At 27.8% G+C, this 288,358-nt stretch overlaps 6 protein-coding genes across 8 annotated transcripts; 3 read left to right on the forward strand and 3 right to left on the reverse strand.

Moving 5' to 3' along the window:
• Positions 1-56,038: 56,038 nt before the first annotated feature.
• LOC123305636 (GATA zinc finger domain-containing protein 14-like) lies at positions 56,039-211,720 on the forward strand. Its single transcript, XM_044887411.1, has 3 exons — positions 56,039-56,232; positions 91,676-92,418; positions 208,966-211,720. Exons 1-3 carry the CDS (start codon positions 56,168-56,170, stop codon positions 211,104-211,106), a joined length of 2,949 nt encoding a protein of 982 aa, XP_044743346.1. The 5' UTR covers positions 56,039-56,167; the 3' UTR covers positions 211,107-211,720.
• Positions 211,721-254,211: 42,491 nt separating this feature from the next.
• On the forward strand, positions 254,212-257,672 carry LOC123305021 (BSD domain-containing protein 1-like). The gene is made up of 5 exons (XM_044886618.1): positions 254,212-254,388; positions 254,602-254,677; positions 254,740-254,856; positions 254,922-255,080; positions 256,848-257,672. Exons 1-5 carry the CDS (start codon positions 254,378-254,380, stop codon positions 257,454-257,456), a joined length of 972 nt encoding a protein of 323 aa, XP_044742553.1. The 5' UTR covers positions 254,212-254,377; the 3' UTR covers positions 257,457-257,672.
• Positions 257,673-261,218: 3,546 nt separating this feature from the next.
• Positions 261,219-271,275, reverse strand: LOC123303594. Its single transcript, XM_044886294.1, has 5 exons — positions 270,261-271,275; positions 266,056-266,249; positions 264,389-265,115; positions 263,809-264,202; positions 261,219-262,905 (listed from the first exon to the last, which is right to left on the reverse strand). The coding sequence occupies exons 1-5, from the start codon at positions 270,743-270,745 to the stop codon at positions 261,787-261,789; spliced, it is 2,919 nt and encodes a 972-aa protein (XP_044742229.1). The 5' UTR covers positions 270,746-271,275; the 3' UTR covers positions 261,219-261,786.
• Positions 271,276-271,489: 214 nt separating this feature from the next.
• LOC123292841 (malonate--CoA ligase ACSF3, mitochondrial) lies at positions 271,490-276,065 on the forward strand. Of its 3 annotated transcripts, none has more exons than XM_044873664.1 (4): positions 271,490-271,557; positions 272,443-273,169; positions 274,568-275,356; positions 275,455-276,065. In XM_044873664.1, the coding sequence occupies exons 2-4, from the start codon at positions 272,464-272,466 to the stop codon at positions 276,021-276,023; spliced, it is 2,064 nt and encodes a 687-aa protein (XP_044729599.1). In that variant the 5' UTR covers positions 271,490-271,557; positions 272,443-272,463; the 3' UTR covers positions 276,024-276,065. The 3 variants fall into 3 exon arrangements, with proteins under 3 accessions (XP_044729599.1, XP_044729526.1, XP_044729664.1); XM_044873591.1 differs by lacking the exon at positions 271,490-271,557 and adding an exon at positions 271,856-271,984; XM_044873729.1 differs by lacking the exon at positions 271,490-271,557 and adding an exon at positions 272,045-272,067.
• A 1,940-nt stretch (positions 276,066-278,005) lies between these two features.
• LOC123305022 (EARP-interacting protein homolog) lies at positions 278,006-281,896 on the reverse strand. The gene is made up of 4 exons (XM_044886619.1): positions 281,780-281,896; positions 281,290-281,719; positions 279,537-279,870; positions 278,006-278,395 (listed from the first exon to the last, which is right to left on the reverse strand). Exons 1-4 carry the CDS (start codon positions 281,819-281,821, stop codon positions 278,014-278,016), a joined length of 1,188 nt encoding a protein of 395 aa, XP_044742554.1. The 5' UTR covers positions 281,822-281,896; the 3' UTR covers positions 278,006-278,013.
• A 1,672-nt stretch (positions 281,897-283,568) lies between these two features.
• Positions 283,569-284,445, reverse strand: LOC123305207 (RNA-binding protein pno1). The gene has a single exon (XM_044886855.1). It carries the CDS (start codon positions 284,366-284,368, stop codon positions 283,604-283,606), a length of 765 nt encoding a protein of 254 aa, XP_044742790.1. The 5' UTR covers positions 284,369-284,445; the 3' UTR covers positions 283,569-283,603.
• Between the last annotated feature and the right edge of the window lie 3,913 nt (positions 284,446-288,358).

Consider the following 288,358-nt stretch of genomic DNA (forward strand, 5'->3'; position numbering starts at 1 on the left):
CAGAAAGGAAAGGAAGAAGAACTACTGAAATATTCGGAAAATTTTGCGGTTGGATCACATGGCAATTAAGCTTAACACACTTACTCTTTTTATTTAAATTTTATTTAAATATGTAGTAGGTACATGTTAATACAAAAATTAGGTTATTTAAACAGTTATAATTAAATAAATTAAACACTTATGCAAAAAAAAAAAAAAATTAAAAATATAAATTTTAATATCATAAAATAAACACTAAGTATATACAGATACATAATAATAATTTCTAAATAATATATCTTTTTCTCATACAATCTTTTACACATTTTAAATAAAATATAATTATTGTTCGTTAATTTAAAAAATGACATTTTGCATATATTAAAATATTTATCTTTTTATAATATAAAATATTATTTAAAAAAAACTGTAGTGTGATTACTTACTTACTTATACGTTACTTGTTGTTGCATTACCTCCATGTGAATATGGTAAAATGAAGGCCATTTTGTCATATAATAAAAGAATTACAAAAAAAAATTGTATGTATAAATTAAGTAATGAAATGCAACTTTAAGGTTCTTCGATTTACTAGCGTAACTGAGGGGAAAAAATCTGAAGCGAAGCTACATCTTTACTTCACCATAAAAATATACAAAAAACTATTAAAATACATTCTATTCAAATTCCAAAATAAATTATTGAATATTAAGTGAGATGTACCTAATTGACCGCTCAATATTTATAAAAAAAACTTCATAGCAATCTAACTTTTCTTCTCTGCTTGGAACTCGTTCAATCTAATCTTTTGCCTCATCATGTTATGTCTCAAAAGCTATATAGATAAGCAATAAAATAATCTACTAAGAAATTATAAGAATTCTTATATTAATAGTCAAACTGAGTGACCTGCCGAGCGTTTACAGAATGACATATTCATCCAGATGTTAAATGTATTCGTGGTACTTCAAAATATTAAAATCTTGGAAAACTGTTGGGCTATTTCTTTACAGATTACTTAGCCAGATTTAAATATTTGCTTCTCTTGAAATATTTTAATTCATAATTTAGAAGCAAACCAGCCTTGTTTGAGCATTGACTTTTTTAACACGCTTTTATTAGCTTCATACGTATGGCAGTATGTTGGTATGTTAGTATGTTAGTTCGGATTAACTCGAAACCTTGGCATACTTATCAAGGATTTGATTATCCTGATCAGCATTTTCAGGAATAACGATTTCCATATCTGAAAAATATACATTTATTTGCGCTCCCACCATATTAATACCGAATTTTTGATAAATAAATAAAAGTGTAAAAAAACTAAAAAGTAATGTGTAAGCTGAACTAAAAGGTAGAAAATAATTTCTTTTAATTCAAAAGTAGCTTTTTTATTAAGAAAAGCGTGGGGTGTTTTTAAAGATATTTTATAATGACTTTGTTTGTACCATTATCTGTCTATTAAATATTGACAATAATTAAAACTTAGCACCCCACGCTTTTTTTACGATAAAATGATTTTTTTGAATTTAAAGAAATTATGTTCCTTTTAGTTCAGCTAGTTACAATAGCGTGTTTTTTAGTTTTTTTAAACAATTATTTATTAGTTTAATATTTTATCCTTATCATAAGCAATCTAGTGCCGTAAGCATTTTAGGGTGCTGTTCATGATTACAATTGAAGTTTTTATTGAAGTTTCTTCTTGTTAGTCCCCTAAACTTAGTGTGTTGTTTTGTGTGAACATTTATTATAAACAATCGATGATGGCTTACAGATCAGAAAATTTTCTATGTATCATTTGTTGGATCAAGATTCAGAGAAAAATCGCTTGATAACACATTACATTTAATCTTTTATCGAGATCTTTATAACGTTTTGTTGATTGTCGTTTGTCAACATAGGCAGGCACATTTTTGTTTGTTTTTATGAGTATGGATGCAAAAATATAAATCATTGATTTTGAAAAACTTCTTAAGTCTGAATAAAATAAAGTCACAATATTTGTATCAAAATGATTTTTGATTTGTTTTTATAAATCAAACCACGTTTACTTGCAAGCCAAGTGATGCTACAAAATCAGCATCTGACTCTTGCCACTCCGATCAAACCTTGCTATAAAAAATTATGTCAACCAAAGCTTAATGGACTCTAAGAGTTGTCAATTCGATGTATTCCACCTATTAAATTTTTGAAACCATTTACTTATTCGAAAGAATACTTAATTTTTTTTATTGATTAAACTAATCGAATAACCTGAATGACAATGCAATAACAGACGCTTGTCTCTAAGTACAAGTAAAGATTTGTAAGAATATATTTAAAATAAAAATGGTTACAAAATGAAAATTTATTTGTGGGAATTTAAATGAACTATATAATAGGCATTATAATAATTTTTATTTGACAATCTCTGTACAAACTACAATATGTTGGTCGTCAGTCGTTCTGAATTATATGTTTTTTTAATTATTATTTCGACATTTTTCTTTTTTATCTTTTTTTTTTGAGGTTACTTTTTTTTTTATTTGTAAACAGTTAATTTGCATTTTTTATATAAAAAAATAGGTTAAATTATATTACTTATTAATAAAATTTCAAAATTATTTTTTGAAATAAATTAACAATTTGAATGAAACTTTTGTCAGACAATATTTTGGGATAAAGTAAGATTTTTGTTCCAATTTTTGTATTATATAAATACATATTTCGACGAATGCAAAAATTGATACAGGAAATTGAGGGAAACGTCGAAATTTATTTCGAAAAATCTTAGAGTTCTCATTTATTATCTTTGATAATACATTTAATAATGGGAAACTAATGGACATTTTCTTTATTCCAAGAAAAAGTAACCAGTAATTTTTATAAAAATTACCAGGGAGCTATTCTTGTTTAGCACTCAGAAGTACAGTGTCACTTAGACGTGATTTCAGCGATAAGTAACCATATATCAAACTTGCACTTGGTTAGCTGTTCAGATATGATTATTTTTATAGTAGACTAGCAGGTATCTACATGTTATTGCGTTATATCCTTTACTTTATTGGCCTAACCCGCCTCCCTTACTATAATTGTTTCTCAATTTCATGGATTTTAATTGTTTTGAAAATAAAATACAGCCCACGTTACTCGCTGAGAATGCAGCTTTCCATAGGTGAAATAATTTTTTAAAGTGGTATTGTAGTTTTTCAGTTGATTTAATATAATGTACCTATCCATAAAGTCAGTCAGTAATTCTATTACACATATAGACACATATGTTGGATACAAAAGAAATTTTAATTCAGAATCATTAAACATATAATTTACTAAATTTAAATTAATTTTCTCGTAATTCTCGCAAAAATCCACAAGAAAAATACCTCTAAAAGACCTGTTGTTTCATACATCGGATGTCCATCGCACAAAATTAGCAAAAAAGTTTATTCTATACTAAAGTTAGAACTAAATTTTGAACGTAAATTTGGCATCAAAAATTTGATTGAACTCACTACGAAGCTAAAAGACTTTCAAACAGCGTGGATACAAACTGGCATCATTAAATATTACGAATATGTTCGGAAACATTTTAACAAAGGAGAGTATAACGATAGTTTCCGAGTTACCAAAAGAGAATAATACAAATCCAATCAGGAAGGAGGACTTTGTGAACACAGTAAGCACATTTTTAAACAAAATTATTTTTTATTTAACAATGAATTCTACAGGCAAACAAATGGTTTGCCAATGGGTAGCCCTCTAAGTCCCTTTTTAGCCGAAGTGTACATGGCCAAATTGGAGAGGGTGATTTTTGATTCCGTTCGGGTAAAAGTTCATATCAAGTTTTGGTATAGATATGTCGTAATTGTATGCTTTGACGGATCAGACAGGCAATTGGACAATTTTGTCACATTCATCAACATCTTGAATCAAAGAATACAATTTACGTTGGAAAGGGAAACAAAAAACGAAATTTGTTTCTTGGATTTAACATTTTCAAAAAACAATTAAAAATTAAAATTTGATATATATCGCAAACTAACACACACAGATATAACCATACCGACGGACACTCTGCACCCAACAAATCATAAGTATAGCCTCCAGTAATGGATTCGAACATAATATTATTGATAAAATAATTTTAAAAACAAAAAACAAAATAGCTTTAAAAGCGGTGTATCCGGAAGAAGGTAAGTTCTCTCTTCCTTTCCATTCACTAACATACTATGGACGTGTCTCGGAGGTAATGGAACGGGAACTTCGGAAACAGAACATACAAGTAGCTTTCCGATCCCCAACCGGTCTGGGTAAACAACTTCAAAATTGTAAATAAGAACAAAATAAAATGGACAAATCTGGGATTTATAAGCTATCTTGCTCCCGGTTAGATAGATTTCTAATTATAAAACTGTATTAGTTATTATTCTACAATGATATATAGTTGCCAACGTATAAAAAAAATGCAATTTGTGCAATTATTATCGAAATTATGATCTAAATAAATAATTTATCTTCATTTATGTAAATATTTAATTAAACCTGTCTGATACACTTTAGACTTTAAGCACTTGAAAAATGATCATATGATGCAATCACCAAATACAAAAATAAATTTGAAAATTAATAAATGGAGATAAGTTTTTATAATGCTCTTCAAAATAAGTAAATAATTAATTTTTTAAAAGGTATACAAATATTCATTCCCTACATATTGCTTAAAATAAAAGGTTTCCTAACACTTTTAAAAGTTATCAATCCACCAGTAGTAAGAACAGCTCAAAATAGGTAAAAATTGGCAAAAAATTACCGTTGTAAAAGTTGCTTCGTTTATGAGCTACACAATACTGCCATGAATTTTAAATTTGGGCATTTTTACCATCCGGCGCAAAAAGAGGGGTGTTATAAGTTTGACGGCTATGTGTGTCCGTTTGTGGCATCGTTGACGGAGCATGATTTTATGTTCCAAGAAAATCAGATTAGGTTGAAGAGAGTTACAAAAAAAAACCACATTTGTGGTTTTTTTTTATAAATATTCCAGAAACACTAAGGAAAAATTCCGTATACTTTTTACAAAGCTGAAAACATAACGCTCGTTTTATTTAAAACTTCTAACAGTACTGATGGGTAAAAACAACCAATGTTTATCGAGTTAGTGTCGATTCCACATTTTGAATGGATCCTTAACAGCATAAAAGCTTGTTACGATCAAATAAGGCTTTAAAAAACTACTTTGGGCGATTGTAATATTTAGATACTTTGTCATTTTTTAACTGTTAACAGGAATCTTAAAATTTTGTTTTTAAGAATCAGTTTGATTTTTTCTATGATAGTCAATTATAGCTAAAAATACTATATAACACATCAAAAGGGAGCAAAAGTAAAGAATGTCTAAGATCTTATGTTCATTGTTCACAAACATGAAATCTCATGCTCACAAATATGAAAAATCTTTGACCGTTTGACTATTAGACTAAGGTTGCATCACATTGTCATCGCTTGGATAAGAACGAAGTAACCGATTCCACCCATACCATAAAATGTAATTGTAAAATATGGATGTAGTTAAAAAAATAGAGATTAACAAATAATCTCTGTTATAGGCGTATGTCAGAAAAACGGAGGTTAAACCCCAATATTGTTATAAAAATGAAATCTGAGACATTTTTTACTTTCTCTCGTGATGTGTAAAATATTTTTCTCCCCCAGAAAGCGGCAACTTCGTTTTGCACAGCGACACGAAAGTGGACACTTTTTGTACGGAGATGAGAATAAATACATTTCATAAGTGTTCAAATTAACATCCAAACATACATCGTTTTACCGGGAACTTAAAAAACGATACTCGATAAACTACTTCGAGAGTTGTTGATCTCAAAAATATCTTAAAATGATTTATTTGTTTTAAAAAAAAATGCAATAATCTTATTATATTCAATACCTAAATAGCGTTAAAATAAAAAATTTTTAAAAAAAATACAGTTTTAATAATATTTAATTAAACAATTAATAACAGTAATGAATAGAGAAAAAGGTTAAATTGTACCCATTTATCAGGTTAAATACTTCCGTTTATATGTTTACAAATTTTTTTTTTTTTGCATTCAATAATAAAAAATACAAAAAATTATTAAAATTTCATATGTTCATATAATATATTTCATATGATATGTATATGTGTGTTTTTTATCCATAAATTTTCTGCTTTTTAATTTTTCCATATGAAAGATTTCTAAATAACATTTTGTAAAAATAATATTTTACATTTGTAATTTACAATTGTTTATATATTACCGATTTTGATCGAATAATTTCAAATGTACCGTTAAAATGTTGTTTTTTATTTTTTTTATTTATTAGCTGGAGAATGTATTTTCAAGAAGGGTGATGACACCGTAGATAGTTGTATAATTGGATGTTGGAAAATATCTGGGAAATCTATGGTGGGGCAGAGAAGTATGCTATTTTGAATAGAGACTGCACGAAAACAATTATTTAAAATTATTTTTCATCTATCATTAAATACACAAAAACACATTTAGAAAATTGCATATTTTGTTTTTTCAAGTGAATTATAAATTATATTTTTAATTAAATAAAGCAAATTGTATTTTCAGTCGTTAAATTACATGAAACGGCATCCAAGAAAATGAATGACGTTTATTCATGCATAGACTTTCTTTGAGGAGACCAAATTAGGGATCATTGATGGGTTTTTGTCTTACAGCGTTTTTGAAATCGCGCTCTTCTATCAAACAATTGGATAACTTTATTTGAATATTCACAAATAAGAAAATTACCTAAAAGATCACCGAGTTATAGTCTCCTCCTCTCTTGCTCTTGCTTATTCCCCATCTACAACACTCGAAATAGGGGTAGCGATGGCTTTACACAGGTAAAATATATATAATATACATGTAGCCTTGATTCATTGAGTATATCAGAAAATCATATCTTGAGTATATCGGGATTTTGATACATAAGGTATCGTAATACTTTTCTTAAAAACCCAAGGGTTCTTCGATTGTTGTTTGGAAAAAATATTCAAAATGGTGGATTTTTGGAGCAAAATAGTATTAAGCAGATAAAAAGAATTAACCAAATTTATCGAGTAGAGTACCAATATTAAAGTAAATGGAATAGTAATAGAAATTAAAAGGGGATTATAAACATATATTAAAGTTATATATGTTTTTGATTGAAGTAGAAATAATAAATTGGTTTAAAATGTTTTAATATAGCATAATAAGAGCGTTTTTTAGTGTCTGGACATTACAAAATCTAAAATAAAATGAATAATTTAAAAAATCAAAAACCCGAATGTATTAAATCAAATCTGAAAAGAAAGAAACAAATTCAGTAGTTTACATATAGCGACTTTAACAGTCGGAACCCATTAAAACATAGACTGGTCCAAATATTCCCAATAATGGACCGCGACTGTTAAAGTTGTTATGTAAACTACTGAACTTCTTTCTTTCTTTCCAGATTTGATTTAACAAAGTCGGGTTTTTGATTTTTTTAATTTTTTTTTAAATGTTTATACTTTAGGTTCTAGGTAATTTCAATTTTGGATACGGTTACTGACCTTGCCAATTGTATTAAAAAAACATAATTCTTCAATTTTACATTTGCAGCCAATTTTGCATAAATTCATCAGTCTGTTGCTATTGGAAATATAGTTAATTTTATTGTTTTGAAAATGTTCAAAAGGTGGCTGAATAATTATTAATTTTTAACAATGATTTCACAAAATCTATTTCGTTTTAATCAGATATAAAATTTAAAATATCATAATTACCTCTAGTCAACTAGCCCTAATAATTAACCAGTATCTAACTAGCCCTGAATAATAAAATTAATAACCAAAACGATATTTATAAAGTCACATTCAAAATTCAAAGCATTTACTTAAAAATAATTAAAAATTCATAATTAATATTCTATAACATTAATAAATTATTCAAGTTATGACTGACTACATCCATATATCCATCCAGTCTTGAAGTGAACAAACGGGCAATGAGCCAGCCATTGTTTGTGTTTACTTTGAGTATTTAACAAAATATTTATTTAAAAATTTATTAAATAAGTTTATTAAACAAAACTATCACCTATGTGGTTCATATGAGTTACAATAATTTTTTTTTGGAAAAAAATAAGTTTTATAAGACAACTATATTAAATCAAATACCATGGTAAAAAAGGAAAAAATTAATCCGTCTTTGAAATTTTCCACAGTTGTTTAATAGCCTGTAAAAACTTCGTAAAAAAGTCGATCTCTTAGGGGCGTATCTAACCCCCATTCTTGGGGGGTTTTAAATCAGTTTTTTACTGACTACAAAAAAACTACATTAAATAAAAAAAAATGTTCAAATAAAAGTTATAGATGAAGTATTAGTACACATTTTCGTTTTTTTGTTGTTTAAAAATTGGCCGAGATATGCTAATTTTAAAATGGAATTTTTTTGCTTTTTCAATCAAATAAAAAAGTATCTAATAAGCCGTTAGAGATGGAACAAAAGTTGAAAAGGAAAATTTGTTCTCTAAAAACAATTTTTATTTGAACTATTCTTTCGTAAACATCACTGTTTACCCGTGAGGGCACAACTTAGGAAAATACTTTGGTGTCCAATTTCTCCAAAACTATTTAAAAAAGTGTGTTAAAAAGTGTCAGGTTAACTTCAACTAGTGTTTATATGAAACATTCTAGAAAAACAAAAAAACTTGCCAGAAAATAGAAATTATAAAAAGATAAACAATTTTTGTTTGAAATTTTTTTTCTAAACATCCCTTTTTACCCACGAGAGCGTCTCCAAATTACTTTGAAATTACTTTCGAAATTTTCGAAAGTATTTTTTGGCAAATTTTTTTTTTGTTTTTCTAGAATGTTTCACATAACCAATAGTTGAAGTTAACCTGAAATTGTTTAACACATTTTTCTTAAGTTGTGCCCGTGAGTAAGCGAAAGTGATATTTAAGAAACAAAAATTTGAAGAAAAAAAAACATCTAAGGAACAAAAAGTTCTATAGTACCAGTATCCTAAAGGGCAGCATTTACGAGTTATATCACATACAAAGAATCAACACAAAATTCCCATCCGAAGTTTTTCAATAACCCCAGTCCCCAGGTTCCGAATTAGTGTTGAGTTAAGTTAATGAAGTTGAGTTAATTACACATTGAATTATCGAATGACACTTAATAAAATTACAGTCAATTTTCTAGTTGCCGAACAACGGACATTCCACTTTATCAGGAGAAACGATTTTTGAATTTTTATTCAATTATCTTCCTATTAGAATAATAAAAAAACGGGTCGAAATGAAATTTGTGTTAGCGACCTAAACATTTCTATAAAGCGTGAAAGAGAACATCCCACATGCAAAAATTTTCGTAGATAAAAAAGACGTCTCGGTAAATAAAGATGCTACCAAAAAAATTACCAGTTATTAATGGCTGAGGAAAAAAAAGTACACTTATACAGGAGTTAAGTGATTTGTACCTTTTGTATTTAAATATGTGCAATTTGTCATATTTAAAATCGGATAAAACTCAAAATATTCGATTGAATTCATTGAATTGAATTGCAGATTCATGATTTTTGTCTACACATATATATCAATAAAAATAATTCAATAACACAAACATAATATTGATTTATTGTCCATAATATTGAATGTCAATATTTTTGTGACAAAAATATTAAAATGCCAAAGTGAAAAATCAAATTTAAGAATATACAAAAATTATCAATATTATGTAGTAGATTAATTAACCTGCCCAAATAATCTGGTCATTTATTACGAGAATAAAAAAACAAACACACTCTGTTTTGTTTTTTAAACAAGAACAAAACTATGATTTCTACAAATAGTACAAGAAATCATTATTCAAGTTTTAAGATGAGCATTCCTGTGGGCTTCCTTCAGGACCCAAAATAAAATCCTTCATGACCCACCATAAATTTTATTGTGAATCCTGAAGGAGAAGTATTTTAACATAATGCACAAGAAATGAATTCCATCATGGTCGACTTTCAAATTTTTTTTGATAATTCCCATTTTCATCCAACACATCTCGTTTTGTTCGTTTTTGAATTTAGTAAAAACCAGGACAACATCGTTTTCCTATTACAATATATATTTTAACTATTTTGTATATTATCGAGGGTCAAAATAGGGGTTTCGTCTAAAATCTGAATAGTTCGTCTGTCATTTTGAATTATCACATTTTTTTGTAGTTATATTCGAATTTAGTGGCCCCAAAACCCCTTGAATAGTATTTTCATACTAATTTATTTTTTTAAATATGTTTCCAGAACTCGGAGGCTTAAAAGTCGATTTCGGCGAAAAAGGGGAATGTAAACATACTAGAAATGAATACCTTCATTTTCTAAACTAAGAGTTTCTAAGACTTTATTAATAAATAATTCATACTAGATCGCCTGCTTGTATACAAGTGTGTCAATTAACGTAACAATCGTTGAGGCTTAATGTAAATAAAGGAATTAGCTTGGATATACATTTATTTTTAAGCATAAAATAAAAAAAAAGTATGCGTTGCTTTAATTAACATAGGTATTACCTGCCACTTAGACACAACAGTTATAGACTGCAAGCCAATGCTAAAATTTTTCGGGTGAAGTGACCCACCAAGAATCATGTTGAAAAAGATGCTCCTATACGTAAAAGCCATGGCACCAGTTTTGCGTGTTACAGATGAGTGAGTACAGTTGAGAATATGAATGTCACACCTCTTGATGTCTTTCCCCTGCATCAGCAAGATGTGTGGCGTTGCCGGATACTTAACCTGCGTAAGTGTTCAAAGCTTCGGTACCGGATGTTAAAAAAATTGTTGATCTCCCGTTAATTTCCGAAGTCCTACGTGATTTATTTCAGTATGGCATTTACGTAATTCGAATACTTATGCAGAGTTAGTATCCACCAACGCCGTACATATTTTCTGATGCTGGAGTGAAACATCAAGGGGTGTGACATTCATATTCTCACCAGTACCGCGCAAAACTGACGCGATGATACATAAATATACTTTTACATAAAGGAGCATCTTTTTCAACATGACTCCTGGTGGGTCATTTCACTCGAAAAATTCGAGCATGGGGCTGAAGTCTACTAGTAGTAATTAGGACCAAATTTCACGTTAACTATATATAATCACTCTCAAAGAGGTCTTTTCCATAACATTTGGAAAATTAATCTAGTGGTTGAAAATCGAGAAAAATGTCAAAACTGAGTGAAAATTTGCATTTATTATTAAATGCATTTATTATTAAAATGCATGAATATTTGAAATGTAGTTTGAATAAAGAACCATAAATAAAAATTGAGTGCCAGTTGTAGTTGCGCTAGAGAATAACTAATTCTCAAAAGTTCATTGCGATTCTATGTAGAATGATAAATGATAAATGATAAAAATAGACATATTATATGAAAGTGATAGAAAAAAAGCCAAAGAAGACACTCAAAATAAGACAAAGAAGACTTTTATCTCATTAATTTTAGTTAACATCATCTTAACTCGTCGTTATATCATTATGGAGCACCATGTACATGAAGTAAAAGAAAGAAAAAAAAAAAAACAAACAAAACAAAACAGAAAAATCGTGATTATTTTACACTATTTTTATTAATTTTTAACTATCTATTGTGTTTTTAATTTACACAAATGTTTATTAAAAAGTAATATTATTATTATATACAGTGTTCTTAATGTTTACAGTTAAACAAACATAAATATATATATATCTTTACGTATCTTTTTTTATAATGCACAAGTCAATCTATATCCTATGTATATGCATCAAACATTGGATAGCGAAGGGATAATAGAAACTGTTAGACAATAGGGAATATTCATGAAATTTAAATTTGGTTCAAATATTTTTTTTCCGTAACTTTGTTGGCTGGACATTTCAACTAAACCATTTTTAGTAATTAATATCTTTTTAATTACTTAAAATTAATTAATAAAAGTACAAATTCATTGAGAGAAAATCCAAATTTCTAAAACGGAGTGATAAAATAGAGAGTGTTCTATGAAAATATCATGTTAAAAAACAGTTTTGTAGCCCTCAAATTTTGTTCTCCTTTAACAATCTTTACATTTTGCAACCTTTTCCGAATGTAGGGATTTTCCGAATGTCTAAAAAAACTGTTTGAAGTTCGAAAATGAATACCTTGATGCTTTAAGTTGTTTATTACGAATTCGTGGTCAAAATGTCAATGTCAACAAATGTCAACAAAATAAATCAATGAGAAGTAAAAAGAACGAAAATTTTTGAAACACTTTGAAAAATGTAAATGTACATTTGTTTCATAGATTTTTTTTACTCTGTACTTTTACTGTACTTTTTTTACGAATAATTATTAATCGTATATGGGTAATTTTTTACGATTAACCATTTTTTAACCAGATATTTTCATTAGACGACCCCAACACTTTTTATTGGATTAGATTGATGCTATCATTATATTTGGAATCGAAGCGGGGAGTATGTAGCGACGAGTAGTCAACATAAAATTTCAAATTTCTCCATTTAACAACAATTTTTAATTTAATTTATCAATCAGCGTAATAATTAATCCAATTCGAAAACTTTATCAAAAAGTGAAGGATTTAACCCCTAAAGGTCATATCTACCACGATTTGTTTTTAATTATTTTATCTTTTTGTGTGTTCTCAAGCCATATCTTTTGGTAGTTGCGCAAATATATTTCGTTTGTGGTACCTGACAAGAACTAAGCTTAATTTTGATATACAATAATTTTAGTATTTGAGATTAGACCTAAATTTTAGACATTTTTTGGGTCTAACTAATATGAAATTACAATTCTATTTGTTTTTGTGTAAGTTAAAATTTGACACGTTTCTTGGGTTGATTGCTATTATATCTTTGCTGATTGATTTCATGAATTTATTGTAATTGTTATCTAATACCGTGCACATCTGTTTAGAACAATGAATACCTATCGATTTGGACAATCCAGTACGCCTATGGCTTATTACTCAAATACAAAGCTGGCCACGTAATTGTTTATCTAAATTTTATTTTAATTGAAAACTATTTCATTCTATTTACTTAAAGATACTTACAATGTATTTAAAGATTTAACAATAAAGACAATATCAAAAGTTATTGAAGGTATGCAATTTCTCACACTCAATTTTCGATTCAACTATATAGATATACATATATCTATTTTTAACGATTGATGTATCCTACACACCTGCTGAACAATGAGTACTAGTTTAAACATCCCTGTACACTTGTGATGTTATACAGTGTGTTCATTTCAAAAATATCCATCCTTAATAACTATTGACCTGATGTGATATTATTTTGAGTGAAAACATGCCGATTTAGATATGGAGGAGGAAGTTCAAAAATGGTACCTAGAGAATTTTAAGTTTCACCACTTCGCCTCTAGCTACCCCAACTTTGAAATATCAAATGGCACCTCTACCTTCATCATTTGAAAGGAAATAAAATTCTCTATTAACCATGATAGAAACTAAGAAAATATAGCTAAAAACTCTCATTACTAATAAAACTACAAATTCAGTGAGAGAACATCAAATTTCTGAAACGGAAATTAAAATTTTAAAACGACGTGACGTCATAGTATGTGGCTTGTCAGACTTGTTGACATACTGTGTGGTAAAAATTATTTATATTTTGTATAGTATTATCATGGATATATACTATAACTACTACATACGTGGATATTACACCTGTAGTAAACTGTACATTGAACTGTCACGAATTGATAGATCACATATTAATACGTCATCAACGTAGAGCGCTAAAAGGATTGCGTTTAAACATCTCAAAATTATTCTCTATTTTAAATATTTTTTTACACGTAATTTCAGCATTTTTAAACAGTATTTATATATTTATTACTATGCTATAAAGGTGTAACTCATGAATAAACAAGTGAAAACAAACAATTGACTGAGTTAATTGTTGAAATACCATGTGTAGACAGTGTTGATTACTCTGTCACATTACACATACATACATGTCACACACATATAACTGATATACCGATATAATACATACTTTACAATTTGCGATTAATTTGCGCACTAACGGGTAAACAGTGATGTTTACGAAAAAATGTTTCAAATAAAAGTTGTTTATTTTATTATAAGGAACATTTTTTTATAATTTAAACTTTTATTTCATCTCTTACAGGTTACAAGATGGGTACTACGGACTCAAGACTCAATTGACCTATGTTGCTCATTTACGAACTCCACCTCACTTTTTACGTCCTCAGCATGCTATAAAAATTTCAGCTTGATATCTTTTTTCGTTTTTGAGTAATTGTGATGACAGACAGACAGAGGACAGACAGACAGACAGACAACCGGAAATGGACAACTACACCAAAATTTTGTTCATAGCATCAATATTTTTAAGCGTTACAAACTTGGGACTAAACTTAGTATACCTTGGTATATTTCATATACATGGTATAGAAATAAAAAAAATACATGAAAGTTCCCATTTGTGGTCACAGTATTGTACTACTTTTTTATAGTCCCCCTATTTTTGTTTCGGGGGTACAAATCTGTTTAAAATATAAAACGATGTTTGATCTATAATTTTAGTAGAGAAATACAATAAAATTATAAAATGTAAGAATACTGCTTGAAACGCGTCGTTTTATTCATGTGTCTTATTTACATGAATTTATGTATAAAGTATAACCTTTGGTAACACCTTTTAATTTACATGTTAATTATCATAAATAATCAGAATAAATTACAAAATACTTAATTTGAATTTAAAAAAATACGTATTTCAATTTTAATATTTTACTATAAATTTACAAATATCTTAACTTCTGTACATTTAACTAATTTGATTACGTTGTGCAAAAATAAATAGAAGACTCAAATAACGATAATTTTTGAAATTTTCTTCAATTTATAGATACCCCCTTTTGTGTATTGTAAAAATTATTTTTGATAAAAATGTAGGCTTCTGTTTTTTTTTAATGGTTTTTTTTTGTGCTGAAATAGTATTTTCAAATATTTGAGGGTGGATGCGAGCTCCGACGCATTTGATGACTTCACCTACAATTAACAAATTTTTACAAAGTGGTCCAGTTAACAGCACCTCAGGACTTCATTAAATGGTGGGTAGGTAACATTACAATAATGCAAATTTCTTGATACTCTAATAGCCGGGAAAGCGCATTTTTTTCTAGATACAGGGTATTCATTACAAAAAATAATAGTTTAAAAACTACTTTTTTGTGGGTGAAAAGTAGAAAATAATTTCTATAAATTCAAAAAAATTAGAGTGTCATTATAAAATATTTTAAAAACTCCACATTTTACGATAAAATGTTTTTTTTTCTATTCCTTTTTTATTTTGAACTTAAAGGAATTATTTTCTACTTGTTCGTTCTCACAATTTTCTACTTTTTAGTGCAGCTGGCTACAAAAGCGTGTTTTTGATTTTTTAAAACTATTATTTATATATATAATAGTATGGAATGTTATCTGCGCTTCCACCATCAAATATTTTTTAGGTAGTCGTTAATCCCGAAGATACTGATCTGGATAATCTTATTAAATTATTGAATTGTCATTGGTACTTGATAAGTCTGCAAAGTTTCAATTCAATCCGACGTTTTGAAATGCCGGAAAATCACGTACAAAGATTTCGTTTCATAGATTTGTAGATACATACTAAGCTAATAAAAGCGTTTTAAAAAGTGATATTGTTGTGAATATTGAATTATTGACAAAACGATTGATTAATAAAATTGAAAATTTGGTAAACAATTTTCTAAACATGTTATGATCAAGCAAAATCAGTGGCATCAGATAATTTTTTTGAAACGGGGTAATACACACCCAAATTTCGATCACTGGTTTTCTTAGTTTATCACCATAAAAGTTAAATAATGATGTATTCTTAACTCATAACGGCAGATTTTCCAGTTATTCGACGCAGACATATTCATAAAAAAATTGTTTTCTTCCAAAATTTAAACACCCAGTATTTCGGAAAGGACGCTTATAAGTGAATGCTAAAAGTGAACAGAAAAATTATTATTTTACGATATCTATCATTTAATGAAGTCCTACTATTAATAACTTGGTCAATCCATTCAAATTTGTATTGAGATTGGATCCTTAAAAATTTCCTGTAAAATAATAATTTATCGCATTCAAAAGTTTTCGTTATGTAGATATTGACATGTGTTCTCACTTTGTATAAACTTTAAAAAAAGAGAGACTTGAACCAAAAGTGTCCAGAAATGGTTTAAATCGTTTAATTTTTATTTTAACGTTTTTTTATTGGTCTATCAAGCTATCACCAATGTTAACTGTACAAAATTCTCTACCACATGTATACATTTTTAATAAGACATTTTTATTAAGGTTGAAAAGGTTGAAGATTTTTTTATATTTATTTTGAAAATATGCAATTATAATATATACAACAGGCAGGATATGACGACATTAGAAGCTCAAAGGACACAGGAAATTATAATAATATTCAAAGGTACATTTTATAGGTAAATATCTATACTGTATGTATATATAACAAGCCATATCTAAAAAATCACGTGGTTATATCGTGACGTTATTTACTTGCACAGGTCAATAGGTGATTAATGTAATAATTTTGATATCATTTATAGATTATAATGTAGGTATATAAAATGTTGAGGTATAATAATATTAAATTATTTATTTATTTGAAAATTATTATAAATTATAATATTTAAAAAATGATTATTTTCAATTAAATTTGTTTTATTATAATAAAAAGATTTATTTTTATTTTGTTTGAAGCAAGGTAATAAGTGATATTGTACACCTACCAACCCACGTGAAATTAATCAACAAAGAATTTTGAATTTTGTAAAATTTTTTTTGCCTAGAGCATATTTTATATTAGAAACTTTAATATTTAAAACCAAAGAAATACCTTTAAAAAAAATGAATTATCTCTGTTTCTTGATAAAACTACTATAATTTTAAAAATTATTTGTACTTAATCAGATTAATAGGTGCTTTTTTCTACGAGATGACACGAGACTACAAAAAATATCAACAATTCAAAAATAAATATTTACTAACAAATTCAAAGTAAGAAATTTGTAGAACAATAAAAAACTAACCGATTTGTACATTTTTAAATATTTAAAATATACATTGATTGAAAAATCAATGTCTGTCTCTCAATCGACTGAGTTAACTGTTGAAATACCTTGTATAGACAGTGTTGAAGATTAGAGAGAGTTTGCACTACTTTTAAATAAAATTCAGAGCGGTCTGATTTTAGTTTTTGAAAATTTTTTAAAAGTATTTCTAAAATTTGGAGAAAATGGACACCAAAATATCAATAAAAGGATTTACAAAAAAGTCTTTAAAAAAAATGTTGTTTATTTTTGCATAAGCAACAATTTATTTAAAATTTGGTTTTTTGTCTTACGGGTTACAAAACCATGACTTAATTGGTCTATGTTGCTCATAACATAACATAACATTGCTCAGAACATAAATTCATATTTTCGCCCTGAGTACGCTATTTTGATTCGCTAAATTTGATTTCAGATGAATTCCTTCTTTGTTTTTGAAGTATTGAGCAGATGGACGGACGGGCAAGCAGAAATTTACTAATTAGGTGATTTTATGATCACCTACCTATTCCTTGATAAAGTTTTAAATGTTAAGTTATATACTAATGTTGATAGTAAAAAATCTATAAAACCAAACATTCAAAGATTTTACCAACTATTGGTTTCCGACGATATTTAACTAAACAAGTCTTGAGAATCCCTCGAATACATTTTCAAGACAAATTATTTATTGTCTAATAATTAAATAATTTTTTTTTTTGTATATGTTGTTTATTTTTTATTTTTACAATATTTTTCGACCGTTCAAACCGATATAGGTATGCTTAAAAATTCTTAATTTGTACTAGGCTCCATATTGAAAATTGTACAATATGTTACAATCACTTCGATTATGATGTCATACTAATTATCTATTGTAATCCAATAAAATATCTGATATTAAAACATTTAAAATATTAATTAATAGTAAGGTTTATCACCTCACCCACGAGCTATTATTATCAACTGTTGAGTCATGATACCTGAAAATAAAAACCGAAAAATGGAAAATAAAAATAGTTATTATATATATACAATCAACGATTGAAATTAGGTTTTAATATAAAAAGAATTAAAGTAATATTAACCTTTTTAACCCTTCTTTACTAACCTTTTTACCCAAGGAGAGGTTATGTTTTTCGCGCGTATATGTATGTATTTGCGCGTATCTGAGTATCTATGTATGTATGTATGCATATTTGTTTGTATATTTCCTTATTATCGCGTTTTTTCCAAACGCCTCTTTGGATTTCGACAGTTAAGGTATCGTTACATTCATCTTAAAAACCCAAGTGTCTTTAGATAGTGTTAAAAAAAGACTAGATGTTGATTATTGGACCTGAAATTAATAATAAATAAATAAATAATAGAAGGATTTGGTTTAAAAAGTTTTAATAAAAACCCTCTTATTGTACTATATTAAGGCTTTTAAAACAAATTTATTATTCCTTATTAATTAAAATCTAGATCGGGTTAAATCTTCCTAATAAAAGGCCTCGACTGTTAAAATCGCTACGTTAACAAATGGACTTGTTTCTTTCTTTCAGTTTTTAGTAAGCGCAGTCGGGTTTTTGATTTTTTAAGTTATTTAATTTATTTTATTGTGAAAATAAATATATAACTATATCCAAATTAAGCTACCAAAATTTGGACTTACAAAACCACCAAAAAATAATGCTTCAAAATTTATTTATAATTTGTCAATTTTAACAACAAAAAAAGTGAAAACAAACAATTGACTGAGTTAACTGTTAAAATACCATGCATAGACAGTGTTGATTACTCTTTCACATTACACGTACATACATGTCATACATACATAACTGATATCCCCATGTAATACATACTATAAATTTTACGCCTAAGTTGCGCCCGCACGGGTAAACAGTGATGTTTACGAAAAAATACTTCAAACAAAACTTAGTTATTTTTTATATAAGTAATATTTTTTATATTTCAAATTTTGTTCTATCTCTAACGATTTACCTATACCCTTCAAAGCCTTCAAAGCCTGAAGGTAGGTAAAACCTTCAAAGCAAATAAAATACAATTTCAAGATCCGGACGTGAAGGACACTGTTGGAACGCTAGTGTGTGTCATATGTCAACTAAACATTAAATTGATTGACGAATTTCAAGTTTGACCATATCACCAGACATTTTATATATATTATATTTGGTGCGGTTTTTAAAGACTTTTAAAAACAGAATCCAAAAACATTTTATAAAACATATCGATATGATGATATTTGCTGTGCTATGGTGATACATTAGCTATCATCCATCAGATGAGAAATCGAATAACGAAATACCTTCATCGCTTCAATCTACTTTTTATATCAATAAAACGACAACGACAAACAACATTGTGCTGGATGGTGCAGTTCATCAGTAATAGCAACACACAAAACGATCGATCGATACTCTAGGTATAAAAAATCCATCGAAAATGTTTCTAGTTTTGTTTTGTTTTTTTAATTTCGTATGATATGTTATACAGAGTGTTCAAAGATCCAAAAAACATCACACGTTATTATTTGCGCACAAAAAAAATTCCTAATATATACGAGGAGGTGCTGTTTCTAGAATCAAATTCACATTTATGTGTTTTTAAAGCCATTGCATAACAATACCACATTGAAAATTGCGTATGTTAATAGCACCATTATTACTCAGCATTATGTAATTTTAGAATTTATCTGTTATGCAATTATTGTTGAAAATGTGTCAATCATGATACAAGATGTATCAAGCATGGTACAACATAGAATCACTCCCACTTTGTACCTGAAGGCACTCAATATATTAATCGTTACAATTCACTGTTTGAAACAGCATCATAAGATTCATGTGTTTGAAGTAAGGCTTATTGTCTAAGAGCTGAGTGGCTTTTTTGAGTACATATTTGAGGCACATTGAAAACATTAAAGTTGATAACTTGCATATGTGTGGATGATGAAATCGACAAAATGGCTGGGAGGATGGGGGGCATTAGTGACCGATGAAATTTGTAATTTGCAATTTTTCCTATGCAAAAAATGTTCTTGGGACACTTTGAAACTTACAACATTTTAAAGTCTTATATTCAATCAAACGAAATATTATCGCCTGGAATGATTTGGTGGGGGCTAAAATAGCCAGGCAGGTGATTTTAATTTGCAATTTTTCCTATGCAAAAAATGTTCTTGAGGCAGTTTGAAACCTACACCATTTTTAAGTCTATTATTCAATCAAACGAAATATTATCGCCTGGAATGATTTGGTGGGGGATAAAATAGCCAGACAGGTGATGTTAACTTGCAATTTTTTCTATGCAAAAAATGTTCTTGAGGCACTTTGAAACTTCACAGAGAGATTTCTTATTTAGTTTAACTGAACAAAAAAAAAAAAAAAATAAAATAAAATAAAATATTAATAGTAATAACGAAATATATTACTGCCAAATTTTGTGGTCTTGTCAATAAAGGAAACTCATAATTTATGATCCACTCTATCGACAACATTTTGGTAAACTATGCAGAAAAATCTTCTTTTTTTTTTCTTAAATTTTTATTTTACTAGCCGTCTGGTAGAATATTCCTTAATTTGCTGTAATAATTCTCTTTACCCAAAATATGATTTGAAAGTTGAAATTTTCTCTATTTCTGATTTTTCAAATGTCCTTCGAACCTGGAAGCCAAAAATTTTTACTTTTTCTGTTATATTTTTCAATGTTTCTGGCGAAAAAATTAATTTTATTAAAATATATTCTCTACACTACATTTACATATTAAAAAAAAACAAATGTAAGTATTACATTTACAAATTAAATATTTAAGATTTTAGTATTTTACTTTTAATTAAGAAGATAAGCAAAATTTCAAATCGTGTTTTTTTTTTTTGGATAAAATTTTTATATAATAATCAAAAAATTCAACTGCATGTAGTACTGCTCTGATCCATTTCTTTACTTGAAAGTATTACAAATGTGCCACTGATTTCCAGTTGACTCTGTATATGAAGATTTTTTTATATCGTTTAAATATTGAATCAAACGATGAATTTTATTTGAAGAAGTTGATTTAAGTTTGTGTTTTTTTTTATTGTTTATAGGTCTAAGCTGAATCTGGCGAGGAATCATTTTATAACATTAAATCGCCAAAAAATTGGTATCAAAGACAAGATTATATTCTTTTTTTTTGTTTGTTTTATTTCGATGTTTTTTGCTGTCGTTAGGGACATTTATTTAATGTTTTTGATAGAAGAAAGACTGGTGTAACACATGGTGATATTTTTAAGAAATATTTTATATTTTTGTAAAATAAAAAAAGATTTACGTTGTTGAAGGTTGATTTTCTGTTGGTTGTCGTTTTTGTAATAATGTTTCGGCTTTGCACTATTTTATATTTATAAAAATAAGATTTAGATTTCTTTAAATTATTTATAGTTTTAAAATTAGCTTAAGACGAAATGAAGTTGATACGGTAAGTTCTAAGCAGTAATTTTTAGCTTCTTTTTAGGCATGAGTGTTCTTTCATAGTTCTGTAGCTTTGAATAAATCTAGTCATAAAATCAAACTTTGTCAAGACCCATTGTAATTTTTAAAACTCGATTACTTTTTAAGTATTATTGTTGAGAAAAGTTTGAAATAAATGTTATTGAAAATATTTTTCTCAATAATTTTTGCTAAAACACTCATCTAACACCTCCCAATTATAAAGTGAAAATGACTAAAAAACATATAAAAAACAATTAATGCCCGCCAAACTAATAAAATTTGTTAATTGTTATCTTTTTTTAAATTTTGAATTAAGCTAAAAACTGATTTTTTTTTCGAAACACCTTCTTGAAATTTACGCAATTTGTAGAAAATAATGAACGTTTTATGAAAAATTTGCCGCTTACAATTTCTGATGATTAACTTCTGACAGACCTTTTGTTATTAATTTTTTTTTTTACGAAAATGCACTTCATAACATGTTCGTGGCTTTTAAAAAAAATTTAAACATCACCTATCTGTTACAACTTGCCTGGCTGACGTTTTTGTTAACAAATTTGCCAGACTTAATTGTGAATGCAAAGAAAATGAAGCTTAAAAAATAAATTTATAGAAAAACACATTTTTTCGCTTTCAGATGAATTTTTATGCAAACCTTCTTTCAGAAAAAATTAAGGTGGTGTTTGGACATGACCCTCTTGTAAAAGCTGTTTTTTTCAAAGAACGCACATGTCAAAAGACAAAACACATTTATTTTTTTGCATATAAATTGGTCTGTCAGCGAAATATCTTTTATATGACAGACAGAACAAAATTGCTGGGAGGTAAAACCAAAAAAGGTACTGCAAGAAAACGACATCTAAAACCGACATCTAGGTTACCTAGGAAACTAAAACTATTTAAATCGATTCAGCTTGCCATGAATTTTGAGAAAATGCAAAACTGCCAATTCGTATTTTTTGTCGAAATTTTATGTTTTATCATTTTAAAAAATTGAGTTCTGAAAGTTATCAGAAGTTAAAGATAACAGAGATAATTTTAAGTAAATACAACGAAATTTGTATGCTGTGGTTGCTATTTAAAATTTCTATAAATATTTTATAAATAAACTTTTCAGAAAATAATTAAAAATCTTGTAAATAAAAAAAGTAAAAGCTGCATTTTTAATGAACGAAAGGAATATACTTAGAATTAAATAATTAATCTTTAATTCTTTAATAATAATGAAATTTTGTTATTATTTCGTTAGTTAAAGAAAAACTACTCATTTTCACCATTTTGGCAACCTTTTTCGTAATCTAAGCAAAAATTACTTCAAATTGCTATTGGCCCGTTGTTTTTAAAAAATATAAAAATAGAACAATTTAATTGGGACAACAATATGATCTACCGATTACAAAATAAAGTATTTTCGGCTAACAAGTGTCGTATATTTTAACTAAGAGTGAAATCTTTGATTAATAATTCTTGGTTTGAGATACTGCATTTTTTGAATTAAGATGTCAAAACCACAAGACTTAAGTTTATACAAAATTTTGTTGTTGATTTAAGTTTTTTTTTTTCATGTGCGTATATTTATAGTTTATTATTATACAAATTAAGCAAACGTGTTAATATTTTAATATCAAACATGAGCGAAATAATTGGCCATCTTTTTGAAATAAAAAGAATAAAATTTTGTATCGATTGAATAATATATTGTAATGGTCATTTATTGTGGGAGATTCTTAAATTCAAAGGTCAATAATTTAATATTCAAAAAAATTATTAATTAAATACCCTCAAACGTATTCAATGCAGGTATTTTTATTACTCATTTATGAGTCGTGTGGATCGAAAATGGGCTGAAAAAAAATGTTTTAAGGACTTTTTTTTTTTAATCACAACATTTTTTTTAAAATAAAATCGATTGCTGTGTGGTCTCGATCCAATAAAGGTAGGCTTGTTTTTTATATAAAGTAAGTGAACTATACGTATCTTTTATTACAGGTCTTATATATGTGTGCAATATCAGTTCATGATGACTAAAATAAATACAGTGTGTTACAGAATTTTTCTTCTGGTCGAATTAGTACCCTTCGATCAGTTAAAGTAAAAGTCTGACTTTTGAAGCAGTAGATTAGATTTTCTATTATTAATTTTGTACATTTATGTAGATATAATCATTTTTCACCTCCGCGCAGTGTGATTATTATTCAAATTCAATTTTTTTTTTTTAAATTTCAATTAAAAATACTTTTTAAACAAATTTTTATTGTACTAAAAACTGGAAAATTAACTTTGTAGGAGTCACTCATACGTAAAAGCTTGAGGAGCTCCGAATCACTGTTGATATTATATATTCCTCAAACTTTTACGAATAGTCAAGTATAAGTGACTCCTACTTAATTATTTTCTCTTTTTTAGTTCAATTTGTTTTATATAATTTTGAAATTAAAACTAAAAAAAGGCTTGTATATTAAATAAGGTGGAAGCGATGGGAAAATTAGGTCAGGTCATTTGCCATAAAAATGCATTGTTATCCTACCCAAACAAGTTGAGTTGCAAGATTCTACGTGGACAAACATAGTTACATACATACGTTGCTAGTTAAATAAAAGCTTGTTAATTGGTGGAACGGAAAACTGCAAGAACTGTAGATTTTAAAGCTTTGGTTGTCATGGATATGGTACACAGACAAAGCACAAAGCATTTCTCTCATTGTTACGTGACAATTTTTGCTAGTTGGCGCATCATTTTAAGCCGCGTTAAGGGACTTCGTGTCAAAACTTTGTCCCAATAAAAAAAATGCTTGCCCATGTGATGGGTGAAAGGGATCACCTAGTCGCGTGAGAGGGAAAATGTTATCAATGACAATGTAATCGATGGACACCAGGATTAATACTTTGGAAATTGTTTTTGTTTCAATTTACTTTAGAAGAAAAAATTTGTCACAATATCTGGAAAGTTTTCGTGTAAAAGAAGAAGATTTACCTACTTGAACATGAGTGATTTAATTAAGATTTAACATTTATTATCTATTTTTTAGTTACATAAATTCTAAAAATATTTCTTAGTTATTATTATACTAGCTTTGAACTACCCGCTTTGCTGGGCAACATCCCCACTTGCACCCCTCCCTCCACATTTCCTTTCGTGGGATAACAGTTTTGTAATGTACACGTCATGCTCTTTTATTTGATACCCCACTTAGGTATATTTGTAAATATTCGATAATTCCTTCCCACTTTCTCGCTACACCTTTCTACCCTCCGAAGGTTAAAAGTAGATAAAAACAATAGATCTTTGAAGCTGGTTGTATATCGTGTCAATATTTGAGCTTAATCGATGCACAACTTTTTTAGTTTTTGAAGCATATCCCTTTCAACCCCTATTTCAACCCCTTACTCTACTATAATATGGATGTATTATACATAAAAACCTTCAATCAAAATCCGTTGCGTAGTTTCAAAGATTTAAGCATACAAAGGGACATAGGGACAGAGAAAGCGAATTTGTTTTATACTATGTATTGATTTTTAAATACTGTGTATCATACACATATAATATTACAAGATTGATTTAATAATAATATAAATAAAAAATAATAATATTGATGATATTCAATGAAAAAAATAAAAACATTGTAACTACACACACAAAATCAACAACACGGGCTTAAAGTACATTACCTCAAAACAAATCACACACACACAGCCACACATACTTAGTACACACAGGTACAAAAGACAACTTAAGTCAATATTACTTACCTATGTGTATATTATGAATGAATATTAGTGATCTTAAATAAAGATAACTTAATTATAATGGTTAAGTGGACTCTATGATTATAAATATGTAAAAAATAATATATATAATAATATATAATATTATAAAAAAGTAAGACCTTTCAAGAGAGAAAATATTGAAATTTTATAAATTTATATTAAATTAATGATAGTTATTTATAGATTATTAATAAATATAATTTAAGTTATGTATAATACCTATATAATATATTGGAAGATAAAAAAAAAATGGTGATGAATTCGGCAATACGTTTTATGTCTAAGAAGAATTTGCCTTTCTTTTTGGGCTTTCAAAAAAACTTGTTTTCAAGCTTCAGAATTAATAAATTTACTTAGAAAAATGTGTTTTATTAATGAAACACAATTTTACAATTTCCCTATATGTATTATAAATGTGAAAGTAAGGACGTTTGTTAGTTTGTTTGTTACGCTTTCATTCAAAAACTAGCGAATGGATTTGAATGAAACTGTGCACCAATATAGGTCGTACATCAGAATAACACATTAACTATAATTTATAAAGATATATTTAAAAAAAAATTACATTTATTGTGATACTTTACTGCTCCATCTATGAATATCATTTTAAACCTTAAATTTCCATAAAAAAATTTCTGTAAATATTTATAATAGTAAATATCAAGCAATTCATGACCTTCTTTTCTCATATAATCAAAGAATTATGATAATTTTACACTTTAAAAAATTGAAAATGGTGCAAATATTTTAGCTGTGTAAAGCAATTCCTTCGAGTGTTATGAAAGGGGCATAAGTGAGATCGAGAAAGGTGGAGGCTATAAAGCGGTGGTTTTTACTTTTAAGCCTAGTGAAGCGGGCGGGTATCAAGCTAGTTAAAATATCCTACAATTCTACATAAATTATTTTATTTAATTTTCTTAAATTTAATTGTCGATGATAATGTAAATTTGCAACCTCAAATTCATTTAAAATCTAGAAAATAGATAATTTTAATACAGTTTCAGTTTCAAAATTAGTATTTATGTATTATTTATAATTTATTGGGATTGAAAACGGTTTACGAGATGCTCCAACGTGAAGAATAAAATATTGAGCATGATATCCCCTTAACGAGCGTGTTATTATATTATGTATAATGTTTCCTTATTATTCTGTTACATCAATAATTTTTTGAAGGGAGCGGTTTTTTTTTGAGCAAATGAAGGGCGCGCCGTTGTGTGGATCTAAATATTGTGTGAAAAGGTCGGAAAAATATTCTTCTAATTTAACGATTCCGGAGGAAAATAAATTTTTTCTTTCTAGTAAAAATAGTTCAGTATGAAAATCTATTAGGAACTAGATATGTTCTTTTGGAAAAAGTGATTCTAGAAAAATGATCCTGCGTTGATCTTTTGGCCTAGATTATTCAAAAAAAAGTCGAATTAATAAAACAATTCGTTTGGTTTATGTAATATAACTTTCCTTAATTTTAAAAGAAATATATATATATATATATCAGCCTTTCTCCAAAGATCAAGGTGCATAACTCAATAACTCCACCCATTTTAGCAAAAACTTGAATGAATTTGTATATTAAAACGTTGGTAATAACATTTCCTGGAAAAATACTTATCCATTTATTAATTGACGTTTTTAAGGCTCTACAAGCAAAAAACACCATAAACTTAATATTTTGAGAATTTGTACACACGCGTTTAGAAATCACAATTAAATTTTTTAAAAGATTGTCTGAAAATTATGCAAGTTATTCAGAGAACAAGTTACCGTAAATTACCATTAGTCCTTATGGGAACGCCATAATTTTTAAAGAAAAGCTTAGATTTAATATTGTTCAAAAAACGAGACTTTTTTATTTATTAATTATATAAAAACATTGAGTTTAATTTTGAAATAGAAAATTTTTACTGAATATTACAATTAAAATATAAGCAAAACTGCAAGGAGACTCGTAATTTTAAAAATTCCAGTGAGAATAATGTTAATTTATTATCTATTTACTTTACTTTCTGAATAACTTTCATAATTTTCAGATAATTTTGTAAAAAATTTAATTGTAACTTCTTTACATGCTTAAGAACAATTTCTCAAAATTTTAAGTTTTTTTTCTGAAGCACCTCAACAGCCTTAAAGGAAAATATGAAGATTTAAGATCTTAAATTTTATTTTAAATATCTATATGGTTCCAATATAACTTTGACACGTAACATGTTCCAATATTACTGTGCCTGTATTATGATCAGGACTTTCGGTTTCTTTTTAGTTCAAAAAGATCCAACAGAAGATGAATGTACAGATAGACGATTTTCAGAACACAATTTAGGTATTCAACAAAACTTCTAGACTCTATGACTTAGTGACGGATTCCTATATTTCCTACAGCATACATATGGTATGACAGACAAGCAAATAGATGGATAGATGGACTGTCAATCAATATAATAAGTAACTAAGATTCATCGCATCACTGTTGAAATAAATAATATTACTTATAGGTAAAATACTATTTTGTGATAATCATGAAAAAACAAACATTTGGGCGGAGTATTATTGATTTTATTATTATTATTAAGAATGATATCAGGTAACATCTATATGGTTACAAAAACGTATCATAAACTTTAATATCAGATTCACGATTTTATATATTTATATTATTTGTAGTAATATGAACTTACTACAAATATTACAAAAATAAAAAATAAAATAAAAAAAATAATACAGAAAATATTACGTTGGTTGAGTACTTCATGTAACAATTATTATAGTTTGAGAGGATATTATCGAATTTAAAAATATACGTACTAGATATGAGGAAGTGTTTGTTTTGAAAATTGTTCTTTCTTTTAGACGAACAAAAAGAAAATCTGGAAAAATTTAAATTTACCGAAGATAGTGGATCAACTACTTAATAGGAGATCGGACTAAATTTTTTTTATTACTTCAGATGAAGTTCTCACTTCACGAATAGAAAACGGAAGTAGGTTTTTAAAAATCTTTACTAGTATGCCAGATATGAGCGGTTAAAATTTCTAATTTAACCATGAAGATACCTACTAGGGACGTCATACGTGGGTAATAACTTCTTTGTTTTTTAATCAAATTTAATTTCACTTCCAAATTTTTTCTAGTTTTTCTATATCTAGTTTTTTACATTTTTATGGGTAATATGGCCAATTCGACATCAGATATGGGCAAATTAATTTTTGAACATTATTCTTTTAAAGAACTGAAGAAATTTGTTATAAGTAAAAGTTGTTTGTGACGTTTTTACAAAAATTTTCTTCTGTATCTTATTACCTATAAACATAGTCTGTTAGTTAGCTCCTTGCATTATGTAATAACTATAACCATAAAATTTCGCATTCCGTTTTAAAAACTGTCCCTATTTTGAGTATTCAGAAGCGCAGAATGTATTATGCAATTCCAAGATTTTTGTTCGATCTAAAAAATTTCCCGATCTATAAAATACAAGTTCAGAGACTTTTATACATAAAATGATTGAGAAATGAGAATCATTATCACAAAGTCTTTTGGCCTGTTCAAAATCATGGAAAATGGAAAATGGATATAACGCAGATCTGGTACCACTGTAAGTGTTTATTTTGCAAATTATCTCCATTCTTGTTTCCGCAACTATTTCCTGAGTATTAAAGATTATTTTATGAGTAATTGCTCGTTTTTAGGTAGGCAAGTAAAATTCTTATATCAAAACTTATTATTCATTTTTTTTTCAGTGCTTCTTCATTATTTATTTTAAAAAATAATTAATTTTTTCAAAAGTATAGGGTATCTACTACTCGTTCGAAAACAAAATAGAGCAAATTTTTATTATATATTTTTATAAAATTTTGTTATGAGGTTATTTGTATCTAGCGAAAATTAAACTTGCATAAATTTGTAGTACTCGAGATATCGTACTTATACATCTGAAATTAAATATCTTGGCGCAATATCGTAAGATCAAATGAACTTGATTTTTATTACTTTTGGCCAAAAATTACGCGTGAAAATCATTTTTTTTTGCGCCTATTCCAAAGGGTACTAAATGAAGCCATTGACTAAAAATAGCTTAGATTTATAGTTCTGGATATACCCAACCAAGAGCCAAAATCCTTAGCAAATTCGAAAAAAGTCAAGAGATTTCCTTTAATTTTCATTTCGGTAAAAACGTTATTTATTAAAATTTGCTTATACTTATAGTTCTCGAGATATCGAATTTTTAGCATGTGAACTAATCACGCAATTTCTTGAAGCACTCAAATCATACATTGAAATGAATGTAATTTTTAAATTGGTTTGTAATTTTTGGCTCAAAAGTACCTTGGAAAATTAATTAATATCAGGGAAAATTTTTTAAAAAGTTTTTTATGTTTACTTGAAAGTGTGGATATTTGCAAATCCCATGTGCAAATAACGATTGTGAATCCTTTTGTTTAGTTCTTGAAATCTTTTTTAAAAACTATTGTCCAACTTACCCTGAAACAGCATACGTAAGTAGGAAGAGGAATTATGAAACATGATATTTGAATTAGAAGAATAAAACAGTAACTTTTTTATTAGTGAAAACTAATTCTAAAATATGGTGATTGTAATTTTATATTTTGATTTTTCAATCGGTTTTCGGGTATATTTTTAAAGTGAAAGTCATGGTATTTTTTTAGAGATCAGCAATCCGTCAATATATTTTTCAGAAATAGAATTTGGTCAGCCGCACGTTGACTGCTTTACATTTTATTGAAAGCCCACGATAAACTACAAAGGCTCAAAATAGTTAACTACTTGAGTAAAGAGTTGCTTTCATTTTTTATGTTAATCAATGGAATTAACGACTAATAGTGGGGAAAGCTGTTGATGCCACGCAAAAACTTAAATTTTTGTACTAATTTTTGGACAATTATCAAATATTGACTCTTCATACTAATTCTCGTGTTGTTACTGAAAGTTCTTGTTAGGAATTGTAGTATTTATTTCCTTAATATTTTAAGCATATCTTAATATTTTAAGGTATTTGTTTATTTGATATAAATTTCAGTCAATATCATCTAATCAAATATTTATTTATTTTCTAATTTATAAATCTTTTGTAGTTCGGCTCTTTATGAATAGATTTCTGATAGTACGGACACATTAAGAACGTATGAGCGCCGTGGAAATTTTAGATAAAGTCCTGATTTTTTTTTATATGAAGTTGGACTAAGCCTAAATGAATTCTGAAAATTTTAGGGTATGTTACCCGATTATTTAAATAAATATATGTTTTCAAAAGTAGGCGTATTTAACATTGGTCTTATGGGAAAACGGTACATTGATGATATGTTTTCATAGATTTCTCCAAAACTAGTCGTGGGAAATTTAAAAAAAAAACTATTTAATTGAAATTAAAACCTGAATTAATTATGGAAAATAAAAAAAACCCGATGTGTCCGACTAATTAAAGTTGTATAAGTACGGTAGCGGGGACAAAAATTTAGAAAAATATAATTTTTCAATTTTGATGGTGAATTAGTATGCTATAACTTGACACTTGAAGACGAAAAGTAAGAATACAATTTTTCGTAGGCAAGACACATTTTATTATTTCTTCCCCTACATTCATTAAGTTATTCCAAAATTAATCATCAAAGTTGAAAATAAGGTACAAATAATTTCAATTCAAGTCTAAAATAAATGAAATGAGATTTAAAAATTTTAAATTAATTTACACAAAAAAAATTTTTTTTTTTTTGAAAAATATGAAAATTGGTATTGTAAGCTAATTAAAATTGAACAGTCACAGAACTTCTATCAATAGTTTTTGAAGTCTAATCACAACTTTCATTACGCCGATTGGTAGAAGTTAAACAAACTGCAAGGTTTTCATGTATTCTTAAAAAATACGTCTTTATTTCAACCCTTTCTCCTCTTGCAAAGCATATGCTTATATGTTTTATGATGATAGGTTGGTTCTATTATCAAAATCATTTCGGTAACATGACAAACAAAATTTCCCGTCGTTTAGCCAATAATGATATAAATATCACCCCCTTTCGATCTGATTAATATTCAACATTAAATTGGGAGTATTATGATCAATTTTGTTTACAAATTCATTTTTCGGAAATAATGCATTCACTTTTAGTCGAAATGCTGTACGGTTGTTTCAAGCTTTATTTTAATGAAATCATATTTCTTGTTTCAAGAAACCGTACTAACATATGATTGATATTAGTGACCAACAAAAAACATTTCTATCAACATTCATATAAAAAGAATAAAAATAAAAATTGAATATTCAAAACTAAAAGAAAAAAAAAACTAAATATGAATTATGATGCCTACACCTAAACCTTGTCTAAGCAACACTCTGTTTAAACGTCTCCCACGCTTTTAATGTCTATCAAATATCTATCAGAGTTATACCATGATTACATGTATTTTTTTGTAGTATACTTAAAAGTTTATTATAACATTAAAATATAAGTACTTTTAAACTTAGATATATATTTTTGTACCATCATATTACACCGTTATATACCTTTAAATATATACATTCTACAATTTCAAGTGAGGTGTGTTCGAAAAATATCCATATTAAATTGATAATACCATTCAAATATTGATTTTCTGATGCAAAATTATGAAAATTTATTTGGTTTATTGTATATATTAATAGCTAATGTTTTCCATATAATAATTCGATCGTGATCTTTCAACGAATTTATAAGCTTTAAGGTCTCTTAAACTCCAAATATATCATTTACAAGGCATTGATCTGTATGGGTAGATTGATGTGTGGACTTTGGTAATCAAGTTACTCTTAAGGGCTTACTCACACGGTGAAAATAATTGAGTCAATGTTGATATTGTAACGATTCTGCTATCGCGGGTGATGTGAAGGTCGTTTCTAAAGGAATGTAATTAAGTCTGGAATCTAAGGCAACTGTGTATAGAAAAAATCGTATATGGTTTCCATTATATGTTAAAGATTAATTATGGGTGCTGTGAAATAACAAATGAGTCGATACAGAGATTTTAATAGGGAAAATTAATGCTGATGGTTGATACTATAATACGCAGTACAAACAGTTGTTATTAATTTATTATTAAACTTAGATGCCTATTTTTAAACTTAGATACGGACTTAGAATTTTTAACCCCCGAATGAAAAAAGGGGTGTTATAAATTTGACCGCTATGTAGCGCCTGAACGGATGAACCAATTTTAATTTTTTTTGGTTTCATTTAAAATTTAATTTAACGAAGAGTGTTCTTAGCTATGTTTCAAGTGCGAGCTTTGATCTTCAAAATTCAGTTTAAAAAATGCATGTGGATAGTTGCTACGGAAAACAATAATTCAAAAGAACAAACTTAAATATTTCAATTAAAATATTTCCAAAAATTTGTCCCAAAAATTGATAGCTCTCTAAGTATCCTTTTCATCTGATGTTCTTGACCATATCTTTGATAATGATTTAAGAAGGAGTGTTATAAGTTTAAAGTGTTTACCTGTGCGTCTATGTATTTCTCAGTGGCATCGTAGTCCCTAAACGGTCGAATCGCTTTGATTGAAAAATCGCATTTTTCGGGTTTTTTTTAAATTTTGTAAATTTCACTTGTTATTAAATATATTATTGAATAATATAAGATTGTATATTGATTTTGTGTGAATAATATAAAATTGTAAATTGGTCTATTCACCAATATTATTAACTCAAACGAGGGAACCTGATATATTTTGCCATATATTGAGTCAATAAAACTGCTTCAATAATATTGGTCATAAGAGGCAAAACTGAAATATAAATATACAGAAAAGCAATAACAGCTGTTCGCCTTCTCTACAACTAGATTTTTTCTCGAAAGGATCTATTGTAATATATTTATTGCTACATATCGAACGTTAGGTAACTGCTTGTAAGACATGAAAATTTATAAGACATCGAGAAAATTTATACACATGTCACAAAAAATACACTAATTACATACAGTACTGGCATGTAATTCGTGCATTTTTTGTAACACGGAGTGTAAGTTGTACGTATATAGATGCTATCAGTTGCTATGTGTTCATATTATTTTCTTCTAAAAATCATATGAAAAATTTTATGGACAAAGTGATTTGTGCGAATATGATTACTTTAAAATTGAGTATTATATGGACATATGATTCCATAGCCTTTCATTTTGTTCCCTTCCGAATATAACTGAATTTTTCTAATTTTCACGAAAACTGAGAACTTGGTCTATGATAGAATCAATAATATTCGTACAATGGTGACTGATTTTTATTGGAAACTATTATATACTAGCCATTATAGAATTATTAACTGTTTAGCTTATAAGAAAATATATTTATTAATATCTATTTGTTTTAAAATCTGAAACACATCATAAAAATTGTATTTGAGGTTTGTTTGAAAAAATTCATTTAATACAAGCTCGTGCTAAAAGTTTTCGGGGATGCACTCTGCATAATTATTCGCTTCGAATACTTGGCTGATTGGAAATAAATCAGCTGCATTTCAAATTCTTCAATTTTCAATCAATCGAATTGTGCGTCCAAAATATTGGGTCACGTACCATCAATAGCAAGCCATTCCTTTACGAGGGACTACGTTTTATTTTCTTATTGTTATCTTTTTCAACAAATCGATTTAAATAATATTTTTATTCCTAAATTTTCCTAACTCTTTGTTTTATTAAATACAAGTTTTTAGAGCATTCCTTATCAAGTTTTTTAAGATATACTCGATTTAAAATTATACAATTTTTTTGGCGAATTAAATCAAGATTAACCCTATATTTTTATTGCAACAAATTCTTAAAAAAGTGAGCTATGACCAAACAGCCTTAAATAAAAATTTTTAATTAAAATACACAAAAATTTAGTTTTTTCGACAAAGACTGTGCTTTAAATAAATAAAGGAATCTTAAAATAATTTTATTTTATTTTTTTCTGATGACGTTCTTTGGAGATTATCACAAACATATTTTAGTAGAATTAAACTCATATAATAATTACAATACTGGAACGTTAGTAAACGTTACAAAAGAAATTAATCATTCACAAAACTAGAAAAAAAGCATTATTTTTTATGTACCTATGTATGTATGTATGTTTGTACGTTTGTACAAATGTTTGGCCCACAGACATGTTAATTTTTTGAAGGTTAATTACCTTTTAATTTATATTTAATAAACGCCCCTATATATTTAATATTATATTAATAATATTTGGCATTTTGATTAATTTATCAAAATGAAAAAAAAAAACATTGTACAAAAAATTTGTTTTTCTAAAGTAAAATAAAATTGTGATTACTGTGCATAATAAACAAAAAAATTTTCTTTATTAAATAATTTTCATATTTTTTTAAGCTTGTAATTAATTTAATTTGATTTTAGTTCGATTTTAAATGAATGCTAAAGCTAATTTTAGAAATTTATGAAAATTTTTGGGTTAGTTTTAATAAATGTTACTTTCTGAATTAATTGAAGAGAGACCTAGTCTGAAGTAAGGCAAAACGTAAGAACAGTTCGAAAAGCAACACCCTATTCATTTATTATACCATGCATATATGAAATATACATAGTATAGTTCGTACAAAACCAAGTGGCACCGAGCAAGAGAGAGTGTATGATGTATATGTATGTGCACTTATATCTATACTCTCTCTTGTTCGGTGCCACTTGGTTTTGTACGAACTATATATTAAGTTTAGTCCCAAGTTTGTAACGCTTAAAAATAATGATGCTAGGAAAAAAATTTTGTCATAGCTCTTCATAAAATCACCTAATTAGTCCATTTCCGGTTGTCCGTCCGTCCGTCTGTGGACACGATAACTCAAAAACGAAAAAAGATATCGAGCTGAAATTTTTACATCGTACTCAGGACGTAAAAAGTGAGGTCAAGTTCGTAAATGAGCAGCATAGGTCAATTGGGTCTTGGGTCCGTAGGACCCATCTTGTAAACCTTTAGAGATAGAACAAAAGTTTAAATGTAAAAAATGTTCCTTATAAAAAAATAAAAAACTTTTGTTTGAAACATTTTTTTGTAAACATCACTGTTTACCCACGAGGGCGTTAATTAGGTGCAAATTTTATAGTATGTATTAATATAGGAATATCAGTTGTGTGTGTGTCTATTTAAAAGTGGATATCTTTTGTTATTTACGTGACGTCAAAAAAACAAATGATTGCGCATTAACACTGTCTATACATGTTTGTATGTGTTATGTGATAAAGAAATCAACACTGACTATGCATGGTATTTCAACAATTAACTCAGTCAATTGTTTCTTTTCACTTGTTTTTCTTATAATCTTTTAGAAAAACATTGAAAAATGTCTATGAAGACAGAATAATGATAACTTTCAAGGATTTTTTAAAATAAACATTTTTTCATAATGGAGAGCTTTAATTTTTATACAAGAGATGGTATAATGTCGATCTTCACCAATCTAATAGCCAGATGAGGCATATTTTTTATGAACGATTTTTAAACACTTCTATCATTGTTTTTCTATCAAAAAGTGCATCAATTTTTTCCAATAACGGTTTTGTTCAGGCAAGCCCATACCATTATTTTCGTAATTAAATTATCTTTACTCTTATACCAATTTTGATTGGTTAATAGATCGGTATAGATTTGTTCATACCATATCAATAGGCAAGTCAATTTAGGAAACTATGCCGATCTGTTCTGTTGACCAATCGAAATTCGTATTAAAAGAAAGATATTTTAATTACGAAAATAATGGAATACGCTTTCCTGAAAAAGCCGAAAAGGGAAAAAATTGATAAAATTATTTTCATTTAAAATATCCATTAAAATAACACTTTTCGATAAAAAAATTATAAAAGGAGTGTTTAAAAATTAATAAAATATTGATAATATATATTTCTCATCTAGGGTATAAAAATATGTTTCATCTAGCTAGGGTATCAGATGGGTGAAGATCGATATCATACCGTCTCTTAGACCATTTGTGGAATTCCATTTTTATATAGTTAGGTGTTGGAAAAATTTAATTTTTTAAGAATTAAAGTCGTCCTGTACTTTAAAGTGGACAGTAACAATGTTTTATAGTTATTAAAGCGTGCAGTGCAAAAAAAAATTATAAAATGTACAAATTGATCAAGGTTGTGCTTTTGTTAGTAAATAGTTGGTTTAATAAGTAAACGGAAAGTTACAGTTATGTTGATTTTTTTAAATGTCAACCATTAAATCTTAACATCTTGAAGCTTTTGGAAGACGATGTTTGCAATTGTAATTTAGTGTAAGACGATGATTACCTACTCCGCCAACCATGTACTGACAAAAGCTCAATCCTAGTCAACTTGTAAATTTTAAATATATTTTTGCAATGTCTTAAACCTGAAAAGACGCATTTTTTGAATAAGTTTCGTCTTTGGTAAAATATTGATTAAAAAATTTTTTGGGCAAAATTTTCGGGTACTGCGGTCGGAACATGTAACGTATACGGCTTGGAAGCTTACTAATGTATTGGGTCAGTAGTATCGATAAAATGTGTTTTCAACCTTGCCCAAATGATGATTTACGATATTGTATAATACTTAAATTTTCATTTAACTACGATCTCAAAAAGTAACCGTAAGTGTTTCAAGTGCGAGTTTGTCGGTTTTTTTTTTTAAATTTTGTAAGCTTCCCTTGTTATGGTCCAAGAGCTGACTGCAAAAAACCTGGCCTATCGAGTTACCGGATGAAGTATTTTTTAAAAGATACTACTCACTGTAACTATTAAAAAAATCATTTAGTGCCAGGGCAAATATGGTGCATAACCTTGCTATATTTTTTCAAAGGTACATTTTTTGGACATAAACTGTACCAATCGAGTAACCGCTTGAAACTGATTTTAAAATGTAGTTTCGAGTGAGTAGAAAATAATTATGAACAACTGCCTCGGTCAATCTGGTGCTAACCCCATGGCACGACACATTTTTTAATTTTTTTTGTTGTGTTACCGTACCTATCGAGTAACCGCTTCAAACTGTAATTAAATTGAAGTTTAAACATTTCTTATTAAGAAAATATATTCGTGCCACTTCTATTTTAGTGACAAATGCCCGGCACGATACTTTATATTCCTTCAAGTCCCATACTATTGCTCATATAATCTATAACAGATACATTGGGGAATAAATGAATAAACATCTAATGGATAACAATTACAGTAATTTTTAAGTGATTTTTTTTTATTTATACGAGTATTTTATAAAGTATCAACATAAAATACAATGAAAGTTCTCTCATATACATATTTTACTATAAAATTAATTAAAAAACTTAAATATCTAAAAATATACATTGAACTATATATGTATATAGAATTATTATTAAATGTCATCATGATCATCATCATCACTATCGTCATGATCATTGTCACTACGGCCATGATCATCGTCACTTTTATCATAATTATCAGCATGGTCACCTTTATTTCCATGATTATCATCGTTATTATCGTCATGGTCACTGTCATTTTTTTTTGTTGTAATCATCATTATCATAAGAATCATCGTCACAATTATCAATTTCATTAAGCTCTACTTCATCAAGTTCTACCATAACAATGTCTTCAACTAAGAGAGGTGTTGGATCACCTTCGAACCAAAGCGGTTCAATTTTATTGTCATTTACTGTCCATCCGCATTGTTCTGGTGAGAAATTGATGCAGTTAGCTTCAGTAGCATTCTGCCACATTGAAGTTACATAGATAGTTCGTAAAATTTTTTGTTTCAGTGACTTCCAACATGGTGGAAGTTGAGTTGAATCAATTTTTTTTACATTTTTCACAAAATATTCTGCTACAGACGTTGACGTAAATCGATTTTGAAACATTAATAATCTCGCATCATTTACATTGTTACAACTTATTCCATAAATTTTACAAGTATATTCTTGCAATATTTCCATACTTCTTAAATTATCAATTTCGTCTATATTCGCGCTCAATGTTCGCATCAAGTTTGGACAGCTTTTGACAAGTTTTGATATTTAAGTTTTATAATTAATTTTATAGTAAAATATATGAGAGAACTTTCATTGTATTTTATGTTGATACTTGATGTTTATTCATTTATTCCCCAATGTATCTGTTATAGATTATATGAGCAATAGTATGGGACTTGAAGGAATATAAAGTATCGTGCCGGGCATTTGTCACTAAAATAGAAGTGGCACGAATATATTTTCTTAATAAGAAATGTTTAAACTTCAATTTAATTACAGTTTGAAGCGGTTACTCGATAGGTACGGTAACACAACAAAAAAATTAAAAAATGTGTCGTGCCATGGGGTTAGCACCAGATTGACCGAGGCAGTTGTTCATAATTATTTTCTACTCACTCGAAACTACATTTTAAATTCAGTTTCAAGCGGTTACTCGATTGGTACAGTTTATGTCCAAAAAATGTACCTTAGAAAAAATATAGCAAGGTTATGCACCATATTTGCCCTGGCACTAAATGATTTTTTTAATAATTACAGTGAGTAGTATCATTTAAAAAATACTTCATCCGGTAACTCGATAGGCCAGGTTTTTTGCAGCCAGCTCTTGCTCCATTAGTTATTAACACGAAATTGAATAAGAAAATTTTCGAATCAATTATGTTTGGTAACATACTGATTCTAGAATTTTTTTTAAACGGTAATTGGACATGAAAAGAAAACACAATTTTTTAATGGAAAAATGTAGACCAGAGTGCCACAAAAGGCTATTTCAGTTTTTGAATAATGTCAGATGAACTTTTAAGCACTCATTATTCTAGAAGATACATTCAAGGCAAAAATAAGCATTGTATGACTGAACAGCGCTTTTTCTATGGTAATATCGGTTTTCATTAAAAGTAATTTTTGCATCTGCCGATCACGTTTTAAGATACTAAAAATAAAAGACAAATTTTTCCCACCCTTTCTACTCTCGGTGCAAAGAGGTTATGGATGATTATAACATTTGACCTACATTTTCCAAAAATTGAAAGTGGGTAAATAATTTTATTAGGCTATAGTCGGTCAAAATTGAATTTTTTCTCGTGTGCCTCGAAAATGGAGATAGATATTCATTTATCGAGTTTTACGACAATACAAACGTACATACAAACATTGAGTTTGTGAAAATAAACTATATTATTGCTCAGATTTCTTTTCTTCCTGCAAGTCTTTTTGCGTTCCAAAAAAGTTTGTATATGGGTGCACAAATGCAATGACATGGCTGCCTTGAAAACATCACAATATATATTTAACGCGTGGATTTCTAACCAAAACTTTATGGTTGCAATAAATTTTATTAATTTTTGTTTGAACACCCACATTAGATCATTACTGCAACAAATAATAATTGTAAATTTTATGCATTTTATTTTTGTTTAAGTTTTTTTTGTGAATTTTTATATTAATTTGTAATTTTTTTGTTTGAAATTACTAAATTAAATTATAATAATTAGTAGGTAATTGTATATGCACACAAAATAAATCGGTGTAATGTCATACATGTTTGTGAGTGGTGCTCTTAAAATTTGATTTACACTATTACATTTGACATTAATTTTATGATCATAATATTATGGTATATTTAACAATTTTTGGGAGATAAAGAAATAGTTCAAGGCTATACAGCCGCTAAAGTTGAAGTAATTTTTTTAAATGTACCTAAATAATTTTTGAACATCCTGCACTCATTTTTATACCATGTATATGAAATATATCAAGGTATATTAAGTTAAGTCCCAAGTTTGTAACGTTTAAAAATAGTGATGCAAAATTTTGATATGGGTAAAAACTGAAAAACAAAAAATAACCAAACGACCAAAACCTACTAACCAAGCGACCAAAATTAACTCACTTTTTTGCACATCTGGAAAAATTGGAATTTAAAAATGACTGAATCAACAAAATTCACTGATTTTCTTACACAATACTGACTTTTTTATTATTTGCTCTATATTTGGATTGTAACTATTCGCTCCGTGTGTGAGTTTCGTTTCCATGGTAACGATACATTACTTTATAGAATTGTATGGCTGCATATATAATTGTATGGATTGCATTTAAGACTTACATTGAAAATTTAATATTATTGTTTCACAAATTTAAATAAATAATTATGATAATTTACATTTGAAAGATAATATTTGTGCAATTTGATTTCTTATTTTCACAATTTTTAATGTATTAAGTTTAATTAATTCGTGTTTTTCAATAATTTTAATTTGACATTTCTATAACATTAACATGTAAAGAACTACAAATTAGTCATTACAGCAGCCTCCTCGAAGAATCAAACAATTATTTGACTTCTAAAATTAATACCTTATATTTTCAAAAAAATATCTTGCAAATAACAAAAAGTAAGCGCTGCATTTATAATGTACCAAGGTATGAAAGGGATATAGTTCCTACCGAATGGTCCCACGACACCTTCCGATCATTTTTAATTTGTGAAATAAATGTTGTTAACGAATTTTGCTTAAAATTTACTCAATTATATTATGACTTAATGATTTTTGCAACAATCTAAAGTATTTCCTTCTTGTTTCCTTGAAAAAATAAATAAATTATTATAATAATATATGAATGAATTTAAAATTTGTTGGTTCATCACCAAAATAAAAATTATTAAAATATAGTAAATCATTTAAGCATATTAAAAAAAGGTGTGCCCCACAGTTACTTAGTATGTCTGCTATATATATTCGTTTTTAATAATTTTGTGTACATGTTATTAAGATTAAATTCACATAGGAAATAGTAAATTAATATACATATACATATACACAAATATAAAAAGTTTTTGTATACATGTACGATCAAATGCGGCGGTGTAAGTTCTGTCATTCAACGTAAACGGATATACTTAAATATATAAATATAGCTAACCTTTGTATAACGCGAAGAGTCACTTCACTACATGGATACAAAATCATTACAGTTAAATTTTACAAACATTTTGTTGTTCAAAAATTTCTGAAAAGTATCCTGATCCTGATATATTATAAATGTGAAATGTGAGGATGAATGAATGTATAAAACTTCTGTAAAAATTTAAAATAATAAATGAATTTAAATAAATTCATGGCAATCTTTTCTGATATACTCAATGAATTATGACTATTTTATACTTAAAAATATTGAAAACTATGCGTATATTTTAGCTGTGTAAAACAATCACTTCGAGTGTTATGGAAGGGGGATAAGTGAAATCAAGAGCGCTGAAGGTTATAAAGCGGTGGTTGTTACTTTTAATCCTAGTGAAGCGGGTTTAAAATAATGTAAGACAAAAACTGCTACCAGAGTCAAGTTCCAATTTCAGTTTTACTTGTCTCCAATTGCACTTTGCTTATTGAAAATGACATACGACCAAACTTTATGGAACTTTCAATTCTATAAGTCCTTGATGAGTAAATAAAAATCTCCAAAGGAACAGAATCCAAAGACACGTTTCGAAGAGGAAAGATTTGGTTGCTTCTACCCCTATACCGGACACAATGGAGTCCAAACGACTCCAAATTCTTCATTAACAGCTTTGCCTGGATAATTTATAGAGACATGGTTAATTATAAATAGAATTAGTACCTACTTGAAGGAGAGAAAGATCAAATAGATTCAATAAATCAAGTAATGCAGAGTATAGATTTGCTCGCTTCTACCCACTGAGATCAGACACAATATGGTTATTTAAAGCGATATGGTTATTTAAAAATAGAATAAGGATGTGAAGAAGAGAAAATCAAATATATCTCACCTCAACCCACTGGGAACAGACAGAATGAAGTCCAAACGAATTCAAATTCTTCATTTATGGCTTTGCGTGAGCTGTTGTTAGCGATATGGCTATTTAAAAATAGAATAACTGTCTGTGGGTGAATCCTGCAGATGAATGTTGCTGAAAAACCTAATTTTTTCGTACTCAATAAATTTGTCAAAATCCATAGTTTCATCGATAGTTTTTCCGTATGTAATGTGTGGGGGATATTTTTTTGGACTGAAAAGTAGAAAAATTTGTTTTCTAGAGTCATTTTGATCCATTTTAGTTTGAGATTCTAAAATTCACACTGTTCAGTTTCCAAAAATAAAATCTTAATAATTGAATGGGCTAACAGTAACAAGTTTATGATTGTCTTCGTTGGATCAATTAAAGTCAGTTTGAAAATTGGTTTGTTTTAAGTATTGATGAAATATAAATTAGGAATTTTTTAATATGTAGGTACAGCAGTTTTGGTGCACTGATATTAAAAGTAATAGTTTGAACTAAAAGAAAATTATTCTTTTAAAAACACCCTGTATATCATTCAGTGTACAAAAAAAATTTAGTAAACTAGTTTATAATTCCGCAATCATCATTTCTCTTAAAACTTCACCCGCAATGAAGTAAAGTAAATATATATATCTAGATGCTTATACTATTTTGTGTTCTCTCCATCACTTTATGAAATAGATTATTTGTGTGAGAAATTTTTAACCGGAAAATTCTTATATTGTTATTGTTTTAAAGTACAAACATTTTTATTATATTCACATAATTTTAATCAAAAAATTTGTCATATGTTCGTATTTTTTAATTTTGTTTTTAGTATAAATATATACACTTTACTAAGTAATGTTCTTCTTCGTCTAAAAGGAAGTGTACCCATAGTTTTTTTTTTTTGTATAACTAAATATTATTATGTAATTTTAATGAGGTCATGAACAATCTTAATCATTTTTTAGGGTAATTATTTTAACCGTATTTTAAAAGATCACACATCATGTAATAATTATGTGATATACCCGCATTTTTTTATAAAGTTTACCTTTATTCATGAATTATTAGTCAAACAATTTCTTCAGAAATGTGAAACATATTTGAGGTTTAGGACTTTAATTGTTTACCCTAATGGAGTCGATAAGTTTTTATTGACAACTATAAACCAGTGAAATATTATTACAATTAGGGCAAAAATACAGTAGATAGCTTCACGGAACGGTTTACACTGAATCTAGATTTTGTTCTACCTTGCTTTACCTATAGAGCAGTATAGAGATCTCCTGAGATATCATCTAGTATGTATATTCAGAATACTGATTAATGATATTAATCTAGCTAGATTTTCTTACTTTTATCTACATTGAAATTACTTTTTTACTCTACTCTCTTTAGTCTAGTAGGGTCTACCCTGCTAGACCAAATCTCGCTCTAATTAGATCAAATCTAACTATGGTGTATTTGTGCCTTATTAACACTCAAGTTATTACTCATTGACTATTGTATTCAAAGAGCAAAATTTATCAAAAGAAACAATTTTATCTTTCAGCATGGACTTTACAAATGCAGTTACTAGTTAATTGAACTAGGTATTTTAAGAAACATTCACTTTGTATACAGGGTATTTCAACAATTAACTCAGTCAATTCTTTGTTTTCACTTGTTTATTTTCAAAATAAAATCGAGTGGTTTAGTATTTTTGAAGAAATACTGTTTTTTTGTTAAATAAGTTGGAAGTATACAAAGTAAAATTCTTTTAAATGATTTTGATATCGGAAATAGATAATAGAATAAAATTGAAATAAATTGGGCAATGAAAGAATTATAGGAGTATAATCGCAAAAATCTTATTAAAAATTTATAGTCTACGTTACCCATGAGGGAATTGAAGTGTGGCGTGGTAAAGTGATCGTGGATTTCCTGTTTTTATGTTTTACATCTTAAAATCGCCAATATACGTTCTTAAATCCATACAAAATCGTACTAATTTACACGCATAAGAAAGTAGGACGACAATGAAATAATTTAATAATCCTAGTATCCTGACCAGGATAAACGATCTTATCTTAGCCTGAATGACATGGTGTAGTATTTAGAATTAACGCGTCTCATACAGAAGGTTGTTAGATCGAAATCCAGCGACGTTAATTGGTTTTTTTAAATTCAAGATTGATACCCAAAGAGTACACAATCTATAACTTAGCGAGACTAAAATTTAAGAAAATAAATTATGGTAAAATTCAAAGCGTGAGGTGGTCGATATCTCTCAAATCTGCTTATTTAAAGAATGAATGAAGAGAGCACCCCACGCTTTGAATTATAGATTAAAATTAAAATTAAAATTAAAAAGTAAACACTTTTAATTGCAAGAGAGCGCGCTTTTTTTTAGTTTTCTTAATTATTTTTAAAAAGGGAACTGTATTATGCAATTTGCTATAAAGATACGCTTGTAATCCTACTTGTCTTAAGTGTGGTCAAATACCGCTTCATGACTAAAATTTCTGGTTTTAACTTTGAATCCCATGGAACTGTTACTTTTTTCTTGACACAGTTCCCTTTTACGATAATCGTTAAGAACTAGTGTCACATAGATCACCCAAACAACATTCCATTTTTCTTAAAATTCGAGCATGCACTCATAAGCAGAAATGTTCCTTTTTTTAAATTTCCAATTTAATTGCATAGTTAGAAGTTTCAATGCGATAGTCAGACTTTGTAGACAGGGATTTGCAGGATTTGTTTTCACTATTAAGTTGTTATTGAAATATTTAATACAACCTTCGATAAAACATAAGTTCGTGTAAGCATTAACCAAAATCTGTGTACCTAAATTGATAAAATCATAAACAAAATTGTTTTTTTTAATTTTTAAATTAAACTAAAATTCCAATTCACACAATAATAAATTTTTTTATGCACTGTAATTATAATTTCAACTTAAAAGAATATATTTAAAAAAGAAAAAAATATAATAATTCTTGAGGGATGTATATTATTTAAGTTTAAACTTGATGATGACTTATCTCGTGAGAAACCGGAAGTTCACCTGTTATGTCCGTCCGTCCACCAACAACACGGTGTTTACCTCCTGCATATTATAAATGTTAATACATAGTGGATACGACATACACAAATTATACTTACTAAACATCTTTCGTGACGTCATTCAATCTACGTATACGTTTAATAAACGGAGTGTTTGTAAAATAATGATGGTTATATTGCTACCTTGTAGCGTAATCCATTTCGTATTCAAATATCTACGTTGTGTTAATATTTTTCCTACAATATTCCTATTTATAATTCTAACAAATACTAATAATGGAAGAGCCGGGTAAAAAAAAAATTCGTTGAATTTAGTAAAACTGGTCAGCCCTTATTTATGAACAATAAATAGATTCATTTATTCACCTAACTTACTGACAATCATAACTGTTATTTATATGCAATGTACAATCTGTATAACAATTTTCAGCTTTAGTAAATTCATTCTAGTACCACGTAGAACTTAAATGTTTTGATAGCATATATCTGACTGTTCGATAGTTCGTTTGACTGATCGCAGTATGTGTGTGTACACAACTACTATAATCAATCCTCAAATTATCGGCTTTAGTAAATTCAACGAATGAAAGCTTTTTTAGTACAGTTGGGAGAGGCGTTGCGAGACATCACAATTTTCACATCCATATCCTTATCCAACTTCGTGTTTTTTCGCGATAGTATGGAGGGCGCAAGAGACATAAAGCAATAGACAACATGCACATGGATAATGATTATAATTCCAGACTGTGTAACATATTGCTGTACGCCTCTCCTTGCTTACACCCATGTACGTAGCTAGATCGAATTTCTTCTGCCAAAACTTATTATCTACAGAAGATAACAGATCAAGGTGTGTCATTTTATTGCTACGGCTTCGATGGGAGGTGCGAAATATATTAAATGTGGGTGCAAACTGCAGCAAAAAGATTTTCTTAGAATATCTTAAATCCTTATTTATTGTCAATTTCAATCTCCACATCCTTTAATGTCTAATTAAGGGCTTGCAAATTGGAAAAAAGTTTTTGATATTTTACCGACGCGAGCAAGTCTTGGATTTCCATATAGCAGACAAAACTGAAAAACCTTTCAGTCCTCTTCTATGCAGAAACGAGAAAATAAAGCAATGAAATCTATCACTATTTACAGACTAAAAAGTTTGTCGAGCTCTCATTCCATGTAAAGCGATGATATTAAACAAAATAAATTACCTATTTCTTTTTTTTACTATAAAAATACCAAATGTGTGTAACCAACGAAGGATGGAATAGGGGTTACCTACGTCTTTAATATTTAAATCATGTGTGTACCCCTTTCCTTTCTTATGTTTTTTACCTCTACTTACTTAATATTGTATAAACATAATAATTTTGCATGTTTCATGTTTTTTAATTAGATAATTTATATCCCTTTCGATAAACACCAAAAGATTACTTATATATCAGGAAGACACAAATTTTATTTTTGATAAAATTCATAAATGTTATTTTTTTTATAGAAATATTTATGAATGCAGGAACTGCTTAATTTAAAGTACAGTATATATTCTGGAATTTTATTTAATAGAGAAGTATAGGAAATGTAAGAGAAGTAAATTTTCTGAACAAAATTTCTCAGAAACGCGGATATTGATTAAGGACAAAAATTTCAAAGGTTAATGATAAGGTCGCATTGGACAACAGTTTATTGCCCATGTCGGTTTTGCCTTTCAAGAAACTTAGATTTTCAAAAACATATCGGCAAAGAATCGAAAGCACATTATAAGATTTTTTATAAGATACCTGCATCTTTAACATTATAGTTACGTAATAGAGAATTTAAGAAAATGTTTGCAGAATCACATCAAAAATACAATTTATATTAGGAAAATATTTCTCAAAATTATTTTTCTTTGTAAAAGAATACAGATTATATGATGCCTTCTTCAAGTATTTATTGCGGAATACATGCTTTATGAATAAGTTCTGCCGCCGTAAAAAATTCTTAAGTATTGAGAACCTTTTTGGGTATGAGATACCTTTCAAACGGTATAATGCGAATTTAAAAAGTACCTCTCACTTTTATACCTAAAAGGAATTAGGATAATGGCAGTATATGAACGTTTTTTTGTCGACATAACACTTTGATACGTAGAACCATCATGAAAATGCACGGTCTCGCCGTTTGCATAAACCAATGCACGTATGTAAGGCTAAATCATGTTTAGAATTTCAAAAGAAGAACCGAATATATACTTGAAATGATCGGATTTGGGTTATAGGAAAGATGGCATAATTTTCAAAGCTGCCATTTGAGGGCTTTCTCCATTAAGCTACTATATCGGTATGTACCTATTAATGATAGAAATCATGTACTAACGATCAAAATTTAACAGATTTAGTGTAATATAACGTCACTATTTTCTAAAGAGCTTCACAAAAAGACGTTTCACAAATAGAGATCATAAAGCTGTAAGGGAGAGAGCAATTATTCGAGAGTTAATAGGAATCTCATTTAAATAATAACATGCATGAAAATTTTACGTTTCTTGATTGATTTTTTACTCGAGATTATATTATTATTAACTATATAACGGCCAAATTATTTTATAGAAATTCATATAAAGGCTATTCAAATTATATGTACCTGTTTACATAAATTATTATTTGGAAATAAAAGTAAGTGTTTACAATTTCCGTTATGTTTACATATCGTTTCCGTAAAACACGATTTTCCTTAATTGTTTTCATGGATATGTAGCGCTATCAAAATATAAAAAGAGTATGAAAACGGCATGAATGAATTCATAACCTCACTCATTTTCAACCAATAAAATTCGCTTAAAAGGGAGTTACATCATTTTCAACCAAACAAATTAGCCAAATTACTGTCTAAATCTAAACTAATAACAAGTTACTATTGTAACTTTGCTAATGATCTATTTTTCCAATAACTCATGAGAAATTTTCAGTTATTATTATCATTTATTTTCATGTGTTAGAGAAGTAGATAGAATTTTGTACCATGGCAACACATTCGTTGTGCAAATTTCGTTTGCGTACGTCAATAACGCTTGTATCATACCTTGACTATAGACATGTAATGGAATTTCAACGTTTTAATGTTAAGATTGTGTATGCCAAATTCCATAACATTTGGATAATTATTTTTTTGTTTTGTAAAAAAATAAGGCTGTTACTAAATGTTTATTCACATTCTCATATATATTTGGTCTTAAGGTAGTTCCTCCGCGACCGTCCAGTCAAAAAGTTTTGGACTAATACTATCATTCAGTGCATTGACTGTGCTATGACTATTATACATATACCATATATTATTTTCAAAAGACTGTAGTTCCTCACTACTGATTCTAGTATACATATAAGCACACACACTATGACATATGCCTTTAACATTAGTCTTCATATCTTTTCCACAAAAATCATCGCTAAAACGAGTTATTTATTTAAGTTTTTTATCGAAACTATATGGTAAATAATTTTTATTTTTATTTATATATTTTCTAAATATAGTATTCTACATTATATTAGTTTTTCATAAAGATGGTGGACGTCATTCATTGGTAAATAAATATAATATTTGTAAATTTGTGTATTTTTATACACTTCTCCCATGTACACGTACAAATTGCGTCACTTTTAATTGCTAATATCTCATGTATGGCATGGTAAATCATCTTCTAATTTTAACAGCAAGTGTATTATGAATTAAATATTTTATATTCTGAGTTTTGAGAAATTCTTGGAATATCACTTTCGTGTAGGTACTACCTTAAGGGATTTTGATACCAAAAAAATTAAAAACATCCAAAAAATTTGAAATTTTGTTATTCATTCTTTTATACGTTTCTTGTGAAAAATTCATATTGGTTCTCTGAACGGTTTAGGAGAAATTAACTATCAAAGTAAGTTTTTTTTACCAAAAAAGGGCACATTTCTCATAAACTGTACACAGAATCGATATGAATTTTTCACAAAAAACAAGGGGAATTAATTGATAAATAAAATTATATTTTTTTTATCGTTTTTATTTTAACTTTTTTATTTTAACAAGATATACCGTAAATTGAAAATGATATTAAAGATTTGATATTTTATTAACCAATTTAACATTTTTTTGTACGTCTTGTATGAAAAATTCATATCGATTCTCTGTAGGATTTAGGAGGAATTAACTGTCTAACTCTTAATTTTGGTATGATTTTAAAGCTTAAAACTTGAAGAATATTGATAAAAGATTTTTTACGTAAATGGTAAAACATTTTTAAAAGCACTTATTGACTAAAAAACCAACATGTATTACGACTTCTTCATATACCACCATGTAGAAAGGTCTACTTTTAATAATAAGTTTATCGTAAACCGTACAGAGAATCATCTAGAAATTTATACAGCAGGCATATTAAATACTCTTTAATTGGCACACAAAATTTCAGTTTTTGGTAACACTTTCATTTTGGTATCGAAACATCTTAAATAGGTCGCAACTATGAGTTTGTTAATAACTTAAATTTTGGCGTCAGACTGCTAAAACAAACAAAATTTCATTTTTTTTTACTATTATTAATATTGTTATTTTGTAAATAGATATAATTTATCGCGTAATACAAATTACACAGTAATTTCTTATTAATTAGTATTTGAAGTAAAAGTCACAAAAATTAAGTGACAGTAAATTTTAAACAGACCAAAACGAATTATCTCTCGTGAGTGTTGGTAAAATATTTTAAAAAAATAAAAAAATTAATCACACATATATGTCATTCGTCCATATATGTTATGATAAAAGTTTCTAATGAGTAAAGCTAACTGTATGAAAAAAAGCATAAGAGCGTTAAGTCATTATTATTTTACACATTCTTTTTTATTTAATTCCTGGTTTTTATAGAGTGTTCACCGAAGAATTGTTAACAAATCATACACTGAAAAAAATATTAAAATAATGGCAACTTCATTCCGAAGTTGACCGTTTCATATTAAAATGAAGTAAAAATACTTTCAAACAATTATCTAACGATTGGAACAAGTACAGCTTCATATTTGTATTTACAATAGAATGGGATTAAATTTAAAATATGAATTTATTGATACAAAATTAGTGAAATTGAATAAACAAAATCATTACTTTTATGAAATATATTTGATCTTAATTTAAAGTCATGCATTTTATTGATGGAATATAAAATTGTACTTAGTTGGAATACATAATCGTGTAAATAAAGCGAATATACAAATTAAAAGAATATATCTTTACGTTTGCTTTAAATATAGAATTAGGTTAGTACGAAAACATATCTATCATGCCTAGTCCATATGTGATTGAGGCAACTTCATGAAGATTGTAAGCACCAGTTAACAGAGAGTTAAAATAAACAAGTTGTTCATTTTTATAAGATCTACTATATTTTTTGGCATTTATGTAACAAGCATCGATAGCGCAGTAGATTGATGCCATTTTAAGCTGTAGACTTAGAGCACTAAAATCAATAGTGAAATAAACCTATTAGTAGGTATAAAGCTTTTATTTTTTACCTGCCAGTGTAGTTGTGACAATCACATCAGTATTTTGTTATAATGTTAATATTATTCAATACAACAATATTTGAAATTTGTTAGAGAGATTATTACTTCCATACAAACAACTCATGCCTTTGTGTTACTTCACAACTCAATCCTGTATAGTAGTTGTATCACATTCGTAGCACCATTCGCCATATATGATCTTGCGATGAGGTTGAGACAACCTCATATCGGTTGGTATTAAGAATTTTTTTTTAGGAAACTCATTAAATTAACTTTTAAAATGCTAGTATATAAGGAAGAGTACCCTGAAATACTCTGTAAGATTAAAACTGATGTAAAAACTTTTTTTTGTTCTTTGAAATGTATCTCTGACCTGCGATTGAATGTTGGTCAAACCTGATTCATAACCTATTTATCTACCTAAGATAATTGAAAAAACTGCGAGCGGTTCTGTGATTTTATCAAATTTTTAAAATTGAATTCTCAAAACTCAATATGAATGTATAAGATATAAATTATAAACGGAATACAATTCGTTTCACCAATTGTTAATCGGCTTTCCATTTGTTACATACATTTCTTGGCATACAAATAATTAAACTTTTTAGTTTACTCCCTCACAATTTGCCTACTAAAATAAACTTTTAAATAATTTAACGTTAAAATATTTTTATTTAAAAATTTTTGTAAATTATATTTTAATTAAATTATACTCCTAAATAATAGTATTAAACAAAAATCCTGTTTTAATATCTTTATACTCCAAAATAAATATACCCTCAAATATTAAATACATCTGCTCTAAAATAATTTTGATTTCAAATATTAAAGTAACTAGTTTAAAAAAAAAATTCTATTTGTCAATTTCAATAGTTTTCACTATTTTCCACAGATATCTGTCGCAAAAAAGGTGCTAAAATATTCTGACCAGGTACGAAAAGTCTGTATGTCTTGTAGTCTTGTCGAAAGAAATATTCTTCGTTATAAATTATTTTGATAACTATTCAATTTTTGGGATTCATAAGCATTTCTACATCTTTTATTACCTGATTTTCTCTTGGGGCTTTTCATTGGTTAAAAAATTGGATGACAGCAGGCTTTTTGTAGAAGAATATCATATTTAAAGTTATATATTTTGATATAATATTAAACGCGTAGGTTAAAATTTGTCCTTATCTGTATTTTCCTATTTATCAAATTAATATAATTTACACTAAAAAATTAATTTTGAATACAAAACTAGGTGCCACTCCTCCTTGTTTAATTTTTATTTCAAGAATATAAATAGAAGAATTTGAAATAGAACATTAGAATAAATATATCAGCCATTTTTATTGTAAAGTCCAATATGATTGAATGTAATATAAATTATTGAAAATATTATATTATTGAAGGTATTCAATTCGTTTGACCAATTGTTAATCTCATTTATATTTTGTCTCTGTAAATGATATTATAATATTTTACAAAAATATCCAAATCAATTAAAATTAATAATAATATATCTACATTTTGTAAGCTCCACCCTCTTTTGAATTACAAAATTTCAAAATATTTATAATGTATTCAAAATAAAAATTTCATTTATTACAAGTTTTGAAAACTAATATTTTTTGACATGTAAGTAAAGTAATACATGTGCCATATTTATAGATCTAAAAATGATTATACATATTCGTTGTGAGCGTAGTCATGGTGGGGGCAATAAAATTGATTACAGCGCTTACAGTGAAAAATTTTGGCGATAAAGAGGCTGTTATGACTAATTTGCAATTCTTTACATGTATATGTTATAGAAAACGTCAAATTAAAATTATTGAAAAATACTAATTAATTAAACTTAATGCATTAAAAGTTGTGAAAATAAGAAATCAAATTGAACAAATATTATTTTTCAAATGTAAATTATCATAATTATTTATTTAAATTTGTGAGACAATAATATTAAATTTTCAATAGAAGTCATAAATGCAACTATACAATTATATATGCATCCACACAATTCTATAATTAAAGTAGTATATCGTTACCATTGAAACGCCTCCAATAAAACTCACGCACGGTGCGAATAGTCAAAAACGATTAAAACGACGAAATAGAAAAGTTTCGACCGAATCTTTATATAAACACTGAATGTATTGACTATAACAATATCGGATCTATCGACATTGGCTTTAGCGCCCAATATTGATTAGAACTATATGCCTATATATCGACTATTACGACAAAAGCACGTACACATCCTTTTTTGCTACATTGTTTTTCAGAAAAGCAAAATTTTTACCATTTTCAACTTAATAAACTGTATTTTAAGGCTCATTAACACTTTGTCATTAATTTACATTAAAATTAGTCTGCAATAACATATGGAAATATCTACATACTTTAACTTTAATACAAAAATATACATATTGCTTATAGCGACTATCGGTTATAATGACTTGTTAATCCCTTCGATGTCGTTATAGGCCTATTTGGACTGCAAATGTTATTATTTAATGTATTGCAACTGATTCAGGGTAAAAAATTAAAGTAAATTGCAAATACATGTTTTTAAAAATCTTATAATTTTATTTCTTTTTTTTTTGTCATTTTCAAAAAGTTTTTAAAGGTTTTCATAAATTTATTTTAAGATTTTAAAAGAAAAATTTAGAAAGTTTAAAAAAATGATAAACCTAAGAAAACCGAGGAAAATGTATCCAAGTTGTAGTTGGTTATACCTCAACAGTCGTAATTTAAATTTCATAAACTTTATCTCCACATAGTCTTTACAATGTTTTCTCGACTCTTCCACCATATTTTAACTTTGATTATTACGGAATTTATTTTTAAATTCTTTATTTGGAAAGTTCCATGTGGATAAATCAATTTCCTGGCAATCTCTTCTGATGAATGCAATGATTTCTTAAAAATTTGTATCGTCTTTTACACTGAACAATATGTATCAAATATAAAATAATCATCTGGTGACAATTTTCATACTTTCTGATTTTAAATTTAATTCTTAACTCATTATTTCAGGCAAATTAAAGACAGAAATAAAAATTGATAAAAAAAAATAAAAATAAATAAAATTTAAGATACATACTTAAAGAAAGTACCTACTAAGAAAAAAAGTAAAAGCTAAGATTCACTTTAATATTTTTCTCTAGCTTTAAAATTTCAAAACAGTGTTTTTACAGAAAACCAAATGGCAAATATAATATGTCTAGCAAAAGTTAATAATAATAGAATGCATTATTTAAATTTAAAATTTGAAAAACGCTCTAAATAGTTTTCAAAGAAATAGTGTAAAGGATTATGAAGTAATAAAATATCGATATCATTTTGGTAGTTCACTTAAAGATTGGAAGTAACCAAATCTAAGATTTTTTGCTTCAAGGCCTTAACTGCAGAGGCATTTAATACTGCGGTATATAAATGCTACAGTTATTGTAAAATTTTTTTTTGTTATTATTAAATTTGTTTTCATTCGGCTACGTAGGTTAAGCTGGAATTGAAATTTGAGCCGGTTCTCATCTATTCTCAATTATTTTTTATGAAGTATATTTTTAATGTGGGAAAATTCGTATTATGTATTTGAGAAAACTGTGAAATCAACGGCATATTCAATTAAAAAATTATTTGTTAAAAGTAAAATCGACGAAAAAAAATAAATAATTCCAACCATGCTATTTGAAAAATTTTGGTATAATCAATTTCGTTTTTAAAAGCTTTTATTTAACTTGAATGTATGTAAGGATGTTACGGTGGATTCTTTGAAATCAATTTTGAAGTAGATATCTTCGACTGATTGAGCTGAAATGTTGCATACACATTTAGTTTGGATGACAATGCATGGTTAGGTTGCGCCGTCCTGATTTTCCCATCGCTTCCACCATATTTTAAATAAATACATTTTTTAGTCTTTAATTAAAAATTTTAATAAAAAATACTTTTTTAGGGAAAAGCTTTTATTGTACAAAAAGTAGGCAAAAATTTTATCTATAAGTCCCTCATACCCGACTATTTGTAAAAGCTTGAGGCGCTTAATATCAAGGATGAATCGAAAAGTAATTAGGCATGTGGAGTGGATGAGGCGTTCCGATTCATTTTTGATATTTTAAATTAACCGCCTCAAGCTTTTACAAATAGTCGAATATAAGTGACTTATGGATAAAATTATTGTCTGCTTTTTAGTACAATAAAAGCTTGTTCCTGAAAAAGTATTTTTTATTAAAATTTTTTTTATCAACAAAAAAAATAAATAAATAAAATAAAATAAAAAATCATTTCTTTATGTAAAGATTCAATGAAAAATCGTGAATGAATCCACCCACATTCGTACGTCAATTAATTTCACTAAAGAAATTTATAAAAATTTGTTTTAATTAACAAAACTAAGCATAAAAAAATATTGAAGAAAATAAATTTTCTTATAAAGAAAACAGAAGCTTGGAAAAACAAGCCATGTCTTTATCTAAAATTTTAGTAATATTACTAATAAATAAAGATAGCGCATAAACTTTAATAAAAGTATTATTTAAATTGATTTAAAAAAAAAGTAGTGTTTATTCACTCTAAATCCATAAAAAGAAAAAAACTTATCTCCTTAAATATTATTGATATCTTTTATTAAATAAAGAACAAACGATAAATTTTCCATATAAATATAAATATTCTATCTTTATTTAATTAAAGTATCACCAACTACATAATAAATATATATAAAAAATTTATTTTCTCCGTTTAAAATGTGTGGCTTGTGTACACTATGCTAAGCTAAAGGTATATGGTACCTACCTATAAGCTAATATACAGAAGCATTTTATATGTCTTACCTTAACTATTCAACAGAGAGTGTTTGTGTTATTATTCAGTGGTAGGAGAATCAACAGGTAACTGTTGAATCAGTCAGTGAATACGCATAACCTGTGGATTTCGAACCGATTCAATTGTTTTCATTCAACAATATTTCCCGCCGCCGACGGACGGATCAACAAATAAATCTCAAAAATCATTAATACTATACGTTTATTAAGTGTGTGGGAAAAAAGTGGTCTCTTGTGAAAAATTATTATCAGTGACTTCCATACAAAAACCAACAATATTTTGTTTTTTAAAATCGAAAACTTTATCGAAAAAATTTATCGAAGTGTTCTGTGTTTAAATTATTATAATAATAAATACGCGTAATTATAAATTTTTACTATGAAATTCGATTAATTCATAGAAACATCTATAAACTTTTATATATACAAAAACAATATATTAAAATAAATAATAATGTGTTCGTGCGTTTCTTACTAGAAAACCGCAAGTGTAATTATTATATATATATTTTTATCTATATTAGTGCAATAAATTTTCTCTTTTAATGATGGTTTTGTTACAAGAAAGGTGAAAACATATTACAAAATCGGGGAAAAATTCTTGGACATTTTTTAAGTGATACACGCTCGTTATTTTTAAATAAATTTCTATTGTCGTCATCCGGCCGGAAAATTATGGCATCTGATAGTGAGGATTGTAATACAGTTGATATGCCGCATACGTTTAGTGATTATACAACGTAAGTATATTATGATTTGAGAAAATTTAATTTTTCATTTAATTACCCTCTTATAGCTACTTGCTAATCTAATCGATTTTATAATAAACATTTTTTGATATAATTAAATATGCCACAATTATTGAAATGCGATAACAATTTAAAAAAAAAAAATATTATTTTATATTTTTTAAACAAAAAAATTATTCCCAAACTGAAATGTCATTTTTGGTGTAATGTTATTCATCGAAGTTAATAACCCTTGAAAGACAACTAAAAAAATTCTTTTTTGTAATAATAATTAATTATAAAATCAAAAATTGTCATTAATTTTAATATAAACGCTGTCAAAAATTCTTTTGTTATAAATACAACAGTGATAATAATTATTATACAAAAAGATAATCTATATATGATATATTAATAATAATTAAAAGCCTTATTTCTAAGCCTTAAACGGATAACATGTAAGCGAAAATGTATAAAAATTTTTGATTATACGCTTTTATGATTCTCGAATTCTCAAAGCATTTAAAATAAAACCATATTTTTTATTGTTCTTAAATAATTTTTCAAATAATTGTAATGTATCAATATTTTAAAATCATCAATAAAAATTGTAAACGAAGTGTAAATCCTTCATAGTGTTGATTTAACCTTTACGGAAAGCGCCCAATTACATATGAACCCTTCACTTTTGTTGACATTTCGATTGATAAAGCATGAATCGAGCTATGAAAGGATTAATCATAAAGCTAAATAATTCAGAATTAAAAAATTTCTCAGAGCAACAAAATCTCCAAATAATACAAAAACCAATTCTAATGTTTAGTTTAAAAGATGCCAATCATCGAAAATACATCTTTTATATAAGTTCAAGTATGAAAAAGTCAAAGCTATGGCAAAACTTCTACGAAAACGACCCTTTATCGAGTAAACAAAAGAAAAACTTTCAACAAAAAGAAAACCGAGTTCAAAAGAAAAACTTTCCCAAAACAAATTAATATGCGCTAAAAAGTAAAAAAATAACGATAATATAATGTAATTAAGATTATTGTAATTTTTGGAGTCGGTGTCAGCCAAGGAAACAACTGTCACCGAACAGTTTTCTATATTAGCTTGGCTGGCATCGACTCCAAAAATAACAATAATTTTAACCACATTATATTATCGTAATTTTTTTACTTTTTAGTGCATATTAATTTGTTTTGGAAAAGTTTTTCTTTTGAAGTCGGTTTTCTTTTTGTTTAAAGTTTTTTTTTTATTTTGTGATTTTTAGTGAATCTGAAGTACACTAACTAATTTGTCACTAAATAAAAGAATCATCAAAATTGGTTTCCGTGATTTTGAGTTATTCGTCCTCTTGTCGTGCATATTTAATGCAAATTTAAGACTTTTATGGTTTTCTCATGGATGCCGTTGTCAGAACTGAACCAAAATGAAATGGGAAGTACCAGCTTTCAAATGGATAAAGAATCATAAAAATCGGTTCACCCAGTCGAAAGTTCGGTGGTAGTACACATAAAAAAATATAGTTGAATTGATAACCTCCTCCTTTTTTGTTTGAAGTCGGTTAATTAACAGTTTTGCTATGGATTTTCTATATCGAAATTATTGTAAATTAAAAGGAAATTGTTTAACTTTTAATATTTAGATTAAATTGAGCAATTTTAACATTTGATCATGGGTTATTAACTCAAAATTTTTTTAATTCAAAACTTTTCTTTTTAATGCAATTTTTAAATAAATGTAATGAAGCTTAATGTATTTTAATTTATAAATTTGTATAAAATTGATGCAAATCATGACTTTTAAAATTTTTTTTCTGTAATGCCTTTTTAACAACAAAAAATTTATTATTTATGAAAAGAAAAATCGGGAATATATATATATATACAATGAAAAAAACATTTTTCTAAAAAATTGTCTTAAATGAAACATTATATCCTGCTCTGATTGATTTGCGTAGAGTCCAACATTCAAAATTTTATTTAATTCTTTATATTTACAAAACCGGCGATTTTAACATTATTTTTCAAGGGTCAAATACAAATTTACGTAAAAAATTATATATATTTTAAGTATGACTTATAAGTCATTAATCACTAAAATTTGACAGTTTTTGTGGGTTTTATTATGAAAAATAGATTCATCTTACAAGTATTATTTTTTATGGATTTCAGAGTATAATTTTGACAATGAATTGATGAAATCATTAATTATTATAAATCATTTTCGATTAGCAAAAAAAGCAAACAAACTGACTTTTGATTCCTTTTTTTAAATTATTAAATTTTATTACATCACATATTTAGTATATTTACAGTTATTTACTAATATATCGAAAGGGTCAATTCTAGTAAGCCCTCCCTGATAAGTGCTTAAGTTCAATTATTATTTCATTTGATAATTTTTACTGCATTTAAAGAGAGATTTTAATTTCATTAAGAAGTGAATCAACCAACAATCTAGAAGTCATTAAAAGAAAATTGTATAATGTACTAATTGCATTCAAACATGAATTTGTATAAAATGTCATACCAAATATCGGGAACTTGGACAAAAATTCCCGAGATTTTATTATTGAATCATGGGTGAGCAATCAGAATAAATTCTAATATTTTAAGAATAATTTAAACTATCATAAAATACATTCCACCAAGGTTTAGGACAGAACAGCGAACCTTACACTTCTATCCTTTTTAAACTATCCTCTTTCGCCTTAACTCATCATCTTCATAATGAAATAAAAGAAATAATTTTTATTTCGAAGCAAATGCTCGTTAATTTTGTTTAAGATACAAAATATAAAATTTATAGTTTTAAATATATTGATGATATGCAGAAAAAAAATTAAGGGAGCATAAATATCTCCTGGTCATTTTATAAATGGCAGAATTGTAATTTTTTAATGTTCAATTCACTCTTTTCAACAGAAAGGATATTAAGCTTTTGTTTTTTTAACAATTTAGAGCGAAACATTGAAAATCATTTTTGGATTTAGATATTTCAAAGAGAATTTCAAATAAATTGCGAATTAAATAACTTTTTCAAAGTTCCAGCTTGTAATTTAACAACTAAGATAAAAACTTTAGAAAATAATTTTTAATTTAAGCCTTAAATAAAAAAGTTAATGGGGGTTTTATGTGGTATAACTTTCTAATTAAAGGTTTTTCTTTACCTGTTATCAGTTAAAAGTTATTTTTTAGTATTAAGGTATCTTACTTTTTAATTTTTTTACATACTGGAAAAAATTAATAAAAAATAACTTAAAATAACTTTTGATTATAACTTATTTATAATTTTTACCAAAACTGAATTAATCTTAGTCTTTAAATATATGCGTTATTCACGTAAGTGGGTTTCTTTTTAGGCAACGTGTCTCTCCTATTTAAATGATAACATCTTTTCGGGCAAAATTCTACCATTTACGCGGTTACATCTTACTGAACTTTATATAGTGTGGACATATAATTTTGGAGGCTTTACAACAGTCAGTTCTTGAATAATGTTAATTATTAATAAAACTGAAAACGATATATTAACCATTTTGCAATTTTAATTTAATTATTAATAAAAACTAATAATAATTGTTAATTAAAAACTATAAAATCAATAAAAATAATAAACAACATCAGATTAAAATTATTGCGTGTGTGGTAACCTAGTATTTGTGCTAAATTATTCAATCAATTTATAGCCAAAAACAAAAATAATAAAAATTAGTATTTAAATAAGGTGTTTAATGAAATTTATTAATAATTTTACCATACTTCATCAACTATGAAAAATATAATTTATTTGCGTATAAAATTTCTTGAGAAATTTGTTTATTGATACTTCGCTGAAAATTTTTTTTTACTTATTCTTTCTGATATTGTGTTTTACAGGAAATATTAGAGTTTCCAGAACGACAGATAAAACACGATTTAATTTGAATTTGCTTAAAGTTTTAGATCCGCCATCGTGGCTATATTAATTTTTGTACTATAAACACGATTCGACTATAATACTTTGAAGTAAAATAAAATTATTTTGCTAAACGTTAAACGGTTTCATTTTTACGAAAATGTTCAAAATTAAAGACAAATTTGTCAAGACCGTCAAGAAGTGGCTATGTTATTTACGCGTATCTCCAGCCGGGACCCGTGGAATGGGTCCCGGCTGGAGATACGCGTTAAAGTCGCTTTCGTAAATTACTGGACTTGTTTCTTTTTTTTTCAGATTTCATTTAACGCATTTTATTTTACGGGTTTCTTCTTTTTTAAGTTTCTATTAGTACAAGATCCGAATTAAGGTCGACCTTCACCCATCTGTTTACCGAATGAAAGTTATTTTTTATGAAATGTAAAATATTTACAAATATCCCTGTTGTGGGTTGCCCTAAAAAATATGGTCCAGACAACTTTTAATAAAAATATCAAAACTTGGAAAGCTTGTAAATTTTATTTTTTGACTGATATTTTGTGGACAATCATATAGCACCGTATTTGCAATAAAATTATCTTTATTTATATATGTGAGACAATGAATTAACAGATGAACGTAATTACTATTCACAACTTGTATAAATGCGAAAATAGTGAACGAAAAGAGGCAGACAGCATAGCTGCTGCATATTCTTTATGGCTTTTACTTTCGAGTAGATCAATATTCGTTAGATATGCAAGTCTGAAAAATTTACAAAAAATTTTACTCTTGATATTTTCACTAAAAGTAGTCTTGACCACATTTTTTTAGGCAACTCATTGCAGGGATATTTGTTAACATTTTATATTTCATAAAAAATAACTTTCATTCGGTAAACAGATGGGTGAAGGTCAATCCTAATTGGGATCTTAGACTATATTTCATTAAATTTTTAGAATTTAATAAGCCAATAAGAAAAACTTGATTGTTTAAATTTGTATTTGTTAGTGTCCACAAAAATTTGCAAATATTTATGTATGACATAATAAGTATTAATTATTCAAACGTCTCCTGAATAAGTGTCAGCTTTGCTATTACTATTTGCCTCCGGAGCCAAAACGAGTTGGTTTTCCCGAAGCCTATTGAGTTCAAGTAGTAAACTAGAAATTTAGCCGGTGGTATACTTTATGGTTAGAACTAGGGTGTATTTTCGTTCTCGATCAATCAAAAATATTTTCGCTTCTGTTTGTCTTGTAACGATCCAAAAATTTCACATACAGGGAATTCCGAACTAATCCAGGTAACACATCCAGGTAACAATAAATCCTAAGCGTTTTTGATTTGAACCGAAAATTTAAGAATTCTGCTAAAGAATTTAAACTATGAAAAATAGTTTCAATAAACAAAACAAAGTATGCTATTAACTTCGTTTCAAAATAATTCTTGAATAAAAAAAAAAACTAACTTTACCTAACATTTTCTTAAAAATCAATTATATAAAAAAATTGATTTAAAGCAATATTGATTTAAAATTCTGAAAAATCCTGATTAATGATCATCGATCAACTTACTTGCTTCGAGTTTTATACTTCTTTCGTACATGGCTAAAAATATTTTATAGCACAAGATTTCATATATGCTGCAGTGGTTGAAAATTAAAAAAAACAAAAAACAAAAAAAATTACAAACAAATATTGGACATATAAAAATAATTAAAAATCAGAGCACACTTTTAATGAATTCGTCCGGCATTTTATAGGTATTGAATTATTTAATAAATACACTTAAGTACTTATATACTTTTACTTAAGTATATTATGGCACAAAAAAGTGGACATCTCCTAACTAGGGGTTTGCTTCTTTAAGTAGCATAGTATATAACCATCTCAATGTTATTATATTCCGAATATATATATATATATATATATATATATATATATATATATATATATATATAAGATATGGGTACAAAAAAACATTAAAAACGACATAATGTCTGCTACAATACTTGTTTTTATACATTTTACTGATCGATTGATGAGAATAGTTCGTTTTTGTCAACGACTTTTGTTCACGTTCAAAATAATACTTTTAAAATAGTCGAAAACCTTGCTAGTTTAGATGAAAAGTTCATATCACCTCCATCTTATTACAAACTAATCTTTCCCGTTTCCTGTTATGACTTACGCATAAAGTTTCATTACAAGCAGACTTGTAGCATGTGACAAAGGAGACTCGAAAAACATAAAGTGCGAAAATTTTGACGTCGGTGATATATCTCGCAGTTATAAACTTTAATTTAACAAATCAATTTCGTACTTCGAGACGGTTCCGATATTGGATATTGTTTTCCTGATAATAAATAGTTTTTGATAATAAATGCGTAACTCTGAAAAATGGCATAGCTAGATAGGTACTGCTGAATTAGTTAGAATACAATTTTCAAGAACAATAGTTTCTAATTTTGAATTTGATCTACATCAAAATTATATTTGCCATTATGTAGGGTTTTTCGTGATGACAACAATTCGAAAACATAAGGGTTTACGGAATACTAGCTGATGTGATAATCGTTAACCTGTCAGCACTCGCTTTTTCTATCTTCAAATAATTGTATCTATATTCTAATTTAGTGAGTTTTTTCGATTTTTGTCAACCTATCTAGAAATTGCGAAAATTTCTCTCATCACGAGAGTAAAGCTATAAGCAAAAAAATATTCAATTCGTAAATTTTCGGGCTCGCTCGTGTACTTTCGCTAGTTTAGTATAAGTCGTACCCAGTAAATAAAAAAAACTTGGGATAGAAATATGGTAAATAAATGAATTTAATTATTTAGATTATTTCTGTGCTCTAATATTTTCACACTGAAACATCATTCAATAATAACGTAATCAAAATATTTTTGATTGTGCGAAATATTTGACGAATGTGCAGAACGCGTGAGCAAAAATCATCACGCGATTAAAGATGCGAACGTGAACAGTGGCTTATGTTTTTGACCCATTTACGATTCCACATGAGAACATAATATTCATAGGTGGTGAAATAGCGCTTTTCTTTCTATTAACACCTCCTTTCTTTCACTCAAAACCTGCTTATTATACGTTTAGAAAAATATTTTTTACTGACAATGCACAACAGAGAAACCGGCAAAACGTTATCCGACAATATTTTTTATTGCAACAAAAATGTATTTGATGCATACCAACACAAAAATATCAGCATTTTATCTATAAATAAAATTTATAGAATTTTTATAAAAATAATTTTTTTCAATGCATTAATGCTTAATTTTTTACTCCATGCTTTAATGCCTAATTAATTGGATAAAATTTTGTGATAAAATTAAATAAAAATTTGTGTATACTCAAGTTTCACTTTCTTAAACAAATTTTATCATCGTTAATAACAGTTATTTTCATTAGACACTTTAACCATTTTCATGCGTTTGTATCCTATACATGCGTTAAAATTACTACTATCGAACGGTTCAACCATAACGTTAAACGTGTAACGTATGCATAACTTGCTAGACACGCAGTGTATTTAGATGTCATATCAATATACATACATTCAACTACGTATCGTTAAAGTCTTTACATATACATACTTTTAATTTCGTTTGAGATTCAAAGTTAGTGTTTATTTTTTAACTTCTCTGTATAGAAAAGTTCTTGTATTTGCTTCGAAAGTTCATATCAAAATTTTCTACATAAATTCACGTTTCATTGCCAGGAAAATTTATTAAAATCACTTTTAAATGAAATTTTGTGTGTACGTGTGTTCGGTGACATATTTTCGTTCGTTGTAACATCAAAATGTGCTAAAAAGATTGCCCAAATTGGGACAATCTTTCGTTGGAGGGGAGAGAAAAATAAAACTTGAAAAAACTTCTGTTAGTATTAATAAATTTGAACTTTTGATTAGTAGCTATGTTGCAGCAAATCAATCACTTTTTTCTGTAAAACTAAACTGATTTTTCTGTAAAATTTTTTTTGCATTTACAGAAATGTCTATACTAATTCGTTTTATTAATTTGTAAAAAAAAAATGAAGGATCGGGATTTGATCTCAGTACGTCTTGCAGAAAAAGCGAATATTTTACCTCCACAACTCTGTTATAATATAATTATTAATAACTAAGTGGCTTACGAAGTTATCTTCTCATTGCACCGCCTCCCTTCGAAGGTTGGCGATCCAACTGGAAAATAGTTACTCTTGACACAGCTCCTCTGAAGATTTCGGATAATGTTTTACTGAGCCATCGGCGTAGGTCCTTGAGCCAGGAATTCTATCTTCTCCCTACTGAAATCTTGAATCTTACTATCGATGATCAACTGAAGTATTTCATGTCTATATCCTCTCATTATATGTTCAATTAGTTAGTTTGCGCTCTTTGATTGTTAGAATCAACTACTTGTTTTTCTGTATTCTATTGAGAACTTCAGAGTTTCTTACTCTTTCGATCAAGGCTATGCATAATATTCTGTTGTAAGGATATATTTCGAAAGCTTCAATGAGTTTTTCTAGCGAGGGGTTGAGGGCCCAGCTTTTATAACCGCACAGGAGGATGGAGAACACGAAGCAGCGTAGCATTCGGATTCTAAGTCCTTAGTCCAGATCACACCTATTAAAAAAGTTCTTCATGTTGATAAAAGTCCTCCTGGAAGTTATAGAAAGATATTTTCATCATTTGGAAAGTTGAATGTGTGGACCATAAGGCCTGTACTTACTTGAACAGCTTGTTTATTTGTCTATGTATATTTACACTAATATATGGTGGAGGCGCAAAGAAGTTGTAATGTAATATGTGAAAACATTAATTAAAAATTTCAACTTTTTAAAAACTAATTAGATAAAATTTAAAAGTTCAAATTGTTTTTATTTAACATTAACAATGATTGTTGTAACTTTCACGATACATTTGTGGCATTTATACGATTTAAATTTGAAAATTTCATTTTTGAAAAATTATTTTCAATTACGCTCTGCATGATTTTAAATCGTAAAAATTGTGCTACATTAAACACAAAAATTACTGAAGATGTGACGAAATTGTGGTTTCAATATAGTTGAAGGAATGAACTAAAATATATTTATTAAAGGTAACGTTAAATTGAATAAGCCCGAGGAACACTTTATAATTATATGAACACAATTAAAGACTTCTAAAATCTTTTAAATTAAATTTTACAAGTCCAATTTTTATAAACTCTGAATTACGTTGATTGTTTATGAAAATGGGGTTAAATCAGTTTGTCATGTAGTCGAATTAGTCGTTCATAAAATCTATTTCCACATCTGTATTATTCAATTTAGTCCATTAAAAATGATCGACTTGTCATGCACAACACTGTAAATTAGTGGATTTTGAATACCTGATCAATGTTCAAGCGCTACGATTGGACATTTTTTAAATTTTTTTAAATTAATTTACGCATAAAGTTCACATGATATAAATATTATAAATTCAAAAGCCTTATAACACAAAACTACAACACGAAAAGGTTTTGTTGTAATTTTTTTTACATACAAAAAAAGTTAATTAACCATGAAAATAAAACATTTGTTCCCTTAACAACTGTTAAACAAAACAAACTCACTTGTTCTCTTATGGTGAGTACATATAAAATGAATAAAATCTTTAAAATAAAAATAAATAAAAAAAAAGATTAAAAAGTATTATTATTATTATTGTTATGATGATGATTATTATTATTTGAAATCAGTCAATACGGGCGTTTTAACTTTATAAATAAATATCAGTAGTATACTAAGGTTTTAAAAGAAAAGAAATCAAGACACAATAATACGGGGCAACAATTCTGAAAGATTGGTTTGTTTCTTGCACTGTTTATATACCTTATTATATTTCATCTCCTCAATTGTGAAAGAATAAGTAATTTTATATTATAAAATATTGTATTTTATATATACAGGGTGCCAATGAGCATCGAAAACCTTTGAATTGTACAAGAAATAAGGGGCCGTGACAAAAAAAGTCTCATAAAGAGATAGGTACTACCTAATGACTATAAATTGGATTAAACTGGAATTGAATAAAAGGTTGAGGAAGGAATCCAATAAAATACAAACACCTCCCCCAAATTGTAATCCGATGGGAGCACAAAAATAATCATTCTACCTCCTTCTATCTTAGAAATTTTTATTCATTAAGCTTTCTTCGAAAATATAAAGAGCGCTTGTAAATCTTAAAGATACTTAGAGTCGTAGAATTTACTGTTTCACTGTAGTTGCATACAAATCTTTCCTAAAGAATATTTCCTTTTTGTAGAATTTTAGTCTGCAAGGATTCTTTATTAAAGAATTTTTTAATGCTTGATATTTAAATTTGGACCATGTGTCCTAAAGGGTACCAATACAAAATTAACAATTAAATTTATAATAACTGTATATCATAAATGTTATATTATTCTTTGACTTACTTCTAGTTGTAGCAAAATCGACACTATGGAATACATGTGCGCGCATCGCACGCGTTTCACGACAGTAATTGTATGTTATATTATGGTCATTTCTTTGAAATTATATGATGTATATTTTGTTATTTTAGTGATTACTTAGTTTGAATCCAGTAGAAATTCACATTTTGTTTTAAAATTATTATCATATGTAACTGGATTGAATTATAATTCAATTACATTGGAACATATGGATTATATTAAATGTTAATATGTAATTGGATTTTTTAAATTTATTTTTTTATAACTGTGTATTGTTTTAATCACGAGTTGGTTGGGTTGAGTTTGTTGACTATAGAGGAATTGGTTTGGTTCTACAGTTCTTAGTCCTTGCGTTAAAAAATGGGACACAATTACGGAAAACGGAGATAATATCGTAACTTATATTTAAAAGTTGATGTTAGAATTTTACATGGAAATATTTATATTTAGAAGATATATTCGATACGACTAGAAGTAAGATATTATTTGTATCTATGATATCGAGTTTCTTGTTATAATACCGAAGTACTGTTTGGGAAACGGATGAGAACCATTTATTAAATTGATTGCGAAAATGCATTTTAATAAATAGCGAAATTATTAATAATAATTGATCATAAGTTGATTGATTATATTTTTGCTCGGAAACGTATATATACTTACAAATCGATACTGTATAATTTGATTTAATAAAATTAAAAAAAGGAAAACAGGTTGATAATGCACAATTTTTTAGAGCTCAAAATAACGATTTTGATGATTCTCCTCTACATTCTAGACATGTTCTTTTTTTTGATTTCAAAAACCGAGGGAAAAGATCCTGGATTTACTTATTAAAGACAAATATCTATCTATTTGTTCGGATAGGTTAGGTTAGGTTATATTGGCTGTCCACGTAGGACACACTTAGGCTATAGAGCCCATTGTGATACCATATATGTTTTTTCCCAACTTTCCGCTGATAATTTCATTTATCAGTTCCTAAATTTCAGAGGCTGAGTGCACCTCCTTGCACTACGCCAGCCCATCACAACTATTAATTAAATTAATTTTGTGGCAACGGTGGGAATCGAGCCCGCTACCCAAAGCATACCACGCATGGAATTGGTTACACTTTAACCAACTGAGCTAATAGGGCGACATTTGTTCGGATACTATTCGAATATTTTGAAATTCCAAAATTATAGAATGTATGGTACAGCCTGTACAAATGTACATTATTTATACATGTGTGATAATGATAAAATATATCAACATACAATTGATTAAATAAAGACAGATTGATGGTTTAAAATAGGGTTACAAAAAAAGTGTATAAGCTTATAGTTATTATTATTATTATTATTGTAGCAAAATACTTATAGTTTTATTAAGACATTTTATTTTATAAAACATACAACCAGAAAGGCATTAACTAATTCAGTTTTATATGTTGAATTTACAATTATTTTTACAAAATCTAACCACGTAATACCATAATTTATTTTATATAGAGGTATATTTTTCTTCCCTTTTTATTAGTGTGCAAAATAAAACTTTACATTTGATTGTTTATAATATATTTTTATATAATGTAATATATAAGGGTAGTTATATACGAAAGAGAAAAACATCCAGCCGAGTGACTCTTTGAAATTTTATTTTACCACAATTTATTAGAATTTTGGCAGTCAAGTAGCCAAAACTACTATGGAAATAGATAATTATAGGTTAGAAAGATAACTAAGATGGTAATACCTATAGGGAATCTGAATACATTATTCCGTCTTATGTGAATTCAGGGCTAAGTAGTTTCGAACTTTGCTATTTAAACTGTCAAAGACAATGTCTCATGAAATAGGGATAGTAATTGCTTCACGTACAGGGTATTTGTATTTGAAAAATTTAAGAAATAAAGCAAAATATTAACGTTAAAAATTTCAAATTTGACAAATTAAGTATAGTTTTACAATTTTATGTGTAATATTACAAACTCAACAGCACAAATCTCCCTAATAAAATAGATACACCAATATTTTTTTTCACCAATATTTTTCACTCCACCTTACTTGGAGTAGGTAGTGCGTTCACTTTTTCTCGATGAAACTGCAAAAACAAAAAACTTTTAGCGGCGTAGAATTTATGGCAAGAAACGAATAATTCATACAAATTTTAAAAAATGGAGTTATAAGAAAAAGTAAAATAAAAAATCTTCAGCATAGCATTTATCCAGTCCTATGCGTATTCCACCGTTTCCGATTACCGCTCAATTCCATCTCATAAGCCTGGGGTATAGCCTCGTAGTAGAATATTGTAAATAGGTCCTTAAGGGTTTTTCGATCCAATATTCTTCTTGGAATTTCATTCTCTATACCATTATATCCAAATGTATACCTTCAGCTCTAGGAAAAAAATGACGAAGACTTTATAAAGTAACAATTACTTAATATTGACTTTCTTGAAGCAGTCCTTCCCCCTCTTCTGAAGATGATAAAAAATAAATCAGTAAAAAACGGTTTCAGTAATCGAAAGGCGTGATAGGAGTTATAAAATTACAAAATATTATGAAATGTTTATATAAAGAATATTTTAATCAATATGGTTAAAAAAGATTAGTAGATTTAATAATAATTAAAAATCATCCTCCTTGTTGTTTTTTTTTTAAATATTTTCGATTCTGTTTTCCTTAAATCCCTCGAGAAAATAAAATGAAATTTTTACATTATTGAGATTTCAATAAAAATTCTATTTTTCAACAAATCTGCTGAAGTCTCAATAAATCGAAACTGAATATTCTAAATAGTTCTCAATTCTTCAATAAAGATTCTAAATACATCGAATCCAAGTAAGCCGGTTGAATAACATATCAAAATTAGTTTTCCATTTTGGGCCCTTGGAAACTTCCATTTCCATTTTGGGCCATCACGAACTCTGACGTGAAATGGCATGATATCTAAAACATGCAAAATTACCATGTTAACTTACTAAGTCCTGCCCCTATTTCAAAATTATCTTGCTTTTATAACCGTTACGCAATAATTCATTAAGTAGACATAGCAGAAACAATAAAATCATACCGGTTTCGTGTAAATGAAAAACGAATCTTTCGAAATGTTATCCCCGCAACTCACTTGCGAAAATCCGCTAGAGAATTAAAATACATTTCAGCCTTCTCCAAGGTAGAAAATTGTGGCTTAATGAAGTAATTTTTAAGCATATTCGTTGTGTGTAAAGTAAATGTAGAAGACAACTGAATCGATCGCAGTGCTGTTCTCTTATTAAAACAATAAATCGAACGTTTTATTTCTAGTATAATTATTGCTCAATTGTTTGCATGTAATTGGTATAGTAGCTGTCAAATAAAAATTATTGTATAATAACGAATATTGTATACATTAATGAAAAGTTTTTTTCCGATGCTACATTCTACATCTTTTTAAATGCTTAGTTTGTATTAATTCAATAACTAAATGTTTTGCTTCATTTGAATAGTTTGAACAAGCGAAAAAATTTTAAAAAATATACAAATAAATTTGTGTGCATATATTAACTGATTAAAATATATAACAGACCTTGTTCGTAAATAAATTAATTTTTTTTATTACAACTAAATGTTGCAAGAAATTAATTTATTGAAAAGATTAAAATGTTGTAAATATTATTTTAACTGCAATAAGTTTTAAGTAGGTGGTAGTGCCCACATTTTTGTTGTAAGGTTTGGGCTGCGTACGTCCGTCCATATATTACAAAAATTTATATACGTATTATGAATTACCAGACGTAAATAAATCAATAAACCAAATCATTAAAATTACTTTTGAACGATTTTATGATCATACAGATATGTTTTAAGTCAGTAGGTATTTACTTCAATGAAAATGGGTCGATTATCAAATTATATAAAATAACACACTTTTAGAATGGTAAAAACATGCGGTTCACTCTTAGTGAAATTCCTTGACACCTTCGGGGAAAATCGAAAAATCAGTCGTGAATTCAGATATCTCCCCGATAAGAAGAAACAAATGATAATTAATTGAAAGCTTTATTTCTTCCTATGGGCTTCGTGCGTAACTGTCAAACGAATGAAATGTCTTCAAAGCACCTTTTTTGTAAATTTAATGTGAATTTTATGGAGTATGCTTTGACGGAAATTTACCCAGTTATTTAAAAATAATTATTTTTTTCTCATTTTTAAAATATCTTTATATGGGTTGGAGCGCAAATAAACACTTTGAAATTATCTATCTAATCATAAAACTGAATATTCCCGTGACTTCCACCATCTGCCGTTGATTAACCTATATTAATGCTATATATAGTTCGTTTGAGCTGTTTAAAACTTATCAGGTTATAACGATACAAAAATTCTCAATTTATCTCCGAAACCTTTTTATACCCTCCTTTTTATGGATTAAAACAAACATTTACCAGTAATCAACGACCTGACGAATATTATCTTTGTCGCTCAAGATTTCTTCATTTTTGAATTTTTGTAGTTTTTTGTAGGTCTTTGAAAATTTTCAAACATGGCTTTGATTGATTGATACATTTTGTTGACTAGAAATGAAAGCATCACAAAAGTCATCATAAACTATTATACTTGAAGGCATGTAAATTAACAACACAAAAATTAAATTATTTTTTAAGCGCATAAAAGTATGTAAAAAATATATGTATATAATACTAACTTGATATCCGTCCGCTTTACTGGGTTTAAGAGAAAAGCCACCGCTGCTCCATCTCTCTTGATCTCACTTATCTCCCCTCGATAACACTCGAAGGGATTGTTTTACACACTTAAAATATATAAACAGTTTTCAACTTTTTTTCAGTGTAAAATAATTCATGGAGTATATCAGAAAAGATGACCATGAATTGTTATACATTTACTATTTTAAATTTTTTACATAAACGTATAATTTATGGTTCAAAATGATGATCATAGGTGGAGCAGTTAAATGTCTGATTAATTTTTTTTTTTAATATATCTTTATAAATTATGGTTCATGTGTTATTCTGATATATGAGCTATATTATTGTAAAGTTTCATTCAAATCCATTCATTAGTTTTTGCGTGAAAGCGTAACAAACTAACAAATAAACAAACAAACAAACAAAAATCCTTACTTTTACATTTATATATATGTAGGGATTAACGGATAATGTATTATATACAAATATATTTTATTTTTTAATTAGCGTGAAATTTCAAATCAATATAAATAATTTAATATTTTAATAATGAAATACAAGTAAATTTTAATCAATATATCCACCACATAATATAATGTAATTTTAATATATCTATAGAACTACAGTGTTTGGTTTAAAGTACTTCTTATATTCAAACATATTACAATATGCTTTGTATATTATATTCAATTTTATTAGTGAATACTTTATTATATTGTATGCTTAAGAATGGTGTAACGTAGTAAAAGTCATAGATATTAAATGTATATTTTTGTAAGGAGATATATTTCATATCTATGATTTATCATTATTGAAATAGCCGGATTCTCAGCATTAACAATATGGGACATAAGTAGGCAGCAAATGCATACTGTAAAAATATAATTACAAAAGTAGGTAAGTAATCAAAATACATTAAAAATCAATGTTTGTTAGTATTTTTATGATCTATGCGTTGCTAACCAATTGATCAAATTGTGATAACACTTTGGTACAATCTTCTGAGGACACCAACGAGGGTTTCTGGAACAAAAAAATCGATGCAAATACCAAATATATGTCCGCCTGGTGCATGCATACACACGTACCCATTGAAAAATTTAACTATTCTAATGCAATTGTTACATGGACAACTATATGTGATTTATTCACGCATTAGGAATACGTCAGATTTATTCGTGTACGCACTAGAGGGAGAAACTATTATTTTATTTTAAGCAGCATTACTCATAAAGATATAAAAAGGATAGAAAGTAGAAGCATTGGGAAATTCCATTGCTCACAAATAAATATTGCCAACCATAAAATATTACTTAAAACAAAATTTGGAGAAACTCAAAAATTTTAATATCGTTAAAATTATTAGCTTATTAAAAATATATCCAATATTTTCATTCAATATATATTAATTCATCAAAATCAAAGGATTAAATTTTCAAATCAATAGGCTGGGTTAAATTGTAATTTTAATTAAATTTTCAGTCTTACTTTGTTGACATATATACTTGTTTCATTCCTAGGTTGATAATTATTGTATTCCCGTAAATATTCTTTTGGAGGTATATAAACCATCCTTTATTTGGTTACCGTTGTCGATAGCAAAAACTCGTTTTTAAAAAGTTATTACTTTTTAATATATACAAAATGGAGCAGCATTATCAGAAAAGTATGCGTTCATTCAATTTTCTATTTACATAATGTTGAAATTCCTATTTTTAATGATTAATTCAATAAATAACATACCAAAAATTCAGATTATGATCTATTATTTTTATTTCTTAATTGTCCGATCAACCTTACAGAAGTGCTTACGTTTTTATGGCATATACATACAATCGTTTTTATCTTTTTTTTTTTATAATTTCATTTAAGAAAATACTTTATTTCTGTATATATATCTATTATATTTAGGATTATTTTCTACAAATGCAAACGAAATCTTCTAACATGTAAACAGACCTTTGTACACATAATTTTCATACAGATAAGATTATAATAAATAATACCGTAAAGAAGCTTTTGAGCCCTTATAATTATTTTATTATTTTCATGCACCAATACCCATTAAAAATTTGCTAACAATCATAAAAATCGAGAAAAATAAATCCAAAACATACATGTACATCATCAAAAAAAAAAAATCAAAACAAATGAAAGCTGGAACTTTACATTCCCACCCTGGGCCGAAGTAGAGGATTAACTATAATATCTTAACTAGAAACCATTTCTTTACTCTTCTAATTGTAGTATCAAAAGAAATGTTTTCAATTCTTTGGACACTGTTAAAATTATAACCATTTATCTTACATATTTTATGTTGCCAATCACTTTCTTTTAAAATACGACAAACATTTAAAACATCATCGAAAAATTTGATTTCTAACACCGTAGCGGCTATTATCTACGATATTTATTACAAGTCATAGTGATGTCCTATCCCGTTGGTAACATTAAATTCTAATGAAATCTTTTTTTTTTATTAAATTGCATCATTGTCAATAAGTACACTTAATTAATCGATTTACAAATTATCTATAATTTTTAATAATATAGATTAATTAAATTTACATACATTTTAACTCTACTTGAAAATAATAATTATAATAATCAGACATATTTATTATTATTGTTCATAGAGAAGAATGCATCTAAGAAATCGGTTACTTATTCATAGTGATAATTTACAAGATGAAAACAATTGAATTAATTTTATAGTTTACATATAAACAAAATAGTGATGTAACGGATCCTCGTATTATGAATGTCTTAGCATTGTAGACTAATTTTATACCTCAAGTTGCACACGTTTCTAATTATTAGCTTTGGTGGTCTGAAAATATATGCAATTAATTTTCTGAACAAAAATATTTTTTTATCAAATCTTTATAACAAATAATGTTAAAAAAAGTATTTAAAAAGTTTTGTAAAATTAAGGAGATATGCTAGGATTGAATAATACTAGGGACTTCTGTATTTATAAACCTTTATAAATACATTTTTTGATTAACAAAGTTTCAAAAAATCACATCACAGTCATCGGACTTTTTATTATTATTTTATCATTCAAAGTTGGCTGAAAAAATGATGAATCATATAGGTTATCCTTTTCAATTGGATATTTCTATATCAAAAAATCTAGAGAGAGTGACAAAAACCTATCTAAAATATTAAGACAATCTTGTAGTTTATAATAATAATACTATAAAAATATAAGATTGTCGATTATATAAAAACAAAATTTTAATTTAATTATTAGTTCATTGAAGATCCATTATTTGATTAATAGAGACGACCATAGAGTATTGATTATTGAAGAGAGATATCTATATTATCGAATTTATAAATATCACTTGCACACAATTTATTATATATTTTTGTAGTTGCGTGGTATTGTAAAGCTAAAAATAACCCATTATTTGACTACAAAGCATGCATTTGGTTTATATGTAAGTACCGTGAAATAAACCATAACTTTTATACAAAACTATATGTTTACAATCACCTTAAAATGAGTAAAATATCACATAATTATAAAATTTTTGTAGGTAAAACATACCATTGTTATAATGCATGTGTTTATATACTTTTTGGTATGTCAGTCACCGTGGTATTCTATACGCATGTGTTGGGATCACAATTGCTAGAAAAAGGGTAAAGTACATAATACATATAATGGTATGGAAAAGATGGGTACATCACTATATAAACATATAAAAAATGTTACATATAATTTTATTTATAGAATTAATTATCGTAGAAAAAACTAGATGGCATATTATACGTTCTTTAAATACTATGGTGTTATTTTACACCGATTTATATTAATAAATGGTTTGAGAACATGATTGAAATCGTTAATATTATTTATATATTTTTCTTTTATATAAAAGTACACGATGATATGTTTCACATTTTTTTAATTTTACTGCCATTTTTTTATATTTTAAATATGTTTTGCAGTATTCAATTCAATTTATTAAAAATTTTTTTAAAATTAAATAATGATTAACTAAATTTTTTTTATCTTTTATGCTAGTTAACAAAATTTAGTGCTTAAAATTAAAGAATAAACATTAAAAAACTAATTAAATAATCTAAAATAGACATGAGCAAACGGGACTTACAGAAGTCCCTCGGAGTTCTTACCTAAAATACAAGTAAGACAGTGACAACCTAACCAATGACAACCTAAAATACAAGTAAGACAGAGACAACATTTTTTTCTGGGTAAAGAGATACACAATAAAGCTTATGACACACAATAAAGTTATAGAAATGGTGACTTCGAATAAAATAACTCGCCCATGCCTGGTCTAAAATCTCAATTGCATAACACTCAATAACAGTCTATTGTGTAAAGATCAACCTTTTATTATATTGCCCCTATTTTTGGGGATTAGTTTAGTTAATAACTTCAGACTTTTGTTTATACTTATTTTCTTAAAATCTTCTAATTAAGTTGGGAACTTCTCATTAATTTTTTTAATTGTTTGTTTTATAAATTTAAAAATAATTTTTGACATGTATGTTCATTTGTTTTAAATTTCTCAAATATGTTTTTTTTTTGCTCAATAGGTGGCAGAGATAATTTACAAGTTTAAATTATTGAAAAGTAACACTAATCTCTTTTGCTTAACTATGCCAATTTTTATTCTTTTGTTGTAGATTTTAGTTTTTTTTCTCATCGATTTTCAACACTTAATTCAGTGGGATTAAATAAATATTGAGTGCACTTATTACTCTCTATTCTTTGATAATGCCAATATCAATTTTTGCAAAAAATATTGGGATATTTTTAGTTTGTTGTTGTATGTTAAAATACCGAAAATTTTCAGATTTTATCGAATTTAACAATAAAATAATTTATATTTAATAAATGTTAAGATTAGATTTAACAAAAATAAATAAATTTTTCTTAAAATAGAATTTTAATGACGTTCATAAAATTCTTGTAACAAAATATGTAGTACCAAAGAAAATGATTTGGTTAATCATTAAAAATTAATCAATATCTATCGCATATCATAAATATTTAAGTAGTATTGAAAACAATTTACGTTAATAATGAATATTTTAAAACATAAATTTAAGGAAATTTTCAATACTAGATTTCTGAATATAAATTTTATCAACTTAAATAAAAATTTTCTTTTGTATAAATATTCATTACATTTACTGACGTCATAAAATAATATTTACGTAATTATCAACCTGCTAAAAAAACTATATTTATTAAAATGTGTATTTATTCATTGGCCATGTGAAACTTTTCTCTGCTTACAATAAATTTTAATTGAATAAATTTAGTAGATTTAACTTAAAGAATTTGAGAGTGAGAAACTTTGAGTATCTGGGTGTGATATTATCATGGACTGTGAGTTGGAATGAGCATGTGAAATGAATGTGTGATAAAGCGAAAAGAGTATTAATGAGTGTTAGATGGTATGAGAATTTTCCGGTAAACGTGATTGTGAAAATGAGAAATGCCTTGGTACTACCAATTTTTACATATGGCAGCGAAATTTGGGTCAACAATAGGGCCAAATATAAGGGCCACTTTAAAAAAGTTAATGTACCTAAGCCCATACCTAATTCGACAGTTAATTTAGAGTTGGGAACCAAAAGTTGGAATATCTTTGTATATAGAAAGCTATATATTATTGTTCTAGAGTACAAATCAGCTTCAAAAGCCTGCAAATAAATTGTATGAATGAAGATTCAATGGGTAAGCTGCATGAATTGCTGGACGGACGAGGACTGAGTGAGTTTCATGAGTGTGATGAATTATTTACAAAAAAAGGAAAGTGATATTAGAATAAAGGAATCCATGTATATGTTTGCTATGTTACATCATTACGAGCAAGCAGCAAGATATCTGAGTATAAGTGAGAGGAGTGAAGGGCATGTGATTGCAAGTTTTCGAGTTTAGATGGAACAGTAAGAAAGCCGAGGATGTTAGAGTATGTGCCATGAGTGACGCGGTTGAAAGTAATAAACATTTGATAAAAGGTTGCCCTGGATCTGCAGGTGTAAAAAAAAATTAACGTATTCAGCTCAAAATATACACTGCTGTGGTTATCCTGAATGTGACCGAGAAGGAGAAAATAAGGCCCGTGGTACCATACCTTAAACATATTCTTAATATAAGGGATGCATACGCATGAAGCCGTCTATGTTTCATAACTTTTTTTCCATTTTTATATTAGAATGACTGTTTTTCTTTTTCCTTTTCTTTATCTGTATTATTAATATTGTTACTATCTACTATTATTTCTATTATTGTTATTGTAAGTCTTACATTTTGATTGAAGCAATTTATATATTTTTATTAAAAATAAAAAAAAAAAGATATATAATAAAAAAGTAAGCATGTTTGTTTGTTCGCTTTCACGCTAAAACTAGCGAATGGTTTATAATAAAACTGTACAGAAATACTGTAGCTCATAATTCAGAATAACACATGATTATGTAATTTTACATTACCATAAATTACAGATTTCTGTAAAAGAAGTCATTTGATATCACCACAAATTACAGATTTCTGAAAAAATATTCACTATAAAATATTTCACGGCCATATTTTCTGATATACTCAATGAATAATTACGACTATTATACATTTAAAAAAATAGAATGCCACACATATATTTTACCTATATCACTCTAGTAATAATTATTTTTCTTTTTGGCAATTTCAAAACATAAAAATTTACAAAAGTTGCTAAAATCAAAAACTATTATAATTGTACCTAAAATTAAATTATTATTATTTACAATTAATTGGATCCTTCATGTGAATATCGTATATTTTTTACAAACTTTAAGTATTCCATACAGATTGGATCAAAATCTGAATTTTTTTTTACAATTTAATTAGCCATTTAAATAAATACTTTAATTACTCGTGAAAATAAATTTTTTTTATATTTGAATAATTTTGAGAAAATTTATAATATAATTAAAGTATTATTTCATTTAATATTTAATTTTTACATTAAAAAAAATTCAGTAATGAGTTTTATCTTCTAAATATGATATATAAGCTTACGTCATAAGTATTTTATAGATAATATATCTTTTTAATATTATCATACTTTTAGAAGACAAGTTTAAGCCCTTCTGTTTTAACTGAAATTTAAATGTATATATTTTTCATATTATCTAATTTAGTAAGATTTTTTCGAATAAAATGACACTATTTAGCTTTTTTCAAAAAACATCCATCGTTTGTTTTTTTTAAACTCTGTACTGAAAAAAATTAAAATAATGACAACCTCATCACGAAGTTGGCCGTTTCATATTGAAATAAAGTAAAAATAATTTCAAACAATTGCCTTACGCTTTGAACAAGTACATCTAAATATTATTTACAATAGAATGAGATTGAATTTAAAATATGAATTTATTGATACAAAATCAGCGAAGTTAAATAAACAAAATCATTACTTCTATGAAAGAGATTTGATTTTAGTTTAAAGTCATGCATTTTATTAATGGAAAATAAAATTGTACTTAGTTGGAATATATAATCGTATAAATAAAGTGAATCGATGAATTGAAAGAAAATTTCTTTACGTTTGCTTTAAAAAGAGAATTAGTTATTATTTTCGCATATCTATCTTGTCTAGTCCATATGTGATTGAGCCAACTACATGAAGATTGTTGTTACTAACTTACAGAAAATTTGAAATCAACTTATTGATCATTTTTATAATATAAACCATATTTTTTGATATATATGTAACAAACATCGCTAGCGCAGTTGGTTAAGCTGTAGACTTAGAACTCTAAAATCAATAGTAATAAATATAACCAAGAATATATCTGATTATCTTTTTCCTTCACATTTACAAGCTTCGTATGTTTATTTTACACGTTAATTTTGATTTTATACACTTCCAAGAAAATGATTACTTTTATAAAAATTTTGTTTTACTATCAAACGTTGCTCTGCTATTTAAAACAAATTATCGCTATTAGAATGATAAGTCTTTCACTGCTTACGTGTCCTCAACAGGTGCAGGACGAATAGATATGTTTACTCTGGAAACAAATATGAACTTTTTCAATCTCTTTTGATATAAAGTTTACGAATTTTATGAAAAACATTTTATGAGGATTGAAATAAGAACATCAGAGTTCTACAACTTAACAATTGAAGTCATTTTGCTAATCGTTGAAGTCATTTAATTTCTATTTTGGGCATCTTTAAGTCCATTTTCGATAATTTCTGTAAATTAGCTTCATCTTATTTGAACCAATGATCTGAGGGCGTTATATAGGGCAAACTTTTCTAAATTAACGGCTGTAAACTTTCAATAACCTTTTTTGATGATTTATAAATCAACATTAATCGGTATTTTATTTTAAAATTGGTAAAAAATATAATGTTTAAATTAAAAATCAGTAATAAAATTGATTTCTTATTGGATATTGAAAATCGAATATTAAAATAAATATTATGATAAAAAATTCTTAAAAAAATGATTGAATATTGATGACAAAATGATAATTATATTTATAAAAAATGTTTTTATAAAATTTGTCAAAATTATTGATAGTAATTAATCGTGTAAATGGTTTTTTATGACATCAATAACAAATTATTTGGTGATAATACCAGTTATTTTTATTTTTAGTTTGATACCGTAACTTTCGAGTTTCTTAACATTTACATCTTTACTTTATCATATTTACGCAAACCTTTTCAAATTTACTATGCCTCTTTGATTACGTATCGCTTTTTCATATGGCCTGACTATAAAAGCTTTGCTACATAAAGCATCTTTTAGAAAATACTAGAAATATTATTGTGCTATTCCCCTAAGTAGTACCGAAAACTAGCGCATCTTTAATTTAGAATTAAAAACCATTTGTTTTTAAAATCATGAAACAAACTTACCCTGTATACAAAAACTCAATTATAAAATCTAAAAAAAGTTGTAACTCGAATAGGGAATGTGGGATCAATGATTGTTTCGTAAACAATTTTAACATCCAAATTGATTTGATTGCTTAATCAAGTTACAGTTAAAGTGTTAAGCCTTACACCAATTAAATATATGTATTAAAATCAATCAACTTTAAAGTTCATGTTCAATCCACTTGAAAAACTCCATAAATCTAAATGATAATTAGTTTAAATAAAAACTTTATATTATTTGTTTTATTTTATATAGAGAAAACAACTTTTTTCGCTTCAAACGATGATTAATTTAAACACAATTCAAAAAAAAAAAAAAAACAATAAAATAAAAAAAATATTTGTTGCGCTTCTGGTTTTTTTTTTGTGTCTAAACGTCGTAGATTTATACCTTATTTTTACAAATCTTTTGTTTGTAAATAAAAATATTGTTAATTTTTTTTATGTAATATAGAAATAATAAACAGTGGCAATGTGTTTGATTTTATATATTATATAGTTTGATGTACTTGAAAAAACTAATATTTAGATTTAGATTTGAAATGTTAAGTTTAGGTGCGATTATTTGATAAAAAAATAATCTATCGTCTTAAGAAAATAGTTGTGAACACTAGTTTTTTCCAAGGACTGAATAGAATTTACACAGAAATCTATTTTTGGTTAAATAAAATTTTATTCAAATACTAGAAATATTCAACAACAACTAAAGCTTTTTTCTGGAATTTTTAAAACTCATAGTAAAATTATGATATTTGAAACAAATCGTAAATCAATACTGTTTTTGAACTAGAAGAAACCACGATTTTTCGATTTTTCTTGTAAAACTTGCAGAAAAATTATGTTATAATTTAAAGAATTGTAATCATCTAGTTTGGAAGTATTAGAAACATACGGTTATTGATGAATAAATTTCATTTGCAATGCTACCCAGGACTTTAAAATTTAAGACCCTATTTTCACAGAATACCTTTTATTGCAAATTGATAATTATCGAATTTGAAGAACTTACAATTCTCTACAAAGAATAGGTTCTATGAAAAATTTTGTATTCCTCTCAAGAACTTTGCTTAACGCGAATCACTTTCGAATCAGGTACTTTCTAGTAAATTTGAATCTAGCCCTGGTCGAAAAAATATTTGAAAAAAGAATAAGTGTTAATAAGTCTTAGGAAACTCTGAAAAAGTCTTAGAAACTTTAAAATAGTATTAAGAACTCTGAATAACTCTGAATTAGACTAGTCCGAAAACGTTGAGAAATTCAAAGTTCCTAAGACTTTTTCAGAATTTCTTATTCTTTCTTCAAATATTTTTTCCACCAGGGAGTACAATAATATGCTTGAATTCAAATTACCTATATTTTATTTATCAAAGAATTTTTTTAAATTTAACTAACTCTAGGCTCTAAGGCTGGTGAAAAAGAGGGTGAAAGTTTATGGGTACATTATAATAAATAGATTCACTCAAAAAATACTTACATAACCGATTATTTAAACTATTATCAGCCAGTAACATAGGCTGTTTTCAAAAAAATTATGATTCCGCATCTAAATAATAAAATTGACCAAATGTGTACAAAATTAGGATAAGTGACGGCATATGAAGTGAAGGCTATAACACAATAATCTTTGTATTTAAAACTGAAGCTTTCTAGCGAAGCGAGTGATTCATAGCCAGTAAAATATAAACCTAACGATCAAAGCTCCTGAATTCTTTTTCTACCATAAAAATATTTTTAACGGATTGTTATTTAAAGAACAAGTGAAATTTGTCATTGAAGACCATCAAAAACCCTTTGGATTTAGTGTCAAAATTCATATTTCTAAATATAAACGCAAGGGAATAATACATACTAAAATAATTCATAGAAACTTTTTTTACTTTCTAGCGTTTCCCCAAGCCTCATTGTATTCAACTCTTGCAACGATAATACAAGAAACTTTGACCAAAGTTACTACAAATTATTATAAAACCGCTATTTAAAGGTATTATATAATTTCGTTTAATTTTAATGTTATCGATAAATATTTAAGTCCTTACTTATTAGGCACTTATCGAATGTTGTTAAACTCTTTTGTTTATATAAATATTTAATAAAATAATTAGGTTAAATTACATATTTATATGAAGTGTTAAATGCTAAAGTTTAAGTACCCAATCGATCGTTTCAAATTTTATATAAAAAAATTTTATTCTGTTGGTACTTAAGATATAAGAGATTAAATTTATTTTAAATACCCGTTTCATTTATACCGAGTGTAACGAAAAAACTAATCCTGGATCAAGCGACAATCACCAACGATCGATTGTTAATGATCAACTTTTATTTCTATCTATCTTATGCCCTTGTCTGCCTGCTATGTCACTTAATGGTAATTACTAGTCGAATAACTTAATTGTCGAAAAATATGTAAATAATGAATAAATAGATACAAATGTAAATAATAACAAAAAACATATTAAACGTAGTTAAATATATTTAGTTAGCGAAAGAAAAATGTTATGAATTGAATGAAAAATGTAGTGTTTTCTGCCTTCGATTCTCAGCTTCTTTACATAGCAGACTATACCAGTGTTGTTTCTTTGATGTCCATAAAACTGGTTAAAGTACTAAAATATGTATAACGAATTGAAAGAATTTATTTATAACTTAAGTTATATTTCTTGTATGAAATAAATTTTCGACTACACTCTGTATTATTTTTATCAGAAAAATTTTACACCTCTTAATTGTTAATACACTTTATATAATACACGTGACAATGATTAAACAAAAACAAAATATTTTTATATCAAAGCTACCAAATTGATGAACTAGGAGCGATGATATTTCGTAAATTTAAAACTCAAAAAGTTCCAATGTAAGTAAAACCTTAAAGCATAATTTTGAGAAAATTTACGTTAAAAGAAGTGAAAACAAACAATTGACTGACAATGTTGATTACTCTATCATTACATTTCACATAGAATGATACATGTCACACATACATACATAACTGATATCCCCGTATAATACATACTATACAATTTACTCCTAATTTGCGCCCTCACGGATAAACAGTGATGTATACAAAAAAATGTTTCAAACAAAAGCTATTTAATTTTTTATAAGAAATATTTTTTACAATTAAACTTTTGTTCTATCTCTAACGGTTTACAAGATGGGTCCTACGGACCCAAGACCCAATTGACCTATGTTGCTCATTTACGAACTCGACCTCACTTTTTACGTCCTGAGTACGCTGTAAAAATTTCAGCTTGGTATATTTTTTCTTTTTTGAGTTATCGTGTTGACAGACAGACGGACAGGCGGACAGACAGCCGATAATGGACTAATTAGGTGATTTTATAAACACCTATACCGAAATAATGTTTATAGCATCAATATTTTTAAGCGTTACAAACTTGGGACTAAATTTAGTATACCTTGCATATTACATATATGATGTTGTATTCAGGAGCTGAATGAAAAATAAGATGAAATTTGTAAAATTCGCTATACGATTTGTTTTATGAACTTGTTCTAGAAGTCTTAGTCTCTATGAATTTAGAATTTATTTGTAATTGAAATGTTTTTGGTATGACCTCTACAAAGATTATAATTACCAATACGATAGTTTTTAGTTGTATAATTAAATGAAATTATATATTTAAATTTTAAAGAAAAAATATTGCAAATTTAAATAAATTATTTATAAAATTTTTCAAGTAATTAAATTCTGTCTACGCCCTTGATTCCTCCATGTAGTCATTAAAAACACAAAAATGTATTTTTATTCGTATAAAAATTACAATAAATTTTTACATACGTTTAAATATTAGCACAGTAACTTAACATTGAATAAAAAGCACTAAATATATAAAACTCCTAAAATATATTTTTGTTGTTGAGAATTCTCTGTCCTGTGCTCGGACGAAAACTATCAAAAGTCCAAGAATCTTGGTTTTTTATTTATTTAAAAAGCTACCACTTACATCTTATATAAAAGGAATACATTAAAATTGTATATTCCCTAAATTTATTAATTCAATTCTATCGAACATTTCGATAATCATAGTGATGATTTTTTAAGTACCTAATGTTTTACATTTTCATAAGACACAAAATAGTTTTCAGCTTGATCGTAAATATTTAACAACAAAAACAATAACAAAAGTACGTTGCACTGCTAAAAAAACGCCGTAAAGACGCTTCCATTGAATTATCGGATACTTTAAAACGATGAAAAGATGAGGTTTAATCAGCCCTTTCCATAAAATATTTGCATTCCATTTCCATCAAAGATACTACTTATATTTATTCCGAGGAAATCAACTTACAAATAAAAAAGCTGCTTCAAAGCTGAGATATTGCGTTTGGGAGATACAATATCTCGACCGGTTACCGCGTCCAAATAATAACTGTTTTTTAGTCCGATATTAAATAAAAAAAACTTTTAACAAAAAGAAAACCGACTCCAAAAAAAACTTTTCCAAAACAAATTAATATGCACTAAAAAGTACAAAAATGCAAAAATAAAAAACGGTAATATATTGTAATTAATATTATTGTTATTTTTGGAGTCGGTGTCAGCCAAGCTAATGTAGCAAACTGTTCTGTCAGAGTTGTTTCTTTGATTCCAAAAATAACAATAATTTAAACTACATTATATTATCGTTATTTTTTTACTTTTTAGTGCATATAAATTTGTCTTGGAAAAGTTTTTTTTTTTGAAGTCGGTTTTCTTTTTGTTAAAAGTTTTTTTATTTTTTTATTTTGTGATTTTTGGTGAATCTGAAGTACAAAAACTAATTTGTCACTAAAAAAAGAATCAAAGAAATCAATGGGCTGGATATTGAGTTTTCCATCCTCTTGTCGTGCATACTTAATGCAAATTTAAGCCTTTTATGATTTTCTCATGGATGTCGTGTTGTCAGAACTAGGCCAAAATAAAATGGGACCATACGGGAAGCACCAGCTTTCAAATAGATAAAAAATCATCAAAATCGGTTCACCCATACTCAAAAGATCTGAGGTAACAAACATTAAAAAAAATTAAATACAGTCGAATTGAGAACCTCCTTGTTTGTTTGAAATCTGTTAAGAAGGATATTGATACTGTTTTCAACAGGTTTTTTCTTCGCGTATCAAATAAAACTATCGAGTTTATTTAAATAATTTATGCTTCAGGAAAAAATATATTATAAATTAACACTACATGAAAAAAGATTAAGTTTGTATATTTATTTTAACACTATAATTTACTATCTTTTTTGTTATTTGTAAGTAATTAAGTGTTTTTAACTGATTTAAGTTTTGATTAATGTTATAATTATGTAATTAAATAATCATGTTTTGATAGTTTTATATTTATATTTATTTTCTTGTTTGGAAAATATCGAATATAATAACAATTTGAAAAATTGGTTTGTAGTAGTATTCCATCGTGAGCCTAAAATTAAACAGAGTTCAAATTATTCTTTTTGTCTGCCATTTTGAGAATTGATAAATACAAGTTTAGAACTAAAGAAAATTGATGTTTTAGTCGTCAACCATATTTGTTAAAAAAAAGCACAATAGGTACGGAAGCGCTTAGAAGTGTTGAAATGATTGAAAAGTTGTTTTTTTTTTTTTTGAATTCGTGTTCCATTTTTAAAAGTTTGCAAGGCTATTATTTTTTTTCCATCTATAGTGTTGCCATTAAAAAAAGAGTCGAAGGTAAACATGAAAATCGAAAAACTTGCTTGCCATAAATTGGAGACTCAAACTTCCATATTTAAGCGATACAAACTTATCCATGCCCACGTCTTAGACCATCTTCAATGTTTCGCAAACTCTTCACAGCAGACACCTCGTATTTTCCATGTGTCAAATTATTTATTTTAGAATGGTAGAATTTTCGAAACGTAGACACAACAATGATTGTTTATCATTGCCACTGTCCCATTATTCTAATATCATTTTTATTTATTTATTAATGTGTCTTTTCGGATCATAAATTCTTTGAAATAAGCTTTCCAACACCTTTACCGACAAATCTTAGATTTCAATAAATTTTTAACGCCGTAAATTTTTAATGTTTATAAATTATAAATTTTTAATTTTTAAATTTAACAAATTCATTATTGCTCAATAATCTAATTAACTAATTGAAAGATAAAATACTAAATATGTAGTCTAATTCATTAAAATATTATCGGTCAAATTAAATACAAATACGAAAAATTGTACTTAGGTATTTATAAATATTGCGTCATAATATAAATTAATATTTTTGACTTCTAAAATCCTGCCTGTAAACTAACGATGCAGAAAATACGAATGTTATCTGAATTCGTGGACAAAATTAAACAGAGTTCAAAATTAAATGTTTTCTCAACTATCCCGTCCTGAAATACTTATAGAAAACATATTATGCCTTCAATCTCGGCAAAATTTTATTAAATATGTTGCCAAAAACATTATGTATGTAACTACAATAAATAATCTTGTTTTGTATCTCTTTATAGCAAAAATCACACAGTTAATTATTTTAAATTTACCCGTCGTTCATTAGAAATACCGGAAATTTATTAATTATAGTCAAACCTGAGTAAGTGAGAACTGGATAAGTGAGAAAACTCTATAAGTGAGAGTAATAGCCAGGACCCGCCATTTTAAGCTCAGAAAACCTCTATTAGCGAGAAACAGAAAGCTCTATAAGAGAGAGTCTTTTTCCCTCATGGACTTCCGTAAGTGAGACTGCTACTTATCTATACCTCTATAAGCGACAGTCGAGCTTTATTTATTTATATTATTTAGGAGGATCATATTACATATTTACTACATTCGTATTTGCTATGACTTGTTATTGCTGAGTATCGCTTATCCAGGTTTGACTGTAATGAATTTCGATATTTTATTGAATTTTCGTAAACTGGCATATGTAATTAACTAGAAAAGTTTATTACATATTTGATATTCTTGACGTTAATTTAACTGCGATTCGTGAAAGGTAAAGAACGAAGTTGTCTTGGTAATAATCAAACTACTAAGCAACCCGAAATTATTATTATTAACATCAAAAAACAAAAAAAGTCTTAAATTTGAATACCCTTAACACAGATTTCTTTTCTTTATTTCCGATATCAAATTTAAATATTAATACTTATATACAATTTTAATATAAACAAATTTAAAAAATTTTCCAATAATTTTGTTTTATTTTTTTAATATTAAATTGATTTGACACATATCTCAAAAAAAATATTGGTACTTAGTTTTAAGAAAATTGAAAAGAAATCATTGTTTATATTATTTTAAAAACATTATTTGTTAACTGATAACGATATTAAAGTAAACAAATAAAAAATAAATATTAAAAAAAAAAAAAAAATTGATTAAATTATTTAAAAATTTTTGATAATAAATGAAATAAATTTTATTGTTTTGTAATAAGAGAAAAAAAAGTTTTGTTTTATATGAATACAATTATATTTAAAACTTCCCGACTAGAAATTGTCCCAGTACTTATATTGGGGCCCGCTTGGGATTTGTTGGGGCATGGCCAAATAGGTCTATCCCAATTGGGATCCGATTGGGAACCTTTTGGGATAGCCCAATGTGAAAATAGGCGATTTTATAATAGTTTTTCCCAACTGGGGCCTATTTGGGAACTTATTGGGAAAGCCCAAATTAAATTAAAATAGGTCTATCCCAATTGGGATCCAATTGGGAACCTTTTGGGATTTCCCAATGTAAAAATAGGCGATTTTAAATAGTTTTTCCCAACTGGGGCCTATTTGGTAACTTATTGGGAAAGCCCAAATTAAATTAAATGATAAACACAACGGTTTAATTGTTTGAGTGGGACCTGGTTGGGAACACGTTGGGATAGCCCGATGTAAAAATTAAATAATCTTTACTCTATTTTTACCGGATTTTGAAAAATTTGATTGCTTTGAATAAAACAAATATATATGTTCTTAATCTTAGTACAGTTAATTGATTTAAAAAATTTCCTACTTAAAAACAATCATAATTTTTCAATTAATTTTTTTTGTTTAAGTTATTTTTTTTATAGTAAGTAAATAGTTATAAATTTAGAAAAAAATAATTTCCCTAAAAAAGTTTTAATTCAAAACGCTTTACTTCACTTTTAACTCTATACTTTGAGTATTTATAAACTTTTCGATTTTTACATAATCTATTTTTTTCTCTTAATATTATTCTGTTATTCCTATTTCCCTTCTATTTGCATCAAAAGTATCAGTTGTTCATTTTTGAATTTTCAGCTTTTTATTTATTTAAAACATTTCACCAGATGGCGCTACGAGAAGTTTTTTATTTGTCATAATAAAAACACTGTGATTAACAAATGATCGAGTATGAATCGAAAATAAGTGATTTTTTATAGTTTTTTTTGTTATTTTAATTTATAAAAATTCAGCATCATACTATATCATACAATTTTTTAAGTGCATTTACGTTTAATTGAATTTTATTATTTTGACATATGTGTAGCGAACATTTTGTGAGTAATTGAAAATGTCAATTGGAGATTGAGGTTATGTAAAATGTGAACTTGGACGTCTGCGGACCAGAAGATATCTATAGATATCTTTATTCAAGTATACAAGGTAAAAATTTCGATCACAAGTTATATTGTAATTATTAAAAAAAATAGTTCTTTCATTAATAATTTTTTTTTTTTAAATTATTATAGATGTCTTCATTAAAAAACTAGCTTCCAGTCCCGAAAACCCACTAGACGATAAAGAAATTTTGAAGGCAATGACAGCAGTGATACAAGGTGCTCGAGATTGGGATGGCCATCGTCTTCTTCGTTTAAAAAAATGATCATTCTATTGACTGGATCTATTGTATTTTTATAAATTTATAAATAAAAAAATTTCCTTGATAATTTCCAGTTTATTTTTAATTTGAAGCTATAGGCTACATCATGATTGTATTGATTAACAAGGGGCAAATGATTTACAATAAGGTAAATTAAGCGGGAACAGACCGGGATTATTCGATTGGGAACCCATAGAGCTTGCACATTCGGGAACCTTTAAGGACTGCCCAATCGGGAACCTATAGGGACTGCCCAATCGGGCCCCAAATAAGTTTCTGCGTTACAGCCCAATTTGGGGTCCCAATTGGGCAACCAAGCTGGGGCCCAAGTGGGAGCACGTGAAAATTTCTAGTCGGGTTATATTATTTCTCATACATTCTATATATATTTAAGGATACGATTATTAATATATAAAGTGGGGCATAAAAATGTGGTTAAGATGTGATTCTGGGTCTATAGATTGAATAAATGTAGATAGCTAAAGATATTGTACCCTTAGACCTGGTTCTTAGCTCAAAAAATGGATGAATTTACTTCGGATCATATATTTTTCTTAAATTAGATTTTGCTGTTTATGCCAACTGTATGCCAAAATATTAAAAAATTTTACGGCGAAAGTGACTGTAAAATAAAAGTCTTTGAAATCTTTGCACATAAGAATTCCGATTTTTTTTTTAAATTCGTTTCATGTTGAACTAACCAACCCAAACGCCATTTATCAAACATTTTCAGTTTTATATTAATAAATGTGAATTCCAATTCTTGTTCGTCCAAATCTATTTTCTGTACCAAAGAATGCTTTTAAAATAGAAAACATGGAATGTCACAATTAATTCTGCCCTTTTGAATATACAAAATTGGTATAGTTCCTAATGAGGAATGCGAACTTAATGTGGATGAAGGTGTTACACAGCCAAATGAGCCTAAAAATAGTTCAAGTTCGCAGCTGGTATGATATTCTTTTGATAATTCCTTAAATTAAATAAAACTTTTAGATAAAACTTTTGTTTTAGTGTATATAGTGAACAGAATTAGGGAAAATACTGATATCGAGATGCAACTTTCTATGAAGTCTATTCAATAACTCAGTGCTCACTTTGAAATGTATTTACTGGCAATATCATAATAGTTTTTATGACCTTTGCTGATAGCGGAATAAATTTCAGTTGAAACGAAAAACATTTTCAGTAATGAGTCATAAATTTATATCACTCTTAATAATGTACTACTCTCTCAGCAGAAGTATTTTTTTTAAATCACATTTTTAAATATATAAATTAATATACGAATTAAATTCCGTAATGTTTTATTAATTTAATTTAATGAGAAAAACTTTTTTTTGAAATTAAATTTACAGATCTAAATCAACAGTGCATTTTATTGTAATAAATTGCATCATAAATTCCTAGTAACTAAAAATTATTACCTATTTCAATTGATTTATTAAATATTTTTCAATTAAGATTTAATGAATAATAAATTAATTTTTATAAACCATTAAATTATGTTCAATTAGATAAAACAATGTTCAAATTAAATCAACTATTAATGGGCTTATATGTTACACTCATGGGTTTTATGCAGAAATATTGCGTTAATGGAAGTGTTGATTTTATATAGCATTATTAAAATAGTAAGGCTACCCAAAAGGATTAAATCCTTAAGGTCCTCGTTAAGTCGAAGACTATCTCACAAAATTTTTATTTTTCAAGAGCTTGAATCATTTTAGGAATATCAACGATTTTAAATAAATGTAAGTGCGTAATTTTTAAAATTGTGATGAATAATTTTAACATGAAATGACAACTACATTTCCCACTCTTTCATAATTACTTTTAGTAGGTTTTGAGAACCTGTATGTTTTTTTGCAATATTACAAATTTAAATAATAAAATCATTAAGTTATAAGAATCCTTGTTTTATGAATATGTATTGAGGTCTACTAAGAAATTAAGGTCGTGAACATTTTAACAAAGTGCAAAAATTTGTCATAAATACATTTGATTTTTTTTTATAATTCACAGAAAGAGCAAAACAATTTTGGACTACTAATGATTTCGGAACAAAATATAATAATTTAATAGTTTTTTTTTTGGTGACAATATTAGTTTGGGAATTCCTAATTATACATTTTTCGTTAATATAGACCTTCAGATTTTCCAAATTTTTTTCCTTTAATAGTTTGACGTCATAAAATGTGTATTTAATTGAGAATAATATTCTGTATTGTTTGATTTGAACATTGAACTTTGCTTCCTATAATAGATCAAATGCGAAAATTCTTTTATTCGTTTTACCTTAGCTTTAGAGAATTGAATTTGAATCGTGTATTTTGACTATCGTGTTTTTCGGAGATTTGTTTTTGTCTTCCTCATATGTTAGAAGGAAGCTTATTCCCATTCGATTGTTTTAAACTTCTTCTACAAATATAACCCTTTTTGCAGTATAAAAAATTAATATAAACTAATTTAGCACCAAAAAAAATATCAAAGAATTCTAAATAATCTAATAAGAAATAAAAAAATTATTTTGACTATTATAACAATTTTACTCATTTTAAAATAAATCCCGGGAGGGACTTGCCTTCATAAATTATACAATGGATTCACCTCCCCCCCCCCCCCCCTATTTTATTTTTAATAACAAAAAAATTAATATTTGTGTTTTATTTTTAAATTTCAGAATGTTAGAAGATCCAAGCCAGTTAGCAAATAACAACCATCGTGGTTCACCATATGCGAACAATAATACCAACTGTCTAGAATCGACACCATCCCCACGTGATGTAAGTGCAAGTGGTCATAGTCCTGGCGCACAAAGTCCAGTATATTCACATTATCCTGGTGCACCTACAAATATACACGATACGCGACAATATGACCAACAAACTAATTATGAAACGAACACACAGTGTGAATTAATATTAGGTCCTCCACCTGTCACACAAATGCTTCAACAGAATACATCCGCGAATCCACAATCTCATAAATCACAGTTTTGGAGTGAGATGATACCAAACCATGATATCTACGATAGTTATCGCGCTGCGGCCTACGGTAGTGCTGCACCAAATGAATATCATTCACATCATTTGCATCAACATTCATCACATTTTGGTCCGATTCGTGGTGGTCCCACATCCGGTACGAACTATGATCATACAAACAATCAAAATTCAATGTTATTTAGTGCAAATAATCCAAGTGTTGTTAATCCAACGGTACGTCATACATTTGGACCAAAATTAAATGGTCCACAAAATGGAGTAGGTGGTGGACCACAACAAAATGGTAGTGCAAAAAGTATAAAAGAAGCGCGTATCAGACGACCAATGAACGCGTTTATGGTATGGGCAAAAGTTGAACGAAAAAAATTAGCCGATGAAAATCCTGATTTACATAATGCGGATTTGTCAAAAATGTTAGGTGAGTGAGAACAGGACACGTTTGAAAGATTATTTTATTTTTATGAACGCCCAAAAGTTTTTTGTTTAAATTTATTATTAAATCCATAACATGAAATTTCTTTTTTAAATATTTAAATTTTTTCATTCAATGATTCAGCAATTTTTTACCGAGGTGGTTGTAGTTTTACCTTGGCTTTTGTGATTTAACGTATAATTTTTAGTGTGATTTTTTAATCATTTACCTTTTTTTTCTTCACGATCATAGAATTTTTTAATATTGTTGGATTTAAAAATCGAGTGCATTTTCATAAAATTTTTCGCTTATCAATGAAAAAAAGTCTTGTTTTCATTGACTTAATCAATTTTTTTTTCATATCTTGAGAATTTTTCTAATTAATTTGTTATCTGCAGTCAACAAATATTTATTTTTTATTATAAAAATTTATTTGGATTTAATTAATTGAATGGAAGACAATCTCTTCAAATTGTTGATTACAATTTATGTCACACTTGAAACGACCGGATGCAGAGGTCATTTTTAGTGACGTTGACATGACAATACACTAACGATTTCGGTAAGATATTTGTACACATGAAACCACACGACTCTCGATGTTGCCGTATGAAGCATTATTCCGAGAAGAATTTATTATATTTACTATATTCAGTATATTTGAATCGCAAAAACATAATAACCAAAATCGTGATGACATCTAGTAATAACACTAGCTTTTTTTGTTAATTTCACTTAATATGCAAAATTGGCGAAGATGCGAGGGTACAGAATACAATGCTCGCTGACAAGGATGCCTGTTAAAACATTCTCATTAAAGCAAGGTACATGAAACCACCCATCTATTAATGATCGTTGTTGTAGGGGTTTTATATCGGTCAGACTGACCATGAAAATAAGCAATGATTAATTATGCCATTTGAGGAAATTCATAACGATATTCTTAAGAAATTCCAATTCCCAGTGGAAAGAGACTCCATGCTTGGATATTTTAATTTAACTATCTGAAGAAAAGGTAAAGTATATGAAGTGCAGAGAGTCTCAATCTAAAGCACTTTGAAGTTATTATTTTTTTTCCGTAGAGCTTCTTGAATCAATTTCTTGCAATTGTCACAGATCAGAGATCACTGATTATGAACCAATCGTGCCAAACGTTTGGATTCAAAAGGTGTGAAACAGACTTTAAGGCAAAGTTTGGCTAACTTGCGTCATCCATTCTGTGGCGACCATTCATAAAAGTGATTTGTCGACGTCAAAACACTCAATCTATTACAGGAGTGAGTGGACTTGAATAAGCCTTACTACCGCGCCAGCTACCACAACTTTACCTAAATTATCTTTTAAACATATCAGATTACAATCCTACAAACCCAAATAGTTATTGAAATAAATACCACGATACTCGAAATAAAATTGTATATTAAGACATTCTACTTTAAAAAATATAATTAAAAAGCATACAACCATCGTCGGTAGCTAAATTGATTCATGTAACACATTACATGCGTTGCAATCGAAATATCTTTATTTAACGAAATGTATGTCTGTTGTATGACTTTTAATTATATATTTTAAATAGAATTTCTAAATAAACAATTTTTATTTCGAGTGTCGTGGAATTTATTTCAATAACTTTCTTATACAAATCCAAATATTTTTTGACGCTTTGTTTTATACACATGGGTTAATATCTTTTAAGATGAGCACCATGGCTATAAAAAATGAAAATAAATTTTTGAATCACTCCTAAATTTTTCTCTAAAAAATTTATAGATTTTAAATACAATTGAATTTTTCAAACAAGAAAATTTACACATATGAAAATTAAAACAATTTTAACGGATTAAAATCAACAGTTATTAACAAAAAAAATAAATACCCACTTTTTTTCAATATCAATTTATTTTATAATTTGACAGTGACAATATGCGACGACCCCGATCATGTCATGTTCCACAAAATATCTTTGAAGTCTTCAAAATATTTAAATTTTTACGAGTAGGTGTAAAGGATTTGGATCTTACACACACTCACACACACACACATCAACTCAAAAAAATAAAAACATACAAAATCTTTAAAAAAAATTAATACAACTAACTACACGCCTTAAATCCTGTCAATCAAATTTCTCTATCATATTTTGAGAATAGGAATCATTCAACGCACACATATTAAACTAGTCGTGGTGTACATAGCTTTTGTGAAGCGGACTACTAACTTTTTAATTTTAGTACAGTTAACCTCCAAGGATCATTCAGCCAACTAAACTTAATCGTAGAGGAGACCAGAGCCTCAGCGGAGGGCATATGTAGTAGATAGTAGAAGGAGTAGTTTATTAATACGAATCCTATGTCAGAGTACACGGATTCTGCCACAAATCATAATCGGATTTTGAAATCGTGCCAGTTTTGCCAGTAACTAAAATTTAAATAATGTTTTCTAGGCAGAGTCTCTACAAACTAGTTATACCTTGGTATAAATGTGTAAATATAAAATTTAGTATTTCCAATGCCAATATTCAATATTTTTTGTGCTAAAAAAGTATTCCATGTATGTTTTTTTGTACCAAAAAGTGAAATTCTTGACCAAAAATGGCAAGATTTTCGGAAGACTTGACCGAATCTGTGTTATTTGATCATCGTATTCGTAATCAGCGACCATAAATACCTCCTAGAGCACAGTTTGGACGATAAAAACTAAGTTTGTCAAAAAGTAAAATTTTCCAGTCAAAAAAGGCACAATTTTCGGAATAGGTACGTGACAAAATCCGTGTAATCTAATATCCGATTCGTATTCAGCGACTTTGGGGTCCTATAAACACGTTTCATTTAAATTGGTGCTGTTTCCCAACTTTTTCGGAAAAAGTTTCTTAAAAATCGGTGCTGTTCCTCAACTTTTTCACTATCGTTACTATTTTTATTCACTGTACTATTTAGTAAATCGTTATATTAAAGGTCTGAACTGTAAAAACGAGACATTGCCTGCTTGATTCGTGCTTGGTTGAATTTTGCTATATTACTAATATTTATACTACAAAAGTTCTGATATACATGACAAAGCAAGTAACAAATAATCATTTCTATTGGACGATAAGCTTGGAAAAATTAGTAAATAATTTGTTTGGTGTGAAATTTTCCTCACAGAAATAAGTAAAAGCTAAATCAACTTTAACATTGTTTATCTTATAGAAAACGGTATTTTTGTATTTATAGAAACTTTTTTCTTATTTGTGTAAAAGGAATCTCACATAAGCCCAGAACAAATTTTTCACTATTTTACTTGTTTCATACAACGTAGTTTTAAAAAAATTTATTTTCTACACCTCTGTTTATGATAAATATTACCATTTTACTTACATAAACCGACAAATCATTTTAAATTTAAATTTTTTGGGATTGGAACATTGTAAAAATCCACTATAGTAAATTACCATAAACCTTTTCTTTGGATTTTCGGATTGAAATCAATACCTTTCTATCATGAACACAAAAAAAACTCATCTTAATATGAAATCATTATACCATGAGTTATCAATTTTTTGGGTATAATTTTATTCATATTCAAGTTTTTTTCGAATTTTTTTAAATCTCTTTAATACTTCCTTTTAGAGATATTGGTAATTTTAAAGTATCGTTTTAAATATCCAAACAAGTTAAGGATAATGTTTCACATCATTAATCAAATCTATGGTTATGGCGTAGGCATAAAAAATTAAAGCAAAAATGTACTAGATAAGGCATCATGCCAAAAGTTTACTTTAGTTGAGCGACCCGTGTTAGTGAGGTTAATCGGACAATTACTTCACTTGCCCTATACGCTTTTATCTTTGTATGTCAAGTAATTTCGAATTCAATTTTACCTTGTAAGTTTCCTCGATTCTGAAAATCCAATAAGTAGGACAAAATTACAAACTTTGGGAACGAACTTCCTTAATTTGGCTTGCGGAGGTGAGCGTATTGATAAAAATCGTCACGTAAGAATGTGAGATATACCATGTGTGTGTGCTTGCGAGTAAATTCTATAGTTGAAGTTGAAAATTATTTATTAATATCAGTTTACAATGTTGAATTACAAATACGTCCTAGAATCTATAGTGCCTAGCCTAAGCTTCACCTAAGATACATCACCTTATTAATTAAATATATAGAAATATATAAACATTTAACATCGTTTCTTAAATAGATAAATCTAATATAAAAAACCATTAATATCTAAAATTAACCTAAATTGGACTGATAAGCCGTCCCTAAAACTAGATCTTAAAATCATGTGGCATGCGATATCGTTTCCTGAAAAGCAATGTACGTGGGTGAAATTGGCCCAGTTTATTGATTTCCGGGAAAGGGTTTTTGCGGGAAGGTTGGAAATAGGATTTTGAAATGGTTTGGATGAAAATTTTGATTGTGGGGTGCCAAGTTTCTCTGTGGAGAACTTCAGCCGGATATCGTAGAGAAACTTTCGAAATCGTCCGAAGACAATGATTTTGATATTTTTGCGTAAATTCTAGTGGATGGCTATAAAATTATAAACAAATCGAATAGAAATGTCATATAAGTCTCTATGCAAGTCAAAGTACCATGTAGTAAACACATAAAAAAAAGCTCGTTCCAGGCGGGGGTCCTAACGCCACAATTTTTTTTTTTAAATTTTTGTTGTTATTGTATGAAATAGATTTTAGCTCTATTTATCTGTTTAAGATTCTACAGTTTTTTAATCGTATCAACACTCCGAAAAAGGCGTGATAAACGAGAAAAACAAATCGAAAAAAAAAATATCTTAAGAAAATATTATTTTGTGATATTTTTGTTAGAATAATTTTGTGATATTCTTGTTGGAATTATTATGATGAATTAATTTTGACAGTCTTTATTTGTATTCGTTTGATATTAGATCTCGGATTTAGATACCACATTGTTCTTGGTCGGGAATGAAATCACATTTGCAATGCATACAATAATAAATAATAGATCCATGTATACACATAAAATTATACCTATAAATATAAATTTTTGTATATATAAAGTAAAATTACCAGTTCAGTTAGTTTTATTTTAAATAATCAAAAGCCAGCCCACTTTTTCAGTAATATTATAAAATATATGTATTATTACTTAAGTCATGTAAAAATTTTATATACCTGTAGATATTTTATATATATTCATTTTACATCTCTTTTTATTCTTTAAACATCTACAATCAAATGTTCTCCGTCTGTTAAATTATTAATAGGTAATTTTAATGAATTCTATCTTTGTTTTATATATTTTCAATTAATATTTCACTAACTTTCTTTAATAATACTCTTTTAAAGATTTTATTATTTTTATTTTGTATATTTTACTTTAAAAATATTTATTCGAGTGAGATGCGCGCGATATTTGTATAAAATATTTTATGGGTATAACTTGTTAAACAAGGTGAAAGGCAGGGTATTCAAATGTATAAATTCAATGTTTTTATTCATGGTTTAAAATATTGCTGATTGTTCTAATACGCATGCTTGATTATGTCTCACGCATGCTTAGTAATGACATAAGTATTTTCTTAGTCCGTGTTAAGAAGTGTTTTCTTGAATCAAGGAAAATTTTCGTATTTCTTTATAAATGCCTTTTTGAAGCAAGAAAACTTTATTGAAAATTATTTGCTCCTTATTAAAACTTATTTCGATTTTACTTCATACGAATAGTCTTGTTTTAAATGACTATTCGTATGAAGTAAAATCGAAAAAAGTTTTAATAAGGAGCAAATAATTTTCAAAAAAGTTTTCTTGGTTCAAAAAGGCATTTATAAAGAAATACGAAAATTTTTCTTGATTCAAGAAAACATTTCTTGGACCAATAACTTTTCCTGGATTCAAGTCAACTTTTTCAGTAAAGGAAAAGTCCAAAAATAATCTTTATTCCAGAAAAAATTTATAGCATTAAGAAACGTTTCTCGAAATATGGATTAAAAGTATTAAAACCATCCCGAAAAACTAGATTTAAATGAATACATTAATTAAATAGAAAAAAAATTAAAAAAATTACGTAGACACAGACGTTCTTATAATAATTCCTAATTTTGTTAACGGTTGAAAATAATATTTTCCATTTTTGTAACCTTCCAAAACAAGTAATTCGTGATAAAAGATTTCAATTGGCCATAGCTTCAATCTTGATTCTCTAAATTTTTAATGTGTAAATTATTTAAATTGATAATATAAATTTTAGATAAATTTATTTTAAATTTTTGAAATAAATTTCCATGAAAAATATAATGTTTCCTTGTTATTTTTTAATTAATTTTAAGAATGGTGGTGGAAGCGATCGGAAGAGTAAGACACGAAATTTCTAAAATATAATAAACATTCTTAATTATTTAAAAAGTGATCTATAATTTGATTGAATAACAGATCATTAATAGAGTGGACCGTGAAACTGAATTCATACATCTTAACAGCCCTATTGTAAATTACTATGGTTTCTAAATAGTTTATGCCTTTTATTGTAGCTCTATTTTAAGGCACAGGGTGTCGCATGGCTAAATACACTAAAAAATGATATTGTTTGTTTGTATAACATTTCGTTCATTGTTATGATTCAACAAGCATAATTATACGGGGTGTACAGTCTGGCTTCTATACATTTCAATGCGGTTTCCGCAGTGCTATATTTTTTTATTTGTAAAGAATTTTTCCATAAAATACCCATAATCGTAACAGATATCCATTAATTGTTTTTGTAATTTGTTGCCAATATTGTTAATTAATTTCTTCTAATGCTAAATACATTAAAATCATTATCAAAACCCGTTGAAAAAAAGATCCACTCTTCGTCAAATTTTTTAATATAATTTTTCATAGATTTTATTTGAAATTTGTGACAACCCTGCGTATATAATAAGCAGTGTATCATCATCCTTTCCACTTTTATATTCTTTTAATGCACACAAAATGCAACAACGAACAAAATACTTATAGAAAGAAGAAAAGATGATAACTAAAATGTATTTACATCACTCTCTTGCTTGTTCATTGAAGTGAGACACAACTACTAATAAATAAACAGTAAAGACTGCGAAAACAAGATTCACTGATGTAGCCGTAGTAAATGACAGTAGTACAGATAAAACCGGCGGAAACAATTGTAATAAATTCAGTACTTACTGATCCTTTTGGTATAATTGTCTAGAAAATATTGTATGGTTCTTTGATAATTTTTATAAACTGTATTACCGATATAATACACTACTTAAATTGGAAATTGACGGGAGATCAAAAAATTTTTTTAAACTTCGGCCTCGAATTTACGGGATTTATTTCTGTACGGCATCGCTTCGAATACTTCTGTAGAGTTAGTATCCAGCAACGCCGTACATATTTGCTGGTGCAGGGGTGAGACAAAAAAGGGATGTCACATACGTGTACCGCGAAAAACTGACGCCATGGTACTTAAGGTAGTACCAGCATGAAATCACTTTTCGACAGATTTGGCCGAATTTTTTTTCTCGGGTTTATAATAGCTTTATTTATGAATTCCTAAAATTTCATAATTTTTGACCGTTTAGATCGCGAGATATTTAAAGACAAAGTTCGCGATTTTGAGGTTCATGTCCCATTTAAAGCATGTAAAATGTCCGGTCTCTCCAACTATTTTTTATGATATTATTATATATTGAAGAAAAAGTAGAAAAAAATGTTTATACAATACAATTCTAAAAAAAAAATTTAGAAATTAATTTTCACTTTCGAGATATTAATTTTGACGTAAATTGATCGAAATTGGGACGTTCTCATAATTATTTCCCATTTTAAACGGTCAAAATTTCTGAAACTTTGGGAATTAATAGTAAGCATTATTAAATTCTTAAATTTAATTTTTCGTTAAATTCTGTCGAAAAAAAAATTGTACCATTGCTTTAACATAGAAACTGCAAATACCATGCTGGAACATCCTTAAACTTACTCTTACATAAAGGATCTTTTCCAACATGATTCCTGGTGAGTCAATTCACCCAAAAAATTTTAGCATGGGCTTGTAGTCTATTGTGTTATTGGATATGAAAATCCAAATGAAAATTTTCCATATCCTCTTTTACAGTCTTTTAAAGTTGCGAGGTCCATTCAAGGGAATTTTTTTTTTAAGTAGAGAGTAATGTCACTTATTTAAGACACAACTCGAATTACTTTTAACAAATATACACAAATGAGAAATAATAATTTCCATGGTATGAAAATCAAATATAAATGTGATTGATAGTCAATTCTATAAAAGTTAAAATGATATCAAAATGTGAGCTTGGGATCTCAAAACATTGTGAGACCCTAGACTCGATCGAGTCTATAAAGCTTAAGCATAAACACAGCATATTGAATTGGCTAGATTGATATCAATTGCATGATATCTTCGTGAACGTTAATGTGTTGACTGGAAAAAACATCATAAAATCAGATGTTTCGTGGGCATGTGAAATAAAAATCTTGGGAATTTCATGGCTCATTTTTTAAATTTGTATGTTTTACTTAACAACTTGAGTGGCATGAAATATAGTCATTGATAAAATAGTATCAATTTTGATAAATTGAATTTAATTAACGATATTCAATAGATATTGTGCCATGTTAACTCGAACTACAAGATCAGTTGTATTTGTTCAAACCGAACAAAACAGCAACAAGAACAAGAGTTGGAATAAAGTGTGTAGGTATGAATACAAACAAACACTGTATACACCGTCTGTAGGTACACTCATACCAGGTAAATGGTATAGATGGTCTTGTGTTAAAATCAACTATCTAAAAATGTTGTCTTTTTGATTTTTTCCAACCAATCATTGCATGTGGAGGCTGTTTTCTTCACCAATAAGAACCAAGTATATAATATACATACCTTGAAATGGAATAAATAAATATATATATATAATGTAAAAACATATAATTTTATATATACCTATATAATATATACTTACTCTTTATATATTTTACAATTTTAATATAAATTATATACCTACTACTACTTTACTATGTAGAAGAAATTTAATTATTTATAACATTACGGAAAAATATATAATAAAAATGTTTTTATTAATTAAATTAAAATTGTTAATTACAAAACTAGTTTTTAACTTTTAAAAATTTTTAATTTATTATTTGTATGGTTTTTTTTTTACATTATTTGTTTTACGTATGTGGAGATCTGTTGTACCTTGATTTATAATTTATCATACAAAAATTACAGCCACACTAAATGAAAAACGTTTTTATTAGATCAATACGCAAGCGTTGTGTTAACAACGGCAAAACTGTATGGCAATCAATTACAACGTTAAAATGCGCAGTACTAAACGCAGTTACTTAAAGCTTAACGGTGCCAAGCATACTTCAACTTTCGAATTGATAAAGTTTCTTTTATACGCAAACTTCATCTTTGACAGCTTCAGTTGTTTTTTAACCCTATTATGACAATAGTGAAAATTATTATCTGAATTTGTTGTGTATCTATTATAATTGATCAATGGTACAGTACATTGTTTGATCTAAGATACATTAAAATGCGTCTTTTCAAACTTTACCTCATCAATGCTTACAATATGCTAAAAACTCAAATGTAGCAATACGTATTTAGGTAGGATGTGGCTTAATGACAAAAATAATGGTTAATTTGTACATACCTCAAAAATCAAAATTTTTTACTTTGTGCATTACAAACTTTTAGCTCACAGGCAAACAGAAGCACACGAACAATGATTCTCTGAGTTGCTTCACACAGGTAGTTGCCTACACGAGAAAAAGTACTAGTTGTAAGAAAATATATTCTGAACATGGTAGCAAGTAAATATTATCTTGGTTCAATAAAATTTTTAAATAGTCAAATTCTTATTTTCTTGACTTGAAGCATTGAGATCGTTGACTCAAGAAATATTTGCGTGTTATAAGAACATCAACAGTCAAGTAATTGCGTTTGAAACTGAAACTATCATCAAGGCACTAAACTTTACTCTATATTTGTTTTACGTACGCATTTATTTACCCAGATGCGGGGAATGTTTTAGTTTTAATTAATTAATTAATTAAAATTAATTTTTATTCGTATTAATTAGTATAATATATATTATTATTCTATTATGTTATGAATAGATGTGATTTTTCTCTTTTTCATTTTTAGAAATTTAGATTTATTTACGATTTCCGGTTGTATTAAATTATAATATAATAAGATTCTTTCGTGCCGGGTGGAACTTGTTGAAGATTGTAAATTATACGCTACTGTATGTATAATAATACTGTCATCAGGTTGATGATAATGATGTTTTTAGTTGAATTCGCTTAGAATAAAACAAAGCATAAAATAATATTTTAAATACTTACCTACTTATACGAAGAAGGCGTTAACTAAGAATTCTTAAAAAAATATCCCAAAAAGTTATTTTGGTTTGCAAATTCACCTCTCTCTCAGAAAATACTTTCGTAAATAAAGTAGACGAATCGTAAGAAATGTACGTACGATTTCTTATAATTTGAAAAAAAAATTTCCAAATGTCGTTATATATTTTGCATCTATACTTATAAGACGTTTCATCCTACAAAAAACTCATTCTGGAAGAGGTTGTTCTTTCTGTCTATTTGCAGGATTTATTACAATTATACCAAAATAGTAAACTAGTACAAAAATGTTAGCCTATTTCCAAAATTTAGTATTTCTTGCTCTTAATTTGACATATTTTTAAAGCTGAAATTTATATACTTGCTTGCATAAGCTCTATAATTACCCTTATTTTTGATTGACCATCGATGTAGGCTAGAAACGCCGCCACTAAACAAGAGAAATTTACAAAATTTAAAAAAATCCCGACAAATGCGATTTATTCCTTGTAAATCGATTTTTGGAAAGTAAGCTATACAATATTCTCAATCAAGTCGGTTCGACCGTTTAGGGGCTACGACTCCACTAAGAAACACACAGACGTACAAATAAACACTTTAATTATAACACTCTTTCATAAATCAATATCAAAGTGATGGTCACGGATATCAGATGAGATGATAAGGATACTCAGAGAGCTTTCATTTTTTGGGGACAAATTTTTGGAAATATTTTAATTGAAATTGAAATATTTGAGTTGACTTTGTTCTTTTTAATTATTTTTTTGAATTACCTAATTATTTTAACATTTAACTTTTCCAAATGAATTAAGCCAGGTTTATTTGACCATTCCTTTCCATAGTAATTATTTATACCTATGTTAAAATTACATGACATGCCTTTTCCAAACTAAATCGATTTTGAAGATCATCATAGCAAAGAACACTCTCCGTTAAATTACCTTTCAAATGTCACAAAAAAAAGTTTTTAGTTCGGGGGTTAATAAAATAGAAGTCATTGCTTTCATGCCTATGTGAGCAAATAATATTGGCATGGTGGTTTCAGTTTCTTGTAGAGAACCATTATGCAGGAGCAAGAAATCGGCTTTCAATCATTTACATCGCAGGCAAACAACACGCTTCGGACCTTGGAACCTCCCAAATGTTAATCTGACGTGCTCGAGTTACTCCCCAAATATCCTCTACTATATAGTGACGTAAGATGCTATCTAAATTTAAATAATTAATGTATAGATACTGCCCAATTAACCATAAAACTAAGAAAAATAAATAAGATTTACATAGCCCCCCGCAAAACAGTTTGGTGGCTTATAGACACATTTAATTTATTACTAAATAAAGAAACTACTTATATGAAATGAAATCAATTTCAATCTATTTCATAAGATCTCTCCATAATTCTGTAAGTAATCCGAATCTAATTAATGAAGCATGAAATGAACAGTCACGTGTATGAAGTACTAGATCACATCATCTATACAAAAAATAAAATAAAATGTATAATTTAAATAAACTGAAATAATGTGCTTTAAATTTGTGAATTTACATGCACGTGAAAATTAAATTAAATTCAATGATAAATTTTATTAATCTCTCTCCGGGCTAAAATTATGCCACCGCTGCACATATGCTGTATATACTTAATAATTTATTCTTTAATAATTAAAAGTCCAAAGTTTTAAACTATAAATCATAAGCTTTGATATATGATCCAAAATAATTTTCTAAATTTATACTAATCAATTTTATTAATGAAATATAATTTTGAAATTAATTTTACGATCCATGTTAAACGTTTTGATAAGCACTACTTGCCATATAATATGACAACAGTGTGTTAATTTTTCGATTTTTCATATTATATCTAATAGGTTCAAATGGCGGCGGCGCTGGTAGGTTATACAATAGACAAAAAGCTAAAATTCTCTTTTGGGTTGCCAAAATTTACTTATAGCACGAAAAAAGAAATTTGAGTCTGACGTGTTTATTTGGCACCGGCAATGAGCAATTAACTGAGAAAAAAGACCAGAAAAAGGGCACGAGTAAAACAAAGTTAATTTTAGAATTTCGATTCTTTCGATAGCTTATTTTGTTGCATTATATCATAAGAAAGGAAGCCGTTGAGTAACACGAAAAGCGAAAAATATATATACCTCCTACGAAACATAATATAACTTCAAATTTTATTTCCACCCCGGTTTTATTTTGGTATTGGCTTTAGTAAAATTAGATAAAATTTTAAATCGTTCAGAGTTTATTATTTCCAAAACATTCGAATTTTATTTCCATCCATATCTTATCATCTGACATTTTTTAATGCGGATGAAATACTGTAAAAGATGACGGGAAAGTCACGAGAAAGTTGATTTTAAACCAGCTGGATTTTGGATATTTATTCTGTATTGAAATTAGGTAGCAATGATGTACGTCTGCTGAACGTAGTTAATATAATTGGGTCTACATGTGCGCATTTCCGAAAAAAGCTGTGAAAATTTTTGATTTTAAGGGACCGTTTTGCCGTTGCTAGCACGGCACCAGAAATTATTCTAATAAATTAAAACTATTTCGAATCATTTTGGGTATAATTTAACTGTTGAATGCGTTAGCAGTTATCGTACGATATTTTGCGAAGCTTACATACAAGCCTTGATTTTAAGATACCTTTACAAAGTATTGAACTTTATACATAAAGCGGATATGTTTAGTAAATCATATAAAAATATGCCATAAAAAATATTAAAATTGTTTGGACAGAGTTATAAGTCATCACTAAATATGACACACTAAAATATTTGCGGTTACATCCATTAAAATATGTGTACCTACAAATAATATTGTATTTTTTTTATTAAGTGTGTGTGCGCAGTTGTAATTATGGTTGAGTAGCTACGCTTAACGGATTCATTGAATTAAAATAGCCACAAAATCAATTGCAGAGAATTAGTGATAATCATAAAAAAGTCTTCTTTAAAATGTATGCTAGTTTTGTACTTATTATACATTTTAATAAAACACTCAATCCTCATGTATAAAAACACTCAATCCTCATGTAAATTTGTTTCTAATCGACGTAGAAATTCGTAATTACATTATTTCAAAAAGAATCAAATGCAAAATCACATATTGTTTTACCTAATCAGATTTCCCTAAGTCTCATATTTGAAAAATTAAAACAGCAATACAGTAAAAGCATGTTTTGCTTGGTCGACCTAAAAATTTTTATACGTAACTCTGTTAACTAATTGAACCGTTTTCGATATAGGTATGGCTCCAAAATGTATACGGTTTCAATTCGTGCTTGCCAATTCTAAGTAGTGCAAGCTTTGAAATTTAACACACTTGCTTTTAGAAGACAAAATAAAAATATATCTTCTCGATTAACACGTTTGCTGTCAGATATATTTTAAAACTTTTGCCTCACCACGCCAGACATATATTTCACATTGTGGTCTCGTAGACCACCATATAAAAAAAATGTTGGCCCCATCGGGGATGTCTCCGCTTACTACGACAAAATCTAAGAAATTGTATGTCAGCAAAAAGTTTCTAAACCAGGTTGGTTCATTTCTCCAGTCACTCATACTTAAATATTCACCAATGGCTTAGTAGTTATTAGAAAATATGTTGGGCATATAGGACCAACATAGCCTGGTAAGGCAAAATATAAGTTGGTCCCATAGGGTCAACATGTCCTGCTGAGGCAGCATCAGTGTTGGTCCCATGGGACCATTGTGGAGCCGAACGTGTTAATCGAATATTTCACTTTGATAATGTATAGGCATGTGTTTTACGTATACGCCGAGCATTATGAATTGGCTCATGAATATTAAAAGGAAAATGCTAATTTGCTTGAGGCAAGAACTAAATTTCTTGTTTCTTTTTTTTTCCTTTTAAAATCTTATTTCAAGAAAAAATATTATTGGTTAAAGCAAATTTTTAAGTCAAGAAATCATTTATTTTGTGTGCAACACCGAAGTCGAATATTCAGCCACTCAAAAAATAAAAACGATTTTGGAAAATTACTCTATTTTGTGATATAGATGCGGTCTTAACATATACAATTATTGTTGCTGCTTGACCTAATACCAAAGTTGTTATTGCTTAAAAGTAGCAAGCAAAAATACCTTATTTATAAACTATTTGGTATCATTTTTGGGAAACATTAAATTTATGAAACGATCAATTTAACTTGGAAAATTTGCATGGTCCCTTAGAAGATCATGCCCATATTTCAATGCCTTTTGTCACTTGCACTATCGCAACATCGTGACTATTTTGAAGAAACAAACCCCTCTCCTTAAGTTCAGATTCAATTCCCTTCGAGGCAGAAGTTAGAAAATGTGGCTCCATTGCTCTGTCACTGTCTAAAGTTACTTGAAAATGCCATCCATAATCAGTATGACACGATGGCAAATTTTACAAGGTTCCCTTTCTTGCACCTATTGGGCCCATTTTTTTAAATGAAAAGTCTTCAATATCATATCCTCGCGTACATAAACGCATTAATAACAATATGTTAGGGTATGTAAAAGTATATGTGTATGCATAGAACAGCATACTTTACAGTTTGTGGCACGCTTCGCAACGGAAATATCACAATTATAGTGTCGCATACTAATTTAATTTACTCATACATATATTGGAAACTTGTACGTGCTAAAAATTTTATAAGCGGCAAGCAAAATAATAATACATAAATATATGGTTTTTCAATAAGAGTGATACTATTTAAAATTTAGATTTAAAAAAAAAAAAAAATTGATTGGGCTTGATTTTGTAGCTTAGACGTAGAATTTATGATGTGTACAAAATATTGTTCAAATATCGAAATTTTTCTTTTTCACCAATTCCATGACTTGAATCATACGTTCAAGTAAAGTTAATCATAATCTTAAAGAAAATGTCAAAGGAAATAGCCAAATTAGTTCAAAGTTCAAAGAAAATAGCCAAATTAGTTTAATTTTTGCATTACAGAAATTACAAAAAAATTCCTGTTAGAGGATTCCTGAATAACATTTTAAAAACAATTTGTTTACAACAAAACTTCAATAACTATCGTTCAAAATAAAAACAAATTAACTTCGATACGTTTATTTTTTTTTTCTTCAAATTTTAAAAAGTGTCACTCTTATTGGAAGACCCTATATACATGTATACATGTATACAATACCTATACACTTGAGTAATGTGTTTTTTTAGGAATTTCTTTGCCTTTTCTAAACCAAAAATTAAACTTATTAATTTGGAAATCACTGACTGATTGAAAAAGAGATCTAATATACCGCTGGAACACGTTTTATTGTCCGATACCACAATGATATAACTCATGTATGAGGAATTCTTTATGACGTGTGCGCTAATTATTATTAGTGAAAATTTTGGTACCGAAAATACTCACGAATTGTATCCATTGTTCATTTTCAATTCATTTAATTATTGTAAATTTCTTAGAATTGATTAAGACACTTTTTGGGAGAAGCAATGTATTACAAGTTGACTGAAAGATAAAAGAAATCTTCATCAATTTTAGACTGGGAGTGCAATATAAAATTTAGCGGCCCAGAATTAAAAAAACTTAAGAAAACCTTGCTCGATCAATAATACTCTTTTTCAATGTCTCTTTACTACCTTAAAAGTAAGTCCACACAAATTTTGACTCGTTGCAAATACTCAAATTTATGTTCATTTTTAGCTGTACACTTATTAATGATGTGCTTATAAAGATGAATAGAGATGAGTAAAGTTAGAGCAAGACCCAGCTCTGTAAGACTAATAACAAGACTTATAGACTAATAACAAGACCCAAATCTGTAAGACTAATATATAAAACTTATTTTTGAAAATCATTAATGAACACCCTGGAGTAAAATCAATTTTTCAATGTGTTTTTTTATTAAAGGTATCTATACTTGAGTTGTTTTAAAGCACAAGTTTAATTTAAGTAGTTCAATATTTTAATTCTGATTTCAAGTAACTTATATTTAGCAAAAATATAAATTCTGAATCAATCAAATTGTACTATTCAGCTCGAAAACATACTTCAAAGTTCAAAAAGCTGGCCTCGATAAAACTCAAGTATAAGTAAGTTTTTATTTTGCATTTTAAGTAAAATCAGAGAAATAAAGTAGTAACAACTAATCTACTTACTAAATTTCGACTATGTCGATAATTGATTAATAGTGTAATGATAATTAAAAGTAAGACTTTTGAAATAATACAATAAGACTCAATCAAAACTTTACAGTTCAAAGCATGGATGATGCAAGGTCAAAAACAAGACTCGATTGACCAATACCAAGACTCAATTCTGCAAAAACAAGACATATTTTTGACCTGACCAAAACAAGACTAAAACTAATAATTCAAAATCGATACCAAGATTAAATCGTCAAAATAAAGACCAAGCCCAAGAGAACTATGGTTTTGGTCTTGATTGAAGTAAATTCACAGACTGCATAAATTAAAAAAAAATTATGTCGGTAAATATTAGAGGTAATAAAATTAATAAAAAAATATATTTTAGATTGTGGAAGGATTTGTATTTTGTTTATGTTTTTGTTTAATTTAATTTTTTTTTTTGTTCTTTCTTTTATGGAGACGAAAAAGATTGTTAACTTGCTGTTGAAATTTTATTAATACAAATCACGTCTTTATTAAGTGACAACGAAGTTAGTTAGTTACTTCACCACACAAACTTACTTAGTATACGTATAAGTAGGTATCTATAAGTATAGTTGACTTAAAGCGTGTGTTTTGTTTATTAGTAAACCTTAATGTCTGTCTATCGATCGAATAACATTCAATGGTGGTCAATGACAAATATTCTTTTTTCTTTACAGAAAAAAAAACGTACAAAAGTTATTTTGTCATTGCATTTTTACCTCTATGTACAAGGCAAAATTCCTATGGATCTTGGTATTTTGAATTAATCGCATGGTCTAAGAGCCAATGAACAATAAAGCTGCGGTATTGAAACAAGCCTTACACTCTCCTTATTTTACATACTGTGTCAAAAAAATAAGGTGACATTTGAATTTAAACTGCACAAAATTTGTTGTGCATTATGAATTCCTTCCAATCGGCCAAACAGTCAACAAGGAATATTATTTGAACGTTATGCGTCATTTGCGTAACGCTATCCGCCTAAAAAGGCTGGAATTGTGGAAAGACAATTCATGGTTCTTACACCACGATAATGCACCATCCCATACTGCACTCATAATTCGTAATCATTTCGTCAAAAACTCAACCCATATCATTCCGCAACCACCGTATTCACCTGATCTGGCGCCGTGCGACTTCTGACTGTTTAGCAAGCTCAAAAGACCGCTCCGAGAACACCGTTTTGATGCGATAGAGGAGATTCAAGCCGCAGCGAAGACGGAACTGAAAGAAATCCCAGAAAGTGACTACAACCGGTGTTTCGAAGATTGGAAAATCCGTTGGCATTAGTGCATTGCATCGGGAGGGGATTACTTTGAAGGGGAAGAAATTGATTTGGAAGAATAAATAAAGAATTTTCAAAATAAATACAATGCCCCCTTATTTTTTGGGCTCAGGTAAAGATATTATAATTGATCAGCAAGTGAAAATTACACTTAACCCAAATAATTCAAAAAAATACTTTCAATGTTTTCGCCTAAAATCATACACGAAAAGCTATTATTTCGGAGAGATTCTAGAGATATCTAAAAAAATATTGGATTTAATTTTTTGAGTTCTAATTACTCTAAGGGTTTATTTTCTGGATTTTAATTTCACCAAAATCTAGGTAGATTTGAGATTGAACAACTTTCTGCGTTACAAGCTATCCAAGTGTATTATGTTTTAATTGATTTTATTTGTTTTGAAAGGAGGAATTGACAAGATCACCCCTCTATGTTTCTTTTCGTATATTTTCAAAAATAATTTTAAAAAAGAGTGGAGACATGCTGTTCCTCCCGTACAGTATCTAAACATCGTACGCTATATTCTGTATATGAAGGTTTTGCGGAGTTGTTGATTAATACTTTAAAATAAATAGTTTTGTTTTATAAATTTTTTAAATTGTATTTCTAAATATGGAAATTTGTTTTGGCTGTATTGCCAATACGATGCTTTTTGAGACTAAATAATTATCGAATATTTTATGTCTGTAATTATTGTAAGATACGAATAAGAATTTTGTTTAAAATAATTGCAATAGATTGTTTTTTGTAGTGAAGAGGTATTTATTTATTGGTTCAGGTGCATCGAATATCAATTTGGTAACATAAAATGAAAATCATTTAGCTCTTTTGTTAAAAAGAGCTATATAAAATTACCCATTTAGACGAATAGCGAACAGAAAAATTAAGTAAATTGAATTTATTTGAATTAGAACGCCTTGCTGACGTCCTGTCAGAAAAATGAAAAATGTTTATCTAAAAGTGATCTTTAAAATAATTTTTAATCAGCAATTTTTGTACCTTTTTTTTTACCTAACTTCAATAAAAAAAGAAATATCCAAAACTCAGTCGCCTTGAAATCATTTTATTCGCGACCGTTTACCATGAATATACCGTTCGTAATATTCTTCGGATCATTCTAATCAAAAGATTTTTCAACGGGTAGTTTTCAAGCTATGAGCTTTCAAAGCTACACATACATTAAAGTTATATAGCCCGTTCAGAACGATTTGTAGAACATTTTGGGGGAGGTTTGAAAGAGTTTCACAGAATATCATTTTCCTCTCTAATACTGCGGGGATCATTTTTGGAGTAGGTTTAGAATATAAGTGCATTGTCACATAGCAATTTACGGTAAAATAAAAATAGTTTAAGGTAGTACCAGCATGAAATCACTTTTCGACAGATTTGGCCGAATTTTTTTTCTCGGGTTTATAATAGCTTTATTTATGAATTCCTAAAATTTCATAATTCTTGACCGTTTAGATCGCGAGATATTTAAAGACAAAGTTCGCGATTTTGAGAGTCATGTCCCATTTAAAGCATGTAAAATGTCCGGTCTCTCCAACTATTTTTTATGATATTATTATATATTGAAGAAAAAGTAGAAAAAAATGTTTATACAATACAATTCTAAAAAAAAAATTTAGAAATTAATTTTCACTTTCGAGATATTAATTTTGACGTAAATTGATCGAAATTGGGACGTTGGCATAATTATTTCCCATTTTAAACGGTCAAAATTTCTGAAACTTTGGGAATTAATAGTAAGCATTATTAAAATCTTAAATTTAATTTTTCGTTAAATTCTGTCGAAAAAAAAATTGTACCATTGCTTTAACATAGAAACTGCAAATACCATGCTGGTACTACCTTAAGAACAAATCTATTGATAATTTTTACGGGTTTTACCTTCATCTCAATTCGGTGATTATTGGAATCACCGAGTATTGGAATCAGAATCATATTGCTTTTAATTTTCTATTATATTTAGCTTTTGTCGATGGTTGTAAAAAAAAAAAAAATTGCCTAAGGGTATTCGTATCCTGACAATACTCTGATGAAGGCTGTTATAATCGGGGTGTCAAATTTTAGATGATTAATTAAGATGACTGTTAATGCAATTTAGCAAACCAAGTGATGAATAGAATGTTAGTTTGTTGTATGTTTATGTAAGTTTCAAAATCTTAGTTAAATCAAAAATTTCGAAGTGATTTACTCCATTATTTTTGAAGTGACATGTTTCAGTTTAAATACCCATTACAATACTGTGATTATTTTTAATTTAAATAAAATTAGATGTAAATTTCAAATTATTTGTGAATGGGCATCTTAAAAAAAATAAAATTGAACGCACCCAGAGTTCAAATCCTTGGTTATTTCATATTGATATAATCAGCATACTTTTAAAATCAACTAGTATTATTTATAATCTCCCCCTATCTCAATAATTTCATTATAATGTCAAAACAAGCAAATCGAAGAAATTATACAACAAATCAACGCTGATTAGTAGAATTGAGACAATTCTTTGCTAATATCAAACAAAAATTGAACTAAATAAATATTATATTTCTAATAATGTTTACTAAGCTGATAGACAAAGACCATAATACATAACAAAACAGGTCTGTTACAATTATAATCGTCAGTCTTCTGTCGTTTTTTAAGTCTGTTTTTCATATCATCAATGGAGATTAGTTTTTTAATAAAAAAAATACAATTGTGTGCTGTTTTGTTGTTGTTGTTGTTGTTTGAAGAGAACAAAACACAACATATTGAATGTCATCACACACAACAAAACATCGATCGATTGTCTTAAAGTCTTGACTTGACTCAGGTTGTTGTTTAAGTCAGTCATCACCTTTATGCATATTATAAGTTATATGTGCATGCTTTGTATATATTTTACTATGGACATGGGTAAACCACCTTCGTACAAACCATTCATTACCTTAGGTTTTAGGTATAATATTTTAACTATGTTTGTATAGAATGTTTAATGAATAGTTATGGAATAAGAAAGAACTCAGGAGTTCTATCTACTTGCAATATAGCTTCTAAATTTTAAAAATTGTTTCTTGTTTTAGTTAACTTTTCAAGTAATCCTCTTCATTTGAATTTGTTTTTTTCCGATGCTTCAACCAATTTTCTATTTAGTAGTATACTTTAACCACTATATACTGATATCTAGCTCAGAAAATAGGTCGCATTCAGATCACAGTCGCCTCTGAACACTATTCGCATTATTTTCTAGAATCCCTAAAAAAATTATTATTAGCCTAGTCTGATTATTCTCGACCACGTTTATTTCGAAAAATAATGATTTCTTTTGTCAAACAAATTGTGTTTTGATGACATTTGTTGGTACTACCGCTAATAGGATTGTCAGGATGCTATGATAGTTTCTTAGGTTATACAAATTAGATATTAATACCGTTTTTACTACCACTGGTAGGATAATCAGGAATTTTCGGGTTTTTTGGCAAGAAAATGACATCATAAAGATCCCAAATAGTCTATAAGCATCATTCAAATTTTCGGGAACTCTTGTTTTACTTCAGAAAGTTATTTTCTCAGTGTTGGTTTATTACTTTCGGGAAAAAAATTAAAATAGCCCAGTTTTACCATGCGGGATTTTCGTGCTGCTCATATCTTAGGTTTAAATCTTATAAAATTTATTTAGGACGATCTTTATAATGGTAAGTATTCATATGATTTCATGGAAGATGTCTGGGGTAGGCAAATTAGCTCTCATTCTTACCAGCAAATTTTAACTAAAATCTACGTTCGTAAAAATACTTGGAACGATATAAATCAAAGAACAGAAGAGAAAAGGCACAGTTTGAAGACTTCCACCCGTTATTTAGCCTTCGTGGACTACTTTTTGTAAGTAGTGTATTTTCAAAATTTTTAACCATTCGATAATTTACATCGATTTTAGATTTTCTCCAAGTAAAATAATTTATACACCAAATAAAATTAGAACTTTGTTTTAACTTTTTTGCTTTGACGATAAAATAACATTTAAGTAAGCTTTTTGGAAATATAGGGTGTTTTTTTAAATTGTCATTTACAAACAATTAAAAAATAAATCAAATATAAAATATTGTTTCAATCAAAAGTTTGATCATTTGAAAATCTCGATCAATTAAAAATGCATGTACATACTAACTAGAGAAAGCAAAGAAAACTATCACGTTTCACCAAGTTTTTTCTAGTAGGAAGTGGTATCTCCGTTTCATGTAGCGGGACGAAAGTAATTACTTTCTTCCAAAGACATGAAACGATTATATATCTAGTTTATCTTAATGATTTCCGTTACACATCTTTTAAGGTAGTACCTACACGAAAGTGATATTTCAAGAATTTCTCAAAACTCAGAATATCAAATATTTAATTAAATTATTTAATTAAATATTAATACACATGCTGTTAAAATTAGAAGATGATTTACCTTGTCATACATGAGATATTAGCAATTAAAAGTGACGCAATTTGTACGTGTACATGGGAGAAGCGTATAAAAATACACAAATTTACAAATATTATATTTATTTATCAATGAATGACGTTCACCATCTCTATGAAAAACTAATATAATGTAGAATACTATATTTAGAAAATATATAAAAAAAAAATAAAAATTATTTACCATATAGTTTCGATAAAAAACTTAAATAAATAACTCGTTTTAGCGATGATTTTTTGTGGATAGGATATAAAGACTAATGTTAAAGGTATATATCATAGTGTGTGTGTGTATACGTATAGGAGATATAATAGTGAGTAACTACAGTCTTGTGAAAATAATATATGGTATATGTATAATAGTCATAGCACAGTTAATGCACTGAATGATAGTATTAGTCCAAAACTTTTTGACTGGACTGTCGCGGAGGAACTACCTTAATAGAACTTTAACGTAAAGTATAGACTGTACGATGATATAAATCCTTATAAAAAATATTTTTATTTAAACTCATTAATATCTGACAAATTTGCTAAGAATGAATGCCTCATAATTACTTTAGTAGCCTCAAATTATTACTAGTAGTACTGGGCTGAAAAAGTATAAACTTAGTGCCAAAAATTAAGCTCGATTATTTACCCCTGGTTTTAGAATACAGTTTTACCAATATCCTACTAAATTCTGAATATTTTCCTGATTTTTACATACATCATACTCTTACACAAATAGGAACAGTTGAACAGATCAAATGAAAAAACTACATTGAGACTATTTCTTGAATAGCCAGCCAGACATTGCTTTAATTTTTTAATGTAACTAACATATTTTATTTTTTATTATAACTGCATACAGTATGTGTTATTAGAAATTAGTCATATCAAATAAAATTCCAAAGAGTATAGAGAAATGTATTTTGTCTTTCAATAAAATCTTTAAACACATATTCAATAAAGATGGATAGGTTTAAATCAATGGCTCTAATGATATGAAACACACCCTGTACAGGTATAATACGTATAAAATATGTGGTGATATGTATGATTATTATTGCAATACATAATAGGTATGTGTTTGTGTGTTGTAATGTTAACTTTACTTTACTCTATTGGTGATGAGACCACCATGAGCCCACGTGCACAGTTAATACCTATATAATAAGCTAAATATAAAATACATATAAGCAAGCTATTATATACACATAACATAAGCCTTTTTTAAAAAATGTGCTGCATGTACATTTTTTTCAAACATATCCCGTACGCATGTGATACGTGACAGTAAAAACTTCTTTTTTAAATTTGTGTGATGTTTTAATAACCGTTTTTTTTCTTCATTATTTTTTTTTTTACTTCGATTTTAATGTGTCTACCCAAGAGCATTGAATTTTAAAATGTTGAATCAGTAATAAAACTTATTTGTGACAAAACAGTGTTGATTTTTGGTGTTCTTAATATCTGCACTACCTTTTTAGAAATTCATTTCTTTTTCTGTAGAATGTGCCTTAGTAGCCCAAGCCAAGACCAATATAAGACCAAGTTCTAATACAAATAGTGTAGATTCGTGAGGGTTGGCGAAGTAAATCCATTTTTAAAATCGACGACATTTTCAAAAAACATGAGCATTTTTGCAATAAAAATTTAAATTCGCATCTTGAGCTCTTTTTAACACGCTTTTTATTGACTTCGTACGTATGTTAGTATGTTAGAATTAAATTAAATTAAAAACTCCGTATAAAAAACAAGTACCGATGACAACACAAAAATTTAATAAGTTTATTTTATTATTCTGATCAGAATTTTCACGATTAATGATTTCCATATCTGAAAATACATATTTTTATATGCGCTCCCACCATATTTTTACTGACTTTTGATACATATATAATTACCAAAAAATCTTAAAAACACAAAATAAATAATAGTTTAAAAGAACTAAAAAGCACGCTTTTGTAACTAGCTGTACTAAAAGCTAGAAAATAATTTTATCGTAAAAAATCGTGGGGTGTTTTTTAAGATATTTTATAATGACTTTAACATGGGTAAAATATCTTACTATAAAATATTAACAATAATTGAAATTTACCACTCCACGCTTGTTCACGATGATTTTTTTTGAATTATTTTTCTTTTATTTCAACTAGTTACAAAAGCGTGTTTTTTAGAATTTTCATCTTTTATTTTTTTAACGTTCTCTTTCATGATTTACCGAAATACTAAGCGGCTAACTTACGTGCGTCTTCGTAACATTTCACTGTAACAACAAAATTAAAATCATTTACATTTTCGACGATTTTTCACCAAGTTATTAAGAATAAATGTTAAGTCGACGTTACGACGTGGAAGTACGCTGGGCTCTTAACCCGGAGGTTCTTAGATCGGAACTTCTCTCCGCTAACAGAATTTTTTTTAAAGAATTTATGAAGGTTCGTTTATGACTGGACTCAATCACCAATTGCCAGTAATGGAAGACTTCTTCTCTGTCTTATACTATGCCCTACTACGATGTTGAATTTAAAATATATTAACAAAACAAATGATGAAAATAATAAAGATGTAAATAATCATCATCTGTAAAATAAATATCCATCATTAACAAGTTCTGATAAAAACAACAAACACAAGTCACAAGCCATCAGATCAGAAACATAAGACAGCGATCATGTTGAGCTACAAGAATTAAGCTCATAAAAGAGCTACATACAGCACATATCGCACACAATTATATAGAAAACGGACATAAAAATAACATACACAACACACTGCAACACAAAATATTTAATAAAACACATAGAGAGACAGCATAGTGAAACAGGAAGGGAGTGTTCGGGTGTTCCGCCCCTCACAGTGAAGGTGTGGCCCCCTTTTTTTAGTTAGTTACATGTTGTTTCATGCCTCATTTCACTATACTTAAAACTTTTTTTTTATTTTGTGTTGGTATTATTGTTATTAAAATCATGGTTCACTTGTTCTGAGATGATAATGATGATTCCAAAAAGTTTTTTTTTTTGGGATTGGCTTTTTTTATATAGAAATAAATTAATATACAAAAATTAAATGGTTTTTTTTGTTAATATTGTGAACAATATTGTTAAATTAAATTTAAGAAAAAATATAAAATGATTGTATGTAGGTTTTTTTGAGGAATAATTCATTTAATTTCTTGACGTTAGGAGGGCAGTATGATTTGTATAAATCATAAAAGTATGTGAGGACATTTATTAAAAATATATATATAATAATAAGGTCTTCTCCACCTCTGACATTACCGAATATGGATTTAATATGTCGAAAGGGGTTGGATGTATATTTATTATTATATAACTGTTATGTTAATGTAATAGAAATTTGTGTGGATGTATGTCATTTAGAAAACTGGCCGACTGTGACACCCACATGTGGAGAGTCTTTACTATAAACTAAATAGTTATCACAGATTTATTCTTGGTAGTGTTTAGTGACAAAAGAGAACTTGCATTTATCTTTTTTTGTCAAAAATTCAATTAGACATGAAAAAAAAATTTGTCTAAAGTATATTTATAAAGGAATTTATTAATTATTAATAAAAAATAGTTATATTTTTGAATAAAAAACTGGTGGTGGCGTATTTACATCCGTTGAAGCAATGAGCCAATCGATATCGCACTAAATTTACATTTTGCTCCTTGTTTCTATGGAAAGTTACGTTATAATATATTGAAAGCAAGCATAGACACAAACCATTTATCATTGTGCAGATTATTTTATCATTTTTCCGTACGGTAGTGTTGCTTAAACGATGTTGACGTCATTGGCGTTTGAATTTATAGTTTAGAAAAACCATTTTCAATTGTAAAATTGCATGTAAAACAATTGAAAAAATTTTTTTAAATTTATTTTTCTTAGTAATTTTTATTAAGTAACCTTTCCAAAAAATAAAATTAAAGAATATACAAGTTCTATTTCATTTTATATTGTATATATCTACTGATAAAATTCTAAAACTTCGAGTTTTTGGGTTATTGAGGGCTCAAACTTCATAAAATAGCACCAGCATAACAATACACTAGCTCGGGAATTGATATCTAGCGTAATGTTTGTCTGGGAAGAAAATTAACTGCAAGACTTGTACTATAATTTCAGAAACTCTTTCTTGGTGAATTATTATTACCGGTTGGAGACTTTTTATATACTCGTTAGGTACAATTAGGATCCAAAGTTTCATTAACCTAAAAGTCAAGTTTCGTAGAAATACCATTACACGTATTTGTAGGGATGGCATTCTGTATATTTAACATAAAGCAAGAGAACACATTTTGTTGTACTGTATTTCGAATAAAGCGGTCAAGTATACTTCAAACTCTTAAAGATTGCTTCTTATCGTTGTGGAAAAATTTTAATTTAACTCGTCTCTAATGATCTGGATTAAAATACTTTAAAATGATTAAGACGCATTTAACAAGTATATCAAGGTCGCATGACTGGTTTACACTTTTAATTAATATACGCATAATTATCGTGTTATTCAAAATAAATTTTTTTGCTGTCCGACATTCGAAACATATCATTTTAACAGGGTTATATTTACTAATAAGCACACATATTATGTTACGCCGGCGCAAGAAATTTAGACTTAAAAAATCGATCCACAAATGATGCATATATTTATTAAACGTTTTCGCAAAAACCAGTTATGTGGTTGTCAGTAATCAACACGCTGTTAAATTGACGAATTACGGCGGTGAACTCAACCAATCCGGCATTACGTTAATGGTACAAAAATTATCCGAATATTTAAACCATATAATCTTTCATTTACAAAAAGGAAGGAGTTTGTGGTCGTAAAACAATCAATATAGGGTTGAATTTACTGAAAAAATTACGCAATGTACTAAGGACTATTGTTTTATATTCGTACTTGATAGTAGTATTTAAAAATCAATATTTAATAAAAATATGTCTGATCAATACAAACCCCATGGAAAATGGGGTTTTATTTGAAATTGTGGTGAAAGGTACAAAATTATCGGATTGGTCAGTTTTGATAATTCACAAACTTGAATGTAACTTCATCATGATAAAATAAAGAGTTGGCCTTCAACGGCGATTTTTTTTAAAGTTCATAATCTCTGATGACTAAGAGACGGTATATGGTCGATTTTCATCCATCTGATAACCAGATGAGACATATTTTTATGAAATATTGATTTTTAAATACTACTATCATATTTTTCCATAAAAAAGTGTTCATGGCTATTTTAATTGAAGAATTTTAATCATTTTTTTTCATTAACGGCTTTTTTTCAGGAAAGCCTATTCCATTATTTTCGTAATTAAATTATCTTTCTTCTGATACTTTCGTTTGGATGAGTTAACAGATCGGTGTAGTTATCTATATTGACTAACCTGTGTAAATCTGTTCATATGGTATGAACAGATCTACACCGATCTGTAACCAATCGAAATTTTTATTAGAAGAAAGATAATTTTATTACGAAAATAATGGGGTAGGGAGGTTGAAAAAACCATTCATGGGAAAAATAGATTAAAATTAATACATTTTTAGTTAGTAACCAAGGCATCTTTTGTTTTGTTTGAAATGTAATTTAATGGAGAGTGTTCTTAGCTATGCTTCAAGTGCGAATTTAGGGTTTTGTACCCAAAAAAATTAAAAATTGGCAATGATCTTCCAAATCGGCTCTGTTTGGTAAAGGTACAAAATGATATACGCATTAACAACAATCAAAATACACGCACCTTCGTGAATGTTTAATGAATTTTTTTCCCATCGTAAATTTTTTCGTACAGATGCAAGACTAAATACATACCAGACTTTACGGTTATATTTACATAAACAAATAATTAATCTATTGATGTTAATACCGGAGACTATCAATATATTATAACTCCGTAAGTACCTACTGCTACGTAATAAGACTTCAACTTTGAATCATAACAAAAAAGACTACAGAGACTATTAAAAATTATAATTGATATTTACGTACAATAATTATCACACACATCATATTATGTTTTGTATTTGTACTTGTTATAATATCAAATATAAACAATAAGATGCATAGAAGTATGTATTTGTGGTGATAAAGATTATAAGTATAAACATATTAGTCGCAGAAAAGAAACATTAAAAACGGTCAAAGTTCGAAAAATTTGAACAGTAAGTCGGTTTTGAATATCATTTTCGGCATTCGATTCGTTAGAGCGTCAGAAAATTTTGTGACCTAAATAAGTTATAAAAAATATGCAATTTGCATAAATAATATCCATTTTATAATTGCCATTTTAAGGAACCGTAAATATACTAAATTAACAATTGGGTTAATAGTGATGAAAATGATTTAAAATTTGTTAGTCAGAGGGTTTTTTATTATCGCGACAGAATCGGGCACAAGATAGATGAATGAAATAACGAGTTTGGACCGTTTATATAACGAATTTTCCGAAAACTCCAGGGGTGACGAGGATATCATTTACCTTGGGCACGAGATACCTCTTGGACCTATTTTGAGAGGAAAATTCGTGTTCATCGACCCCAAAACTATCCCGTGTAACAATCATTTTCATCATAATTAACCGAATTGTGAATTTAATATATTTACGGTTAATTTAAAATGCAAATATTAAATAAAAAATGCATATTTTTTGTGAAAATTGCATATTTTTAATTTCTTTTCAATTAATTCACGTCTCAAAATTTCCTGACGCTCTAACGAAACGAATACAGAAAACCATATTCAAATCCAACTTATTTTTCAAATTTTTCGAACTTCATTGCTTCGTTTCTGCGACTTAGTATTATAAAAACAAAATGATATACTAACTAACTTGTACTTATTTTTATTTTTATTATTATTGTTATTATGTTTAATATTATTATTATTAAGAAGACTAGACCATAATAGATAACATATATCTAATATATACCGAGTGTTGGTACAATTTATTCTATCCACAAACGAGAGAATTAATATGGTATGAGCGTTAGTTTTTAGTTTTTCTACAAACTATGATATTTATATTATGAAAAAAAATGAGTTTGGGACATGAAAAAAGGTATATTTGGTCTTTCTAAGAGTCATTACTGACTTTTCGTTTTAGATACAAAACATTTTTTTTGTTTTGCGCTTCTTAAAAAACACGCTTTTGTAAATAGCTGAACTAAAAGATAGAAACGCTTTTTACGATAAACTGATTTTTTTGAATTTAAAGAAATTTTTTATAGTTTTTTAAACTATTATTTATTTTGTGTTTTTTAGTTTTTTAGACTATTTTTTATTTATCAAACATTCAGTAAAAATATGGTGGGAGCGCAAATAAATCAGAATAATCGAATAAACTTATTAATTTATTGTATTATCATCGGTTCATGATAAGTATGCCAAATTTCGCTTTAATCCGATGTTTTGAAGGGGTTCAAATTGAAGTTTCCGTTACATACTAACATACTAACATAATAACATACGTATGAAGCTAATAGAAGCGTGTTAATAAGACTCTTTAAAACTAATAAAAACATTTAGTCCTTTCTCAGGTTGGATTGAAAAGCTTGGACGGGGGCCCACACAATTGAAGGCCGGAGGTCTGAAAACTTTGTATAAATAATTGTTACTTAATCAAAAGCAACTAGATGAATATTTACTCGAATTAAGCCATTTTTGAAATATGAGATATTATTATATCTTATAATGATAAATTATTAAGACAAAGTAGTACAAACTTTCAAATGAGAAAGAAACTGTTTATTCAGAATCAACATCAACCGTTTCAGCTCGAAGATATACACATCATAGTACTTACAAGCAAAAAATTATTTTTCGGAACGGTGTAATATTTCAAAACAAAAATTCTTTGACTTCAGAAACAAAGATTACGTGTACAAATTTTCAAGTCGGTTGGAAGCAAGATAGCAATCCACATTTTACAAAGTGAGGTTGATAATTGCAATGTTTAATCAGATCAAGTTTGTCAGACTTTTCGTACTTAAATCTTTACAAAACCTGGTCTCGTGATCATGGTACAATACTTTCATTAAAAGCTTTATGATATGATGTAGAATATTTGCCATATTCTTCTAGGAATACTATGCATTTCTAGCGATGTTAATGGCATTAATTAAAATGTTTATTTTATACATATTTCAGTTTTTACAGAATGGGACACTCTGTATTAAACATTTACATATGTTTTATATTTACACATAGTAAAAGATGTATATATTAAAAGTGTGAAATAAACAACAATAATATTATTTAATATAACTAACCTACCGTACAAATACTACACTTTATGTATATATGTAACAACAATAGCAACTTATTTTTATTAACACTTAAAATTGTTTTGTTGTAATAATAATATTACTTACTGTACTACAACATGCATTTTATTCTCATACGATATTCTTAGTATTTCAGATACATAATAGTCTTAAATGTACAATATTCTAAATTCTTGCATACCTCTGAAACTAAAACCTTTAATGTGATTGTTTTCTTACAGTTTTGTAAAAAAAGTTTTGGTTTATTCCACGGTACATAAATATAAAACAAAAATATGCTTTGCAGTCAAATAATTAACGCAACCTTAAAAATATAGAAAAGATTGTGTGCAAGTAATGCTTATACATTTGATAATATTGATATCGCTCTTCAATCATCAATACTCTAACTGTAGTCGTCTCGGTTCATTAAATGATGGATCTTCGATGAACTCATAATTAAATTAAAATTTTGTTTTTATGTCATCGACAATATTATATTTTCATGGTATTATTATAAACTATAAGATTGTCTAAATATTTTAGAGAGTATTTTATCACACTCAATATAAACATATCTAATTGAAAAGGATAATCTATATGATTCATCATTTTTTCAGCCAACTTTGAACGATAAAATAATAATAAAAAGCCCGATGACCTAGAAATTGTTTGTGATTATTGGTAAGTTTGTTAATCAAAAAATGTATTTATAAAGTTTTATTGAAATCTTTAGTATTATTCAATCCTTGCATATCTCCTTAAGAAGCAATAAGGTACAAACATATAAAGAAATTATATACAAAGATTATATTTTACTAGAATTCTGAATATATATTTTCAGGTATTGATATTTTTATAGAACCACAAAGTTTGAATACACTTCAGGATACTAAAGTCCCTGAAGAATAGAACAAGAGTTTTTATAGTTACAAAGCTCAAGAGCTCTTAATTTTCGAGATAATTTACTTAGAAGTTGAAAAATGCTTAATACAATGTGTGTACTAAGAACGTATGCTCAATATATAATGTAGATCAAATCGTACATTGAAGAAACCAACAATTATGATCATTAAAGATAATACAACTCAACATAAGTTAAAGGTTCAAAATAGTCCTTTCATGTTGATTGATAAAGTATGTAATTAAAGCATGTCTGTATATACGTTGATCGTTACAGCCGATTGTAACGAATTGGCCAATAATTTCATTGAATATTGATAGGTACAGCCATAAGGTCGTTAATAGCCAATGTTGTTATAACCGATACATTCTTATACGTGACCTTTCAATTTTAAACCACCCCCCTCTAAAATTTTCAGAATTAATTTACACTTAGTTCAACTTCATATAAAAAAGTCAAGCTTTTTATCCAAAATTGCCTAGACGCTCGTACATCCTTAATCGTAATAGTCAATTTTCGGTATATGTTCATTTCATAATTGTAAGTTTCTGAAGCTTTTATCATGAACACATATCATAGATTTTTTTTCAACGGGGTTTTTAATTCGTGTATGCATAAAAGTGTATTAGGGGTAATTAATGTACTCAATATTAATTAAAGAAATTATATTTACATGGAAGAGGAAGTACGTTACTGATATCTAAACTGAAAAAGGAAATATTTTTTTAAGCAAATATAATACATAATATTTATTCATCGTTGGAGGTATTTGGTTATTAATTTATACAAAACCTAACGACTCAAGCTTAAAAAACACTTCATAAAAGAGAATAAAAATAGACAAATAGTAGGGAAATTAAAAATTTTTCTTTTTTCGAAATTTTACTAGAAATTACTAAGACCAACCAAATGGAATTGGTTTTTTTAAAGTGTAAATTCAAACACAAGTTACGTCAAGATACCGCTTTAGTAACGCTTCCGCACGGAGAAATAATAACATGCAAGATAATAAATAGATTATCTCTTAACTTGTTTCCAATTTACTGTAACATAATTTTACATGGAAACGAACCGAAAAATGTGAATTAAATATGATTCCGAGTGGCTCCCGGCCTTAACTGATATCAAAACTCCAAAATCAATCACAACTCGTTTTTTTAATTCAAAAATATAAGTATTTTTTCATAAATTAATAATAAAAACATGGAAATATTAATAAAAGAAATTACTTAAATGTATTTTAGATGAATTATTTTTTCATTTATATATGAATTAGTAGGGGAAAAAAACTAATGCAACTTCGAATAATATTAATAAAATTTTACAATTATGGTGGACGCGCAGAGAACATGTGATTTTTTACTAACAGATATGCTTAATACAGTATCTTGCGCTCCCACCAATACCAATTTCCTTAATATAGAAAATAAATGATAATCTTTAAACTTGTGATAGCTTATCATCTTCCATGAAGAGAAGCCAAGAGTCATGCAGATTGAAAGAAACAACCTTCAAACAATATGTACACAGATAAACCCATGAGTATAACACCTTCATTTTGTTTTTCTTGGAATTAAAATAACTTTAGCTCTTATGCCAATAAAAAGTCTATGAGCAAAAAATTATCGGACTAGGGCATTAATTTTTAATTACTGACCTAACAATCTTTTATAGTAAAAATATCCATGCGTAGTCAGTAATCAAGAAAGTAGTTGATCCTACGAACTTACAGTACTAGCAAGAAATTGAATTCTTGAATAAAATAAATTCAAACTTTGCTTATTACTATCCGTAATCCGAAAAGCGTCATAAATCGCCTTTAATGCACAATATTATACATAAAATGATAAGAAATAAGAAGTGTAATATATTGCATTCATTCTAATTCCAAACATTTTGTTTCTAATTGTTTCCTTAGACTCACGGTGTTGAGAATATAGTTGTATTTTGTGTATTTATTTTATAAAGTCAGCTGTTTTTTTGTGTGTATATATGTGAGTGTGTACGTATATATTTGTTCTCCTAATGTCTATTGTTTTTTCTCAATTCATTCATAAATTGAATATAATTATTGTATTTGAAAAACTGTTGCAGCAGTGAATAAAATACAACACAACAATTCTATAGTAACCCCAAAGTCTATTGTTTTTGTGATATGAGTTGTAAGATTGCAGACAGTTAGTTACTTATTAATGTTGTTGTTATACTGTGTTTTGAGATAATTAATTATAGTACCTATTATTAGAAATTTGGAAGTGAAAAAAAAAGGTTATTGTAACATATTATTTTGCAATTATTAATAGACGATAATTATATGTTACTGAAATTCTTCTATCGATTTAATTGATTTGTTATATTTAATTTCAATGCAAGATATCGTAATAGAAACATTTTTATTTTTTTAGTATTTAGCCAGAAAATTTAAACTTTACAATTATAAACGAAGTAGATGAATAGACGAATATGACGAGTATACATCGAGCATTTTTAATGAAATTTTGACTCATATAATGGGTCTAACACGATTATAAATCAAATGGTGTTAAATCATAAAACTATTTTAGCATTTTGCGTTAAGGAAAGAATAAGGATTTCGTCCTAAAAGTAGCATTAATTAATGACTACAAACCCAGTATTTAGATAAGTCAATTCACACGTGTTTGATATCCATATACGATATGGTCGAGTCTTACGCTTTAATAAATCCACTAGTTCAGCTAATATTATATCAAAAATTAATGTTATTTTTAGGTATAAAAGCTGAATCAAGCAACTTTCAAGCATTTAAGCATTTATATACTTTTTAGTAAAAGTTTGTATTTTAAAAAGTTTATTCAAAACTAAAGCAATGAATGTTCTACATACTCAATAAGCTTCCGCCCACCTTCTTATATTCTACTAGAAAAGCTATTCGTAAGTAGAATTGTGCCCATCATCAAGGTTTGCAAATATTTTTGCTCGCTACTGTTAAAAGTTACTTTTGTTTAGGTGTTAAATCGTAAATTTTGGCCATTATAATATGTAGTACGTATCACATATTTTAACCGTTTTTCTGAAAAAGGAAAAATCAATCGAGAACTGCTTTCATCTCTTTTGATGAATAATTTTAACGATCTTGTATCATATTAATGTTTTTATTTATATTTTTCAACAATTCTACATGTTTCTTTATCACCTGATAGTTATATAAGTTCAATTTAAATTTTAGTATAAATATAGGTACGTTGTTTGTTTATAATTTCATTTTTCTGAAGATGACTAATAAATCGAAATGTACATAACTAAAATATTTTGATTAGCAAAATCTTATAATAAAGTGGATTTTAAGCAAATAAAAATATGGTTAATTAATGTTAATAACTTAACAAAAATTAACGCTCTCAAATTTAAATTATCACATTGATTTTTCATTAACTTGAAAAAAACTGTAATACCATATTTTAGCACTGCTCTGATTAGTTCAAGTTGTTTTGAAGTGTTATTTCGAAACGTCTTTAATTTGAAATTTTCTGCTGAAGCTGCATCTCAAATAGTAGATTCAACATCATATCACCGTTTTTAATTTTATGACGAAAACCGTAACCATTAATATGGGTCCTTAGTATCAGAAATATTTGTCTTAAGTTGAGGCGAATTAAAAAATTTTTCAGCCGTAGGCAGTTTCAAAAATTAGAGCTCCGCATAATAAAAATCTATCAATCAAGGAAATTCATTTTAGATATTTAGTCTCAAGTTCTTCGTTTCTTAGAACCTGTAAAATCGCGTTGGTTATTCGGCGCAGTTCTCCGACTAGAGGTATTGTTGTTAAATAAGAACTAAGATGGATTCATTCATCAAAAAAACCCTTTTCTGGATCACTAGAATACATCGTACTAACATACTTGCTTCATTTTGAACTTCTTCAGTGTTCAAATTGATCAAATTGATTTAAAAAAAATTTTATGTAAAAATTGCTGTACAATTCTTGCCTCTTTTGAAAATCAATCACAAGTCTGTCTGTCTGTAATTACTAGGTATCTGTAATTACTAGGTCGTACAGATATATTAATGAAGAAGATAGTCTTCGAAAAATTCACTTGAGCTGTGAGCTTTCTTTGTCGTACCCTCTTTGTAACCTCGCACGTGCAGGCACATGTCTACTTTGCCTCATGGATAATATGCCTCTCTCTGAGTCTCTCTTTTTGTTTAATTTTGAACCGATTACATTTTTCTGAACCAATAAATAATTGACTCAAAAAGTTGAACTATATTCATGTTTCACATAATAATCTACATACCGTGTCACATAGTTTCCACATAATACATTTGTTTGTTTTGTAATAATAATAATAATAATTGATTTAAACAGATCAATTTTATGGTATGACACCATTTATTTTTTAAATTATTTAGTATTACTCATAATATTAAATTTAAATTATAACTTTTTTGACAAACACGAATACCTACCTATATTTATATTTATTATAAATGTTATTATATACCTATGTAGATAGTAAGACCTTTTACATATAGGTATAAATTGTAAAATTGATATACGTAAAGGTATCATAACGGTTTGAATTAAATTAATATTTTTATTAATAAATAAATATTATTATTATTATTATTATTATTTAATATTTATGTTATGACATAGATATTTTTTCCATTTTGATTTTTAATATATCACCGTTATTATAATATTATGATTATTTAATTATAGGGTGAACTTAATAAAGTATTTATTTATGAAAAAAATACATCGATTACGTGCATTTATGTGTTCACGGTAGAAGTTACTCCTCTTGGGGGAAGCCCACTATAAATATGTTCATATTTATCATAATGCTAAAAAATAAATTTACTAGTTTCTAGTTAAAAACATGACAAACATTTTCCTATAGTGAAAATTATATCAAGCGGCACTCGTTTTTCCATAAACTACATTTGAAGTGATGAAATTGCATGAAAATGTGTGTTTTTTCTTCTATAAGTGATTTTCTCTAAATCCTAGCGCGTCAGTATTTCAAAAACTATGGTATATATTAAAAAATTTTACTGTCAATTTTCGTCTTATTTTAAGTTCTAACAGAATTTATAATAATCTAAGAGCCGGTAATTAGGTCGATCTTCACCCATCTGATAAGCAGATGAGGCATATTCTTTATGAAATTGACTTTTATACACTAATATCATTGTTTTTCTATCGAAACGTGTTCATAGCTATTATTAATTAAATTAATTTTAGTCAATTTTTTTCATGAATGGTTTTTTTTCAGGCAAACCTATACCATTATTTTCGTAATTAAATTATTTTTCTTCTGATACCATTTTGGGTTGGTTCTCTAACTAACTATGGGTCTCATGTACTACAAATAAAATTCGTCACAGAATTCTCGTGCATAATCAAATATTCACTTTTTGAGGAACTACGAGAGCAAATAATCTCAACGTGAAAATCACAAGTAACTTACTATATTCTGTTTAGCTATAGTGATCGTTATAATAATCTTGCAAGGATTTTCTACCTAAATTTCCGCCGAAGAAACTGTGCTTTAACCTTATATTAACTGCAGGTATATGAACAAAAATAACTTAACAAATTATGTTATAAACTCACCTATATTCAGACTTACTTGAACCCATATCGTACAAGTTCACAAATCATACCAACTTTAATCATTTACTGCTTAAAAATCTCGCCCCCATCCGTGAAATTTGTGAGTGTCGTTTATCATTGAAACATTTTCTTGGAGATTGTACTCGTTACATTTTAGAATGTTAAAAAAATTTAACTTCTAATCAAAATTTCTTTATCAAAGACATTATAAAAGTGGATGAAATTTCTGTAAGCTACGTTTTGAAATTTTAAAAATAGACAAAATTGTATGAGTTACTTAAGTCTACCAGTAAATCCCATATCTCAGAAGACGCAAATAACCCAGCATTCGATCGTCGAAAGATTAAATTTAAAAAAATTGATTGCAATTGTTTGTAAACAAAAATGGCTCGAATAAATTAAGTGCTTTTACATGACTGTTGATGTTCTGATTACAAGTAAATATTTCTTTAGTCAACGGACTGGACACTTTATTTAAGAAAGTTTGTATTTGACTGCTAAAAAATTTACTTACATATTTTTTTGCAACTATTACTCTTTTTTACAATATAATATGTGTTTTAAAAAACTGTGATAAACATAAACCAATTTTTATAAAATCATCGTAATATTAAAATATGTTTTTATATAGGTAAGACTTTATTCTCTTGAATTAAATCAATTTTGTATATTTAAGACAGACCCTGTATAAAAGTATAAAAATATAGCTGTGTTTGAATGAATTTTTGTAATTAAAATTTTTTATAATACCTACATCCAATTACATATAAGAATGTTTTCTTTTAATATTTAATGTTTGTTGTTTGTTTTGATTATGAAATCGATCCAGTTATTATTATTTAAAAAAAATTAGGATCTTCTTTATTTAAATAATTGCTTGCAAAATTTTGTAAATATTTTTTATATTGTATTGTGTATATTTTTATACCATGCATATATGAAATATACAGAGTATATTAAGTTTATTATACCATGCATATATGAAATATACATAGTATATTAAGTTTAGTCCCAAGTTTGTAACGCTTAAAAATAATGATGCTAGGAAAAAAATTTTGTCATAGCTGTTCATAAAATCACCTAATTAGTCCATTTCCGGTTGTCCGTCCGTCCGTCCGTCCGTCCGTCTGTGGACACGATAACTCAAAAACGAAAAAAGATATCGAGCTGAAATTTTTACAGCGTACTCAGGACGTAAAAAGTGAGGTCAAGTTCGTAAATGAGCATCATAGGTCAATTGGGTCTTGGGTCCGTAGGACCCATCTTGTAAACCGTTAGAGACAAAACAAAAGTTTAAATGTAAAAAATGTTCCTTATAAAAAAATAAAAACCTTTTGTTGAGGGCGTTAATTAAGTCCAAATTTTATAGTATGTATTAATATAGGAATATCAGTTGCGTGTGTTAAAAGTGAAAATCTTTTGTTATTTACGTGACGTCAAAAAAACAAACGATTGCGCATCAACACTGTCTATACATTTTTGTATGTGTTATGTGATAAAGAAATCAACACTGACTATGCATGGTATTTCAACAATTAACTCAGTCAATTGTTTCTTTTCACTTGTTTGTTTTATCTTTGATATATGTCTTAAAAAAATTTAATAAATGATTAAATTTGAAATTGGAGTATAATTTAATTTAAAAAAATAAGAAAAAAGATTTTTGTTTCAACGACTTCATAATATTTTGAGAAAGATCAATTACAATGAGTAGAATGGAAAACTAATTTATCAGTTTTTAATTTCTTATTATTGTTTAAAAATACAAACAAAAAATTAATTATTATCAAAATCGTACTGGTTTAAATTTTACAGTTTAACTTTATAAATTTCTTTCTGGGTAACCCATATATGATTATTTTAAAATATCCAGGATGATTTAAATCGCCTGAAGCTTTTACAAATAGTCATATATGATAGCACAGGGAAAAATTTTTTTTTCTATTTTCAAGTACGTACTATTAAAACTTGTTCGCTAAAAAATATTTTTAATTTAAACTAATTATCGTTAATTTAAACTAATTAGGAATATATTTACAAATATATTATATTTGGTAAGTATATATATATATATATACTTAAACGTGGTGGAAAAGTAGTAGGAAGAAATTCCAACGCTTCCACCAAAAAAAGCTGGTTCTGTCATTGGAACTATATCAACAAGTGATATTTCTACTCCGTAGATTGAGAAGAAATGGTTCTAGTCAAGTACTCAAAATTTGGCCATTAAACATTTTAACTAACTAACAAATTTTGAATAATGGAACTAGTTAAAAATAATGTAGGAACCTGATTACCCTGAAATTTTCTAAATCAGAAATAAAACCAACGTAAAACCAGATGCTCAAAAGAGTCGGCATATAAATATTCCGTCGTGGTTAGTCTTGAAAGAATTGATTACGAATTTCTCCAAGGTGATTTTTCCAAAACGATTTTCAAATATGATAATTTTTTAAACAGTTTATTGGGAATTGCGATGAAAGTTTTATGTACGTTTTTAGCTATGTGTGCAATTTTGTAGAGCAAAAAAAATTTACGTTACTCTTAATTACTTTTAAAAAACTCCAATAAATTAATTAAAATTCTTATCAATAAATCAAAAAGTCAATAACACGTGTTATACTTATGTTTAAAATTAATTTTTAATAAAAAAATATTTATTTATTTTATCATTGGAAGACTCATATTTTATCATAACAAAAAATAAAAAGTTTCGATGTAAACCAATTAAATATTAAACATACAAATTAATTCTTATTTAAATCTAATCAATATTATTATAATATATTGTGTATATTTTGTTACAATGGGTTCTAGTAGTAGTCAAGTTGTAAGCCAATAGATATCTTATGTCTAATGTCTCAAAGAGATTACAAAAAACGGATTAATATTTATTAATAATATTTAATTAATATCGACATATTAATAAACTTAAAAACGATTCATGTAAATATTTGATTTGTGTTATGAAGTACAAGATGATTCACTATTTTTATTCTGTATCTTTTGATTCTAGATATTTACAGAAATTATTGATACCATTCAATACAGTTAAACTTCAAATCTGCATATAATGTTAAAAAAAAAAATTATGTAACAATTTTAGTCGAAATATGACCAAAAGTGATCAAAAGCCTATTAAATTATTTAACAGTTACAACCAAAGAATTATAACTCAAAAAATAATATCCAGCTGTAATGGAATTCGGGATTATAACATTTAAATTTATTGTTTTAGTAATTGTTTCGCAAAAATTCTAAGTTTGCAATAATTAATTCTTAAGTGGAAAGAATATAAATAATGGCTTTGGTAACTGACAAAAGTACTTATTTACTTAAAAGTTATCACTTATTTACACTATTTACCCCAACTCTAAACTTCGTGTAAATTACATGTATTTTTCATGCTACTAGCTAAAAAGAGCGCACTAAACTTTTAAACTATAATGTCATAGCTTATCAAAAATGATTTTTATTTTTTATCTAGTATAGCTTACACCTTCTAGAATCGTGTTTAGGCAAAAGCAACTATCTACCTAAAAGCAAATGTATTGAATTAATTTAAAATCAGTCGCTCTTTAAATTATTCTGAATCATGCTGTACAGAACATAATATAATTTAAATTAGATGAAATATTCATAAAGAAAAAAAAAAGATTTGATTATTTTTAAGTAATTATTAATTAAAAAGTCATTATTTATAATATGTGTGCATATATATAAGTAATACAGTAAACTATTTTTTATGAGAATGATATAATTAAATTTTATCATTTATAGAAATCTAGACTAATTCAGCAGTTGATTTTATTTAAGTTTTGAAACAATTTGAAATGCATTTTATTTTAGTTTTGAAATTTTTAATTTTGAAATTTAACGAAAAGAGTTCTTGCATCGTTATTTTATTTTTTGTTATACCGATTTCTTTTAACAAAAAATAAGAGACAATTTCTTTAGTTAAATTTAAATAGAATTCATTGCTGATGTTAGTAGTTCCTCCATATACATACATATAGTTGTCTATTACTTGGTTGTCTATTACTTCTTAAGTATTGTAATCGTTGTCTAAAGACATATTTACTTCCTATGAGAACATCAACAGCCAATGAAACGCAAATTCTTCAATCTAGTAATATTTTTAACTGTATCGTATCGTATCGTATATTATATGACCGCAAAAATAGTGTTTAATTTATATAATTTAGATATTTCAAAAAGTAGGAGCAGCCTGACAATATACTATATTTTTGCGATATTATTGCATTTATAAGACAAAAAAATGATTTTTTTATGTTATTTACCGAATAAAAAGTTAATAGACAGACAGATTTAAGTACAAAGGAAAAACCCTTACAAGTCTGTTGACATATTATCAGAAATTTCGTTCATTATCATTTGATAATAAAAATATATTAAGTGTATAGTGTCACCACCTAATCAGTCATATGTGTTTTTAAAAGCAACGATATAATTAATTCAAATGTAATTAATTCACTACAATCTTTGAAAATATTTTACCTTATCATTAAATTAAAAATTATATCACTCATATTTATATTTGATATATATATATATATATATATTTGATACTCAACCAAATTCAAAAAAGAGAACGTTGGATATTTTCATTGTGTGTTCTACGGCTTTTCTGCAAAACACAATTAAAAAAAAAAAATACCTTTTATATATCTGGAAATTTTTGACACATAGCAAATTAAGTCAGATCGTGAAAGAATCACATAGTAATTTTAAGATATAGGTTGGTTTTTAAATTGGTATATTCTTTCTATATTCTAAATGTGAAAGTAAGCATGTTTGTTTGTTTGTTACGCTTTCACGCTAAAACTAGTAAATGATTTTTAATGAAACTGTACAGCAATATAGCTGATATATCAGAATAACACATGAACTATAATTTATAAAAATATATTTAAAAAAAAATTTAATTGGACATTACCATTTTTTAAATTTGTACAGAAAGCTTTAATTTATGGTTCAAAATGATGATTAAAGATGGATCGGATCTATGGTAATCATTTTGAACAATAAATTAAAGAATTCTGTAAAAATTTAAAATAGTAAATGTCAAAGAAAGTCATACCCAACTATTCTGATATACTCAATGAATTATGACTATTTTACATTTAACAAAATTGAAAACTGTGTATATCACGAGAGGGTGGAGGCTATAAAGCTGTGGTTTTTACTTTGAAGCCCAGTGAAGCGAGCGGGTATCAATCTAGTATTTATCATAAATTGCTGCCGTACATTCTTGAAATTATTAATAGATACTTATAATTACTATTTTTACTACACGAGTATCAAAAAAGAAAATCTGATAACAACTTGATTATATTGTACTTAAAGTGCTACACTTTAATAGTTCTACAACAGTCTAAATTCATGGATACGTAGAATTGCATTTGATTACGGATATAGATATATTTATCTATTGAAGAAATCACGACTCATTCAGATAATTTCAAGTTACACAATATTTATTTCACAAATGTAGTGATTCTGTGGAATATCGAATTATATGAATTCGCTAAAAATAGCTAAATTCGAAGGCTTTGATTATCTTTTTAAAAATTGTTTATTATGCAAAGTGTAAATTTTGTACATAAGTTTTTTTGTCCACCGATGCAATCCAAATCCAAGTAAACTGTCACCGCTTGCAAGTCTTCTGGGATTTGTGTTTGGATTTATTTGTGAATCGTAAACACAATTGAAAATTTAGGTTGTGTTGGGATTGTTTGGGCTCGTATTTGACCAATATACAATTGTACTTGTGGAAGAGGTAATGCAATAACATTAACCAGATTTTAAAGCGACTCCTAAATCGTCCAATGCTTGTGTGACAGTTTTTTGAGTTGTATTACAGTCGCGGTGCATTAGAGGAAAATACAAAAAATAAGTTTAGATGTTGGTATGACTATTATCGTCATTTGATGAGTGTAGACAATTGTCAATTAACTTTATTCCTTGAAACAAATTATAGTTCAAAACAAGTGAAACCAAACAATTGACTGAGTCAATTGTTAAAATACTCTGTATAGAAAGCCGCCATTTACTTAGTTTTCAAAAATTTCGAAAATTTTAGTTGTTTATTGTTTTATAAGGAATATTTTTTACATTTAAACTTTTGTTCCTTTTCTAACGGTTTAAAAGACCCATTCGACCTATGCTGCTCATTTACTCCATCTTACTTTTTAAGTCCTAAGCACACTGCAAAAACTACCATAAACATTTGAACTTGATATCAATTTTTTGTTCTTGAGTTAATGTGTTCTTGACCGGAAATGGACTCTTTAGGTGATGTTATAACATCTATTCCAAAATTTTTGTTGGTAGCATCAATATTTTTAAGCGTTACAAACTTGGGACAAAATTTGGTACACCTTGATACATATTACATATATACAGGGTGTAAAAATTAATACATATTTAAATCAGGCTTACTATGAGGTAAGTTTAAACTTAAAAAAATCGGGTATTTTATAATTGCGTTTAATTAATATTCGGTTATTGTGTTTTTTTGTCATTTTTACATTCAATTTTATATTATATAAAAGATTATTTTGTATATTTTGTTTATATTCAATGAAAATCGTAGTATTTAATTTTATTAAGAAAACCATTTTACTTAATTGAAAAAATATGCATATTTAAAGAAAATATGTAATTGCATATTAACATAACATATTTAATTTTCGCAATTATTTTAATAACCACATTACAAAAAAAAACCTATTGTTGTTTAGCTTAAAAAAAATCCCGATTTCACTTCTGTAGTTTCATTTTATGTTTTGATATTGCGTGAGCAGCCCCTTTTGATTATTATTAATAATAATTTTATTTTTATAACTTTATAACAGCCGCATGTCATGTGAATATAATTCATCCATCATAAATGACTTACGTATTTCACATTTTCACATGACCTATTACCTTGTTAAATGGGTGGTACTTGTTGACCCAATCATCAACATATCATAATATTACATACATTATTTATATTACTATAATTATTAAATAATATAAATCATTGTAGTTTAATAATTACATACATGATCTTTAAGTAAACGGAAAAAGACTAGAAGTTATTATTTTTTTATTTTTCTAAATAATTATTGCAATTATTTGTTTAGTTTATTACATATGGTAATTGTAAAATCAATTGCACTGAGGGTCGTATCGTGCTGTTTAAGAGTAAACCAAAGGTATGTAACTTATTGGCCCTAGTAAAGTTTAAATACTTATTATATTTAATTAAAGTCGAACTTGGACTAGTTTCAACCTTAATAGAGTTAACATCTATTTGTGAAATAAATAAATCAAAGTGACATAACAATCAAAATTATTAATTATTAAAAACATATTTTTATACAACTAAAATAAATACTTAAAATACTAGTTTGAGTTCAACTAACACATTCTGCTCACCAATGGTGAGTAGAAAGACATATGTGAAAGATCTAATATTAATATCGTGTAAAAAATATATATATTGCATTCATCTCCATAATGTCTAATCATATCCAAACAAACACCCAATCTACATCAACAACATCCACCATGAATAATCAACAAACAACATCACAAAATAAAATATCATACGCCAGGACCGTATCAAAAAATTTTATCCCCACTTATCCAAAAAAAGATCAAGCTATTGTAATTAATGCAATTGAGAATACACCTTTAGAAGAGTATATAAACGTACTAAGCCAACATATAAACCCCAACAAAATATTATACATTTCCAGAATATCAGGAAACCGAATATGTATATATCTGAAATCCAAACAAGACGCGAACCATCTAACGGAAAATATAAAATCAATTAAAATAAACAATACAATTATAACAATAAAAAGCTACGTCACACCATCTCATCGTTTAGTTCTATGGGTACTACCTACGATGCCGAATAACATTATCTTAAATAAACTGGAATCACTAGGCATAAAACCGCTATCAAGCATATACAATATCTCTGCTGGATTTAACAATCCGAACCTAAACCATATTCAAACATTCAGGCGTTTTCTATTCATAAGTGCAGACCATCCTGAAATCCCTCAAACATTAGAAATATCTTATGAAAATGAAACATACAATATTTACACATCAATTGATGAGATTAGATGCGCGAACTGCAACAAATTCGGACATACAACCGAATCATGCAAAAAACCTAAACCCCACGTAGAAGACAGCACTGTAAACTTAAATAATCAAAATTCAAACGTTAATACACCACAAACAAATGACACAACTAATATACAACAAATAGAAATTAATACACAACAACCTACAACACCCAACAACACTGATTTACAAATACAAACTAACACTACTTCACCAAAAAGTATTTCAAATGAAATGAACAAAAAAAGACTACATTCTAGTAGTCATGATTCAGAAACCGATACTAAATCTTTCCCTGAAATAATATCTATTCCCCAAAAAAAACAATCAATCGAACAACACAATAAATTATTAACAAAATCTCAACAATCTACAACACATGAGACAGAATTACAACTAACAACACCATCACCTCTGAAATCAGTTCAACCCTCAAAATCCGATACATGCCCAGAAACACAATCAACAGAATCCAACATCGCTACAAATTATACAAAAACAAACAAAAAACATACACTATTGGAAAACATAGAAATGTTTAAGCAACCAATGCTGAACGAACCCAGCAAATACATTTTGGACTATGAAACTTTTAAAAATTTTATCACAGACACCCACACCAAACAAAAAATAGCCTCAATTGTAAAAAAGTACAATACAAACCCAGAGCATATAATAAACTTAATCGACACACTGTACACATTTACACCGAAAAATCGATCTGTAAAAATGGCGATGACAAAATTAAAAAACAGACTACTAAAAATTAACGACAATTCGACTGACTCGGACAGCTCCACCTAACTGCGAAAAATGTCATACACAGCTAACGGTGAAACATATTCTTCTAGATTGCACTAAATATCAACAAATAAGAAATGAAGTAAATCTTCCAAATCATCTTCAACAGCTTCTTGGAGACAGCCAACACAACATCAAACTGCTACACAAATTCTTAAAAAAATCAAATCTTATTAACAAAATATAAAAGTAAAAAGTAATATCTGGACTTACCTATAATTATAGCCAATAATAGACAATTTCAAATACATACCAAATCATGTAAATAAATAGATTCTAAGTTTATATTTTACACTGTGTAATGACCATGATGTTAACACAGTATAAAAAAAAAAAAAAAAAAAAAAAGTCGAACTTCTCTGTATTGGGCTTTCCAGCTAAGGGATACTCTATCTAGCATTTTTAATAAGATTTCACATTGCCGCCAAACAACTTGCTGCTAATATTATCATGAATACCATTAATAGCTTTTACACATTGCGAGGTTCTGAGCACATTATGTTTCGATATTTTGAAATTTTGTTTGTTTGTTTGTTTCTGAGAAATAATAATAAGTATTTGGCATAAGTTAATAATATTTTTTAATGTTTGTTATTTTGCTTCTATAGTGTTAAAATTGTATTTATGCAAAAAAATTTATTTGATTATAAATCAAATAAATTCGTTAAAGTACATCTGCAATTAAAGATTCTAAATATTATTTTATTCCTTCTGAAATAGGTTAATAGGTTTCGATTAAATGACATATTTTTAGTTCGTTTTCTTCCGAAAGTTAACTTAACTAACGTTCTTCGAAAAAATGTTTTCAACAAAAATTGTTAATATTTTAGGCGGATCCAGTTTCTAATTTAAAGTGATATTCTATACCTTTTACCGTTTAGGATCTAAATTGGCCATTAAAGAAACCCGAAGCACAAGGTCCGAACCGATCATGATGCCAGAACATGACGCCCTCCGCCGAACTCTGGAATTTTTGTTCAAGTTATTTTTTGATTTGATAACTACAAAAGCAAATATTTAGGCATATACATTCAATGGCCCACTTTGTAAAAAAGAAAATTGTGACTTACTGACTCGCAGATCCATCAACAAATAGTTCAAACTACTAAGCGAATTGGACTAAAATTTATCACACAGATAGTTATTACGAAGTAAGAATTCGCTAAGAACGAATTTTAGAAAAATCAACCCCTATAAGGATGTAACGGTGGTTCCAAATATACATGAATACATCATAAAAGTATCAATTCGTATGCAGGATTAATCCTGCCTACAAATAAATAAACAAGCGTTTCGTGCTTTAAATGAGTTGAGCTTTAATCAGATAACGTATTTTTACCTTCGAAAAAACAGTATTTTTTAAATTATATAGGATTTAAGTAGCTAGCTTCATCATGAATAAAACATTATTCTTTATCTGCTGTAATTGATCTGTCAATAATATCTGAACGTATGTGTATATCGATCTAATAAAAATCTAGAATATATCTGAATAGTTCAGTAGTTGTTATGTGATATTTTTGTATACATATTATGGAGTTATAATTTTTAACTACAATGTCTAGAAAGTTAGCACCACCATTATTAATTCAGGTATATGTCTTATTCATTATTTTGCTTAGGAAGCTTAAGACATGAAAACCAATCGTCGCGTCAATTGTATTTTATACTTACAAGCAAACATGTTAATGATTTTACTACAGTATAGTATAAAATTCTAAGACTTTGTTGGCATACATAACTTGAGTCGAAACTTTTGGTTTATTTGAGCAAAACTGTGACTCAATTTGGTTGATACAGCTTTACCTTGCCTATACAGAGTCGTGGGTGTTTCAGGCTTGTGATATAAGCTACAGATTTCAAAAATGCTTAAGTGAAAGTTCAGCGTTCTTAAATCATATGATTGAGGTCAATTAGGGTTTAGATTCTCTGACTTTTTTTAATTTATAATTTCACGTTCGATGAAGATAAATTACTATAACACCCAAATTTTTCATGAACATTCTTGCAGTAGCTGCCTAGCCCTTCATTATTAATAAAACTATGCTCAACATTGAAAATCCTTTTTCTTTCGTGCAGCCTTTATTTTTAAAACCATAAGCTGTAAGCTGAGATGTTTTCTTTGTTTTCTCGTTGTGGACACTTGCTCACGCGTGAAATTTAAATCTTGCTTTAATTTTGAGACTCTTATAAATATTTTAAACTTTCATCTATAGTGCGGTTAATACCAAATTTCCCATTAAATAATGATATATTGATCCTTATTAATATATAAATAATTTGGAATAATAATTCGATCTATCGATAAAGAAATCTGCAAGTAACTGAGATCCTCAGCATAAAATTTTGGTAGTTATTTCAAAAACAAATTATTTATTAGGTTTCACTAAATAGTTTAGAAAGAAGAAATTGACTTGAAATATATTCATGAAATCTTATCCTTTAAAAAGTTTTTAATGTCTTAAACATTTCAGGTAAAAAAAGAGTTTTATCCTTACAAATACTCATTATCACAACAAATAAAGATGGGTCAAAATTATTTAAAATTATTTAGATTTAAAATTTAATTATTTATGCTACTTTGAATTCTGAGATCTGAGTATAAAAATATCTATGTTAGCTTCACAGATTTATTGTACTTTTTAAAAAGAAAAAAAATGAATAGAAAATTTATATTTAATAAAAAAAACTATTTAACTTTCAATCAATTGAACATTACCATTACCAATATAACAATTTACAATTAATATTATTGGCATGATTAATTTAATATATGTAAAAATAATAGCATATATATTATAAACAAGAAATACACATATAATAATATAGTTCACATGTACAGGGTGATTTCTATACATGACTTATATTGTATATAACCAAAGTTTTTGGTTGAGCATATTAACGTATGTCCTTCATAAGAAAATTTATGATAATACAGTAGAACCTCGATAAGTTAAAGTCCAAGGGAAACACAAAATATTTTAAGTTATAGAGGTTTTAAGTTATCAAGGGTCTATGTTAGGTAAAGGTTAATATAGAGGTATGTACATGTTTCTATGTACCCTAGTTAATATAGAGGTATGTACATGTTTCTATGTAGTTCCTGAGGGCCTATACAGAGATTATTTATTTAAGTTATAGAGGTTGCGTATTTTAAGTTATAGAGGTTTTGGGCTCTGATGGGAAGGGAACATAGTATTTTTTGAAGTAACAGAGGTTTTTATGTTACCGAGGTTTAAGTTATCGAGGTTCTACTGTATTTGAGACTTCTGGTTCAAATTTGAAGAGTAGATTCTGTTAGAACAAGTAAAAATTCGACGAAATCAAAAATAATATTTTTCATTATCTACTAAAGGTCTCGAAATATCGAAGCCTGATAATTTATAGGAAATCACCATTTAGAAGAAATACCTACAGAATTTGTTAACATAAATGCCATTGAATTTTCATCAAAAATATCAACCTAATGAAGAATCTGAGAACAAAATCCCGAATAAAAATAAAACTTGGCTTTGTTTATAATTTTGATAAGAAAGTTAAATAGAAAGGTAAAACTCCATTTATCCGTGGATATATTATGGAAAAATAGTTCTGCTTCTAATAATTTTCTTAATGCGAAAATATTTTTTATTTATTTCAAGTGAATAAAAATAATAATAAGTTTTCCAAATTAATCATAACAAAATTACCGTTGTTACATAATAAAACATCTTCAAAACTTTCCAATATAGGATTTTTCTGTTAAAAATACAAAGTTTTCGTGCTTATACGGAACATTTAAAGATGACGACAAATAGAATTTAAAGATGATCTTAAGAAAACGTGATATTTTTGGAACATCCTTAAAAGTGTGTTAAAATTAATACATTGCACGTGCTATATATTACACACAAAAATATTACTATTTCGGATTGCAAACATTAAATGCGTAAAAATAACGCATATGATTTTAATGTGAATGCAAATGGTCTACTTTCTTCATTTTATTTTAGACGAAAAACTTGAGAGTTGAAACTTAAAATATATCTAAACTTCCGCTTTTCTTAATTTCTCCACTTTATTCTTTTTTCAGCTAATGACCATGAAAAAATACATTTAGGATTTATTAACTTAAATTTTTGTAAGCCATTAAGCATTATATTATGGTTGCGCATGTCTTCTGAAAGGTTTAATTATGCACAAAATTCATTTTGAAATGAATTTTTTTGATAATTCTTTGTTCTAATAATTTTCTAATAAGTTTTTGGTTAAAAATAACCAGCCTGTAAAAAAAAGTTTGTATTTATTATTAATTTTTCGTTTATTATTATTATTTTTTTTTTCCATTATATTTCATGTAGGTATATATTATACGGTTTTCAAGTCAATATATCGATAAATAATCGTGATTATTATAGGTAAAAATATAAATGTGTAAATACCTACCTTGTTTGAAAACATATTTGATTTATTTTTTAATTTTACTAAAAATAGAAATAAATAATATTACTTATTATATTCATTCATTTTCATGTTAAAAATACTAGCAATAATAGTTTTACACTTATAGGCAACAAAACGAAATCATACAATTTACTCTCAAAATGTATATACATTCCGCATAAATTGTAAGCACAAAATCGACAGTTTTGGGTTCGATTATCTCAATGAATGTTTTTTATCAAAATATGTCACAAATAGAGATTTCGGTATTTCGGAAATAGAAGAATTTGTGTCACTTCAAAAACAGTTTTTATTACTAGCATGGAAAAGTTACCGAATTTCATTAAAATTTATCGACAATCATTTTGGAATGCGCAAGCTACAAAGTGGTCAAATTTTTAACTGCATATTAGATTGACATATTGCAAACCGGCCACACGTCGAAACACCACTATAAATATGCATAAAACAAATTCTTATGACATAAAGTTTCTAGTGTGAAAATAAGAAATGAAATTGGATTTGAATTGTGTAGATTATGCGGGGCACAGGATTTTTTAGCGTGGGCGGTTTTCGAGTTTATTAATTACAATCTTAGAAAACATACACATTACCAACATGCGGGTGATAAAGTTCAAATTAGTTTACGATGTAATAAAGCGTAAAAAGATTGGTATCTAGTAAATAGATGAATTATAATATTGGTGAAATTCTCAAAATTTAAAAAACCCCCAACAAAAGCGGTTTTTTTCTTGTAGCTCACGTAAGAAATTTAGCTTAGAACACTCTGCATTAAATAACCTTTCAAAAAAATAAACAAATTTAATCGTTTCATCCGTTTAGTAGCTACGATGCCACACACAGACAGATACACACTCATAGCGAACAAACTTATAGCACCTCTCTTGGGGTTACCTCACGTTTTTAAACAAAATTTCGGATTAAAATTGCTACATCAAATTCATATGTTTAGCAAAATAATTAAACATTCAATTTTATAATATTTTCTCATATAAATTTTTAATTAAATTAATTAAAAATGACTAATAATAACAGCAACAAGAAAAAAACTATTGCTTCCTCTATAAGTAGGGTAACATGTAGTACCTAGTACCTCAAGTCCAATGTACCATGAATCATTCTGTGATTATTCGACATATATTGCTTTGTATCTATTAACTGGGCAACGTTTGTATTGAAATGAGCGTAATTTATCAGAGCGAATTTAGGATGAAGACTGGTTGTCAATGTGGTCTTGTTTTTGAATAAACTAAGAATTCAAATTTAATTATTGCATATTGTTTTATAAATCATTCAAAATGTTAATCATTGGGCATTGGTCAACAAGTTCTTGTACCAAACAGGCAAGATGCTGCTCTGTAGAGTGAGCTAAAATAATAACATATTGAAGAGAATTCCTTCAGATACCATCAGGAGTTATTCAAGATACACAGGGGGGCGATCCACGGTACATTATGATAGTGTTCTTTGAATCACATTTCATGTACCATGACACACGTTTTTATCTGTAGTGTTTAATGTTTAAATTAACAAAAAATACACATTGTAAAGGAATAACAATGCAGTAATCAGAGACCATTCCACATGTGATATTATAATGGAAAGCTTTAAAAAATACATTAATGTAAATTTTTATTCAAGCTACTACATCTTTCCCTACTCGAAAAATTTATTTTTTTCTAAAAAATAAAATATATAACTAACATTGTATGAAAGCTACGTAAATAACAAATAAATAAAAACTTAAGATATGTATAATAATAATTATAATAACATACAATTAAATTAATAGTTTATATACAACAAGTTAATAAATAAATTAAAATAATTATAAAAATAGTTATAATAACTACAGGAGTAATAATATATAGATAAAGTTTTAATTTTATTTATTCATGGTGGTATCATGTGATGATTTCATTAGTATTTAGTTGGTACACATCAAAACGAGGAAACACTTAGGTACGGTCTTAGTATTAGAGTGTTACTCATAAATCAAGTCAAATGAATTTATTAAGTAATTAAAATGAAATGAAATATTTGTTGAAAATCAGGGGTATCGGTTTTTGGGAGACTTAATTTTTCTACATTTTTCTGGACTTATTTAAAGTAAATGAAATAAAATTAATAATAATGGTGATTTAACCAACAGTATAATATTTCTTCTACTTTATTAGTTACTTCCATTCAAATTCATTCCTTGTTTAATGGTTTGTGAGGACTTGCTTAGTTTGTAAGAGCCTCTGCTGCATTAAACAATAGTTTTGGCTTACATTTTTTAAGACTAAAATTCAGCCGTATTTTCCTTCTAAGACTTCTACTTTTTATAATGCTACTACCATTATATTCCATTTTATATTGTCTTCACATTTAGGCTCGCAATGTTGAAGCATGCAAAGCAATTGCAGATATTCAAATTGGTAGGTAGTTAATATAATATAAGCTTTCCAAATTTGATTCTTATTGCATTCTATATTTTAGGTATGGGAAAATTTTCCACCAATTTTCATAGTGAATGTGAATTGACGAAAAGTTTTTATTTCAAACATATTGTTGCGATAATGTTTATTATTTACAGCAAACTAAATGACGTTTAATATACAATTTTTTCTCTTCAAAATCTTCTATCGAATTATTTCTCATAAAGTTAATCGATTGTGAACTGAATGAAAGTAAGCTTTTACTTGAAGTAACTACATTTTAGTGGACCTCTTTAAAATACTCAAATTAGTGATGAGCACCAAGACCAAATGAAGGTCAATTTGACTGTCTTTATTTTTTTTTGATACTTGAACTTGAACTTTGTTCTTTATCTTAGACATTAGTCTTGGTCCTTTTGTAATTAACTGCTTCTATCTAGCAAACTTGGTGTTGTTCTTCGATCTAGCCCTTACACAAATGCAAAACCAAACAAGGCTTGCAAGAACAAGATTAATGAATAAGACAAAGATGCTAAACCCATTACACTAAATGCTTAAACAAAGAGAGTCAATTACAGTCTTGGTCTTGATCTTGGTTTTGGTCTCACTCATCACTATAACAAATTAATTTGCACGGAAGTTTTCAGGACATATATTTTAACTTCAAACAAACAACGAGATTATAAATGAATTAAATTATGAACGATGGGCTGATGTATTTCTTTGTCGTCGGAATACAATAAGTCACTAAAAAATAACTTGAAATTATCTAAATATATAAAAAAGAATAAATGCCAGCATTAATGTCCGTGTATTTGCATTTCACTTCTTCTCCGTTAAGATTTTGTGGGTAGGCAAAATATCTATTTTTTCCACTAATTTTCAAAGTCATTTGTCGAAAGTTTATCCTTTCCGAAGGCATAAACTCAATTCATTAGAAAAATCATGGAATTATCCGCTCTTCAACAAATTCTTTGACTAGGTTCTTCTAATGTCTTATTAACTACCCCTAGTTTAAAAAATACTATTTTTATTTTTATTTTGTTTAAATTTGTAAGTTACATTAAGCATGTGTTCTGAAATTAATCCAGAATGATGATTTATTTTAAAATGCTGTTAGATAATTGGTTAAAAAGTGGAGGTACATGACAACCTGTGCTGGCCAGCATGCTGAATTGAATTTAGCATGCTAAAATCGTTCTACGCCATTGATATCGTTTCAAGTTTCTAATCTGCCCATTCTACAATCTTTAAGTCTTACACGTGCAAAACCAAAACTATTTCAGAAGATAATAATTCATAAATGTATGACTCACAGTGAAGACACCATAATATTATTAATGTATAAAATTTTCCAATTCATATCAAAACTTCGATCAATATAATAAATTTAAAAATATAATCAATACGATTAATCAAAATAATAAATGTATATGAAGTCATTTATTAAATGACATTCCTCAATAAATAGAATAAATGCATTTCAAAATAAATTTAATACACCAACCAACCTACAACTTTAAACATCTACCTAAATATTTAATATACCAACTTTAAATATTTCGTATCTGGTGTTCTATAATCATCGTTTATGATCAGAGACGTAGAAGAAACACTTTACTTAAAAATGTAATCAGTTAATTAGAATAATTTTTTTTTTTATATTTACATTTATTTTAACTTTTATCGACGGAAAAATATAATACGTTTTAAAAATAATACAAATCGTTGAATTTAATTATTTTTTTAGTAAAGCAGACAAATTTTATTGAAACTACATTGAAAGGGTGTGAATCTAAATAAACCCAGGGAGGTCACGAAAAAACAGCGAGGTTACGAATTCTGAGTTAGCACTCTAATTCCGAATCACCCAATTGTATTGTGTGGCAAATCTATACATTTCTTCACTGTCTGTTATCTTTACCAAAGTAGACCTCAAAAAGAGTAAAAGAGAGTTTAGTATGTTACCAACGAAGGTTTGAATATTTTACTTATTTTGACATTTAAGTCTTGTATCTGAACAATTCTACGATTAATGTGACGAATTAAAATTACCTATACATAAGACTTCTATCTCCTTAACTTATATCAACGTTCTTAAAGTTAAGCGAGATAAACTCATCATGCAAATATTGCTACTTATATTTGTATGCTTTTAGCCCATACTTCACGCTTTTTCACTCAAAAAAGTTTACATACTTTTTAGTATTTCAATAATGTTGTCTTACAATTAGTTTTTTAAAACAATAATTATTTTAATTTACCGCATTCACACTCAATTTTAATGCCAATTCGGACCATATTTTATTTGATCGGCTCCCTCGGAAATCCAATTTTTTTTAACTAAGTATGGACAAAAAATTTTGCATTTTAATAGTGATAAGCAAAAAGAAAATTTATCAAAAGAAATTTTCATGTGTAAAATTCACTTCTGTACCTACCGAAGAAGACGAGAAGTCCTTTTCCATTTTTTGATCCGTACATGCCAGCGTAACGTTGAAGCTCTAGCGTCTCACTCTTGCAGTTTTTTACCCGCCCTTCACTCTCTTGCCGCTGTATTACCCAGCAGTCGGATCAATTTTATTTTCTGCCTGTCGCAACAAGGGCGTCCGTTACTCCTGAAACATCCTTGTATTTTTATGTGTATTCTGATGTTTTCTAGCAGTACTTGGATTGATTTCAAGCTGGGAGATCTTGTTGAACTTTTGCACCAGTTTGCGTTGCATAGGTAGAAAATCAGGATTTAACACTATCCTCGTTTTCACTAAATAGTGTGGATTATAATTTGTAATTTAAACGAAAGAAAAAAAATTACTGATTTTAATTTTAGATCTCATAAAATCTCACTCAATAACAAAAAAAAGAAGAATTTTTTTCTTATTTTAAATGTTGATTCTTATCTTCTTACTTCGTCATGTAAATTTAAAAAGTGATTTTAATGGATTCATTTAAGGTATTATGTCCGTTACAGTTTTTTTTTTTTTCAAAAATATTTTAAGCTATAATATAAAATTTGTCACAAGAAGGGGGCGGGGGGTATTCTTAACATCTACTGAAAATTTAATTTCATTCAGTACAAAACTGGGTTTATGGAATTATTACCTTAAAAAAATAACAATTTTTTGAATTAACGTAATACCTTACGGCAGATGGTATATTTAAAAATTCTGTAATTTAAATTTAATTAGAAAAAGTCAAATATAATATTGTAATAAATAATAATTTTCATTTCATGAATATAATATTGACTTATCTCAGATAAATTTTACAATTTGTTTTGTTAAATAGTTCTCACAGAGGATTAAGGAAGCATAATAAATAATTACAGACGCTTGGGTATCACGAATGGCCCCCAGGAGCTAACATCAACTTCATTTTAATCGCTTGTTGACAAGAATCACAAAAATTCAACAATTTCCACTAAAGCCACTTATAACTACAGAGTTGCTTTTTATTGAGTGATAAGAAAAGTTTATTTAGTGATAAGCACTAATGAAATTATATTAATAATGCTTAAGGCAATTTAGATCTTAAAGAAAACCCCTGTCAAAATGCCGATAACCGGGATATCATTTTCAAAAGTATTCCCACAAAAGGCTTTTTGAAAGGTATTTCCATGATTAGAGTGATGTTTTTTCAGTTTGTAGCAAGTGCCTAATATTTCAAAAAGCACATGGTAGTATATTTAGAGAAAGATTGTATAAAAAAAATATAAGTAAAATTATAATTACTTGTTATATATGTATACTATATCTATAAATATTACAATAGGTGAGAAATAAGTGTCAAAGATTTCGTGCATGTCGTATTCAAAATTAATTTTATTGTTCACGACTACATTCATTTTACTTCTCCTTTCCGTTTTTTTACCTAAATTCTACATATTGAATTATAGAATTCAGCAATTTCCTAAAATAGCTATTTTCAACTCAAATTTTTCACAAAATTAAGGTGTACAAATATACCTATATAAATAAGCATATGCTTCAATTTTATCCGTCGGAAATCATAAACATTACACAAAACCTATATTCCATTTCTAAAAGTAAATGATTATCAATATAATTATTATTTTAAATTTTTTAACAAGTTTCAATTACGAAATCCAATTGAATTAATTCTTCAAAAAATAAATTTTGTAAATGAATATTGACAATGAAACCGTCAATATTTTAATAGCAAGACATATTTTATAAGATTTACCTCCTGACATTTCAGTTCTTAATGACCATATACTTCTTGCTCATTGAGGGTGAATACGCAGTGATATGTCATTGTCATATCTTTTAGTATTCTGTACCAAAGTTTTTTATTTGGGTAAGTTTGAATTTATTTCCGACGGAGAAAACAAATAAGTCTCATATTTTAACCAATTATTATTATACATATCCATCTTGAAATTATGCATTGCATAAATCGATCTCGTTCATCTAAATCGAACTAAATATTTTGAGTGAATAATGAAGGGGATGAAATTCTTTCGTAGGTCTAGATTATACTTTTATCAAGGATACATTAGATCGTCTAGGCATGGGAGAGTTATTTTAAGTCAAAGTCACCATTTTTATAACTTTATTGTGTGCCATAAACTTTATTTATATTAGGTAAACTTTTATTTATCTCAGTTTCTCTAATAGTAATGAAATAGGTAGAAAAAAAATGTTGTCTCTCTGTCTTACTCGTATTATTGGTTGACACTAGTTAGGTTGTAGCTGTCTTGCTCGTTATTTAGTTACAGAAGTATGAGGGACTTCTCTGAATGACATTTGCACATGCCTGCATTAGAGAGAGTTTAATTGGTTTCCGTTTGATCATTCGAACCTTCAATTTATTTATTTGTTCATACTTACTCTTTTCATTTTTGAATGAGTGCCATTTATATTTTTACGATTATTAAATGACAAACCATAAACCTTTTAAACTATATTAAACAAGTGTACCGCTATTATGATAATAATACATGGTTAAATAAATCATCTTCTTTTTCTATTTGGTCTCTCAAAAACGATAATACAAAGTATGAAAACAAAGTAATCTTAACAGTAATATTGTATTCAAACGCTATGGCCTTTAAGGATATGAAACTTGAGTGATATAAAATTCGAACTTTTTATTGAATAAATGGCCCATCCGTAAAGTATCCTAAAATAACCGAGAAATTTTCAAAATAAAAGATTAAGAGATGTGTAGAATTTTGTTGATCGCATCGAAAAATATGAACGTACCGACATCCTTGTCAGACAAAGAGATATTTTTAATGTAGAATAACCACAAATTCTTCGTGATTTAATCAATTTTAATTAAATTAAATTTTGCTTTTTTATGATGTTGGATCTTGTACAAGAAAGTAACAAAAATTGCTTTGTAAAAAAAAATTCCCCGCATTTTTTACTTCCAAGCAAAATCAATACGCAATAGTAATGGATCAGAAAGTGTGCAGTGTGCAGTATTCTATAATTTTAGGCAATATATAATATACTAGCGACCCGCCCCGGCTTCGCACGGGTGCAATGCTGATACTAAATACACTACAGAAAAACTGTGAACGTTGTATATAAAAACATAGCGATTATACGATATTTCGTTCACTACAAAATAAATTTATTTAATTTTATAGCGTCAACAACACGTGGTAATTATGCTGTTAAAATGTAGCTTATATGACACGTTCGTAGATTTACCATAGCAGCGCCATCTATTGATTACTTACTCAACCCAGTCGAAATGTATCGACGTCTGTTAGAATCATTTGGAGTTAACAGATAATTGTGACTGTCAAATAATAACAGACAAATAATTAGCAATAAATTAAAATTGCGACTATAATTTGAGATTTAAACTATCCTATCTCTCAATTTGGGTCGAACTGCACATGGTGTGCGAATTTTATTATAATCGGTTAAGTGGTTTAGGAGTCCATTGAGGACAAACATTGTGACACGAGATTTATATATATTAAGATATATGTGAGACACCCGACGAATGAAAATTTTTTTACTTGCCTTAGGGTCAAATTCCTAAATCCAGGCTCGAGTTCGCAAAATCATCCTCTGCCCGAACATTTTATAACATTAACATTAATTCTCACATCTCATAACATTAATGCCTTATTGTGCATTTCTAAACGTCTTAATGTCTATATTTAAACAAATTATTTTGACTTGACGAATTCATTTTACAGACACCCAGCATACCGTATATATTTAAGTCATGCATACTGTATTACTGACAAAATGAAAATAAAGTCGCTAAATCATATTTCAAAAAGGAATTTATAATAATAAATATAAAAAACTTGAGAAGCCATACGGTTGGTTATGCTAATAAAAATAAAAATTTGATAATCATACAATAAATATACAGTTCATAACACTACAAAAAATTAAATAAAAAATTATTTTTTTGATAAAATTATAAAGTGTGAAATCGAAAATTTATTAATACATTTTGTTATTTGAGAAATTAATCGATCATAACGCCCATTGTAGCAGCATACAACGTTTTTAATTATCAATTAACACATTATTAATTTTCATTTTACCTTGATAAACATCCATATGGTTTGTAATTTGATCAAAAAAATTTATGATAATTTTTTTAAATAATATATTTTTGCATTATCATTGCAATAGAGTTTTATATACAAAACGATCTGTTTTCCTAGAAAAAAAATTCATTTTAGATTTTCAAGGTGTGGCAGTAAGAAAATATATGTATATTTAGGAGATGACTCTAGCCATTTTATTAGTTGTAATTTTCCCCTGCGAATACAGTAGTTTTCCGCCATTGACTTTGTACACTACAGACTGAGAAGGAAATTTAAGAAAATGAAGGTTATTGATTAAAAGATATAATTTCCAGCATAGAATGAATATAACAATCATATTCGGTTTTGATTTATTATGAATACAATTCTTAACGTAATTAAAGCTTGAAATTTGTATTAAAGCAATGATCATTGAAATATTTTTCTAAATATAACATACTAAGAGCGTTATGTTTCACGTTTTATAAGGACTTATTATCAAAAATTTCAAATTATTTTTCAGTGTGTAATACGAACCCACTTCTGTTTCTTTATTCAAAGCAATGATGTATCAGTCTCTTTTTTACAACTATGGTATTTTATTTATTATTACCTTTAATACTAGTAGTAATAAATAGTATAATATACAACTGGTGTTTTAAATTATAAATTGTACACGAGAGTTAGAAGTGATTTATCACTCGAGTATGTGATAGACAATTCTCGCCAACTGTAATCTCTAATTTTCTGTAGGAATGCAGGATAATTTTTCTCCTTCAGTACAATTTTCCGTGCAATGGCAAATAGCTAATTATTGCGTGCGACGGATAAATTTAGCACGCGTGGTAGGGAAGTAATCCACGAAAACAGTACGGAAAGAGATCACTATTAATGAATGACAGGAGAAAAAAATTCGTATTCAGTTGGCCTAAAAATTAGAAAATAAAAATTGAACTTTTTAATACTTGGTCTTAAATTTAACAAAATATTTATCCAAATTCGTCCACAATAAGTTATAGTTTGTATAAATATGGAAGTTAAAAATCTATTTTTGGCAAGAAGGTCGGGATATCTTTGATGTATCTTTAATGTGTCATCAAAAATGATATATACTTTTTAGATAAATTACGTGTTTCTTACACTAAGTTTCTAAGAACGTCCTAAGTAACATATAACATTTTTAAAACTTCCTTCCGTATATTTCCTGTCAGACAAATCATTTCCGTTTCGTTAAAAAAGGGATAAAATTATTTTTATTTTTTTAATAAATTCAACGAACATACGATCGTTGCGTTAACTCTCAACACAAATTCAAAACACAAAATGCATTTCTACTTGTGTGGGCAGTGTAGATAGATAATGTAATTTTAAAAAAGATGAATTATGGACATTTAACGACTTATTTTTACATTTGTTACTTTCAAATTTATGGATATTCAAAGTTAAAAAAGGATGTTTAAATTTTTAAGTTTTAAATCGAAAACATTTAATTGTAAATATCTCTAAGTTAATTATTAGACCGGTAAAGTAAGTTGTTTGGATGACGATTTCGCAGATTTTTTAGCATTCGGTTGTTCATATCTTAAATATCTTCATAAATTTAAAACCACAAAATACCAGTAAAACCCTCAACAAGAATTGTAGAATTTTTTAAATACAAACAATTTTTTTCATCCAAAAAGCTTTTCCACCCAGAAAATTACAAAATTTCAAACAAATAGCAAAAGTTGGTTTTTTTTTTCGAAAATTTGACTTTTATACTATTTTTTCTTCGGAAATGTGGGGAAAATCAGTATCTTGATTTTTAAGATTTTTGTGATTAAATATATAGAATAAAAAATTAAATTATGAAAAATATAAGTACGGACCTCAAACTCCGTATAGAACGGGTTCCGAAAATCAAAAAAAAAAATTAAAAACATACAACTCTACGTTGAAAAATGAGACTTCTTGTTTCAGAATTTAACGAACCATATTTCCAATTTTCCCGGTCTATTTTACTGTGTCGTTAATTGAAAATAAACTCAGAAGATTTTATTCAACAATTAAATTTTACAAACATAATTCTCGATATAAAACGGCAATTGAAAAATGATTAAGAAGCCCAAGCATATATTTTTATTATAGAAGCCTTAGGAAACAATTTTTTGTAATTATTGATATAAAATAAACATGAGAATAGAAATTGATAGTTTTTATAAAACATTTATGCAAATTAATAGTTTTATGAATAGATTTTGAATCCGTTTGGAAAGGAATTCAACAAAGTATTTATTGCTAAATCCAACTTCCAAAGTGTATTTGATTTGAAGTAGATAGTGTTTCCCCATTAAAAAAAACCTCCATTAATCCGTAATGAAATACTAAATCCGGGAGAATCACCATATTTGATAATTTTCAAAAGATAATTTTTATGATTGAAAAATTTTCTATAAAAATACATATTTTTTCTTAAAAATTTTATCTATATTACATATCATACATACCTTAAGTGATACATATCATATGTATGTGAAGAACTCAAGATATACAACGTACCGTCAAAAGGACTTTACGACGTTCTACCAGCCCTACCAAGCTCTTATAGGGTGGCTTAAAATAATTTGTTAAAATGGGGTCTTTGCTTGACAATTTAGCTGAAATTATGAAATTAACGTAAAAACTGTTATCAGGCGAAAAGACTGTATAAAAATTAAGATTTATTAGTGTGGACGCCTGGGATTTTAGTAATAGTAATAAATTTTGTCATAAAGTAGAGACTATGATCTCGGAATAATTGTCATAAAAAAATATCATTTTTAATCCCCGAAATAAAAAAAAAGGTTGTTACAAGTTTGATCGCCATGTGTGTGTGTCTGTCGGTGGCATCGTAGCGCCTAAACGGATGAACCAATTTTAATTTTTTTGGTTTAATTTGAAAGGTGATTTAAAAGAGAGTGTTCTTAGCTATGTTTAAAGTGCAAGCTTAGGGTTCCGCACCCGAAAAAATTATGCGAATATGACATATAATTTTAGCAAATAAATAATAATTTCTATGGAAATGAATGGTCTAATAAATCTGGCTCAGTTCATTTTGACATGTGAACTCAAATATTTTAATTTCAATTAAAATATTTCCAATAATTTGTCCCAAAAAATGATAGTTCTCTAAGTATTATTTTCATTTCATCTGATGTCTTCGACCATCACTTTGATATTGATTTAAGAAGGAGTGTTATAAGTTTAAAGTGTTGTTCTGTGCGTCTCTATGCTTCTTAGTGGCATCGTAGCCCCTAAACGGCTGAACTGACTTGATTGAGAGCAGAGTAAAGCTAAGTTTCCAAAAATCGGTTTACAAGGAATAAATCGCATTTCTCGGGGATTTTTATATTTTGTAAATTTCACTTGTTATGAAAAATTCAAGCACTTGAATTTATTCAGTCAGATATAGAACTCAACGCAATTAAGCAAAGACTTATAAAATTTAACAAGTCAAGACCACGATAAGACAACCAGCCTTAATCGATTATCGTAAATTTGATATATTTAACAAAAATCTTATCTCCTTGATAAAGAAAAACGTAGGATGTAGGCCTCAAAAAGATACTTCAGAATGGATATCTCATACGAAAAAATTTTATTGGTCCCTTCAAGCGGTTTTCAAATTATCATAAATTTTTAGTGATTGCTATGGTCCTTAACAATTTGAAAAATCCACTTACATCATCAGAGACATAATAAAAAGTTTTATAAAGATAAAAATTATTTAAGAGGATACCAACAACACAGATAAACTGCCACACATACATTTCAAAGAAAAACTATCAATGAAATATTCGTAAAATTACCATTTAAGTAATTTTCTAATTTTTTCTTAAATGAATATAAAATTCGCATTTAGAAAGAAACATTGTACCAATTGATAATCAGATGTTCATGTTTTTTTTTTTAATCTACAAGTCCATTCAACTTTGCGCGTTACTACGCAATGTATGGCATATTTGCCCTCTTTTTTTCCATAAATATAAATATGTACATATGTTCTTAGATAGTTAGTCGCTAAAACATGCATGCATTTTTACAAAAAAAAAAAATCAAATAAAACAATGCTGGGAGATTTTCCTGTGAGAAAAATTCTCTCCTAACTGTGAGTGTGTTTTTTTAATACCTTTTTGGTTTAGTAATTATATAGTTTGCGTTTAACTAGACTTCACTAAGCAGCAAACCTAAGTAAAGTAGTCAAATGACTTAGCATATACCTGACTGAGTAGCTACTTCTTTCTCTTTATTTTGCAATTTTTATATTTAAAAAAAAAAAGTAGATATCTCTACTTTAACGCAAAACAATAGAAAAATTTTTTCTCATGACCCCCTATGATAAAATAATTATGATATTTCTCTCATATCTTTTGTGTAAATTAATGCTGTGTTTTTTTTTTTCTTGTTATAAAAATATAATAATTACATATTAACTTAACTGTCCTTGTTTAATATTCATTGAATATGGTAATTTGGTTCGAGTGAGAGGTGTATATGATCGTATATTGCTTAATATGAATTCGGATGGCGTTTGTTTATTTATTAAAAATTTTGTATGTAATAGTGCAACATTAATTTCTACGATGCCGTTAGATTGTTAATTAACATGCAATTTTTTTTAAAAGAATTATTAATTTTTTATGCAAATCAAAAAAAAATGTTTTTTCTTTAATTTTTGTAAAATATTTGGATAATGATGTGTATATGCTTGTAATTCCGTTCAGATTTGTATTTCGCTGGTATGGAAAACTACTTGTATTAGGAGAAGAGATTAGCCATATTCGTACTACTAATTGAAAGAGCAGAAGCATCAATCAAATTAATATTTTTTAGTCAAATTATTGAGCATTGATTTATCTTTACGTTCTCGAAGCAAAAATTTATTTTTCATTAATTGTTATTGATATTTTCGTTATTTATTAAGGATTATTGAACCGTACACTGTAATTTTACATTTTTTTAACAGAAATTAAAAATTTCAACATGTAAATTAATTATTTAAACGTATACATATAGCATTTATCTAAAATTTAGTTAGTAAATATAATAGATAATCGTCTTTTGGCTCTGCCCGCCTGGGTAATCGAAAATTTTCTGCCACACTTTTTTTTTTAATTTGCTATTCACAACAAGTTAAAATTCCAATTTTAATGATTAGTTACATTAGGACGGAGCCCTTCGTCACGTATTCGTTTATGGGTACGTATGAATTGACAGTTAATAGCATATCAAAAATTCAGAATTATTTCGAAATATTCTTGTTCTAAAGAAATTTCATTAAAATCATGATTATACAGATTTCTAGTAATTGAACTTTTAAAGTCGATAGACAATACAATTCGTAATTCTTTGACTGCCTTGCAATAAATAACAATGAAAGAATTTTTCTAACATACCTTACTTCAGAAAGGGCATAATTTGCTTATTAGCATTTTATTTCATTGCTTATTCGTTGCATATTATCATTTTATTCAAACTATCAAATATTTTTTGTCAAATACATAAAACTAAAAATAATTTGTTAGTAAACAAGTAGCCTAAAAAGTTTTTCTGTAAGTGATTGTTTAAAATAATCAAACGGATGTGTTTTGAGAAAAATTTTATCTTTTTAAGAAACTATTATCATTTTTACTTGTTTAAATTTTCTCAAAATGAATAACATATTATGATTTCTTCTTGCTACTTTTCCATATTCTTTGTATAATATTCACAAGCGTAAATTTAGTTTCTTTTATATGGCAACAAGTATAGATGGATTATTTGGGAAATTGTAACTAAACAATTAATGCTTCTGCGAACAAAGTAATACGTTTTTAATTCGCCTTTTAATAGACTCAGTTAAAATCTCTTTTTTTTTTATTACCAAACTTACATTTACCAATCTTGAAATGCTTCATTATAGGCTCACGGTCTATTAAGAGAAAAAAAGGAGTCTATTTATGCGCATTAATAATATTGGATGGTTAATTAATATTATATGAATCCATTCTGTTGAAGCCTTTATTACAGTCCGACAAATTTCTATCGCTGATAAAATATGTAACTAAAATGTATACTGAAGACTTTATCATTTTGAAGATTTTGAAAAATAATTATTGACTGTGAATCAAGAATTTTGGAAACCAAAGGCATTGAAAAAGGGGATATTTGTCTATATAGCGATGAAATACTTATTGACAATATAATAATAACAATGTCATTGACATTAAAAAATTATAAATGTGGTCAAATCCCTTTTCTATCTTAGTCATCACTGAAAATCGAAGATATTTATGTTTTATTATTTTGAAATTACATTACGAGAGAATGAAATACATGACAGATTGCTGAATAGTAGCTCTTGGGATAAGGAATCTTGAGATCTTATACGATCTTGTCAAGATTTCATGTGGCCAAAATTGAATCTATTGATTCGGTTAAGAAATACGTACTACTGTTGCTAAAATGAATAAGAAAATACAATTCGACAATTTTCTAATTAATATTTATTATTTTAGTCAAACTTTTTAGAATCGATCGAAATAAATCCCAAACAATTAATTTAATTATATTTGATATTTAATGAGGATGACTTCTTTAAATAATAGACGAATGAATTTTCAAAGTACACATAGGTAAAGAGTTAAATGCAAATTTAATTACAAACATAATTAAATAAATTGTTTATGATTTACTGTAAATAAATTATTATTACTGAACATCGTCAAAATGATCTCTAAGTCTTCAATCTGCCAGGCATATCTTTTATGGCGCAAAGAATGTTCAAGGCTTAAAAATAACAAATTTAAATAAGCAATAAATGTTATTTTTTATATCACATAAAATATATATCATACACATACTAAGCAATAAATTAAAATTATTTTGCATTTATGTTTACCAAGAGTGGACATAATTTTCATTTTTAATATGTTTCATTTCTATTTTAAGTTTTTCAAAAGAGAATGTTGTCTAGGTAGACCCACAATGTAAGTTGGTGCATTGAATTTTTTAGTCTTCCTATTGTTCATCGTAATTATTTGTCCACTGGTAATGAACTCATATTGTAGCATTACAAATGTAGGTTTTTAAATCAGTTACGCATCAATTTTATTAAGATATCGACATATGAAATCATCATGGTAAATGTTGTGGATATGGGGTTATAGGTATGGCAGTGGGGTTTATGTTTGATTATATAACAAGAGAGTATTATAATACCATTGGGTATTCTGATTATCGTCAAGGGTGATAAAAAATTCAAATAAAATTTGGCTAAAATTGGACAATATCAATTCGAAAATCATATCTTGTTTAATTTTTAAAGATCATTTAAGCAGTAAATATTCCGTAACCGAGTCAATCAACCTCCTTTGGACCGCAAGAGATCTTTGGTGTCTTATTAAATCGTTAAGTCCCTCAATAGGTTTTTACCAGGCATATTTAAAGGTATATGAAATATTATAGTATATGAGGTGAGCGACAAAAAATTGCAAGCATTTTCTAAAGACTAATAGTATTTACGTTATATTGGAGGATTAGAGAAATAGCCTGTCGTCAGTCTGCCGGTTTCTGATGCTGTCGTCAGTCACGCGTTAAAATTGTCACCTTTAATCAGCGATTGACACTCTCTGTTACAGAAATATACCGACTGACTATATTTTTTATGGTTATAATAATATTCTGCACAATATACAAGTTTTCAAATTTTTTTAAATACTTGCACGTTTCTTGGTTAAGCCACCCCCGCGCCAAGCACTACAGAAACCAGTTGATTGCGGAGACAGGCTATTTCTCTGCTCCATCAATATAACATAAATATTATTACAAAATCAGCCTTTATTAAATTACAAAATCAACCTTTAGAAAATGCTTACAATTTTTTGTCGATCACCTCTCCTACTATTTGAAATAAGACGCAAAGTATTTCATTCTCTCCTTTTGTAATTTTGAATAAGAAAAATGGTATACATTTTGTCGATTTTCTGTGATGAATTAATCAACTTTGATAGCAAGGATTTTTGACAAAATTCTATAATTACTACTGATTGTCCAAATTTTTTCTTAGACGAAAATCATGGAAAATATCAAAAATCTGTACCGACCTTCACGATCTTCCTATAATTATTTATGGTACTTGAAAATTAACTAAGAAATCATTTTTTATTTAATATTGTGGTTTTTTGTTTTGTGATAAGATTAGATTAACTGATAATAAAAAACATATCTACAAGTTTAGAATTATATTTAACTGAAGAGACATTGACGTATTTATATTTTTAATGATTCACTTTAAAGTTTAATAAACTAAATCATGATATTGAGAGAAATACAGAAAATGTCTTTACACACCCGATTAAGCACGGATCCAAGAGTGGGGACCATTAGATGTTTTCAAATTCATTTTTTAAAATAACAAAGACTTTAAAAGAGGATAGAAGCCAAAGTCGTAACCCTTAACTTTAAAAAACCAATGGATCAATCTAATTTAGGCTTCTACTATTTAAAAGACTACCGATTTAACATTTAGTTGAAGAATTTAAGTAATTAAGTACCTGGGAGCGAAAGACTCATTATTACATTAAATAAATTTCCGATCATGTTTTGGGCTGCAATTTATTTTACTTTCTGCTATTTTATTTGTATTCTTTTTATTCTCGTAATATTAATGATTTTTTTTTTTGTTTCAGGTATGTATCTGAAAGAAATATATAAAATCGTCTTTTGAAAGTAAGAAAATTAAAACAAAATCTTTATTTTTTTCAAAATCTTCATTATTAATTCAATTAGTTCTCTTAACATTAGCTTAATTTTTATTTAGTTCGAGTGATTATATTTTAATTTTTATCCTATCATTTGGTATCAAACTCAGAAAATCTTTCATCAGAACCAATTTTAAGTATATTTTTAATTTTTAACTTTTGATGAAAATTTTTATAGATAACTTTGAAAACGCTATCAAGTAAAATGTTTTAAAATTTCAATGTGAAGTAGTGTCTCTCGTCGTTGGAGAATAAATTCGAAAAATATAAAATAATTTTTATAAGGAAGCTTCTTCTTAAATGACTAATATAAGTCAAAGTCAACCACGTATCTCAGCACTGTTAAAAATTTTAAATTTTCAAGAAGTTGTCTCTTCAAAATTTTAGGAAATAATTTAAAGAAATTTTGCCACTTTTTATTATGATAGAACGATTCTGCGTAACTCATCATTTAAAACGATGTAATAAATTTTTGTAGTAAATTAGATTTATTTTTAATTTAAAGATTTCTCACAAATTTCTAAAACTCACAACATTAAATACATCGTTTTCATCGTATTTTTCAATACGCAAAAAAGGCTATCCTTAAATTAATTTAATTACTTTCATATTTGATATTAAAATTAATACTTTATTAAAAACTTTATTTTTCATATAACCTGGATGCATAGTATTCACTACGGCTTATATCATACCCATAATCATATTTCTACCAATTCTATTTTTGTGGATGATTTCATTTTTTTTTCATCACATGAAAATAAATTTTAGATATTTCATATGTTCTTTTTTTTTTTTTAATTAAGTATTCGATGGGGAAATGAATGAAATATTTCCTAATCATTCAAATTATTTGTTCGTTTTTTATAAGAACAAAACCTTTTAAAAAAAAACATTAATTGTGAAACAACTTTTAATACAAAATATCTGAATTTATAAAGAATATAACGTGTAACTTAACCTCATTTCCTTCTTAAAAAAAACTATTATTATTAATTGGAATAAATTATATGACGTAGTGTATTTAATATATAATATTAAGTATAATATAAAATTAATTGTGACATTAACCAAAAAAAAATGTATACAAAATTTAATAAGACTATGAAATTGTTTCAAACATAGTGCGTTCCAAATAAAAGTTGTTAAGTGTTGAAGCGCTTTCAAATGAAACAAGCCGAAAACTTCGATTAAACTTAAAATCAACCAAGAGGAACGCCAAGTTTTGGTAGATATTCTTGAATCTTGGAAAATGATTAATTTACACAATATTTCAAACTAAAATATTGACCAATTTTTTAAAGCTATTTTACGATTGACTCGATCATTTTTGTTTAGTAAAGGAAAATATACTAATTTCACGATTTTTTTAATAAACGAATTTTGAGAGCTTTGATGGAAGTCAATTTAAATCAATTGGATAGCCTTTCATACACAAGCAATCCCTACATTAATAGCCAAAATAATGTTATTGCGAGCCTTTGAACTCTGAAAAAATGCCAATCTATAAACTGTGTCATTATGTCACTGCTGTAAATCTGGTTACTTATTACAGTGTGACGTATACTTCATTAATTTGTAAAACTTACAGGGTACGCTTTATTCACGTAAATGGTTTTAAAAATATTAAAATTTACCAAGCTAGGTAAAAGGAGTTTATAGAATTTTACAATTGTATATATAAAAAGAAACCCTTCTTTTAAAGATACAACAAATAAGATTGTATTTATAAATATACGAGAACCATACCCGTTGAAAAATCTATACTGCTCTTTTTTTATCAAAACTTTTTGTAGACCCTTCAATTTGTTTATAATATGGAACTAACTGCGGAATATAACTTATTTAAATGTGCCCGATTAGTTTTTTATTTGTCACTTAGGCACGCAACTTTTCTGTAACTTTTTTTGTAAAGAAAAGTGATATTAGAGAAATTAAAAAAATTAATATAACAAATTTTTTTGCAATTACTGGTGGGAATTGTAGCATTAGATCTTAAAGCTACAATCAAACCCTTAGAAATTACTTTATACTTATGTTGTACCTAAAATTTTTTACCTAAAACATTTGTTCCACATTCCGATTTTCCTCTGTTTTTCTCAAATATCATGAAAACTATGAGATTTATGACAAACATTGGGAACAACAAAAAGATAATCTAGCCAATTTCAACAGCCAGTCAGATTTCTCTTTAATTTAACCAGCCTTCAAATTTTGAGAAACCGACATATAACACTTTAACTTTCTTATACACGATTTAAAAAATTTCTTCTTTGATAAACGTAATTACTAGAATGTTGATGTTCTTATAGAAAGTAATTATACCTTGAGTGAACGGTCTCAATACTTAATTCAAGAAAATAAGCTTTCATCGGATTAGAACTTTAAGTAAGTATTTGCTTGAATTAAGAAAATACTTTCTTGTTACCATTATGAGTATTTTCTTCAAACTAGTAAGTTTTTTTAGTGTGTATAACACGTCTGTTTTAGCGAGAGGCACAATTTCAAGTAGTACTGGACATCGTTCGTCTTACATCGAACAAGCAATGAAACTATATATATATATATATATATATATATAAAGTATATACCTATGTATATCACTTATATACTTACAGAAACATATAATAATTTCACAACTTCCTCGTTTTAATTGTGAGAATCTATTTGCAATTAACATAAAGATGAAAAGAATTATAAATTTTTGTACAAAGTAAAAAAAAAAAAAAAAATTAATAATAATATAAATTATAATCATACTTTTATACGATTTTAAGAACATAAATATATATGTTTATACTTTAATTATAATTAAATAATTAAAAAATAGAAAATATTTTTATATAAAAATAAAATAAAATTAAAATAATTTTTGGCTAGTTCCGGAATCATTTCAAATGCAAAAATATAAACGTCAAATTTTTTTTAATAATCGCTCATTAGAATTTGTAGTATCCTGCCTAATATTATATTCAATAAGATTTTCTTTATAGATGAATATATAAATTGCTTAAATAATCAAATTTTTAACTTGTTGCGCACGCAAATTGGTAATAAATTTGACATTTGCTATTCTCTATAAAACGATATATGTCTTGTTCGTATTTAAAATGGTTTTAAAATACAATTTAATTTTTAAACAAGGTAGTCTAACCAAGTGATAATTGCAAGACTTCATCAAATTATAGATTACGTTCGAATAATTTTTCTATACATATTCACTCATGAAATCTTGGAAAAAAAAGGATATGATTGTGATTAAATTGACTGTTTAAAATAATTGAATAGTTGGCACAAAGTGCGAGCTAAATATCCTTCATTATTTATGGCTTTTGATAATAAACTACGAAGCCGGTGGCACATTCAATGACCCATACTTTTTAGTACGAACAATAATCGTCATTTTTTTCATACTTTGTTTTCGAGATCGTTGGGCCATTTAATTTGCCCAAAATTACTTTAAATTTCATGAAGTAGATTATGAATATGATTTCATGAAGTTTTGACTTTTGATAAATTAGATTTTCCCTTAAAATTTCCCTGTTTTCAGAGAATGTAACTTGCCCGGCCAAAAGTGTATTGAAAATCTATGATTATTTCAACGATCTACCTGTTAGGTATTTAGTCCTGCTGTTAACTTGGACCACCCTATATAAATTACATTTTATTGGCAAACATGATCAATTTTTTTTATGCATAAACCGAAAAAGACCGATAGATCGTGTTAAAGAGAATAATGTATTATACTATTTGATTCATCGAACAAAAGCTAAAAAACGCTTACAGAAAGTGAAAAAGAAACATTTACGGTTTCTGATATCGCATTACAGATCTGGATTTTCTAGTAGCAGCATAAAATGCTCATTTTTATTCAACTATTTAGGTGGTAAAACACCAATAAAATTCAACAATGTGGTTATAATGAATTTCTAGAAATAATTTCATTATTTCTTTTTTAATTATTATTTTTATCTTGGTGGAGGCTCCGAGAGGGTTGGAAAGACAAATATTTTATATAATAAATTTTAACATATCTTATAATAAACCTACCCAGAAACAAGACATAGACTTTGAAGAAGGCTATAAGGCCATAATGCAAGAATCAAAGCAGCATATCTAAGAATAGCCATGGTAGATACAATTAACATTTTTTTTAAACGACTCTATGAATTGGAGATCATTGCACAAGCACTAAATGTTACAGACACCAAATAAGCAACAAATAAATTGCAATCTCACATGAACTATCTATCTCGTAAAAATCATTTGGTATTTTACCAGATTTTTATTAACAATACCCTGTATTAGAAAACATTAAACCTCTTTTTTGAGATTAAAAAACAATTTAATATATCTGCCCTATCTTTGTTCAATTTAGGTTGTCTGGCCTATATTTCCGATATTTTATTCATTCTATTTATACAGCACTTTTAGCATAATCAAAGTTGGGAAGGTAGAAAGAAAAACGCGTAAATACACGGCACGAAATATATGGCGTTTACTACACTGCTGGTATAGCACAGAGACTGGCAAATTGAATAGGGCTCTGCATCAAAAGTATAGTGATATCGCCAACCAGTATGGACCTAACCTGAGTAAAGCGTTCATGACGATACTACATTGTGATATCTACAAAAACTTCTAACCGTGTATAGCAGTAACGTTAAAGGTTGGGTAAATTGTAAATCGAATGCACACTTCTAATATTAGCCGAGGAAGGTGTGAAGCTTAAGAAGAAAGATGGAGAAACTTAAGTTATCAATACCTATATTCTCATGCTCGGGTTCTTTCTGCTCCTGTACTATTAGCGCAAAAACATTAAAAAAACACATTTTATAAAGAATAACATAAAAAATTTACATATTATTTTGCAATAATTCATACATAATATTTACAAATAAAAATTATGATTTATTTATTACATACGTATATACCTATAATGTATATGCATAAATATTTTAATGCGTCAATACATGTATATACATAAGTAGACACACATAAAGGTATACAGGGTGCAGAAAGATCAAATAAATTAAAAATATTCGACAAGATTTTAATACAAAAATAATATATTTTAACAAAACCAAATATTAATTAAGATAAGTAAATTTGTTATAATTTGATTATGTACAAAATTAACGGAGTACGACGTAGATAACTATGAGTTATTATTTTATTTAACACATTTTACAAAACTTTTATATGTAAATAAAAAAATATATACATAATTTTTTTACCATGAATTATGAAAATATACCTATACATAATTTTTATATATATAAAATATACATAGTATATTAAGTTTAGTCCCAAGTTTGTAACGCTTAAAAATAATGATGCTAGGAAAAAAATTTTGTCATAGGTGTTCATAAAATCACCTAATTAGTCCATTTCCGGTTGTCCGTCCGTCCGTCCGTCCGTCCGTCCGTCTGTGGACACGATAACTAAAAAACGAAAAAATATATCGAACTGAAATTTTTACAGCGTACTCAGGACGTAAAAAGTGAGTTCGTAAATGAGCATCATAGGTCAATTAGGTCTTGGGTCCGTAGGACCCATCTTGTAAACCGTTAGAGATAGAACAAAAGTTTAAATGTAAAAAATGTTCCTTATCAAAAATTAAACAACTTTTGTTTGAAACATTTTTTCGTAAACATCACTGTTTACCCGTGAGGGCGCCAATTAGGCGGAAATTTTATAATATGTACTATACTTGATTATCAGTTATATATGTGTCACATGTTTGTATGTGTAATGTGATAAAGAAATCAACACTGACTATGCATGGTATTTCATCAACTAACTCAGTCAATTGTTTGTTTTCACTTGTTATGTATTAGATTTCAGTACATGCAAGACCCCGCAATATTGGATATGAAAATGGCTTTCTGTGAAAATTTTTCTAACCCACCCTAAAATGTTCTTTGGATCATTCCGACCAAAAACTCACGGATATAAAAATTTTTAAGGAGTAGTTTTCGCGGTTTGAAAAGTTTCATAGAAAGCCATTTTTCTAGTCATATACTTAAACTATGATAAATTCGTAGCTTTGATCACCCGTATCTCAAAAACTACTCGTGAAAAATTTTTGTGGTCGTGAAGCCATTTTCCTGTTTAACATTACGGGATCCTTTGGCTACAAACTTGTATACAAACTATTCTTTTACACTATCATCTTTTTAGACTTGACTTGAGATAGCCCAATTTGATTTTAACAGATAGAGAGCCTGAATATTGTGCAAATATTTCGCTTATAAGACTTTAATATTTTTTAAAAATCTCGATTTCAAATTTGTTTTTGAAATAATAGTTAGAAATGAGTTTTGCAGAGAAAATTGAAGACTTCTCAATTAAGATCGTTGTCTCGCTATGGGCATATTTTCCGAAAATTCTAAATTTTTGTATGCTAATTAAGGATATTATATTACCATTACCATAAAATTTGAAATCGATTGACTGTCTCTGATTGAAGATAAACTTAATAAAAGTTCGGATCATTAACACGGAGAGCATAGGAGAGATGTTTTTAATTCTAGAAGAAAAAAGTAACTTATCATTGATATATTTGTTCTGGGTTTAAAATAGAAAAACTAAAATTATTGAGATATAAATAATGCAAAGGTAAAACATTTTATTGTTGAACTGAAACGACTATAGTTAGAATATTTTAGTTGAATAGAAATAACTATAGTAACAAAATCTTACATACTGAAGATATACACTGTACAAACAGTTAAGTAGTACAGTAAAGATGAAAATTATAAATTATTTCACAACAAGCTTATATATTATGCAAAAATTTTTATAATATTGTAGGAAGATTCCAAGTTTACTTAGACGGAGATCACTCCGTCCTGTATATAAATAAATAAATAATATATTGCAATATTGAAGTTCAAAAAACATATTAAAACATATTTAAAATGGTCAAAGAATGAAATAATAATCATAATATTATTATTATTATTTTTATATTTGTAAGTGTTATATTTTAATGACTACTATTTAAGTGTAATAAATATATATATTTAATATATGTTTAACTTATTTATTATCTTTATCTTACAAATGTATTCATCCATAAATATATTTTACATACATATTCTTCTTATATAGGTATGAATGTAAATTTTTAATAAGCAATAATAATATGTAGTGTGAATAATGGATCATTAGGAGGTATAACATTTTAAATAAAATCTACTATACTGGCGCCTGTTTTTCCTCCGATCAATTGAAACTTCAGTTTAAATTATAACATTATTAAGAAAATATTAGAGAATATTTGGTCTATCATTTTATCATTGAACTTTGTGTCATTAAATAAAGTGTATATTACTAAATATAATTTTTTTATTTTTTTCACATTTACAATAATTTTTACAATTTCCAAAAATTGTGTTTTATGACAGACACGTTTTAAATGTGTAATTCGGTGTAGTAACATTTAGAAAACATATTAAATGTATTTAAATTAAGACCAATCCAACGAGAAGGGAGAAACACTCCAGACCCAGGCACTGAACAAGTGCCCGTGAATCAGAGGTACGAAAATGAAAGTTTTGTTTTTTACTATGACAATTTTTTTCTAAAAATAAGTTTTTAAGGCAAAGTAAGTTGAAAGTCACACACTTTCTAAAACTATTTCGATTTTTGCGCGTTTTTTTTGACCCTGCAGCTCATGCCACCGTTAAAAGAAAAGGTCACATAGATATAGTGTTTTTTCAAAGATTTAGGGATTTTCGGATTGTATTGTTGGTAGTGTATGGATTCGGGAAAAAACATACCGGAAAAGATTTCTGTAAGAGTGTCCCATTTTTGAACGCAAGGACTAAAAACTTCAGAACACAACCAACTCCTCCACAGTCGACCAACTCAACCCAACCAACTCGTAACTACGACATTACACCGGGTCTATAAAATTTTCGGTCTATTTTTTTTCGTCGCTATTTTTTTCGGGTCTATTTTTCCCGATTACCGTAATGTAAATACAGAACTGTATGCATGTGCTCAGAATTATTGAATCGAAATTATTCATACAAAAAAGTGTAAAATATTACAAATACATAAAATAACATACTTTTGAAGAGTTTTAAGTTTTTTTTTTTTTTCAAGGAAGAAAGAATGAACGTTTTGTAAGAGTAAATAGCAGTTTTATAAGAGTACGTAGCCATTTGGAGAAGTTATCTCTTTAAGGAAATTCAAGGTTCTTTATTAAATATAATGTTTACCATTGAAAAAAAATTTTTGTGGAGTTTTTTTCGCACGGTATAATTTTTTGTAATCACTCACAGTAAAAGGGAACTATAACAATTATTCGTTAGCTTTCGTAGTCGTTATGCAAACCCCAAATTTATTGGCGAACAAGTTAAATCGGATTCCAAAAACTAATTTGATGTAAACGTGTTAGAAATTTGGAGAATATCAACTCCTTCTATAGTCGATATGTCGAAGCGCATACAAAAGCTATTCATCTGCTTTTTATAACTATCCTATCAAAGAAAATAAAGTTAGACTAAAGACCAGGACAAAGAAATTAAATATCAAGCAAATATACTTCCACAAATTTCGTTCTTTCTATCACTTTAATTGTTATCACAATATTCCAGTCTACTATTTTATTTCCATAAACAGTAAGAAATTTCGGACACATAAACCATGCATATTCCTCGAAATTACTATAGCCAAAAACTGAAAACACACACAGTACCAATACGTATATTATATATGTTCATTCATATTTATTTATTATATTATATGAAGTGGTCTGTGCTATATGGATGGCTTTAGTCTTTTTATAGTGTTAAGAAAGGCACTACATAGTGAATATTAATTACGTGTTTTATTACACGTTAAATTACAGTGTTTAGTTCATAAAACAAACCATTGATCAATGTACTGCTGTTGTATTTTAAGTATGGCAACAGTAGATAATATTGAATGGCTTTTATAGATTTATGGCAAGGCGAAGGGTCATAAGAAACTACGAAACTTATAGATAAAATTTAGGAATAATATTTAATTTGGTTATGTACACCTCTTTTCCTAGCACACGCAGCGACAACGAAAATTTGAATTAAAATTTTTGAGAAATTTTTTGAACATTTACAGTATGAATTGTTCGAACCCATCTTAAGTATCAGCCTGCCAATTTGTTAAAATCGCCAAGCAACCTGTTGTTCACATCAACATCAATACACATCTGTGGTTTTTAGACACTTTCGTGGTAAGGAGCGCATTAATGATACGATAAAGAATGTTTTTATATTTGTTATTTTGTTTCTATGGTGCTACAAATATACATTCGCAAGAAATTACTTTTGTGTTACCTCAGAACTTTCGACTGGGTGAACCGATTTCAATGACTCGTTATCTATTTGAAAGCTGGTGCTTCCTGTGTGATCCCATTTCATTTTGGCAAAGTTCTGACAACGGCATCCAAGAGAAAACCATAAAAGTCTTCTTACATTAAGTATACACGACAAGACGACGAATAATTCAATATCACGCCAACCGATTTCGATGATTCTCTTCATACAAAATCACAAAATAAAAAAAAAAATTTAACAAAAAGAAAACAAAGTTCAAAAGAAAACTTTTCCAAAACAAATTAATAAGCCGGTTTTCCTTTTGTTAAAAGTTTGTTTTTATATTTATTGAAGTTTCGTATCCTGAATTTAAAAGCATAAAAATTTCGATTATTAAACTAACCTAGAAACAAATACACATACAATATTCTCACAAATTAATTGTTTTAAATTCTTAAAAATAATTTTGTTAGTATAAAAAATATAAATCAGCCATAAAATTCTTACCACAAAATCGATGTACCAAATAAATTTTAATGAATTAAAATTATTTTTATTTGTTTTACAACAAAAAAAATTTTGTTACAACATTAAAATTAATTTTTATACACTTTTTTGTGGTTAATTTATTCTTGAAAATACGTTGTTTCATGGGTCATTTTCTTGCACTAAAATAAACTTCAAAATGGTGAACTAATTTATATATATATTTTTTTAATGGTATCTTTACGTCTATTTCACAACTTATAATAATTAATAGCGGCGCAGATTTTGTTTATTTTATTCCAATAACTGCTCAAAGATTATGATAAAATAACTTTTGTTAAATTCATACAAGAAAATTTCTTTCAAAAACATATTCATATTCGTTATACAAAATTTATCGAAAATGTTTATTTTTAATAAAAATTTATTAAATTTTTAACTTGGAACCTTAAATATCATACCTTTTTCGTAGCCTTATCATATCTTTGGCTTAGAGAAATTCTTCACTAATTCAGTGACAGAAAAATTGTCTAAGATATTTATTTGTTCTTAGTCCCAAAAATTTTTTCCTCCTAAATCTCAAAATAAGACTTTCGCCGCCAATTCTCTATTTTAAATATAAAACGAATATCAAATACTCTCAAATTTTTTAAATAATCTTAAGCACCCTGTTTGTTTTGCTTTTAATTGGCACAAGAAAAATCTTCAATTAAAGAGATTTTTATTGATTTTCAAAATTACCTTTCTCATTACTTTTGGATCTGTCTTCATCCAAGAAAATCATTTGCTTTAATATTTTAATTTTTTCTATTTTTGTCTCAACTAATATTATAAACTAATATTATAAAGGGAAAAAAGAATTGTTTTTTGTGTGTTTGTATATTTATTAACCGATTTCAAAAATTGTTTCACTTGTGGAAAGCTGCATTATCAGCGAATAACAAGGGCTATATTGTATTTTCAAACAATAAAAATTTACCGCACCAAAAAATTAAACCCCGTGAAATTGTGAACAAAATAGAGGATAAGTGAGGATAAGGAAATCGTAGGCTATAACGCGATACTTTATTTTCAGAAAAATTACCGCGCAAAGCAGGTTGGTAACTGCTAGTTATTGATAAATAAACATATTGTTACCTCATGAATTATTTCTTTTCAGACTGTTTCTTGACACTTTTAAAAATCAATTTTTAAAGTTTTATTTTAATTTTCGCTTTTGAAAAAAAAAAAAGAAATATTACATAATTTATGTGTTTTTGATCATTGTTTAAATAGTTAACCTGTTTACGTCTCTATATAACAGTATGTTTTATTTTATAAATAATTTTTTTACAGATTACTTACATAAACATACACGGTAAATAATCGATTATTGAATGCTAATAAAATTATCATAAAATCGGTTACGTCAATGAAAATGAAATTTAAAAGAATAAAAAACTCCCCTAACGTAATATAATATTTCTTTATATATTAAGTTTTCATTCTAATAATTTCAAACGACAGTTTATTTTATTCATAAAATATATACACTTATAAAAAAATGTATAAGGTGGAATACTCAAAAATATCTTATGTAATTTAAGTTTCTTGAATCATTCAATAGTTTCTCGACAGATGCTGATATTTACTGTACCTTCATCTTTTGCTTTGAAAGGAGGATATTTTATGAGAATGCAGGTAGGCTGAAAACTGATGGTCAATATGTTGTTGAATGGACTAAACATAAAATTGTTGAAAACATGTTTTTATGTACGTAAATTTTAAATAATAACATTCTTTTTTATGGGTTTCCAAATAAAGGTAAGAAAGGACAGTTGGGAAAAAAGTCTCATTTGTGCAAAAAATATAAGTTTTTCAAAAATAAAAATTATTTTCTTTAATGATTTATGAAAAATATCAAGCAATTATAATTTCAATTTATATTTTTAATATTTATTGATTTTTAAATAATCCAAGATTAAGTTTGGAATTTAAATTGTTTATAAACATTTTATTGGAACAAACATTTTATTATTAGAATAATTAACTAATATATGAATAACGAATTTCATGAAACGGTTTTCAAAACAGATCCATAAAGCACAGAAATACATTCTGCAAGGTGTGCTCAATTTACGTGTAAAGAGTACATTTGTAGTTTCATCGAAATAAAACACAAAGACAAATAAACATTCCTGGAACATCACTGCCGCTTCGACTATACTCTTTTTTTACACCCCAAAGCGCTACTTTAGCCCCAGTGTTGAATGTGAATTACATCCAACGAATGACAAGAAAGTGGTTTCTTGTCTTTCTTGCTAATTTTGAGTTGAATTTCAAGTATGTTTTTGTAAGTAATTGATTTCCCCCGCACATTGTTTTTATGAAACGTTACCAGTCAATCCATTTTCATTGCGAAGGGAAACTCAATATAATTTGTATCTAAGGGGGCCAAATATCTTTGAACGTTGTTTATCTGACTGTAAATTCGATCCCAAACGTTTAGCGTCAAATAACACTACACGGTTTATTGGGAAATTCATGCGTCACCGATTACTTACAGTAGAACTCCGATAACAGACTTGACTTGGGTTTCAGCGACGTTGAATAAATAGATAAATATTAAAAAAACAAAATAATATACAATAAAGTTGTTCAAAGGTATGAATTACTATTTAAAAAATAATAGGCAACTTTTTCAAGGGTCTAGTCATCCATAGCTTTTTTTAAATGTTTAAGCCGGCTTGTGATTTCCATACTAACTAATTAACGCAATGAGTCCTTCTCTCAATATTACTCTTTTGAAAACAATTCCTCCCAAGTGAAACTTTAACCTCATGGTTTATAACCAGCATTTTTGGGATAACCACTGTGTAATGATTTTATATCCAATGGTTGATGCGAATGAGGTTTTGAAATATTTTTTTGCTTTTACGTTTAATTTCATGTCATTATTTTGTGTAATTATTTCTCCGGCGCCATTCTCTGATTTCCGCTGTAAACTTTTTTTGTTAAACTTTACCAGTTAAAGTTTACCAGCTTCATTTTAGTTGCGAAGGGAGACTCACAAAAATATCTGAGATAGTTAAATATCTTACATTACCGGTTGCATAACACATTGCATTTGGATACACACAGTTCTATTACTAAATAAATTTTATTGTAAAATTTCTCGCATTTACGAATGGTAAAATGTACACAACAACGAAATAAAGTAAGCAGTAATTCAAATATACCAATATACCACGGCCACACCCATTTTAGTAAATAATGTAGCATTTAGTGGAACTAATAGCTTGAAATTTTTATAAATTTTTAATACCTTTTACTTATATACATTGCATTCATTTGTTCGTATTCACTCAACTCTGTACCTCGATACCTCTGTGTTTTCTCGTTTCAGCGATTACAAAAAAATCAACATCACATCTATTTTATAAACCGTACCCAACCTAAATAATGTTTAAACCATTTATCTGTCTATAAATATAAACATCTAACGAAAATCAAAACATTGTACATTAAGGTTATTGGGCCACTAACGCATACAAGAATGTAAATTCGAATTGATATTGTCTGTCTTATAATAGGCTTGCAAAATTGTCTTTCACTGAGCAAAGGCAACATTGAAAGAGCTGCACTGCTTAATTTATGGGACCAACAAATTTGTAATTGCCCGCCAGCTTAAAATCTTTAAATTTTTTAACCCCCTCATTAAAAAAAGGGGTGTTATAAGTTTGACCTATGTGTGTGTGTCTGTCTGTCTGTGTGTGTGTGGCATCGTAGCGCCTAAGCGAATGAACCGGTTTTGATTTTTTTGCTTTTGTTTGAAAGGAAATTTAATGGAGAGTGTTGTTAGCTATGTTTCAAGAGCGATTTTAGGGTTCTACTTGGAAAATTTAAAAATTGTTGGTGATCTTCCAAAAAATAAGAAAAATAAATTTTGCAAGGCCCATAATTTGAGCTGTGCAATTCTCTCAACATCATCTTTGTTCAGTGTTGTTGAATTGCCTGATAACTTTGCCTGGGCAAATTTTAGCTGTGAAAAATAATACCAAAAAATATACGTAAGCTTTACCGTAATGTCTGCCATAAATATAGCCATTTGGTTATTGTAAAATATCTCACCTTTTTATTTTACATGGGGCCAAATATTGCTGAAACTCTTGCCTGGTAAAAGTTCTTTATTCTTTGTAAAACAACATATAACTTTTGTTCGAAACATTTATTACTAAAATAATTAAATTCGACGAAAATCGAAAATAAAAATAAGTTTTTATATTTTCAAGATTCCAAATTTATTGAGTTCACGGAAAAAAATGTTCTGAACAAAAGTTGCTTGTTAGTAAAAACATGACAACAATTTACAAAGAAACACCACTTTTGCCTCAAAAAAGACACTGAATCGATACAAAATCGAATTCTATTCATTTATATTTATTATCATAATTAATTACCCAAAACCATATTAAAAATTATATCAAATTCCACAAATTTTATTGCTTTAAACAAATTTAATGAATAATTATATAATTTAACAATTCATATAATTTAACATCTTTTATAAACATCATGTCTATGTAGATAATGGAAATAGTATTGCATTCGAATAACCTTAAATTTGTATGTTTTATCTGTGTTAAAAGTTTGTAACATAACGAAAATCAAAATATTGTTTCTTTAAAAAAATAAACAAATAATTTTGTTGTTTTCTGTTGAATATCCAATCTGTCAAAATTAACATAATATTTTGATTTGATGTTTGTTTTTATTTAGGTACATCTTCGTGTACAATCTTGTAGAAGATGATGATGATGACAGAAACCACCCATAACATTAATTATTCATTTTTTTGAATTCATTCATAAAGAATATTCTTTGATAAATGATTATCAATTAAAATCTTCTTCTATTAAAATCTTGTTTATTATATTAACTTTATTTTCCATTTAAGCTCATGAGAAGAATATCAATAAATGTTTTTGAAATAATAATATTAACAAGACGGAAAATTATATTGCTTATGAACGGGTAGTCGCCCTACTAGCTCAGTTGGTTAAGGCGTAATCAATTCCGTCCGCGGTATGCTTAGAGTAGCGGGTCCGATTCCCGCCGTCGCAACAAAATTAATTTAATCAATAGTTGTGATGGGCTTGTGTAGTGCATGGTATATGCATGAAGGAGGTGCACTCAGCCTCTGAAATGGGGAGCTGATAAATGAAATTATCAGGGGAAAGGTGGTAAAACACATATATGGTACCGCAATGGGCTCTATAGCCTAAGTGTGTCCTTCGTGGACAGCCAATATAACCTAACCTAACCTAACAACGGGTACAAACCTTATAAGTTAATAACATAACTAAAGTCTGTTGAAATCAAAAGTTAATATACATGTAAGGACAAACAAACACAAAAAACAGGTGATACTAACATGTGACGGAAATAATTGTTTAAATGAACTGGCTTATTTTAGACTTTTATATCAATGAGTAAACTATTTATATTACTAAATATATGATAGTTAAAAAAAGCTAAAAACACTTTTTAGTAACTTAGCTTAACTTAAAAGTAAAAAGAATTTCTAAAAGAAATAGTGTGATTAAGTAAAAAATCACTTTATCATACAAAGCGTGGGGTGCTTTTTAAGATGTTTTAGGACGTAATTTTACCAAAATCTGTAAATAAAATATTTACAATAATTGATAATTGAAATCTAGCACCCCACATTTTTTTTAAACAGCTCACATTAAAAAAAATTATTTTCTACTTTTTAGTTTAGCTAAGTTACAAAAGCGTGTGTTTTTAGTTTTTTAAGATATTATTTATTTTCTACTTTTTAGTTCAACTAGATACAATTCGTGTTTCTTTTTTAAACTATTATTCAATAATATTATGGACTGTTATCTGCGCTTCCACCATCAAAGATTTGTTTAGTTAATCCGTCAATTCTGAATATTTTGATTAGAATAATCGGACAAATGTATTAAATTATTGTATAGGTCAATTGGGTCTTGATAAGTGTTCGTTGATTCAATATGCAATTTTGAAGTGAGTGAAAATCACGTTCAAAGATTTCGTTACATAGATATATACCAAGCTAATAAAAACGTGTTAAAAAACCAAAATGTTTGTATGCGGATTTCTTGATACACATTGTATTATATATTACTCTTCACTCATACATGATAAGTATCTTTGTACACTGTTTACCATGTGGAAAATAATCCTCGAGTGTTGAACGCAACTTTGTCGAAAAAACCGTAGAAGTTTCGGCTTTTTTTAGATAGACTAGTATCAAATAGTACCTTTTCAAGTAGACTAAATTTGCTACAATATGAGACTATAATTGCCTCGACTTGAAAAACGTCTTGAGAAGGTACTATTACCAAAAACTAAAATTTCACGATTTTTCTCTAGGTCACTAACTTGGATTATTCATTAGACCAACATCATAAACAATTCTGAAAAAAATCAGAGCTACCAGATTTTTACGTCTACTATCCCGTACTTTCAGACGACAAGGTTACTGGATTAATACCCGATCTTAATACGTTTTAATTAACAATTTGTCAAGTCCAAAGTTTTGCATCGTCCCACACAAATATAATATACATTTCAAAAAGTTAAAAAATATCGATATCAAATTGAAAATAAATTTTAACTAATAGATTATTGTTAGATAAATTAATTTGCTAACATCACAAATTATTCAAAAATTGAACATAGCAATTTGTACCGTACAGAATTAAAAGTACAATTTCATTCCCTTTCCTATAACTCTCCAAGTCTGATGTTGATGGTGTCTTTCTACTGTCGTGTACCACATAAAAAATCAATAATATTTCTTCGTCATCATAAAAAAAAATTATTATTCAATCGTCTTGTATTTATTATACATCTCCTATAAATGGTTGACGTCTATAAAAATAGCCAAAGAATCACAAAAACCAGGCACTCACTCATTCATATATTAATCATAGCCTATCTATTTCTATACTTTTACATATCATATACAAATTTATAAAACGAAGTACAACTTATATTGGTTATTAATAATATTGATAAAGATGGAAATGTAATATTTTACAATGTTGGTAATTTATATTTTGTTGAGGTTTAAACTTATTGTTTTTAAGTAATTTACGCACTGCAAAAGCAATAAACCTAAGAAAGTACAAATTTTAATTACTTATAGTTATACTGCACTAAAAAAAAGTTGGTTTATTTAATATAAATTGATAACAGACGCTAGATTAAATTAGGGTTGTTGCTTTTTTAATTCCTACTAAAACAATCTAAAAAACCGAAATCAAAACTAAATCATAGTTTGAGGCAATAGTTTTTAAAATCCAATCAAATATCACAAGTAAAGAGCACTCTACGCTTTTCTCGTTTTAAGAAAAACATTTCTTATTGAAGGGTTAAAGTTAATTCAATAGCTACTTCGTTTTCACATATTTCTTCCCATCAAATCTTAAATCTCTTTTGTGTATTTCTCAATTTTACTAATATATTACGTACCATAATATTTAATGGTCAAACACAGTTTTCGTAAATTGAAATCGATAGTATATTTGAATGAAAAGTCTAAAATTTATTAATAATATTATGATATTAACATTTAAAGCTACGAGTTAATTGTTCAAATACCATGTGTAGACAGTGTTGATTACGCAAGTATTTTTTCGTCATGTAAGTAAAGACAGATAGCCACTTTTAGACAGCCACACACACATAACTGATATTCCCATATAAATACATACTATATAATTTGCGATCTCACGGGTAAATAGTGACAAATGTTTCTAACAAAAGTTGTTTATTTTTTAAATTTTTATTTACATTTAATCGTTTGTTCTATCTCTAACGTTTTAAAATCTCTAACGGTCCAAGATCCCATGGGCCTATTTACAATCTCGACTTCACTTGTTATGCCCTGAGCACGCTATAAAAATTTTAGCCTGATATCTTTTTTCGTTTTTGAGTTCGTGTTGACAGACAGACGGACAGACAACCGAAAAAGGACTAATTAGGTGATTTTATGAACACCTACTCCAAAATTTTGTTAGTAACATCAATATTTTTAAGCGTTACAAACTTGAGACTAAACTTAATATACCTTGATGTATTTCATATATAGGATGGTAAAAAATGTTGAGGAGACAAAGTTTGACAAGACTTTGGAAGCTTTTGTCTATCGATATTAGGTTCTATCTGTGCCAATAAAGATAGGAAGCATACTGAGTTTTCAAGGCTTGTAGATAAGAATGTCAGTATGGCCATATAATATAAAAACAGATCAACCGTTTTAGATCATGAGCGCATAGAAGAGTAAAACATTAGAAAAACTAGTTCCTTAAAAATTCATTTCTCTGCGTTTCCACCATAAAAATATAATATAATTTAACATTTGTAGTAAAAAGTTTTGCTTATTTCACATCATTTTACTGAGGTATATTTTCTTATACGAGCTACACGGTAAGAAATTTTTTTTGTATATCACTATGTCAGTATCGGTGTAAGCGCCATACAGATTTGACCATTTAAGGAATAGTAACATTCGCAAAAGCTTGTTAGCGATATCACAATACTTCTGGTGGATAGCCCAATTCAATACTGTAATATTACTTATGCTAACTTACATACTATAGTATTTGTCTTTATACCATACCAGCATTGTAGTAAACATCATACATTTCTTACCTGTGTGTGTTAAGAAAAACCATTTCCAGTAGTGTATATTTTTTTAATGTAAAAAAAAAAAATTATTGTAAAAATAGGCATAAGAGTCAATAATACACATAAACATACATACATATATGACATATGTAATTGTACATTCATCGTTAATCATGTCACTGACATCATGTCTCCAAACATATATACATGTACATATATATTTTATAAAAATATTATTGAACTCTATAGGTATATATTTATTATTATTATTATTATTATTATATAGTTATATACCTATATGTGAGAGGTAAAGTCACAAACTTACAACTTTTAAAATCAAATGAAAAAAACACAAGCCACTTGAAAGGTATAACCCTTAGATGTCTTTCAAATGGTTTTCTGATCAAGTAAATTATTGTATTAATATTAGCAAATTTAATAGCAAAATTTGTTTTTACGAATGTACGTTTGTATAACTTCCCTTGTTCACCTGTTCCTCAATCGTTTTAGAATCTCTATGATCTAACTTTTAACATCAGGAGGACTTCACTCTTTTGTCTCTTATAAGTATTATTTTGTATATTTTAGAATATTAATCTAAATATTTATAAATATTCCATTTTTAATAAGCTTTTATTAGGTTCATACGTAAGTTAGTATGTTAGTATGTTAGACAATACAATAAGTTAATAAGTTGATCAGGATTTTCAGGAATAACGATTTCCATATCTGAAAATACATACATTTATTTGCGCTCCCACCATATTAATTCTTAATTTTTTTTATATATAAATAATTTTAACTAAAAAACACAAAATAAATAATAGTTACAAAAACTAAAAACTCTCTTTTGTAACTAGCTGAACTAAAAAGTAGAACATAACTTTAAATTCAAAAAAATCATATTATCGTTAAGAAGCGTGGGGTGCTTTTGAAGATATTTTATAATGATTTTTCTTTTACCAATATCTGTCTAACAAATATTTAAAATCATATGATTTTTTTGAAATTGCAATTTTTTTAACTCAAGGGATTTTTTTTTTTTTTTTTTGCTTTGTAATTCAACATTCACTTATTTATTTATAATTGATGTTTGTTTACTAAATTTTATATCAATTTAAACGTCAAAGTCATTCGATTATTTTTGGTGCTTTTTTGATACATTACCCGTATAATATTGACATTTTGGATTAAGGGTTGCCATAACATCTAGTTTAACACAGTTCACATCCCCAGTTGTTCTAAAAATTTCAATAGAAAGCTTATTTTTATTATCCCTTTATACATTTTGACTGGTTTATGTAGTCATTTGCTGTCTGCATTCGATTTTATAAATGGCGCCAAAGCATTGTAGAGAAATATAGGGTGTTTTCTAGTAATTTCAAAAAATTTAAGAGCATATTCTTGAAAATTTTTATGGAAAAAATATTCATATTTCCGCAAACGGTTTGTTTCATAGATACACAGTGGTAAAATAAGAAAAGATGTTCTATGAAACCACTCAAGATGTTTTTATGAAACTTGGTATTCATTTAACACACCTAGAAGCATATTTTGACCAAAAAATACTTTCCTCCAATAGCATTAAAGTATATATGTCCATCATATTTTTCATAGAATTATTTATTTTTATTATTTTATATTATTTCAAGAAAATATGCTCCTTAATTATTTTTACTTATTTAGGAAACACTCTTTGTAACGAAAAAATGTATTTCGATTTTCGGATTGTAAGCAATAACTTTTTATCACAAAGTTTTTAAAAAAGTACTTACTTACATATACATTTATTATTTTTATTTTTTTTACAATATTGATTGGAAAAGAAATACACTTAGGTAATAAACTTTAATATTTATTACTAAATTTATCTTAACTTCAATGTGATTGCAGCAGCATAATAATATATATTTATTTGAATTCAATATTATTATTATTATTATTTTATGTATTATGAATATTTATATATATTTTGTGGTGTAAAGTTATTATATTAGAGTTGATCAGAGTGATAGTGTTAAGTCGTTTTTACTTAATTAAAAGAATATGTCTACTTGATTTGTTAAATTTATTAATAGTATTATAAATAAAAGTTATTGAAGTAACTTATTACCAGTCGCAAGTAAAACAAAAAAAGGGAATTAAAATCCACCATCTTAAGTTCATTTATGTTTTAAAGATTATTAGATTAACTATTTTTTATTTGCATAAAATCTAACCAATTCCCCATTCTGGAGTCTACTGCAATTGCATGAATTAGAAACAACTTCAAATTTTAATCATTATTCGTGTTTATTAGAACTAAGCGCGAACTCTCTCTGAAAATTCACCATCCAAATTTTTATGTTAGAAATAAAAGGCGTGCTTAATTTACAGAGAAAGAGAGTCTATGAGGTATAAAAAAAGCATACGCGATCAAGTTTCTATCGACTGAACAAACATCACAAAAATGATGAAAACAGTGAATGAATTGATAAGATGAGGGCTTCTATATTGATGGCAGCTTTTATTTTATCTCTTTTTAAAATGAATGGAAACATCGGGTTAAAAGAGGCATTTTTCGTTAAATAAAATATTATCAGTTTATTTACTATCAATTTCAAAATGAGCATTTATAATTAAAAAATTGTAAATTAAAAATTATTAATTAAAAACTTTTTAATTATATGAATCTACGAACAAGAAACCATAATCAAATTTGGTATTTTAAGTACTGAGAAACCGCAAAGTTTCTAGACTTGGTTAAACTAGATTTTTGGTCACCGGCTCTATTTCAGAAACTTTTAGACATAATGAAATGTATTAAATATTAATTTATCTGATCTGGCAGTTACTTGCCTCATCGAGCATTGATATCTCCATGTTATATAATAACAAGAGCCTTTAAAAAAGATTTGTGTAATTCTTTAAAAAAATTTAAAATAAACAATTGACTGAGTTAATTGTTGAAATGCCTTGTATAAACAATGTTGAATATTAGTTCTTACATTATTTTTAATAAATTTGAAAAGTTTAAAAAACCAATACATATATGCTGGTCTTCCAGCCACCATTTGTCTCGTTTCTTGTGTACCTATTTTCTAGTAATTCTTTTTTTTCGTTTCTTAAAAATTCATTTACAAGATTAGTTTAGGCTACCTAAAAATTTCCAACTCTCTATCTATTACAAGTATTTTGGAGAAAATGGAACCAAAGTTTTGCCTAAATTTGCTCTCTCACAAGAAAAGTAGGATGTTTACGAAAAGTGTTTCAACCAAAAGTTGTTTTATTTTTTTATAAGTCAAATTTTTAATACTTTAACTTTTGTTTTATCTTTTCGAATTATAAGATGGGTATGTAGGAGACCCAATTGATCTGTGTTGGTCATTTACGAACTCAAACTCTTTTTACGTCCTGGACACGCTTAAAAAATTTCAGGACCATATCTCTTTTCGTTTTTAGTTATGGTGTAAGAGGATGGAAGAAATTTCGTTCGTATCATATATTTTTAAGCGTTACAAACTTGGGACCAAATTTAGTAAATATTTTTATGTATTCCATATATACAATCCAGTTTTTGCTTTTAAAGTTTTTTATGATATTTTTGCAGTTTTTCATCCAATAAAACAAATGACACGTGCAAAACAAATTTATGTGAGATAAAAATCCAAAAAGTAATAAAATGCTTTAATTACAATAATGAAAAATTGTATTTAAATTATTCAATTGGAAAATCAATAATAATTACATACAATATTAAAACTTCTAAATTAGATATTTAAATATTTCAGTAATGGTTCTATAAATACATTAATTACAAAATTTGTTACTCGTCCAAGTGATTGATTGATCGATCGATCGATAAATTATTTATTTTTTTTTTTTTTAGATTTATTATTGTGCACATTTTTCACGGAACTTCCGTTTAATTATACACATACATAAATACATACACATATAAACTTAAACATAACTCTTTTTCTGACGTCATATCCGTTCATGTCTCACTACATCAAATGTGTTTGTTACTTAAAATAAGGTTTGGCCTCTGTACTTTGTGTAATGAACAATTTTTTTTTTTAAATAAATTTTTATAATTAATGTTCATTCAACTGATACAAAAAAAAAGTTTATATTTAAGGTAATTTTTAGGACATTACCGTCCGTTTTCCGGTCTAACTAATATCCCTTCTCCGCCTCACAATATTTCATGTCTCTTGTGTATTTCTTTTGTCCAACTGATTTATTTATTTTGGGTAGTGCTACAGGTTTTTTTTTTAATTAAAATTGCATTATTTCTTATAAGTGCTATTTTCACGCTTGTTTGCTAACTGATTGGTTAATTAGACCGGATGAGTTTTTTTTTCGAATCAATTTTTTATACTTATTTACAAATAAAATACATACAAATTTTTAATAAGAATTTTATAATTTTTGCAAAATGAAAAATAAATGGAATTTTAAAATTAATTAATAATTTATGAAAATTCTGCCATGTAATTGTTTAAATTTAGAAATGTGTTGTAATTAAATTTTATTAGCTTTCATTTATTTTATAAGAAAATGAAAGAGCCAAGCTAATGTGGAACATTTCCTTTATTATTTTGCTAAACTTAGGCTCCCATTTACTGATTTTCAATAGCTATTGCACAAATTTTCAACAATTTAATTTTACCATCAAGTATAAAAGCTCATACTTTCAGATAATATATCTCTCTTTACCAACCACATAAATAAGAGTGTGTAGAAGAAGATACAGATTTGTTAAAAATAGCTGAAAACCTATAAAGTTTTGCCAGAAATTGGCTGAAGAATTTTGAAAAGAGGTTAATTTACATATTTTCTTTTCTCATGAACATTAAAGAAGAGAAAGGGGTAGTTTTGTATTGAAATAAGTTGCATATTAGGAATTTCAAATCAGAAATTATAAGAAATTTCAAAATTGTGGATTTCAAAGAAAAAGAAATGAGGGAATCGGAATATTTTCAGATCCATTGGTATTTTGATACATATCACCACTAAATTTGAAAACGATTTTGAAATATATTCCTTACCTCAAAAACTTTAAAATGCAAAAACTCAGTGAAAATATCAATAACGTTGATGCAGGAAAATTCTAAAAAATTTAAATGATTGTGGAAATCGATCTAGGTTAATACATTTCACATTACATTATAGATAACGGGATCCAAGTTTTGCCTTTACTTTATTTAACAACTGTATTAAACTCGCGAGAAGTTTTTCCCACTGGGAAATTATTGTAATGGGTCCGATTTTGCAAATTGAAAATTTTGACATATCTCCACGTTTCATGTATGTATGTATGTATGTATGTATGTTCAGATTCAATTTTCGCCTCGCGTATCTCGAGAACAAATGATGATATTGACATGGGACCAGTTTCATTTAACGCATAATTATGTAACTTAAACGAGATTAGATTTTGAGCAAAATCGGTCAAGCCGTTTTTTGCACCCAATGAAAAATTGTATAATTGTCATTATTATCACTTATCATTTATTATCACAGATCATTTATATAGTTTTAACATCACCGGGGGTGCAGGGAGCGAAACCCCCGCTGGGGATGCAAGGGATGAAGCCCCTGCGGGGAGTAAAGGTGGCGTAGCCCCCGCTGAGGGTTCGTGGGGGGAGACTCCCTGAAATGAATAATAATAGGGGATCTGCAATAGTTTAGTTTCAATAAAAAAAAAGTAATTCCTTTCCACTGGGTAGTTAGTCATGTGGACCTTTCAGGTCGTACCTAGACCGCTATTTCAAATTAAAGTTGACCTTCTCTTTTGCCTATGAACTCCTTTGTTTAGTGAAAAGACTTTTTAAGAAATGAACCAATGTATAAAAAAATTTCCCTTGCACATGACTTTATTTTAAATGCTGATACTCACTTCAAGCATAAAAATACGACACGGAAAAATCAGTTTTTTTCCATGTTTAATTCGAATGAAGGGACATATCGAATTCAAAATTTAAAAAACCTTATGTCGAGAAAATCTGTTGTGCTTTTACTTCGATAAAATGTGAATTACTTAAATTATTAAGATAACCAATTTTGAATTATCACAAAACATTTTCGAAAACCCACTTATATAATATTATAAAAACTAGAGTGATACCCACCCGCTTCTCTGGGTTTAAAAGTAAAGATTGATAAAGATTGCTCTCGCTTATCCCCTTTCTCGAACACTCGAAATAATGGTAAGGATTGTTTTACCCAGGTAAAATATATGTATGGTTTTCTATTTTTTTAAATGTATAATTGTGGTAATTATTGATTGAGTATATCAGAAAAGATGGCCGTGAAATATTTTATATTGATTATTTTTACAGAAATCTGTAATTTATGGTAATGTCAAATGAAATTAATTTTTTTTTTTAATTTTATTAATATATGTTTATAAATTATAGCTCATGTGTTATTCTGATGTATGAGCTATATTGCTGTACAGTTTCATTAAAAACCATTCGCTGGTTTTAGCGTGAAAGAGTAACAAACAAACAAACATGCTTACTTTCGCATTTATAATATATAGAGATTATAACTTCAAAATAAATAAAAAAACCCATGATAGAATTGACAAATGAATGAAGTTAATGCCCTGTCATTTCGTTTATCTATCTAATTTAACTAATCCAATATATACTTCTAATCTAAGATGGTGGTATTTACATGAAACAAATTTAATATTCTTTTTTAAAAAAATAATCAAAATCAAATCACAGGGACACACATTTAATATAAATAATAGTTATGGTAGCACAAGTAAGAAGCCCAAAACATTATTTCAACAAAAAAGGTAAAGTTTTTTTTTCTTTCATGATAAAAAAAACTAAAAAAGATTTTAATTTAAAAACCCACCTACGACTGAATTTTTTTTTTAAACTACTTATATGAGTTTCAATTTTTCTTATTAATGACAAATATTTGTCATACTCAAACAAAAATGTCATTCTTCTATAAATGATTTTAAAAAGATGACAATATTTGATTTAAAAAATATTATATTGTGTGCTAGACTCTTTTTTTTAGGTTTGTTATTAATTGGTTCTATTAACCAAAACATAAATATTCTTTTTGAGTTTTGTTCGTGATGGTATTGAATTTTGCACGATATGGACAAAATAATTCGAAAGGAAGATGAAATAAAAATTTCTCGTTTACATCTGTCAATAGTTCACCCGGATAATTTGCTTAAAAATAATCCATCAAACAAATAAAATCAGGAAAACACAAAAGATTTAAGTAAAAATACTCTTGAATCTACCTCGCTTTAGACAATTAAATACATTTTTCTCACACTTTATAATTTTCATTTTATAATTATATGCAAAGCGCTTCAAGGTTCAACAAAATGTTTTCACGAGAAGACGAAAAGAATAATTGTTTTTTATGTTTCTGTGCAATAAATTCCTTAAAAAGTTATTTTTGCTTAAAAGTTAAAAACGTTTGGTGTCATAATACTGTGTCCAAAAAATAAGGTGACTGGTGAATTTTAACACCTAAAAAGGCCGGAATTGTGGAAAGACAATTCATGGTTTTTACACCACGATAATGCACTCATAATTCGTGAACATTTCGTCAAAAACTCAACCCATATCGTTCCGCAACCACCGTATTCACCAAATCTGGCGCCGTGCGACTTCTGGCTGTTCAGCAAGCTCAAAAGACCGCTCTGGGGACACCGTTTTGATACGATAGAGGAGATAGAGGAGATAAAAAGAAAAACGTGATTTAATTGAATGCTTCCACAGTATTTTTATTACCTTTATGTCATTATATTGTATTATCATTAGAATCACACATTTCCAGTGAATATTTAGCCCTCCATCTCACAGGGAAATACCTCCAATAAATTGTTCACAATGGATTAGAGATTGTCAAATTTAATGTAGGAGAAATAATAAATTTTTCTCTCAAACGACGTCTATATAATTGAAAAACAAAATTTCGAAGCGCCAAACGTGATAGAGTAGAGAGTATATTGAATATGCTGGACTCATATCTGACAGCTTCAAACTTTTGTTTATATTCATTTCCCCAGCTTTTATTTTTAACATTTACTTTCAATATTAAAAGTCAAGCGACAACGGTGGAAAGTCCAGCGACATTCAGTTTTTAACCAACACATGCAACAAACTATTCGAAAATAGTCAAAACTGTAAAATATCCATTATTAAAAAATATTTAATCTTGTGATTCTATGATTTTGGTATTCGTGTGATTCTATTCGTACGAAAAAATTTGTCAAATTCCATTGATATAAATAAAAGTAACCCTTTAATTAAAGTTTAAAACCATTCAAAAAAATCAAACAAAAAATCTCAAGCTCTCATATACCACACGCATTGATACCAACATATAATATAAAAAATAAAAAAAAAAACTTAAAATTAATAATAATATCTAATAAATACAGTCTCATTCCGATCGGTATTGTAGCGCCCACTATTAAAAAAAATCACACAACAGCAAAAATATTTTCGAAAAAAATATACGATATTCTTTTTTTTGTCTCAGACATTAAAAACCTGGTAAATATTAATAATAATAATAATCAAACCCAACCTTTTTATAACAATATAATTTTATAAAAAAAAAAATTCTTAATTTTTTTTTTTTTTGTAAGTTCATAATTTAAAATGACACTTTTTTATGGTGTAGTTAAAGAGTGTGTATATACAATTTTTTATACTATAAGCGACAAGTCTTATATACAGTAAAAATTGGTTATAGTGACGTTGATTATAAACAAAGAAACAGTTTTTACGAAGAATGGGCAATGACCTTAGTCAAATCAAATGAGAATATACCGCTTCTAACTACATCGGTTATAACCGCTAACCCTCGCTATAATTATTCTTCTATAACGATCATCGCGTAGTGCAAAGCACGCATAATGAGCAATTTTCAACTATTTTACATTATTTGCTGTCAAGTTTCCGTCAATTTGACAATTTAGCAATACACATCGAACAGAGATACTACGATTAACATTATAAACTTAACACGCTTTTGTTCCACTTGTCAGAATATGTCGGATAGATAAGATTTTCTAATTATTAATCATGATATGTAGATAACAAATCACAAAATTGTTTTTAATAAAAAATAAAGATTTTAATTTTTTGAAAATAAATTCAGTAAAATTACGCCTTCAGTCGCGCGACAGCAAACACTAATCAGACAGTGTCACTTCACGACATGACAAACGCTATTAATGCTGTTTACATTTTAATAGAACGAAGCAGGTTACTTGATTTACTGCCATACACAAATAAGGTGGTTTACTTACAATTGCTTACAACTTTCATACACAAAAATGAATGCTTGGCAAGTCGTGATGTCATTCAAGATACCATGACACTTAACACTATTGTCGAAGTAAATTTTAATCGGTTTTTGAAAATGCAAAATACAAATCTGATTTTAATGTAACGTATTAACCATTTTTTCAAACTTAGGACAAAAGCTTATTATCAGTAATGTAAATTATTCCTAATAGACAGTGAAGCTTTAACTACAGGGTAAGATTTAAGAATACCATTTTTTTATAAGGAACAACTTTACGATGTAATTAATATAAGTATAAAGTGTATTTAATTACCAGTAATTGTTATGTTTTTTAAGAGCTTATTTGGTGGCACTTTCACTCTTTTTCGAAGTAAAATAAAAGCCCTGCCACCAAAAGACAAGTTTAAACACCGAAAGTTCGGGTTGGGGTGCCTCACCCGATTCATTTTTGACAATCGGAACTTTACTTTTCTTTGAAGAATAATGATTTTTAATGAAAGGGTAGCCAGATTAACTCCCATGGACGTTTTTCATTATTCGCAAGAGCTGAAATGCACATACTGCTTATCGAATATAAGAACGGCTATCGAATAGTACGTCCCATCAATATCGTTCGTTATATTCAATTTTGACTATACATATACACTTTTTATACTACAAGCAACAAGTCTTATATGCTCTGACTCGCTTGCTCTCGCTTAGCTTATGGATAAGCTATATTTTTTTTAATACCATAACACTCAATTATTAGCTGTTTGTGTAGTAATAAACACGTGAATCAACTTCAAGCGTGTGTTTATAAAAAAAAAATTTATATGTATGAATACACACTTACGTACCAGGTGTAATACTTAGAAAATATGTTATGTAATATATTTGAGTGTAGATATTCGATAATTCAATAATCGGGATACGTTTGTAATATCACTCATAAGAGAGAAATATTTTCTATATCTACAGACTATCCCTGGAACTTTGCTTCGGCTTGATTTAAACGAAAAATTTGACGAACTAGCCATGGAGAAGTTTTAAAAGATTACATCAATCGCTTTAGTACGTAGTAAATATTCGCTATATCAAGTAGTTCGTTACACTGAGGCTGTTTATGTTGAGGTTAGGTTAGTTAAAAATTTGTTATAAATAGGTAATTTATGATGTTTCGCTTTTATGGGACTGATAAGGAACATTTTTAACGTTTCTGAGCCACTGCAACTTGAATCTTTAACAATAGTGACGAGCAGCAGTGTTTACATCACTTTTTATAAAACAACAATGATTTTTTTACGAAAAAACGTGTCGGAACCTGTTGCGACATGAATCACATAATCACATATGGGATTAAGCGTTATATCTTGGTGGGAACGTTATAAAAAGGTTTTGAGTGGACAAAATTCGTTAATTAGAGGAATTAACACTATTTTTTGATAGTTGAAAATACTTACACTTTTTTTTTGTTAGTTGAAAATTCGTTTATAAAGAGGGCTTAAGAAAAATTTTTTCAATCGAGGAATTCGTTATATTGAGGTGCATTATATTAAGGTTGCATTGCAAGAAACTATGAATGGATACAACTCGTTATCTTACATAATATATTTGAATAATATTTCACCCTGTAATTAGGCGATATCTTTTGGTCAAAATAGGCGGTAACGCGGCATTTTCGTTAATGACAGAGTATTATACAAAAGGAGGTAAGAGATAACTATTAACGGATCTACAATACACATATATATCTGTATTTAAGAGTGTGGCTGGATCTTTTTGATATAAGACCTGAATCTACCTATATGTTATAATACATACACACGTATAATATATCGTCAATCGGCTACAAGCCACACGACGGTGTTTTATTTTTTTTATAACACGAATCGCATATAATATATTAAAAATCTTTGTCAATGTTGTACAATATTAGAAAATTATGAACCCGACACGACCTGGCGCGAACCATTCATACATACATAAATATAAAATATATATGACCCACCTTCTAAAATTATATATGGAGTGGGTCAATTAATTCTAATAAATATGTGGTTTTGGTTTTTTATTTATATATATTTTTTTAAATAATAAGTTTGATCATATATTTTTTGTTTTATTTGTGTCAATATAGATATTTTTGAATTTTATACGTGAAGGAATTTGGAATATCTTTTCATACCCTTTTTATAGACAAACGTAATGAATAAGAAAATTTTATATGACCTAAAACTGAAAAATAGACAATACAATTTTTTATATATATGCACGCAGGTATTTTATTTTAAAACTTGTATTTAAAAGCCTTTTCAGTAGTCTTTACTTAAATTTGTTAAAATAACAAATAAAAACAAACAATTGCCTGAGTTAATTGTTGAAATACCATGCATAGACAGTGTTGATTACTCTGTCACAATACACAAACATACATGTCACACACACATAACTGATATTCCTATAATTACATACTATACAATTTACGCATAATTTGCGCCCTTACGGGTAAACAGTGATATTTACGAAAAACTGTTTCAAACAAAAGTTGGTTATTTTTTTATAAGAAACATTTTTTACATTTAAACTTTTGTTCTATCTCTAACAGTTTACAAGATGGTTCCTACGGACCCAAGACCCAAATGACTTATGTTGCTCATTTACGAACTTGACCTCACTTTTTACGTCCTCAGTACGCTTTAAAAATTTCAGCTTGATATCTCTTTTCGTTTTTGAGTAGGCGTGATGACAGACGGACAGACAGACGATAAATGACAGACGAAAGACGACAGGCAAACAACCGGAAATGGGCTAATTAGGTGATTTTATGAACACCTATACCAAAAGATTTTCTTAGCATTAATATTTTTAAGCGTTACAAACTTGGGACTAAACTTAATATACCTAAATCAATTTTCTCAACGCTTCCACCATATGTCTATTTCGTACCGATTGATTATTATTAAGTTTTTTCTCCCACTTCTTAAAACAACCGTTTAATTTAAATTCTTATTTTATTGTACATTTTTTTTTTATTAAATTGAAGCATGCTAGTATGAACTTTCATGCATTTTTGGTGTAAGAGACTGGAGAAAAAACACCATTTTTCACTTGGTTAGGTTACATTAGCTATCCACGAAGGACACACTTAAGCCATAAGGCCCAAAGTGATGCCACGTTTCCATTAATAATTTCAGTAGCTCAATTATTTTGAGAGGCTGAAAACACCTCGTTCAAACACATATCATGTACTACTAAGACCATCACATAATTTATGTTGTGACCATGGGAATCGTACAGGTTAGGCAACCACGTACGGAATTCTTATTTTTTTTAACCAACTGAGCCACTAGGATTGACCGTAACATACTAACCGTTCTTTGAATTTAAATTTAACATTACAATTTAATACCCTTTTTATCCTTGAAATAAAAATTTTTTTTATGTCAGAAGTAAACCCTCTTCCTTAACTGCTTGGTGAGGGTGTGGAGCAAAGAAATTTTTAATTAGAGCCCTATCTAAATTTCAGATAAAAGTTTGAATAATACTTTACAAATAATAAATATATTATGAATATTTCTGGGCAGACAAATATTTGATTTGCAATCCAAATTGAAAATATTTCTATTAAAAAAATATATTTTAGATAACTGTTTTCTAATAAATCCTTTTCGTTTAATTTCCATATATTTTTAAATATGTTAATTAAACGTTATCGAATGAAATGATTAATGATATTTTTTTCTTAAATAGATATCGTAAAATTCTTCTTTAATTTTTAATATCTAATATATGATGGGTTTTATGAAAAAGATTGAACATGAGTTTAGTAGTATAAACTTCTAAAAATATATATTAATATTTGTTTCAGGAAATAATAGGTCTTACAAAAATATATCGCATTATTATTTAAAGTTAAAATGAAACAGGAATTTTTAGAAAAAAAGGAATTTTGGTTAATGGTTGAAATTATGTGTATTTCTAAAATTTCTTGAAAAACGAAATTATTATTAAGACTTTAAATAGAAAATTTTTATAAAGTTGGTGTTAAATACTTTTTTCTTTATTTCTTTCCAGCAATACCACATTTTTTTTCACTGCAACAGAATACTTGGAAATTAAAACATTTCTCTTCCGCTTGTTGAGAATTAAGTAATAACTATTAATTTTCTTTCCGTGTTTTGAATTTATTTTCGGAATATAGCACCAAAATATTTATCGGTTAAAATTTAACGCTCATTTAAGGGCTAGGAATAGAGCTAGATGAAAGCATGATTGCCGAAATTCTGAAAATGTATGGTATATTCAAAATTGATTGCTAGATTACTTCACTCTTTTAGAATAATACATAATATATTCGAGTTACGAAATTTAGAATTGAAAAAACACTTTTACATATTAATGATTAATAAAATTCCTAATCAAGTAAAAATTGGAGTATTTTTAAAAGAAAAAAGTCCCCTATTAGATCAGTTGGTTAAGGCGTAATCAATTCCGTCCGCGGTATGCTTAGGGTAGCGGGTTCGATTCCCGCCGCCGCCACAAAATTAATTTAATTAATAGTTGTGATGGGCTGGTGTAGTGCATGGTATATGCATGAAGGAGGTGGACTCAGCGTCGGAAATTGAGAAGCTGGTAAATGAAATTATCATCAGAAAGGTGGTAAAACACATATATGGTATAACAATGGACTCTATAGCCTAAATGTGTCCTTCGTGGACAGCCAATATAACCTAATCGAACCTAAAAGAAAAAACTTGTGAACCATTTTTGGGTAGATCACGATGAACTGGCCATCTTAAACGATTATCCTCCCGTAAAGAAATTTATTTTGAAATAATTAATTTCTCAATAATCTACAAATCTGATTGCACCATTCATTTCTTAAAGGATTATACACAAATCAAACATTTTTAAAAAAAATGACTAAACTGAAAAGAATAAACTAAAAAATAAATTCATCAATTTATTTATAAATGAACAACAATATATTTTTTTACAGGAGTGTACTTAACATAATAATATGTTTTATGTTGTTTAATATTGAGAGATGGATGATGAACCTAGTAACCAACTATCCACCTCCTGGAGCGTCACAATCGCCATGTCAATCAGAATACCACCATAGGAATTCATTAATCAATACATTTTTTTTTTTTTTTTAAATAACATCAAATAATTTAGTTTTAGAAATTTTTAAACGTTTGGTACCAAAAAATTATTTTCAACTGTGTGTTCGTTGTTTAGAAAAATATTATATTTTTTAAAGACTGTTCCACATGTAGGGAATATTGTAAAAATTTGTCAAAGTCTATTTTGATTGGCAACAATTTTTTTTTTAGAATAATATGAGTTTGTTGACAGTTAAACTAAATAAACTTAAATTTTTGTTGACATTGTCGCATATTAGCTTCTCTTAGGAAGATCCTAAAAAGTTCAAAATTACCCTTATTAAATTGATAAATCTTTAAGAATTGATTATTTACTTTGTTAATAACGAATTCTTATAAAAAATTTGCAATTTCATTTAGTACCGGTACTATTTTTAACGCCTTTTTGCCACTATATCTCTCACAGCATGGAAACAATATTTTATAAAGTTACAAGACAAAGCACATGATTTTAATATTGTTTTGAGAATTTGACGAACACAATTTTGATGTTGACGAACATGGATTTATCTTCAAACTGTTAACAGAAAATTTCATACCATATTCAATTTACTTATCAAATTTTCTTCTTTAAAATCAGATGAACCTTTACTATTGTTCACCTTCGCAAACGAAATCATCTTTGAAAGAGATAAGAGTAGATTTTTGGTTGATCTTTTACATTGTATTGTTTCATCTAACAAATTTATCATCGCCTCCACCATGAAAATTATTTAAACTTTGAAGACAGAAACTTTTTTATTACGTTTATGTAAAAGTGCAATTTCATGGTGACAGTTGACGCTAGCTTTTAGCGTCAAATTGAATCACATGGTATTATTTCGATCAGAGTTCCATCTAGATAAAAAGCAGCATCAAAACGGATCGTCACTTCCAACGTCAAGTTGTCTTATCGATATATGTTATTCCCTAATCGATTTGGATCAACAACAACGCGTAGTTATATTAACATATATTTTTTATTATAATGTTTTATGAATAATAACTGTCGGAAGTATTTTAAAATTGATTCATAATATCAATTGAAATTCAGTTCGATATAACATTTTTAGCGCCAAGTAAATGATACCAGCGTTAATTAATTCAGATTTATCGCTGCTTTTATCTTGATGGAATTTAGATCGAAATTATACCATTTGATCAAATATTACCCTAAAAGCAAGCTGCTTGAAGCCATAAAATCGCACTTTTACACAGGATATCGTCATTCTGAACCCCCCACCTTCTGAAAATATTTTAGATATGAAATCAATTAACTTTGACTTTCTCTACCCTTTTTTGTTTATGGTTGTCAATAAGACTTAGCATTTTAAAGTTTTCTACAGTCACCAAAGGTTAAAAATTCTTTCTTAAATATTTATTACCAAATGAGTACATTACAAATTATAAACACATAAAATCCTTTTATGGAGTAATATATCTTAAAATTGGCTGTTTTAGACAATCGGTAATATTATCTTCTTTATTACTACATGTATTGCAGACATTAGAATTAGAATCATTTAAATTTATTGTAGGATTCCAATATATCTAATATTAAAATTAATTTTTGAAAAATAATAATTATTCTTATTATTAAAGTATTTTAATTTAACTGTCAAACTAAATTTTTTTTTAATGTAGGTATCCTTTTAATATTGGATATATCAGTTTTGTAAAACAAAATATTACTTTGAATCAATATTTTAAGGTACTCGATTAGGAAAAAATACATATTCCAAGCAAATCGCAATGCATAATAAATGAGAAACAGATGTTAATAATATTCATAGTTTATTCAAGGATAAATATTTTTTAAAAACCCTTTTAAAAGTTTGAAGGATGTTTTTACACAAACAGTCGATTTGACTCACTAAAATCGTAAACAATTTTATAAGAACCTATAAAATTAATTGGTGTTTGAGAGAGTCAAATCAACAGTTTGAGTAAAACATTATAGCTGGTAATTAATAACGTTATTGTTTTATCGCTGCGGTCCTAAATGCTGAACTTTAAGCATAAACACAACGTCTAAAGTTAATCCGTTGGAAATGTAGTTGTGGAAAGTGTTAAAGGTGCCATGGACCGACAAAGTATTGAATTGAAAAATTCTAAATCGTGATCATACCAAAAAAAAAAATTCTTAAACAATATGGTAGCGGAGCAAATGTGGTTTATTTATTACTAGCTGTGAACTACCCGCTTTGCTGGGCAACATCCCCACTTGCACCCCTCCCTCCACATTTCCTTTCGTTGGATAACAGTTTTGTAATGTACACGTCATGCTCTTTTATTTGATACCCCACTTAGGTATATTTGTAAATATTCGATAATTCCTTCCCACTTTCTCGCTACACCTTTCTACCCTCCGAAAGTTAAAAGTAGATAAAAACAATAGATCTTTGAAGCTGGTTGTATATCTTGTCAATATTTGAGCTTAATCGATGCACAACTTTTTTAGTTTTTGAAGCATATCCCTTTCAACCCCTATTTCAACCCTTTACTCTACTATAATATGGATGTATTATACATAAAAACCTTCCTCTTGAATCGCTCTATTTATTAAAAAAAACCGCATCAAAATTCGTTGCGTAGTTTCAAAGATTTAAGCGTACATAGGGACATAGGGACATAGGGACAGAAAAAGCGACTTTGTTTTATAATATGTAGTGATGTTATCAGAATAAATGAAGCTCAAATTGCCGTATTTTATAGCTAAGTTTCGGTTCAAAAATCGGTTTACAAGGAATAAATTGCATTTGTCGGGGTTTTTTTTTTTTAATTCTGTAAATTTCACTTGTTGAAAATATATTTATGAAACTCGAAGTATGGAGGAGGTAGAAGGAAAATGGTACTTGTACTATTTTTGGAATACATTTGGTAATTACTAGATACGGCACTACAATCATGATGATGTTTTATTGAACGAAAGCTGCTAAGTAGAAAAATTTGAATATAAGTGGAAGTAAACATATAGTAAGAATGAAATAGATAATTTAAGTGAAATATACAGACAAAAAGTATATAGGTACCATAACAATTATTCATAAGTGACAACTAACAATTATTATTATAAATGTCAAAAGTTAATGAACTCTTAACTAATAAATATGAATACTATCAATACGTTTTGTAAACAAATTTAATAAGTCAATTTTTCACGTAATTTTGATTCGATTTTAAACTATGACACTGACAATATATAGAATAATAATATCATTGACCGGTATCGTCGACCTGATGAATTTAAAAATTAATGCGATTTTTACATACAAAAAAGGTAGCACATCCCTTGGAAAAACTGAAACTACCCACTCCAAATGGAATATATATAAAAATAGGGTTCTATTCGGATAGTTTACAAATTAAGGAAATAAGTCAAAATTGATTATCAATAGCTTATAGACACTCAAACAAACACATCAAAAAGCCAATAGAAACAAGTGAAAACCAACAATTGACTGAAATAATTGTTGAAATACCATGTATAGACAGTGTTGATTACTCTGTCTCATTACACATACATACATGTCACACATATATTACTGATATTCTCATATAATACATACTATACAATTTGTACATAATTTGAGCTCTCACGGGTAAATACTGATGTTTACGAACAAATGTTTCAAATAAAAGTTGTTTATTTTTTTATAAGGACCATTTTTTACATTTAAACTTTGTTCTATCTCTAATGGTTTACTATCCCTAATGGTTTTTCAAGACCCAATTTACCTATGTTGCTCATTTACAGACTCAACCTCCCTTTTTACGTCCTCAGCACGCTAGTAAAATTTCAGCTTGATATCTCTTTTCGTTTTTGAGTTATAGTGATGACAGATGGACAGACGACAGACAGACAACCGAAAATGGACTAATTAGGTGATCTTAGGAACACCTATACCAAAATTTTGTTCATAGCATAAATATTTTTAAGCGTTACAAACTTGGGACTAAACTTAGTATACTTTGGTATATTTCATGATATAAAAAGTTTAAGCTAGTTAATGCTTTTTTGAAATAAAATAAGTTACTTGAAGAATTTGAAAAATCTGTTATTTAAAAGAAGAAGATGTTCTACTTTTAAGAAAAAAGGTACCCTTAGTTTCGGTAAAAGGTACCTTTTTAAAAACTTGATCAGAATATTACTTCAACTTACTAAAATCCGATCCTTTGGAAGTTTTTCGTTTAAGGTAGTTCCTCCGCGACCGTCCAGTCAAAAAGTTTTGGACTAATACTATCATTCAGTGCATTATCTGTGCTATGACTATTATACATATACCATATATTATTTTCAAAAGACTGTAGTTACTCACAATTATATATTCTATACGTATACACACACATACTTTGATATCTATCTTTACCATTAGTTTTTATATGCTTTCCACAAAAATCATCGCTAAAACGAGTTATTTATTTAAGTTTTTTATCGAAACTATATGGTAAATAATTTTTATTTTTATTTATATATTTTCTAAATATAGTATTCTACATTATATTAGTTTTTCATAGAGATGGTGGACGTCATTCATTGGTAAATAAATATAATATTTGCAAATTTGTGTATTTTTATACACTTCTCCCATGTACACGTACAAATTGCGTCACTTTTAATTGCTAATATCTCATGTATGGCATGGTAAATCATCTTCTAATTTTAACAGCAAGTGTATTATGAATTAAATATTTTATATTCTGAGTTTTGAGAAATTCTTGGAATATCACTTTCGTGTAGGTACTACCTTAAAGAGCGGAATATTTTGGCAAACCAATGTATAAATTACATTGTAGAGTATACAGGCCTTTCAGTAATTAATCGGGCTGAAAGTAGTCTAGACCTGATAATGTAAAAAATGTTCTTATATCCATCTATAAAATTATGACTGTGTTTATGATGAATAAGAATACAAATAAACTAAAATTTATACTCATAATAAAAATAACAACCGTAACAAAATTACCCCCTTAAAAAATGACAGCAATAAATATTCTTAAAAGTATGAATGAAAAAAAAAAAATCTATTTTTAAAGTGTTTGTCAAAATAACACATTTGATATCCAAGTTAACAACAATTCATAACTAATTATTAAAATTTATATTTTTTTAATCAGTTTTGATTTAGTGTCGACGACATTTCAACAACAAATCAACCTTGGTGGGTATGACCATTGGGAGCTACACCAATAACTTTTAGATAAAAATAAATTATTGTGTTCGTTAATAAAAATTAGTAGAATTCATTTTATACTAACCTATCAAAATTTTGTGTTTTACAAAATAAAATCGTTTGCAAATATAAGAAAACAATTTATGAGAATTAATACTTCGATTTCGTGATTGTTAAACGACAAATTACAAATCTAGTTTTCGGACATAAAAATTTTAATTCGTGTACGATAATAAATAAAAATAATACAAAGTTGGATAACATACCGTGGTTGACATGGATATGTCACACACACACACACACACACACACACACACACACACGCACGCAAAGCAATTTTCATTTTGTTACGTGACGGTTTTTGCCAGTTTGCTCATCATCGCAAGTCATAAGGAAATTCGCTCCAAAATTGTTCAAGAGATAAATTCACATAAAATTTAATGCTTTGGTTATGTTAAACATTTTCTTTCTATAAAAAAAAAGCCAAGGAATTCTACAAACTGTGTTTTCCCGTTAATGGTTTAATAGCATATTGTATTAAATTTATTATCCATATCTTCGGTCATAGTCAATAAATTTCTATTTGGCTTATAAAAATCGAGAAATTTTAAATTTTGTTTACATTTTCTCCTTTTTTACTCCCTTTCTACGATTTTTTTCACTCATCCATAAAGACATAGGTTGTTTTTTTCTTTTATCATTTTCTTTTATCATAATCTTACAAAACAAATTTTTTTAATTCTTAAATCTTCAGGGTGAAAACAATAATTACCTATCAGAAAACTAAAAAAAAAAAACTAACACCATACACAAAACCGACAGTCGACTATACGTATGGATTCCACAAAAGTGTCGCGTCTATATGAATGAATATGAATGAAAATATCTTTCTTGTTGGGTGATATTTAATTTTATAAAATGTCACTTAGCTCATATATTTAAATTAAGAACCAGTTTGTTATTAATATAATAATATTACACAAAATTATTGCTTTTTTTTATGATAAAAATCCGTATATTATATATATTTAGTAAATAAATAATAAAAACCGCCTTCGTTAATAAAAACTTTGTTATGTACCTTATGTAGTATATGTGATACCTATACCTACCTCGTTCGATAGTACCTAGTGAGCACTAATAATAAAAGCAGCGAACCGAACGCCGAACGGTTATATGTGTTTATATTTCTGTTTGTGTTGACAGAAATAAAATATACCTTTCACAATAAAATACAAAAAAATTTAATTTATTTGTTTACCAATTTTAATATTTAAAGAATCAAAGTATTTTATATTAAGGTTGTATGTTAGGTTGTAGCAGTATCGAGACAGGAAATAGTTCAGTCAATACAGCAATCATTTTTGAATTGTTTTTTTACAATTAATGATATATAAAACATTTATTATAAATTAAAATAACACAATATTTTATTGATCAAATTTAATACGTATTAATAATAATAAAAAATCATAAAAACATTTTAAATTTTTAAACATATCCTCAAAAGTTCCCATTATTTTCAAAAAGTCAACGTAACTTTAATCTATATATTAATTTGGTTATGAATAAGTTAAACATATATATATTATTAATCTCTATATATTATAAATGCGAAAGTAAGCATGTTTGTTTGTTTGTTTGTTACGCTTTCACGCTAAAACTAGCGAATGGTTTTTAATGAAACTGTACAGCAATATAGCTCATACTTCAGAATAACACATGAGATATAATTTATAAAGATATATTAATAAAAAAAAATTAATTTAATTTGACATTACCATAAATTACTGATTTCTATAAAAATAGTCAATATAAAATATTTCACGGCCATCTTTTCTGATAAACTCAATGAATAATTACGACTATTATACATTTAAAAAAATAGAAAACCATACATATATTTTACCTGTGTAAAACAATCCTTAAATGTACAAATATTCATACCAAGGATAATATTTTCCAATTTTGGAACTAGTTTTTGAAAAATTTATAGCAATTTCATCTGTTGGTGATGTGACTACATACTACTGTACCCAGCTGAGCATTCCGGATAAAATATAACTGTCTAGCTTTTATGGAGATGCGGGAATGAATTTCTGTTAGATTTCATGATTATGAAAGCGACAGTCAATTTGAAATTTATAAACAATTTTTGTTTATAATATGTGGACCTAATTATATATAGGATGCCAGCCAATCAAATAATAACTTGCACAAAAGTTGCAGAGTTTGATGGCGAGCATTATGTTCTGCCATTAGGTCCTAAACGGTTAGAGATAGAATAACACTTCACATTTGAAAGTTGATCCCCATAAAAAAACTAACAATTTTTCTTTAAAACATTTTTTCGAAAAACCTTAGCTTTCGGAGAAAATGCGACTTAAAAATATGCCTTTATTGCATTTAATCTCAGGGTACCAAATATAGTTCCTGTAAAATACACTTACGCTGAATCAAAAGTTTTTTTTTTTTTCAATTTGAACTTATAAAAATTCCCTTTTGATAAATATGACGTCATAACATATGATACAGTATATTAAGGCAAAATTACATAAAATCAGATAAGAGTTGAAACCAGTTGTGTATATACCTATGTTGTTGTTTTTTATTTATTTCATTTATAAATAAAATAATTTATTAATATCATAAACATTGATTATTTGATAGATTTGTAATAATTTTTTTTATATTAATGTTCAATATGTTTTTTTCTCAATGTGTACTTCATTTAGAGAGTCACATCTCTCTATCAGAGAATGCACTAGACGGTCTACGCATAGATTGGGAATCTTTCCAACACATGAATAAAATTGAAGTTAAGAAATAAAATCTTTAAAGATATTCCGCGATACTTAAAAAAAAATTTTTCGTCAGTTGAAAATAAAGCTTCCGTATCATGTTGGTAGCGTTAACTAACGCAAAGTTAGTTACATATGCGTTAGTGAAGCAACCTAATTTCTGCCTGGCAAACTTAAATTACATTATTTGATTATAAAAATAAATCATATTAAAATTAAAGCCCCACTAAAATAGTTTTGAATGATTTGAAATTTTTTATTTTAATATCTATGATTAGAATTTAATTTACTTTCTAAGGCACCACAATTTACTTCATGGTTGAAGGGAGTCCCAACCAGAACAATAAAGTAAAAAGGGTTTTTGTTCCATGTAACTTTTTCGTAACTTTTTTTAAGTCGCACCTAGGTATTAGAAATTTAAGAAGATTTAACTAAAATCTAAGTAAAGAATAAAAAGTATTTACTTTATTCTTTCAACAGCTTTTACTTTTCCCTATTCCTTGCCTTGCTCATTCACAGACATCCTATATATTTAACAATTTCATCTCTGCAACGTTTTATCTGTTGTCCCCTTTTTCTTCTGCTCTTATTGAGTGTCGATATAGGCGTTTTATTAGTTTTATAGTCAGGCTCATTGCCACTCTTTTTCTTCTCATTGCGCCCTCTCCCTTCAAAGATTGGAGATCCAACTGGCAGTAGTTACTCGTGACACAGCTGCTCTGAAGATTTCGGATGGTGTTTTACTGAGCCATCGGCGAAGGTCCTTGAGCCAGAAATTCTGGCTTTTCCCAATGGCCTTTTCCCCTGAACTCTTTCTCTCGATGATCAACAGAAGTATTTCATGTCTATCTCCTCTCATTAGCCTTTGCCATTGCAACTTTAGCGTTTTAATGTGTACGATTACATCTTTTATTTTGCTCTTATTTCATATGTTTATAAAAGGAATTTTTTGCAACCTTTTAATACTAAGCATGGGTCGTTCTTACGCACGCTGGCATGAGCGAGATGCTTTTATAGTGCTTTGTAGCTTGTGCCGAAACTTGAGATACATGGCATTACTTTTCTTTAAATATTTGTAATTTTTGATCCATCATTGAATGCTTAGACTTTCCGGTTATGATTCACTAATCTATTAGTAAAATATCTATGAAGAACTGAATAAAATAATTCTAAGCTCGTGTTCAAAGCATTATTAAGCATTCAAAATGCATGCTGCTCTTCATAACTTATCTATCTACAGTATATGTAGTAAGTACTATTTGAAAATAGAAGTTATAATAATGATTATATTTTTCATACAAAAAATAAAGATTCTTTTTTTGTTGTACTTACGATGTTATGTATAATATAGAGAAGTAGCCTTAGTGTGACGTCACGCTGAGCATTACATATTAAATATGATAACATGCTGTGCATCTAAAGAAACATATCGCATTTGAGGCAGCACTCTGACTGTGGACTCCTTAAGGCTCTCGTCACTATACAACACTCACTCATTCAATGATCAGTCAAGTATTTAACGAAAAAAATTTATATCAATTTTTATTTTCAATTTACTTAATAATATATTATACTTTTTTTTATTAATTATACAAGTAAAATATATATTATGTCAGAGAAAATTTTATGATTATTGTTTTTTTAAATAATATTGCATTGAAAATAGCTTCCTCTATTAAAAATATTGCTACTGTCTGTTAATTTTTTTCCACAACTAGAAATAAACGATCATTTATTTTATATTCTAAGACAGGGTCCCGACAAGTATCAATCTATACACTGCTTTTACAACAAATCGCAACAACCCTTAGATTTCCTTACTTTTACTAAGATAACCTATACCATCGTGTTCTTATTATTATTAGCTTCATTTTTTATATATAATACAGTTTGATAATTCGATAGCCACCTTGTAAGAGCTTATATTGAGCTCATTTGCAACAAATTTGAGAAAAATGCAGATCCAAAAGAGCAGTCACAAAAATTGTTTGTTGATTTTTCAAGGTAAGAATTAAATATATAATAGAATTAAATATATAATATATATTTATTCTATTTCAAAATCTATTTCTAAAACTCACAAGCTTTCCAAAAATTTATAAATATAAAATTCTAACTTTACCCTGCAAAATTCGAGGACACCACAAACGTTATTTAAAATAATGTGACCTATAATATTTTGAATTTACAGAAAGTCTTGCGTCAATGGTCTTCTTAAGACGAATGCGTTATTTGTAAAACCTTATCTGCTGGTATTTCATGTAGATTTTCAATATCCCATCTGCCTTTCTGGCATATGCAGTATCACATTTAGCATTTAGGCAGCCTAAGCGGCCGCCACCAAAAAGGGCTTCATAGGAGAGTTAATATTGAAAAAATTAGACACATTTGACTTGAGATATGAAACTAAATTATACAAGTTATTAGATGGTAAGAATTTAAAAGATACTTTTCATAACGTTGAAATTTTATGAAGAATATATTTAGATGGCCTTTCTTCTTCAATACTACATGGTCGGTTCAACTCTTTAATGCCAATGAATATTGAAAGAGATCTAATAAAATAGACGAACTTTCAAAGAGAAAAGGAAAACATAAAGTTTCTATTTAAATTATAAAATAATTTAAATAAAATATTTATTAATAAAGTTGAAATTAAAATTATAAAGTTTAATTTATGTGTTGTATAAAGTAAAATAAATTAAAAAAGCATTTATTTTAATCAAATTAGTCATAATTTAAAACTAGGTTTTTTAATTTACAAATTTTCCACAATTTACAAAAATTTCGCCTACGGGGCAACAACAGTTTTAAATGCGGTACTGGATATAAACTAATACGAATTCAAGCACACAATCAAAATTTGGCAGATTAAACTCTGAGTGTAATAAATTGTTATAATTTTAAATTAAATATTTTTTTGAAGATACCATAATAATAAAATTATGTAACCTTTAAATGAAACCACCTTATATTGAAAAATTAATTACAAGAGTTAGATCATAAATAAATTAATTTTTATTAAAACTGTTTACATTAAAAGTAACTTAATCTATATAAAAATATGGTGTTTCAAAACAAAAAATTTTCAACAAAAAATCAATAATATAAATTTCAATAATAATTAATGATATCCATTGGATGCAAAAATACCTAAATATATTTTATATACATATTCTCATTTATATAAATTATAAAATATAATTAAAAGAATTCCAAAAAATTTATTGTATACAGTATGTTTTAAAACTACCAATAATTAAATTTTGAAAATCTTTTCAATTAACTTCAACTTTGAATTTTCCTTGTTATACATTTTTTTTTAAATTATATTAAACAAATCAAAGGAGTTGAGAGCTATTATTATTATCTTTTCATGGCGGAAACGGATAAAAAACTGAAAATCAAATTGTTTTGATATAATTTTCACGATTTCCAATAATTATACATACTTGGAACTACCTTGGAAGCTTTCATCCCTTAATTTACTGAATCCACAATAATTATTTTCCATTTTTAGGTCAATTTTAAATTACTATGAATAAATTATTTAAGACACTTACCAAAGACATATTTTTCTACTGTCGTTATTGATAAAACTTCATCGTATTTAGTCAGAGGTGATTTTATAATTTAAATATTTATATTATATTTACAGTAGTTGAATTGTCTTTGAATATACCTTAAAATGTATCTCAATATCTTCAGCGGTTTTTCAGAAACAGAGGTAGAATAAAGTTTTATTTGAAATGACGGAACTAAACAAAGAGCTGATTGCAATACTATAATTTTATTGTCAAACGTTAAATGGCACTTATCGCTTTTTCTTTTAAACACAAATAAATTATATTTCAGAAATCGACCTAAAATACACGACATATATAAGAAAAAACGCGCGATCATGATATTTCGATACACGGACTGATCTACCGGAGCGGTACGAGCTATGAGACAAATATTTATAAATTACTACCGAAATCGAAAATAAATTTCGAACATTTAACAAATTATAAGCTATAACAAAAAAAAACTATTTGGGCTCGGGGTTAACATTTAACTTAAATAATATTTTAAAATATTATTGTAAATACAAAATATGATTGGTTTACAGAATCTTTGTGCAATACCGTTAAAAAGAAAGAAATGGAAAAAAAAATAGTCATAAAAGTTTTTATTTAAAAATAACGGATTATTTGATTAAATAAGTTATAACCTCAATAAATTATTAAAAATTATTAAAACATGATACATTTTTAATTATTTTAACAACAAATAAAAATAAAAATTGATAATTAAATATTACAAACATTAAAAATTTTTACCTACAAAATTTACATATGGTCAATCTCTTGTACCTCTATATACCAGCGTATAGCTACTGCTACTATTTATAATATACATGGTGTACCGCGACTCGATGGGCATATATTAAGAGCGTATTCTTTGGACAATTTTAAATCGAAAGTGCTTTATACACTTTTGTCCCAATTCAACGGTTAAGGAGTTATGGGCACTATTGAATTTAACCAATAAAGTAAAGACATTGTTGAGTTAATTAGTACAAAGTTTCATTAATTAAAAATTTTTTTCGTAAACTACTAGAGGAACTATTTTCGACCATGTTTAGAATAGTTTCTTCGCCGGAAAATTCTTGCTGTGCATACGTCCCATTTCTGCATTAACTTTAAGAAAATAACCTTTTTTGCCAAAGGATTATGCATATTTAAGAAGATTTGTTTGTCAGAAATTTTTCAGTCAGAAAACTGTCACTGATATTCCCGCACTGGCATTCTTGAATTTCTGTCACATATTCTTGTTAACGTAGCTATTAAACTAATCTTAAAATTACAAACATAAACATAAGCACTTTCGACTTAAAACTGTTCAGGCAATACACTATTAAGCTATGACCATCGAGTCATTGGCCACCCTGTATATGTCACGAAAAAAGTCTCAAACTTTAAACGCATATCTCTTGAGTAATTTTAAGCCGAAAATATCTCTTACACTTTTTTCCAAAAAGCAATAGTGAAAGACTCACAAACCAATAAATTTAGTAAATAAAGCAAAAAATATTTTGAATAAATGATGTAGCTTTTCCTCGAATTCAATTAATTTTCAATTTTTCAGCTTTTTTTATTAGTAGCAAAAATTTAATTTACTAATAATAAATTTATTTTTAGATAGAAATGTTAGAAGTTTTTTAAATTTAAAATAGCTCAAGTAATATGCCCTCAAAGTTTTACCATTTATTAATAGGACACTCTATATATATTTTGATTTGTAGCTGAAATTTAATTACACTAAACAGAAATAAAATTATAATGTAATTTGATATTTCTAATTTTATATTTATTTATTTTCAATAAGAGATCACCAGCATCGATCGATTGTAAATACATATTATTACGGAAAGTTTATAAAATTTTAAAAGAAAGTTCTGACTTCTCTCGAGCTTCAAATAACCCAAGAATTATTATTTCACACTTCTCTACTTTCTCATTTTCCACAAATCACTGCCACTAAATTCTTACTCTTTTTATGGTGTATTTAAAATTTCTTTAATGAAATAATATAGTTTTTAATAGAAATAAGCAAAATTACGAAAATACTATTTGAAGCTAAATAACACCGTTTTATTCGATAATAATAGTTATTGTTCTTGATTAGCTAAAATAATTATAAGAAATGATAAATTTTGGCATATATTAAGTTACCAAATTAATGCCGTTTTTGGTCATTTAGGTATATAGGAAATTTAACTAAGAGCGCAAGTTGTGAATATTAAATAAAATATTATTTTGTGAACTACAGCTTAAAAATATTTATTCATTTATAAGTACACACTTATTATGAAATTATGTGTAGAACAACACATCCGGTAAGTGGTCACCATGACTCAGTTTGCATACATGTACTATTTTGACGAAATTTTTTAAAATTTTGATAACTTTTGCTACGGTCATACACAAAAGCGAACATCAAACAATAACAAAAATAGGCAGGTACCAAATCGTATATAACATCGCAAAGGGTACAAAATACATTGGTATATACCGATTGGGAACTTGCCTGTTTGTTTGGTGTTCGCCTTCATAGCTGGCCGAAGCTTAAGAAGATATGCAAGGATTGAATAATACTAGGGATTCCAAAAAATTTATAAATACATTTTTTGATTTACAAAGTTTCCAAAAATCACAAAAATTTCCTAGGTTATCGGGCTTTTTATTATGAATTCATCGTTCAAAGTTGGTTGAAAAAATGATGAATCATATAGGTTATCCTTTTCAATTGGATATTTCTATATACAAAAATTTAGGTATTGAGATAAAAAAACTATGTAAAATATTTAGACAATCTTGTAGTTTATAATAATAATAAAAAAATAAGGTTGCCGATGATATACAACAAAATTTTTATTTAATTATGAGTTCATCCATCATTTGATGAACAGAGGCGACTATAGTTAGAATATTGATGATTGAAGAGCGATATCTATATTATCAAATTTATAAGCAGCACTTACACACAATATATAATATATTTTTGTAGTTGCGTGATATTCTAAAGCTAAAAATAACACATTATTTGACTACAAAACATGAATTTGGTTTATATGTAAGTTTACAATCACCTTAAATGTAACTGTTATTTACCTTTCAAAACATGACAAACTAATACTCAACGAGATTGAAGTCTTACACCCTTCACAATAAGAAAAAGATTTGATTTTTCCCTAATAGAAACATCCCTGTAGAAATATTTCACTTTCAGTATTTTACGAAACCATAGTATTATTTTATCCAATATTACATATTACTAGAATGTAGTTTGCTCCCATACAAATAACTTGCGATTCGGCTTCTCATATTAACTGTATAAGTTTTGTTTTACACATCATAATAACAATTTTTATGTAGGTATGTTAAATATTAATTTTTTTGTTTTTGTAAAACTTCACATTATTGAGCCAAATAAATAGATCTTTATCTTTGGATAAAATGTCAGAATCAATTACAGTCATCTCGAAATGTAGAGGTTGTTTTATCAGTGACTGTCAGATTTGCATGTATCAGAAAAGGAGTTGGTTGGTCCTAGAATACTACCTCTTACTGTAACTACCAAATTCACAGTCTAATTTTGATTATAAGTACTTAAAATAACAATAAGACTATGAGTACATTGAGCATTTTCTGGAAGAAAGGCGTCGAAAAAGTTCTGATTGCTCATGCATTTTGCAGTCGATAGTATTACGTAGCTGGCCACATATAAGATAATGTAGAATTTTCCTTTGGTTACTCTTATCAAGAAGGTTCAGCTGTACATAATTCAAATATTAAATTATTGGATGAAAAATTTGGTGATAAAAGTTTATTTCTAAATATAAATTTCTTTGGTCGAATTTTTATGCACTTTGATTTCACTGTGCATTTAAAAATACTTAAACAGAACAATAATATGCCGTATATTAGAAGCTGTTGTTTAATTGCACATCCATTAAATCCACTCACAATTTTTTCTTGTTTTGTTGAGATAATTTTCTATAAAACTGTTTTTTAATAAAATTTTTTCTTTTGTTACAGGAAAAAAGTGGCGTTCTTTAACACCACAAGATCGACGACCATATGTGGAAGAAGCAGAACGATTACGTGTCATACATATGACAGAACATCCGAATTACAAATACCGACCACGTCGTCGGAAACACAACAAGCAACGTGGCACACCAGGTCCACAAGGTGTTGGTTCAAATATTGGTAGTCCTGGTACACTGTTATCTCCAAATAATGCACAAAATCCACAACAACGTCAAAATAATTTAAATTTACATAGCCCATTGACACAACAAAGTCCAAATACGTTGGTAATGGGTCATAACATACAATCACCCAGTTTTAGTCCAAGTAACACAAACTTAAGTAGTCCAGGTGGTGGAACACAAAATTCACCACGTTATGTAGCGCTAAATAGTCCAAGTCCAGGTGGACGATATGTCTCATCGACTGGATCCAATATATACATTCCAAATAATACAAATTTATCATCACCCATACCTGGTGGTAATCCAATTCAATCTTATAATAATGATTACGATTTCACCAATTCACCAAGTGGTGGATCCGATGTTAATTCGTCTTCATCAGCCGCGTTGCGGCGTTTATCAAACAATATCCAATCAAATTATCAACAAAATTCACTGTACTATGCTAACAGCAATCAAACTTATCAAAATAGTTATAGTCCAATGATTTTATCAAATTCTTTAAACAGTGCTTCATCCCCAGTGGTGAAATCAGGATCATTTAACAATATATTACATACCCCTGAATCAAGTCCTACACATAGTCCAGAACCATCATCCAATATTAAAAAAGAGAACAAAGACGAAAAGAATAGCGATAATTCCAAAAATTCAAACAGTCAAATGTCAAATAGTAGTAACAGCAACAATGATAACAATGATACAACGGCAGCAGCATTACCGACACCCGAAATGTCACCCTTAGATCAAGAAAAGAACTATGCATATGCAAATAACAATAATCACACTAGCGGTGACTTATTGAATGAGAAACGTTCAACAATTATTGATAGTTCATATCAAAGACAAAATAGTTATTCAACTTTAACATCTGCACAACAGCAACGTAACAATAACAGTCCTCAACCTAATACAAATGGCATTATACGCCCTAGCGGTCAAACTACAAACTATCGTCAAATAAATTATACAAATTCCGAACCAATACAATCGATGCCAATGGCAAATGGTTTATACCATGTTACAATGTGTGCAAATCGTTCAAGTTTAGAACAAGGTCACGTTGTAACGGGTACATTTTTCCCACCTGTTGCAACATCACATGATAATCAATTATTAGGTACTAACATATCCACACAAACATTAGCCCAAAATAATTATTATAATAATCAATATTCAACGGTATCAACATATCCAACACAAACAAAACATGAATATTCAACATCATTGAATTTAATGACAGATAATAACAATGCGCATGACCTAAATAAAGAGCAACAATATTTAAATTACGCGGGCTATCACCATCATCATCAACATCAGCATCATACACCAACCAGTGGTGTGAACTATTTACAACAAACAAATGAAGGTCGCCATCATCATGAAACAACATCAAACAATTCAAATCAAGATATGACGTCACATACCAATGATGACGTTGTAAATAATGATGCAACGAAATATTCAACTGATGTAGATACACGTGAATTTGATAAATATTTAAAATACAATAACAATACAATGATGGGAATTAATAATACAAATAATAATAATAACAATAACAATAATAGCATAGACTCAAACCATAATTATAGGAATACAACAAGTAGTGTCATCTATTCTAATAATAATGCATTACAATATCATCATCATCAACAAATTATTCAACCGGTGCAACCAACTGCCCAACATACATCAGTTATTTTACAAAATACAAATATTAAAAGTGAATCAACACCCACAAATTGTGGCTATAATAATATTAGTGATTTATATAGTGATCATACGCAATCCTCATTAATGGCATCACAATTAGCTGCGCATAACAATGCAACAACAGCGGTTGCCGCGCATTTAAAGGCGAATGCAACGGCTGCTGCACCACCATCGTCACAAACAAATCAAGATGATTTTTCTGTGATTTTAGCTGATGTACGAAAAACTTGCTATAGTAGTTGAAATAACATGAGAAATACCATTATGGTAACTAATTGTAAGTGTTAAATATACATAGGTTACTATACTTTCCTGTAGTAGTTGAATTAAAGTTTAAACAATTAAATCTATTTTAACGGATTTGTGTTCAGCAAATCCCATCAAAACAAATGAAAGTAACTTCCATTTCATTGGCTGTTATGAAAAAACATTATGCTAAACTTCAATTTCAAGCCAATGGAAGATCATTAAATTATATTTCGCGAACAAAATTACTAGGAACTTTATAAATCGGTCCCAACTACAGATATCACATTTGTACATAGTTGCTCTGTAAATATTTTTTTGTACATATTTCAATTAGATACAATCTTAACTTTATTCGAAAACGGCACTATTTGATCACAGGCGAAGGAAAAGAACGACAGTTGATAATAAGATAAATCAGTTTCTACTTTCCCATTGCCACGGCCGTAATTCAAGCTGTATATTTGAAGATCTAACGAAATATTTACAAAACTTAATAAAAACACTATAAATAGTGCAATTTAAACTCATATCTCAGTGTTATGGGGCCGAATAAGTACTAAAAATTTTTCGGTAATGTTAAATAATAAATAGATTCCATGTTATTAGATGGAAAAGAGTGTACTATAGATATAAATTTTGTAAATAAATGCACTTAGTTGTTTTATAATAGTTCTAGATTTTTCTAAGAAGTATATTGTTATACTCATTCAAATATGGGAACATATTGAGCAATTTTTGTTCCTTTAAAAACCAACTCACATAGTTCCTTTTTTTATTAAATAGTTCTCTATAAACTACAGGGTAGTTAATCAAAACATTCTCTGACAGTATTACCAACTTTTTCTTATTAGAAATTATATTATCACAAATGTTCCTATATTTGAATCCTCGTTATTTAGATTGTAGAGACAATTGTTGATTTTTTATTTTGTAAAAAAAAAAAATGAGATCGTATCCGTTTAAAAAAATTGTTTTGGACTGTGTTTAGATTTTTGTAACCAAAAAAAAATAAATAAATAATTTTATGTAATCGGTTTAGGGTTTGAAAAAAAATATTTTATGAACTGAAATCAATCACAAATAAAAATTTCATATTTTTAATACAAGCCACTGTAGTTATTAAATACGTTTTCCTTTTTTCATGTATACATATATGAACATATTTTTAAACCAAAGTTGTAAAAAAATATATTTACACAACACTTTTTTTTTTAGATTGTAAGTCTTATTTTGTAAAATTATTATTTTTAAGACATTATATAAATACTTTATTCAATTTGCTTTTTAGAAATTTTTTGTTTATATACATATAATATTTTAAAAGATCTATACTGATAGTTGTAAAAAAAATCAATTTAGAATCTAAATAAAAGCTCTTTTTTCGGGAAAAAAAATAATAAAGAATTTTATAAAATTACCTTCTTTTGTTTTATTTGACAAGTAAACTTTTTAGGTTATAGATAATAAAATGAGAAAAAATAATTATGCAGATTTTAAATACAGGAAGGTAAGTGGAAGTTATTTAAATAGATATTGTTATCAGGCGTAATAAAGATTCAATAAGCGAAACCAACCGCGAAAAGTAATGAAATTTCTTATAATAAAACTACATCATCCATATAACCATCAAAGAGAACTGACAAATATAAACCATAAATAACATGCAAATACCATAGATGATATATTCAACAAATCAAAAAAACGAGGTTATAAAATATACAGTACCAATAGTACCAATACTAAGTTATATGATGCAAAAAGATACAAAATCTAAAAATAACTGTGTTTTGTAAACAACAACTACACACAAAAAAACTGCATAAATTTTAAAAACAATCAATTTCATAGTACTAATTTTTTACAGTTACCCAACAGTTAAAAATACTGAAGTAAAATGATGAATGAATGTATTTTATAATTATTATTTTATTATTGAAATCCCATTGTTTTACTTCAGTAATTAGTGACGTATATTTATTATAAACCAAAGTAATTTACAATATTTAAAACGTGGTGGCAGCACATTCAATGTAACATAGATTAAATGATGATAAAGCAACCAAGCAAAAACATTAATATAATTTGCTTCTCTAAATAACGTACTATAGAGAAGAACCAATGAAGAAGACTATAAATATATATTATGTATTTTATAATACATGTTAATGATGAACTAGAACCGGAAACGGGTGATTGTAAAAATGTATAATATTTTTTTAGTTTGGCGTGGGAGCCAAAATTTACTTTTTTTTTTATAAATATTATTTATTATTATTATTTTTTATCACATTTTTAATTAGTTACATAATCATTTTAATAATTTTTCGTTTTTAATTATCATAGATTATAAATATTAATTGCGTAATTTAGCACAAAAATAACATTAGCGATGATTAAATTTAAAATTTATAGAATCGTGAATCTTATATTGTGAATAAATTTAAGACTGTGAGAAACAATAAAAGTTTGGTTTAACCCAAATTATTTTTTCGATAATTTTGTGTTTCTATTTTCCAACGATCACTTTTTTATAATATATATAGTTCAGAATGTACTTAGAATCTGGCTTTACACATTATTATTGTATTTGTAAGAACGTCTGTCAGGGATGTAGAACGGTTCAAAGTGAAAGGACTTTGGAAGTGTTAATGAAAAAACCTAAAACTTGAACACAACTCCATCAAAAAATTAAACCTTCCTGCTGGTATATAGATATGCCTCTGCACTTCTATAAATTCGAAAGTGTTAAGTGAGGGTCACTATAATGTTTTTGTTCGAAAATTCGAGTTGATGAAAAAAGTTAACTCTTCTCCAAGAAAGAAATCAATGTTGCTTAAAAAGTTTCAACATGAAGTAAGCAAAAATTTTTGGAATCGGTTGAAAATAGTAATATGTTGAAAAATGCAATTATGATCATTGACGAAAGTTCTGAAAATCGAAAAAGTGTAGAAGTTAGACACAGCTTTTTCAAATTTATTATAGGTAAAAATTGCGCCAATAGGTGAAAATTTTTTCACATGTTCAGACGTCAGGCACAGTGAAATGAAAAGTTGTTTGAAAAACCATACAATAATTAATTTCAGAAAAATTACGAAATGAACCTTGCATGAACCTCTAAAGAGGATTAATTTTTACGCTCATAAAACTGCATAAAAAGTAGTGCGATTTTTACCTCATTACAGAAATTTAATACTTAAATTTCGAGTTATTTGTTATTAGGTACTTAAAAATTATGTCATTATCCTTGTTTGATATCATCAAATTTTTACATTTTTAATTATAACAAATAGCCAGCTACCCTTTTTACTTGAACTAACCAAGTATTATAAGACTATAATATTTATATATTACTTATTTAATGTATATTCATAGTTAATTTACATTTAAGTATAAAAACCGGCGACCCGTAACAACTAATAGCCCCTCCGTGTGATCTTTGCTAGAAAAAGATGTAAATACTAATAAAATTGAGCATACTTAATATACCGCATGTATTGTATGTATAACCATAAATAATACAATACATTCATAGATGATATATTAAAATTACCTTATCTATTGACAAATGAAATCAGTGACTTATGGATGTTGATTTAACCCTACTTTTAAATGTCAAAGAATTTAAAGAAAAATAAAAACTGTCTACGAATTATGAATGTAAATTATCGGAATATTTATACAACAAACGGTATACTATTGTACAAAGTTATTTATTTTCCATTTACTAAGCTTGAATAAGTAACTGTTGCAGCATTAGATGGTTTTTTAAAATGTATTTACGACTGCGTAGTGTTTCGTTTTGTTGTGTGATGAAAGAAGATTCAGCACAACAGACACATTAATAATGTTATGGGGGAGGAAGTGAGCAGTGCGGTATATCTTTTTTTTAAAGCAGACCGGAAGTGACAGACAAATACATCGAGAAATAACAACAATAGATAAGAATCTATTATTTTTTATACGTATATTTTTATTTGTCTTTCCTACATTTCTACTTCTTCAATTTTTAAGTATAATTATTATACCCGTGTATATCAAGTATATAAGACCAATATTTGAATTTCGTCTCGCATTTGTGACGCCAAGAATTTATCAAAAGAAAATTGATTTCATGTTAATAGACCGTATATTGTTGCGGTAACGTTTTCACTGTAACTCATTGAACAATAAGATGAATAGCCGACTTTTTAAAACGAACTATATCGATGCTTCTCCCAATTTCGAGTCGGGAAGTTGCAGAAAACCCTCAAAAACCACATTTAAAAAATAACGAGGAATTCAATCAAATATTTCTAGTAAACCAGGCTTCAAATAATGAAAAGAGCGTTAAAATTGATATGTCTGTTAATAATAACAAAGAAGTCGAAAGGTAAATTATTTATTGTTTTATTTAACACTTTGAATGAAGCTGCGGGTAATGTTAACTGGCCGTGAATATAATATTATTTTTCATTTACAATTCATTTTAATTTGTTTTAATTTATTATAGCAATTACACCCCAATGTTCACCCAGCGACGGCACTGAAGTTAATTAAGCAAAAATAATTCCAATGCATTGATTTATTTAATAAAATCTTAGTAAAAAAATCAAAGAACTTTATGTTATTTCTTAGAATCAAACATATGTTCACATAGGTATGCTGATTAGTGATTATTTATTAGTTAAATGAATCATAAAATATATTATATAGCCTGATTATTATGAAATTCTTATACTTAAAACTTTTATGCAATTTTCCTTATCGATAATTAATCACGAAGTAGCACTATCGTAGTTTATTTTATACATCATTTAAGGTTGTTGCCTCGCTATGGGCATATCGACAGAAAATACTAAATTTGTGTATACTTAAGAATATAATAATACATTTACCATAAAAATTTGATGTCGATTGACTGCCTCTAACTCGAGATGAATTCAATTAAAGTTAGGATAATTAACATGGAGTGCATAGGAAAGGTGGTGTTTTTAACAAGTTTTTAAGGTACTCTGACTACTTGATATAATGCTTGGATATTACTCGAGTAAGATAATATTACTCTATTTCTCGAAAATTCCAAAACATTCGAGAGCATTACACTGTGTAGATGCCTTTTCACCATTTGATGCACTTCACATTTAAGAAAATATTTTGAAAATTCGCACAAGAAATTTATACGCTAAGAAAAAATTTTCACCATTCATTACAACTTACCTACAGATATACAGAAGATTTAAAGGGTTAAGCCTTATTTTATGATCAAAATATTTTAATAACTTAATATACTACAAAGATTCTTGATTCCTATCGCTTCCACAGCTCTATTAATCTTTGTTTTGAATCATCCACTTTTAGCAAAGTCATTGTTTTTTCAATATCCATTCCGACAGCCTCTTCCAGACTATTTACAAAATCAAATTTTCTGTGAAACAAAGTACACGTTAAACAACATATTTAAACAATTTTGCAAAAATACTTGATTTCGAGTAATACATGTCAAATGAATGATATTATGTCCACGACTTTCTCTCCGAAGTAGAATTTCCGAACTCCCATATCAGCCATAAAAATGTTGTATGACAATGTACATATTTATTCACGCTCTACACATTTCTTGTATGACGAACTGATCCTTCTTGATTTTTTTAAAGTTTGTGTTTTACATACAAGATGTGTCTAGTATTTTCACGATTGTATTTTTTTCTCTCATTTTTATTTGAAGAACACACTCCTTAAATTTTTTGCATTCCTCCTGACTCACCCTGTATCATTAATAAAACATCGTTAGAAAAAGTTTAATGTGTCATAATAAACATAAGTATTTAAAGTTGATTTTTTTTTTCTTTAAATATTTATTAGCTTAACTAAAGGTAGCATATAACTCTAGCCAGTTGTTAGCTGTAATAATATGATGCAAGCTAAATGTAATGTAAGTAGAATTTATTTTATTATTTGTTTAATAAGAATATAATTATTCTCAAGGACTTTTGTTTTAACTATCAAGAGACACATGTATGTATTTTTTCTGTTTTCCGCAAATGGTAAATATCTGTAAATAGGTATAAAATTTATAACATATAATACATCAGAAATTATTTAAAGTGAGATATAACGGTTAAGATAAGTGATTAATTTGTGAATGGTTTGAAGGTTTTTTTGATATTTATTTAAATATATCTTAAACAGGAATCAAAAGTACCTATAAGAAATTATGTAAGGTCTTTTAATTATAGCTTGTGAATTTTGATAAATTAGAAAAAAAATAAGTGCATATTTCAAGCTAGTTAGTCAAATACGGAAAGATAAAGGCAGCTGTAGATACACTACAATTAAAACATAGACATACTAAATATAACAGATCGTAGAAATTCAACTTATTCGAAAATAATTGTTAAATTCTTTTACTTGGAAACCATATTTCGTACCAAACCATGATACGTAAGAATCGTGAAGCAGTTGATATAATTTTTATCGACGCTTTTTCGAGATATTCGTGTTCATTACGTAGAAAATGACCGGGTTCCATGATTGATATGTATTTTTGGTAATAATTTCTTCAATAATACTTCAAAAATGTTTGGATTATACTGTTAAAAGCAGACTACCTCCGTAATAAGACTATCTACATAAATATTTCTGTATTTAAGTACAAAATCCAAGCATGGTTGATATATTTAAGTATTTATAACTAAAAATACTCTTAAAACATGAAAAACTATCAAATCTACTATCAAACTTGTTTTACTACGTATTTAGGTTCAAAATGAGACCAAAACTGTACATCTGCAGTACTGATACAGGAACCCACCCACAAGTTTTCCACATATAATAAATGGTAAGTGTACTCTATTTAAGTTTGTGCTGATAATTACAGAGGTCCATAAAATTGGCAAGACTAATTTAAAATTTTTGAATTTGAATTTTTTTAGGTAATTAAACTTTTTTTTAAATCATAAGTTATTAAAAAAAATTAATTAAATGTCAACATAGAAATTAGTTTCAGTCTAGGATATCAAAGAATACAGAATAACGTAAGAAAAATGACCATTACTCGTACTTTGCGATTCGACAATTTGTCGGCACCTTTCGAACAGACCTAAGCTCCCAGTGCATGAGAACATTTCTCATCAAACTCGCTCAGAATGAAAAATTTCCATGTGTAAATTCCTCCTACGTTTTGTATGAAAAGTTCGTTGGCTGTAGTTAAATAAGTCTCTCGCATATATGAAACTGATGATCAAAATCGAACTAGAGTAGATCCGAGAAAAGAATTATGCGGGATTAAAAAAAAATAAATTATTTTTATAGTAATAGTAATAGAAATTTATTTGTCTTAAGACGTACCATTGTACGACGACATTTTATTTTATTACTAGCTGACCCGGTGAACTTCGTACTGCCTAACAGTCATTCTTTTTTTTAAAGCGTTGTGTGTTTGTGACGTACTAAATATGCCTCCTATAAGGCGGCAGACAAATTTAGGCAGAAGAACCCGAAATGCAACGAATCAAATTAATTATCAATTAGTTATTAATTATCCCTTAGTTTTACCTTATACTTTTAAGTTTCATTCATTTGACCAAATTATTTGATTTACTCTGATTAACAGATTAACAGCATTAAACATTTAGATTTTTATCTTATATTGAAACAGCTCTGGTGATCATTCTCATCTAAAGTTGTAATTTTTAAATAAATAAAAGACAGTTCTGTTAGATCTAAATCAATCATTTGTGTTGAAGCATAAATTTCAATTAAATGGTGTAAATTAAATTGTCACAATAAATGTCACACTTCATCGTTTCCATATTATACATTAAAAGTAATAAAATATTTGAACAAAATAATGTATTTATGTGTTCAAAATTTAAGAGTACAATTTTATAAAATATATGGATATTTATGTAATATCTATATCATACGTATATATCTATCTACATCGATATATCTGTGTACATTTGAAAGGAAATTCAATTGATATTGTAACGAATCATTGAACACTATACTTCAATGTATTGTTATTACCGCCTTTGAATTACCACCTGGCTAGTGAAATCTTTCCAATACAAAATCCTAAAACGAAAAATACCCACAGATAATAATGTTCGGTAATAATAGCCTTTAAATAATCAATCTTCTTCTATATATATATAAGCGAGTTACCACTGACTGACTCATCACGAAATTTCCGAAACTATCGATCCGATTAACTTCAAATTTCGTATACTTACCTCTTTCGTGGCATAGACGTCCACTAAGAAGAAGGATTTTACGGAATTCCTATCCCAACGCCGATTTTTTATTTTGCATTAGCTGATTTTTTATTTTGTTTTTTCGTTTGTAAGATAATTTAAAAGAGCCGATGATCTTTGAACATCTGATGTTTTTGAAACATAACTAAGGACACTCTCGATCAAATTACCTTTCAAACCAAAAAAAAAAAAAATCAAAATCAGTTCATTCATTTAGGAGCTACGATTCCACAAACGAATCGATCAGAATTTATTTTATTTCGAGGGTATCTTAAAATATTTAACTTAATATTATTATTTTATTCCTTAACTTGTTTGAGCAGTTTGCATCAGCTTCTATCATTAAGGTTGGGCTAGGTTATATTGGCTATCTACGAAGGACACACATATATGTGTTTTATCAAATTTTCTGCTGATAATTTCATTTATCAGCTCCTCAATTATGTTCAGAGGCTGAGTGTACCTCCTTAATGCATATATCATGCACTACACCATCAAAATTACTAATTAAATTGGTAACCTAGGCATACCTATTAATTAAATTAGCAGTCTAGTGTCGGACAAGACGTTTTTTAAATTTGTTATTCCGTCATCTTCCTAATGAATTGACAAAAAAGTGGATATTTTTCAAATTGAAGATTGCGTGTGCTCACGAAAAATTTTCGCACCGCGTGAAAGAGAACAGCTCAGAAATAATTTTCGTAGATAAAAAAGTTGGTAGGTTAATAATTAATCCATCAAAATTTAGAAGTGTATTTAACAATGAAAATCTTCTCTGAAGGATATCCAACCTTCCAAAATTGATAGATATTAATTAAAACCACTTTGTATAAATTTTTTTGAGTCGATTAATACTTTGTAAAATATATTTTTTGATTATAAAATTCAATCGAATAATAGCGAACAATCCTTAAGGTAGTACCAGCATGAAATCACTTTTCGACAGATTTGGCCGAATTTTTTTTCTCGGGTTTATAATAGCTTTATTTATGAATTCCTAAAATTTCATAATTTTTGACCGTTTAGATCGCGAGATATTTAAAGACAAAGTTCGCGATTTTGAGGGTCATGTCCCATTTAAAGCATGTAAAATGTCCGGTCTCTCCAACTATTTTTTATGATATTATTATATATTGAAGAAAAAGTAGAAAAAAATGTTTATACAATACAATTCTAAAAAAAAAATTTAGAAATTAATTTTCACTTTCGAGATATTAATTTTGACGTAAATTGATCGAAATTGGGACGTTGGCATAATTATTTCCCATTTTAAACGGTCAAAATTTCTGAAACTTTGGGAATTAATAGTAAGCATTATTAAATTCTTAAATTTAATTTTTCGTTAAATTCTGTCGAAAAAAAATTTGTACCATTGCTTTAACATAGAAACTGCAAATACCATGCTGGAACATCGTTAAACAATTGGAGAAGTTTATGTTCATAGAGAGTAGCTTGTACTTAATGTTTCATCTTACAAACAGCAGCACTGTACAATACATAAACGGCATTAGTAATGTTTTGTAGGCAGTTCTATGTTCGTAGAGAATATTATTAACATCTATAATAAAATAAAAATCGCCCACATATAAATTGAAACACAAAAAGTAACTCCGATTTGTGCAGATGTTTCAGTTTTAAAAAATATATTTATGTTCTTACTGTTTTCCTTCCTTGATTTGTAATACGGAAGTTCATGTGAAATATGATTTCATAAATTTGATTTTTATTCTGTTGAAATAGAACAATTCTTATTCTAAATGATTACTTGGAATGTCCTTTCATTACTTGGATGTCGAACTGGAAATTTTTATTAACCAGTAAATACCAGTATTTTTATTTTTAAATACCTTTATCCTTTAATATGACAATAAATCTTTCCCTAAGAATTTGAATTTACTTAACAATGTTAAAAAAATAATTGCGTGAGTACAATTAGAATCCAAAAATAGCAATAATTGTAACAACATTATATTATCGTAATATTTTGATTGACTTTTAAGTAGCCTAATATTATTTTTATTTCATTTTATTTAGGAGAACTCACGAAATTATTTTTTTACTTTTTAGTGCATATTAATTTGTTTTGAATAGTTTTTCTTAGAAGTCGGTTTTTTTTTTTGTTATAAGTTTTTTTTTATTTTTTAAGTTTTAGTGAACCTTAAGTACACTAACTAATTTGTCACTATAAAATAATCATCGAAATGTTATTCTTCCATTTGTCGTGCACATATTTAATGCAAATTTTAGACTTATATGGTTTTCTCATGGATGCCATTGTCTGATCCGGACCAAATAAAAATGGGAACACACTTCTGTGGCAACAAACATAAAAAAAAATACAGTCGAATTGAGAACTTCCCCTTTTTTGTTTGAAGTCGGTTAATAAAAGTTTGTTTATCCGCTTTTGTAGCCCAAAACGGATGTCATAATATTTTGTCCTTGATCAATCAAAAACATTTGAGCTATAATCGTTCAATCACGTGATATAATGTGGTGGAAGCGCAAATCAATACATTGAACATATCTATTTGTTACAAAATTGAATCTTCTCGCCGCTCTCACCATAATTTTATTTTATGCTATTTCGCTTTATCTATTTGTGTATCTGCTTGTTGCAAAATAAATTTCTAGTTTAATTTAGGTGGTTTTTAACTACGTTTGATGAAAAATGCACATTTCACATATTTAAGAACTTTCATATAAAAAAGTATTTCTCTCAAACTAAATAATTGTTCTATCCCTATTACTCTAAACACTTTATGCTTCTTTTCGTTTTTGAACTGAAGTTATCGTATTGACAAACAGAAAGACAGACAAGCTAGCAGGTGAACAAGCTAATACACGGTATGGCGGACGAGTCAATGTTGTATGGACTTGACGCCCATACTGGTTGATGATATCCACAATACTTCTGGTGGATAGAACTATTCAATACTGTAATACATATTACTTTTGCTAACATAGATACTGTAGGTATGTATCATGCCTCTATGCCATACCAGCATTGTAGTAAACGCCATACATTTCTTTCTGTGTATGGATTTATTTCTTTGCGTTATCAGCTTTAAACTAATTTTAAAACTACTTATATACCTTAGATATAATTTATTACAAGCCAGATGTAAAAATTAGGAGTACAAATAGTTAAAAATCACTTTTATAATTATCAAATTCTGACGTTTTTATTCGTAAGATATAGAATAAAAGAATAGCCTACCTCCTCTCCCATGCAGATTTTTTTTGGTTATCCACATATAAAAGAAAAAAGCTAATAAGAACCATCTGCTTGAATTCAAAAGTATACTTTTTGAATGATTGCCATAATTTCGAATTACTATAGCTTAGGACACTCACTCCCTCATTCCATATGGAATCAGCGAAGGTTTTTGCCAGCGTAGGAGAAAACACCAACAAATTGTGAAAATTTAGAGTATAGAACAACATTCTCCTCATTAACGTCGAGATACGGAACCCCTGCTCGATAAAGTGGTTCAATATGACACTTCCATTTTTTGACTTATTTTACCTAAATCGTATACGCCAATTATTTTAACTGTTTTATTTCATATTAAAAAAAATAAATAAAACGATATTGGCTTTATTGAAAAGACAATTTTATACCATAAATGTTTTTCGGGCTGATGCGATTTACATCGTAGTTCGAGTAAACAAACACATACATTTTTAATTTAAAATATTAGTTTAAGTTACATAGAAAAGAACAAACTTAAACTTTTTTGTATTTATCGAATACATAAAATTATATACAGTATGATTTTTTTAAAGTTTTCATTCTCATTTTTAAGGATATAAAAATACAGTGTTCTATTTAGTTCTTTTTTTTTAAATGGAGACGTCTTCATGGTCAACAGTAATCAACTGTGTAACAGATTCTTAGTATTTGCCGCAAGAAAGGTTTAGATTGAAATTTTTTTCCTGATTTAAGAAGTATTCCTGAAGTATTTTTGATTTAAAAGTTTCCACCAAGAAAATATTTATTTGCAAATTCTCAAAATAATGATTATTTACAGATATCTCTTTTTTATCGACAAAAAAATATGTTTTCTCCGAAAAAATTTTCCCTAAACAATTTTAACATTTCTTAGTCTTAAAAATCCGTATAATAAGGTGCTGAAAATTGAATTTTAGGAAACATTTTCAAACAAAAAAATGCTTTTGCTACAAATATCTGCTACAACAACAAGAATCTGCTACAAATAATACGTATTTAATAAAAACAAAGTTGACTCCTGTTTGACCTTGATCAGTGCCGCCGAGAGAAAATGCGGATCCGGAGGGTAAATAAATTTGGGTACTTACCCCCAATCTTTTGATGCGTAAGAAACTTTAGAAAAAGTTTGTAAAACCACTTGTTTTTATAGTAAAAAAACAAAAAGTTAACGGATCCTTTTGCATAACTCAGGCCTTAGACCAGATTTCCCTTCTTGCCCCCCCCACGCGTTTGCCTGACCATGACTTTCACTCTACCTACCAGGGTAAAAAGTATTATCAAAGATAATAAAAGTGCTCAAGGACTTTTCGAATTAAATTTGGATTTTTTCTTCAATTTCCTAGATCAATCAATTTTATATTATTTTATACGTATTTCCACTTAGTAGGTAATTAAGATTAGCTAATTCATACTGATGATGATCTAATACCTACAATATTGATCTATTGAGCACACTAATATAGTCGATCAGCTGGGTCGATCATAGCGCTCGATGCGGAAATTTATGTATAAGGTTTTTGGTAGTACATACTATATTATAATTATTAATTAAAATAATAAAAAATAATTGAGAAAGGGAACATATGCGAGAAAGGGAAGCTTATGAACGTTTTGGACGGGTTAGAAATTTGGAAGAACTCCTTATTTGAGTATAAATTTCAAAAAATTTTCATCTCAGTATCCAAGGTAATCATATTAACGTCAAAAATTTTTATAAAACCATGGTACTAATATTTATTATAAACAAATTTTGTATAAATTAGATTGAATCTCTTGACAATGAACGCAAGTTCGGAAAATTTTGAGATCAAATAAAAAAAACTTGTAGTCATAATCTAATAATAAAATTATTTTTTATTATTTTAATTATTTATTATTATATTATTATCAATTATTATTAATATTTAATATAATTTTTTGGAATATTTAGTAAATTTAACAATAACAGTTTTTGACAGATAAAATCTGTCAATTTTATAGTTCATATAATATTTGCACTTGCAGTGCTGGATTACCCATTAGGCCGGACTAGGCCATGGCCTAGGGCCCCCGACGGGCAGGGGCCCCCACGAAAATCTGATATGATTATTTTTGAACAAAAATTTTCAATTTTAAGTTATTTTTTTTTTTCAAATTTCGAAATGAGGCTTATTATAAAGTTTATGATTCAATATTTTGTTCATTTTATTTCGTTTATAACCTTGGAATGATATGAATAGGCTGTACGAATGCTATGAATACACAAATAACGATTAATTTTACAATTATTCAAAAAAGGGGGGCCCCAAAAATTTATTGGCCTAGGGCCCTCGATGGGCTTAATCCGGCACGGAATATTTGTTTTCGTTATTATGTTTATTCTACATACTTTTTTCAGCTGATCCAAAGAATAAAATTTCTTTCAATGTTATATAGAAAGAAAATATTTTTGACTTTAAATTCTACTTTTTTAATAAATAATTGGTTTCCAACACATATAAAGTAACTAACGTTCTAGAATCTAGAGCATAATTTAACGTTGTCGTCAGATGTCGTTTTCATCGCACTCTCTACGAATAATCGAATTTAATAAAAGTGAAAAGTTATTAAAAAATCACCCGTATAAGTAAAAAAAAACATATATTTTTTATACAGCACAATGTTTTCTTTACGTTTTCGCTAATTAATTGAACTCTATGTTTGCATGTTACTTTGATGATAATAATACTTCTTTACTTTGTGTGTATATAAGTAGTACCTACCAATTGCAATGTAGTGTATAAGCATGTATTTTATAATAACGTTTTTGAGCTAAAATACCGATTCTGATAAACTCTTTATAAATAAATAAAATGTGTGTAGTGTGTATGTATAACTATAACTATAACTATACATATAATGTTGTATCACATATAAAAGCTTTTTATTAACCGATAGATTAATGTAAATTAATGATTGCAATATTGTAAAATAATAAATTTTATTATCATATATGTATATAAGTATATACAGTGCAACCTTAATATAACGAACCTCAATATAACGAATTCCTCGATTTAACAAATTTTTCGCAATCCCCTTGAATTGTCCATAAGAGTCAATATAAAATATACCTCTACATTTCGAATATTTTTTGCGAACAGTCTCTTTATAACGAATTTTCAACTATAATAAAAAATTTAAATACCTCTAAATAACGAAATTCGTCAATTCAAAACCTTTATATAACGTATAAAGTCCCACCAATATATGACAGTTAGTATGCTCCATAGTATGTAATTCATGTCGCGAGAGGTTCCGACACTTTTTTCCTCTTTATAACGAATTTTAGACCAACTTAACCTCAATATTACAAACCTCGGTTTAATGAATTACTTGATATAACGAATAATTACTGGTTCCCTTCAGATTTGTTATATCGAGGTTGCACTGTATATTTTTATCTAATTTCCCACACATTAAATTATAGAATACCATTTTTAGAAAATTTTAATTCAATCTAGATCAAATCTTTTTTGTTCTTTTTTTTTTTTTTGTCGTTTGTTTTGATTTTAGATACCTAATATGTTTAAAATTAATAATTATTTGTCGTTTAGATACAACTTTCTATACTTATGCTTCGTTCTTTACAAAGTAACGGAAGTATTATAACCGTGAAAAATTTCGGTTTTTTAATTTTATTGGAAATATTCATTTTGAGTAGGTACCTCATTAGTCGCAAAGTATTGAAATTTTCGATTAGTGATTATTGTAAAAGTTTTTTTGTTCACTTCTTCTTATAGAATATTTTCGATATCTTGCATAAGCCAAATACCTTTAGCCGTAGATTACTAAAATTTTGAATGAAAGACTGGTGTCTTTAATTCATATCTAGTTGTGCACCTCTTATTTTGTACTTTTTTCTTATTCCTCTTGTTTTCCAAATAGCAAAACTGAAAATTTTTTATTAACCGACTTCAAACAAAAAAGGAGGAGGTTATCAATTCGACTGTATTTTTTTATGTGTGTTACCTCAGAACTTTCGACTGGTCCCAATTCCGTGTGGTCCCATTTCATTTTGGTCCAGTTCTGACTACGGCATCCATGAGAAAACCATAAAAGTCTTAAATTTGCATTACGTATGCAAGACGTACTCTTGTCCACACCAATCGATTTAGAAGATTCTTTTTTTAGTGACAAATTAGTTAGCGTACTTCAGATTCACTAAAAAACACAAAATAAAAAAAACTTTTAACGATAAGAAGACCGAATTCAAAAGAAAAACTTTTCCAAATCAAATTAATTTGCACTAAAAAGTAACAAAATTCCGATAATATAATGTAGTTAAAATTATTGTTATTTTTGGAATCGGTGTCAGCCAAGCTAATGTATCAAACTGTTCTGTCACAGTTGTTTCCTTGGCTGACACCGACTCCAAAAATAACAATAATTTCAACTACATAATATTATCATTACTTTTTTACTTTTTAGTGCATATTAATTTGTTTTGGAAAAGTTTTTTTTTGAAGGTGGTTTTCCTCGAGCACCAAGAAAAAGTTTTGATAATGTTTCTTCTAGCAAAAAATTAAACGCCCTCGATGGCAATAATATTATATTGATTAATTATATTACATCGGTGTATTTTAGGATATTTTGAAACATATTTGTGTATAAGTTATTATAGAATGATAATATATTTCTTAAGGTAAGAGCAGTTTTTTTTTTTTGCCACTGGAAAATATCATTTTTACGAAGTTAAAACTAATAAAAAACTGTTCTCGTTCATCACAGAACTATTTAAATTCAGTGGCGATAATGGCGATTGAAATGTTGGTAAAAAGGTTTACTTTCAAGATATTTTTAAACGATTTTGTACAAGTTAGAAGATTTAATATTTAAACTTTTATACTTTAAAAATCGATTTAATAAAAAAATACGCACATTTTCCTTTCATTTGTTTCAAATTTTGGTGTGGTGTTAAATAGGGAGCGGCATAATTTCGTAATATAGTAAAAAAATACTTATATAATTATAGTCCTAGTTGACTAGTTCAAATTGGGGAAATATATAAATACTGGTCGTAAAAACACGTGTGATAGCTCATTGGATTCGGAATGATGTCTAGAAAAATGTGCTAGAAGCGAAAAATTGCAAACGTAAACAAAAAAATTCATAAAATATTAATATTTAAGAAATTTTAAGATTCAAAATTAATACTTTATAAGAGTTTAAAAATTATTATAAACAAAGTATTAAAATTTTTTAAACTCTTTTGACGTGATGCTGTTAAGTGTATGTAAAAGCCAAAAAATTTCATGTCATTTATTTAAATAACTTTGTTTTGCAAGTTTACAATGAAAACGAAAATTCGAGAAAATTGTCTAACTTGTTAAAAAAATAAATTTAAGATAAATTTTCAACGGTAATAAATTTCTTAAAGTGATTACAATACACCATAAATGTTTTCAAATTTCTAAATTAATATTTATAGTACAAAAGACGGTATAAGTTCGATCTTCACCCATTTGATAACCAGTTGAGACAAATTTTTTATGAAATTTTTTTTTAGACATGTCTATCATATTTTTTCGATCGAAAAATGTTCATGGCTATTTTTAATTTCATTAATTTTAATTAATTTTTTCCATTAACGGTTTTTTTCAGGCAGACCATTATTTTCGATATAAAATTATCTTTCATCTGATACCAAATTCGATTTTCTAACAGATCGGTATAGTTACTTATATTGACTTCACTCTTCATACTTAATAAGGTTAGTTCACCAATCTGTTAGCTTATCGTAATTAGTATCAGAAGAAAGATAATTTAATTAAGAAACTAATGGTATAGGCTTGCCTGAAAAAAAACCGTTCATGAAAAAAATTACTTAAATTAAAAATAGCCATGAACACTTTTCGATAGAAAAACTAGAATAGGCACGTTTAAAAATCAATAAAATTTCATAAAAAATATGTCTCACCTGGTTATCAGATGGGTGAAGATCGACCTTATGCAGTTTCTAAGACCATTAATACTTTAAAAACAAGTGAAAACAAACAATTGACTGAGTTAATTGTTGAAATACCATGTATAGATATATAGAATACATGTTAATGCGCAATCGTATAGACAGTGTTGATGCGCAATCGTTTGTTTTTTTGACGTCACGTAAATAACAAAAGATATCCACTTTTAAATACACAACACACACACAACTGATATTCCTATATTAATACATACTATAAAATTTGCACCTATTTAACGCCCTCGTGGGTAAACAGTGATGTTTACAAAAAAATGTTTCAAACAAAAGTTTTTTATTTTTTTATAAGGAACATTTTTTACATTCAAACTTTTGTTTTATCTCTAACGGTTTACAAGATGGGTCCTACGGACCCAAGACCCAATTGACCTATGATGCTCATTTACGAACTTGACCTCACTTTTTACGTCCTGAGTACGCTGTAAAAATTTCAGCTCGATATCTTTTTTCGTTTTTGAGTTATCGTGTCCACAGACGGACGGACGAACGGACAACCGGAAATGGATTAATTAGGTGATTCTATGAACACCTATACCAAAATTTTTTTCGTAGCATCAATATTTTTAAGCGTTACAAACTTGGGACGAAACTTAATATACTATGTATATTTCATATATACATGGTATAAAAACTTGGGACGAAACTTAATATACTATGTATATTTCATATATACATGGTATAAAAATTATTTAGGGTGAGATACTCGTATTAGACACTATTACATTAATCTAAAAATAATGAAAAAAAACCTATTTTCTTATATAAGTAACTTTTATTTTTACTTATTTTTCTTATTATTTTCTTATATAAATATAAGTCTTCTTATTTTCTTATATAAGTAATATGTTTTTGAACAATATCTCTCCCAGTTATGTGTTAATATCTTCTTGAACAACCCTGTATATTAATTCAAGGCTTAGTTGATTTTTTTAATTACATCAGATACGAAGTTAAGGAAAATGATGTTTTATTTTTTCTCCACCATAATTATTGCTCCATTGCTTTTAGGTAATATAATTACTGCAAGCAACACATTCGGTTTTACAAAGTTTTTTATTTCTTAAACTATTAGATAACTTAATAAAATTATTTGTAGAGATTATTTCAAAATAATATCTATATTTTTCATTAATAAAAAAATTAGGGTTGTATTCTTAGTAACATTACCTTTCACCTATGCTAAATAAATCATTTGAAAAAAAAAATTGCCTAAAGCTAATCATGTGTTCAAATAAAATAATATTAATATTCAAATAATATTGAAATATATTGATTATTATAGTAACATGTATTGGTAAGTATGTCTATGTATAAAATTTTAAGTATACTTTTCACAAATTTTTTTTGATATTTTGAATGTAAGAAACTTTTTACACTTTGATTCTTAAAAACATATATAATCATACAAATCATGTAATCATTATATCATTTATAAATGTTTTGTACATTATCTGTTTGATGCTCTCCCATTTTTCATAAACTAATAAACATAAATAAATTGAAGTTGTGAATGAAAACAAACTTTACGATACGATTAAAGGCATACATAATTTTCTACGGGATACACTATTTGTGCAACAGCATTTCCCTAATTAAATCTCAGAAAAATTAGCAAATTTATGAGGCACCAAATTATAAAGTATTTTTATTAAAGTTTTTAAAAAAATAACAAAATTTAATAAAAAATAATTAATTTTAAAAAATTTCGATAGATCAAACTCAAGCAGAACTTTATCAAAATTTAAATTTTAATTGAATAATTTGACTTCAAAAAGACTACTTCAAAAAAAATTAATACGCACTAAAAAGTAAAAAAAAAACGATAACATAATGTAGTTATAATTATTGTTATTTTTGGAGTCGGAGTCAGCCAAGAAAACAACTGTGACCGAACAGCTTGCTACATTGACTTGGCTGACACCAACTCCAAAAATAACAATAATTGTAACTACATTATATTATCGTTATTTTTTTACTTTTTAGTGCAAATTAATTTGTTTTGAAGTAGTTTTTTTGAATTCGGTTTTTTTTGTTAAAATTTTTTTATTATCTGATTTTTAGTGAATCTGAAGTACACTTACCAATTTGTCACTAAAAGAAGAATCATAAAAATTGACTGTCGTGATATTGTTTATTTGAAAATTAAGATTTTCATGGTTTTCTCATCGAAAGTTCTGAAGTAGCAAACATAAAAAAAACAGTCGAATTGAGAACCTCTTACTTCTTTGAATTGAAGTCGGTTAATAATAGGTTTTTAGTCATTACTGCTTAAGTTTGGAGAATGGAGAAAAAAAGATTTTAAAAAAAAATTTACGCTTTAATCTAAATTTATGAGGCTTTCGAATTATTGAATAATAATGAATATTTTGTAATAAGATAATTTGTAAGTGAAATTTCCAAGATTCAAGATTTTGATTATTCTTAACAATTGCCAATATAAAAAATAATGAGAAATTACAATTGCCAATATAAAAAATTATGTACCTATATGTTTTTTTAATAAAAAAGTCTAAAATTATATACTACTGTTATTGATTTTCCAACTTAAACGTAGACCACATACATATTTTAAATATTATTGCAATGATATTAAATAAAAAAAGAAATTACTTATTACTTTTAAATATTGTAATAATTTTATTTATTAAATAATATGTATCATAAATATCGCCTCTAGTATTTAGATAAATTGTAAAAAAAAAACTTTATGAAATTATACACTCTTTATTATTGTACACTTGAGTGTACCCGACTGATATTCAAGAAAATTCATTCTATTTTTTTAATCGTAAAAACTCGTTATATGCTCTAAGATAATGTTTACACTACTCGCCATGTCATATTTAAAGCAGCAGAAACCAACTCAGTTTTTTGTAGTCGTAAATAATAAATAGAAAAATTAAATAAAAAATGCTGTTATTGACAATACAGGAGGACGGACAAACGATAATTACTTTCTCCGAATGAATCATGTTTCTATAGAAAAAAAGTAATTTAGAAACCGTTTAAAAAATATTCATTTCTCTGCACCAGAATCAAGGTATTTGATCCATGCAAATACTACATAAAAATTGAGACTTGTTAAGACTTAAATTAAGTTAAGTATAGCGGTGATTAGCGTGTATTTTCACACACATACATATAGATTAAACGATTAGAAATTTTTGGTTTTTTAAAATAAAATTTGATCCATAACAAACATTTAGAAAATTAGAAATTGGTTATTTTTATAAGATATAGTTCTATAAGTCGTTCCGTCGAAGATTAATCGATAAAGAAGCATTATTTGCGGTCAGGATACACTTGTATAAACAATTTTCATGCTAAATGAAGTTAATAAATTTATATTATTGATAAATAAATAAATATCGTTAAATCGATCATGAAGCAAAAACAGGCATTAAGGCATAAGTTAAAGGTGAATGGCAAATAGTTCTCACAATACATGAATAGTTCTTACAATACATATTGTTACTAGTCTTACCTAAGAAGTTATTCCTTTGGAAACTTAGATAGCAAAGAGCATGTCTTAAACCTCTTTGGCTTGAAAGCAGTTACGTTAGCTAACGCTCGGCATGCCCTGATAAAACAACCGAATTTGTGTCAGGTATATTAAAAATACATTACGATACTAATATAATCAATAAGACTCCTGGCTTGAATATGATGCAATGGATAAATGATTTAGTGCTGAAAACAGTTATGGATAAATCTTTAACCAACAAGCGTTCGAAATTATACTTGTGCATCAATGATTTCGAGAAAGCTTTCCATAAAATCTACGGACGCCTATTGTATATCTGCGGCATAAAACAAACTGCTTTTTAAATATTAACATTAAATAGGGATTTTTAACCAAATTTGATTTTGTCAAAAATAAAGCGATCATATAACAGTTTTATAACGAAAACTGATTTTAGTTTTTCAAGATAATTTTATATTTACAGGCAGTTTTAAAACAACTTTTCAAAAGAGAAACGAAAACGCCGAACAAGAAAAAATGTTCGTAAAATATCGTTGTGACGTAATAGTGTTAATTGAATAGTATACGCTGTATACAATTATTAATTAACATTATGACGTTACACGATTTTTTACGAACATTTTATTTGTCGAGCGTTTTCGTTTCTCTTTTGAAAAGTTCTTTTAAAACAACCTGTATTTCATTATAAAACTTATATATGATTTATTTTTGTCAAAAAAAGAAGAAAAATTATTTTTTCAAAATACTAATTGTGCACATTTATGTTTTTTTTTTATATCAAATAAAGATCATAATAATAATAAAATACATTCTCTAATTATTATAAAGCTCAATCAAATTAAAATTAAAACCACATTGAAATGATTTGAAAACTTTTTTTTAATTATTAGAATATATCTGGCGCAGTGTTAGGTACGGGAAGTCTAAAATCATAATTCATATTGCCAAAAGAGCATGAACAAAATTTTTTTTTTAAATTAACTAAAAATAATTTTAAAATAAACAATTGTTGCCATTGTTCAGGAATGCGCACTAGAAACACCGAAAAGGAACTCAATATCAAAAAATCCAGCCGTCTTAATATCAACTTTTTCCTGTCGTCGGCGGCTCTTACCGTTACTTCCAAGTTATTCATCAATTATATATTATATTCTGCCTACGTTAAAATTATTTTCCAAAACGACTGTTTGTTTAATTTTTCATTTACACATAGTTCAACAATAGGTTTATCAAACACACTCATACACACAAAATTTTATCCGCGATTGAATAAAATAGATATTACAATAATATCGATAAATCGATAAATAAATATACAAGATACTTTTTTATATATGTATATATACACAATATTTATTTATTTGTAGCTAATATACACGATTGAATATTTATTTCTAGTATATAATTATAATAAAATGCCGCTGAGCAGCTCACAAGATTTTTAGTGTAGCTAAAAGAATATTGTAAGTATCAAATTGATGTCATCAGGCACTTTATATGTTTATAGCTATGTTTATGAAGTTAGATAAAGAGATACAATGTTCATTTCATATAAAAAGATATCCAGAAAAACTCGTTGAATCTGTGGAGTAGAAGTACCTACTATTAGGCATTTTAAATACAAGTAAAAAAAATTTTTTTTTATTATGAATATTAAATTATCATAAATAATTAAACCACGCATTTAAGGCGGACATTTTCTGTGCATGCAACTTTATTATTTATTTGAGATTTAATTTTAATTTTTTTTTAATGTTTGATTCATATTCTCCTTCAAGACTAATAGCGAAGCTATCATGATTTTAACATTAGCTAAAATATTATAAAGTTTATTATTTCATTTATGAAGTATTTATGTCAAGTTTATTTATTGATTGAATATTGCTGATTGTAAACAAGCAGTTCGTATGAATGCGGTCCCTTTGGTCCTTAACATTCCAGAAAAACTTGACAGAAATGAAAATAACTTTCCTGAAGTGAATACGCGCTATCTATGCAAGTGACTCTAAGATCAAAACGGCACTGGAAAAACAAATTCATAAAATTAAGTATCACTAATATTTACTTTTACAGTAAAATGATCAGGGCATTTAAACTATTTTTTAACTTGATTAATTATCAAAATTTCCAATTTCGTAATATCAACAGAATATTTTCAAGATAAATTTTTTTCCTCCCCTCGGTCGCTCCTATTTTTTATGCGCTTTTTTTGGTTTAATTTTCTATGGAAATTAAAAACAAAACCGATATCGTTATTAACGAACAGGTATGAGCTGCAACATGCCCCCAACAACAAAACGTGAAGAAGGGCTGAAAACTTTGATTTTCGTTTACAATAAATTGCTTATAATGAGAAATTAGATAATATTAGTTGCAAGAAAAAATATGTTACTATATCGTAGCAAGTGAACAGTTTCTTGACTCAAGAACTTATTTACTTGCTACACTTTAATTTTAAGCATTCAAATACTTTCTTTCTTGAGATGATTCACTCAAGAAAACATTGACAGTCAAGTAAACGATTTCAATAAATCCAGTAATTTTTTTCTCCTGTGTATAATGGTCTAAATGTTTCTGTAACATATGTAAAAAACACACATTAAAAAACTACCAAAACTATCTTTTAAATAAATATACAAAAACATTTAAGTTAAAAAAAACAATTGACTGAGTTAATTGTTGAAATACATTTTATAGAAAGTGTTGAATATCAGTGCTTGCATTATTTTTTTATAAATTAAAAGAGTTCTAGAAACCAACACAATTAAGGGCGGCCTTTAAGGGCGTAAAAGTTTCAATTATATACATTGATGCGTTTTATCGAGGCAAACTTTTCGAACTTTAAAGTGTGTTTTGGAGACTAATAGTTGAATTTAATTGATTCGAATTTTTATTTTTGATAAATATAAGTTATTTTAGAGCAGAATTAAAATATCGAACTACTTAAATTAAGCTGAGTGCTTTAGAAATGTATTTTGTTTTTAAAAATGTTGGTCTCGATAAAACGCATCAAGTATAGGTTATCGATATTATTTTGAGAAATATCAGTTTATATTTTCCATTTATAACCATGCTTTTTATCACTTTTTAAACTTAAAACTCAACGAAATTAATTCGATAACAGTATTATTTTTTCGTAAATCATTCAAAATCAATTTAATTTATTTATTATCATAATTTTTTTTTTTTAATTTCTCTCTTAACAAATCTCAGGAACGTTCTTCTTATGAATTTTTTATCAGTAAAATTTGTAAAGTTAACAAAAACACTAAAAGATTATTTTGTGTTCGTATTTTCTATTTAAATTAAGCGAATCCTCTCAGAGATTGAAAAAATAACACATTTTTCTTAAAATCGAACATTGCATTTTTAATTTTTCAAGAATTTTTACTTCGAAAACCAACCGTCTAGAGAAAAATCACAAGAATATTTTTTGCTTAAAACTGATCAATAATTTTTATTTTGAAAAAATTCCAAATTTTGTAGGTAGGTACTTTGCTTTCCCACTTGTTACATTTATAATGGGTTGTAACATGTTTCGGTCGGAACATATTTTCAAACTATGGTGCATACCTACTATAATTTTTGGATTTTATAATAATAATGGATTTCCACAAACTGAAGCTTTCTAGAAAATATTAAATAAAAAAAAGTATGATATTGCAATTTGACAATGTAAATTAACTCAGAATTAACTACAAATTTACTAAAATAGCGGCAGCTACGCGAAAAGCGTCAAGAAATTAGATTTTACATAAAAATCCCATCTATGTACTATTTCATACAATATTTTTAATGAAAAAAATTATTGTTATTTTGATTTTTTTCAGTTGTATTATGTTTCCTAAATGGTACCAAAACATAGCTGCTGAAAACATAAATTTTTATGCTTATCAAAGTTTTTATAAATTTTTGTTTTTTCAATAATCAATTATATTTTCATATTGGAAATCAATGAATTCCTGATAAGGTCTAATTCTAATCCTAAGAATGACTAATAATGGAGTACCATTTAGGAAATGGGTGATTACCATGTATAATTCCGGTTGTCAAAATAATACTGTTCGATCCATTTTAATAAACAACGTACATATTAATAATAATCGATTATAGGTACATTTATTACTCAGCAACGTATAGACAAATAAACACTTCATCGTTTAATTTCTAAAAAAAATTAAATCAGATTTTTCACGCATATCTTGTATGTATGTATATTTGTAAATTTCTTTGTCACCTCGTATCTTCCAAACGGCTCGATGGATTTCGACAATAAGGGTACCGTTATATTCACCTTAGAAACGAAAGAACGGAAATAGTCATACGTTAATATAAAAAAAAATTAACCAAACGCCTATCGAGTATGGTATCAAAATAAGGTAATTCAAAGGGAATTACAAAAATATATATAAGTTATACGTTTGAATTTAATTAGGAATAATAAATTGGCTTAAAGCTTTTAATATAGTTTAATAAAAGGGTTATTTTGGTGCAGGGTCACTAAAAAGTCTAAAATAAAATAAATAAATAAATAAAAAACCGGACCGTAGTAAATAAAATCTAAAAAGAAAAAAAAATGCCCAGTAGTTTATATAGCGACTTTAACAGTCGGGGCCCATTAGTATCTAGATCGGCTCAAATTTGTTTGGCCAATGATTGGTCCCGACTATTAAAGTCGCTATATAAACTACTGAGCTAGTTTCTTTCTTTTCAGTTTTTATTTTACTCAGTCGGATTTTTTATTTTTGTTATTATTTATTTTATTATATTAAGCAGTACGGTTATCGCTGTTATCCCCTATAATAAACTCTTACATAAACTAGACAAAGTTAACTAGAATTTTAATTTCAGATATCATGCCCCATCCACTTTCAATGATATACAATAAATCACTTCAAAACCAAAAATGTTTCTAAAATATAGAATTTAAATAACTGCACAAAATTGGCATATTTCATGTCATATAATATATACTAAAGCTTCTAAACATACAAGGTAGTTAAACAGTTGGTACTAAAACAAATAGAAGAAACAGCGGTTTATTTAAAAAGAACCCACTATCGTACACACACATACACACACATACAAGAAAGTGCGGACAGAGTGTTTAGTAGCGAAAAACGTAAGTAAAGTAGTTGGAAGTTTATTATACAATTTTTTTTCTCTTCATTTATATAGAAATAAAAAAAATTGTATATTATGGAACTAAGGAAGTTATTACAATTTACATTTATTTATTACAATATATGTTTGTGTATGTAATTCTTGTAATAATATAAAAGCAAAAATAAAATAATCCTACTGGCTAGTGTGTACTCTCGAATTGTATGTTGTTCATGTTTTCAATTTCATATATATAAACTACTATTTTGCGTAGAGCAAAACCATACAAAAAAATTGCTGCAAAGTGTTCTACAAAAGTTTATTATCTTACGATTTATTAAAATTTCAAAGAACATTCAAGATTTTGAAATTTCAGACAGAAGAAAACCTTCTTTGATAGCACTTAAAATTAAATCATAACTTCTAGTTTCTTGAAAAATTTTTATTTTAATCAAGCCAAAGTTCTGTAAAATCACCAGTTTTGGTGAATATTTCGTATTCTCCCTCTAAAAATAGTCACTTCGGTTGAATAATATAAAATTTTGCAAGAATATTAAATGATGACGACAGTACATTAAAATATCATAATACAAAATAACGGAATTCGAAAATAAGATACGAATTAAAATTGCAAGGTAATGGTGGAAATGACGGGAAGATTTGTATTCATTGAATATAAGTTTTAAGCATTAAATTTAAAATCTGTATTTATTTTTCAAAAAAAAAAACTACGGCTTCATTTTAATGTGGGCTAGCTAAAAAAAATAGTATAATTTATAATTTATAATTTTAAAAAACTGAGAAATTTTAATTGAAATGTTTGTCAACCCTATACCTTAATTCGTTAAAGCGTAACCATTTCCGTACTAATTAATAGCATGAAGGAGGTGTACTCAGCTTCTCAAAATAATTGAAGAACTGATTAACTGCAGAACAGATGGTAAAACACATATTTGGTATTACAATGGGCCTTATTGCTTAAGTGTATCTCTCGTGGACAGTCAATTTTGATGTTCAAAAGCTTGCAGAGCTCTTTACATGCATTATCACAAGTCTTTTTAATATTAAATTTTATCTTTAGAATTAAAATTATTATTTTGTTAAAAGTAGTTCTCTTTTTAAGAACTTTAATCCACTTCTAGGTTGTATAAATCTCTAAAATAAAATAACGTTCAAAGATCTTTGTCGATTTGAATAAACCAAATACATTTTAAGGTAAAGCTCTAGACCTCTGCGAAATTTTTTAATATATAATTTAGCTGCTGTTCAAAGAAAGGTTATTATTTATTTTTAAAAAAGGAACTTTTTGTTCTCAAAAAGTCTTTGAAGAGAAAGGAAGAACTTTTTTAATAAACGAAAAAATTAGTTACGAATTAGATTGACCGCCATGCAAATCAGATAAAACTGGACAGCTTCAACTACGCACAAACTTCAACTCAATTATGGAATTATATTTCACATTGTAGTTTATGCCCCGGCATTTTGTAAATAAATGGAAATATAGTAAGTAGCCCAAAATTTTATTTTCCTGACTCGACTACAATAGTTTATTTATTTATAATTTTTTTTATAATAAAAAATTTGAATAATAAACTAAAAAAAAAAAAACGAATGAACAAGAAAACGGGGGCTGCTGGTTACTGTTGTTTGTAAAAAAATAAAAATAGTTATTTCTCTTTAGTTGTATTTATACATTTATATAAATGTATATATGGGTATTTTATAATACGTATATTCGTTTTTATGCCGACTGTTTTGCATAAACTTCAAACTGTCATTGTGGAATTGTGAGGCGGTTTATGCGTTCTGTTCTGTTACATACTGTAAGCGAGCAGCGGCCACCATACAACTACTAAACAACATATACAGATATAATATAATATACACTGGACACAGTGGACGGGACGTTTTATAAAGGTACCAACAAAAGAAACCTCTCTTATAATGCCTGCCTGTCTGTCTGAATTGTATGTGTCCAATATCTTATCCCATGGACGACACAACAACAACTGGACCAATATATGGATGATGATAATAGTTAGCAGGGACTTGTATGTATGCGTGTGTTTTTAATACATAAGCAGCTCGTAATGGATATGAGCTTTATAGGAAAGGCCAATGTCTGTTAAAGTTAATCATTGTATAAATAATTGACTGACAAAGCTTACAGAATGAGAAGAACTGTATGGAAATTTTTTACTCTTTTCTTGAATTGAAGATGTTAAAAGTAAAAAGAAAATCAAGTTGATATTGTCGCTTTTCGAAGCAGAAGAACGAAGATTGACAGCAGTGAGACAAAAATATTAGAGTTATAAGAACCTACTCCTCATTGCCACAAGAGTTGTCATATTACACTATACTGTGAGATCAATCTCCTAAAATGATTATTAATACAGCGAAAAATTGTCGATAGTGGAAAAGTTGGGAAACACCACCTATTTTAATGAAACTTTTTGTAACTTGTTTATAGGACCCCTAGGAATATTCAACCAACTTAACCTAGTCATAGAGGGATATATGTCGCTGAATACGATGTCGATGTCAGAATACACAGATTCAGAAATACCTAATTTGACAATTACAGAATTATTACAGAAGTTTTAGTAGTTTCTAGAGATGTTTAGAACAAATATTTCTGACGTGACAGAATCCGTTTAATCTGACATCAGATTCGTAATCAGCGACCAAAAGTATCCCCTAAAGCACAGTTTGGATGATAAATACTTGCCTTTTTTGTGGAAATTCTTGCCCAAAAATGACACTATTTGCGAAAGACGTGACAAAATCTGTGTAATCTGACATGGAATTCGTAATCATCCTATATCCCCCTATGACCAGGTTATGTTGACTGAATTTTCCTTGAGGTCCTATAAACACGGTACAAAAAGTTTCATTAAAATCTTTGCTGTTTCCCAACTTTTCCATGCATCCCGGCTTATTAACTGTATTATATCAGAAATGGGAACTATCGCGGGAAATATGATTAAAAAGAATATATAGCAGAACATACTATTTTGTCCATGTCGATATACAAAATCGATGCTCAGCAAATAATAGAGCGAATAATGGATTTGATTAGAAGCTTGAAAAAATGTAAGGCGAATGTCTAAGAGAAATAAATGGGTTGTTTTTAGTATCAGGTCGGGGTTACTTAGAAGGATACAAACTTCTTATTTTAACAGTTTGTTAACTTCTTAGTGAAATTATTTTCATCAAACATTATTTTCTAGTGAATTAAATAAGAATGCATTTTAGGGCTATTTTATGCAAGTATACAATGAAAAAGAACTGTATAACATCAAATTCTAGGTGTCGACTAAATAAACAGGGGTGTGCCAGGAGTAACAGACGCTCTTGTTGCATCAGGTAAAAAATAAAATGACGAAAATTCCTCTTCCATTTTTTGATCCGATGTACGGAATTCCGCCCATTCCTACCCGGGAATCGAACCCATTAACTTAGGCCGACCCCGAACGGAACTGGTTACGCCTTAACCAAGTGAGCTACAAGTGTTGACTTCTCGGTATTTTACAATTAGTATTTTTTTTTAATAATTCTTATTCTTAGCGAACTAAACTTATTTAGAACATGACGCGAATTATTTTGAACATGACGCTCATGGCTTTAAAACAATTCTGTAGGTACACAGCAAAGCCTTTGGATACTTATATTATCGAAAATATTAATATACCCTCAGATATTAGAATAATAGTCTAAACTTCCGATATGTAAACAAAATCTTTCTATCAGAAAAGTAATACGTTCGTTACCTACCTACCTAACTAACGGCAAAACATTTTATCTCTGGAGAAGTGGAGATACCGCGTTGCTCTCAGTACATGTTGCAATAGTGAGCATTTATATTATTTTTTGAAAACACGTAAGATATAGCCACATTTTAAGATTGTGGAGACATTACTTCTTTCATACCAATACCTACAATACATATATGTATACAGATTACAGTCATATGGATATGAGATTTATAAAAGTTAGGTACTTCTTCAATGTTCGTTGGTAGTAGCTCTCAACAATAAATGTATTTATACTTTTCTACTTCTGTTCATGTAATATAAAAATTACTATACATACAGTAAGGCTCACTTGTGTTTTCTTTGATAAACAAACACAGCTGCCTTAATAGTACAAGATCCGAATTAAGGTCGACCTTCACCCATCTGTTTACCGAATGAAAGTTATTTTTTATGAAATGTAAAATATTTACAAATATCCCTGTTGTGGGTTGCCCTAAAAAATATGGTCCAGACAACTTTTAATAAAAATATCATAACTTGGAAAGCTTATAAACTTTATTTTTTGACTGATATTTTGTGGACAATCATATATCACCGTATTTGCAATAAAATTATCTTTATTTATATATGTGAGGCAATGAATTAACAGATGAACGTAATTACTATTCACAACTTGTATAAATGCGAAAATAGTGAACGAAAAGAGGCAGACAGCATAGCTGCTGCATATTCTTTATGGCATTTACTTTCGAGTAGATCAATATTCGTTAGATATGTAAGTCAGGGAAAAATTTCAAAAAATTTTACTCTTGATATTTTCACTAAAAGTAGTCTTGACCACATTTTTTTAGGCAACCCATTGCAGGGATATTTGTTAACATTTTATATTTCATAAAAAATAACTTTCATTCGGTAAACAGATGGGTGAAGGTCGATCCTAATTGGGATCTTAGACTATAACTTTGGGCTTATAACCTACTAGAATACCAATTCATAAGTTCCAGTTTAATGTTGTTAAACAGATTTATGTATTGTACATATATGTTTTTCTTGAATTAATACGGTTACATGAATTCTTCAATTTCTTTTACACTACTATTTCTACAATTATTGGAATTTGCATTGCATCCAACTTCATCATGGCTACCTCCCAAAAAATCAGTTTGATTTTTCGATTTTTATATCCATTATATATGAAATATATATGTCAAGGTATACTAATTTTAGTCCAAAGTTTGTAAGGCTTAGAAATATTGATGATACGAACAAAAGTGGCTTTGAGTTCGCACATGAGCAACAAAGGTTAATTGGGTCTTGAGTCCGTAGGATCCCTCTTGTAAACCGTTAGAAATAGAACAAAAGTTTAAATATAAAAAATCTTTCTTAAAAACTTTTGTTTGAAACATTTCTTCGGAAAAATCACTGTTTAGGGTGCAAATTACGACAAAACTTATGATAGAAAGGGAGTTGAAAATTTAAAGGTTACTTCAACTAGTGTTCTTGTCGAAAAAACAACAAAAATTCTAGAAAATACTTCGAAATTTTTGAAAATCAAATACATTGTGTTGGTTTTTTAAACTCTTCTAATTAATAAAAAAAACAATGCAAGCACTGACATTCAACACTTTCTATACAGGGTATTTCAACAATTAACTCAGTCAATTATTTGTTTTTTACAATATAACTGTTTACGTAATATTATATGTATTAAACAATTTTAGCTATGTTTTCCGAAGTTAATTTGCAAATGTTTGCTGAAGTTAATCTGCCAGTAAACATCGTACGTAATAATAATTATTTGTTACTCTATGCTTAAAATTCTGTTACTGAAACACACCCCCTAGCCTACTAAACTTACGTAAGCAGTTGACTGGCAAGTTAATTGAACTTATTCAAATCAATAAATGAACTGCAGTATTAACTTTTGGATAAAAACCTTTTTTAACCCCCGAACTAAAAAAAGGTGTTATAAGTTTGACCGTTATGTGTGTGTGTCTGTCTGTCTGTCATTTTGTCTGTCTATCTGTGGCATCGTAGCACCCAGCCTGAACTGATTTTGAGTTTTTTGATTTTGTTTAAAGGTATTTTATTGGAGTGTTCTTAGATACGTCTCAAATGCGAGTTTAGGGCTCTGTACCCGAAAAATTTGTCGGGGGTTTTTAAAATTTTGTAAATTTCACTTGTTATTACTCAAGTTGATAGCTCCAAGAATTAAAAAGTATACGGTTTATACAATCATCAAACATAAATGGTGGAAGCGTAAGGAAATACTAAAATTAAGATTACTCATTAGCCATAACAATCCTGATTACTAACATGAAAACGAAATATTCTTTCATGGAGAGGAATTTTACGTAAAAAGGGAGTTTTTTCATACAGAAGCACCTGAGATATGACATGTTGTACATGTTGTTAGCATGGAAATTATGATGTAATATATATATATATATATATATATATATATATATATATATATATATATATATTTACTCTTTTAGATAAAAAAAAGTAAACAGAGAAAATTTACAAGTATTGCCGCAAAGATTGGAATTGAATTAAGCACAATTCATTTAAAATTCCTTTTATTTTAGTATTAAAAATATTATGCTTCTGCAATTTTACAAGTGAAAATAATATACAAGGGAAGGGTCACTTTCTCTAATCCGTTCATAATCTTATACATTCAAAAATTAAGGGTTCCAGTAGGTTTTAGGACCTTGCTTTGTGGCTCCATGAATTGTCTACAAAATGTTTTTGGAGTGACTAGATAGATGAAAATTAGATAGATAGATGAAAATAGATAAATTAATTATCATTGAAAACCGCATATTATCTGAAAATTATAAAAATGGAGATTATAATTATCTATGCTTTGCTTAAATCAATAAACAAATTTGCACACAAAAACTGTTAAACATAAAAAAAACTTTTAACAAAAAGAAAACCGACTTTTTTTTATTTTGTGATTTGTTAGTGAATCTAAAGTACATTAACTAATTTGTTACTAAAAAAAGAATCATCGAAATCAGTTGGCGTGATATTGAATTATTCGTCCTCTAGTCGTGCATACTTTATGCAAATTTAAGACTTTTATGGTTTTCTCTTGGATGCCGTTGTCAGAATTATACCAAAATAATGAGACCACACACGAAGCACCAGCTTTCAAACATATAAAGAGTCATCAAAATCGGTTCACCCAGTCAATAGTTCTGAGGTAACACACATAAAAAAAAATACAGTCGAATTGATAACCTCCTCCTATTTTGTTTGAAGTCGGTAAAAAAATACAGTGAACTTGAAAAACTCCGTTAGAGTATAAATTTTTCGCCTGTAAAACGGCTACGTTAAAAGAAACTAAGAAAATCAACCTAAAAATTACTATGGAGTATATTAAAATCATATTTCGTACATTCTTAATACACCATTCGTTCCAAATCATATTTAATTATAAAATCATTGAAGTGCTTGATAAATTAATGATGAAAGTTTCAATTAAAACCAGTCCATGCAAATTCAATAAATTACAAAAAAAAAACATTATGAAAGCGTGACATCCTGTTAGAATGTCCATATGTACAACATGTAAGCATTAAAAAAAAAAGTTGCTAAAGCTGAAGATGCCAACCAAAATATATGTTTTTGTGTATTCATATAAATTAAAGCTGTTTCAATTTATTTCACATTTACGGACAGATTTCTTGAGTAAAAAAAAAATTTTTGTTTTTTTGTTTTATTTAAACAATATCGTACTTTGTCTTTGTCTTACATTATTGTAATATCAAATAAATTTTAATATGCATTTCATATAATGTATAAGGTAATGTGATGTACCTCGAACCATTCTTAGTTTCTTGCAGAAATCGCTGCTTATATTGATAATTGTGTTTAAAAAAAACGCACCGTCGCACACCTTGGATCAAACATCATACTGTGCAATTAATCTTAGAAAAGAATAAAATAAGTGACAAAAAATCAGTCTCATTTTCCACGAGTCAATGGCATACATATTAAAGCCGTTATTGAAGAATGCCCAGAGAAGGGAACGCTTTTAAGAAAAACTTGTAGCGTTTTCAATTTGCTAATTACATATATTGTTTCAATTCACATACTTTTCAAGGAAGGATCGATGTTTATTTGATTAACCTGACCAGGATTTTCAGGTATAACAATTTCCATATTTGAATATAAACTATACGTACATTTATTTGCGCTTCCACCATATTATACTGCATTTTTGATAAATAAATAATTTAAACTAAAAAACACAAAATAAATAATAGTTTAAAAAAAACTAAAAAACACGCTTTTATAACTCTATCTGAACTAAAAGGTAGAAAATAACATCTTTAAATCCAAAAAAATCATATTATCGTAAAAAAGTGGGGTGCTTTTTAAGATATTTTATAATGACTTTACTTTTACCAATATCTGTCTATAAAATATTTACAATAATTGAAATTTAGCACTCCACGCTTTTTAGTTACAAAAGCGTGTTTTTTTGTTTTTTTAAACTATTATTTTTGGTATTAAAAACAGAAATTTTTCAAAATTAGTGTTTAATAAGATTAGAATCGTAAATAGCTCTGAAAATATTAAACTTATAAATAACATAAATAAACAAAATTTAATACTATTGATTATTTATATTTTTTTATAAAATTATGCATCCAAATTTAAACGTCAAAGTCTTTCGAGTATTACTGATGTTTTTTTATGGTTGATGTAACATCTAATTTAACACAGTTCATATTCCCTGTTGTTCTAAAAATTTCAATAGGAAATGCTTATTTTTCTATGCCTGTATCTACATTTTGACTGGTTTATGTAGTCATTTACTGTCTGCATTCGATTTCATAAATGATGTCAAAGCATTGTAAAGCAATACAGGATGTTTTACATATATTGAGTTTTCAATTTGCTAATCACATATGTTGTTTCATACAAATGATCTGTAAAGATTTCATATGGAAGAGAGCGCCGTCAAGTACAATCGATGGATGTGTTCACAGTAAATTTCAATCCTGAAAATTACAAATCTTGCGGCATGGTCAATCACATGTTTTTCTCGATACCTAGCTGTTCAATATTTAATATTTATAAAGTGTAGGAAGAATAGTGAAATCAACAAAGTCTATATTTCAAAAAATTCCTTTAAGGATGTATGAGCACGGTAGTGGAGCACAAATTTAAAAAATTGAAATTTTCAATTCTGATTATGAATTGGTTTATCTTGACGATATAAGGCGAAAATTGAAAATTTTGTTTAGTTAGTCAGCTTTCGATATTTAGTATACCAAGGTATCGAAAAATTTTTTTCTTATTTTTCGTCTACAGTCATAAAGATATGCTAGAATTCGGATCATCAACAAAGTTGAAAATAATATAAAAATAATTTCAACCCTAAATCTATCCTGCTCGTACATCCCTTATATGGACGGAGACACTTGATTTTTTTTTCTATGTCATTGCTAATACGTTTACTTTCTATTAAAAAGTTTATTTTTAATGTTTTTCATTCGTTCCAAGTGAAAATTATCAAAAATCTTCAAAATATGTCGTTTTTTGAGATTTTTGAGAGCGATGTATTTTATATCGATTTTTAATGATATTTTTCTTAAAAATTTGCATGGATACTTAATCTAAAATTTTAACCACATATTCTTTGAGTAAAAGTCTACCTATAAAAAAATTTTGGGCCTTTAAATCAATTATTGTTGCCATGCTCATACATCTTTAAAAAGAACATAGATGTAAATTTCGATATCAGGTATTACACTCGCCCCTATATATATTCTTATTATTGTGACTATTTTATCTTATGGCTATGTTATATGTAGTAGGAGTTATATTAGATCTTAATCAATCTTATAAACTAAAAAATAAACACCCATAGTTCGATAAATAAACAAAATTTTTTTATATATATAAAACACGTGTCTGAAATTGTGCAAATTTAACGGCAAATTTTATAAACATAGATTTTTATTATTTCCCGTTATTTTTAATTTATATTTGAAAATGATTGACAAAAACGTGTTTAATTTTCAAACATGCAGTTTTTCAAAACTTCTAGCAATTAATTTAATATTAATAGATCTTTGTCAGTATCATCAGGACTAACGTAATGTTTCATATATAATTATTTAGAATGGAATTCTATATAAAATTATCTAGAATGGATCGTTTCATATAAAATTATTTAGAATGGAATGGATTTCCCATTGCTTTCATTTTTATCTTCCATAAAACTGTTTCCATAACTGTTGAAAAACATTTTAAGTAACCCTAAAAAGGTTCAGGCATTACCAAAAATAATAAAAACTGAGCCTATCATATCCATTTTATACATATTCATGTACAGGTGATGGAAAGGAAATGGTTATTTTCTATTTTTATATAGTTGCTTAAGACCTTGGACATAATGTGAGAGGGATTCGGGACAAAAGGTTTCCTTTTTTCGACGGGGGTTTGTTTGAGTACCTATATCTTCGCAAAATGGTATATAAATCAATAGTTTAAAAAAATGTTTTTGATTCTGTTTTTTTTAAATATTACAACATTTTTAAAACATTTTACATTTAAAGTTTATAGTTTACATTTAAATAAACGTCTTCTTGTTTTATTTTAATCTTAAGTTTGTTATTTGGATATTATAGTTTTTCAAAGCAGTAATCTTTTGCATAAAATAGTACCTACTATAACAAAAGTCAAATAAAATGTTCCGAAATCGAAACACTCTGTCCATTTTAATAAGAGTTGGTTATTTTTTTAATTATATTTTAAATATTGCTCATTACAAATTTTCAAATTGCAAAACTATAAAATAATTAAGTTAACCAAGCTATCACTTCATGCAAACAACGTGAACTTTTGGTGGAATATAGAGTTTTGTTAATCAAATCCAATTTAAAAAAAATGTATACTTGGCAAACAAAAAATTGAGCTTGATTGCAAATATCTCAAAAACATTTGAAATTTAAAAAAATTGTATGAAAATTTAAATTAAATTATTTTTATCAGCAATCTTAAAAACAGTCCTCATTATGCACAAATTAAAGCTTATTGTGTTTTTAATCATGTTTAACGATATTTGAGAAGATAACGATAGAATTATTTTTTAATCATATGCAAATATTTGTATATAATGACAAGTAAAATTCAACACGCTAACATGAAAATTGAATTCAATTTCATTCCCGTTCGATAATCGTCTTAAACATATTTAGACAATTCATTTTCTTAAAATCGATCATTCAACTCTTTTTTATTTAATTTTAAAAACTTCAATTTGTTTGAGCAGAAATGGCTCAAAATGTTGAGTTCAAGTTGGGAATGTAAGCTTTTTCTTATTGAGCTTTACTCATCAAACTGTCCGCTTATAAACCATAATGTTTGTGGTGGCGCAAAGGAGAATATTAGGAGCCTCTTCTGATGACAATCGTATAGATTTTCAATAAAATCCAATTTTTCTTAATATGTAATAAAACTAGGATCGTATAATTTTTACTACTTTTAAACTAGGTAATTTAAGGTAGTACCTACACGAAAGTGATATTCCAAGAATTTCTCAAAACTCAGAATATAAAATATTTAATTCATAATACACTTGCTGTTAAAATTAGAAGATGATTTACCATGCCATACATGAGATATTAGCAATTAAAAGTGACGCAATTTGTACGTGTACATGGAAGAAGTGTATAAAAATACACAAATTTACAAATATTATATTTATTTACCAATGAATGACGTCCACCATCTCTATGAAAAACTAATATAATGTAGAATACTATATTTAGAAAATATATAAATAAAAATAAAAATTATTTACCATATAGTTTCGATAAAAAACTTAAATAAATAACTCGTTTTAGCGATGATTTTTGTGGAAAAGATATGAAGACTAATGTTAAAGGCATATGTCATAGTGTGTGTGTTTATATGTATACTAGAAACAGTAGTGAGGAACTACAGTCTTGTGAAAATAATATATGGTATATGTATAATAGTCATAGCACAGTTAATGCACTGAATGATAGTATTAGTCCAAAACTTTTTGACTGGACGGTCGCGGAGGAACTACCTTAAAGAAACTAATCGAGATAAATAAAGAATATTTCGTTTCTCAGCCCCCCCAAAAATTACAATTTTCTAAGTGTCTGATAACAGAAATCGCTTTTGTCAAATTGTTCGACAAAATGATGTTTGCATTTGTTTGTTATTTATATACTTTTATATTAGAATAACAAAATAAAAAAGGATATTAATCTGTTTTAAACTCGTGACGCACTTAAAACTCTTAACTTGAAAAGCATGACTTTCTGAATAGAAGCCTTTCTCTGTTTTATTTAAGAACTATCTAAGGGACACGCAAATTTCTTGATGGCAAAAAGTAAGCTGGATATATATTTGATAATAGTTAGCTACTGAAACACATGTAACAAAATTTTTTATTTAAGTATTATATAAATTAAATATCTTTCAGTGTGCATCATTGAAAAAACGATCATTGTACCAAAATTTATGACAAAATGTTGTTACCAAGGCAGGCATAAGATAAAACACACTAGAAGCCAAACACGACTCTCTCTCATAAAGCAATCTTTTCGACACAAATACCGTTTTTATAAAACAAAATACGTTTTCAATATATTTTATTATACGCATAAAAATATTCTTCATAATATCAATAAATATTAAATTTTTACAGGTGTTAAGTAAAACTTTTATATAAATTTACCTCTATTTCTTCAACTTTAGGTACTCATGTAGTGAAAATCCTTTATAATGACATTGAAGAATTATAGTTTCTATAGCCAAGAATTCTAAATCTCTTAAGGACTTAAATGGTATCACAAAATGTAGATTAGTTCCTTAAAAGTTTTACTGACAATAAGACGGCGTTCGTCTATCCCGTAAGCATTTTTATACCACGTATATTAAATATACCAAGGTATACTAAGTTTAGTCCCAAGCTTGTAACGCTTAAAATTTTGAAACAATGAACAAAATTTTGGTATAGGTGTTCATAAAATCACCTAATTAGCTCATTTCCGGTTGCCTGTCCGTCTGTCGTCTGTCCGTATGTCGTCACGATAACTCAAAAACGATATAAGATTTTTGTATTTTTGTTTGCTGAAATTTTTATAGCGTGTTAAGGACGTAAAAAGTGAGGTCAAGTTCGTAAATGAGCATAATAATGAGAACATAGGTCAATTGGGTCTTGGGACCTATCTTGTAAACCGTTAGAGATAGATCAAAAGTCTAATAGATCTTATAATAGAATAGATCTTATAAGCAACAGAAAATAAGCAACTTTTTTTTGAAAAATTTTTTAGTAGCATCACTGTTTACCCATGAGGACACAAATTATGCGCAATTTGTACTGTATGTATTATATGGGAATATCAGTTATATATATGTGACATGTATGTATGTGTAATGTGACAGAGTAATCAACTCTGTCTATATATGGTATTTCAACAATTAACTCAGTCAATTGTTTGTTTTCACTTGTTTATGATGAGTTTAAAGAATTTCAACCGCTTTTTCGAATTTGTTCTTTCAGTGCTTTAATATTGCAATATTGTTTTGATAAAACGCTTTGACAGCGTAAGCGCATTGTTAGGGTATTCACTGCTCGATTGCAATAGCGACTCTCCAATTTATTTAATTTAAAAATATCGCTTTAAAAACACAGTAAAAACGAATAATTTTCTTCAACACTTAATTTTCTTAAATGATTTTATATGAAGTGGTAAAAAGATAATTTGAAAAATTAATCGAACTTCTATTTACAACGTTTTCAAAATCTCATATCTCTCTGCCCTACTCTATATTTAAAAGAACAACTATGTAAGACCTATTCATTTAAACAACACAGTTTTCGAAACAATTTTCTCCTAAAATTTATTTGTAGTATTTAAAATATAAACTTTTTAATTCAAAAATTTTCTTTATTTTTCATCACTTTCGAATGTAAACAAATGGCTGATTTTTTTTAAATGCTTAAAAAATGGTTTACTTTTGAATTATAGTAACTTATAAACAATTTTTTAATCATTTTTAACATCAACAGAATAACGAATGTTGTCGTATAAGATTGAAGTTTGGCAAAATGATGTAGTTATTTGGAAGTTCTAAAATTTAAAAAAATTAACATTCGCGATTCAAAAAACTAGATAGAAATTTGTTTGAAGCGTTTTATTGTCTCTCTTAATGTAAGTCGAATTGTAGCACCTAAACGGATTGAAGAAATTTAAATTCTTTACAAAAGAGTACATACCTGATGAAATAATTTTTAGATATAAGAAGAGTAAAAGTTCTCATCTAACTGATATCTTCAATATTTTAACGTTAGATGCAAAACGCCGTTTTGCAAAACGGTTCATCATTTTATCGGTTTTTTACTTCCTTGTATAAAGTAAAGGAAGTATATTCATCCCCAAAAACCGATATTGGGTTTTCAACACAAATATATTTTTTGAGTATCCGCCAGTGACTGATTTAAAAAAAGGTACAGTAGTCACTGGCCTAGGACATCAACGTTAAAAGGGTATTGGTTATTAAACTTCTGATAAAAAATTATATGTTTTATGATGGATAAAATAGCATGGTACTAATCAATCGTCAATTTTAACGATACCATCATGGACTTCGCTGTTAGAGAGTTAAGTAAACAGAGTTTCAGCCACTAAAGTGTATCTTAAAAATTGTAATTATTTGACTTCAAACAAAAACCAATATAACATGAAAAACTAGGATGCTATTTGCTATAAAAACCCAGGACACCAAAAAGTTAAATTCGGCGCTGAGTATCCCCGAATTAATTTTTATTAGTTTCAATGTGACGCCTGCATTTATCTATCATAACTCACCATTAACCGTAGAAAACTTATAGGTACAACGAAATTATTTTTCGTGTCCGAATCGAGTTTTGCTGGTCTTGAGAATTTATTTTTTCAATTTTTTGATAATTTTTGTATTTTTTATTTTATATTTATTTTTAACTCTATAATGATTTGTTGTAATATGTTATACGAATATAACATATTAATTTAGCTACTGACGATGATTGCTTTGCAATCGGTAAATTGATATTTAGCGAGATGTAGCCTGTTATATGTTTTTCAATTGTATTTTTTAAATAAAATTTCATAATATACAATTCTATTTCGAATATAGAATAGTGGTATTTATTTCATTAATTATCGCCATAAATGTTTTCAACTATAATTAATAAAAAAAAAAAAAAAAAAAAGCTGTAATTAAAGCATGCAAATTTTTATTTAAATATAAAAAAATATTATAATAAATAACATATATGTTACGATTCTACTTTTTAATTTTGTTACTAAAATAATAATATTATAAACATAGATATTTCTATTATAAATTTTTAATAAACTAAATATGAAATTCCCATGACTTTCGAAATTTATTTCACACCACGTGTATGTGTAAATTGTTAACGAATATAGAATAAATTACATATTCCAGTGTCGTATATTTATTTCTATACCCTGTGTTTATCTAAAATATTCGTAATAAAAATACAGTAGGTGACACTAACTCTCACCTCGAAACATTTTTTCGTCAACATCACTGTTTACCCGTGAGAGCACAAATTATGGCAAATTATACAGTATTATATGGGTATATCAGTTATATGTATTTGTGTGACATGTATGTATGTGTAATATGACATGTTATGAACATATGTTTATTCTCATACATTTTTAATTGCAAATTGCTTCTTGTAGACATCATTATCGTTACAATTTGACGCTATGTGTGTGTCTGCCTATCCGTGGCAGCGTAGCTCCTAAACGAGTGAACCAATCTTGATTTTTTTGGTTGAAAGATAATTTAACGGATAGTGTTGTTATCTATGTTTCAAGAAAATCGGTTCCGTTTGGGGATAGCTGCAAAGAAAAAACCGCATTTGTCGGGAGTTTTTTAAATTTTGTAAATTTTACTTGTAATAACTTAACTTTGATAACACGAATTTTTGTTTTTAGAAGTCTAAAAATGTCTTTTATATAAGGATGAATTTTTGTTGACTTCGAGTTGAGACATAGTTATTGAAAACATTCTTTTACGTATTTCATTATTATTTCACTATCTTCGTGAACAAATCCAAGATCAAAATAAAAACACCGATTTTAAAATGCATATTAGTTTTTACTTATTCTTTGTGCATTAGTTGTACGAAATTCACGATACTCGAAACTCACTGTAATGACAAATTTTTAAGGACAAATGACTGTTCTAATTGAAAACAACGTTTTTTGATTCCTTAACGTGTGTTACAGAAACAAATTTTCTATGCTGGTATTTCAGGAATTATCGTTTTAAGTAACCAATGCTAAATTCTAATGAGAAGTTTTGAGGCCATTCCTAAGTAACATCTCTGGAATCAAAACCAAACATTAGAACAGAGAGCATCCTTTCATGATCAAAATCTTGTCCAGTTTCGGGTAAGTATATATGCATGTTTCTCCGGATCCACTTTTGTATTCCACATTCGCGTTGTATTCCTCATTCGTTGGGAGTAAAAACCATAAAGACAGCAACAGACACCAAAAACCGACATCTAGATTACCTAGGAAACTAAAACTATTTCCATCGGATCAGGTTGCTATGAATTTTGAGAAAATGCATAAATATTTTACAACTGTTAATTGGTATTTGTTGTCAAAAGTTTATGTTTTATCATTAAAAAAAATTGAGTTATGGAAGTTATCAGAAGTTAAAGAAAACAGAGATAATTTAAAGTAAGTACAATGGAATTATTATGTTATGTCATAATAAATATCCTAATCATAACAAACTGAATGTACTCACATATTGGGTTGACTACTAAATCAGAAGTATGTCTTTTTTAAACTAATACTACAATTATTTCATACAATAAAACTGATAGTAGCTATAAAATTAAATTCTTTAAAGAATCAAACAAGTATTTGACTCTTAAAACTGATAGCCTTAATATTCAGAAAAATATCTTGTAAATAATAAAAGTAAGCGCTACATTTATAATGTACCAAGGAATATAGTTCCTACGACACCTCTCGACCTTTTTTTGCATTTTTGGATTGATAGCAAGGATATCGTTTCCCATAATTATACGCTTTTAAAACAACAATCAGGTAAGGAACAAACCTAAGTTAATCAATTAATCAATTGACACATAGTGGCCATCTAGTCATATGAATATGAAATAAGCAATATCCAAGATACAAACCGCTCATTTCAACAATGTCACATTTGTGTCATAAAATTAAAAATATATTCAAGATGGCTGCCATCATAATACTGTAAATAAACTAAATCTGGCATAAAAATTTGATAAGAATGTGTTATCAAACAAAATTTTAGTAATATTTAAAACAATATAAAGCACATAAAAACAATTTCTTAAAACTACATTTGTTCTGAGTTATATGAAAAAGTTATGGCTGAAAGGTATGTTTTTATTAATAATTTTTAACAATTCGTATCCAAAATATTAAGTGACGTTGTACATTATTTACTAAATATTGTGTATATTTGTTGCAATTTGCTTAATTTATTTTAATTTTCCTTTTAAGTTTACGAAAAGAACAAATGGCAGTCATTGAATTAACTAAAATTATTCTAAATTTTCTAAATATATTTTATTCTTTGTTTATTATTTAGTAATTCATCCAAGGCAAGTGATAATAATGGAAATGGTTGGTCATGGAATTCGTGGCTTAGTGCAGCCAAAAATAAGGTATGTTAATTGCGCTTTATTTATATAGCAGACATAGCCAACGGTACTTTTTTTTTAATTAGAGTACAGAAGTATTTGAATTTGTGAAGAAAGATCTGGAAGAAATTGGATCTGCAGTCAAAAATGAAGCTACGTGTATGGTGTCGAATACAACACATGCGTTGGAACGCACTCTTAAAGTAAGTTGAAAAAGTTAAATGGCATTATTAAATTCATATACTCATATTTATTTTCTTGTTTCAAGTTAAATGATTCAGAATCAACAGCAAGCTCAATGAAGAGAACTTTCAGCTCATTTTTAGGCCAAATGAATACAGTATTAAATCCTACACCAGATGATTCCGATACAGAGGCTGTTATTATTACAGGCGATAATGAAACACAGCCATTAACAAAATTACAAGTAAAGATTTATTATTTAGTTTACTTTATGTTTAGTCTCATGCTAGCATTATTGCATTCTAAATACTGACATTGTAACAGTGTTCCTTTCCCTGGTAACAAATTGTTCCTATTTCGTCATAGAGCAAAGTTATTGAGTGTGACATCACGATGGTATAAATCACTGCCCAATACTAGATACATTGATAGGAAAAAATGAATTAATTATAAAGAGCAAAAACAATTTTGCAACTCACAAATTTTAGTAGAAATTTTAACCGTCTCACAATGATAAAAATTTTGCCATTTTCCAATGTCACAGTATATCTTTTATTTTATGGAGTTCAGGAGCTTTTAATCTTAAGTTCAGCCTAGCGAGAAGAAGTGTGGCATGGAATGAAGGAAGCCTTCATGGAAACGTGGCGTTCGCAACTTGTAGCCAAATTCATTTTAATTTTTGTCCTAGTTTGTTCATTTTTTGTAAATTATTGATTATTTATAGAGGGGCTAGAAATTGTGGCTGTATGTTTGCAGGAGATTGTAGGAAATGTGACGAAAGGGGAGGGAGGGGTTTTTTTATGGATAGCGCTGGAATAAAAGTTAAACTCATTCACTTACTCGTAACGTGACTCAAATATGAGTTTTGTACCTATAAATATTTTAAATGCAAAATGGTCTCAAATAGGAAAATTTGGAAGAAAACGAGGAAATTAAAGGAGTAGGTATCAAACAATTTTGGAGCCTAGCCAACAATAAATTGGATTTTATTACATATTCTATAAAATGGATATAAATACATATTCTCTTAATGTTGAGATGGAAACGAATTATTTCTGTTTTCAGTTTAAAGCAGATTCGTAAAAATCAATTATGCCCCTTCTCAGTACGCCTATGAAAATATTTTATTTATAGACATTTTAAATTATTTTGATAGTATTTAACCATGAAGTATTATTTCTTTGGCATTTTTTAATTATTTTGTTAGTATTTTATTGGCTAAACCTGGCATCTTTGTCTAGACTCTTATTTGAGGGAACACCCAGAAAATTTTCAAAAAGTTCAAAGGGAGCATATGCACCTTTAATTAGACCTTGTTCTTTAAGATCAGGTAAAGGTTAATTAATTTTCGTTACATGTTACAAATAGAAACTCTTGAGAAAGTTCTTCTTCACAAAAAATTTCAGAAAAAATGATGCACTTCAACATTCAAAAGAGCATTTCAAAAGCCGTATTTAATAACTATACACAGTTTAAAACAAGTTAATGTTATTTTCTTTGTTGCGTTGATATTTGGTATAGAATCATAATTGTTAATTGCGAGCAACTTTTCTTGGTAACATTTTGTCAACTTATAAAAAGGAAGGGTAGTTTATCAAAAAGAAAAATAGTGATTCCAAATTTTGGGCTACCCTGTGCATTATTTAAAAATTTTAAAAGTCCCTATATACTTTTCAGAATAAGCAAAATTTTTTATAACGAATGTTTTTTTTTTTTATTATAAAATGCAAAATAAGAAAATTTACAAGTATAATTACCTCTATCTGTGGACACACTGTATATATATGATAATCTTCTCACGAGTTCTTGTCTTGCTTTAAAAGGTTGCAGAAACTCAACTATTATTTCTTGGAACCTACTTATTTTGGTGACCTATGTAATTCTTCTCTTTAATGTCTCCATTCCATACATACACTGTAAAATTTTAAGAATCTGAGCTAACATGAGAGTAAACACATCGTTCAATTAAATAATTTGTGAAATAAATCGTTATATTTTATTTTATCCATAGCAAGCTTTATATGAACTTCAAAATAATCCAGGAACATATTTAAAAGATCCCGAACAGAATTTAGCTGCACAATATGAATGTTGGTTAGAAATAATCAATGATCAACTAACCGAAGACCGTTTAGCCAAACATTTATTAAGTAGTGAAGTTTTAAACCAACAATATTTAGCACTATGCCCCGATCAAGTATCACACGATACATTCTGGAAACGATATTTATTTAAAAAAGCATTACTAGAAGACAATATGGCACATCAGGAAGCATTAGAGAAACGACAAAAACGTGAACAAGAAATGCTTTCCGAAGATAATTTAAAATGGGAATCAGAAGATTTTGCAAATAATATTGATTTAACCGAAGAGGAACAAATCAAATTATTAGAACAATATGAGAATGAGTTCAAAACAAAATATTCCAAAAAGAATCAAAATAATGATGACAATAACAAAATAAATAATGAAAAAAATTTAAAAAATGATGAACAAAATTCTTTAGAATCATCACCAATAAAAACACCAAGTGATGTTAGTTTAAATTCAGCTGAAACAAAGTCTAGTTCAAGTAGTTTAGATGGCGAATGGGAATGTGTTACACCTGACAAGATCTAAATACGCTTAAATGCTTTATTAAAATTTAGCAATTTCAATCTTACATAAATCTATTATATTGTTGATTCTTAATAATAAATGATTCCCTGTTTCATAATTATTATTACTGTCGTTTCGTAAGTTATAGACAAATTATCGACGATTAAAAAAATGGTAAAATTTTGAAAAATTTAATAATTATATTTTTTCTTAAATGTATTTCTTTTATTTACACAAGCCCAAGTTGTTATGTAATTATTATTATTTTAAAGTAAAAAAAAAAAATGAATATTGAACGAAAAATTTTATATTTTCTTTATAACTTATATAAATATATTTATATCTTAATATAATTAATTATTAAATGGTTATATAATTGCAAAAAAAAAAATGTTTTTATGCAAAATAAATGTTTTTTTATTTTAAGCTCGGTAGTTATTATTTATCCCTTTCGTCTAAAGTAGTTATCGTATATTTAAGGTATATCTAACGGCAAGAGAGAGCATGCTTAGAAAGAAAAAATCTAGTTCCTTAAATAGTAATCGTATTATGACATTAAATCTGTCAACGTTATAACTAATACACTCATATGTTGCTCATCTGTGTACACAATATAGCAAACATCTCATGGTCACAGCACATAAAGTAAATTGAACAACGTTGCTACTTAGCTACACAACAAACAAAATTGTGTTTGACGAATATTTGGTCTAATTTAATTTAAACCAACAGTCATCCGCAACGTTGCGCTTGTGCAATTCACTTCTAAATTAGACTAGATATTCACTTCTAAATTAGACTAGATATATTTGTTGTGTTTTCTTAAACTAAACGGTCAATTACATTCTCTTTAGGCTCTTAGCACTTTCAATTTTTTTATTTACATACAGTGTGTCCACGGATAGAGGAAAATTTTGCATATTTATAACTTTTAAATAATGTTCAGTGAAGCCAAAAATTTGGAATCACTATAAAGCCAATTTTAATAAAAAAAAAAAAAAAACTTTTGTAACTTGGTAATCTTTGCTTACCCTCACCCTTACCAAACTACATTCTTCTAAATATTATATTAAATTCAACAAAAATATTTGAAAATTTATACAGTTTTATGTCGTTGAAAACTACATCTTTGTCCACGCATGTCGTTAGAAATACCTTAAATTATGTGTATTCACTTTTTTAACAGTGAAAGTATAGTTATGTAGTAGAGAGGTGAATATAAAATGAATTGGCAGTTTTCTTATAATACACATTGTAATTAGTTCACACGTATGTAATGCTCTAATAACACGATTAAAGTTCTAATTCTAATAACTAAATTTATACACTTATTAATTTGGAATATGTGCAGATTAGTTCCTTTAACTCATTGGGCATTGGTTTTTTAAGAGCAGTGTTATTTAACGGTCGTAATAAACCAATCTCTGATAGTTTGTATTGCCACCGGAATATTATGACGCCTTACTAACGCCATTGTGATAAACAAATCCAAGCTCTATCAATTAGTCTCTACGAAAATTAAGCCAATTTTAGTATGGTAATAACCCCCCTATATCTTTTAATGTATGTTAATTGGTCCGGTGGGAGAGAAGCGTAGCCGATTATACACTTTTTATACCCGTATATATGAAATATATATATCAAGGTATACTAATTTTAGTCATAAGTTTGTAACGCTTTGAAGTACTGATGATAATACAAACAAAATTTTAGGTGTTCATAAAATCTTCTAATTAGTCCATATCTGTTGTTGAGAGAGAAAAATTTTTATAGCGTTCTTAGAAAATGAGTTTGAGTTCGTAAATGAGCAACATAAATCAATTGGGTCTACGATAATACAATTCAACTTCGCGTTAGTTGTATTATAGTTAGAATTTATATAGAGTAATAAACATTGTCGATACAAGGTATTTAAACAATTAACTCAGTTAATTGTTTTTGTAATTCGTTTAAATTTAATTTTTCCTTTTGATGTGTACGATAATTAAGAAGTGGTAATCCAAAAATATTTGTATTTAAAAATCGTTTAAATAGAGGATCAAGCTAAATTTTTGTATCACTTAGATGAAGAATTCTCACTTTACGAATAGAGAACTGAAGTTGGTTTTTTAAAATATTTACTGGTATACAAGATATGTACGTTTAAAATTCCTAATTAAACAAAGAGGAAGATATCCACTAGTGACGTCATACGTGGGTATCTCCATAGGGATTTCATATGAAATTTTGTTTTGCTAAAAGGAGATGGGCAAACTTTGAATGCTATCTTTGATTGCTTATAAATAACTTCTTCGTTTTTTAATTAATTTTAAATTTTGTCTAGTTTTACATTTTTATGGGAAATATGGCCAATTCAACACCAGGATTCCTTATTGTATAATTAATAATTATATACGTAATAGTTGGGTTAATAATAAATTACAACCACAGCTTTTCAGTGCTAATCGGAACAATATAATATTTATTTAATAAAAAACGAGAAAAAAAATAAATACAACTCTTTTTGAAACATTATTTTTTTTACATTATTTACAAAAAAACGATATTAGCACCTTAATAAATGATGAATAAATTTATACGAATAACATGTTTTGTGAATTTCAAATTAATATATACAAGGTATGATAATAATATATTACTTAGTAGCAAAAATTTATGATAATAATATTAATTATCTTAGTTCATCAAATAATTCACTTAAATAATAAAAAATTTTTTTAATCATTTTATTTAATTTTTTTGTTTTTGTTTTAAATTAATGCATTTTTTATTAATTTGTACTTTTTTTTTTTAATTACTTAAACTTATTAACTAATATAACCATTTTTTTTTCAATTTTTGAAATTAAATTGTGGATTTTTTTGCTTTTTTTTTTAATTGCATGTTTTAAGAAACGTCATCACACGCAAATGCCATTTTGAATATGTACGTCATAGCTGCTTTATTTTGTAATCTAAGAACAAATCTATTACTGACTAAAACTGACACTGGGATTAAGTTTACAAGAAAATTTATTGTTCTATCTTTCAACATGCAATTATTATTTTTTTAAAAGAACGAAAAAACTTTTCATTAATCAATTCTATCAATGTACTAAAACTGATTATCTAAGCGGTAGAAACGATTTTGCTAATATTTCAAAATGGTTTATAGTTTGTTAAAATTTTGAAAATAAAATCTAATATCCTGGAACGACCTATAGCGAATAACTGAAGGATTATCGTAAGTTGACCTCGGAGGAATTCTATTATTATCAACAATAATTTATGGATAATTTGAATTTATTTTTAAATGAGACCGCCCTTACCTATTTTGTATTTTAAAATACATGATGAGGTAAGTAATCTCATTTCAAAGTAAATTCATTTCACAATTTTTCACTTGGCTCAACACTTTTTTTCGTCTGAACACCAAATTTAAAAACAAAAAATTATATTTAATTTATTAAAAATAAATTATTCATTTAAAAGTTTAAAACAATAGTACTAAAAATCAGACATTTTCATTCGATTATCGATAATTACATTTCTACACCTCCGTAAAATAGTCCACTTAAAATAATTCACCATTAAACGTTCAGGCATTTTATTTTCTATAAATAAAACAAAATATTCCCACATGCCGAAATATTGTAAAAGCAAAAACGTTGTCAACTCTTAGATTAAAAGATTATTCTAACAGAAATGATAAATTAAGAATGATATACTAGAAATATCACTAACAGTTTTTAAAACTTTGAAAAAATGATAATATTTGTTTTTAAATTAGAAAAAAATCGTTTGAATACCACGACAAACCTAACAGAAAAGAATTAATTGGAATTAAGAATGTAAAAGAAGATAATTATAATTCGTATAAGTTTGAAAATAAATTATAAAGAACAAATCAATAATTATTCCACACTCAATTGCTCTAATTAAACACGAGTTTGTGTGAAGATGAGATGATATTTATAAAATTTTTTACATTCACTATTCATACATACAGTAATTACGATTAATTAACTAATTATTACGAGAATGAAACGTTCAAAATGTATTTTGGTAATTAATATGCGTGTTACTCATATTTTTTAAACTTACAATAAAGCCTTACTGGTTGTGTACGACCTAATTTTTATCGGACATTTTTCATCCAACATTGGTATCACTTAAATCAACACTAAAAATTGTTTCTATTGCTTCGTTGGGTACTTCTTTCAATTGGAATGAAAATATCAAATAAATTAATCAGGCCAATTTCACGATTACGAGAGAAAACGAAGCAACAAACATCACTTTTAAAACATATTTTTATAAATGACAAGAATAAACTCTTTGTTTTTTTTTTTTTACCTAAAACCTAATGATATTTACGAACACGAATTCCTTTTTCGTTTATTCGATATTGAATTATTATATTTATCTCTATTGTCTTTACTATTTTGTCTAATTGGTGAGAAACTACTTTCTCTTTGATTTTTACTACTGTTATTACTGCTACTGTATTGTTTATTATTTCTATTTTGTCCACCATTTTGTTGTGTACGGTTATTTTCCATTAATGCATGTTCAGCTTTTAGTGCTGTGACACGTGTATTATTTAAATGTTGACTTGATGTTGAAACATTTTCTGTTGAGTAATTCATTCCAGTATTTTTTCGTTGATAATGGCGATTAGTACTATCACGATTACGTCGTGACTTTGAATGAGATCGTTGCATTTGACCGCTACCAATTTGTTGATCTTTTTGTTTCTTATTACGACCTGGTCCATTTTGATTTAAATGCATGCTCATTTTAGAGGATTGATCATCACTTAAATCTGAATCGTAATTGTTTGGATTATACATTGGATTTGGATATTTACGTGGTTTTTTATCATCATTAAAATTACGTTGATTTGAATGGCGATGTGTTTGGATATCAGGATGGTTGCCAGACAATTCTACACTTAAGCTTGAATCAGACGAACTGGACATTGAAACACGATCATTAGGACGCGGATGATGAATCACTTTTGGTTGATGAATCACATTGTGTGATTTTGATAAATCTGCAATGGCAGCTTCAAATAATTTTTTACCCGCGTTTGGTGATGCATTTGATACATTTGGATAACATTTGGCCATGTTAAATGTTTTCAAAGGCTGACTTTTCGTTCGATCAATTACTTTTGATGTGTTTAAACTGGTTAAATTTGCAACGGATACTGTGGGAATTTGTGATTCGTTTGTTGAATCTTTTTGATCATGTCGCGACGTCCATCTTGGATGTTTTTGTTGATTACGTTGTGTTCGATTCATGGAAAAAGAGTCGATTTTATTGGCAGTGGTACGATTTTGTTGTCGTGAGTCTGTCGAATCGGGATGTGATTTCATTGTGTTGTGATAATGTCGATTCGCCGAATGTAAATTTGATCCTGTCATTTTGTTACCATATGATTGGCTTTTCATTTGATTACTGTTCGTGTGATGCAATGTTGTATTCGACTGAAACAAAAATTGAGATTTCAATAAATATTTTAGATTGAATTTTAAATAAAATTAAATAGAATTCTGTAGTGAAATTTCAGTAAAATTCTCACAAATTTCAGATTTCTCTGTTTGATATTGTATAGAACAGATTATTACAAAATAATGGGTATTAAATACTGTATATACAAAGAATGTTACTGAATAAATTTAAATTAACATGAACAAAAATTAATGATCAGCTCAGACATGTTCTTGAAAAAAAAATATTAATATGAGAACAATATATACAGGGAAATTCATTAGCGGGAGATTTCAGAAACTAATCTCTGTTATAAGCGAGGTCAGAAACTAATCTTTGTCATAACAAAGATTCGTTCCGTTACTATTTATAGTTACTGATTAAAACGGCTCTAGTTTTAATCGATCACATATTTTAGTTTAAAGACTTTTGAAAACCATAACTCTATTGAAATAAAACTAAAATAACAAATCCGCCTTAAAATAAAAAATTTTAACTTTGATGGTGGGCAAAAAGCATGAAAATTGTCCACAGATCTTTGGGAGAAGGAAATCAAGCCAAATTTATGGTACCCTAATAGCTAGAGCTCTTTGAAGATAGCTTTGAAGCTGGTGATATTGTAAAATAAAAAACAAAGATTGAAATGAGCCAATCATACAGGATGCCTATATCAAGAATCATTGTTCAAAATCACTATGGCATAACATTGGCTGCACATACATGGTCAAACGAGAGCAAAATGGGTCGATCGAATTGATAAGAGTTACAAATCGCCGAAAGGAGGACGAAGTGCACTAGTCGAGAAGATTGCTACAAACCAGTCATAATTTAGAACGGATTGTAACATAATCCCGAGAATAACGAATTAAATTGAGTATAAAAAATTACAAATAACCTACCTCATGGCTACCAGAAGAATCATCTTCATAATAATCATCTTCTTCTTCTTCCTCTTCTTCTTCTTGATCTTCATCATCGTGAGTCATTGAGTACTCATCGTCATCATCATTTTCAGCTGAAGTAGATGATGCACTTTCAATACTACTCGCACTAGTCTGTGTACCAAAATCATTTGGTGATTGATGTTTACCGCCAGAACTTTGTCGAATTAATTGACGATCTTCAACAATTTCAACGGATGTAATATTGTCGTCGTGCAATCGTCGAATATCTTCCGTAGGTGATAATTCTAACGATGGTTTTACAAAATTCGTATGATTTTGTTGATTTTCAACTAAACTTGTCATGCTTTCACGTAATTGCATTTCCTGATTAAATTTTTCTGCTAACCATCTAAATAAACAAACAAAATTATTAAAATTAAATTACAAGCTTCATACATAATGTCCTAATCTATCGCATTAGAAGAATAGAGAGGTAGAGATTAAAAACGGCAAAGCAATTTTCTTCTTAGAATTTAATATTCTATATCACTCTACTCTTTTAATAGGATATTTCCATTTGCTCATAAATACAAACCTTCGATAATCAATAACTTGATCCGTAATCCGAATTATTCGTCCTAAAATTGATTGTTCGTTACAATTATTCTGTAATTTATTTAAAGGATTCACAAAGTGCGTTAACTGCATGTAAGCCAAATGAAATGCTCGTGCTACTTGCATAGCACCGTACGATGATCTGCCAATATCATTACCGGGTGTCAAAGGATCCTCGATACAAAGTATAGAAGGTCGATGTCCATCTTTCATATCTTTTTTAATGTCTTCTTTTTTAATATACGATCCACCATCTTTGATTCGAATAGCTGTATGCATATAGTTAAAACGTTTACCATATAATTCAAAAAATTCAATAAGTAATACACCTAAATTCACATCAGGTTTTGTTGGATCATCCCGAGGATGTAATTGTAAAAAGCTAATCACCATTAAAATTAAACTATACGATGAAATACCGCCAGTAAATACTTCATTTAATTCACGTTCAAGTAAAAATTGCTTTAAAACGAATACTAATTTTGATAAACATGGAAATCGTTGTTTAAATTCTTTTATTAATTCAGCTGAACGTATTCCATTTGACATATTAAAACTAATATCTACTTTAATATCATTCTCACGATCAGTAAGTTTGATTATTGGTACCGAGGCTTTATCTAACACTTTTATTGAATCTTGTTCTGCGATACCTTGATCAAGTAACGCTTTTTCTAATGTCCTTAATGGTAAATTATCCCAATTTCCTGTAAATAAAAATTTTCGTTATATTTTGATAATTCAGTTGATTTGATATTAATGAGTCTTTTTCAATTAATAATTAGACGGTAGCATATGCAATAGGGACAAACAAAAACGCACTTAGAAACATTATAGTATTAAGAAAGTTGAATATCCGTAACAAATTATTGGTAAATTGTTTTATAAGTGTGTAGTCCGTTACCTACGTGAATGGCGTAAAAGTTTCAGCTCAGTTTCACAGTAAACAACCCGCTCAAGTTGCTCGTAGTATTTTTCTTGCGAATGTAGAAAAAAAAATTTCTGTTTGTGTAACGCTTTTATGTAACAAAATACACACGTGCGTATACGAAAAGAGCGTACCTTTCCCACTTAAATAATGAAGATATATCATGAATTTGAATATTTCAACTAAAAAACATTTACTTAGCTTTTTTTACAAAATCGGTTTATAGTAACAAAAACAGAAAATGGAGTCCAAAGAAGTTTCAAAAAAATTAGATACTCCAAAATTATTTTTGTTAAAACTACAAAGTCAAACAAGGTTTCATATTGTCGACAAGGGTTTAAATTGTTTATAAAAAATTACCAATAATTCAGTAATTCGAATATTTTAATAATCCGGCACTCTGGTTGTTAAAAGCGTAGGATTAGAGAGGTTCTTTTGTAATTAAAATGGGTCAAAAATGAGGTTACTGCTTCACGCTCCACCATGGACTTATCTTGTTTTACGCATCACACATTTTTGTGCCCTCTCTTTCAGGTGAAAAAAATCTCTTTTTTAACCAAAAGAAGTTAAATTTTTCTTCTAAGCACCCATTTTAATTTTCTTTCAAATAAAAAATTAAATCCATGAGATCAGCGTTTGTCATTGTAATACTAAAGCTCCTCTATTGACACATTTATCTTTCTTCAGAAAAAAAAAGATTCATTTTAAGCCATAATTACCTATCACAACAATATCAATATCAGCAGTTGGTAAATATAATCCTGTTCGAAATGATCCAAATACTTGAACATGCGCATTCGGCCATAAGGAGAGTATTGTAGACTCGACACGATTTACTACTTTCCCGCGCATACAATGCTCAGCTTGTGTTGGTTGCAACCATTCAGCACAATGATCAATTTCTTCATGTAAGCTATTTGTAAATAATTTGAAAAATAAGCAATTTTTATAAGATTTATTTTAAATAAATAAGTTTTATTAATAAAAGTTCATATAAGGTCAAATATTTTATTGTTTATATCTAATTAAATTGTATTGGTTAATTAATTGAAAAAAATATTTTTAATAACTCTCTATGATTAATTGGGTACACGCATTAGTGAAATTTACCAGTGCAAATGCATTTTTAATTGTTCTTCATAATGATTAAAGTTTAATGATTACCCTACCCTTTAAATTAGCTGATAGTCAGTTAGTAATTAAAATTTATCAAATTTAAAGTCCCCGAGCACATCATATATTCACTCCGCAAAAATAATAAAACAAAACTTTTTGTTTCGTTAAAATATACAATATTTGCAGACATGTAACTTTGTTATCCTTGTGTTCTTTTTGGCTCTACCAAGCCTCATTTAAAGGCAAAGAAGTGAAATACTTTAAGATGTGCTACAATATACTTCTAAGACTCGAAATGTTGACATGGCAAGAGAAGAATTCAAGACCATATACAAAAAGGAAAAAGGTCAATGTTGGTTCCGACAATAGCATGTGTCACGTTCCTAAAAAATTGCTTTGCTCTTTAGAAAGAAATATTTTTCCTTGCAATTTGAGGTGCATTTCATAACCGTTTGGTTTTTTGTTCTCAAGGTATGAGCATTTTTGTAAATAGCAACGGTACAATTTTAGTCGTCTATATATACAAGTAGTGGCATCAATTAATATATAAAAGAGGCAATCTTAGAAAGTCCTCAAAAACTCCAATTTTGATGATTTTAAAATTTTTTTTAATCTTTATATTATTTAAAATCAGAAACCTTTCATAGGGGGAAATAATCTGAAGGGGAGAAAGGGCAATGTATCAACTAATATATCAACGCCCAATCTAAATCACTAATGATAGAAGTTTGAAATGATTTTTCGAAATTAATTCCCTAACGGGGTGAAACAGGGAATTAAAGTTTGTATGAAAATATATACAAATAGTCATTTCTCCGAATTAAAGGGCAAATTTAATTTCTTATAAAATTGCTCATAAGTAGACCAAAAAAATTATACGACTGTGAAATGCACATCAAATTGGAGAGGAAAAATTAACACTCTAACACAACAGTTCTCATAAAAGAGGTGTGATACGTACTGTGTGTCAGGATAAATAGTGAAATTTTTCTTTTTACAAATCGTTTTGAATTTTTAATTGTCATGACAACACTTTAAGTAGCGCAAGTTTATTTCTTTACCTTTCAAATGAGACCTGGTAGAAGTAAAAAGTAATGAAACAGTGTCAAACAAAAAGTGTCATGCTTTTATTTTCGCGGAGTGTATTTTACCTACTAGGTCAATAATGTGACGCCATATCCAACTATAGATAGCTCATGCATTTATATTTCCCCAGAACATACTCTGAAAGTTCTTTGTTTTTTAGGATATTGTTTTAATGAGGGAAATATTGCTGTTTTTCACACGAGAAATTTTATCATGAAAAGGGAATTGTAGGATAGGGATGTACCTGCAAAACATTACATTTAATTTTCTCTCATTAATTTGAAGGGTGAAATTGTGACCAAAATTATTGAAGGCAATTTTTTCTAAAATTTTGATTTAAAAAGCTTATAATTTTCCAATATTTTTTAAGAAGACTTTTCCGGTTTTACAAGTAAACTACAAACGGACACGAAAAATAGATCCGAATAGATACAAAACGTTTTCAAGGCTCGCTGCCATTCTTTAAACTCTCTATTAATCATAAAAACTTGTCTATTTTAAGAAAAAAAAAGAATAAATTTCACATAAAATCAATATTCACGCGACTGATTGATTGATTTCGCCCTCAAAATTTAATTAAGCGGCCACTCATTTTTGAATCTGAGGTGTACAGGGGGGCAACACTTCCCTGACCATTGAAGTTTCCCCGAGTTTCAATTTAACGGAATCCCCGATATTACCATATTGATGTCTTAGTTTTATCATATACTAAAATAAAGTTTATCTATTTGTAATTTATATTAATGTATTTGAAAAAAAAACTGGAACCTTTTTCTCTGATGTGCTACCGCGAATTTTCTAAAATGCGAAATTTTCTAAAATGTCCCTGCGAAATGTATAGTAATTTTTGTAACTGATAATTTTAGAATAATGTCAGGCGTTTCTCTGTATCTTCTCCGGCCATAATCTATTTATTTCTAAATTTTTACTAAATAAATTTTAAACTTTTCACATATTTTCTCATGATGCTTCAGTCTTTAGTAACCATTTATGAAAAAGGGAGCTTTCTCTATCTTCTAATATTACGTCCTTCAAAATTTATAGAACTCAAAAATACAATACTTAAATCTACGCTCCAATTTGTTAATTTCATTGAAATAGGCTACAGGGAATAATATATAGAACTCGGAAGTACAATACTTAAACCTACTCTACAATTTATTAATTGCATTGATATAGGCTACAAGGAATAATGTTTTTAAGAACAGTGGGTACCCTGGTGGCCTAACCAAAAAGCTACAAAATTATTATTGGCGCCCTTTATTCTTTTATAACCATTTTAACGCGCCAAAATATTAAAAATTATACAATACACCATAGATACACAACTTTAAATTTTGTATGACACTTTAATAAATTATTTTTTGTTGTTGGCGGATCTTATCCCATTAATCAGGCTATCTGATAAATTCTCTATCCGTAAATCCATAAGTAAGAAGAAATAAATGCTATTTTGAAGATGAATACAAATCTGACTGTTTTGAGCTTCTCTGTATGTTTTCTCGATTTTCCACAGAGTAGCTTCCCAATTAAAACTTAGAAGTATTGTTTCCTTAGAACGCTTACACGCTTAAAACAATTAAGCCTATGTGATTAGTTAAAAGCAACTTTTAAGGAAATATAAAACTTTCGGTGTAAATTAAACTTCAATTAAAATGTATTACAGTCATATTATGAACAAAAATCCTGGTTGAGCCATATTTTCAAACCGAAATTTAAACTACCAGTGGTGCTCTTCGAGCTAGTTGTGAAGTATGTGCAACCGATTAACTAAGAAGCTAGGTATTTCTATGTAGATGGAAGGTAGGTTGTTTCATTCATGCTTAATATCCAATTTCATACGCATTTATATTTATAATAGATGAATTTCCTAACATTCCGATAAACACATAGTGCCAGAATATATTTTGGTCGACTCGAAAATTAATATTTACATGTATTATTGCGTCCAAATTATTAGAAATAGCAACTTTAATCGAAACGTTTATTAAATCCAAAACTCAGTACAAATCCATTTTAATAAAATTGAAATAATTATCTCCATGATTTCAAAATAATTTCCATTTAAGAATCTCGTATGATTATAAACAGTCTGTCTGTTTTTTTTGAACAGTTGTGATGCAGACTCAGGTGTTTCAATATATTCTTATGCGTACTTAATTTAGATTTTTCACTCAAGTAACATAAAGCACGAGTAGATAACACGAAACAGAAGGTAAATATTCTCTTCCCGTATAATCTTCAGAACACAAATAACGGTTGGGCATAAGCTTGTTGATTATAAAAAAAAATGTTAAAATCAAGTTTCATGTCAGGTCGCATTTTCATCGTAATGTTTTGCAAGGTTTAACTAAGCTATTTGTCTCTACAGGAACAGTATAACCATCACGTATAAGCTCTTAAAAATGTGTTATCGTTGGAAACAGCTTTAGTAAAATGAAGAAAGTTGGTTTTTCAGAATGTTAAATGCTAAGTGATTATAAAAATTTCAATGAACAAAACAATTCAATGTCCAAGTTATTTGAAGGACAAACTTAAAAGTAATATATACGAAATTAAAAGGTAGAAAATTTTAATGAAAAATTACAAAAAATAACAAACTATCGAAAAATAATAATAAACACAATTGGCCTCTTATGGGTTATTCACATTTAATCACACACAAATATATATCCGGAAACAAAATGATAAATAAATAAGATTGTAAAAAGTAAAAACATACCCAATAATACCAATTGAATAATGGAAATCTGGTTTTCTCCAAGGTTTTCCACCATATTTCCCAACATATTCTGAAGGTTGTAATGCCATATTATTTGTACAAGCTCTGTTATCTCTATTGACTTTATTTCTCGACCACATTGTCAAATTGTTTGCTGTGTACCGATTTGCGGTGGGTACACCGCCCACAACAGTGTTGTTAAAAGTTTTTTGCGGATAATTTTGAGTTGTATCAACTTTATTATTACTATCTTTATATTTATTACAATTCTTCTCTAACACTAAATCATTACTTAAGCTTTTAGTAATTGCTGATATTGTATTTTGATTATTAAAATTGTCCTGTTGATGTATTGGAAGTATAGGATTATTACATAAATTATTTGAAGTTAAACTAAAGTTTTCAATTTGAATTTTTAACCAAGTGGACCAGCTAGGTGTCTCGTACTCAGGGCAACACACAGTATTTATCAATGGGGCATCCATTATTTTATAAAAATGGACACTTCTTAACACTTCATCTTAAAATACATGTCTATTTTTCACACTTGGGGCTTCCCCTCTATTAGAAAATATTATACACATGCCTTTTCGTCAAAAAATGACGTCATTAAACATATCATTCTATAAATTTTTGATTAAAAAAAATGTCAATCTAAACACGAAATCACAACTTAAGATTATCACTTGAAATGTTCTTAACTACTTAATTAAAAGTTTATAAATTAATTAATTAAAATCCGTAAATTATCCACGCAACCATTGATTTATGAATGAGGTTAGGTCCCATTCGTATAGTCGCATTTAGAACGCCCTGGATCAGTTTCTCTTCGATTGTTTTAATTTATCCGTTTGCGGAGAATATTACCCATAAACAAAAATAGCTAGCATATTATTACTAATAAGACTCTCCTATAACTTTATCCTTTATTAATTTTATATTTATATTTTATGTGGCTATTCTACACAGTGTATCTCTTTTTAACCACTTTGCAATGGTATTGATCTTTTTCAACTAATATTTACTTATAAAATGTAAATTCTAGAAAGAGCTGGAAACTTATGTATAAGAATAACTCCAACTATCTTAATGTCGCTATGAAATTATACCTTAATGAATAAATTCGAATTATGTTGTTTGAGAATGTCATGTTTTAAAAAAAATTAAAAACAACGAAAATTAAATAAATTTTTTTCTTCTGTATTGTATAGATTTTGAATTTAGATTGATTTACTAATTTTTTGATAATATGTAAAATTGATTTTGTTTATTGTTTTTAAGTTTTATTTTTTTTGAGGTAATTTTTTTTTATGAATTTTTAAGTAATGTAAATTAACTCCTTTTTTAGTAAAAAAATATATTCAAAACTTTTCAATTGGGTGCAGTTTTAATTAAATGTCAAGTGATTTATAAATATCTTGCCTTGATTACAAGGTTACAATTTCTATCTTTCAAGTGCATTTATCAATAGAAAAACAATTCCCATACGTTTTCGTCAAATATTTCGAAATTTAATTAAAAAGAATTAAAAAATTTGTATACGAATAAAAAAATAGTACCGTTTCAAAAAAATATTCACTCCTGTTTTGAAATCACAGTAAATTAATGTTTTATCTAAAATCGTAGTGCACAATTTTTAAAAGGAAACGTGTTCAAAGTGTGTACAAAGGTTAACTAGTTGGACGTACAATGAACGCATGCGTATATTTTTTGTTGTAATTGGGGTATGTACATAGTTCAAACTGAATATGCGCATTATCTTTTAATTTTACAGAATTGAAACTTAAAACAAATAACAACTATATGGGTTCGTAGCCCTAATTGATCAATCGACAGTACTTAGCCACAGTTTAAATTACCCAAGAGCTACTGGCTCTTTCTTGAAAATGGGACCAAAATATTTTGTCAAATTGTAACTGTAATATTCGTCTCAGAAGCAAAAAAAGATATTGGAAAACTTATACAATTTAAAAAAATTTAAAAACAAAATACTCATCCCAAATTTTCAAACAGTTTGACCGAAAGGCCTTTTGCATTTGACTTGTACAGGATTTTTTATTTATAACATTTAATTTCTTTTCGAAAATTTATATTCTCTTCATTATAATTAGTAGCCCAAGCCCTTCTTCCTATCTTGGAAAGTGTTTTTTCTAATCGAAAAGTAATTTTAAGTCTTTTTTAGGATATATACCACTGAAACATCATGTTGCGAATACTACGTAGAATACATCCTCAAATTAATCAATATCCTCAAATTACAAATCTAGTCAAACGGTTGTCTCACATACAATGCGAGGAACCACCACCGCAGATAGAACTTCCCAAGGAATCAATGGAACGTCCACTCCCATCATTCGAATCCCATGCAAATATGAAAACTATTATACCAGTATTTAAAAAAAGTACCTTGTACTTCGATCGTGTAGCGTTAAAAGATCAACACGGGAAATACAGTTATTACAGCTTAGGAAAAGGAACAGAAATTGTTTCAAAACTAATAACGGACGCACTTAGTGGCAAAACTGGCGAACGTGTTGTTTTTCTTACTCCAAATGATGCATATTATGTATTGACTTTATGGGGAATTTGGTGTTCAGGCCAAATAGCAGTACCTCTATCGCCCTTACATCCAGCAGATTTAATTAAATATTATGTAAAAGATTGCAAAGCATCGTTAATTATAACAACACCCAAATATGCTGATCTAATGGATGATGTTTCGAAAGAAACCAAAACACAATTAATTGTTATTGATGATTCAATACGGCGGAATTCAATGTATGAAACTCCAAATTTATCCAGTTTAATTTGCCCAGATACCGTTACTGAGATCGGTAAACCAATTGAGTTTTATGAGAATCGACGTGCGTTAATTATTTACACAAGTGGAACAACTGGAAATCCAAAAGGTAAATATTTCAAGTTTTAATGAAAAATATTTTTTCACCAATGAAATTAAAAAACCCAAAATTCATGGTAGTCCATTGAAATGTTACATTGACTGAACATTTTCGAGAGGACGCGATTTTATTTGTGGGACATGTAGGGAAGGTCAATACAACCTTAACCCCAAGTTTGTGGGGTTGGCGCCCTTGTCCCCCGTCCTCCATCTTGAAAAAAGGGGTGGAAACATATTTTGCTGTATCTCGTAAAATATTGATTTCTCAAAAAATTTGTAAAGACATAATTTGTAGCAAATTGTCGTGGCTACAATTTTGTCTATGTGACTTTTTGCAATAAACTTAAAATTTAAAAAGTTATGAGCAAAAAAGTAACAAAATGAAAAATTTCTTTTTTTGCTTAATAACTTTTTTTCTTGTCATTTTATCATAAATTTAGATGAGAGCAAAATTATAGAGAATACGTTAATGAACATTTTCCCGCAAATTTTATTAATTTTTGTTAATTTTTAACGTAGTTACAGCGTATGTCTTTACAAATTTTTTGAGAAATCAATATTTTACGAGATACAGCAAAATATGTTTCCACCCCTTTTTTCAAGATGTCGGACGGGGGACAAGGGCGCCAACCCCACAAACTTGGGGTTAAGGTTGTATTGACCTCCCCTACATGTCCCACAAATAAAATCGCGTCCTCCCCGAAAATGTTCAGTTCGGCCCTAAAATTGTAACATTTCAATGGACTATGGAGGAAAACAAACACGCCAAATTTTTTGTTGTTGATAAATTGCAACAATTGTAATTTAAAAAATTAATATTGCATATACATGCGATGTAACAAAGCATAGTAATTGAAATTTGTACACATGCTTTGGCCAAGGACGCGTCCTCTTCCATGAAATTATTTTCAAATTTGAAAGTAGGCGCCTAGTCCTACGAGGCGTAGACTCCACTATTACACATGCTAGAAGAATGTCGTTACAAAGTAGTTTAATTAACATAAAAAAAATTGTAAATTCATATTTTCGAAATGCTTTCTCTCCCAAAAAATTATAAAATTCATTCCTTGTTTTTCTTTCTTAGAAATCTTGATTTTGAGAAATAAGTTTCTACTCAATTTTAGACTAATCTAGATCAATCCATGCGTTTGTGTGATACTTATTTGTTGATAAAACGTTAAAATAAAGTCGTATCAAATTATCTCTAATTTGCATGATCTTTAGAGGTTTTTGGTTGAGTTTCGTACTTGGAAAAATGGCTTACAAACTATATAACTTAAGTTTTTTATACCGTATCCAACTTTTGTTAAGAATGAATTTAAATAGAATCTGTTCTTAAGTAAAATTGTGGGGTGCCAAATTGTAAGATGAGTATTTGTATCTAAGTACTATGATTTTTTTTTTTTAGGTGTGGTATTAACTCATAAAAATATTCAAGCCCAAATATTGTCATTAATTAAAGCATGGAATTGGACTCATGATGATTGTATATTGCACACATTACCTTTACACCACATTCATGGAATTGTAAATGTTTTATTATGTCCATTGTATGTGGGGGCTAAATGTGTAATGCTACCAAAATTTGAGGTAAATAGTGTATGGTCAAATTTACTTGGAATCAATGTACGACCTGAAGATCGTGTCAATATTTACATGGGAGTACCAACAATTTACACAAAACTTTTACAAGAGTACGATAAAATATTTCGAACGAATACTAAAATGGCTGAATACGTGTTACAAACATTAAAACAGCGAATAAGATTAATGGTTTCTGGTTCAGCTCCATTACCCGCACCAATATTTAAACGATGGTTTGATATATCAGGACATCGATTGTTGGAACGTTATGGAATGAGTGAAACTGGAATGATGTTAAGTAACTTTTACAACGATAAAATGGTTAATATTGCATATTCAATTAATGTACCTGATAAAGACAAAGACGCCAAAAAAGAAGGAGAAGCGAAAGATGATGTTTCTCCGATAACACGAGAAATACAACTTAATTCAAAACCATTAGTTAGAGAACCAGGGTATGTAGGATTACCTTTACCGGGAGTGAAGATACGTTTAGGAGAGAAATTACATGGAATTGAATATAGAACACTTTTAGAATGTGATGGGGGAACTTTTGAGAAACCAAATATAGTATTTACTTATTTTGATGATGAAATCGAAAAATTAATATCACGTAAGTTTCAAGATGTTCATACTAGAGAAATTATTTCTGAATTAACACACGAGATTCAATACCGTTTTACTAAACTAAACTTTTTTTTTTCTTTTCAGATACAGAACAATTAATCGCTAACAATAAGCAAGAAATTTCCCAAGATAATGAAGACTATCCAGTTGGTGAAATTTTGGTACAAGGTGATACATTATTCAAAGAATATTTTGGAAAAATTGTGGAAACAAAATTAGAATTTACCAAAGATGGATGGTTTCGAACGGGCGATACAGCCATGTACGATCCTAGAAAAAAATTATTTAAAATAATGGGACGAACAAGTGTGGATATAATCAAGAGTGGAGGATATAAAATAAGTTCGTTACACATAGAAACAATTATTCTAGAACACCCAGAAATTAAAGAAACTGCCGTAGTTGGTATTCCGGACAATATGTTTGGTGAAAAAGTAGCAGCTATTGTTGTGTTGAAAAATGATCAATTAAATTCAGTTCCAGCGGGTTTTGGCGAATGGCTTAAATCGAAATTAGCTGAATATTCACTACCGCGTATTGTACGAGTAACCGATGAATTACCACGAAATGCAATGGGCAAAATAAACAAAAAGGAACTTGCAAAACAAATATTTCCTGATTATATGAAAGGAAAGCTTGAAAAAGTCAATTAAAAATTTATTGTTGAGATTTTGTCGATTTTATGTTCTTGTTTTATGTTGTAAGATTTTTTGTTATTGTTTTCTTGAATTTTTTGGTTGAAGTAAAATAATTATTATTTTCATATCTACACGTTTGTATTGTTTATATTTTTTTATTCGCCTATGTTACATAGACTATCAGCCAGTGACAGAAAAAAAAATCAATTCTTTAAAGTTTGTCAGTAATGTGATAGGGGACATACAGCCACAAACAACAGAAAAGGTATTAAATAACATGCATAACGCATTAATTAATGCCCAGTTAAAAATTAACGTTCGTTTATAAAACAGAGAAAACAACTTAATAAATAAAAAACAAGACTGTTCCATACACTAAAAATTGATTAGCGGGCAGTTTTCTTGTATACAAACTTTAACATAGAATTTTCTAACTAATATTGGTTGTAACTAAGACATACACGTAACGGGGTACCTGTTCAATTAAACCTGCACAGGTATACGGGACAGGTATACCTGTGCATAATAGAGCACACACACGCTACGGTAAACCGGAAAATTTCTACTCAGTCGAGAAAAAATACAAAAACGATGGGATTTCTGCTTGTGGCTAGTTGCCAAGTACCTAGCCACAGCTAACCATATTCCTGTGCAGGTTTGTCGAACCACTCACACACACGGTCAGGTATCTTCATTTCAATTCTTCTCCGGTCGCCTGAAAATATGCCTGCAGTGCCTGGCACACACGCTCCGGTTTACCTGTACAGATGACCTGTCCAGCCTGGATGGACCCAAATATCTTCTAAAATACTTTCACGACAAAAAAATGTTTCGTACAAAAATAATTGAGATTAAAGTGGGACATCGTATTGTAAAGTCAGATTTCATCTGCCTCTTCTGGATCTTTTAATAGTTAGTTAACTCAAAACCTTAATAGTAGGAGATAGTCTAACACTTTAAATTAGAAAACTGAAAGAATAAAAATGTACTAAAAAGTAAAAAAATTACTTAAAAATTTTTTATTATGTCAAAGAAAACAGAACCTAAACTACGCCCTCGTCGTTGTTTCTGAGTAATGCTAAACGAAAGGTCAAGGTGATTCTATTTTTTAGAAACGGAGCTAGCTCCGAAACCTAGCGATTTTCGATTATGTTTTACATAAAAAATGTTAGTTTTTTTTTATTAGGTTCAACTTTCTAATTTAAAGTGTTATTCTATCTCCTTTTGTTAAGGATCTAAGTTAACTATTATAGGATCTAGAAGACGCAGTTCAAATCTAACGCTAGAATATAATGATCCACATTAATCTGAATAATTTTTGTACGAAACATTTTTTTGTAGTGTAAGTATTTTAGAACATACTTACAATCGCCTGAGAACAAATTTTTTGTGTATTCAATAGTCTAAGCTTTTATTCAAATGAATGGCAGACTTTAAAAAGTTGTTCTCTTTGTTTTACAAACAAAAGTTAATATATAAACATAATATGCCCCCTTTCATTGTCAGATTGTGAAAAATTATTTTTTTCTCTCACTATCTAACACCTTAGTTTTGGCTATATAATGCTACAAATTTTGGGCAAAGACTGTAACAGATTTTTGAACTGTGCATGGTTGAAAAGTCTGGGAAAAGGATTTTTTTTTGAATTTTTGAACGCGTAACTTTTGCGCGTCTATTTTGTTATTTATTCGCTCAAATTGAAAAAGCATTTAGGGCTTTTTATTTCATTTTTATAGACTTTGCATCACTTTCACTTGAATCGACCAAATGTTTTTGCCATCTTGTGATATTTATCATTTTTGCTAGATTTTTTTCAGATGTTTTTGTATGCAGACTAAAATTACGAAATATTTACAGTTCGGGGTGCGCAAAAAACGTGTACGGTAGGGGCACTCTTTTAAGGAGAGGAGGAGTAGGTCCTGTTTTACTTCTAAATAATATTGATTCGAAATATTAAGAAATATATTATAAACTTCATGAAAAAAATAAAATAAAAATAAAATTATTAAAGTAATATTTGATACTTATAATGTTTTGGTACACGATTAATAACTAATCTGCCATCATAACTTAACGAAGCAAATGTCCAAGGATCAGCTGTTGACCATTCTACGCAATAAACACTATCTTCATGCTGTTCATACCACTGTAATGGACCTTCTTTCTTTAACAACTCTTTACTTGTATCATTTTTGATTTTATCGGTGACAGTATCATTACTATTAGGATCTGTATTCTCAGAATCATCGTTATCGGATCCATTTAATATACTGGAATTGTTTGCTTCGGAACTGTAAGCTAATACACTACTTAGTAGCACACGTGCATCTGAACTGGATGAGAGTAATAGTTGATCGTGGAATGTATTAAATCGGACACACCAAACCCTAAACAAATTTAAATTGTATTAAAACACTAATAAATGCAACCGAAGTTTTTTTTAAATCATAGAATTTCAAATTTCCTTAATTTCTAAACCAGGGTAGCTAAACCATCCACTTTCAAAAAACTTTAATTTTACAGTATAATTTACCATAGCTTTACCCGTTTTTAGAAAAACGTTTTTAGAAAAACTATATTTTTTGATTAAACAAATATTTACTAAGAAATTCTCTGAAATCGATTCGAGAAATTGCTTTTTATATGGAATTTTCAACGTTATCTCAAAAACTATGTAGCCTGAACATTAAATGAATCTGACTTTTTCAATTTTTTGGTAAATATTATTATATGCACAGTTTTATCGAAAATGGTCTTTAAAAAGTCCATTTCGTCACAAATCGTAAGTACTCTTATTATGTATGTTATTGTGTAGTCCGCCACCAAATTAGCAACGAGTAACATACACAATAAGAGTAATTACGATTAGCAAATTCATACTGATGATGACTACTTGGTAGTAGAAATACGTATTTATACAATTCAAAAAATTGATCTAGGAAATTGGGGCAAAAATCGAAACCGCCATCAAATTAGCAACGAGTAACATACGCAATTCAAAAAATTGATCTAGGAAATTGGGGCAAAAATCGAAATTTATTTCGAAATATCCTGGTGTTCTCATTTATTATCTTTGATAATATTTAAACCTATATTTCGAAATAATGAAATAATAATTGGGACTAAAAAGTGAAAATAATTTGACTAGAAGATAAATATTTATCTTTATTTTTTTAAATCGAAACGAAAAATTGAGTTTTATATGGAATTTTCAATGTTATCTCAGAAACTAGGTGCCCAATTATCAAATGAACTCGATTTTTGGGTCAATATTATCCTATGTACAAATTTGATTTAACTCGGTATACAAAATAATTTTTACTCAAAAAATACAAAAATCAAGTTCGTTTGATAATTGATCAAGTAATTTCTACTGTATTGGCCCAAAATGTGCAATTAAACAATTCTATCACAAAATAAATTTAAAACTGTGTATAATAATAAAAGATCTAGATTCTAGTAGGTAAATAAAAAAATAAATAAATGGTCGGCCATTAATTTAAAAAAAATTATACAATGAACACTTACCAGTGAGAATGATCACGACTTGCATATAATGGTTCCACAGGTTTTCTTGCATCCCATAGTCGAATATATGCATCGTCTCCAGCGGTTGCAATTAATGCTTGAACATTAACGTTAATATCAACGTCGCGTAATAAATAATGATTGGACGTATTTGTCTCAATTTTCCATGCTATACTTTTATCATTAACTCGTGTGTCGTAACAAAGTACATTCGCTTCAGAAATAGCAATAAAATTAGTGGAATTTTGATGTGGATACCATTTTCCTGTAGTATATTTGGGATTACTTTTACCTTCCAAGCTAACTTTACTGATTTCTGTACCAACATTTTCGCCTGAAATATTTTATTTTTATTTAGAAATATTTCCATCTTCCAACAAATGCTAATTCGCTTAAATACAGGGTGCTCTAAAAGGTAGGGACAATGCTTTGCTACTTAAGGTAGGTACACCTCAAAATAAATAGATTTAGCTAAACTAATCTTAGTATAAAGTTACTCAGTTTGCCACCTTCAGCTACGCGACCTTAAAGTTAAAATTTTTTAACTTTAGGTCCGCCTAAAGTTAAAATTTTTTTTGTAAATTGAAAAAATAATACGTAATAGTATCAAAATCGGTGCAGATACATTGTTTTTATCGGTAAAAAACATAATCAAAGATAAGTAGATTAATGAATGATTAGGAATAATTCTGTTTTCGATGAATTTTGCTTATAAGATAAGAAGATGATTGCACATTAGTACAATTTCTTTTCGATAAATGTTATGGAGTTATCAAAAGCAAAAACCAAGGCCGAGTAAAAATCTGCCGAGATAAGATAAAAAGACAAAAAACATTTGTTATACAACAGTTGTTATATTATTAACTGTTAATATTTTGATACCATGGATATATGAAATATATCAAGATATATTAAGCTCAGTCCCAAATTTGTAACGCTTAAAAATATTGATGCTACGAAGAAAATTTTGCTATAGGTGTTCATAAAATCGCCTAATTAAACCATTTTCGGTTGTACGTCTCTTTGTCTGTCAATATAAACGAAAACTCAGACCGAAGAGATATCAGGCTGAAATTTTTATAACGTGCTCAGGCCTGAAAATTAAGGTTAAGTTCGTAAATGAGCAACATAAGTCAATTGGGTCCTTTGAGCCGTTAGAGATAGTTAAAAGATTAAATGTAAAAAATGTTCGTTATAAAATAAACAACTTTTATTTGAAACTTTTTGCGTAAATATTACAGTTTACCCGTGAGGGGGCAAATATAATTTATGCGTATGTGACACCACAGTGATGTTATATATGCATGACTGTGGCTATCTAAGAGTGACTATCTTTACTTACATGACGTAAAAAACAAATGATTGGATAATCTACACTGTCTACACATGGTATTTCAACAATTAACTCAATCAATTGTTAGTTTTCAATAACAAATTGATTTATGACATCCAAAACGATCTATCTCATACTGGAACTAGGACCAACATAAATTTCCCACATAATAAACTGTATCGGAATTTGAGCTTTTTAATATAATGAAAAGGTGCATTTTTTGTACAGATTCGAAATCGTAAAAAAAAAGCGTTTGGAAAATGGCTAGAGTTACGACCTTTTAAAGTATCATGGTTGTAATAAATATACTTAATACATAGGTAAATATAAACTAAATACTTATACAGCTATGATAGCAATTTGCCAGTTTTGAAATAAAAAGGTCTTTAAAATAATAACATTTATGCAATACTTACGTACCAATATCGAAAAACAAAATATGATTATCGACAACTGTGGCACACTTATTTTTATCAACTGAATTGAATTCAGTAGTTTTGACATCTCCGGTATAATTACTTGTATCCAATTCTTTAAGAACAACTAATGTTTCTTGTTCGTCCACATTATCTGTGGCATCTGGAATTTTTAATAACATAGTTTTCATGCGACACATATTTTCTGGATCTAACGTGTTGTAACATGTTGATAAAATATTCGTTTCAAATGGACTAGTATTTAATTTCCAAATTTCACCAAAAGGATGTTGATATACTTTGGTATTTAATGTAAGATCATTTTCGTTAACTTCTAATAAATGCACTTGATTGTTGGTTTGTTTTAAAGATTGCGTTCCAATTAAAAATCTTGATGTTTCTGTTTCAGCTACTTGTGCAGATAATGCTCTTGCCTAGAAATATCTTAAAATTTGAATCGGTTGTAATAATTATATATTTTTATTAATGCTTACCTGAAATTCTAGACCATATATTATCGAATTATCCGTATCCATTTTTTAGAATGTCAAACTGACATTTGATTGTTTGACTAGTTTGACAAATCTAAAATTTTTCTCTTACGTCATTGGTATTTGCACGCTTGCATGCTGTATGGTGCTTATTTACACGTGAACATTATTGTCATCAACTTTGATTGTCATGAAAAACATTCAAAGGGCATGATCGACAAATATTAATATCAAAATAACAATGGTGATATTAATATCAAAATATTAATAGTCTTGGTCACTTGATGATATAAATATCAAAATATAACAATGCGAATTTGGAAATACTAACACTGACGCAAATTTTTAACGTAAAAAATTTATACACTTAGGGCTTAACGTAAAACTTATGTAGGTATAAACGAATTCTTTTTGGTTTAAACAATGGCAATTTCCATTTATTTACTTAATTTCGGTAGCAAGTGATGCGGAGCCTACACTATGCCTCTCAAAATTGACATCGTTTTTTATTTGATGCCACTCCGGCGTGTATATTACTGAGGTAAAACTTTTAACCTTACCTACCTGAAGCTGTAGGTAATCATCGATTAAATTCACAATAAAATATAAGTAGGTACTCAATTTTTTTACCCACGAGGGGTGGGTGAGAAATTAATGGCTAGAAGGGCTCGAAACAGAAATGTTTGGCCCAAAAATTTTATATGCTGCTTATATACCGGGTTGGTCATTGTAATCTATAATGGCTAATTACTCGTTTTGTAGTTAACCAATCAAAAAATAATTTAAAAAAAAAGAGTTTGATGGGGGCATCATTTTCTGGCACCAAATTGGACCTAGTTCTTCGGGTTTCTTTAATAACCAATTTAGATCCTAAACGGTAAGAGGTAGGATATCACTTTAACGAACAAAAACGTTAACTAGATAAATATGATTTAGTCAAAAGTTGTCAAGGGCAATAGAGGTCATTTGATTGACCGCTATTGCCCTAACATAGACCTACAATTATCGATAAACTTTAAGTGCATTTTCTTTCGGTTAAATGCAATAATGACATATTTTTAATTCAAATTTCCTCCGAATGCTTACGTTTTTTGAACAAATGTTTCAAACAAAAATTGTGAGCTTTTTGATGACGATCAATTTTCTAATTTTAAGTGTTATTCTATCGCTTACCGTTTAGAATCTAAATTGACTATTAAAGAAACCAGAAGAACTAGGTCCAATCAGATGTCAGAACATAACATCGAACTCTACAATTTTTGTTTTAGTTACTTTTGGATTGGTTAATTATAAAACGAGCTATTAGCCATTATAGATTAAAATGACCCATTCTGTATATAACATATCGGATGGACCAATAAACCAAACCATACAAAAAGCTTTCTAGAATGACATTTTATGAAAATATGTGTCAGAGAAAAATTATTTGGTTCATAACACGACTTGACATCGATTTTCGGCATAATTTAAGTCAACGCCTGCCACAGACTTCCGAGATCCGTGACTCTAGACTCATAAATTATGCGATAAAAAAAAGATTTGTGGTTCCTTGTAATAGGTCATCATTTTCGAAAAAAAAAAATTATCAACGCGACAAATATTGAATTTAAAATATTTATTATTCCATTCGCATTTTTCACTGTCTTCAAAAAATTAGCGTAGACTCCTCACATATTTAATAAACTTTCGATAAATTACACAAACATAGATCTAATCTATGATTTTGTTGCTCAGTGAATGATTATTAATGAAAAATAAAAACATTATACATTTTTTTAACAAAATTTATTTTTTAGTTTATTAATAAATATACAATTAATTTTCAATTTAAACTCGATCAGAAACGCTATTCACGACATTTCTTAATTGTCCATAAACTTTGGATGGTGGTGCACCCAATATTAAATTACAAATTGCCCTTCGTGCCAATGCAATATTTTGAAATGATCCTAATATATGTACTTTACTATCAGCTAAAATAATTCGTGTTTTCGTAGCATTCTCAATCGTGAATTTTGTACGACCACCTTTACCAGCTAATCGTCCAATGGCTCTTGACTGATGATCGCCTTTTAACGTTTTCACATCCTTTATTTCAAATGATTCAACAAATAAATCGTCTAATCGTAATAATGCTAGCGCATCATTTACTTCAAATCCATAGATAAATGCTTTGACAAAATCTGCAGCTTTTTGTAAGTTTGCAATATCGCTTGTTTCGTTGCATGTTCGAATTTCTACATTACGTGTTTTTAAGTTGAAACGACATTGTAATTGTAAATGTTCGACAATAGGTGTAAATATTTGTAGCCAATTTTCTTTCAATGGTGTGTAACGATGTGCAGGTACAGATATTTTTCGCATTTCCTTTTTACTTGTTTCTACATTTTGTTTTGATCGTTTTGTATTTGGTGGATTTTGTGTATTTGTTCCTTCAATTCCATTATACGTATCTGTTTCCATGGACTGTGAAGTATCCAAATTCCTCTTTGTAGCAGCCTTTTTAACCGTAGCTGGTTCATAATTATCTAAATCTATATTCTCTTCAGATCCTGTAGCCATATTTGTGTTTATTTTTAGTAAAACGATCATATATTTACGGCTGTTTCTAAGTTAAGAACTTCGACACGTGTGTTTATCACAATAACATTTTTGTAAAAGAATGAGGTTAGGTTTTATTAAAGTTGCATAAATAAAATTAACAGGTAACTGTAATTTTAAAATAAATCTATACCCACAGATGTCAACACTTTCTACAACAATAGTTGGCGTTGGGCCAATGGCGTTGCTTTTCCAAAATCTGCCATTTGTAATTGACCAATGAAAAAATGTCGTTTGTTTGAAAAAATTTAATAGTAACATATTGTTTATTAGGGTTTCAGCTTCTAAAATGCGTATTTAAAAATTAAAAAGGTCTTTTGATAATAATAAAATATAAAATAAAAACAAATTTAATTTTTTTTAAATAGTTTTATTTTGTTTTTATACGATTGGTGTTTCACATTAAATGTTCTTTTTAAAATAATTTTACATTTTTATATACAAATATGTTAACATTTCTTTTTTTTCTATATTTTCATAACATTACAGTTAGATGTCTCTTAATTATAATAAAATGTCTAACTTTTTTCCAGTTACTTTATTGAAAACTAAGTATTAAACTGATCGTAAAATTTACAGTAAAAAAAAACGAAACTGTAGCACAAATTCTGAGTATTTTTCTTATAAATCTATAAACATAAATTTTATTTAATATCCGCGATTATAAAAATGAAAATTTTATTTATCACATAATATATAATATTATATACTTGTAATAGCTTCACTAACTTTTTGGAGGACACTATATTTTAATGTTTGAAACTCGATTAAGTTCCATTTACATCTATGCAAGTGTTGTGATCTGGTAAACATTGAATAATAGCTTCACTGAACATTTGTATAAATGTAATTAGGAAATTTTTGATTTCGTTCCTTTTATATAAAATATAAAACACGAACCTTCAAGATTTATTATTCCTAGCACAATAGAGAATTTGAAAATTTATTTACACTACTTGCAATTATTGCTGTTTCCTATTTTTTGGGTGTCAAGTAGAATTCGAAAGAAAAAATACAAGATATGCTAATATTTGCCAGCTGATGTGATGAATAAATATTCTTTGTATATAGTTATTATTTTTCGTAGACTATGTGATTTTATATTATTAGAATAGCTTTTTGATGAATAAAAATATTCATTCCATAGGTGCATTTACAACCATACATTTTTTATCTAAAGGGAGCAAAAGACCTCGCACAAATTAGATGTAATCTGCATTTCGGTCAAACTTTTTCAAATTTTGGCAAATAATAGTTTAAGTCATTTTTAAAGAAAAGTTCCCATGAAAATGACAGGATTTCATGTTATAGCTAAATTAAAGTTGGAAAATAAACTCATTTGTATAATTTATGTCTATGTGTGTATAGGCAAATACTTAAACAGATATGTATAACTACATGCATACGTGTGTTTTTTAATGCAAGAGTGTTGTTTTTTAATTCCTGTTTTTTTTTTTAAGAATATGTTACGAAATTCGAAGAAGAAGCAGTGTTAAATGTTCAGTGGATAAATAATATGAATTCCAGCGTTAAGATCAATATTTTGAGCTACATTTATACGTACATGATTTTTGACAATTAAATTACAATAATTTTTTTTATACAAATGAGTACATTTTCCAACTTTAATTTAGCGATAAGTTGAAATCCTGCCATTTTAATGGCTTGTGACCATGGGAACTTTTATTCATAATGACTTAAACTATCATTTTTCAAAAATTGAAAAAGTTTGACCGAAATGTAGATTACATCTAATTTGTGCGAGGTGTTTGCTGGATTAAAAATTTCATCAAGTCTGTTGTCAATGTTGACTTGTTAAGTTAAATCTTATAAAGCTTTTAAATTCTTTTATGCGCTAGGAACAATAACTTTATTATTTTATTTAATAAAAATTATCTAAAACATAAATCGTTACATTCAAACATATCATAGCCTCTGGAGTGAAAATATTACTGAATTTAAACAATAAATAAAATAAATAATTAAACATTTATTTTTATTTAACTATACGATGAATTTTTAGGCACATTTATACATTTAATGGAGAATTCGTTTTTTAATTTTCTTTTTTTGACATTGGCAACATTATTTTCATTAGCAATGCTAAATTTTCAATATTAAAATAAGGTTTTTTTTTATATTTATTTCATCATTTATTATTTAAATCTTATAAAAAGCTATTAATATAACTGCAATCCGACAAAATTTATAATAATTTGTAAAATTAAAAATTATTAAAACATAGGGTTGCAATATATATTGTTTATAAGTTTAAAAAATAATATGTATGCTTAAAGTTTTTGATTTTAATATATACGCGTACGATTATTTAATAGCAGTTTAATGATATTTTTATAATTTTATTTCATTTAAAAATTAAATTTTACCAAGGGGATTGTCGGAATATTTGTTTTTGTATTTAATAGGTTAGTTGTGTTGGTTAGCATTTTAAAAGATTCATACTTTTATTTAAATATTTTTTTCTTTGCTTTAAAATTATGGACGTTGTTTTACCATCATAAGAAGGGGATCATTTCAAAATGATTTTATTTGTAGATATTCAAAAACATTTGATAGATAATTTCTCATTTTTCAATTTTCTCAAGCTCGATATCTTATTATATTCCAATATTCTCATTCAAACACCCCACCCCCGCATTGACAATCTCTCCGCATAAATTTGAACTAAAAATATAGATATAGCCCTGTTTCAATATTTGTTGACGTATATTGATTTTTTATCTTGAGACTTTTGACCATGGATATTCGCCGCTTTTTCTGAAAAAAAAAACCACGCATTGAAATTCGTTGAAATTCATCGTTGATGCTCTGAAACAGATTATGATTGAAAGAAGAGGAAGCGATGGAGAAGAGTTCAGAAAAATTCTCGAATAAAAGGGGTATTCAATAAATGCCCGTTTTCTTTTGCCAATACTCCGGAAAAATTATTTTGAATTACTTTTGTAATTACAAAATTTACAATTAATTTTTTACATGCTTTTACATGCTTGAGTGATCAAAATTGGTTTGGCATATCAACTAGTGTAATTGAAAAACAAGAAATTATTTATTGAGCACAAATTAGAATTATTTTTAAAATCTTTGTTTATAGTTTAAGGAAAAATAACGCTAAAACTAGCAATTCCACAGCTATTTATAAACCAATGTACAGGTTGGTCTAAAAGACATAGGAAACAATTGAACGAAATTTTTCATAGTTCAACTTTTTTATTGAAACTGATTATAATGATTAAAATTACAAATTTCGTGTAAACCAAAACGATAATGGTTTCTTACCTAAAAGACCTTTTGCAGTACACAATTTACTGAATTTAAATTCACTTTCAATCTTTTACCTCTATAGTCTAGCCGACAAGTTCAAATTAGTGAAATATAGAATTACTGGTCGTAAAAATACGTGTAATAGCTTGCAGGATTCAGAATGATGCCTAGAAAGTTTTCTAAATTAAACAACTTTTGCTTGAAACATTTTTTCGTAAACGTCACTGTTTATCCGCAAGGACGCAAATTAGGACATAACTTTCGTGTCTATTTTCTCCAAAACAATAAATGAGAGTTGATAATTTCCAAGTAGCTGTAACTAATGGTCTTGTGAAATATTCTCGCTTAACGAAACAAAATTCTAGAAAATACTTTTAATTTATAAAAAAATAAACCAAGCACTGATTTTCAACTCTTTCTATACAAGGTATTTCAACAATTAACTCAGTCAATTGTTTGTTTTTACTTGTTTTTTCAAATTACATTCATATTTAATACCTTAAAAGATTTATTTAGTGCGAGATACTCGTAGGAGTTTTTTTATTGGAAATTTCCTCTTCTTTAAGAATCTTCTTTTAAAATATTAAAAATTGATATTTTATGAAATATTGGCCAAAAACGAAATACCTACCTTTTTTTCATCTTTAATTGTTTATAACTTTTGCAATTTTTTATGTGCTGAAAAACGCTTCTGGCACA

This window comes from Chrysoperla carnea, chromosome 1, assembly GCF_905475395.1.
Source record: "Chrysoperla carnea chromosome 1, inChrCarn1.1, whole genome shotgun sequence".
In the NCBI taxonomy this organism is placed as follows: domain Eukaryota; kingdom Metazoa; phylum Arthropoda; class Insecta; order Neuroptera; family Chrysopidae; genus Chrysoperla; species Chrysoperla carnea.

What these genes read in the sequence shown, in the direction of transcription:
- LOC123305636 (XM_044887411.1), top strand. Translation starts at nt 56,168, where the DNA reads ATGGCATCTGATAGTGAGGATTGTAATACAGTTGATATGCCGCATACG. An exon ending in ACGTTTAGTGATTATACAAC is followed by an intron (nt 56,233 to 91,675) that starts GTAAGTATATTA and finishes TTTAAATTTCAG; the next exon opens with AATGTTAGAAGATCCAAGCC. An exon ending in GGATTTGTCAAAAATGTTAG is followed by an intron (nt 92,419 to 208,965) that starts GTGAGTGAGAAC and finishes CTTTTGTTACAG; the next exon opens with GAAAAAAGTGGCGTTCTTTA.
- LOC123292841 (XM_044873664.1), top strand. Translation starts at nt 272,464, where the DNA reads ATGTTGCGAATACTACGTAGAATACATCCTCAAATTAATCAATATCCT. An exon ending in AACAACTGGAAATCCAAAAG is followed by an intron (nt 273,170 to 274,567) that starts GTAAATATTTCA and finishes TTTTTTTTTTAG; the next exon opens with GTGTGGTATTAACTCATAAA. An exon ending in AATCGAAAAATTAATATCAC is followed by an intron (nt 275,357 to 275,454) that starts GTAAGTTTCAAG and finishes TTTTCTTTTCAG; the next exon opens with ATACAGAACAATTAATCGCT.
- LOC123303594 (XM_044886294.1), bottom strand. Translation starts at nt 270,745, where the DNA reads ATGGATGCCCCATTGATAAATACTGTGTGTTGCCCTGAGTACGAGACA. An exon ending in TATTCAATTGGTATTATTGG is followed by an intron (nt 266,250 to 270,260) that starts GTATGTTTTTAC and finishes ATTTACAAATAG; the next exon opens with CTTACATGAAGAAATTGATC. An exon ending in ATTCTTCTGGTAGCCATGAG is followed by an intron (nt 262,906 to 263,808) that starts GTAGGTTATTTG and finishes TTTTTGTTTCAG; the next exon opens with TCGAATACAACATTGCATCA.
- LOC123305207 (XM_044886855.1), bottom strand. Translation starts at nt 284,368, where the DNA reads ATGATCGTTTTACTAAAAATAAACACAAATATGGCTACAGGATCTGAA.
- LOC123305021 (XM_044886618.1), top strand. An exon ending in TTAGTGCAGCCAAAAATAAG is followed by an intron (nt 254,678 to 254,739) that starts GTATGTTAATTG and finishes TTTTTTAATTAG; the next exon opens with AGTACAGAAGTATTTGAATT. An exon ending in AGCCATTAACAAAATTACAA is followed by an intron (nt 255,081 to 256,847) that starts GTAAAGATTTAT and finishes TTTTATCCATAG; the next exon opens with CAAGCTTTATATGAACTTCA.
- LOC123305022 (XM_044886619.1), bottom strand. Translation starts at nt 281,821, where the DNA reads ATGGATACGGATAATTCGATAATATATGGTCTAGAATTTCAG. An exon ending in TATATGGTCTAGAATTTCAG is followed by an intron (nt 281,720 to 281,779) that starts GTAAGCATTAAT and finishes AGATATTTCTAG; the next exon opens with GCAAGAGCATTATCTGCACA. An exon ending in TATTTTGTTTTTCGATATTG is followed by an intron (nt 279,871 to 281,289) that starts GTACGTAAGTAT and finishes AAAATATTTCAG; the next exon opens with GCGAAAATGTTGGTACAGAA.